Source organism: Serinus canaria, chromosome 20, assembly GCF_022539315.1.
Source record: "Serinus canaria isolate serCan28SL12 chromosome 20, serCan2020, whole genome shotgun sequence".
NCBI classification, from domain to species: Eukaryota; Metazoa; Chordata; class Aves; order Passeriformes; family Fringillidae; genus Serinus; species Serinus canaria.
Window position 1 is genome coordinate 7,484,289 of NC_066333.1, and position 232,763 is coordinate 7,717,051.

The window sequence follows — 232,763 nt, forward strand, 5'->3', positions numbered from 1 at the left end:
TGAGAGTCCAAAGGCTTCTGTAACAGGCCGAGATTGCCCATGAATACACTGACCAAATCTCCACCAAGCCCCAATTTCATACACTGACTAAATATGCAGATTTATTCTTTTCCACTGTACTGAGTTTCTTTCACCTTGCTAATGAATTTCTACAGAGTTAAAAGCAGAGCCTTTCTGACACTGGCTCATCAACATGAAAACAGATTTGCACTGCAGAGCTCCATGGTACCAGCCCTGCCACAAAGGTAGTTTCCAGCATATGAGATTAATATAGAACAGAATTCCCTATGGGATAGTAGCAACTGAGGAAAAGTGTGCACATGTGCAGACACAGATGTGTCTGTGTATGCATTATTCACATAAAACATGTGTACATAGGTATGTACATACATGTGGTTATATATTGTGCTGCTGTTTCAGGGTTTTAAACCTCCCCCCCCAATTAAATTTCAATTCTCTGAGCACTTAAACCATACAATCATCTTTTAAAATGTCCTAGTACAGATTATGCGCTGGAGAGAAAGAAGGAAGAGAGGGAAGAGAAGGTGATGTTATACTATGCAACAAAAGCCAGTTAAAAGGCTCTCTGGATATAAACAGTGCCTTGTGAAAACAAAGATTATGCTGGGTTTCCATATTCAGGTTGAAAGAAATTGGTCATGTGCCTGTTCTCTCAGTTATAAGCAAATCCCTCCTTCCTCCACCAAAACTATTATATATATGTGTGTGTGCATACACGTGTATACATATATTAACCTAGTGGCCCAGGAAAGCAGTCCATGGAATGCAGCAGCCAAGTTGGTGTTTGGGGGGCCCACCTGGCTCACCTGGGCACCGTGCCTGCAGGATGCACAGGTGAGCTGTGCTGAGCACTCAGTTCCTCCTGCTCAGGGGGTCAGTAGAAAGGAGCTCTCCAGCCTGGATGAAGTCACTCCGTGGACACTTAACGAGCACAAGGCAGAGTCCACATATCAGAGCATGTCTGCAGCCAGGCAAGTCCTCACACACTCACACGTGTCAGTCTGGAGGGAGTCATCAGTGAGGGAAAACAGGTAAAAATGTTCACAGGATGACAGGCAAGAGCAACCAGAAAAAGTAACATCCCAAGTCTCAATATACAGTGAACTAAAACTTACAAATGAGCTGTGGGACACTAGACAGGGACACCTTACTCTGTCCTTAGTGTGGAGTTCCACCTCCCTCTACCCTGCTACACAAGCCTGTTTTAGTCATAGGGCAGCTTTGCAATGAGACTGTCAAAAGCAGGAGTTCTCCCTCCCTTGTTTTCAAAGTAAAACCCCTGGAAGTACCACCAGCTTCCATCACCAGGCTCAGTTAGGTCAGGTTCACTCCCAGCAGGCTCTGAGTGGGCTGGGAGGTGCAGAGAGAAAGCTGCTTAACATGGAACAGGTGAGGCACAAGAGGCACTGAATGCTAAACCTCCTCAGACACCAAGGGAAGGGACCAAACTCCCAGGAGTGCACTCAAAGGCAGCTCCAAGTTCCAGTGCTCTCCCCAGCTGTGAGTCTGAGCCTGGCAGGGAGAGCTCTGAGCTACTGCTACGTTTTTCATCAACAGTGGGAGGCATGAGAAAAATGGCCATATGCCATTAAAGATGTCATATGGACACTGGTTTTAAATGCCAGGGGTATAAAGATGGAGGCAAGAGAGAGGAGGAAAGCTGTGGAGCTGACACTGGCATGCAGAGGTGTTCCTTGACAAGATGGTTCCTGTTGGTAGGGGTGAGGTCTGTAGGTCAGCTTAGAGGAGCTCTCACTTATGCCTGTAAACAAAGAAAGGACTTCTACTGCTTCCTTTCTAGAGGCCACTGAGTTGTTTTTGAGACCCTTTTCTGTCCTACAGCCCTGTGGGGAGGCACAGCTGTGTGGTGGTGAGGACACACTGGCCACTGCCATCCTGCCTGTTCAGACCAGTGCCTGAACCTCAGGTGGTGATGCCAGCCTCTCAAGCAGGAAGAGGAAGAACCATGCCTTGTCGAGTTTGAACAGATCCTCTGCTTTTTAGCCTCTTTTGGCTCTCACTGTGGAGCTGCAGAGTGGTGGTTCTGTGGAGATGACTTTCAACTCTGTCTTCTCAGTGCCCAACAGCCAAAGAGCGCCGTGCAGCAGAAGGGCTGGTGCAGGAGGAGGACAGTGATGCTGTGAGGTGATCCCCATGCTTCCCATTGCTCCTAACACACTGTAACGTACCTCATGCATTTTTGATTTCCTAACTAAAATCCATTTCCCACAGAGGCCAAATGCTGAATTGCAAGCACGGATCTTCCCATGGCTCAGTGCCCCTGGACTGGCCCGAGTCAGTTAAACAGCAACAAGGCCATCTCCAGGGAAAGGGGCTGGAGGCTGGCCAGGTGCTCTCTCTGCAGGTTTGTCCTTGTCTCTGCTCCCAGAAGGTAAAGGCTGTTCCCTCCCTGGAGAGGAGTTGCTGGTTTTATTTTGGAACCAGCCCTCGTGACTGTGGGTAGAGCTGAGAAGTGGGGGTGCCTGATCCTGATGCAGATCCCACTGATTTCCTTCCAGTTTTCGGTCTGAAGAAGCAAAAATGAAAATATAAACAAGAAAATTTCTAACAATGTCACCTGTTACTTTCCAAAATTAATCTGCAGAAAGCTGATTTTTTTTTTTTTACTGGAGTTATTCTCTAATAAACAGTTTCAGCTTTTTCTCCTGTCCTATGTCCTACACCCTTAAAGAAGGTTGTGGCAAGGTGGGGGTTGGCCTCTTCTTCCAAATAGCAATTCATAGGCCATGGTGAATCAGCCTCAAGTTCTACAAAGAGAGGTTGAGGCTGGATATTAGGAAAAATTTCTTCACTGCAAGAGTGCTTGAGCCCTGGCACAGGCTGCTCAGGGCAGGGGTGGAATCTCCATCTCCTGCAGTGTTCACAAAAAATGAGTAGATGTGGCACTTCAAGATAAGGTTTAGTAGCATGGTGGGGATTCAGCTGGAGGTGGGACTCAAATCTTAAAGGTCTTTTCCAGCCTTAATGATTCTATGTTCCTTTTTCTCTCTGCTTTACTATGAAGCTCAGCTTCACTTCACTGATGACAAATGCTGACTGACAGCAACTGGACTTGCACTTCTCCTGTGGGCCAGTCTGCTCAGGGAGAGTCCAACTCACCTGGGTTTTGATTTTTTATTTGAAGAGCTCTCAAAGGTTGAGGCATCCACTTGAATCTCATCTTCATCCTGCAGAGCTGCTTCCAGAGCTGCCTGAACCTTGGGAGCAATGGCTGGACCCTCATAGTTCCTCGTTGTCCGGCTGGGCACATCCAATTCCAGTAACACAATGTTCTCTGCCTGAGAGGGGAAAAGCAGAATCAAAGTCTCCATGTTTTCACACAAACTGTTACTTTGCCCTCCAGAAACTTAATCTGAAGTACTTTATAAATGTATGCCGGGCATTACAAATTTACATCTCAAAGAAGAACACACAATCCCCTCTGGAATTTGCACTCCCCTGATCACAGGGTGAAGAGGCAAAGGTTCAAGCACATCTGGGCTTACCCTGTACCGAGCAGCTGTGTGATTCATCATGGACGTCCTGGCGTGCTGGCTCAGGGGCCTCTTGTACCCCACAGCAGATACTGGTCTTTTCATCATCTGCTGGTTACTAGAGAAAAACAAGACTCAGGCTGTTATACCCTAAAACCAAAAGCTCCTCTTGGAGTTTATGAGCTACAACATCTGCAAATTCCATGCAGAAATCTGTTTCAACACAGCAGAAACCACCCAGGCTGCGTTTGTAGGAGCAGGAAAGAAATATGATAGGAATGCACTGATATTTTAAGGGTGAATGCACTATTACATGTTTTTTACATGTAATTATTAGGTTTGCCTATTAGAAAAATCATAATCTCTCAAGAATTCCCCTAACTGTACATTCATATTTTACAGCACCTATTAAGAGAAATAAATTTATTTATTTTACTACACATCAAGAAGCTGTGAACTCTAGAGGGTCAGTTTAAACCCCCAATTCAATCCCCCTTTTGTTCTTGACAGCTAGAGGGTTTCCTGTGACCTGTAATTCCATCCCAAGAGCAGAAGTACACTCACTCCAGACGGGTTATGGGATGTAGTTTCCAGTTGTCTTCCTCTTCATCAAGGAATGCTCTGTTCATGATCTTATTCTTTTCTTCCAAGGGAATAAAATTTTCAATAATCAGGTGCCTACATGCAACCACAAAAATGAGAAATATAAAAGAAACATAATTAGCAATGACTTTCCTCACTGCTCCTCTTCCACTGATGTAATAAAACCCAGGAAAAGGAGGAATGGTTTTGTTTTCTCATGGTTAAATCTTATTCCACAAGTATGTGCAAGGCAGTCCCTCCACTCCCTACTCAAGAAACCTTCTCTGTCATAGTTAATAGCTTACTTAAGTGATGGGCCTTACTTTAGCTTTAGTTCCCTGGTGAGTTCATTCTGGGTCTGTTCCATTTCCTGGCGCCCCTTGATGTGCTCCTCTTGGAGATCATGGATCTCTGCCTTCACAGCTTGCAGCTTGGAAAATAACTGGAGCACACAACAAGAGCCAAAATCCATCACTTGCCAAAGCTCCTCTCACTTTCACACACAAGTGGATTTTATTCCCAGCCTGGTAGACAGGGAATCATTTTCTTTTTACCTTTTTAAGTTTTTTGGTCTTTATGTCCACCTCTTGCTGAAGAGAACTGTAGGTCTCCTTCAGCTCTAGTGTTTCCTCATCCTGACTCTCCATCTGTTGCTGGATTTCTCGCTCCCGACGTTTCTGAAGAGTGTGAAAATGTGGCATTAAAAGCCTCAATTACCTTCTCACCTCCAGCTGACACACATGAAACCAATGCTCAGGAGGAGTTTCCTTCCCTGCCTTATAGTTCTTCATATCTCTTGCCACAGAAATACCAGGAACATCTAATTTGTTCTTATTTGCTATTAAAATCAGGTAGTGTGAACAAGGCTTAAGCTTCAACTAAACAAAATAAATGTAATTTTTAGGATTTTTTTTTCTTTCCTTTTTATCAGTTCGTACTGGTCATTTTGTACTGTTTAAGAATCACCAACAGAATTTGCATAACAGAAAATAAACTTTAGCACAGAATAAAGACCCCTCCCTTCAGCTAAAGGCTGAACTGGTACTCTTAGAGGTCTTACAAATATTTCTTCACTTACAAACAGCTCCAATCAAGATAGGAAGTAAATCTTTACCATGAAGAGCTAGAAGAAAACTTTTATAAACCTTCCTTATATCTTTCAAATAACGACAAATATGACACAAGCCCTGCCCCTTTCTTTTCAATACGTGATTGCCATTAGACCAATTTTAGGGAAAACTTTCTTGTAATTTCCCTGACACAATGTTTTACAAAAGTTCAGCAGCAAGGCCTTTTATACAAAATAACAAATCTCCTTCCTTGTACCTGTTCTGCAATTTCCTGTCGTTTCTGTTCCAGGATTTTCTGCTGTTCATTTGTGTGATCCACAATATTTTTCCCTCCCACCAGCAGCTTGCTTTCCATTGTCTGAAAAGAAAAACCAGGGTCAGAAGTTTCTCTCAGCGACTACAGAGGATAACTTTCTCTCCTATGGATACAACTTCTTAAAGGCAGCTCCCTTATTTAACCTTCTCTTTCAAGGCAGCTGCTACAGGAATCACTATTTCTTAAAATTCCCATAAAACTGGGGGATTAATGCAACAGTAACTTGTTTAGAGTAAGGCACCACTGCAATGTGTCGCAAAGCTGGAGAACCAAAACGTGTGCTCCCTTGTAAATAACTTGTTAATGATCTGTGACAGAAGGAAACATTTTTAGTGCCACAGCTTGTGAAAAGATGCATTGTCTTTTACTGTGCCAATTGCTTAAGATCAGCACAGAAGAACAATGAAACAACTCATGAATATTGAAATATGTGATTAATGGCAGAAATTTCAACTTCTGGCTAGAAATGGTTTATTTTAAAATCTTCCAATGTAAACACAAATCACTGTTCTGGAAACTTTCTGTGAAATATCTTTCCAGATTGGGAAATCCTTTATTTTCCCCACAGCCTAAGGAAATTGCTTTCAAAGGGTATGACCAGGAAGAATTATACCTTGATTTTAGCACTCAACATCTCTGTTGCTTCTTTCTCTCGCTTCAGGTCCTCCATTTTCTTCTCCTTCTCTTTCAGCAGCCTCATCTTTTCTTCTGCTACCAAGCTGTGATCCTCGACTATAGCTTTCTTCTCAATCTCCAGCTTTTCTTGTTGCTCCCTCCAATAGTCATCTTTATCATCTCCTTCATCCTCACCCTCTTCAGTGTCCTCCTCCTCTTCCCCACCCTCCCTCCTCCTTTCCCTCCTCTTTCTTTTGCCAATAGACCGTTTTTCCAACTGTGCCTTGAGTCGAGCAATCTCTTCCTGGAATTCCCGCAGCAGAGCCTCCTTTGGATCCTCGTTCACCTGCGGCTTGTTCTTGATGTTTTTGGCACGGTTGGCATATCTCAGTGTGGTCAGGGTCTCCTCTACATTGTAAGAGGCAGGGCCTATATTGGCCACCATCACAGTTTTGGCATTGCCACCTAATGAGTCCTGAAGCAGCCTGGTCAGCTTGGAGTCCCGGTAGGGTATGTGCGTGCTTTTGCCATCTACCAGGGCAGAGATAACGTTGCCCAAAGCTGAGAGGGACAGATTGATTTTAGTGGCTTCCTTCAGCCTTTCCCCCTGTGCTCCAGTCTTTGCCTGCCGCTCGCTGCCTGCCAGATCCACCAGGTTGAGCTTCCCCACACGGATGTGGTTCTCTCCATCCAGTCCCAGCTCGCTGCACTCGATCGTGATCTGGAAGATGGCGTGAGATCGAGAGCTGTGCTCGTTCATGTTGGTGGCACCGACGGAGCGGTTCTGGTTTCCCAAATTCATGATGTGCTCTATCTCTTTGACACTTTTCGTGACAATGGTGGTCAAATCCTTAACAAAAACCCCTGTGTCTGGTCTCTCCTTCAACTCCAGCCGCTTGGACTGATCCTTTGATAACAAGTCTCTGATTTCTTCTTGGTAGATTTCCAAATAAGACGCTCTAACTAAGTATTGCTGATTTTGAGATCTAGAGATGTGGGTGAAGATGTGCTCGAATGAATTGGGGATGACCCCTCTCTTTTCAGGATCACCACGCACCCCTTCCATCGTGTACGTTTTCCCTGTCCCAGTCTGCCCATAGGCAAAGATTGTCCCATTAAACCCTTGCAGAACAGAGTCCACAAGAGGTCTGAAGGTCTCATCGTAGAGTTCGACCTGTTTGGAATTCCAGTCATACACAGCATCAAAGGTGAACGTTTTAGGCAGTTCATGAGCTGATCCCCGTGGATTCTTCACTGAGACCTGCCCTAACTTGACATCCACGTTGACAACCCTCTCATAGGAAGCAGTTTGCTCCTTGCTGTTCATGGGCCGGCAGCGCACGATCACCCGCACGGACTCGGAGCTCTTTGCCTTAGACATGACGGCGGGGCTGTGCCTGCTGTGATCCTGCTGATGGATGATCCCCTGCTACACACCTGAAACAAAAACAAAGCAGGAATGTCTGAAGGCAGTTTTCAGCAGGGGACAGCTTTTCACAAAGCCAAAGACTCGCCTCATCAATTTGAGCAGCATTTTGTGTTCATTAAGTTGCAAGGGATTTTGAAGTACTAAACTAATGTACAACATGAAAACCCTGTAAAGGCCTGAACTGAGACAGAATTATTTTACCATAGGCTGTGCATCAAATGGTATCATTTTTACAAGCTCTGCTGCAAAAACTCATCATCAGATCACATCTTTACAGCTGGTAAAGATCCTTCTCTGAACCCTTAAAAATGATAATAAACCTTTTTAAACTATTTATGAAAATAATAATTTGCCAATCATTTTGTTTGCAGTCAGGCATTTTGTTTTAAATCTCCCGTTTTGAAAATCTAGTACAGCCTTGCTCTCTCTGGAGCACAAGTCTGCTATTATCTTTTATTTTGGCAATATACTTTTATCAGGATGCCCCACAAAAGCCAGCCCCACTCAGCTACACTGACCTACTGACATCACTCCTGCTCTGGTGTTCCAGCTTCATCAGGTCTACAGGACTCACCATCAACCTAAACTCATGTTGCATAAGCCCAGATCACAGATCCAACTCGTTCATGACTCTGGGTAGAGAGGGAGGACACACTGGTGCATCCTCCAGACATCAGCAAGATGAGCTCCCTTTGAAAAGAAGCCTGTGTTCCTGAACCGCTAAAGCAGTCACTGCTAAAGCCTCACACGGCAGATCTCAATGGCACAACTTGGGGAATGCCATGCAATTTCTAATAACCCTTTTTATTTCCAAAATATCTTCCAAGAAGAGCCCTGAGGTGCCTCTGCCAACTAGAACTAAGTGTCAAACTAATACACACAGGGAAGCCCAGGCAGTGCTGGCACAGGTTCAGGTGTGGCCTCCTTGGGGTGTGTTCGCTGTTCCCTTCCCAGCTGGATCAGCAGGAAACAGGGATTTTTGTCTAATTGCTTTTCATTTGATAATTGCTTGTCTCAGGAGAGCTTCTCCAACAAGGTGGCAGAGAACTGCAGGGCCAGAGCTATTGGATGGAAAGGGAAGCACAATTCCAGCCCAATATACAGACAGTCAGACAGGCAAAAAGTAAAAGAGAAGTAACAGATAAACACAGTTTAGAATTGTACAGAAACCTCAATATGGCCTTGGGAATTTCCTCGGGTCTGTGGGGGAAAACTGTTTGCTTCTCACTCTTCCCATAAAAGAACTGAACTGGACACTCATTCAGAATTCACTCCACATCCTGCACAGTGAGTCCAAACTGTTACAGGAATTTTGGGTGGCTACTGAATAAAACCATTTCCCTCCTAACTGACAGCTCCAGATAAACGTCACCTTCCTGTCTGACCCACAGCAAACACAAATTCTGGAGCACAAACACAGAAAGAATAAGTGAAACGAGGACAAATCCTGGCAGAATCACAAAGAACAACTCTGTTCATCCTGAGGAGTTGTATACATTAACACACGCTTCCCCTTCCACAGCTCCGAGAGACATTCCAGTAATTCAAGTTCACAAGAGACAATTTTCTGACAAGGTCACATGACAACCACTGTGTCACGTATCTGCATGCTCACACTGGCAAATACTTGAATTAGGCACAAGTTCTGACAAGGAGAGCATGGATTTATTTTATATATTGAATATCTAAAATACTATTCTGATGAGAAATGCTATTTTTGTAAGCAACTATGACAAATATTAAATGATCAGAGTTAAGTTAGTCTTGCCAGAGGTACACCTTGAACAAAAATTATGTTGCACATTTGCTGCTCCTCTGGGTGTACCTCCTCACCATCAGCTTTTGACACCTTTCCCCACTTCACTTGCAAGTCTCTTTTTATAGTCACAAACAACTGATTTTACCCCTGATGTGGGCTATTTTCATAACAACCCATCCTGAATCATCTCCAATTATTTTAGCCACTGTGGTGAAGTTTACTGGAAGCATAACAAATTATGGTTCTTCTCAGATTTATCCAAGTGTGTAACTGGAAAATAAAACCAATTAGCTGGCAGTGTTTGTATTCTCCAGGAACTCCTGGGCAATGTTTGAACTGCCAGAGTGGCTGGACATGAATGGTCAGAAAGCTGGGAATGCTGCTATGCCATCCACTCTGCTCCATCAAAGATGGGAATTTTTTCACTAAATTAGTTCAGCCTAAAGTGACATGAGCCAGGTCTCTACAACTCAAGGTCAAGGTCAAGGTTGAGACAGATGCACTTGCAAATGTGCCCCTGATGACCAAGAGGGGAGGATGAGCAGAAATTAAAGCATTTTTATTTCAGTCAACACAAGCTTATGCCCGGAAAAAAATGAGCAATGCCACAACCTGAATACAAGCTGGGGCAACCACTTTTCCTCAGAAACTTCCAGGATTGAGAGGTGCTGTCTTGGACAGCTGTGCCCCAGGCATTGTGCTCACCCCAGCCACTTGCCCTGACAGGTGACATCCTGAAGCTGCTCTGCCTCCTGCCTTAAACATCTCTGAAAGATTTTCTTGGAACTGCCCAAACCCTTCCCTTGCATCTCTGCACATCCCGAGGTACCACTCAAAACATTCCATTGCTTCTCGCCATTCAAATCTTTCAAATATTTGTGGTTTCATAATGTCACGGCTGAATTGTGTCCTTCCCTCCATCCCAAGCCAAACGACCCTTGGCGCTGCTGTTTTCCTTTCTCCTCCCTGCCAAACGCTTCACAGGCCGGGCAGGACATCCCGGCGCTGCCGCTGGAGCTGGGCCGGCGGTGCCACCTGCAAGCCCTGATTCCATTTGGCGTCTGGGGTCACCTGTGGTCACCTGTCACGGCCGTCGCCTCAGCACGGCACCCTACCGGTGTTCCCTCCCCCGGGGAGCTGCGGATTCACCCGAGCATCACCCACCGCCCTCGCGGCTGCGGCACCGGGCGCTGCAGGGAGGGGAGCCCGGGGGCAGCGGGGAGCGCCCGTGGAGAGGGGGAAGGACCACGGGGGAGAAGCACCGGGAGCGGGGGACACCCACCCGAACGGGGCCACCCGCCCGAAGCATCGCCCCCGCATCCCGGCCGCGGGCGGGTCCCGCCGCCTCCCGCGCCCACTGTCCCGGCCGTGCCCAGGCTGGCACCGGGAGCACCGGGGACACCAGGCTGGCAGCGGCCCGCAGTGTGCCAGCCTGGAGGGGGTCGGGGATGCTTGGGGCGGGGTGCGGGCGCGGTGCGGGGCCGGGCCGGACTCACCTGCGCCGTCACCATGGAGCCGCTCGGGCGCTCCTCCCGCGGCCCCGGAAGCGGCGCGGCCGCTCCGCCCGCCCGTGACGCGCTTCCCTGGCAACGGGCGCGCCCGCCCCGCGCCGCCGCTCCCGGATGCGGCCCGGACAAAGGGGCCCCGCCGCCGGCACCCCGTACACCGCCAAACCCGAAAATCCCGGGGTTTGCCGCAGCCGGGCGGGTCTCTGCCGCAGCCAGGCTGGGGCTTTTTAAATCCTCCAAAGCTCGGGAGTACTTCCGAGGAGAAAAAGACCATTGTAAAGAAGGCACTTATGAGTTAAAGCCCCTTAATCAGAGCCTTCCGAATAGCAGCAGTGCAGTGGAGGCTGCAGCTCTGGTACCAGAGACCCCGCCATGGAGGAAGGAATGCTGGTGCACTACGAGTGAATACAAAATCAAGTTTTTATTAGTACAAAAAATACCTTATTAAAAAAAACCAGAAAATAAACGCCCCATCCCAACATTTTGTTTTAATATTTTGTCTTCCCAACAGTGTGGGGAAAGGCTTCCCCTGCTCCACAGCAAGGCAAGGCAGCCCCAAGGGCATCACCCAAGATCAGTAAACTGTATGACACAAGGAGGTTCAGTCTTCAAAAGCCCAGCTTCCAAAGGCCCTACAACCGATAATTTTCCCCCAAATCCCATGATTTTTGAAGCCAGCCCTGAGGAAACAAGAGATGAGTTTTTGTCACCCTGACACCTGGGGAACCTTCTCATTAGGCCCGCTTTTGTAGACTCCCCTAAGCCCTCAAACTCCTTCAAAGCTCAGAAAAGACCACCATAAAGAGAGACATTTGGAGTTAACTGCTCATAACAGCCTTGCCTGGCCTGCAGCAGTGCACTGGAGGCAGCAGCTCTGGTACCACAGACTCTCCCAAGAGACATTTCTGAAAAATGAACTGTTCTTTGGACCAGAAAATGAAGTCACAGAAGCACCAAAAGGCATGGGTCAAGTTGAATCTCATCAGTGTTACCAGCATCAAACTACACCAGGGTAAACAGAGGTGTTTGGGCTGTTGCTTCCCCATCAATGAATAATTTTCCAGAGTTACCTCTACTGGGAACTGCCCCAAATAAGGGTAATGCTCTCAGAGGGGTTATCTTATAAAGTACAAAAACAAAACTATCCCATAGACCCAGGTATGACATATCTAACCCCACTACAGCTATTTTAATAACCTTGGCTCAAAGTTTCTCTTCTACCACAGACCTCACTGACATCAACAGCTACAAAGCTACGAGCCCTCTATCTCCAGTTCTGGCCTGGCTGTGACAGATCTCCTCCCATGTCCTGCACACACTTTGCCCCAGGCTGATGCAGAGAGGCTGAACAGGCAGCTGCCATGTCACACCATGTCCCACTGCACTCCTCCAGCACCACCAAAGAGATCCAGGGCCCCACAGCACAGGGTATGGAATCTCTTTGGACAGGAGAAGGGACACTGAGGCACTGTGGTGACACAGGTCTGATAAGACACCTGTGGTCCTTGATAAACCCCAGAACTTTTTCAGTCCTGAGCTTCACCTTGCACGCCCTTTCCAGGGAACCTGATATGCCTGACAGAAGTTTTACACTCAAAGAGAACTAATTATGGTCAGTTTTGGACATGAAGGTTCAAAACACCTCCAGGTGAGAGTTAAGAATTAACAGAGAAAGAAAAGAGGAGGAAACCTGAGCAGCTGCTTCATCATGATTGATGGTGAATCCCAAGTAGTGAGAATGGAGAACTATAAAAGCTACATCTTAAAAAACTATACATAGTTTATAGTTTCCTGTAAACCACACGATTTAAATTTCAATGTGAGCTCACACTGGAAACACAGGAGAGATCAGACAGAACAGTCTGGAAGGGACTGTGAGGAGCATTGGAGGGCAGGAGCTCTCCCACAGCCCAGCAATGACTGCCCACAGGGAATGCTGCAGCACCAAGGACTCAGCTCAGAGCCCTGGAACCAGGGAGCCTCCCCCTCCTCCTCCTCTGGTCAGAACTCATCCCGCAGCCTCGGTGGGTAGTCCATGCCAAAAAACGAGGAGGGTTTCCCATGGATGTCACGTTCTCTCTTCACAAAGGCAGTGAAGGAAGAGACACAGTTCCCGATGAAGTGGTCGGACTGGCCAAGGATGTACAGATCAATCTGAGGCACTTCTGGCTGCAAGCTGACAACCTTGAGCTGCAGAGAAACGAGGAGAGCAGACGAATCCAGTCAGCTATTATCACAATCCAATGTCTTGGCATAATGTTAGAAATGGAATACATAGAAGAAAGAGAGTGAGTTTTGTCTTTCTCTGCCCTGTAACTCATTTACGATTAGATCAATGTCAGAGCATTTCTGAAAATCACTTAGGTTTATTTAATTTAAACCCTTTTCATGGAAATATTTACTACCATGCCAGACAATGCTCTTCAATCTCCCGGAAAAAAAAAAAAAAAGAATTTTACAGGATAATTTTTATTGCTATGAGCCAAATTCATTTTGAGATGCCAATATTTGGCTGTGAATAACCTATTCCACAACTGCCTGTCTGCTATCCATGACAGCCTTGGGCCAGAAGCCAAGGAAGGTTTTTATCCAAGCACTCCTGCCAGAAGAGGTTTCTGGAAGACTCACCTTTTCCTGGAAGAACTGCTGTATTTCCGTTGTGTAGGGCTCAGAATCAGTAGCAATATAAACAGATTTAGCTTCAATCTTTGCCACCCAGAGCTTGAGAGCCCGTTTGATCTCTCGGAGGTCTGGCAGACACATGTCCATGGTGAGAGGCACAGCAGCACTGCGGTCATAGCCCACACACTGCGGTGAAGCCATGAAGTGTGGCCCAGCTGTCCCATCCTTTAACATGTTACAGGCATTTTTCTATTGAAAGGGGAAAAGAGAATCACAGAATCATCAAAGCTGAAGATCTCTGAGATTTCAAGTCCAAACTTTGAACAGATACCCCATGCCCACTGAACCTTATCAGAAAGTGCCACGTCTGCTTGTGTTCTGGACACTTCCATGAATGGCAACTCCACCATGGCCCTGGGCCAGTGCTCAATCACTGTTTCAGTGAAAAGTTTTCTCCTAATATTCAACCTGAACCTCTCCTGGTGCAACCTGAGGCTATTTTCCTTTGTCCTGGGACAAGACCCCACCTCATCACAAGCTTTTTTTTGTTTTCCAAGTACCACATTCAAATGAGAAAACACCACCACGTTCCCCATCTCTGCCTGTCTAAAAGAATCCCAGCACCACTGCTAACACACAGGGAGCTCCTGGACGCCAGCAGGGACCAAGTGGCTGTGCAAGCACAGCTCCTTTTTGAGCAGCTTTGCCCACACCCCGTTGTGCCGTACCCAGTCGGAGCCGATCCTCAAGTGAATTCCCACGTAGGGCCGGAGCAGCAGGGACTGGATGTAGGCTTCTCCCTTCTCCACCATTGCATCCGACCACTCCATGTACTTCTGCAGGGGCCGGTGCTCCTCCAGGACAGGAAACTGGGCTGGAGCCCCAGGTAAGGCAAGAACAGGGTGCTCAGAGGCTGGAAACCTACAGAAAACCAAACCCAGCAGGCTGAAACGTGACCTAACCTGCACAAAGGCTCCTGTGAAGGTTAGAGTAGAAACCAGGAATGCCCCAAAATATGCAGCATTTATTGCTCCAAACTGAGATAACTTTATGTGGTTTGCCATCTGAACTGAAGAAATCTCAGGGGCTGTATTTTACCTCAGACCTTTTAGCTGACAGACACTAAGAGAAGAACCTCAAACGTGCATCGAGGAGCTACCAGGCAATGGGATGTTACATTTTCACCCCAGACTAGACCAATTCTGTCACCCAAGCTTACTGGTAACCACTAAAGTCACTCATGGCTCTGAAAACACAAGCTAAGCAGCAACATACAGTTCATAATCCCCAAATGAGAACCAAATTATTTTTGATGATTAATTGCATATTTAATAAATATTAGATAAAATATTCCTGGCTCAGAAGTCAATCAGCCTAACAGAGTTCATACCTAACATAATGCCCACATGAAGTGCTCAGCAAATATTTAATGGAAAAAACATTAATATTTTTAACTATATTACTAACTAACCACTTCAATCTCTCTCCCAAAATGTAAAGTCACAATACACAGTCACAGCCTGCCAGCACTCTTGCATCTTCTTGCTACCTTTGGATCCAATGGTCCTTGTATGCAGGACTGAAGGAAATTCCCTTGAAGAGCTCAGACTTATCAAAATCCACTTGGAACTGATCCCAGAAGGGACCAAACGGATTTCCATCCTGCAAATAAAAGACAAGTGTTCGTTTAGTGCACACATAAAGCCTTAAAGGTGATCTAGCAAGATGCTGAGGTGCAAAGCAGGAGCCTGTTCCAGGATGGAAGCAGCTGGAATACAACAGCCTTTTTGACAAACCAGCTCCACAGGAAGGAGACAGAGAAATACATTAAGGGAAGTTCACTGAGAAGGTTGCAAAAGTTGTCTTAAAGAATAAGGACAATACAGCTTTCAAACTTGTGGTTAAGAGAGGCTGCTTTACACCAGCTGGAAAACAGAGAGCAGGAGATAAGCTACAGTCACAGTTAAATCTGAGGGGATAAAATCTACTCGCACAGACCGAATCCCTGATCCCCAAGCACTTGTAGACAAAGAAAACTGATGATGGCACAGCATGCCACTCCACAAGTGGTGAAAGCAATGCCACACAGACCGATTTGCGGCGGGTAACTCCTAAGTTTGCGTATCAATAGCGACCTGAAAGAGTCAGTCGTAGCCTTTGGAATAAAGCCGTGCCCGCGGGGCTGAGGAGGAGCTCACCTTCATGGGACACGTGCTTTTGTCCGCGCTTCTCTGGGCAGCAGCCTCGAAGCAATACGCCACCCTGCTGCCGGGCGGCCAGTGCCGGGGCGCCAGCTGCTCCATGAACCGCTCCAGGCTGATCACGCGGTGGTAGCGCCGCAGCGGCTCCAGCCTGAAGTGCTCCGAGTAGGGGACGTGCAGCTGCGGGGGAGCAGAGCCGTGAGCCGGGGCTCCCCTCACCCGGGGACCGCAGCTCATCCCCGGAGAGCTCCCAGCCCTGCCCGCCGCCCCCTCCCGCGCCCGCCGGGGCTCACGTTGGTGTAGGGCGGGCGGTGGTGCCGGTACTCGATCCAGGGAGGCACGGCCAGGGTCCGGTTGAGGGCGCGGGCGAAGGCCAGGGCTCCCAGGAAGTGCTCGGCTTGGTTACCGAAGCGGCCTGCGGGAGACGGGGCTCAGCCAGGCGGGGACCCCGCCGGGGACAGACCGGGCACGGAGCGGGGGATACAGCGGGGAACGGAGCGGGGAATGCAGGGGGGCAAAGATCGGGGGATGCAGCGGGAGATGCAGAGGGGCACGGACCGCGGACCGCGCTTGGGGATGAACCGGGGTCTGCAGCCACGGAGACAGCAGCGGGAACCGCATCGGGGGATGCAACCGGGAGATGCATAGGGGGTCTGCACCGGGAAAGCCTCACCCATGCAGGGACAGTAGAGCAGGTACCCGGACTCGTCCCAGGCGGGTGCCGCGCCGCCTCCCGCCGCCATCACCGGGAGGAGCAGGAGGAGGACGAGGAGCAACGGGGCCGGCGACACCGCCATGGCGGCTCGTCGGCGGCCAGAGCCCGGCGCCACCATCCCGGCATGCCCCGCGGCGCGCCGCTCTGGCAGCCACCACCGAGCCGTGACGTCACTCCCACAAGGCCCCGCGCAATGGCGCCGCCGGGGCCGGGAGCGGAGCCGCGCTTGGCGGGGCCCGGGGGAACGGGGTGAGCGCGGGGGGGCGAGAGAGGGGGGCGGCACCGCAGCGAGGGGCGGTGGCACGGCCGTACCCTCCCCTCGGTGGCGGGGTCCCCTCAGGGGACAGGGGGGCGTGTGAGGAGGAGGAGGAGGATGCGGGGCGGAGGGGGGGGCGTAGGCCGGGCCCGCCTCCCTCCCCTCAGGGCTGCGGGGCGGGGGTGGGATGTGTGATCGCGCTCCACCGGGGCTGCATTATCCACGGAGCGCTGCCGGGGGTAGGGGTCTCCCGGTTGGCTTCCGAGGCAAACGGCGGAGGTGCCGAGGGAGGAGCGAGTTGCCCCTCGCGGCCACCCCCCGGCACCTCCGCCGTTTGCAAGGCGGTTGCAACAGCACCTCTGAATTCCCTAAAATTCCAGTGTGATCGTTTATACACCTTACTGTTAAAAACATTAGAATTCAAACTCTTGTCTTCTTCCAGGTAACTTTGAAACTGGCCCAGATGGCCAGGCTTTTTCGGAGGGAAAGGAGCAGTTCCCTGGTGAAAGTGGTGGAGACTCTCGGGACACCTCCAGCTCTGGAGCAAGAGGTAGAGAACACTCATCTTTTCTGGGACATATTTCATAGAGAGGTGAAATAGTCATGTTTTTAGCATCCAGTAAGACAGATTGCTCTGAACCACAGGCCTCCTGCACCCTGAGGGGTCAGAGCAGCTGTCACATCATGCTGGTTTGTCCCAAAGTGGCACCTCAGCAGTTCTGGTCCTTTATTGTTCTGCTCTGACCACGTCGTTTTAGCCTGCACAAAACCAGGTTATATTTTTAACAGGCATTCCCAAGGCTCACAGTATTATATTTTCTTGGAGCCATCCTGTTTCCCAGTGTTTTCCTTCCTGAGGGAACCATCCATGCTATTTGGGGTGAGGGTGCAGTCACAGTAATTGTCATTTCAGCTCTTCATAACGTTCCTTGAGCACTTTCTTGGGGGTTGGTTCGTTCCCTCGCAGTTGCACATCCTGCCCACAACTCGCACTGGTGTTGATGTGCAGCAGGAAGTTCCTCCTCTGAAGCAATCATGGAGTGAGGGTTTGATGCTATTTTAAGTAGGGTTTCTCAGGCAGCCAAATTGAGTGAAAGAGGTTGGTTTTATTTCAGCTGACCGTTTACCAGTCGAGCTGGCAGTAGAACCCTGTAAAAACCAACACACAGCTCAAGAACAACCTGCTAGGAGAGATTCTTGTAGAACCTCATCAATGTGAAAGCCGGAAGAGCTTACAGGAGGTGTATTTTTTTGAACAGGAAACAGTTTGAGCTTCCATTATTAATGGATGAGAGTGTCAAAGAAAAGAAAAAAATAGTTAAAAATTGCTCATTACAGTAGAAAATTTGCTGATCCAGAGAGTCAGAATCTGCCTCACAATCGAAAAGTGAAAATACAATGAGTAATCCCACCCTGAAGAGGAGCAGCATCCGTTGCCTTCCAGAAAAAGGTGTGGTGTTGATGATAATTGAGAGTTTTCTTCCTCACCCCCGTTCAGCCACATGTGGGGGGTCAGATTGATTTGCTCTGGAGATTGTTTTGCCCATTGCACCAGGTTGGTAGCAGAAAGGATGGGAAAAGAAAATACAAGAGAACTCTGAGAATCTCTGAGAGGGAATTCCATGTAGGCAGAGACCAAGAGCAAGTGAGAATATAAAAAAATGGGATGAGAACTGATCTGCAAGACACACAGGGAAAGGTATTTAGAGCTTCAAATGGACACCTTTAATGATATTTCAGGAGAAAATACATCCAGCATGTAACACTGGCCCTTAATAGTGGCAAAAAATGCAATTCAGAAAAAGTTTAACATAATTTTATTCAGGTAACAGGTTAAGGGGGAAGAGACAGAAAAATATTATTGATTGGAGGTCCCCATGACTGGACACACACATCTTCACATGTTCACTGTGTACATGGGTGAAGGTTACAGTGAATTAACACCAGCCTTCTGTGATTTCAGATGAAGAAGTTTTGCTATTAAAGCAGTTTGGTCACAGGGGGCTCCAACAGAAAACTGCACCGGGACAACACCACAGCGAGACGCCCACAGGCTCGAGTTCTGCTTGACATGGCCATGTTCTACTAGACCTGCCATGACGGCATTTTTCCCCAGTGTTCCCAATTGGATTCAAGATGCAAAGCAGGAGGAGGAAGAGACAGGCTGGAAATTAGTCCCCAGACCAAGAGGTGAAGAAACCGAAAGTCAGGGAAAATGCCAGTGTGAACTATCGGAGCCCTCCTTCCCTCATGTGGACAAGCTGAGAACTCACACACTTTCCCACTCGGAGCAGAGGCCCTACAACTGCCCCCAGCTGCACTGTGGCAAGGCCTTTGCTTCCAAGTACAAGCTCTACAGGTCAGTATCTGCAAGTGCCTCTGCCCAGCAGTGCCAGGAGAGAGGGGAAACTCCCTCCCTCGTGTGTCTTTGCTTGAATTTCTGAGAAGCTGGAGGAGGGGAAATGCCCTTTTACCTTGCAAAGCAGTTGAGTCCCAGACATTACCATACTTGGCATCTTTTTAGGTGCCTTCCAGAGAACTTCAGCTAATGCTGTATCCTGCGTTCAAGCTGTTTCATGTTTCACTAAGGAGGAAATAGAAACAGAAAGTTCAGTTCACAGATTAAAAAACAAAATGAAAAGCAAGAATAGCGTTTGCATTCATAAATCCTGCTTCTAACCACAGGGATAATTCCATGGCAGCTGTTGCTCCAGTATGGAAAAGTAGAGTTCCCATTTATGTAGTGAAGTACAACACAAAATAGTTAAACGGTGATGGCTGAGACCTTGAAACCAAGTGAACCACAGTGGGGGAGAATGTGAGATACCAAGGTGAAATCAGACTGCAGTGGCTGTCAGCAGACTTGGGCACAGCCTGACCCTCCTGATGAAGTGAAGTTTTCTCCCCTAGTGTCACAAACTAGGAAGGTTTTCTTTGGCAGCCTCAGCAGAGAGCAGGAGCTGAGGAGAGACAGCTGCTGGGACAGACTGTAGGTTTTGCTTGAAGCATTGTTCTCCTGTGCTCCTTGTTTAATGGAGGTAAAATGCCATCTGGGATTTTTGTGGCATAAAATGTAGGATTCAAGGAAAATTTTGGAAAACTAGCTTGTGTTCCCTCAGGGGCTAGATGTTTGTCTGACCTTTCCTGCGTTTCTCCCCTAAGGCATATGGCCACACACTCTGCTCAGAAGCCCCACCAGTGCATGTACTGCGAGAAGATGTTCCACAGGAAGGATCACCTTCGGAACCACCTGCAGACCCACGATCCCAACAAAGAGGCCCTGCACTGTCCCGAGTGCGGCAAGAACTACAACACCAAACTGGGCTTCAGGCGACACCTGGCCATGCATGCGGCTGCCAGCGGTGACCTCAGCTGCAAGGTGTGCCTCCAGACCTTTGAGAGCACCCAGGTCCTGCTGGAGCACCTCAAAGCCCATTCCAGGCGGGCTTCCGGCGGGGCAAAGGAGAAGAAGCATCCGTGTGACCACTGCGATCGGCGCTTCTACACCCGCAAGGACGTGCGCAGGCACCTGGTGGTGCACACGGGGCGGAAGGACTTCCTGTGCCAGTACTGTGCTCAGAGGTTTGGGAGGAAAGACCACCTGACCAGGCACATGAAAAAAAGCCACTCCCAGGAACTGCTGAAGATTAAGACGGAGCCAGTGGACATGCTGGGTCTGCTCAGCTGCAGCTCCTCTGTGGCAGTGAAGGAAGAGCTGAGTCCTGTCCTGTGTATGGCATCCAGAGACATGATGGGTGGTAAGAGCTTCCCTGGCATGCTGCCCGTGGGCATGTACAGCACACATCTCCAAACCATGCCAAGCTCAGGGATGCCCCATTCTTTGGTTCCTAATTCTCTTCCAATGGGAATGAGCTATCCTCTGGAGTCTTCTTCTCCCATCTCCTCCCCACCGCAACCTCCTCCAAAGTATCAGCTTGGATCTACCTCATATTTGCCTGAGAAACTACCCAAAGTAGAGGTGGACAGCTTTTTGTCAGACTTCCCTGGCAGTCTGTCTCTCTCATCTGGTGATCCTCAGTCCTCTTCGCCTCAGCCACCCACCCTGGATGAGGCTTTGCTTTCCAAGAGCCCTGCTAACCTCTCAGAGGCTCTCTGTGCTGCTAACATGGACTTTTCTCATCTTCTTGGCTTCCTTCCCCTAAACCTTCCTCCTTGCAATCCTCCTGTCTCGTCGGGGGGATTGGTCATGGGCTACTCGCAGGGGGAGGCACAGCCACTGCTCACCACTTTGCAACATCAACCTCAAGAGTCTCCTGGAGCCGGGGCCTCGCTGAACTTTGGGCCCCTTCATTCGTTGCCCCCCGTCTTCACCTCCAGCTTGAGCACAACCACGCTGCCACGGTTCCACCAGGCCTTCCAATAAGCTGGAAATAGCACTGGAGAACAGATCTTTCAGTCACCCTTTTGTGGAGAGCCTTAAAAACGCACAACTCTTCCTTCCTTGGGGGTGTGAAAGCTCTGGCAGAGCTGGGTCAGACAGGAGGTTTCTGATCTCGGAGGGAGCACTTGTAGACTGGAACCCGTGCAAGTCCCAGTCCTGTACAGCAGAAAGATTTCAGCTGATAGACTGGATATATTTTATCTAATTTTTAATCTGTGAATCAGGAGCCACGCTTAGCACTGACCTTCCCTGAGAATGCTGGAGCTGTATTCATCTCTGGGAAGGGACTGTCCCTCAGAAGGAGTTGAGACTCTTTCATCCTGGGCTAAACTTTTGAAGAGTCCAGCTTCCATTTCATGTTACCACACACTGCAATTCTGGCAAACCAGCCAACACCTCCACATGGAGAAGAAGTCATGATACCACTCTGTATGAAGCCAATTGGGAAGAGGCTGTCCTTCCCTGCTACCTCTCATCCCATCACCCAACACAGCTTACTCCACATCAGTGTTAAGCAACAAGCCCGTTTACATAGTGAATTCAATGCCGCCTCTTTGGAGCTGTTAGGATAAACTCATTATGGTGAACATTGTTTACACAACACAAATCTGTTTCTGCCATTGTAAAAATAGGAGGCACCAGAATACACTGGGTTCATGTCTGGTGTAGCTAGAACACTGTTTACACAACGAAGTCAGGTTGCACTGATTTCTCTTCACTTATCATGTTCTTCCCCCATGGGGAAATACACTGCTTTTGGACCACTTCAGCCTCTGCCCCTGTAGGCAGCAGCTTCCTGCCTTTTCTCGCTGGCTGTCCTGAGTGAAGGGGATGGAGCAGCTCTCACAGCTTAGCTTGGTGTGTGGTGTATGGACAGAGCCCTTTGAAATATCTCCCCCAGGCAAACAGATCTGGAAACCAAAGCACATGAGAGAGCTGGGTAAGGAGCTCGGGACGTGGAGCACTGCCGTACCAGGCGTGGGTGAGAACAGGCTGCAGGCCCTGCTCCATAGCTTCCCTTGGGATGAGGAACAGAGTATGAGTTTCTGGGGTTTGGGGTTTTTTTAACCACTCATTGAGGTCAGCACCCTTTTTGGCTTATCCAGGAAGGAGTCTCAAAGGTATATTTTAACCTCAATGGTGATAACATGCAAGAATCAGGGAAAAATTGATTCCAGCTTCATGTACACACTGTCAGTGTATTTGAAGCATTTCTCCCAACACCAATAGTTCTAACAAATGCTGAGGTTTGGGACCTGCAGTCAACTTTTCATTTTGGATTTGGTTCCACTGGCCTTTTTTGTTTTCTCCTGCTCTAGCATTGCCTCCTGAAGTTAAAGTCCTGCTTCCCTTGCTCCCTGCCCTACCTCTTCAACTCTTCCATGGGCTGTCTACCTACCAGGGCAGAAGGGTTATACTGGGAAGAGGCAGCCAGCTGCTGGTGTCATTTAGCACCTGCATTGTCTCCTGCTCCTTTTTTTCCTGGGCACTTATACTGCAGATGGGGACATATGGAGGTCTCTCTGCATGGTGCATGTTTGTGACTATGGACAGGCAGATCTTCATACCTCAGCATGGAGGAACCATTGTAGGCCAATATAAACCAGGAAATCTGTCAATACTGTTCTCCATAAATCTAGGAAATGCAAAATCTACCTCTACTCTGTTATCTCAGCTCCTTGGGTGAAGCCAGATGCTGTCCTCCCTTGTGTCCCCAGAGCACATCCACCTCAGTTGATGCAGATTCCTTCCTGCTGAGCCATGATCCCACTGTGTGACATCAGCTGTGCCTCTTTTGGTCACAGGCTTGTCCCCCTTCCATTTTACTCCAGAATTTTATTTTTAATTTAGCTTAGTAATTCTTCCCAGAATGACTCTTTAGCAATCCATTGATTCTCCAGAACATAGATTGGTTGTTTTAGGTTAGCCAGCAATGCTGCAAATAAGACTTTTGTATCAAAATGTAATATAAGATTTATTTACCTCAGCAATATCCTGTGGCAATGATCTCCCCAAGTTGAATGCAGTACTTTTTCCTTTTCTCCACTGGAAAATGTTGCCTTTCCAAGTCCAACGAGTGCCTTCTTGTTTTCTAACCTAGCAAAGGTAAACAGGGCATTGCAGCCAGTCTGTTTACTAGCATTGAATACCTCAGGCCTGTCTTCTATTGCTTTGCTCTTTGCAAATTTAAGAGTTTCACACTGTTATCAATTATATGCAAGCCTTATCCCTGTCTTCAGTTGAGAGGATTATTATTTTTTGAGAAATAAATGGTCAGAACTGATCACTCACTGCCAGTGAGGATTATCAGATTTATGCAATGCCATCACACACCTTCTCCCACTGCAGAACATTCAGCTTTTTTGCTTCCTGCCTGCATTGTACTCTGAACAGATGTCATCACTGGAATTCCTTTAGCAGTGGTAGCTAAACTTAGAGCCAGGCATCTTTTTCCTACCAGTAGTCTGTCAAAGAATAAATGGAATTCATTTTGCTATGATTTGCATGTGTGATTTGCTTTCTACAGCTACTTTAACAAGCAGAACTGCAGTAACTTTTGTCAATGCAAGGAAAATCAAACCCAGCAAGGGCAGCATGGTCAGAGACAGCATTGGAGCTGATTCCAGGTGTTTGCACAGGAAAATGGATTCAAAGTTCCTCTACCACAACAGCTTGTAATCTGAAGGTATTTTACCAGTCAGTCTAAAACTAACGAGAATAATTCCATTTAAAATAGTAAGTGTGCAATTTACAGAACAAATTGCAGTGAACAACTTTCACCTGTTTATAAGAAAATACTTGGAGCATCCAAGCTTAGAGCACTTGGGAATCCCAGTCCACTGGGCAACTCAGTGGAAGTCATCTTAGCCAAGCTCCTGCTGATGCAGCTGGAGGTGAGGGACACAGGTAACTCTGGAATGCTGTGAGGGGGATTGCTGCAGCAAAGCCTGCAATTTGTTCTGTGGTGTACATGCAGGGTTTTGTGGCAGCCACTGTACTGGTTATGTGATATAAAAAAATCATCCCAGAAAGAGTTTGGGTTTGGGTTTTGTTTTGGACCATGAGTTTGGTGCTGTAGGTCCAGGACACGGCTGTGTGTCAGGCAGGCAGAACCCAGGAAACCATTTCACTGTGATCCCTCTGTTCCTGGCACACCTGTACCATAAAGATTGCACCAGAGCTCAAGGGCAGCAAGTACAGCACATAATTGTTCAGGAGGGTTTAATTAAATAAAGGGCTGGCTTGCGGGGGGGTGGGGTCCAAAGCAGTAGGAACAGTGCAGTCAACTAAGATATAAACCCACATATAAACTCCAGTTAATTAAAGGACAGGACATGAACTTGCCAGCCCTTATAAATCAGACTCTGGATTCTCAGAAAGCCAAGGACCTAATGCCCCCTAGAAATAAGAACTAACAAAGAGCCAAGCCACTCCCTGGCAGCAGGGTTAACTCTTGCCCATCCTTCCAGGCTCAGATCTCCAGAACCCTGTGAAAGGCTGAAAGTCTTTTTTCCTCCTGGGATTACACCTCACTCAAAATCCATTTGTAGGAAGGAACAACATGTTATCTTGCATTTGCTTCCACTGAATTTCACATGACAGAATACTCACACACCATGTTGTGACAGACCCCGTTCTCTGTCTCACAACATTGCTGCTCTTTAGCCTCAGTGTTGAAAAATGGTGTCACCTCAACTGGAATCTTTTTCTCACCTCTGGTAGATTGATGATTTCAGTACTTTTGTTGAGCTCAGCTCTTTGTTCTTTAATTCCTTCCTTGCTGACAGGTGAACAGCAGCTGCTGGAAAGATTTCCTGCAATTCACTGAAAAAAATCCCCTTTTCCTTTCTCTGCCATTGCACCACCTTTGCTCTCTGGACAGAACAACCCCACAGAGGCATTTTCTGCTGCCTGCAATTAAAATTTCCACAAATAAATCTTCAAAGATGTGCTTCCCATCACCTTACCTTCTTGCTTATCCTCTAATCCCAGTTAGTCAGGCTGACTGAATTCTCCCTCAGGTGCCTATTTTTAGTTAATTGCCTGCCCAAGCCCTGGAGGTATTCTGCAACTGAACAGTGAAGTGGATGAATAGCTTGAACAGAACCACTTCAGGTTTCCATCCTCATCCAAAATTTGTGGTTTTTCCATAACTTACTTCTTGTATTTTTCCCAGTTTCTAGAGATGAGAGCTACGACCTGAAGCTCTGAATTCCATCCTGGCTGGCCCCTGTGCAGTAGGAGAAGGTGATTTGTTTTAGTCTGGTCTGCTGGATCTGGGAAGCCCAGATTCATTTCACCCTAATTCCCAGCTCTGGCACCTCTCACCCTTTCCATGCCTGTTTACCATAACATGCCACAGCCATACTGAGCCTCTCCTGGAAAGCAGCTGGAAGATGCAGGGAGATGCCATCACCACTGATCCAGCTGCCTTGCAGTACCACTCTTCCCATTCCCCACCACCTCTCACGTTCTGTTGTCCCTGCTGCACAATCCACGCACACTCAGACTCACTCAGACTCAGACTCTACTCTGGCTATTCCCAGTGATGGACTTGCTTCCTTCTAGTGAATAACTGGAATCCCCCTAGGAATCCTACTCATTTCAGCTATTCTTGTGACTGCAGGTAAGGAGTTTTCTCCTGGAGTACAGTTTGCAATCTCTACCTGGTGCCAGCTCTACATCTCCCCACAGGCCACACACCACTACTCACACTAGCATGCAAACAGGTCAAGCAAAACCAGAAGTGGTGCCCAGAAACGAGAGCAGAGAACAGATCACATTCTGCTTCTCACACACCCACAGCAGGAGATGAGCTTGGCTTTCCTGTTCAAAGTGTATTTTATTTCCATGTGCAAAGGTGGGCTGCAGGAGGAGCCTGAAGCACCTTCCTCACTCTGTGCTTGTGGTTGAAGCCAGATCTGTGTGGTCCTTTCCACCAGTGCCTAAATACGAGCCTGAAAATAGAGTATACATGACACAGAGGGAGCTTCTCTGGATCATATCACACTGACAAGGGAAGTTAAAAGCATTGCAAGAGATAACCAGGGAATTTGGAATTAATTTTATTACTATAAATAGGTCAGCTCTTCAGCTGGGGGAAGAATCCTCAACATTGAAGTGTCTTGTTACAAACCAACCATCCTTTGCTTTTGTGTCTTTGTTTTGAGCCACTGTGCAAGGGGATAACCAGCTCTAGCATGGAATGCAGAGTGGATTTGGGACAGTTCCAGGGCCTGAAGGACAGGACAGCCTCCAACACCTGGGACAGGCCAGGCTGGCTGAGTGTCCAGGTGAACAGGCCAGGGACCTGCCTGCAGCCCTTCTCCCTCTGTGGTCAGTATCTTGCAAGAAGGTAACAGGAGCTTGGCTCACAGCCCTCAGAACCCACTTCAGGGTGCCCTGCCAGGGTGCAGAAGCCTGCAGACTGCAGCACATCCCAGAACTTCTGCTAGAAGCCTTTCTGAAGTTTGAGATCTCCTCAACCTTCTGAGTGCCTCAGCCTTGATACTGTGTGGATCTTCCCCACTTTAGTGATTCCTGATACCTAGGAGCAATTTTTAGAAAGACTGTTGAGTAGCATTTGAACCAGTGTTTTCCTTGAATGAGGATATTGAAGAACACACAGCTGCCAGCTGATGTACTCTTGAGACCTGAGGTGGCTACAAGAAGGACAAAGAAGAACCTGTGGAACCCCTGGGAGCAGCCAAGCTCCAAAACTGCTGCTGGAAGAAAAGCTACTGAGTGGCCTTTGCAGCCACAAGTCATACCAAGAACCCTCTCCCAGCACAAGCTCTGCCATCTCCCACAGGAGCCTATACACATCCCACTGGAAGGTGAAGAGTTTGGGATCAGGCATGGGAGGGGATGGGAAAGCCACAGTGTCCCTCCCTTCACGCTGTCCCTTCTTGTGCTGGTTCTGGACAGGCCCCGTGCCTGACCTCCCTCCCTGCAGCTACAGCTGCCAAAGCCAGAAACTTCCCATTGTTACAGCTCAACTGGTTTTCTAAAAACAAACTTTCTAGCACTTTTACACAGAGTGAATAATCTCTTTTAAAGGAGTGTTTTGGGGGCTGTAAACAAGGTTTATAAATTGTAATTAAGTGCCATTAGGAAATATATGGTTCATCACTAAAATTAGCTCCTGCAAAATGAAGTTCAAATTGAACGCATCTTTTATAATGAAGTTGTTTATTAAAAGCATTTGGATCTACCCCAGGTGTCTTCTTGGAGGGGAGTTTGGGTTTTGGTTGGATTAAGACAGGCTGGAATCATAAGACAGGACAAAGACACAGTTCCCTACATGAAGCCACAGAGGTTTTTAAATTTCTGCCAAGCAAAGAATTAGATCCACAAAAAAAAAAAAAACAAAACCAAAAAAAACAGCACCCCACTGGGGAGGCAGCCAACAAACACCATTATCCCCTGTCAAGGAGAATAATGTTTGTTAGACAAAGCTCTGGTCGCTTGGTTTCACTAAAATTTCCAGCCCATGTGGCAGCATTTCAGACAAGTTCAGCCCACTCCCCCTCCCAATAACCCCAACATGCTCTGCTCCCCACAGGCAGGAGAACCAGGACCAAACCCCAGCTTAAGCTACAACTGACTGCAGGCACCAGCAGCATTTGAAGATGAAGCAGGGCAAGCCACGCAGGGCCTTCTTAGGATTCTCCTTCAGAACATGGATTAAAAGCTGACAGCCACGATCTGTGTTAGGTGCTTGTCTAAGAATGATCTAGTTTTCAGTTCTAGGTTTCATTCCTAATTCAGCCACCATTAAAACATGACCTTTCCTCAGCAGCTTTCCCCTGACACTGGGGACTGTGACAGAACATGAATACACTCATTTGCCAAAAATGAGATATAAGTTCAGCATGGATTGTCATGGTGGTGGAGCTGAAGCTTCCTTTGCCTTTTTAAATGGAGAAGGGATTATTCTGATGATTTCTGAGTTTTGATTCAAGTATTTGTCAGCTCTGATCTCACTCACAGACACTCAGCAGCCCCCAACACTGCACTCTGTAACCTGGGGGGAATCACATCCATTGCTCTGCTGGGCAAACCATCTCAGGAAAAGAGAATTCACTTTCCCTCCCTCAGCCAGCACTCCAGCAGAAGCTCATTGATCTCCTGCCACACACAGTCTCCCAGCAGAAACACACAAGCTCTGGGAAGCCAATGGAGCTGGAAGCCAACACTGAGGGCTCAGCTTCTGCAGCAGCAGCACTCCTCAAACTCTCCTCTGCTGCTCTAAAGCCCTACCCAGCACTGCCATCCAACAGTTCTGCCGCTCTGCCCATCAGTGCCACACATCAAACAACGTGTCCCACACCAGACACAAGTTGCTCAAGTGATCTTACCCAGCAGCACAGCAGCAGCAGATCCAAATGCCTCAACTGGTGGCATGATCACAATATAAGACAGCATTCCGGGCATGACACACTGGGAGAAACTTAAGTTTACCAGGAGAAAAATATTACAAAGAAAGGCAGAGTATTCCAAACTCTGCTTCTGGCTGAAGCCACACATCACAGACCATACGGACGTCGAACAGGCCAAGTGTTACAAAAAGAAATTCTCCAGAAGTGGCTTAGGAGAGCCCAAGAGAGCAGGATGACAGGACAATGGCAGATTTATTTACAATAGGACACAAAGAATACATACATTAATTAAAAATTACAAAGAATACAGAGAAAACACTTCAGGGAAGGGAGAGAAATCAATGCTGGCTGAGCCTCTCCACTGGGGCAGGGGCAAAAGGGAAAAAAAAAAAATCAACAAAAATCTCAGAGAGGGACCTCAAATCAGAACTGACACAGGATTCCACAGCACAGTTGGCTCACACATCCCCTCCTCCTTTTTTCCATCCATGATTCCTGGCTGATTAGACTTTGGCATGATGGGCAGGGCCAATGGGAAGGGACACAGGCCCTTGCATGGATCTGGTGGAAACTTCTGGCAATTGGGGTTTAAAAAGGCCTCAAAGCCCTCCCTGGGAACAAGGAGGGTTTTGGGCAGTTTTGGGGTGGAATGATGCGACCTGTGGCAGCTGTTCATTGGAAGACCTTACTCCAAGAAGAAAATTTTCATAGATCTCATGAAAAAAACTTCTCCTCTGTAGTTCTGGCTAAATCCAGTGAGTCTGGGGATGGAGGGAGCCTTCACTGCAACGTGGAACCTTTTTACTGATAAACATCACTGAAGTGACCAAAGTAAAAAAAAAAAACAACAAACCACAACCCAACTTTAACCTCTTTTAAAAAAAGATTCCCATGGTCTGATTCAGGCATCAAGCCATGGGAAAAGAAGAGCCCATGTCAGCTATCCAGGAGAGCTGGGACTGTTTTTTGTGGAGAAAAACAAAATACAGCTATGGGGTGTACACTTTTCCTGTTCCCTGGAGGTAGAGAATTTCAGAGGAGGAGCAGAGATCAGCAAGGGCAGTCAGAGCATAGGGCCAGCAAGAGAGCCCCACTCCCAGCCATGGGACAGCTCATGAGGCCACCTGCTTGTGCCAGCCCCTTCAGCATGGCCTGTGCTGCCTTTGGGCAGCTCAGGCCCAACACTGCCTCAGATCACTTGGCACTAACACCACGGCACCACAGCCATCCCCCGTAGGCTCTTCAGGATCCCAGTGGCATTCCCAGGAAGGAGCCTGCCCTGATTCCTCACTCATCCAGAGCAGAGCTACTGACAGAACAAACTCTGGTAGTTACCTCACACATCCTTCCAGTCCTGTATTCCAGCACAACCATGTCACTTCCACCAGGACCTTTTGTCCTGCCTTCTGCAGGAGAGGCAATCCCACCCTCCCACAGAGGCCTGTGCTGTCCGAGGCTGGAGGGAAGGAGGAGCGATGCCGAAGGTTGCTCAAGCTCTCTCAGGGTGAAATTGCACTTCCCAGGCTCTGAATGGCACCTCCAGCAAATTGTAAACAAGCCGAAGCCGGGACTTCGGGATCGGAGTGCGCCGGACTCCCGCTGGGTGAGCCTTGAGGCTCCGCTTATTCTGCCATAGTCAAGCTCCCTCTTCTGTGCAGACACGAAGGCAGGAGAAAAACCCAGTCTGATACTTGTCTGAAGAGTCTCCCTGAATCCTAGTGCACCCCAGGGGCTGGAAGAAAACGTTTTCACAAGTGTTTCCACTGCTGTCTCAAATCCGTTCATCATCAACATAAAAAAAATGATGGATTAGCAAAAAGGGGGTTTACTTATACAGAGGGATATTTCTCTGCTAAAAAACTCCCTCAAATATGGAACAGGATAATAAAGTTAAAATGTAAGGTATCTACAGACCCCTTTTCCCCGCAGAAGTAGCCCAGAATCCATGTACACTGTGCCAAAGTTACATTCCAAATCGAGGAGTTAATTATTTCTCTTGTGACTCTCCCACTGGATTTTTGTTTCCTTAAAAAGAGCTGGGAGAAGATGTCCCTGTCCCTCCTGGGAGGACACATGTTCAGAGGTGTCTGATTCCTGCTGGGGGATTCCAGCTTCAGTCGATTTTCACGGCAGCGTAGATCTTCCTCACGAACATGTAGGCTGCGTAGAAGCCAATGGTGCCCGTCAAGAGCCAGAAGGACAGGACCATAAGGGCAGTGTAGCCAAAGTACAGTAAGGAGGGAATGAACTCAACAATATCCAGCTGAAACAGAAGAGGATGAGAAAAGTTGGTGAAATAACTCACACAGATGACAAACCAACCAGTGCCCTCTGCAAGGAGAGCTCTGGCAAAGGAAGGAAAACTTTCATTTTTGTCCAGCTGAAGGGAGATCCCCTTTGAGGTGGGGTCAGGGAATGCTGCTCTGCGCAAGTCCTGGGGCACCTACACCCTCCTCTCCTGTCTGGAAGGGCTGTGAGCACTGCCTTGGGTCGGCATGGGCAGACTGGGACTCAGCAGGCCCACCAATTCCTTTCCCAAATCCCACAGTCACCCCCAAAAACACGGCACTTCCACCCAGGAGGAATACCTTGTTCACAAAGTAGAAGACAGCATAGATCAGCACATAGAAGGCAGATCCTCCAGACACCAGGAAGGTCCTCCACCACCAGCGGTAATCCTGACAGGATAAAGAGCCTCATTATCCCCCTGACTTTCTTCTCCCCAGGCACAGCTTCAAGGAAGCTGTGACCATTCCTGGACACCACCCATCTTCCTTCAAAGGAAATCCACAATTTGGGACTGGGGAACTTTCTCTGTCACAAATGTGTTTCCAAACCAAGAGATGTGATGCTGACAGTCAGGCTCAAAGCACCTGCTGCCCAAGGACATGGCTCACCTTTGGTCCTGCATTTTGTTTTGTATGTGGATGGAATGGAACAGTTTGGAAGCAGCTCAAAACACCCTGTGCTCAGCAAAATTCCTGGTATGAAACCACAGTTCCCAGCCTAACAGATAACCAAGGAGCTTTAATTCCCTTTAGAGTGAAGTGACAGTGGGGACAATCACACCTGTGAAACTGGACCACACGAATCTTTGCTGAGCAGCAGCAATAATGGGATCTGTGTTTTTCCAGAAGCAAGTTACCCAAATTACAAACATGGAAATCTCACCTCAGCACAGAGCTGGAAATACACCATGACAATGCTGATCTGGGAGCAGGATACCACCAGAATTATAAACACCAGGAAGAGGAAGCCAAAAAGGTAATAGAACTGGTTCTCCCAGATTGCCTGAAATAAACACACAGCAGGAACTGATTTCCATGTTACTGTGATCAATCACTGAACATAGGACTAACTTCTGGCAGCCAGCCAGGGGAAAATGAGGAGCCCCCTCAGCCTCACCTAGATGAAACCACAGATCTAATGCATTTCACAATGTCACTTCGGAGGATCCAGGTTACAAAAAGGTTCACAAGGACACCTCTGAGATAGCTTGTTCATTCCCCTGCATCTCCCAAGCAATGGAACAGCAAATTCTTTCCCATCCATACAAGGTGAAAAATGGGTAGCAGCAGAACAGGGACTGTCTCAAGACCAGGACCCCTCCTTGATGTAATGTTACAGTAAATTTTGTCTTTACCACAAAACCACGAGGAGAGACCCATAGCTCTCTCTGGAAACTACTGAATGCCCTGGAAGAAACCAGCTCCCCCCTTTAGAGAACACAGGAAGCCCCTCCCTTTCAAATGCTTTGGCATGAAAAGAATCCCATTGAGGAGGAAAGTGGGTTAAATGCTTACACTGAAAATGAAGAACAGTTCAATGAACATGGCTCCAAAAGGCAGAATACCAGCCATGAGGATCCTACAGAGCAGAAACAAAAACCACAAGCAGCACAATATAACTGTCTGGACGTTGAAAATTCCTTATAAGCTCACACAACACTCCAAGCAAAGGCTCTACATTTCCAGATTACTAAATTTCACAGGCAATGGCACAGCTGCTCCCACTGTTGAGCACGTACCACAGCTGCAAGTACCCCCTACACCACATCCAAATTATTGATGTAGTCTCAAGGAACCCAATCTGCCATCTGTCCATGTCCAGAGAGCAGCAGGTGACACTCAGCAACCCAAGGGGACCAAGGGGAGGGGGCTTAACTCACCGTATTTCCCAGACAGTCATCACTCACCCCACAAATTTGTTCATATACCACCTCTGCTCCGGGATCTGCCTGGGAATCTGATTTGTCCGTACAGGATTGTCATAGGGCTGCTTGCGAAATCCAAAGTAGTAACCCAGGTAGACCAAGGGCAAGGAGATCCCAAACCACATGCAGAGCAAGGCCACCATGGTAGGGAAAGGCACCTGGAATCACACCAAGAGCCACAGAAGTGAGGCTGACAGCTCTCCTGCCCTGGGGACTGATGTCATTGGCTAAGCCAATCCTCCAGCCACTCACTTGGAAAAGTCTGGGAAGCCAAGTGGGTCCCTATCAGCCCAGTGACCCTCTCCCACCCAGCAGGCCCCAGGCTGAGGGTGGCACCTACCGCACCAGAGGAGTGTTTCCCCCAGATGAAGCAGTTGAGGACAAAGCAGATGCCAAAGACAACGCCTGGGTACAGCGTCGCTGTCTGCAAGAGGAACCACAGCATAAGAGAAGGCACCTGATTCATCAGCCAGATGTTCCTATGGAATGAGTCCATCCCTGAGACAAGGCACACGTGGAGAAGTGTCCTTTTTGTTAAAGGACAAGGACACAGAGGTGGGCTGTGGGGAGGATCTTGGACAATCCTCTTTGCCCTAGTACGTGCTCTGGTGGTGCCTTTTCTGTAGCTACAAGGATGCAACCCACAGCAAATGTGCACCTCAGCCAGATTGTGTCCAGCTACCACAAATGTGTGGAGCTTATCCACAGATCTTGCCATCAGCAATCCTGGATAAACAGCACAAAACATCCAAGACTCACACAAAAGGCTCCCTTCTTCCATCGATGGCCTTTCAGAGTCCGGTATAAGCGGCCAGCAAAGAATCCACCAAAAACCCTGGACAGAAAGAGCCAAGTCAATGAAAATGAGCTGCTGTTGCTGGGGGGAGGCAGAACAGCACAGGGGGAAGCTGTGGAGGCACCTACCCCATGAACATGAAGAGGAAGCAGGCAGTTGTCATCAGTGCGCCCCGGCTCGAAGGTGACAACATCCCCAGCATAGCAACAACTGCAGAGGGAAACAGGACAAGGAACAGCAGCTCTGAGGGACATGTGCGGCAGCAGCTCAAGGACAGGGGCCTGTCCCATCTGCAGCCCACAGCTGCCTGCTATCCCTGCACAGCTTGATTTTCTTCACAGCATAACATATCCACAGCCTCCAGCACCGGCCAGAGAGGAAGGCACAGCTTTGATCTCAGCTACAGACCATGCTTCAGCCTCAGCTTCCCCAGGGATGGGAGCAGATGCAGCTCAGCAGGCAAGGCACACCTGTGCAAAAGTCCCCCAGCCCACTATCAGCCAGGGCTCACAGCTCGGCAAAGGAAATAAAATCACACAAAGCTGCCCTCAGCTGGGCAATGTCATCCAGCAGCTCTGCAGTGCCGAGCCCTGGCTGATGGCAACAGTAAGCAGCTTCATGGGCCTCACTCCTGCTAAGGTGAGCACAGGGTGAAGTCAAACATCCTTGAGCATCATTCGTGTTACAGCCACCCTGTGCAACATGTGCCACTTACAGATGACAATCAGGATCATACAGAAGAGCTGAATTCCAGAACCCAGGAGAGAGCTGAGGATCATAGGGTACTGTGGAGGCCTGAAGACATCTCCATGCACAAGTTTCCAACCAGATTCCTCCATTGTATCTTCCTACAGCAACAACAGAAAAAGGAGGCTATTTAGATGTGATACACTAGTGGAAATTAAGGTCCTACCACAGCCAGCTCAAGAGGTTAACTTTCCTGGATCCAGTTTTTCTACTGAATTTTACCACTCTAGCCAAGAAACTTCTTTCCTCTTGGGCTAAAAACAGCTGAGACCTGAATTGTCAGTGCCAGGACACACATTTACAGAGCTTTTACACTCACATTTGCAGTCACTCAGGTCTGAAGACATCCAAACTTATTAGTTCACTTACTGTGATTGTTCAGGCAGCAAAAGGTGTGTGACAGCACGACACAACTGCCTATCCCAGGGCCAGGGCTCAAAGGAAAACAGGGGCAAGGGAAGAGACAATACAGCCAAGTCTGCACACTGGATCTCTCCTGGCCTGTGCTTCCCTCCCTCTAATCCCAGCCCAAGGAACAAACACATACAATGTCGTCTTCTTTGTTGTAGTTGGCAATGTCCTTCCGCAGAGTCCGGATGATGATCATGCTGAGAATCCCTGAAAACAAGCACAGAGTTCAGCTCAGAGGCTCCCACATGGCTGTGCTGCCCTAATGCTGTGCACCTACATGGCTCCCACCAACACTCTGTTCTGGCTGGAGAGGAGGTCTTGAGCCATCAGCAAAGACAGAAATAAAACCTCAAGGAGCAGGGAAGGCAGTATTCCAGCAGAAATGGGGCACTGTGGCATTCTTGTGGGGTTTTTTACTCCCTCAATGACTCCAGTATGAGAAAGGCTGGTAACTGCTTGACCCCACAGGACACTGAACTGAGAGGCTTTAAACTGGTTTCCTGCCCCTTCTGACCAGGTTCAGATGTGGCCACATGCTCCTTGAGCCACTTGCAGCTAAGGCTTAAAGAAAATTCCCTGCAGATAATAGTAAAGCCTTCCTCTCCCCACACATCCACTCACCTGAAAGGAAAAAGACAACCACAACTGAGTTAATGATAGAAAACCAGTGGATCTGCACATCACTCATGGTCAGGTACGTGTCCCAGCGGGAAGCCCACTTAATGTCACTTTCCTGAAAGAACAGCAGAGTTCTTCTCACACCAGCACATTCCCAATGTCTCCCACAGCCCTAGTTACAGACACTTGGAGCATCACTGCCAGCCAGCTCCCCAGTACTGCCTCACCTCCCAATGCACAGAGTAGGTGAAGAGCAACTGGTTCTCTTTAGTAGGATCTATTTCCTGAGGGGCAGAGCCCGTGGCTTCGGGCAGGGTGCACATGCTCTTCTCATCAGCCTTCAAGTCTGTAAGGGAAAGCAGAGCACACAGTGAGCCCTTCCCTCATGCACCACCTCTCCCACTGAGCATCACCCTGAGGGCATTGGGTTACAGTAATTCCAGGTGGGGAAGCATTCGCTCCTTGCTCACCTGCTCTGCAGTTTGCAAAACTATTCTCCTGACCATCAGTGGAGCACCATTAACAAGCTTTCAGGAAAGCTATGCACAGGGCTCTCCTTAACTGGAAGGATAAAAGCCAGAGGTTCTGAAGCCAAGGATCTAGACCATGAAAAAATCCTCTATTCCACATGATATGGTGAGAAACAAGACCTCTGCAGCAGTGCCTGCCCTGCCAGAGGGGAGCTGCGTGGGGCGATCCACACCATGAGCAACTGCCCTTCTAGACACCCTTTTCCATTGAGCTCACTGAGGTAGGAGTGCTTTCCCCTAAGCATTTTTTAAAAATTTCAGTCCCCCAGAAACAATTCCAAACATCCTGTGTGTGTCCCTGAACCAGCACAGAGTGTCCCAGTCAGGGAGATCTGTGCCACAGCAAGAGCTAGAATGCCAGACATGCCTCATACCAGATGACACAGTACAAAAAAATCCAACCCCAAAACCTCAAATTCAGATCTTTTTACAGGAATTGATTTTCCAAGGATTGAAGTTCATGGATATGTCTCTATTGTTGGTACTTCCTTAATAACAAAGTGGTTTATTATTCTTGTAATTTAGACTCATTTCTGTGTCCTGTGAAGCAACAATTGGCACCCTGATACTGGCATCTGCCTTTTGTCCATACAGGAGATTATTCCCCCTTGCTCCCCTCCTCAAGGGTCTCTTACCTTCCAGTTTAATGCTTTGGGGAATCACCTCAAAGCGCACCACCCTGTAGGTGTGCTCCTGGCTCTCTTCCACATCCTCTCTGTGGTAGTAAAGGATGAAGGAGAGGTGGTTGTGCAGGTAGAACTGAAACATAAAATAAAACATCAGCACCCTATGGGAGGAAGAGCCAAAGCTGAGAAGCAGCAACTGCAGAAAATGGCTTCAGTGAGGGAAAACGAAAGATTCTAACACTGAGATCAACCAGTCTTGGGGGCACAGTGCCTTCACTCTGCTGAGGGGAAGCCACTGCATGAGCCTGTCCAAAGTTACACAGTGAGCAAAAGCAAGAACTCCTGGCTTTCCCACCCACCCTCTTCTGCCCACAAGAAACCCCTCTCTCATATTTCCACTATTAATAAAACCTTTTGGTTGCATTCCCAATTCTGATACTCTCTGGCAGACCTCTAACAGACACCTAGATGTCTTCCAGGCACCCTCATACAGCACCTCAGTTCTCTACCTTGTTACCGTCCATAAACCCAAGCCTATATCCATGCTCGAACTGCACATCCTTCTCCTTCTTCTTCTCCTCTTCCTCACGATTGGAATAAAACTCCAGCCGTGTTGCCACAGGGAGGTTATCAGCAATGCTGAAAACACAGATTTCAGATCAAATTTGTCCACAGCACCAAATCCCCCCGACACAAACCCATGCTTGAGTGACTCACAGGTGGACGTAGTAATCCTCCCTGATGCGCTCGGCGATGAGCTTGCTCTGCTCCACTGTCAGAGTCACTGGCTTGTTGGGAAAGTTGCACAGAACTTCACATTTCTTCTCCACATTCATGGAAACCTGGAAAGGTGTATTTACAATTCGGTCCCCTCGAAGAACCTCACCTGGAAAACAGGAAAACAGGGGCAGGGTTGGAGACTGACAGGCTTCCTGCTGCTGATCCTGCTGCCAGGTATTGTGCAGCTGGAGGGACCACAGCAAGTCTCCTTTGCTAGCCCAGGTGCAAGGATAAGACTGCAAGTCAGTACAGCTACTTTGTTGGAAGTATCAAGCCCTGCTTATGAAGCAGGTTACATGCTCTCCATCAGGACAGGCAGTTCCTCTGTGCAATACATGGACACTGCTGTTTGTAGACAGCCAGCTTGCAGTGAATCAGAGGAAGCAGCTTCTCTCAGCTCAGCAGAAGTGACACTTACAATTGCTTTTACCCCTGTAAACACCCCCACCACTGTCTGACAGGTACACACCGAGGTTCTCAGCCTTGTAGGTGATCTTGCTGGGCTGGCAGAAGGGCAGTGAGTAGTACTCGTAGGGCAGCTGGGTCCGGGAGCTTGTCAGCTTCACAGCCTGCAGAAAGAATGGATAGATTATCCCCAGGAAAAAACTCCAGATAATTTCCTCTCCTCTCAGTATCATCCAGAAGCTGATGCTTACTTCAAGACACCTTCCATAAAGCTCACTTCCAGAAGATACTACTACTACTACTACTAATATTAAAAATAGTAACAGAGACAGATGTTCCTGAGAGACTTCCAGTAGTAATTCATTCACAGAGAAACACTCAAAGAACAAAACATGGTGGTTTCACAAATTTTTGTCTCACTGGAGTCCTAAGAAACAACAAAGAGCTCAAAAGAGATTCAAGAGTCACATTTCATACAAGATTTCCTCAAACAAAAATTCATATCCCGCTGGACCTAGAGGTCTGGCCTCCAGTGCTATGGAGAGTTCAGCAATTTTAATCTCTGCAAGGAAAGCCAGAGAGCCATCAGTCTGGGAAGACAAGGTGACCAACCACAAACATTCCTGGAGAGTTTCCACAAATCACAGGGTACAAGGGAAGTGCAGGGACATACTACAACAGCCAAGACCACAGTTGCTCTGAAAAACAGAAGTGTTTTGTAACACAGCCAAGCTTGTTTATTGGAAAAGTGCTGGCAAACACACTGACTTGCCTAAGCACTTGAGGAAGCATTTAGCTCCTGAAATCCCTTTGAGAACAGCTATTCCAAAACCCTCTTCTTCTGGGAAGCTTACTGTACCCACAGGCAAGTCTCATTTGCTTAAAAATAGCCCATGTCTGGCAGTCTGTGGCCAAAGAGAAAACTGTGCTGTGCTGCTTCACGTGAGAGCAGCCAACCTCAGCAGCCCCAAGGGTGCTGGATTTGCTGAGGCAGACACCACAGCTTTAGAAAAATAAATGAAATGGGCTATAAATCACTGATGTCTGAAAGCAAAGCCTGGCTTCCTCGTGGATAGGTGCAGAAGCTCTGTCATTGAGTACCAGCAATGCTGCACAGGAACAGCTCTCAGCAAGGCTGGGCTGAAAGATCTGCAAGGCTCAAGGACAAACACCTCCACCTGGGAAGAGCTTCTAGTGAATTTCCCTGAAAGCACAACATGAGCAAACTGGGTACTGAGAAGGTCAGATTCAGACCTTATTCCACTATTCACCTTCCACCCAAAGGCACAGCATAAGCACTTTTAGAGTCAGTATAATGCTGGAGAAATTAAATTCATTTCAAAGCCACAGTGAGAAAGAGACTCTTTTCCCAAACAGAGCAACATCTTGAGGACTTTGGTGAAGCTGCTGAAGGAATTTGGTACAAGAGATCAGGGGCAAGAACAGGAATTGTTGTGAAGCAGAGGACATATCTGAACACGAAGATCCCCAAATTTAACTCTGCAGCCCATCTTAGCTGCTATGGTATAAAAAAGAAAAAATCCAAAAAACAAAACAAACAAAAAAAAAAAAAAAAAAAAAAAAAAAAAAAAAAAAAAAAAAAAAACAAAAAAAATACAAAACAAACACATTAACAGCACTGAGTTTCTCCTACCTTTATTTCTACAGGATCATTGCGGTGGAAGTTGATGGGAGCCACCCCAGGTACATAGAATGAGTCTGTGCTGTGTAACAACAACAGCAGGCCCAGCACATATCTCAGCCTTTCCTGCAAAAAGGAGAAGGAACAGTAAAATACAACGGAAACACTGGAACAGCATTAGAGATAGGCAACAACACAGGAAATGTTCATCCCAGATATTAGAGAGGCTGCACAGTCAGGTGATTAAATAGAAATTAAATTCACAAAAGCTGTTCTTAGCTGTTTTGTGACCCTCATCAAGTCACTTTCCACTCAGCGTGTCTCTGCCTCTTCATCTGCAATTAGAAAAACTTTGGCTTTGCTCAACCACATGAAAAATGCCATTTTTACCTGCACCACGGGGCATTGAGCAGGCCATCACTTTACTTTTCTGCTCACCCCCACTGAGCTCCCTGTGCTAGAAAACTCCATGGATTAGTAGAGAAGAAGGCTGTAGCCCTGGCACTGGATGTGTGTCAGCTCTGGACAGCAGCAGCTACCCTGGAGCTGATTACAGATGGATGCTCACAGGCCACTACCTGCAGAAGAGTAGTTACTGTGGAGTCAGGTGTGACACCAGTAACTGCACCAAAGGGACAGTCACATCACTGTTCCCTCCTACTCCATCACCACTCTGCTTTCCTCACCCCTCCAGGCCACAGCACAGCTCAGTAACATGGCAAACACTTTTTCACCCCTCTTTTTTAGGGAGTAGGGTGACAAGTCAGGCTGGAAGGCTCAATCAACTCTATGGGGGCCCCAGGAGAACCCAGACCCTAACACAGCCACAGCACATTTAACACACCTTGCTGCCTCCTCAGCCCCTCCCATTACCTCAGGTAACCCAGCTGAGCATGGGCAGGAAGGCTGTGAAATGAAAAGCGAGCTTTAAAGAGTATTAGTCAGCAGCAGCTTGCCTGGATTAGGACATCAGCTCTGGTATAATCTCACAGCACAGCTTCAGTCCCTTCTCCTGAACTCCCTGTGTGTATGGCACCACTGGAAAACCACACAAAACCTGGTTTGGTTTGGGACAACTCTTGAGCTAATGCTGCAGATGTAAGAAACCAAATCCCGACTGTCCCTGTGTGTCCTCAGCACCGTCAGTCAGTCTGACAGCACCAGAAGGAACACTCCACAGGCCAGGTGTGACAAACAGCAGCTCTATCATGGAGATCCTTCCTCAGGCTGGGGGAAAAAATTAAATAAAAATATCTGTGTTTATTGCCCCCACACCCCTCCTTCTTCATCACCTTCCTCCTGTCTCATTCTAAGGCAAGGAAAGGAGCTGGGCCCAGACACCTGTAACGGCCAACCAGAGCATCCAGAATTAGTGGAATTGAACAGGATGGAAAAAAAAAAGGCAGAAGTATCAGGGGGGTTGAAAGTCTAAAATGTATTTAAGATGCAAATGCTAGGCACCTACAGAAAATATGAATACTGAATCATCAGATATATGTGGCCTTCCAGTACCTGAGGGGAGCCTACAAGAAAAACTGAGAGAGACTATTCACCAGACCATGGAGGACAGGATAAGGGGGAACAGCTTTAAACTGACAGAGTAGGGTTAGATTGTGTATTAGGAAGAAATTGTTCCTTGTGAGGGTGGTGAGGCATTGGCACAGACTGCCCAGAGAAGCTGTGGCTGCCCCATCCTGGAATTGCTCAAGACCAGGTTGGATGGAGTTTGGAGAAGCCTGGGATAGTGGAAGGTTTCCCTGCCCATGGTACAAGACGAGTTTTAAGGACCCTGCTAACCCAAACCACGCTGTGATTCTGTGATCTGTTTTGTTTACAAAGGGAATTTTCAGACCTATTCTAAGCGTAGCCAAATACACTTGGAGCAGGCATAAAGCCCCATCTTGGAAACACTCTTGTTAAAACTGCCTGACATTCAACACTGATCTGCCTTCAGGCAACATGGGGCTTATTTTCTGTGCTCCACTAAATTTTGCCCTTCCAATCTTTAAAGGGAGTGCTCAGTGGCTCTCCAGAGAGTAGGAAAATGTCTCCTGCACAGGGGAAGCAGTGGGAGGAATCTGCACTCTTGTCCCACACTGCACTCCAACAACCTACAGCCCTTATCTCATCTGTCACTGAAGTGACAAACCTACACAATGTCACTCAAAAACCAGAACCACACCACTGCCACCTGTGCCCCAGCAGGCTGGGAGGTGAAAAGACCAGGACAGAACTTTGGCAGACACTCAGGAGACACATGAGCATGCAGAAGATGAAATTTTTGATGACAATTTTGGCAGAAATCAGGCTGTCTTTGCACACAGATGATGATGACTCAGGCAGCAACAGGAAAGAGAAGAGGGTGACTCTGTAAAGCCTTGCCAGGAAAGAACAGTTGGTAGCAAGAAAGGGGAAAGCAGCTATGCAACAGGTGGGGAAAGCTTTGGAAGTGAAATATGAAGGAAATGCCCAGTGCAGGTTCCTGAGCTGGCAGAGCACAGGGAAGCTGAAGCCAGGGGCTTTACTCATCAGGACCTTTGTTCTTGTACTGACAAATGTGCCTCATCTTCTCCAAACAAAGGCAGCAGCTTAGAAATGGCAACATGGACACCCCCCAAACCATCTGTGTAACTCATAGGCCTGACCACGTGAGGGGGACGCCTGCAAGCTGAGTTCTCTCCTGTGCCAGGTCAGAACTTCCAGGAGGGAGCTCTGTTTTGGTTCAGTCACAAAGCCCTGGCAAGACCCATACTTCCAGCAAACAGGACACACAGCTTCACAGCCTCTTCCATTTACATTTCAAAACCATGCAAAAAACCCCCTCGAATGACGATCTTGCATCTGAGGTGCCAGGAAATCCTATAATGGTGAAACAAGTAGCACAACAAACATGCACAACCTCAGACTGAGAAAAACCCAGCTGCAAGTAGGCAAAAATAGTTTAGATTGCCTAATCCTGATATTTTCCTATATGCAGACATGCAGAGACACCCTGTCTTAGGAGAATATGATCTCAATAAAAGAAGTAACTGCAGGAGCACAATCACCCAGATTCCTGTCCCTCAGATCAAAAGTTCACACACAAACCCTCTCCAAGAAGACCTTTCTGGATAATTATCACCAGTCTTGGGGCTTGCAGACAACCCCAGGTTTATCCCATTCAGAAAGACTTAAAACAGCGTTGCCACTTTCTGTGAATTCACAGAAGGCTCACAAACCACGCTGCCAAAACAGAGGATTTGTTCTCTAAACCCCAGTCTGACCCAGCATGAAGAGGCCCTAAGACATCCAGTTATTGCCACACTTGTCCCTCCCTAGGACTTGTGGTCCCTCCAGCTACCACTGCCAGAGTCTGACATTTATTTAAGGGAAAGGGGAAACAGCAGCTGCTCCCTGGGGCACTCTGCAACAGCTCCAATGTGCTGCAGAGGGTCCATGGCCTGCCCTTGTGCACCCAGAACATCCATGCCCAGGTTACTGTCAACAATTTGAAGAAACCCTCAAGCAGCAGCGATTTCAAGCATCAGAACTGAGCCAGTGGTGTACCAGGACTGGTTTAGGTCTTAAGAGTTTCACAATCCACATAGGAACTGAAGAACAGAACACAGGATTTGTTCAAAGACATGAAAAGAAAGTAGGAAGCGACAGTGATGGATATCATGAATTGTCCCATCTCTTTTTGGCAGAGAAAGGCAAGAAGGACATCAAAGAGCCATAATCAAGAGCTGTTAACTTTCAAAGACAGCTTTGAAGGAAAACAGGGAAAACGACCTGTGCAGAGCCATTTGTTTGTCCAAATGGATTCACACTCTCCCATTCCATTCCACTTCCTGAAACTTTTTAAAAATGGTGACAGAAAGGGAGGAAAGCCACCACCCACTACTCTGTGGGAGCAAAAAAAAAAAAAAAAAAAAACCCAACAAGCTCTCTCACACTTGTAACCTTCATTCTCCCCTCAGGCACATTAGCAGGACAGAACAGTGTTAATGGCACACTGACCCTCATTCCCTTTTCCAAGGGCTGCCTCCTTGGATGATCCTGACACCTGTTTGGATAAGCTCATCTTTATTACATCCCTGCCCTGCTCACCCTGCACTGGAGGAGCCATGAGAGCAGACAAGTGCTGCATTCACATTGACTTCAGAGCGCCTTTGACACCAGGAGAGCTGCTGGCAGCCTCCTCTGCCCTTCACACAACAGAGAGCCACAAGGAAATTCCCAGTAGGACCATCCCCAGCTCTCAGAGCCAGCTGAGCACTCCCTTCCCCCCTGCCTGGGGGAAAGCCAGCAGGGTATGAAGATGCTTAAAGCAAATTAAAGGAAAACCTTGGCTGTCCCAGTCTCCCCATGAGTCACCTCACAGCCCAGCCAGCAGCAACCTTTGTATCAGCACACATCCTTTATCCACACCGCTATTCCTGCAATGCACTGCCACAAAAATACCCTCCTATGAAAGCAAGAAAGTTTGACTCCTACAAGACTTCAAGGCAGATAACAAATGTCTCAGCAGCTCGTTTTCTGCTCTGTGAGGTGGCACTGATGCTCACCAGGAACACCTTCAGTTCTCTGAGGATTCAAGGAATAATTCAATAGTAATAACAGGGATGCTGGGACGCGGGAAGCTGAAGCAGCTGCTCTAACCCGGACCCGACAACCACCACCAAACATCTGTGAAAACCACACGGAGCAACAGCCTCCGTGCCTGGCACCAGCCCCAGGCCCAGGCTGACAGCTCGGAAGGGAAGGCAAAGGACGTGCCGGTGCTCCCTGCAACACACACGGCTCCGAGCCCCCGCCCGGCCCCTCCTGCCCCGACACCGCCGTGAACCGCACAAGGGAGCCGACTTTGCTGCCGAGGGAGCGTGGGGCAGGCGGGACAGGAGCTCGCTGGGCTCCCCCGGGGCCCTGGGCACCGAGCGGTGGCCCGAGCCCTGCCCTCCACAGGTGACACCGCCGGGAGACGCGGGGCAGCAGCCAGGCCCCGGGCGGGACCGGGGAGCCTCCTCTGCCAAGGGGCCGGGCCCGCATCCCTCCCAGCGCGGTGCAGATCGGACCGCAGCCCCCGAAGCGAGCCCCGCGCCGGGAGCGGCGCCGGGCTGGGCCGGGCACAGCGGGCGGGACGCGAGGCCGGGCCGGGCCCCACCGCACTCACCATCGCCGCCGACGCCGCCATCTTGGATCCACGTGTCGGCGCTGACGTCACCGGAAGCGGTGCCCGGTTGGCTGCGGGGCCGATCGCCATGGCGACCGCGGCGGCCGGGCGGGACCGCGCCGGGCGGCCGCGCTCCGCGCTGCCGGGGCCGGGCCCGGGCCCGCCTCAGCCCCGGATCGGCACAGCCCTTCTGCCGGGCGAGCAGGGGCGGGGGTCTCCGCTCTGGTCCCCAGAAGGTGTCCGGCCCCGCGAAGCCGGCCGGGGAAGGGGCGGTCCGCACCGCCATCTTTGCTGAGGGCAGCGGGCTTTGCATGTAGAGCGGGCGCGACGCTGCGGCCGCCATGTTTGGTGGGGGCGGCGGGGCCGGGAGGCGCCCGGACCCTTCCGAACCTCCTGGGTCCTCCCGATCCCTCCCGGGCGATTCGCAGCCGCGGCCTGGCCTGCTCTGGAGGCGCTGCGGGTCTGCCCGGCTCTGGAGCCCCCGCTCCGAGGGGCGCTGCGAGCCCCAGTTTATCCGCGTCTCCCTCGCCTCCTGCGGAGCAGCAGGAACGGCCAGGAGAGGAAAGGTTGATAAATATTTTATTGATTACAAAAACAAACAAACAAACAAAAACAAAGCAGAAACGACGGCGTTTGCCTCTTGGTATTAAAAATATAATCACAGGCACCAATCTCCCCGCTGTAAGAGGTACACGTCTGTCTTAAAAAAATACTGTTTACTCCTTTTCCCCAAATAACCTAATAAAATACTAAAAATAAACAGTAAGATAAAGCAAGTGTGCAGGGAGCACCTGGCCCTTGCTGACACTGCAAACACCCCAGCAGACAACAAATCCTGCCTGTTAGCTTTGCCATGGGGGAGAGGGCTCCTTTTGCTGTGGCTTTGGGCTCCAGAGGTTCCTCCCAAGGCAGGTGGAGAGGGATCTATGCAGGGATGGCCTGGAAAAGCCCTGTCTATGTCCTTCTGCCCCTGTGGCACAGCCTCAGGAAACCTGCCCTCTGCACAGGGCCTGCCATGAAAATATTGGGGAAGGAAACTCAGGAGGGAAAGAGGAGGACAAGGGTCCGTGACACTCAACATCCAAAGGCCAGGATCCTGTGCTGATAATGAGCCCATAATGAGCCCAGGGGCTGCACTGCATCGTGCCTTAGGGGAGGCCCCTGGGATCAATCACACAGGGAGCACAAGCACTGCAGGGCATTTCACAAAGGTCAGCACGCTAAGGCACCTACTTCTGCAGAACAACATAATAAAATCTCAGAAGGATTAAAAAATTACTGGTCTGGGTTTCTCCTTGCAGCAAAAGCAGGCCTGGCCCCATCCCTGTCCATCCTCCTGGGATCCACTGTCCAGCCAGCACTTCCTGGAGCCACTGCCTCATGGACATTCAGGCTCCTGGGAAAGGCACAAGGTATGGCCACATCTCTTCTCCCTCCATCCCGTGCTTCCTCCAGCCCAGCCACTCCAGGAAGGCTGTGCTTCCCGGGCCAGCTGGCAGGGGAAGCAGAGCACAGGTGAGACAGGAAAGAGCCGGCAGTGTCCGCCCCAAGCATCCCATGCTAGGGCTCCTGCTGGTACTGGCTCTCTGTCGCAGTGAAGAAATCCTCCAAAACACTCTGTATGTACTCAAAAGTGGGGCGATCCTCGGGTTTGATCTTCCAGCACCTCATCATGATGTCATAGAGCTCCTCAGGGCAGTTATCTGTGCGGGGCATCCGGTACCCACGCTCCAGCGCCCTGATCACCTCCACGCTGGACATCCCTGGAAAACAGGGACAGGAGAACATCATCTGCTTTATCACTGGTGACTTTAAAAGTCATAAAATCCCCAAACCCAAAACTTCTCTCCCTTTGGGCAATGTCTCCAGGAAGGGAAAAGTGGTTGGAGGGGCTGGGAAGGGGGAACTCCTGTTCCTGGTCAGGGAAACGTGGACAAAGGAGATTCTGGGTTATTGTAGGATGGAGTTTTGTGCCCCAGGACAGATGGGGTTTATAATCACTTGGTATAAATTAAAATCACTTTGTATAAGGTAAAATGCTACGCCTGTGATGAGCCATTGCTTCCAATGAAAAGTCAGTGTGAGGGCAGAGCTGCTCCTCAGAACAGCCTGTTGTGCCACCCCAGATCCTTCATGGTCCATTTGTGGTAGCATTTGCAGAGTAATTCCCCATTGGAAAAAGGTACCAAAATAATTAATAGTAGTATAAAATACAGGGTGGTCCCTAATGATAATGATTTACAGGGTTTTCCCATGGAGCTGGAGAAGCTCAGGTCACATGCATGGGGCCCAGAAGGTGGAATGTGTCTTTTGGAATCAGATTAGAGGAGGCATTTCACCTCCTTACCTGGATAGGGGATGCGTCCATAGGTAATGATCTCAGTCAGGAGCACCCCAAAGGACCAGACATCTGATTTTATAGTGAAAGATCCATAGTTGATGGCTTCTGGTGCAGTCCATTTAATGGGAAACTTGGCACCTGGACAAAGAGATCCAATGGGAAACACGAGTTCAACCCCAACTGCTGAGAAAGGGGTGGTGAAATATGGCGAACAAGAAACAAACAGAAGAGGAACAAGTGAAGTGATGCAAATGAGAGAAGCTTCCCTCTGCTCATGTACCCAGCATATCCCTCCCAGGGTCAGGACCACTATGGTCCCAAGTGGCCCTAAGGGAGCCCCCCCAACCTTTTGCCCCCAGCACCTTCCCGGGCCGTGTACTCGGTGTCCTCGATGACCCTGGCCAGCCCAAAGTCTGCAATCTTGCACACCAGCGCTGCTGACACCAGGATGTTGGCGGCTCTCAGGTCTCTGTGGATGTAGTTCCTCTTCTCAATAAAAGCCATTCCTTCTGCAATCTGCCCCAGGGGAACAAGGCAAATGCAAACAGGCTGCTTGAAATATCACACACCCCCTCAGCACCAAAGAAGTCAACTGCTTCTGGGCAGCACTCAGAAAAGGGTGAAGGGAGGCTGAGCCACAGCAGGAGATGGATGTCCTATCCCTGGAAGTGTTCAAGGTCAGGCTGAACAGGGCTTGGAGCAACCTGGTCTAGTGGAAAGTGTCCCTGCCTCTGCCAGGGGGTTGGAATGAGATGAGCTTTAATGTTCCTTCCAACCCAAACCATTCTGTGACTTTCCTGCATGGAAACTCCTCTCCAAGCAGGAAATCCCTTACAGAAGAGGTTGGGGTTTGGGTGAGCAGCCCAACATGACACCTTTAAGCTGCTGTGTGAGAAAATCATGTGATCACCACAGTCTGTGAGTGTTTGCAGGGCAAGGTGTAAATTTGAAGTCTCTACACTCAGTGCTGTGTGTGCAGGTCTCAGCCCTGATCAGGCAGAGGTGACTCAGTGTGTGCCAACCAAACCTCAAAGCTGTCCTATTACCCCACGCCTGGATGTGACCAGAATCCAGAATGTGAAGGGGCTGGAGCAGCCAGGGGAAGACCCTCCTCTCCTTATCACTCCCACACAAGCTGTGGGTGAGGTGCAGCTCCCACAGAGCTCTCCCCACTAAATACAGAAGTAACCAGGCAAGAGCGGAAGGATCATTTCCATCACCACAGATGCATTTCTGCCCGCAGTGACTCAGCCCCAGCACAGGGGCCAGGCTGCTGCCTGCCCATGACAGCCCTTCAGCCTTTGCTCTCCCCAGAGCTGCTCTGAGCAGCCCCTCGGAGCTGTGGGCCGAGCCGGGGTTGGCACGAGGCAGCTTGCTGAGAACAGATGGTGCAGGAGTGCACAGCTGATGCACAGACCCCAGCACAGCCAGCTCCAGCAGCCAGTGACCTGGTCTCAGCCCACAGGGCTCCCATCCTGGCTTTCCCATTGCTCAGATGCCTCTGTGAAATATTTGAGCTCAGCACAATGGGTCCCTGGGTTCAGTCCTCACCCAGGGGCGCTGCAGAAGCAGCAGGGACTCAGTGGTTGTGCAAATGGTTGCACATGGAGTGAGGTGTTTAACAGTCTGTTCCGCTGTACTCAAAGTCAGCTCCTGAAAATATCCCTGAAATAATTATTTCTGAGTCCTCCTGCCTCTCCAGCTGCCTTCCCCTGCTGTGACAGCCCTCTGGTGACTTTATTGAACCACAGCCCTTCGCAAGCATTCTCCTGGGACAACACAGCCTGCTATGCTCCCTCCAGGAGACTGGGAACCATGCCTGGCTCAGCCTCTCGGGTACTGGGAGCACACAGGATCATGCTGCAGGATTCCTGTTAAACCCACAGGGCGTCACACCCCCGTAGTGCTGTCCTGAAGCAGTGCTGGGGGTGGGTCAGGATGGGCTGGGTGTGTGGCCATGCTGGGTTTGTGAGGCTTTGGCCAAGTTTGCAGGTAAGGTTTGCAGGTAACTGTCACAGCAGCAGCAAATTAGAAATTATAGTTACCAGTATCAATAGTTATCAATTATAGAAATTGATAACATTGCCCTGGGCTTGCTTGGGCCACATCAACCAGCACCAGCACATTCCAGAGAAGGAACTGTGCAAATGTGAGCTGTGGAATTAAGCCCCATCCTCATCCCCACTTTCTCCACAAAGCAGAGTCGCTCATGGGCTGTGAGGGCTACAGGAACCATGGCAGACATACAAGTCAGTAGCCAATCCTCTCCAGGATCTGTGCAGCTCTGCTGTGCACTGCTCAGGTGCAGGTGGGCTAGCTGAGTGCTGCAGATATTGGTGTGGTGAGGGGGAAGCTGCCACTTCTCCTTTCACACAGCCCTGCTCCTGTAAGGCCAGCGGGATGGGGATGGTGAGCAGGCAGTGGCTGCCCACAGGAAACCTCACTGCATCCCCAGCACTGCTCAGACCAGGTTCCTGGCTGGCCCTGCACAAGCTGCAGGTAAGTTCCCAGGCTTCTCACTCACCCTTTTTAGGGGAGCAAGGGCCACTCAGAGCTAGGGAAGGTCTGCTCCTTCCTCACCTGGGCAGAGAAGTCAATCAGCTTCGGGAGAGGCAGCTTGTTCCCCTCATTGCTCTTCAGGAAATCCAGCAAGCTCCCTACAAGGAAAGGTGCCAGGGCTGTTGGTTTAGCTGGAGGCCTGCACCCATCCTTAGGGTGGCACAGGGTCCCGAGGACCCAAGCAGGACAAGGGGACTCTGGAAACACACTTGATCCCCCATTCCACTCCCATGGATAGGCATGAGGGGAGAGCACCAGTGCAGGCTCCCTCCTGCCTTGCAGAGTGCTTGTACTCATCTGTTCCCTCTTAGGTGTCCCTCTTCTCCCAGTGCTGTCACCACATCCCCTCACAGCACCCTGCCCCAGAGCTGTGGCAGGAGCCAGAACTGCTCCCAGAGTCCTGGGAGCTGGTGCAGAGCCCACAGATGAGCCTGGGGATTTGGAAAGGATTGATCCTACACCATTCCAGGGAACCTGAGTGCCTACAGACATCACTTAGGATGCAGATTGCACCTTTCTCCATGAATTCAGTGATGATGAAGATGGGCTCCTCCCTGGTGACCACTGCATGCAGCTTCACCAGCTTGTCGTGCTGCAGAGTCTTCATCAGGTTTGCCTCCTCCAGGAAGGCTTCCACGGACATGCTGCCTGGCTTCATGGTCTTCACTGCCACCTTGGTGTGCTTGTTGTAGGTGGCTGGGGATGGCACAACACATCATTCCCACACTGCCCTGGGAGCACTGGGCTTTGGAGCCCAAGCCCCAGCCCTGCAGATGGAGCTGCTGTGGGAAGGTTGGAGGCCACACACAGCCCAGGACTGTCCCCACATGCCCAGCCCCAACCAGGTCCTTCATTAAAGCAGGGTCATCTCCATGTCCCTCTGCTTCTCTCCTTCAGGTCACTCCCTCCTTTCTTTTCCACCCCACCATCCCTCAACCTTCTCACACATGCCTTACCCTTCCTCCTTCACCATCACCTTCATCATCCTCCCAGCCACCTCCCCATGACTCTCACCCATCCACACTTCTCCGAACTGCCCAGCTCCCAGCTTCCTCTCCAGGCTCAGTGACTCCCGAGGGATCTCCCAGGCATCTTTCTCCCAGGGCTTCTGTGGTTTGGGTACTCGACAGGGGTGGGTGAGCTTCTGGCACAGCCCATCGCTCTGACCTGTGGGAGCATCCAGGGCCATCAGCCAGCCTCTCTCACCGGCCACACTGTGCTTCAAGGGGGAGTTCTGGCCACCGTGGGTGTGCAGGGACACCAGCACCACAGCTGTGACAGCCAGCAGGCCAGCCGTGGCAATAGGGGAAGGTCTGGAAGTCACTGCATATTGCAGTCAGAGCCCAGGGGTGATGGGCAGGAGCCCCTCCTCAGCCTCTGCACACCCCCAGCTGCCTGGCTGCTTGGCTCAGGGACAAAGCCCCATTTGGGAAGGGGGGCCGGGCACCCCAGGGCTCACCCTTGTAGTGCTGGACCAGCTCCTGCAGAGTGTTGAAGTTGTTCCGTGGGGAGACGTAGAAGCCGCCGCTGTCCAGAGTCCGGATCTTGTAATGCTTCACTGCCCCACCCCGCAGCTCGTCCCCATCCCGCACCGAGAGCGAGTAAGAGCCTGCAGGGAGGGGAGAGCTGGCACCTCCCACGGGAGCACATTCCTGCTGCTCCCGGCCATCCTGGCTGCACAGAGTCATCGCCCAGCAGAGCCAGCAGCACCCGTCCCTCTGTGCTGCCACCACCTCTTCAGCCCTAGGCCAGTACCCCAAACACCCAAAGCAGCCCCAAAGGGACACATCCCCCATCCCTGAAGTGGGATTCGGATATGTGGCAGCACCACAGGCCATTGCAGGGGCACTTCCAGCCAGAGCATGGGCTCCCCAGTCCCTCCCTGCAGCACAACAGATCCCCAGAGCTGGGGAGGGAGCTCCTCTTCCAGGCAGAGGTGGATGAGGGAAGCCCTTTGGGCAGCTGTTCCCCACCACTGTGCTATGGACAGCCCTCCACACCTTTCGTTGTCTCGCTGTCCCTTATCATGAAGGAGCCAATCATGTTCCCAGGGCCAAGGAGCTGCCGCTCTGCATCCTTCCGGCTGACGTCCTTGAAAAACCACCTGCAGCAGAGCCAAGGGAACCCAGGGATGCTGGAGTGGAGCAGGGCTGGGGGCAGGACAGGAGGCAGGAGTGGGGACAGAGGCAGTGGGGAGGCATGGGACAGCATGGAGCCAGGATCTGGCACAAAGGGATGGACTCACTCCTCTGTCTCCAGTGAGTTGTCTTGGGCAACGTAGTTGCTGGGGATGAAGCCTTCACGTCCTGTCACCAGCGACCGTGCTTGCCACCATTCCCCTGATCTATGACAGAAGTGGCATTGGGTTGGCTCCTGGCACCTGGGTACCAGAAGCTCCTCCAGGGCAAATTCCAGAAAAAAGTCCCAACAGGGCCACACAAGCCATCAGGAGATGCTGGACAGGGGTGTGCCAGCAGCACTTACTTCTCCAGGACCTTCATCCGCTCGCCCTTCTGGAAGCTGAGGTCCCCAGCATTCATGGCCTCGTAGTCATAGAGCGCCAGCACCACGCTGTCCCCCAGGCCTGCAGTGAGGGAGCTCCCTGGGCACCCCTCCTTATGCTGGGATGGGGTGCCCACACACTCCTGCCATGAACACTGGCCAGAACATTGGCCAGGACCCCCACAGCACCCAGCACCTCCATCTTCATCATGTCGCATCTGGCCCCTCAGGGGAGCCCAGAGCTCCCATCCCTCCAGGACTGGCAATGCTCACCCCTGGGTCAGAGAGGATCAGGCCACGCTGCCCCCACACACTCCAACCCCCTGCACCCACTTGCAGCCCCCTTGTACCTACCATCCTCGGGAAGGGGCACAGCCATGCTGGGGACATTGTTGTTCTGAAAAGTGCAACAAAACCACAGGGTGACATCACAGGTGGCAGAGACCCATTTCCCATGGGGGGTCTTGGCCCCAACAGCAGTGGCAGGAGCAGGAGGGCACCCGAGGGGCAGCACCACCTGACATGACAACCCGCCCAGCACCAGAATCTCCACCCCCTCCCCACACCTTCCTTTTTCTCTCCCTTTCTCCATAATTCCTGGATTCCCACCAGGTCCGCTCTGTGCTTTGTCTCAGTGTGGCCTGGGCTCCCAGTCCCACCCCATAGCCAAGTCCGTGTTGTGGGGCACGGGCACTGCCAGTGCCCTCAGCTGGCTCCACTCTCAGTGCTGGTGGCACTGCTGAGAAGAAGGGCTGAACCCCCTGTGACAACTCAGCCCTGAAATTTCTCCTCACTCACCCTCTTGTTGTTGGCTGTGGGGTCCCTCACATAGTGGCCCTGCTGGATGGTGGGGCCAGGATCAGGGTCAGTTTTTGTTGTCTTCTCTTGGACACCAGCTTCCTTTGACCTCACACAACCCATGCTAGAGCCAAGGAAGGGGAAGTGAGGCCATTGCAACAGAGGTGAAAGCCCCACTCCAGCCCCAGTCCAGCCCTGTTCCCATCAGCTCCCACAGCACAGGGCTCCAGTGCCCACCCCATTGCTCTGCTCTGACAGGGAAACTTTGCTCCTCCCACAGCCTCAGAGAACTGGGGTGCCCAGTGACACTCCAGAGGAAAAGGGAACTCCTGGAGATGTCATTGGAAGCGAAGTTTGGGGAGACAACAGCAGCAGCCATGGAGCAGCTTCCCTGCCCTTGGAGGGTGCAGGACAGGGTGCAGGCACCGGGTACCATGGCAGCAGAGTCACACTCAGCATCTTCTGCACAGAGGGGCCCTGATCATGGTGAGCTTTGCTGCAGCTTGGGGGTCCCCACATAGCACCCCTGGTGCCCATGGCCCCCCCATCACCACAGGTCAGCACTCTACACTGTGCTCCCCTGATCTCTGCTGGGTGGGAGCTGCCCCAAACAGCCAGTCCATGGCAAAGACAAATGCTCACCTTTCTCCAGCACCCCAAGAAATTCAGTGGGAAAAAAGCTGCAAGAAGCAGTAAAAGTGGTAAACCCCTTGCAAATGTACTTCCCTTGGCCAGGGAGACCTGGGTGCAGAGAAAGCAGAAGGTGCCAGTGAAGGAGGAAGCTCAGGGCTGAACCCTCGATGTGCACAGCACAGCTCTTGAGGAACATCACTGTCACCTCCACAACAGCCCATGGTCATTCCTTGTCTTTCCCTCCTTGCCAAAGCCTGGGTCAGCCATGCTCCCGAGGGCAGAGCAGGAGCAGCATGGCAGCCAGGACAGCTCATCACCCTCACTGGGCATGGGTTGGGGACTGTGCCAGATCCATCCTGGCAAAACCACTGGTGCCCAGCTGAAACCCAGACGTGGCTCACACCATCACCCCTGCAGGTATTTGCTGTTCCCGTCCCATTCCATCCGGCCCTACAGAGCACAAACACCCCGGCCGGTCCAAGGGTCATTCCCCCTGGCTCCTGTGGCATAGCTGGCATTCCTGATGTGTCCCACCCTGGAGAGCCAGATCCCAGGGCTCATGCGGTGTCCCCAGCCGTGAGGACCAGGTTGGATGAAGGTGCCTCGTTCCCGGAGCAAGGCTGCCCGCAGTCCCTTGCCCTTGCTGCCCCTGCCCGTGCCTTCGGTTCTCGGCAGCCCCTGCAAAGCCACCGGCAGGGACCCCCTCGTCGGGGCTACACTGTGCCCAGCCGGGGCTGCACCGGGACCCGTGAGATTCCCGGCCATCGCCTCATCCCAGTCACCCAGGGTCTGCCGCTCTGACCGCGACCGGCTCGGCGCGGGGTCGGACCCACCGGGCTGCCAGGCACCGGCTGCGGGGCTCCCTCGCTGCCCTCTGGGCTCCGCGCACGCAGGTTCCGACCTCGGAGCTCTCACCTTCGCTGCCACCCTGGGGCACGTCGCCGGTCCCGCTCCCGGTCCTCGTCGTGGAGCCCGGGCTGCCGCCGTCGCTCTGCTCTGCCCGGCTGCTCTCCCGCCGCCTGCCCGGTACGGCCACGCCCCTCCCGGTGCGGTCCCGCCTCCGACTCCGAAGGGGCGGGTACAGCCGGTGTCCTCCGTGCCGGGCTGGGAGCGGAGACCACCATCCCACGAACCGCACCCGCAAGGACATCCCAGCCCTGTGTGACCCCACTGCCCTTAGGGACCCCCGACGGATGCCAGAGCCCGTTTGTCTATCTGCCATCCCCGGGACACCGAAAGGGTTTGGGTCCCGCACCCCGGAGCAGCCCCCAGGATGTTTCCCCACCTGGTGCAGGGCCATGAAGGGCGGGGGCACGGGGGGAGCACAGGGCATAGCGTCAGTCTGGGTCTCTGTCCCAGGAAGGAGAAGAGAATGCTCTCAGAATCCGTGGTGGAGTGCAGGACATGAGGGAGTGGAGGGCACACTGGGGTGCATGGGACTGGCTTTGTGAAGCACAGCTCAGAGAGGTCCGGGTACCCCTGGCTTTGTCGTGTCCCTGCTGACCCTGCTATTCCCGTGCCAAAGCTCCTCTCGGCGCCCTACAGTCCCGCAGTGTTCCAGCCTTTCTTCTGGGTTGCCCGGACAACCCCTGAATTCCGGATGGAGGCAGCATCAGCAAGGGGACCCACGGCTCTGTGTGACCCTGACCATGGGCTGCTCGCGTTTAGAGGAAGCAGCCAGGGTGGGAGAGCGTCACACCTCATAAGGGTTTCCATATGTAAATTTTTTTTGTAGAAAAAATAAGTTGCTCCGGTAGCCCCAGCGTCTGCTGCCCGCACACCACCCTGGGGCTGCAGCACCGTCCCGTAGCCCCCCCCAAGGGACATTGGGCCAGGGAATGTTGGCTCGAGGCCGTCAGCCAAGGGCCAGCAGCTGTGGGATATTGGGGTACAGTGGCCAGGGGGAATCGGCTCGGGGACGGTGACCGGGGAACATCAGCTGAGGTCCATGGGGCGGCGGGGAGCGCGGCCCTGTCCCCCGGCGGCGGAGGGGCTGCAGGGCGGGACCGCAGGAAGCCGGGTCCGGGGCAGGAACTTCCTTTTGTGAAACACCCGCAGCCCGCGGCCGGACGAGTGTCGCACAAGCGTAGCAGGCAGCAGCGGGCCAGCTGCGGCCACCAGCCCTTTCCCCTCCCAGCACATTCTTGCTGACCCGCTCCATTGCTCTGAGCATCACCTGGAGCCAGCCAGGAGCAGCCAGCAGCATCCTGACACTTGTGGTGACCTTCAGGTGACACTGGAGTGGGCAGCTCACCCCACGCCACAGCAGCCCCAGCACTCTGGCAGGGCCTTTCCCCAGGGAAGAACCTGCTCTGCTCCCAGCCCCAGCATTTAATTGAAATCTGCAGAAATTACAGCACATGTGTCTCCCCCACAGCCACAGATGCCCTGTGATTCCAACAGCCTTGACAAGACCTGACAGGGCAGTGCAAAGGCTTGTCCCCTCCCACGGTGACAAATTCACCCTTCCTGGTTCTGGGGCAGAGCTGAGCACCTGCTGAGCCTGGTCCTGGAGGTGCAGCGCCACATCAGCGAGCAGAGAGAGCACAGCTGGGTTTTGGCACTGGCTCACAGGTAGTTGTCCTCTTCCTCCTCCTCCTCCTCTTCCTCATCCCGTGCCAGCGCCTCGATGTCGTGGGTGATGTCGGTGATGATGCGGTTGAAGGACTCAGACTCGGAGCGCAGGGACCAGCTGTCGTAGCTGCGCACGGCCGAGGCCGACGTGTTGCTCATGCTGCGCTTGATGCGGCCGAAGCTGTCGGTGAGGATCCCGCCCTCCCGGATCCCGATGCTCTCTAGGAAGGTCTCAAAGTACCCAATGTCTTGGTCAGGGATGAAGGGCCTCATTCCTGTCAGAGGCACCATAAGGCTTGGGAGGCTGCTCAGGGGTGCAGTGCCAGCCCTACTGGTTTGTCCCATCCCGCTCCCAGTTAGCAGCAGGGTCCTGACATCCCCTGAAGCACACCCAGGGCCAGCCCCATGTCCCCAAGGGATGCACAGACATCACCAGGGTGACACAGGGTGGCTGCAGACACTCACCCAGGAGGAGGAACTTCCTGCGGTCCCCGTAGAGGCGCAGGAGCTCTGTGCAGTATTCCTGCACCGGCGTGCCCAGCCGGTACTCACGGAGCAGGATGGCAAACTGCTGGATCTCCTGTGGTGACAGCTTGTTGCGCAGCTGTGGTGACACAGGGATCGGTTTAGCTTGGGGACACCAGCAGCACACAGCCCTCAGCACCCCACAGCCCCCAGCACCCCACCCTGTGTCCTGCTGCTGCTCTCTGGCACAGGGAGCTCAGACCTGCCTCCTCCCCTGCCCCAGCTGCTGGCACTGCTGGCCTGCTGCTTGTCCCTGTGCCCATCCCTGTGCCCTCACCGTCACCATGTAGTCCTGCAGCTGCTCCAGCCCTGCGCCGCTCTGGTCACTGCCACTGCAAGCGGTGGCCAGGCTGTGGTGGGAGCGGTGGAAGGAGGGCGAGGAGGTGCCACTGTAATATGCTTCAAAGGTCTCGTGGGAGCCATTGCTGGGGGAGGACACAGGTCAGTGAGTCCCTGTACCCTCCTTGTGCCCAGCTACCCCCCACCCACTGCACAGCACCCACCATCACATTGGGCTGGGGCATCATTGCAGTGGGGACTGGCACCCAACCAAGGGCAGGGGTACCCACCCAGGGGCACCCTGGGGATCCGGTGGGACCCACCCCAGTCCAAGGGCACCCTGGGAGAGGCAGACTCACAAGGAGCTGCAGCAGCTGTAGTCAGCATCGTAGCCGTATGTCCCATCTGTGCGGCAGCTCTCGCCTGGGGAGGGAGAGCAGAGATCTCACAGCAGAGGCAAACCCCCCACAATGTGTTCCTGTATCCCCACCCGTCAGCCCCATGACACCCCACTTGATGTTCCCACTCCTGTCTGCCACCACTCACTTCTGCTGGAGAGCCAGGGCCGTGTGGGGGTGGAGGTGTAGTGGTACCCGGCTCGGTCCACGCACTCGATGCTCTGATCGCCGTAGATAATCTGGAACACCTGGCAGATGAGCGCACAGGACTCCTCACCGGCATCCTGCAGCGGGAAGGGACGCGGGCAGTGAGTGCCGCTGGGTGGGCGAGCGGTCGGTGGGTGACACACGCCGGGACCGCTCACCCTGTTGGGCACGGCGAGGATAATGAGGTTGGAGTAAGCGTCGGGGCAGGGCTCCTGGGGGTCTAGGGGGTTGCTGCCGGCGTGCCGCCGCTCCCAGCTGCCGAAGCCGGTGCCGCGCTCCCAGCTGCCGCCGGCGGTGCCGGCCCGCCGCCGCTCCCAGCTGCCGCCGCACGGCTGCCGCCGCTCCCAGCTGCCCGAAGGCCGCCCGCGCTGCCGCCGCTCCCAGCTGCCGCCCCGCCGCCGCTCCAGGCTGCCGCCCTGCCGGCCCTCCTGCCCGCCCCGCGCCGCCCGCCAGTCCAGGCTGCAGATGGTGTGCCGCCGCTCCATCGGGCCCCCGAGCCGCCCCTCCGGCCACGAGCCCCCCGCTCGCTTCTCTGCGGGAAACGCCTCCGGCAAGCCGGCCGGGGCCGCCTCGGGGTGTGCCCCTGCGGGGACCGGGTCCACTCCCAGGCCTGGGGGAGCGGGGACAGACAGGGCGTCAGGGCGGGGGGCTGCGCTGCCCACCCTGCTGGATCCCCAGCCCCTGCCCTGGCCTCCCTGTCCCTCCAGCCCAGTGGGATGCAGAGGGATGGGGATGTGGGAGCTCCAGTGTGTTGGGGACACCTCTCCAGGACTCTGTATGTAGGAGAGGATGGGACACACCAAGAAAGGGACAACGCGGGATTTTGCCGCCCTGATAGACTCTGACACCCATCACCCGCCGTGCTCCAGCCCCTCATAGCCACTCGGGGCTCGGCTGGTGGCCCTCGGCCAGACCCCCGCACCGGTTTTGAGGATGAGGAGATGCAGGGCATCGTCGCGCAGGTAGGAGGCCGCTGCGATCTCGTGTGTGGGGATTCGCAGGATCAGCTCCTCGTTGTCGCGCCAGGTGAGCAGCAGGCAGCGCGCCGAGAGGCTGAGGATGCTGTCCTGCTCCGGCGTCGTCTGCAGCGGCAGCTCCTTCAGCTGCTGCATGGACAGAGTGCGGGTGCTGCAGAGTGGGGTACCCGGCAGGATGGGGTACCCGGTGCCCACCCTCCGGGGAGTGGGGACCGCTCTTACCCTGGCCGTGTCCAGGAGCTGCAGCACCTCATCCCGGCTGGAGGGGTTCAGGGACGATGTCACCCATGTCAGATGACCTAAAAACTGGGGAGGGAAAGCCCAAGGCAGCTTGGGGAGGCTGGGGCGTGCACACTCCCCCTGGCCCATGGCCCCAAGGTCAGGACACATCTCCCCGGGGTTCAGGGAGATCGTGCAGTTAGGGGGTCCTCCCTGCACAGCCAGCGCACCACCCCCCTCCCTGGGTATTTGCCTGGGCAGGGAAAGGACCCGGACCCTTCTGGCCACTCTGTGTGTGGCTCTCAGCACTGAGGTGTGGTGGCCTCACCCCACCCCAAGCAAGCAGTGACCCCAGGCCCTTTTGGGGATCCCTTTACCTTCACCTCCTTCTCCACGTAGTCGTGCAGCAGGATCTGGGGGTCGATCAGGTAGTCGGGGGGGTAGAGGGGCACGGAGTGCAGCGGGCGCCGATAGACGCTGCTGCGGAGCGCTGCCCTCCGCGCAGCCTTCGGGAAAACCAGCCGCTTGATGGGCGACACGAAACCCTGGCAGGGGAACGGGCACGGGGACGAGTGAGCAGAGGGCACCCAACCCTGGTCCCACACCCGGGGTCCGTGGCACCCAGCACCCGGGGGGGTGGAGGGGGCAACAGCTGAGCACCTCTCTGCTGGCCCTTCGCACTATTCAGGTGGCTCCACTTCTCCCCGCCGTGCTGTGGGAGGGGTGTGGGGCCTCTCAAGCCTGTGCATGTCACCCGCTCCCACCCTCCTGCCAGCCTCCCGGACCCCAGCCCCAGTCCCACGCACCTTCTTCCCCTTCTTGGCCTCGCTGTCCATGGCAGGACGCGGTGCTGTGGCCACCCCCTCTGCCCCGCTCGGCGCCGCGGCGCTTTCCTGTGTCGGAAACTCCACCAGGATAGCCGGGATGTGAGTTCCTGCCTCTCCTGGGGGGTGCTGGGACTGGGCTGGGCTGGGCTGGCACTGCGACTGGGACTGGACTGGGACTGGGATAGGGGTTGAGGTGTTACTTGGGCAGAAGCAGGGGCTGAAGTTGGCTGAGGTGGGGCTGGAACAGGGACCTAGACTGGTGCTGGTGCTGGCACAGGGGCTGGGGTTCACATTTATACTGAGACTGGGGCTGGGATTTGGGCAGACTGAGGGTGAAGTGGGCTGAGATGGGACTGGAGCAGGTGCTGGGACCAAAGCAGGTGCTGATGGTGCCTGTGGGACCCCACTATGGAGCAGCCCCTGCCCCTCACTGTGGGGCTCTTTCCTGGGGCTGGGGCTGGTTCTGCTTTCCTATGACCCCACATCAGCCCCGTCCTCATGGGGCAGCCCTGGGGGCTCCCAGACCTCGCTGCCCAGATCCTGTCCTGCTTACACGGGGCCCTGGCACTGGGAACAGCACTGGCGGGAACTCGCACAGCTGCCTCCAGCACTCCGTCCCCACAGCTGCCCGTGGGGTCTGAACCCACCGTGAGTCTGGGGGTTGGCCGGGGGATCGGGGCCTCCGGCAGGGGCAGGGAGGAGGCTGGCCCGGCAGTGGCCGTGTCCGGCAGCTTCCTCCCCGAAATGCAGCATCCTGCCTGTGCACCCCTTCCCTGCCGGCCACCACGCCAGGGCCAGGAACCGGCCAGGGCCACCGACACCAGCAGGCAGCGCTGCTACAGCCATCCTGCTCTGTTAATGATGTCCCCTAGCAATCCGGGACAGAGGAATCATCCTGCCCTGCTTTGGAGCCCCAGCTGTGAGCTGGAGGTGCCGACAAGGACAGGATCCCACAGGCAGGGCTTATTGAAATGAATTTAATATCTCATGTTGCAGCAAAATTAAAAATATACAAAAAGTTTGTGGTATACAAAAAAGTCTCGGGACGGACCCCGGCCTCCCGCTCGCCCCCGCCCGCGCCGAGGGTCAAAGAGAAGAAGGTGGCACACAGAGTATTTACAGTACGTGACAGCAGCCGCCGGGTCCCAGCGCCGGGGGTGCAGGGATGTGGCTGAGACCCCGCGGCAGCCCCTGCCAGAACAAACTTCTCTCACTCCCTGAAGCTGGAGCAGCCCTGCTGCCACCCCTGGGTGACACCCCCAGGGACCAGAACCCCGCCATCCCCAGTGGGAGCTCGAGCACCCCTGGAGCTGTGTCCACCCTGGCCCTCGGTCGTGTCCCCTGTCGTCCCAGCAGGCAGGTGCTGCCACCCTGGCAGGCGGGGGGGAGAACAGGGCTCTGGGTTTGGCTGCTGCTGTGGCACAGGCTGGGTGGGGACAGGGGGGTGGCCTGGGGCAGGAGTGAGACTGAGGGGTCCCCCCGAACCCCACACGTGGCCAGACTCCTCTGCCCAGAGCAGCCCAGGGCTGAGGGTACCGTGGCTTGAGTGCATAGAAAAGTGTCCCTCTGACCCACCAGCGTGGCCCTGGGGTCCCCCCACAAACCCCGGCGTGAAGGGCGTGCCCAAATGGCGTCTCTGCCCTGGGGTGGACAGGGGGCAGGGGGAGCCCAGAGGAGCCGCCCCGTGCTGGCACACAGTCCCCGTATGTCCCATTCCCAGATCCTCTGTGAGCCGGACCCAGGGAGGAGCTGCCACCACCTGGGTACCGCTCAGGGGCTGCGGTGACACTGCTTGATGCCTGCAGCGGTGAGCCCTGGAGCAGCCTAGCACCCCCGGCTACTGCCCCCACCTTCCCTGAGGAAAAGAGACCCCGCCCCAGAGCCGCCCCACGCCGGGGCTGCCCCAGCCCGACCAGCACACACCACGGGGGGCTGCCCCAGCCCGACCAGCACACACCACCGGGGGCTGCAGTGGAGGAGCGGTGCAGGTGGCAGGGGCCCAGCCCACTGCTCAACCCCAGCCATGCTCTGCACCCTCCTCCTAAAAGGGTTCCAAGGCTTCCAGTTAGCACCAGTTAGCACCACTGAACCCAGCGATGGCCAGCCCAGCCTGGTGTCACCCCAGCTACCAAGTAATGGGAAACAAAAGTAACGTGATGCCACTGCCACTACCACACCCCTCCCAGCCCGGCCGTGTCACAGGGCCGGGCACCCACACTGGCCCTCAGGGACCCCACATCCCAACAGGTGTAACTCTTCCATCCCACTCCTCCCATCCTCCAGTGCCTCACCGGTGCCCCATGGCATAGAGGGGCTCTCAGTGCTGCCCACACTCCCCAGCCCAGGCAGGGCTTGTCATTGTGGCTTGGGGCAGCCAGAGCCAGAACCCTTTGGAGCCATTGCAGGGGCACAGGGGATGCAGGGAAGGCACAGGGGCCATGGGTGTGGGGGGCAAGGGTGGGGCAGCACAAGGCTGGGGGGTCCAACAGCTCCCCTGCCCTGCAAACCCCTGCCAGCCCCTGCATGCACACACACACACACACACACACACACACACACACACACACACACACACACACACGCACAACCCCCCGGGACAGTCCCGGCTGGGGGGCACAGGGTACATTCAGCACAGCCCCTCGGTGGGGGCTGGTGGATCTGGGCAGGACCAGGGACATTCAAATGCAGAGCCCGAGCAGCCCCACTGCTCTGGGGAGGCAGGAGCAGCCAGAGGCAGGCGGGGCAGGGGCTGGGGACAGGCAGAGGGGACACAGGGTGAGGTCAGGGGAGGGAGGGTCCCAGCTCAGGTTTATACTGTGGAGCTGGAGGGGGGTGATGCTGATGAAGGAGTGAATGGAAAGGCTCCCAGGTGGGAAGGGATGCCAGCCCAGGAGAGGAGAACAGCTGGGGGTGAATCCCACTTTGGGGAATCCGGGGAACGCCGGCGGCCCCGTGCAAACCCCTCAGTGGTGCCAGCCAGGCCCTGCCACCCCCAGCCCCAGCGGAGGTAGAAAATGTCACACAAAATGTCACCATTCAGGTGAAAACAAACCCGATGAGATGAAGCAGTTTCTGTGGGGATGGGGGGAGGATGGGGTGCAGCCATCCTGGCCTCAGCTGGGGACCCAGCTCTGAACCAGGCGTTCAAGGTTCATGCCCACCCATGAGGGGCCCCCAGGCCAGGGTCTATTCCTCACAGGATAGTGGAGACCCCATGGAGTTGGGGACATGGCTCAACCCTGAGCCGGGGGAACTGAGGAGGGTTATGAAGGGGCTCACTTCGGGTTGGTGTGGCAGAGTTGGGGGAAGTGGGAGACATGGGGGGGACTGGATGGACCCCGGCTGTCCCTGCCCCAGCTCTCTGGGGGCCACAAGATGCATGCACACCCCAGTGCAGCCATGTTCCATCCCCACGGCTCTGCCGTGGCACAGGCACATGTGTGCTGACTGCTGTGCCCCACAGTGCCCCACCGTGCCCCTGGCAGCTGCCCGCCCCCATCCCAGGGTGCCCCCGGTCCCCATCCTGCACCGCTGATATGGGCCACAGCACCCACCGCCTGGGCTCAGGCACCGGTGAGGTATTTTGGCAAGGACGAGCCCTGGAGGGCGTGGGCCGGCCGCCGTCGGGTGGGACTGGTCTGGGCTGCGGGAAGGCAGCGCGGGGAGGGGATAGCACCAAGAGACCTCCCCGGCCACCGCCCACGAGATGCTTGGCACGGCGACACGGCAGCGCCGGCAAACCCAAAGGAAGGCAAACAGCTGTGGAGACGCAGGGTGGCCTGGGTGGCACCGGCGCTCCCGCCGCAGCCTCACGCCCCGCAACCTACACGGTGGTCTCGTACTCCAGCACCTCCTGCGGAGCGCCGGGGGTGCGGTACTGCAGACGGGGGGTGGTGGGCGACGCATACTCCAGCGCCAGGATGGTCTTCCGCAGGCGCCGGTCGATGAAGTGGGCATCCCAGGCCGGGTACTTCTTCCTGGGCAGGTCAATGCGGATGACGGGCCCCTCTGTCCGCAGGGCGCGGGCGGCCGGCGCCGGCGGGGCACAGGGTCGCACCTGGAAGACGGGCACGCAGCTGTCCCGCTCGCCCGGCGCCCCGTCCCGCTCGCCCCCTGTAGTCCGCGGCAGCGAGCGCGGGGGGCTGGTGACGGCTTCCACGGGGGACCCCGGCACCGCGGGGGGCTCCTGCCGGAAGATGCAGCCCACAGAGCGGTGGCTGAAGATGGGGCCGTTGGGGTGCAAGAGGCAGTAGTAGATGAACATGAAGAAGATGCCGAGGGCGAAGCTGGAGCTGACCACGCAGACGAGGATTAAGGCGTTGAAGTCGGAGGTGGCCTTGCGGTCGTAGTACAGGAACCAGAGGATGGTGAGGGCGGCGTTCTCCGACAGCGTGATGATGTAGTAGATGCACATGCGGTAGCGGCTCCGACCCTCCTTGACATTGAACCAGCAGAAGATGTAGATGATGCCCACCACCATGTTGTAGATGATCTCCTCCCACTTGGACATGCAGAAATCCGTCTCGCCCTGGATGATCCAGAAGGTCATGATGCACCAGTGGGTGACGATGAAGATGCCGAAGTAGAGCTGGAACACGGAGGCGAAGAGGGCAAAGGCTATGGCACGAGCGGCGATGGTGAAGAGGTGCCAGAGGATCTGCACCACGGCACCCTTGTAGGACATGGGCATCTTGTCCTCCCGCGAGTCCCGCAGCACTTTCTGGTAGGACGCGATCATCCAGGCCAGCGAGACCAGCGAGGCCGAGGCTGAGAGTCCTGCGGGGAGCGGCCATGAGAGCCCACAGAAGGCAGGGACCTCCCTCCCCACACCCTGTCCCCTACCAGCGCTGTCCCTTACCCTGCAGCGGCTCGATGCTGTTCTGCTGCACCATGATGCTGAGCTGCAGCACGAGCTGGGGCGCGCTCTTGAGGAAGGCCTCGAGCAGCCGCAGCATGCTGATGTCCGCGCTCTCGAACATCATCCGCCAGTAGAAGTGGCGGCGGCGGTGCTCAGCCTGCCACCGGCTCTGCAGCCCCAGGTACAGCGTGCGGAGGTACCTGTGCGAGGCAGGCCAAGGGTGAGGTGAGCCCACACTGCCAGGTGAGCTCACCCCACTCTGTCCACACCAGGAATGCCCTGTGACCACTACCAACCTGTTCCTGCTGATTTGGGAGTGCGGAAAGCCCCCTAGGCTAGGGGTGCCGGGAGTTGAAGGGCAGCAGCAATGAAGAATGCATCCCTGTCCCAGGCCAGGGCTCCAATTTGGGAAGGGGCAGCTTGTGCAAAGCCAGCTCAGCACCCCACAGCCCCAGCACATCACCATGCTGCCCACCCAGCCATAGAGTGCCTACCCAACTATCACCCAAATCCTTAACCACCCATGCAGGGTCTGGCTTCCCCCACAGGGATCCCATCCACAGCTTCACTTTCCAGCCACCCATGGATTCAGGCTGCCCCAACCCAGCACCACATCCGGCTGCTTCTCTAAAGGGATATTTCAGTCCCAGCTGGTGCAGAGCCCACCCTGCTTCCTCCTGCCCTGGCCAGCATGGAGGAACCAGCTGGTTGTGCCGTGCTGCCCACAGGAAGCTCCTGGCGCTCATGCCGGTGTTGCCTGGGCTCTTGGCAGGGCTGTGGGCTCAGCCACACGCTGGCCCCGGCCATCTGGTGGTCGGCCGGAGGTCAGCGGAGCTGTGCGTGGCACCGACGCACGCCCGGCTGAGTCACCGCCACCAGGGACCCTCCCCACGGCACCGGGCCAGATCTGGCACCACGGGAGAGGAGGCAGGGCTGGCCAGGCAGGGCTTCCCCGGGCAGTCCTGCCTGCACCACGGCCAGGGCTCTGTTGGCGAGGAGGAGAAGGGAGCCGGGTGAGGAGGAAAACAGGTGCAGCAGGAGGACATCAGGCCACAGATTCCTTCCAGAGAATAAAATCCTCTGGCAGAGCAATGGCTTCTCCATCAGCTCCAGAATGTGCTGCCAGACAACTCCATCAGCCCAGAGCATGGGAGAAAGCCTGATCACAGCACTTTCAGCTCATCCGTCAGCAGGAGGAGGCAGGAGCCAGCCCTGCTCCCGCTGCAGGGACAGCAGAGTGCTCCCATCCCCGGGGCTGCACAGCCCGGAGAGCACAGTGAGGGCCATCAGCTGGGGCCACCGAGCCCTCAGGACACCCTGTTGCCATCTGCTCTGGCTTCCCAGCCCCACTCCCAGCCCCCACCGCCTTCTCTGTGCTGGTGTCAAAGTGACGTTTTAACCTCCACCTCCGGGGCAGCACCTAATTTTAGCCTTTGCTGCAGCCTGTCCCTCACTGCTTGGGGTGGGGAGAGGCTGTAGCCACCTGGCTCCTGGCCCCTGGCACAGATCTGCATCCCAGTGCCACCTGCTCACGGCAGCCAGTTCAGCGCTGCCACTGTGGCACCACCAGGGCCACGGCCCCTCAGAAGGGCCCGGTGAAGGACCCTCCTCTCTGGTGGGGAGAAAACCAGTGGGCAGCCCAGGGGGGGAAGGCACAGCATAGGGGGAAACAACAGGGGAAGCAATGTAAAGACCTGGCTGCTGCAGGGTGTCACTGCTGTCCCAGGGTGCCCATGCATGAACTAGGCTTGGGAGCTGGTGACCTCATCCTGTCCCTGTAATTAGTCCTGATAATTGGGCTCATCAGTGATCCCACTGTCCATGGCACAGAGCAGCCCCGCACACACACTACAGAGCCCCAGCCCTGGGTCCTGCACTATTCAACAAGTGACCCATGGCCTCCCCAGCTTTCAGCAAGGGCACAATTATCCCTCTGTCTGCCAGCTCCATAGGTCTCATTAAAATGAGATTTCATCTCCCATCAACTCTCCCGAATGAAATGTTGATTCTTATTTGTTCTGCATTTGATCATGCCGTGGTGTTTCAGCCCAGTGAGCGATCCCGGCGCTGCCAGCACGGCGGGCGCTCCCCAGCCCTGCACCATGGCAGCTGCACGGGAAACACAGAATCAATCACTTGAAAAAAAATCATTTAATTTTCAAAAAAACTGATGATGAGGCAGAAACCGACAGTGAGAGCTCTCAGGGCTAATTGCTCCCTCCTTTGTATTGCAAAGAGTGATCCAACAAAAACCCTGCAGCAGGAAGGTGGTGGCTTGGTTGGGCACTGGTTTTGTCAGAGCCCCACTACAGCTGGATTTGTCACCAGTGTCACTGTTTGCCCCCAACTCCCAACTATTGAGCCCAGTTCTCAAGTGCTGGAAAAAATGAATGAGGAGAAAAGCCCAGCTCTGGTTACAAACAAATCCCCTAATCATCATCCTCAGATGGAAAAGGATGAGGGACCCTCTGGTCCCAGAGTGAGCAAAGGGAAGTGTGATTTTCCTAGAAGATAATTTGGGATCTCATCCCTTAATCCTGTATTTAAACAAGGAGAAAATTGCTTCTCTGTTACAGCCATTTTAATCCCTTACACATCCTACCAAGTCAGGTCATCAGGGAGAGCTGCACATGTGCCCATGTCACCATACCCACTGTGTCTCACCAGCCCCACACCCCAAGGTGCCCTGGCATCAAACCATGACACCCTGGCTACTCAGGGCAGATGGGAGTACCTGAGGGCATCTGTGCTCAGGGAAAGGCTTTGTCTGGCCCTAAAAACCCCTTGTCCTTTGCACCAGGGCCAGAGGGGGACTGCCAACACTGGGTCCTGCAGCAGGACAAGATGACACCCCAAAGCTGAGGGCCCCAAGGGCTGGGAGGGCTCCTGCCCCCACACAGACAGATCAATGATCTAGGGAGCAGAGTGGTGGGGAAACCTGCAGGTCACAGCTCCGCCACCCCTCATGAGCCTGCCCAGGATGACCTTTCCCTCCTGGACTGCTACCAGACTGGCACCAGGACTGAGGGGTGGCACTGGGTCCCCAGGCCAGTAGAGGATGTGGGTACACAGGCTGATGGGGGCTTTCAGGAAGAGAGGGAACCACTGGCCTTGCCCCAGTGACCCCAGGCAGCCAAACCATGTGTGACCCTGGGCTAACACAGACACAGGCACTGATAGGGCTGTCCCCAGCCCAGTGGGACCTGCAGCACACCCTGGCCAGCTGCCAGCCCATAGAGGTGGCAGGGGACCCTGGCACACTTCCAGGCAGGAGGACACTTGCATGAGCAGCATCCCTGCCATGCAGAGCTGCTTTGGTGAAGAAGCTGGGGGCTTTGTGAGTGGATAACAATTCCTGAGCTGCAAAACCATCCAAGCATGGCCCACAAGCACAGTGGTGGTGTGGGACCAGCTGGGGATGGGCCCTTGCTGCTACTGCTTACACGGGCACATGGTCATGCCACCAGCAGCATCTCCGGAGACACCTGTGATGGAGCTTGTGCATGTGCACCATGAACATACCAATGACTGCTAACTTCAACAGATTTAATCAGGGATAACCACAGAGCCAGTGCTCAGAGCTGCTTTTGCAGGTGAGAAGCAGCTTTCTTTTTGGGGATTGGGGGTTTTTATCACAGGTGTGGCTTGGGGCTGTGCAGTGAGGTTGGTAGTGGTGACATCTGCAGAGGTGAGGGAGAAGGCCGGTAAATCAGGAAGGGGGAGATGTTTGGCAAGGGGCACAGTGCTCTGACCAGGGAAAATCCTTTCTTTCACCTGCAGCATTTATCCAACACTTCTTTAGCTGCCACATCCTCCTGCACCGGATCCAGCCCCACTAATGGGTTTAACAAACTGCATTTAACTGGTCACCCTAACTAATCCCAAATCCAGAGATTAGAAAGAGCCTCAGCTGCTGCTTGAGACCAACATGTCCTGGAGGGTGAGTGCTGAGAGTTACCGCTTTAATTGGCTTAAGAGTCTCCATGGCAGAGCCGACCCAAGAGCGGGACTGACACCCCCAGGAGCAAAGCCCCCGGCTGCGGCTCAGCTCCAGCTTGGGCCGGGATCAGGTGTGCCAGGCTCACGCCAGCTGCAGGCAGAGCGAGAGAGCTCCTGTCCTCTCACACACCAAAGTAGGTTTTGCACCCACCCTGCAGCCAGAGCACCCTGAGAGTGGTCCCGTTGTCAGGGGGATGGGGGAGGGCAGGTATATTGGCAGGTGTGCTGAGCACAGAACACACTGCACTGTCAAACAAAGTTAAACACCCTGGAGCATCCCAGAAGGAGCAGCAGAGGAATGAACATGCAGACACCAAGAGGGAACGAGCAGAGAGTCTCTACTACAGCACTCGGGAGGGGAAACAGGATGGAAACCCGAGCAGGGAGTGCTGCCGGCTCCAGGCATTGTTCCGGGCATTGCCTTTGTCTGCCCTCCCGGCACCGGCTCTTCCAGAGCCGCCCGGTGCCCGGCCCGGCTCTTCCCCAGAGAGGGGCTGGAGCTTGGAGGGTGTGGGGCTGGGCCCGCGGCACAGCGGGGGAAGGTGCCAAGAAAACAGCACCTTATGCAGCTGGGGGGTCTGCAGAGAGGCGGATGAAGGGCCTTGAGCTCCCCCAGCCTCTCTGTCTGCTGCTTGCCCTGCCCACACCACCAGCCTGTCCCCAGGAGTGGGATGGGGCAGCAGCAGAGCCTGGACAAGATGGGAACCACCAGCACCCCCTTGCCCACCACCCCACATATCCAGTGAGATCAGGACAGGAGCCTCGATGTGTTCAGGGCCCAGCATAAGCAATTCACACCCCCAGAATCACACTGCCATGGCCAGGCAAGTCCCCAACAGGCCCAGCACCACCTGGCAGCAGGGATGGCAGGGCTGTGGCACTGAGCTGGGCTGCGGCTCCTCACCCACACCCACAGCTGCTACCCACACCCACAGCTGCTACCCACACCCCCCTGTGCCCATGGCTGAGAGCTCTTCTCCATCACTCATCTTTCCGGGGCCGCAGAGACATTGATCCCTGTGTCTCCCCAGCTGCCTAGGCCCCTGCTTCACCTCTCCATCCCCACCCATTTCCCCATTCCTTGCCAACCCCTCCTGAAGTCTCCATGCTGTTATCCCCACCCATGTCCCTGCTGCACTGTGCCGCTCCCTCCAGGCCCCGCCTGGCTTCATGACCCCCATATGCCCCTTCCCCCTGTACCTATAACCCTGCCCAAGCTTTAACAAGAGGATCAGGCCCTGCAGCAGCCCCAGCCCCCTGTACCCTCACCCCCAGGTACCCTCGTACCTCCAGACCTGCCCCAGCTGCAGCAGGTGTGTCAAGCCCAGAAGCATCCCCATCCCCTCAGCACCCCTATCACCCCGATAGCCCCATGTCCCCCGTTCTCCCATACTTCCCATACAGCCAGACCTGCCCCAGCTGCAGCAGGTGAACCAGGCCCTGCAGCCGCCCCATCCCCGCCGTGCCCACACCCCCCAGGCACCCCCACGCGCCGGGTACCCCCGTACCTCCAGACCTGCCCCAGCTGCAGCAGGTGGATCAGGCCCTGCAGCAGCCAGACGCAGAGGCGGCAGCAGCCGCGGGGGCCGCTGTCCTTGGTGCCGCCGCCGCTGTCCTTGGTGCTGGCGGCGAAGTCGTAAACGAACCACCTGAGGCTGAGCATCTGCACCACGAGCGAGGGCAGCAGCACGAACAGCAGCGTCAGCCCGAACCACCAGCGCTGCCCCCGCACGTAGTAATGGGCCGCCAGCCACAGGTCCGAGGCACCGTCCGCGAAGCAGACGAGGAGCGCGCAGAACACCCAGCACCCGTCCCGCAGCCGGTACCGCCGCGCCGGGGGCTCCGCGCCCGCCTCCCGCCGCCCGCCGCCGCCCTCGGGGCTCTCCAGCAACACGGCCGGGCCGCCGCCGCCGCCGTCCGACTTCGCGGCCATGTTGTCGGGGGAAAGGAGGAGAAAGGAGGGAGCGGGAGAGACTTCCGGAGGGATGGAGCCCGCCCCGGCAGCGCCCGCCCCCGCCGGCCTCGCCCCGCGCCCGCCGACACCGGCTCCCCCCCGCCCGGCGCCGGGAGCCCGCGGCGGGTCCCGCCGCTCCCCCGCCGGAAGGGGCAGCCGCCCCCCCGCCGGCGCCGCGGGGTCCCGGAGGAGCGCTCGGTGCTGCCGGGCGCCGCCCCGCGCTGGGAAGGGCAACCGGCCCCTCCCCCGGCCGGCCCCCACCCCCGGGTCCCCGCCGGCAGGGACCGCCCGGACCCGCCGAGCCCCGCACGGTGCACCCCACCTCGTCCCGGAGAAACCGCCTTGTCCATGCTGTCCGACCACCCCTTCCCAGCCCACCGAGTACCAGAGCTTCCCGGGAAGCTCCTGGGTAGCCCCGCGGCTCCCCAGCCCCGAGGCTCAGTCCGGGCAAGACCCTGCCCATGAGTCCAGGCTTGGGCCGAGGTCCGGGTGGGTGCAGGTGTGGGTGCTTCTTCCCCCTTGGGCTGAGACAGGACCACAGACCACCAAAACCCTGCCCAACGCAGCCAGAGAGGGTCCCAGCAGGGACTGGCTGGGCTGGACCTAAGCCCTTCTTTGGAGGGAGAGGCACTGAATCATCATAGGATGGTTTGGGTTAGAAGGGACCTCAAAGATCAATTTGTGCCAACCTCTTGCCAAGGGCAGGGACATCTTCCACTGGACCAGGCTGTTCAAAGAAGTATCCTCTTTGAAAAGACCAGTGAAGGGGTTTGGTAGCAGACTATTGTTGTTCCCGAAATGAACTCGTGAAAGAGTTACAGGTGTTATTCCCCAGCCTTGGGAATGTCCCTGAAAGTGAAGTACCAAGGCCACCGGATTCTGGGCGCACAAGAGCCCTGAGGCTGCCCCGCTCTGCCGTTCCACCTCTCCCGAGCTTGTTGCCTGCGAGAGTTTGGACACAATGTGTCTGAAGGATCGAGGGGCCGCACCCCGGGACGCGCTCGCACGGAGCAGGGCTGTGCCGGCATCCCTGGCACGGCTGCGAGGGAGAGGGCTGCGAGGGAAAGGGCTGCGAGGGAAAGGGCTGCGGGAGAAAGGGCTGCGGGAGAAAGGGCTTTCTCTCCTTTGTGGCGGGTCTCCAGGGACGGTGACTGCATACGAGCAGCTGCCTCCTGGAGGCAGCCCCAGCCCCCAGCCCACGGGGCCGGGCTCCGGCTCTGCGGCTCAGCCGTGGAGGCTCAGCCTGGTGCCTCTGCCTGTGGAGGAGCCTGGCTACAGCCTAGCCCGTGGTCACTGAGAGGGGGAGCGTGTTTGATTCCGGGAAACGCAGCTAACTTCCAAATGCTGCCTTGCAGTGTGGCCAGAGGGATCAGCACAACCCGGGGGTTGGGTAAGCCTGGATTCCTGGGATGAAATCCAGGGGGGAAGATGTTACTCAGCACAAGGGAGTCGCCGGGCCCTCGGCAAGGTTCTCCTCGTGCTGCATGTATTAGCATTGATAATGAAACACCTCACCTTGAGATGCTCCTGACAGATCCCCTCCACAAATGCCTGCCTGGGGGAGGGGATGCTCCTAGCATCCCAAAGCCTGAAGAAAGCAGCCTTTCATCAACAACCAGGCAGGGCAGGGCCCCTCCAAGGATGGGGTCCACTGGCCAGAGCCCCTATCAACATTTGGCCACTCCAGACCTCTTTGGGCTTGGTCCCTGGGGACTCACTGTCTTGGCTGGGTGATGGAGCAGAAACCACGTTGCCATGACTGTGGGCACAGTGCCAGGGAGAGAGGACCTGGAAATCAGGGAGAGACAGACCCACCTTTCTCCCCTGACCCTGAAACACCCCCTCTGAAGCAGCAGTTAAAGATCCACAGCCTGAGAACATGGAGACCGTGGTTTGAAGTCTGATTTATCTTAACAACAGGCCCCAGCAGCCACATGAAAGGAGAAGAGAGAAAAAAACCTTATAAACATCCCTGAAGCTTCCTGTGCAGCTGCCAGCAGGCAGGGAGGGTTTCTGGCTGCATACAGAAAAGGGCTGCAAGGAAGAAAAAGGAACATGATGAAACCAAACCTGCTCTTTCCACAAAACACACAGCAAAGCAAAGCAGCTCCCGGCAGCAGGAGGGCGGCTGCTTCCTCTGACTGCCCAATTCCCAGGGTAACTGGTCCAAATGGACCTCTGGTGCCAGTCTCAGTCCAGCTTCCAAGCAGAATGTCTGCCCCTGGTGCTGGCTCCAGGAGGAGAAATCCATGATGATTTGTGGCTGGCTGAGAGCTTGGCTGGGCACAGGCTGCAGAGTGCAGCACCAGCCACTTCTCACTGCCCTGAGAATGTTTTCCAGATGCCATGGCTTGGTGATCTCTCAGCTGCAGCTTCCCCCATCCCTGTGCTGAGCTGGGCCCCACCTTCCCAGGGAGAGCAGCCCCCGCCCTTCCATGCAGCCCAACAGTCCTGGCAAAACCCTGGCTTCACTGCACTGTCATTGGCAACCCCAGAGTCACTGCTTCCCTCAACTGCTGCCAGGACACAGTCAGCCTGCTCCCATCCCTGTTCCCATGCCACATCTCATTTCATCCCTGTTCCCATCCTCATCCCCATCCCCATTTCTCCTGACCAGACTCTGAAAGCCCTCCCTCCCGCCCTACTTCCTTCCTGCTTTTTCATATCTCCAGCCAGCTGCTCCCACTGACAAATGAGCATTTCCCAGAACTGGTTTCCAGCTCCCATCCTAGTACATTTTCTGGCTGATGTCAGGAAGGAATCTAACCTGAGTGGACCATTCCCAGCCTAGAGTGATTGTGTGTGCCCCAGCACTGGCTCCCTGAAGCTGCAGTACTTCATTTGATGCTGCCACAGACAGAGATCTCAGCTAACTGAAACAAATGACCTTATGGGATTAGAGCCAGTAATCTTCCGATCTGGGTAATCTCCCTTAAGGGATTATCTGCCCACAGAAGTGTGGTGACCACCAGCCAGCTGCTGCCTCGCTCCCTCTATCCCTGTCCCCTGTGGTCCTCATCTCTGGCAGCCCAGAGGGGCCACAGCACTGGGGTCACCACCTTTGGGGAGCTCCTTGTCAAATGAGTTCCATGAAGTGCATGTGCCAGGGCTTCCAAGTGCTGGGGCTCCTCCTCTCCCCATTCCATTCAGAACCTTGAGATGCTGTTTCAGGGCTCTGTCCAGAGCAGGGACATGGGACATGAGAACCCGTGTCCCCTGTTACCTCCATTTCCTATTGCAGAGTGCACACAGTGAGGATCTGACAGTCCTCATCATCGGTGCTGAGTCTCTCTGCATCTCCCACACCCCATTTTTCCAGCTCCTCTTGCTCATGGCTGGATGGGGTAGAAAGAAAGGGATAAAAAGCTTTTTAAGGAGCAATATCTTTCCCTTCCTGCAGGCAGGGTCGTTCAGGGCAGCAGATGGATATGGTCCCCTGCCAGAGCCTTCCTGGGACCAGCCCCTGCCTGACACAGGCTGGGGGTTACCGGGGCTGGCTGAGGGACCACAGTTGGCTCCAGTCCCTGGGGATGGCAGGTCCTGGACGCTGAGCTACAGATGAGCCACCAGCTGCACGAAAGGAAACCTGAGCTAATCGCCCCGCGCTTTGAGTGCCTTTTATTGCTTTCTGGGATGACAGAGAGGTCACCTGATGCTTCAAGGGCCCAGCTGCCAACAGCGGTACCGTGCTGGGAAGCAGCGAGGAAGAGGAGACAGACGGTGGTGCTAGGGAGAGGGGACAGGCTGTGAAAAGTGATAAATAATTCACGCACAAGGGGACCAGGCAAGGCAGGGCTCTCCGCCGCTGTCCCTCAGGGCTGTGGAGAGCGGGGTGTGTTGGGGGCCGGCTGCGGGGCCAGGACCCCCACTCTGGGGCTCAGCGCCACACGGCCACACCGCACCCTCCATCCTTCTGCCGGGCGTGGAGTCCCGGGAGCAGAGGCAGCCCGTAGCCAACCCCGGGATCGTTAGTCCGCACTACGGACGAGATCCCACGCTGGTGGCGGGCACGTCCGTCCCAGCCCACGGCCAGGGCTCACGGCCGCTCTGACGCCCCCGGGCACGCGTGTTCGCAGCCCCGCTCGGTCCCCGCCGCGCTCGCAGCCCCGCCCGGTCCCCGCCGCCCCGGAGCCACCGCCACCCCAGGGCGCCCAAACCGGGCGGTGCTCCCGGCGGTGGCCGCGAGAGGGCGCGCTGAACCCGGCCCCTCCCGCCGCGGAACCCGCCTGCGCGGCTGCGGCTGCGGCCCGGAGCCGAACGGCGGCGGACCTGGAGCGGGCCCGGTGGAGGCCCCCTTCGGCTCCGCCATGGCCCGGGACCCGGCCTTCGTTCTGCGCTACCTGGCCGAGGTGGAGGAGCTGGCCGAGGACGTGCTGGCGGCACGGCAGCAGGTACGACCCAGCTCCGGCGGGCCTCCTCCGCCCCGCTCTGTCCCGCCGTCGGTAGCCCCGAGTCCCGGCCGCTCCTGCCTCTCTCGCTCCCGTTGCAGATCGTGGACCTGGACGTGAAGCGGAACCGCAACCGCGAGGCCCTGCGGGCGCTGCAGAAGGACCCGGAGCCCGACGGTGAGGCCGGGCTGGCAGCGCCCACCGTGACCTCGTGGCCGCGGGTCGCGGAGCGGCTCCGCTGACAGCCGGTTCCTTTCCGTTCCCCTCCGTTCCCCCTCCGTTCCCTCTCTCCCCCAGAGAAGGCCATGGTCTGCTTCGGGGGCATGTTCATCGAGCTGCCGAAGGCGAAAACCCGGGAGATGCTGCGGCAGGGTGAGGTCACCGCGAGGGTTCCGTGTAGCTCTTAGTGTTTTAATAAGCACCATAATTAACAAGATGTTGGCTCAATTAACGGATTTCTGTCCGGGCATGGGCTTTGAGGTGCCCAGAGCCTCTCGAGAGGCTGATTCTGGCCCGTGCTGTACCCTGGGAAGCACATGTGGAAGCTGCTTGGCCCCGAGGGTGGTGGAGGCGGAGTGGGACCCCCCCTGTGCCTGTGCTGTGTCCCGTGGGGAGTTCAGCCTTCATCCCAGAGCCCACCGCAGTCCTCCTCACTCCCACCTCTTATCCCAGACCAGGAAGAGCTGGATGAAGAGATAAACAACCTCCGGAAGGAGCTGCGGGTGAAGGTCAACCGGCTCTATGAAGCTCAAGGTAAACGCTCCCACTGGAACCTGCCTGGGAGTAGACTCGTGGATCAGAAGATTCCTTGTATTCCTGCAGCCTCTTTTCCACTGGTTTTGCAGTTCCCTCCCTGCCCCAGCAGCCTTGTCTGTCTCTGTGTGGAGATGTCACCCACCAGCACCCTGAACCCCCTCTGACTCTGTGCTGGGGTGACCCCATTTCAGCTTCCAGGGCTGTCCCTGCCCTCCCCACAGCCCCTCTCGAGTTTACCACGAGCTGCTTCACTTCTTTGGTGACAAAATCCTGATGTTTTCAATGTGTTTTTCTCAGGTAAACCTGAGTTGAAGGGGTTTAACCTGAATCCCATGTCTGCTGAGGAAATGAAGCTCATCAACCGCATCCTGGAGGGCTGAGGTGGCCATGCCATTGTCACAGCGTGTTTGGCTGTCACTGGGGTCTCATGTTTCAGTAGCCACAGTCCTTGGGACTTGCAGGACGTTGGTGTGTCCAGAGCCCACCCAGGTGAGGTGGGAATTGTTTGGCTCCTCAGCTACAACTCTGCAGTTTCTTTGGACCACAAACCCTTTCCTGCTCTGTGCTGGATCTCAACACAGTGGGCAAAAGCCCACAGCTGGGGTGGAAGTGGGATCATTAAAATCAGAGCAGTGGGACATTCTTGACTCCATGTGTATATTCCTTGTTGGGGGTTTATGTGAACTCTTCTGGGGTTTGGCTTCAGAGCTGCTCTTTTGTCACTTTGGGAACAGGAGTAGGAGGGGTTGGGAATCCTCCACATGCCTGAAGCACAGAGGAGGAGTTGTGCACGCCTGTGGCATTCAAACAAAGCAAAGCTTTACATCTGAGGCACGTCAGGAATCTCTAAGGATGTGTAGGGAGGAGCAGGAGGAGGCAGCATCCTTTTAGTCTTGCTGGGAAAACATGTTCCACTGTTGGAAGGCAGGAGACGACAGAAATGAGGCTTTCAGGACTGGATGAAGGGATAAAACTTGGGTATATTTTAAAAAACAGCCTGAGGAGAGCTGAGCAGGAATGGTCCCTGAGTTTGTCTTGTAGTAAAAGGACAATTGATGTAACCAGTAGTAGTTTCTGCAAAGGTTTTAAAATTTGCTGTTTACTGCACCCACCCCCATGTGTTCCCCCAAGTGCTTAACTTGGTCAAGAGCATAAGATTTAAAAAACAATAGTGATAATTAGTACATGACTACAGTGTTTGGTTTTTTTTTTTTTTTTCCTGCATACAGGAAAGTGTCTGGGTCCAGCCAAGCCCTTACTTTTTTGAACTTCTGTAGAGATATTTCTGGATGGAGTTTCAGAACTGTAAACATGGTTGTTGTCCTTTCTCCAGCCTGAGGTTGCTCACCTCTTCGGCCAAATTTTGCATGAGCAACAGAGCTGGGCTTGGTCCCTTGCTCTCTTTCCTTTTTCCCAGGCATGACAACATCAAACACAGCATCACCATTTCCCTGGCTCCCTGACCACCTTCCAACTCAGCAAGGCCTTCTCCTGCCCTGGCCAGTTTTAAACACGCTTCACATTACACAGAGTTCCAAAAAATACCCTATATCTGACCCCCTAAAACCAAGGTGTGATTTCTTTAAACAAAAAAACCCAACCGCCATTGCTTGGTTCTACTTTTAAAATTCTCCTGCTCATACTACATACCCTAAATGTGTCTCTGTCCACTTCAGGTTTATATTTCAGACACACAGACTAAAAATAACAGACTTACTATCCGAACTGTCTTGCCTGCAGCTTTTTCAGAAGCCTGCCTGTCTCCTGGGAGCAGGAGGCAGCTCACAGTGCCACATCCCAGTGCAGGAGCTGCTCTTACATAAGCCATGTGGTGCAGCCAGTCCATGTCTCCATAATGTGATGGCAGGGTTATTTTTACAGTCTCATGGCAACAGGTTTTCTGCTCTGACATGTTTCCATAGTAGTAGCAGGAGGAGGATCAGGTGCTTGCCTGCCCTAAAAGCTTTGTTTTGCTGTGCAGAATGTGTTTAGCCCCTTTGCTTTCTTACATGGAACAGAACTAAGCTCTGCAGTGCAGAGGGCCAGCTGAGCAGCCAAGCATCCCTGTGTCAGCTAAAATACCTCATTCCAGCCCACTGCAGCTTCCAAACTGGGAAACTCTCAGAAGCAAGGGAGCCAGTGCCTTGTGCTGAGCCAGTGGTGCCCAGCGAGAAGTGGGAGCTGCTGCTGCTGCCTGACACAAGGGGAGAGTGAACTTCATCCATGAGGGTGTCTCCCACCCCAAGCTTGGGATCAGCACCACACTCTCTGCTGTACAGCCAGATTTCTGAAAAGATGCTTCATTTGTTTCTTCCTAGGACACAGCAGCCACAATGAAAGCATTAACAGGCAAGTTACACAGCACCTACCTCTTCCTGCCTGTAGAGGTGAGGTGATGTTTCACTTTCAGGTGAAGCTCTGCTCATGTGTTAGTTAGAATCCACAGCCAGAGATGATGCTGGACACACTGAGGTGTGCATGGCAAAAGGAACAGTGTGTGTCAGCTTCTCCAGGTATGGAGAATCCAAGTACTGCTTCCCATCAGTAAAATACACAACTAGCTTCAGGAAAGTGCCCAATAAACAGTCACCACAGTGACTGCAGAGAGTCATTTTTGGAAAACATTTGGTCCTTTTGGTCTCCTAATTCCATAAGAGCTCACACACTCATTCTTGTTCCCCAGTGAAGATGTGCATTCCCCTCCTGTGCCAACGGCTTCAGGACCCAGCAGGACACCTGCTAGCACTGGATGAAGTCTGCATCTAAATGTGTGCTTGTCATAATGTTCTTATTCACAGAACACCCAGATCTCCCCCTCTGCTGACAGGCCTGTCATTCCAGACCAGGTCACCATGCTGCTCCTTCCCTGTCAGCTTATGGCATCAAACTCATGGACTGAAGTACCTGAGCAATGACAATACCCCAGCTGCATGCAGGAGTCAGCTCCCAGACAAACAGGGACACAGCTGAACAGCTGAAAGCAGGGGACATCTCTCTGCTATTAATATCTGGGGTTGTGTAGTCAATGACAAAATGCTGCAGGACCAGCTGCTGGGAACAGAGTGCTCCAGCAGCAGCACGAGTGGGAGGCACAGTGCACAAGGACCTCTGACAGAGAGCTCTTGTGCAAGTCCTGGCTCCAACACGGGCTCCAGTCCCTTGGCAGCCCCATGCTGCCTTGTTTTCCCACTCTGAAGGAGCAACTTGCCTCCTTACTTTGCTCTGCTTCTGGATATTTGTCATTTAATCTCAATGAAGGTTAGAGGATTATGATCAGTTGCCAAGAAAATCATGAAACCAGACCATCCATCCCAAACAGTGTAATAAAACCCCTCAGAAAGTGATAAACATCTTCACCCTCCTGCTCTCCCTGTTCACAATGCAAAGTGAGTCTTTCAGAAGATGAACTCGAGTTCAGAGTCTTGCTGGCAGCTGGCAGTGAGGGAAGGTGAAGTGTTTACCTCCAGAACCCAGCTGAGGAGATATAACAGTAAATTAGGGAGAAACAGGCAGTTTTGCCAATGGCTCATTAAGAAAAATGCCTGCCCACAAAATCATTACCCTGCTAGCAGGCAGGAGTGTGAAGCAATAGGAAATCCAACCCTAAATCTCTTTCCCATGTGCTGAGCCAAAGAACATTCTGAGCTTGTTGCAAAGTTTCTATTCCTGTTCTTGATGATACTAAAGAAAAAAAAAATCCCTTTGGCTTCCAGAAAGAAAAGTGAAAAAAAAAGTCATGCTCAAGCAGTAAGTGCTGAGGAAGATTCACAGAATGAGCATTAACCCTTTTTAATTGCAGATGTGGGTGTCTGTAGGGAACAGGTTCCCAGCAGAGTGTTCAGATATCTCTCTAAGAGCCCAGCAGCACTGTGATGATGTGATCAAGGACTTTCATTCCAATTAATTTCTTTCCTGACTAACTGAAGTTACTTTGGCCCTTTACCTGCAGGCTGCCTTAGCAGTAATTTTGTTTAAGGCTGTGAACATAGTAGATTCTGCACATTAGAGCTATCCCAGACCAGAAATGAGCTTAATTTATTTGTTCATTTGAAATAAAACTGTCCCCAGTGGCGCCATGTGAAATACTGGGCTGAAGCTGACAGGACACAGTGCTGTAAGAAGTTATACCAGTGACCACATCTTGTTAGAAGGAAGAGTTAAATTAGAGACATTGCATGGGAGAGCACCATCAACATAAGTCACAACTAAGGGAAATTGCCTTACCTATGCCTCTGCTTGCTCTTTACATGACTAAGAGTGAAAGAATAATAATCATATTTTTGCTTGTCATTTTTGTAGTGCTATTTGCTGTTTCTGCTTCTCTCAACTCTTGTAATGACAAATCAGTTGCGTTCTCGGGTTCCTGCTGTTGCAATACTTGGGTTGTGAATGTAGCAGATAAATTTTGGAGAATTTCAGCTGAATTTCATGAAAAATATTTTTCACTTAATTAGGGAGAAAACCTGTATTAAAAAACAAACAAAACCAACAGAGTTGAATTCTGTTTTAAAGGGGCTTTTGTTGTTAAGTTCCCTCAGTTCCTGGCCTGCATCTCAGTCAGTGCACCATGGACCTGGTGATGTTCATTGCTGGCAGCCAAACCACTCTGGGGGGGAATTTATCAGTGCTGATGGTGCACTGCTGTGGGACACATAAACAGGAGAGATGATCATAACCCTCCATCTTTGGCAAGTGCTCTGATACTTGTGATTTGCTGCTACTTGGAGGGGAGCATCTTCCAGAAATAGCCAAGTTGGCAGGGTTTCACAACAGGGTTAGAGAACTGACAGTTATAAGGTGCTGCACCCAGCTGAAGTCTGTTAATCTGATTAAAAGCAGCTATATCCTTCCAGGTGGCAGCTCCCTTCATGTAACCAGTTCACACAGCTGTACATCTCACTTGCTGCACCACACCAGCTCACTCAGCCTGCAAACCCCTACCTGCAAGGTGTGAAAGCATCACGAGACACTCCTGTACCAGGGGTGACCTGACACTATAATCCCTTGTCTGCTTAAGAACACGTTGAGGGTTTCAGATCCTGATGGGATGGGATATCACAGCCCAGGAGCCCAAAGTAGCATTTGTCACTGCTAATCCCCTTCTGAACACTGGATAAAAATGCTTGTCCATATCCACAATGAGAACCTCCAATAAGCCCCAAACTTGGGAGTCAAGCACCAAGTTTGATCACACCTGCAGCCCTGAGACATCCAAACAATTACCCAAAGTCATTCCCAACAGATGACCACACATTTAGTCCATGTGATTTGTTTCCAATCATAACCTCCACAGCCCAGCAAGAATTCTGAGTGAAAGGCCAGAGACCAGAAGATTGGGGCAACCAGCCACACTCAGCAGTTAATTTCTCCAGGGTTAACTGCTATGCACCTACAAGAGAAAACAGTCCCCAGGTCTTCATCAGAAGTTCCCCAGCAGCAATTGATATCCTCTCTGCTATCAGGGTACTGCAAAAACTCTCCTTTCCCTACTGACAAGAGAGATTTATAGAAGGAAGCAGCCCTTAAAATGGGATGTTCAACACCATCCTCCATTATGCTCAAACACCATTCTCAGATTCATGAGGAATCTGACAACCTATTTTTTTTCCTTCCATCCTCTCTCTCTCTGTCCCTCAGCTGCCACCTCTTGAGAGAGGCAGCTTAACAGTGACAGCTGTGTGCAGCAATGCCAGCCTTGCTGTCCCTCTGAGGTCTCAGAAGCAAAGGGCTAAGCTACATCTACCTCTCAGGAGCGCACTAACCAGAACATTATTGAGTTTAAAGTAAAAGGATCCACATTATAGATGCACAAAGTGACATTAAAGCAGAAGCCTGGCCCAGCCTCATGCCTAAAGCTGCTACCAAGGAAATCACCTGGCTGTGTGTCAGGAGAAGAGGCAGCACAGTGAGGTGGCTGCAGCACACATGGCAGCTGCCAGGGTGAGGTCAGCTCAACTGCACCTGCCAGAGATCCCACAGCAAGCAGCAGGGAATAGCCTGCAAGCAGCATGTCCCCTCCCTGGCCAGGAGCAGTCAGGTGTAGGCTTTTGTGCTGCCACGTTTGTGAGAGGAACATCTGGGCTGAGATAAAGATCCAAGACAAACAGACACTGAACAAGCAAATATGCAATTCTCACTCTGACAGTCCTCTGTGCCCCAGCAACAATTATTTTCCCTGTCTGTCCCTAACTATTTTCTCAGTTTTCAGCTGCCTGAGCTGAAATCCAACACTGCATGATGCTATCTGACCAAAAATAGTAAAAATCAGAAGTATTCAACAAAATAAAAGAAAAGAACAACTGCCCTGAGCTAGTGCTGTACCTTAAGGTGAGTCACTAACACAAGTTGCCCAGAGAAGCTGTGAACACCTCCTTGGGAAAAAACAAAGTTTGCTTAGATAAATTGGTTGAGCCCTGCAATCTGCTGTTTCCCAGATAACCCACTTGACAAAGTGTTATTGTATCAGATAAGGGAAAAGGCAGATAAGAAGCAGATCCTGCAGAGGTAGGCTAATGTTTTTTGTCATGCCAATTTCCTCCCTCCCTATAAGGGAGCTTCATGTGACAGTGTAAACTCCACCCCCAAGGGAGGTATCAAGGCCTTTCCTCTAAAATTGAATGCATATAACCCATGGAAATCTTTGTTGTGTGTGGCCTCCTAATGGATGAAGACTGTGACCATCATGCAGACCACAGACATTGAAACTGCACTGATCAAATCTCATCACTGGATACCTGGGTGGTGATATTTTCCCTCTCCCCTGTCTTTTACTGTTCTTTCTTTTTTTTTCCTTTCTCTTTTGTTTTCACTTTGTTTTATATTTTTATAGAAAAAGATCAAAACAGCTGTATGCTTCCTTTTCTCTTAAGTTGTTTTAAAACAAACCTGCCTCATACATGTACATTGGTCATTCCGTGTTGTTTCACTCTAATTCACCCCAAGGAATCTATCAACAAGAACCTGAGTTACCACTCAAAGGTGGGTGGTAACACCCATCCCTGGAAGTACTCAAGGCCAGGCTGGATGGGGTTTGGAGCAAGCTGCTCTAGTGGAAGATGTCCCTGCCCATGGCAGGGGGCTTGGAATCTTCACGTCACCATGCCTCCAAACCTTGGCACACCCTCCCCCAAGGGCAGGGTACTCTGCACCCGGTACAATGGAAAGGCTTTTGATCATTTAGAGTGAGTGTGAACTCTGCTGAACTTTCACAGAGAGAACTGATGGATTTTTCTCTCTCCTAAACCATCAAATTGAGGGGGCATAACTTTTGGGAAGATGTGTTAATCAAATGAAAGCTATCAAACTCAATACAGCAGCAAGTGTGACACGTTGAAAATCAAATCGTTCTCTCCCGTGAATCACCCTGTTCTTACATTCTGTGAACCCAATGAAGAAGAAAGGCTGCCAAAATTCAACCACTAACAGTAAAACCAGGAGTGACATTTCAGCTTTGTTCTGAGCTGATTTGTCAGACTGACATTTCCAGTGATCTGATGACACCAGTTTTCCAGTGAAAAAGGACTGAAGAGAGACAGGGTGACAGCAGCAGCGACAGGCCAGCTGAGTCCTGTAGGTGTTTGCAGGAGCTGGAAGTGACAAGGTTCATCTGATGCATCTAATACCAAGCAGTAGAACTGCACAGTCCTTTTCTTACCCTTCTGGAATCTTAAAAAATCCTGAGTTGAAAGGGACCTACAAGGATCTAAGTCCAGCTCCTGGCCCTGTGCAGGATCACCCAAAGAATGTATAGTATAAATACATTGTAAAACATGGGTACAATAGATATATGTGTGTGTGTGATAATAAAACCCAATTGCTGCCTAGTGTTAGATGTACCTCAGATTGGAAGTTTACATATAAATATGCACACAAACTGTAAAAAATCAGATCCCAAAGGAAGTATCCATCCATTTGGGAAAGTCCATTGTAGAAACCTTCATTGTTACCCTGGAGAATGGTGAAGGAATATGGCAGGAGGGCAGCATGGGAAAACAGACCAAGCGCTGGCAGAAGGAGAGGATGAAAAAAGAGCAAAAGAACAAAATGCCTGATGGATATTCCCAAAGAAAAGACAGTCATTCTCACCTTCTTCAATCAATTTTACATTTCAGTTTTCAGGAACATTCCCCCACCTTGTGACTTGCCAACCTACAGATGGCAAGTCTGTAGAGAGCAGACTTAGTGGCTTTAATGTTAGCATTTCCTGCAGTTTTCCAGAATTTCACTGCAGAAGACCTGCATAACCTGATTCATCAGCTGCTCGTGTGCAAGCATGTTTATTTAAGGTTATGGGGGCAGGGAGATTCAACAAAAACCCCCTCATGTTTGTGTTTGGAGGATTCCTGGAGGAAAGGCAGAGCAGGCAGCCTATGGGGAACTCTCACAGCACCAAATAAACAAACTCTGTCACACGCTTCCAGAAATACACGTAACGCAACATATGTTGTTGGGAATTTTAAGTCCCATTTTAAATTTGTGTATGTTACAGAAGAACTTAATTAAACAGAAAAGACAAAAAAGGTGTTGGGGAACTACGGAAAATGAGCAGAAAAATCCTGAAATCAGCCTAGACTGCACATTGCATATAAGAGGGTGAGGAGTGGCCCAGATAAGGCACCCAAGGAGCACAGCTCCCACATTGCTGCCCAGGTGCAGCTTCCTCCAGCCCCAGGATGTGGCACTGGGCACATCCTGACCTACTGCTGCCTCTTGAGTGTGGGAATGGGCAAGCCGGGACGTCACAACACGGGGCTGCTTCAGAACACAGACCAACAGAAGAAGTAACATGGAGTTTATTTTTACTTGCCTGCAAGTTTTGAGGTCAGCCACAATCTATTTAAGTTGTTGGTATAATTTCAGTGATTATACCAAGTTGTTGGTATAATTTCATACATCCTTATTTACTGTGTTCTGGTTATTTACCATGTTAATTGAGGTTGTGAGGCAGAAAAACGGCTTAATATAACGGTTTTGTTGCCAATTAACACTTCCCATTTTTAGAGTTAGCAAATCACTAGCTGCTATCCTCCTGGTTGTAATTCACAAGTTAGTTTGCATAATTGCCTCCCAGTTGCTTCTCAAGGGTAAGACAAATCCTCCTGTCCCAGCCTCCTCACCAGACCTGCTGCACAAAACAGAGGGACTGCTCACTCGCAGGGGTGTGTTTTTAATTATGCACCACAGCACAACACTTAAAATGTTAAATGGCTTGAATCCTCTGGCACGGGCAAGGCATTTCTCAGTGTCACATTATCTTGTCACAGAATTTCTAAGGGAAACACAATTTTTCCTTAATCCCCAGATCAGTGACTGAAGTGGAAGCTGCGGTGTTCAGCACAGCTCCAGGTTTGGGGGGACAAACATGACTCAGAGCATAAGGTTGCCCTTCTCTCCCAGCAGGGCAGAGAGAAGTTCATGCCAACCAAATCCACCCCAGCTTGTGCTTCAGACTGGTAATGGATATCCCTTCCTGGAAGTGTTCAAGGCCAGACTGGGCTGGGGCTTTGAGCAACCTGGTCTAGTGGAAGTTGTCTCTGCCCATGGCAGTGGGGTAGAATGAGATGAACTTTAAGATCCCCTCTAACCCAAACCAAACCATTCTGGGCTTCTGTGATAATGAAGCCTCCCATAATCTCTTCACGGTCTCAGGATGGAATTCCATCCAGTAAGTTTACACCAGATTTGACATCTAACACAATGGGATTTCCTTAAATCCAAACAGATGTTTTCACAGCTCCACCTTTGGAGCCCAGTTAGCCACCTGTCCTGCACACACCTCCACCTTCTTGCACACCTGCAGCTGAACTGAAAGATTTCAGAGCATGAACTCAGCCAGAACCCCACAGTCAGAACCCCTGGGAGCAGTCTGTTCCTCCACACAGAGCTCTGCACTTTATACCTTCACCACTGAGTTAACTTTGATTCTACAAATAAACTGAGCTGACTTTTGGCAGCTGAAATAAACTCTTACACAAGAAGCAGTGTTTTGATGGTACATGTTGATCAGAAGCCTGGCCAGGAGCACTGCTCCATGTTACCTTGCTCTGCCCAATTCTTCCTGCGGGTTTCCTGCATATTTTCCTCTCCCTCTGAAGAACGAAGGCATCCATTCATCTCTCACTTTCCTTGGGAGAGCACACACTTACCAGTTTCATAATCCAAGTGATGCCAGGGTTCTTGCAAAATTCTTCCACAAACAAATAGTACTCTGAAGGCATTTTGAGGGTCTTCAGAATAAAGGCACATTTTCTTGCCTCAGGCTTGCCCGCTTCCCTTTCTAACTGCTTCTGAAAGCTCTTCAGATCCTTTGCTAAGCAGCTGTTCTGACTCAGCTTGGTAGAAAGAAAAATACAAGATTCAGCATAACAAATGCTCCCACAGTATGACTTGCTTTAATTGCCCTTGGAAGTTCCTGGGGATCAACTGCACCACATATTCTGAGAGGAAAAATAAATAAATATGGATACCACTGATAACTGCTTTTTCTTTGTGGAGGAAGAGGATCAATTTCAATTTTCTGTCTCTCTGCATAACACTGGGGGCTAGGACAGAGCTGTCATACAGTCCATGTTCCACCATTTCTGCTGTAGGTTTCCTGTGCAGCCAGCATCCCCCTCTCCAGGGCAGGCAGCTGCCGACAGTGACCCTGCAGCAGCCCAGCCGTTGCACTGCTGAAGTACTGCAGATCAACCCAGTGTTACAAACCATCTTCAACCTCCCTCCACAGAGTCACAGACTGGTTTGGGTTGGGAGGGACCCTAAAAGCTCACCCCATTCCACCCCCTTTCCATGGGCAGGCACACATTCCACTAGAGCAGGTGCTCAAATCCTCACCTGGTGAGGGCTAAGGCTTCTTGGTGGGATCACATCCTGCTCAGCCAGTGTGCTGCAGGAGACAGGGCCCAGGAGGGGACAGGGCTGTCGGTGTTTGTACATTGGAATGGGCTGCCCGGGAGATGCTGGAATCACCCTGGAGGTGTTTAAGGATGACTGGAGTAGCACCCAGAGCCCTGGTCAGGTTGACAAGGTGGTGTTCAGTCCTAGGTTGGACTCCACGATCCCAGAAATCTTTTCCAACTTAATTAATCCTATTGAGCCTATCCAAACCTGCCCATAGATACCAGCCATACTCCCCATACATGGTGGGAAGCTTGCGGAGCGAGGTGCTATCCTTGCCCGCACCTGCACACAGAGCATATGGGGCTTAACATGCTGCCCCGGAGATGTGCAGGAGTTGGGACACAGAGCCAGGAACCCGCCAGGAGCCCACCGGGAAGGCTCCAGCCCCCGCTCCGAGCCGGGCCGCGACCCCCGGCCCCCGCCCGCCCCTGAGGGCGCCGGAGCCCGTGCCCGTCCCCATGGCAACCGCGCGGCTGCGCGCCAGGGGGCGCTCTGGGCACCCGCACCCCCACACGGCCACCGCGGCCCCGGCCTGATACCCCGGCCTGTCCCGGCCCGCGACCCCCGGCCTGACCCTCCCTGCTGGCTGGCGGCGACAGGCGCTACTGGAGAACCCCTCAGCCCTGCTCCTCGCTGGCACTGCCCATCCTGCGGCTCCGCGAAGTCCCCAGGACACTCCTGCAGGCCCCCGGGCAGGGGAGGGATCCTGCGGCACCTGGCTGCAGGTGGGCACAGGCAGGGGTGGGCTTGGAGCGGGCAGGGCACGGAGAGGTGTGGCGCAGGCAGGGGTGGGCACGCTGCGGCCAGGGCAGGGATAGGTATGGTGCATGCAGGGGTGGGCATGGCGTGGGCAGGGGTGGGCATCCTGCCGGGCGCTTCGCCGCGTGGCCGCACAGACCTTCCTTGATGAAGCAGGACAAAGGATTTGTTCTTCTCCCAACAGTGCAGCCTTGTGCGGCCGCGGGCAGCGGCGACAGGCAGCAGCCAGCGCGGCCCCGTGCTCCCACGCCACGGCGCAGGGGGGCAGTTTCTCCTCCTTTGTCTGCTCCCGGCCAGGCAGCAGCCGGTGCGCGGCAGCGCCGGAGCAGCCGGGGAAGGGCCTCGGCAGGAGCCGCGGAGGACGGCGGCCGCGGTGCCCTCTGCCCCGGCACAGCCACCGGCCCGGCCTCGCCGCGCTGGGAACGAGCAGCGATCCCGGGGGAGCCAAGCTCTTCATGACGGAAACCCGACCAGGCAGCGGGGACGGCAGCTGCGCCCGGGGACGGGGAGGACGGCAGCATTGGGGACAAGGACACCCGCGTCCCGTCCCCACCCCCGGCGCCTGCCGTCGGCCATGGGGAACGGCATGAGCCAGGTAACGGGGAGCGCTGGGGCGGCTGCTCTGCAGTTCGGCCGTGCCCGGGCCGCTCGTCCGGTGCCGGAGGCGGGAGACCCTTACCTGGCGGCTGCCTCTGCCGCGCCAAGCGGCGTTTCACCTACCGGGACAGGGCTCGGCTCTTTGTTTGTTTGTTTATCTGCGAAAAGCAACACCGGAGGTGTCAGCTGGGACAGCTGACAGCTGCTCGGGGAGGTGGAGGGAGGGGGTCACAGCAAGTTCCTTCAAGGAAGGGGGGAACTTTTCCCAACACCTTTAATCCCAAGGAGCCAGCCCCACGCACACGCTGTGAGCCCTGTATGACCCCAAACCTGGTGGTCCCGCACCCCCTGCTCAGTGGGGCTGGGCTGTGCATGGGGCTCAGCAAGACGGGGCAGAGGGGATGGGCACTATTTTATTTATGTGCTGCCCCGTTTTCTCCTCTGAGGAGCGGGTCAGCAGGGTGCTGGGGACAGGCACATGCTGTTTATTCATGGTTCAGTGTCCTGCCCTTGGGAGGTGCCCTTGCTAACTGGCGCTCTCCCACCCGCTCCTCTCAGTGCCGCAGCTGTGAGTTAAAGGCACCCTGTCAATAGGAAATTGATCTAAAATCGCAGGAATCGCAAAAAACAAAAACAAACAAACAAAAACAAAAACAAAAAAACCCCCACCCTTCTTTCCTTCTTTAAGCCGTTCAATTGAGAGAAACGTTTCCAAATTTAAGCAGTGAGACAAGTGTGAGTCCAGCTGTGCTGGTGAAAATCACCTCCACCTGCCCTGAGCAACAAATATTGCTGCAGGGAGAAACTGGTGGAGAACCGGCTGGATACAGGATTGAACTCACTGCCCAGGCTGGGAGTGAGGGGGAATATAAAATAGCTCTGGTTGACAAGGTTTGCAAGGTGTCCTGCTTCTGCATCTGCAGTGCTGTTAACAGAGGCCTTGTCAAGTAATTATCTTTTCATCATGAGAAGTGGAATTTCCCAGGGGAAATGAGCTGAAAGCATGGTGTCCAGAGCAATCTGTGCCTGAGCTGTGAGAAATGGGCTCCCTCCCTGCAAGGCAGAGTGAGGGGAGCAGAGCTCAGGGCTGGGAGGGGGCCAGCTACATCCCCTACAAGCTTTTCTGTGCCTGTTGCTTTCCCATCCTTTGAGCAGCAGGGCTTCCACAGTTCATGGGTATAGTCCAAGGCTGTACAAAGGTGTATGCAACTTGCTGAGCTCAGGTAATAAACCCCAGCGGAGGACTAATTGATGATAAACAAGAGGAGCAATAAAAAAGCTGTGTCTGGCTCCCAGCACCCATGAGAGTGCAGTGCCAGGTGGTTGAAGGTGCCAGGGCTACATCCAGCCCTCATGGAATGCACAGGTCCAGCTGCTCCAGCACTGTTCCTGCCCCGGGGCTGGATGGTCATGTAAATGCCAGAACTTTGGCCCTCCAGCCAAGGTCAGTGCTTTCCAGCATGGGTGCCAGCACAATGGGTACCACAGCCCAAGGTCACTGCTCACACTGCCACTTCCCCTTGTGTCCCACAGATCCTTCCTGGCCTCTACCTTGGGAACTTCGTTGGTGAGTGGAACCCCACTGCTGCAGAGATGTTCTCCACCTGGGGAGTGGGGCTTGCTTGAGCTGGTGTCTCCCTGCCTGCAGATGCTGCCTGACATCCTGCCTGCACCCACCATCCTGCCTGCGCCCACTGCTCTGCCTGCACCCACGGCCTGCTCTGCTCTGTCACCCAGTTTGGGTTGGCAGTAGTGGGAGTGAAGACACTGTGGGAAAGGCAAGGCAGACACCCCTGCCTTTGCATGGTTTCCTTATTTAACAGCTGCCCTGAGGTCTTGGGATGCATGGGGAAAAGGAGCCAAAAAGGAAATATGGATCCCCTGCCAGGAGCAGAGGAGCTGGTGGTGCCACATGGGTGCAAGAGAGCAGGACTGGGGCACTTCAGGGTAATGCTCCCCAGTTTTGCAGCAGTAGAAGAGGCCAGAGGGGGCTGCCCACCCTCAGGAGGGAATTTCCCAGAGGCAGAGTCACCTCTTCTCACACCAAGTCACTATTTTAAGGAATTTTCATTGTCAGGGAGCAGGAAATGACCAAGTGTTGGCATCTGCCATGACAAACCAGCATTTAGAAGTACTCCTGCCTCTCTGATGGCTCCTTTGCTGGCTTGACTCCTGCTGTAAGTGGTGCACATGTTTTAAACCACTGGTGTGAATTGCTAAGGCAATGTCACTGGATTGGCAGCCCTGTTCTCCCTTTGCCCCATGGAGCACTTTGGATTGGGCTGGGGGAGCTGTGGCTTGCTGAGAGCAGAGGGACAAGGACACTCAGCTGCCATCAGGGGGGATCCTGTGAGCAGCCTTTGCTGTGGGGCCTAGGCCTGATGCCATCCAAGCACTCCTGATCACTCTGCCAAGCAATCCAGGGTGACAAGATTCTAGGCCTGCAACATTAAGCTCACAGAGGCATCTCCTCCAACTGGAAGCTTTTCCAGCCTTGGTAAGCCTTGATTCCAGTGTCACTAGTTGCTGTCACTGCTTGCTGAGGCAGTTGGGAAGGTGACAGGTGTGTGAGTCCTCATCTCCCTCCCCACACAGAGCACAGCTTCCCTACAGAGCATCTCCCTTGAGACTTGCTCCTATTAAAATTCACATCATGCCGTTAGTGCTTCCTGGGCTGGATCCCCGAGCCAAGGTTTTACAGCATGTGAAAGTTTAGAAACCCAAAAGAATGGGATGGGGAAGTGTTTCCCCTCCTCTCTGGCCATGCTTACTGCATCTGCTGGTTGTGGCATGAAAGAGAGACACTTGGAAGCTGCTCAGCAAGACAAGCACGCTCCCCTCCCTGTGCAACAACTGCTGTGCTGGACTAGAGGCCAGGATCACATCCAGAATGCTGAAGCATTGGTGAGAGGCAGGGCATTGCCCCTAACAGCGAAGGACACCCCATTTCTGTCCATGCAGCTGCAGAGAGAACAGACCAGAGAGCAGCAAATCACTGCTCAGGTGTTTTCTACAGAAAATCAGAGATTATATAAATTGCTGCAGCTCCACTTCCATAGTTCACAAGATAAAGCAGCTCTCTCAGGCTGCAGCAAGTCCCAGTGCTGTGTGTGTGTCTGATCAAAGAGGTGTGGGCAGGGCACATGTCTCCTCCCAAAGTGGAGACAAGTACAGGCAGGAGGGACACTACCTGCTGACCCTGAGTGTTTCTGTGCAGGTGTGAATGGTTCAACCAGCATGAGCAGCAAGGAGAAGGGATCAGGGAGAGGCCTCTGCTTTGGGATCATGTGATTGGCATTCCAGGTTTCCATGTTTGCCCATGTCTGCACTGCTGCATGTGGGCGTGGGATGCAGTTGATCTTCTGGAGCAAGGCTCTGTGTGCTGGCTGGCTGTAGAAGCAGGGTGGGAGCACTGTGGGAAGAGAAGGGTAGGAAATGAATACATGTTGATGTCTGGTTTTATCCTTCAGATGCCAAAGACCTGGAGCAGCTAAGCAGGAACAAGATCACCCACATTGTTTCGATCCATGAATCCCCCCAGCCCTTGCTGAAGGTAGGGTCTTGCACCAGATGTCACCCTAAAGATTTCTGCAGCTCCTTCCATGCCGCATCTTCCTTCCCCCTCTGAGGATCCCATGGCACATACACCTCTCCCTGGACCCTGATCCCAGAGAGGCTGGACGGCCCCCCGGCATGGGAAATTTGCTGTCTTGTGACTATAACCCGACCTTGAACACTGACAGGAAACAATTTCCAGCTCTCCAGACTCCTCTTGTTTCCCAGCCTCTCCCAAGAGCTGCTGGTGTCCCCTTGCTCTGCCCTTCACCCCAGGGAGAGTGTGGCCCTATGCAGGGGGGGTGCTGTGTGGGGGAAGCAAAACCCTGTAGGCAGCTGTGGGTGAGGAGCAAAAGCACTGCCAGCCCTGATCTGACCATGTATGACACCCTGGCTGCAGTGCCTGAGCTTCTCTTCCTATTCTGGCTTCCAGGACATTACCTACCTCCGCATCCCGCTGCCTGACACCCCTGAAGCCAACATGTGAGTATCCTGGGCACGGTGGAGACGTGCAGGGAGGCGGGAGGGTGACCAAGGGTGAGGACTCACAGCTTCTCAAGCCCTCCATGTGCTCCAACTCCCTTCAGCTCCTCAAACACAACAACCCACAGGCTGGAGATGTGATGCCACAGGGCAGGGGACCACCCCTGGACCCCAACAGCATCCCAGTTCAGTGACTGCTGTGAGGGTGTGAGCCTTGGGGTGAGGGGCAGCCACTCCGCAGCACCCATGGAGAGGGGCAGCAAGCATCTCCCCAGGAAGTGTCTGGAGAGGGGAGAGCACATAAAGGGTATGGAAGCAGCCAAGGGCACAGGCGTGGCTGGAGATTTGAGCAGCCAGTGTCCCATTGCCCCAGCATGAGTCACACAAGTCACAGGGCAGCCCCGTGCATCCCCAGCACAGTGTCCCCTTCTGCGTCCCCAGCACAGAATGAGCTGGCAAATCCACCTTTCCTTGGGAACAAACAGCACTGGGCTGTTCAGGTCTCAGCAGTGACCGGCAGATCCCCTAAAACAATTCAAACATACAGGACTGTTCTGCCTGCAGCTGAAAATGCTGTTCCACCCCTGAAGTTCTCATTCTGTCTGGTTTGTTTTTCCTGCTAGCAAGAGGCACTTCAAGGAATGCATCAGTTTTATCCATCAGTGTCGCCTGCATGGAGGGAACTGCCTCGTCCACTGGTAATGCTTCCCCTGTGCCTGCTGCTGTGTCCCCCAGCTCAGCAGATACAGACCCCAGCCCCTCACTTCAGCTGCAACCCTTGATCAGAGCCAGCTTGTGCCAGAGGGCTCTGTGCCAGTGGACCCACCCAGGATCCACCCTTGGCTGTGGCTTGTGACTCAAACCCAGCAGGATCCAGGCAGTCCTGGAGCCAGGGCAGCTTTTTGCTGCAGCTGAGTACATGGGATGAGCAGGGTTTGGGGCAGGCAGCCAGGCAGTGGCTGCTGCTCCCATTCTCTGTAGAGGAGTGGGTATTTATAGGCACTGATGGCCAGGACCTTGGAAGGTCTCAGGCCTCTGGGAGAGTAAGTCCTTGGAGAGGAAGAACTGAAATATCTGAGGCACAGGGGTGGAGGAAGAGGCAAGCATGGGGTCAGGGTGTGCCACTAACATCAGCCCTTCTGCACTTTCCCTTGCCAGCCTGGCTGGCATCTCCCGCAGTACCACCGTGGTCGTTGCCTACGTCATGGTTGTCACGGAGCTGAGCTGCCAGGAGGTGCTGGATGCCATCCGAACCATCCGGCCTGTGGCCAATCCCAACCCCGGCTTCAGGCAGCAGCTGTCTGAGTTCAGCGGCAGCGCAGCCCGCAAGGTGGGACCCGCCTCTGCCACCTGTGCCCTGCTCCGTGGCTGAGCCTGCCATGGGCCTCAGAGCAAGGACAGGTCCTGAGGGGACTTGGTTTCTTCCCTGCTTCCCTTGCTGGCAGGCTTGGACCTGCCCTTGTAAACCAGCACTATTTTTTACTTCTTCCCCAGGTCCGTAGGCACCTGAAGCAGAAGTATGGGATGTCCCCTTTCAATGATGAGGAAGAAATAAAGGCCTTGCTGCCAGTAGGGAGAGAAGGAACGTCCAGGACAGAGGGAGCTGTGCAAGGACTGGTCCCAAGAGCCAGAGACATGAGGAGCACAAGTCCCTTCCTGCTGCGGGTGAAGAGGACTTTCTCCTGCATCCCGGCTTGTCTGAAGTGACCCAGGCCAAGGGAGAGCAGTGAGCATCACCCAACAGCCTGGGAGAGATGAAGGAGATGCAACACAGTGGGACAGGGAGTACTGGGCAGGAACCTGCACAAATCCCAGCTCCTTCTTCTCTTCTGGGGTGGGAACGTGCCACCCTCTCTCTGGGCAGGTTTCATGGACACTGTTGGGCTTTGCAGCACGTGCTGGGCTCATCTTCACATCTGCTGTGCTGGGGACACAGATCTCTGTCCCTGGGTCACTGCAGGCTCCTGCTTGGGGCGGAACACAGAGGGGGGTCTCTTCTGCCACAGGCCAGTACCCAGGTGTTGGCAGCAACAGCTTGAGCACTTGGGTACCCACTGCATGGCCTCAGGGTGCACAGGAGAGCTGGTGCTCCCCTCAGAGTAGTTTTCCCACCAGCAGCACAAGCTCCCAGCATCCAGGTGGCTACAGAGCAGGGACACACCAGTGTGCCAGCAGGTAATGCCACCACACAGGCTTCCAGGCAAGGGTCCAGCTCCAGACTGGCCAAGCACAAGCCCTGAGCAAGCACTGTAGCTTTAGGAATCCATTGCACCCCATTCCCACCTATCCCAGGGCACAATCTGTAACAGGTGGGAACCAAGCATTTAACCTGGCCAGACCTCACTAGAGCAGAGCCTTAAGCCATTTTGCTTAAAGACTTTATATGTTCCCCAGTAATAAATACCCTTCTCTGTGGTCTGACTCTCCTGTGATGGCCAGGTTGAAACGGGGATGCCAAGGGGGAAGGTCCCAGCATGGGACCAGTCTGGAGCTGCTGCTGGACACTCTGGAGTGGGCTGGGGACACTGGCATCCTGGAACGCGGCTCACCCTGCTGCCTTGTAGGAAGGTGACAAGGGAGGCCAGAAATGTGAGTGCCAGGGCAGGGCTCTTAGGGGACAAGATCTGCTCCAGGAGAGGTTGGGAGCAGCAGGTGGGAGCTCACCAGGAGCCTGTTTCACTTTAGCCTCTCCACTCACTGGATCCATGAGGTCCAGGAGTCTTCCAGCTCCTCCAGCTGCTGGGAGTGCTGGAGCCTGGCACCAGCTGAGTATCACAAGCCCCAGACCTGTCCCATTTACACCTTTTCCTGGAGCAGAGTCCCAGGTGGGAAAAATTCTGAGGATACCCAGCTGGGTCATCAGCATTGTCCCTGTTGGACTCAGAGCATGTTTCTGGGGTCCCCCTCATCCCTGCCTGCCCTCTTCTAGGGGGAAGGGATCCCCCAGGAGACAAAGCTTCAAGACCAAGGTTCCTTCCTGCTGCCAGCATCTGCCTGCTGAGCTGGGTGCTGCCTTGGGGTGACCCAGGCAGACGGAGTTCTGCCCTCTCTGGGTAAATACCAAGCGAACTGAATAACCAGGGGTGCATCATCCTTCACTGCTCCTGCACCATCTGCCATGGGGTCCCACTCTCCTTCCAGTTCCTTCCAGGCTCCTCTACCCACTCCCTCGGCCCCAGGCCAGGCTTTCCAGCACCCTTTGACCTCCTCAGCACTCAGCAGGGTGGAAGCCCTGAAGCCCAGGATCACACATCTCGGCTGAATATGTGCCCCATGCAGAGCTGCACCCTCTCACACTGGGACACCTTGTGCCAAGGTGTTTGCACCCAGAGATTCCCCTGTTCCCACTGTAAACCCCACAGGGCCCTCCAGCTCAGCTCCACAGCACAGCAGAACGTATTTATTTTGGCAGATCTGGTTTACACAGCTTGGAAAAACCCGGACAAGGGCAGGGTTAGCTACGAGTTAATGTTTGACTGCCTTTTGAAGCTCATTTTGGCATGAAAAGTTTAAGGGTTAAGCAGCTTCACCTTCCCCGGGAAGGGAGAAGCTGGGTGAGGAATACAGTGGGGAATGTGGCTCCTGAGCGTCCTCGCTGATGCCCGGGTAATTGGATCCCCCGGGTCCTGCGTCACCGGGCGGCTGCCACACCACAAGAAATCCCCGGCCGGCTGGCCGATCAAACTGATCCCGGCGGGCTGGGGCTGACAAACGAGCCGGCGGCTGCGAATATCTCCCGGCCTTGGATGTTATCAGCGAAGCCACTGAGAGGCCGCGCAGTGACTCCTTGCCACAGCGCAGCTTCCCAAGGCAGAAAGGGGAGATGTGGATTCTCTGTCAGTTCCCAGGCCCTTTTCCCAGAACGTGGTCCCACAGCTCGCCCAGATGGAGGGCACAGGTGGTGCCTGGGCTTCACTTTGAAACAAAAGGGTCGTGGGCAGGCTCAGTAAGGAGAGAAAACCCCTGCCAGTGGGGCTCGCTCGCACACCCCATGGGGCCCCCATGTGCCCTCTGTGCCACGTGGCTGTGCCCTGTCCTCACATCCTCTGGGAAAGCCCAGGGCTGGGCTCTCTGCCACTGATTATTCATTTGGAGACTTTGCAGCCCCAGTAGCTCTCAGGAACTTCGCTTCTCCTCTCGGCCGGAGGTGACTTTTTCTGACTCAGAGCAGGAAAGGAGACCTGGGTGACTGCAAAAGGAGACTTGGGGGGCAGCAGCCTGGCAGAGGAGCAGGGTTTCCCTGCACATCGACATGAAACTCTGCAGCAGTGATAGAGGAACCAACAGCAGTGTCACTCAGGGTGGCCTAGTGACTCAGCCTGTGCCCTGCTGGGGGCCAATGGGAAGCTAATGCAGGATGTGTCCCACCCTGGTCCTGGCAGCCCTTGGCACAGCTCACCCACCCTTCCCACCCGTTTCCCGTTCGACTCGGCATTTAGAGCCCCACGAGGCAGACGTGAGCATTAGAGCAGAGGAGAGATTTGAGAGATGGGGACATGTGACTGTTCACACCACCCTGGAAACCCCGTGCTCTTCCCGCAGCTCCCTGCAGCTCCCCACACCCATGGAGTGAGCAGCTGGTCCCACGGGAGGACGCAGCCCCTGGAGCCGGGACGTGTCCGGCTGGGTCCCCAACGCAGGAAAGAAAGGGAGTAGGGTCCCTGGTCCCCTTCAGGGAGCATGTGGGAGACCTGACAGTTTTAGGGAAAGCATTTGGGAAAGGTGCAGAGAGTTCCGTGTGCCTTCTGGTGCCTTGTCCCCTCTCCCGTGGATGCAGTGTGCCTGCCCCCCTCCCGCGAGTGCAGGGCGCATGTGTTGAGAAATGCACCTCGTGCAGGTATCTCGGTATGTAAATTACCAGTGCGAGCTGCACATTGTGTTCTGAACGGCAGGAAGAGGCTGGAGCCCCAGGCAAGAGCCGGGAATGGGCGCCCACCCTCTGCCTAACAAAGGGCACTTCCCGGGGTGGGGGTCAATCACCCAGAGCCTCTGCAGGAGCCAGTGAACAACGGGAAGAGGCTAAAATCACCACTGGTGTACATGGGTGCACACATTGTGAGGATCTGAAACCTCGGGGATGCCTTTTTTGGGGGTCCCTCCCGGAGGCACCAGCTCCAGGTCTTCCCGTTGCTGTAACCGTCGATTACGACATCACTTTTTCCTGAACACGGATATTTGACGCTGCTGCGTGGGGAAAAGTGGAGCAGAGAAAAAAATTTAAGAACCGTCCCCCCCGTCCTTGGGGCAGCCAGAACCTGTGGCGTGCGCCAGGAAAGGGAAAGTGAAAGCCGGAGCCGCTTTCGGTTTCGCCGCCGGGCCGCGATGGCGGAGCCGGGGGCGCCCATGCGGCTGAAGGAGTGGCTGATCGCGCAGATCGACAGCGGCCGGTACCCGGGGCTGCGCTGGGAGAACCGGCAGCGAACGCTCTTCCGCATCCCCTGGAAGCACGCGGCCAAGCAGGATTACCGGCAGCAGGAGGATGCTGCGCTCTTCAAGGTACCCCGGGCTCCCCATGGTCCCACCCGGCCTTGGGAATGGCCACCGGGCTGCCTGGACGCTCCCGGGGCTCCCCATTGCCCGGGGCTCCCCAGTGCCCAGCTCCGTGCGCGCCGCGGCATCGCTCACCCAGCTCACCTGTGCAGCCGAGTTCCATGTGCACCTCCAGGGCTCTCCATTACCTGGCTCTGTGCGCAGCGCTAGGATTTGGCTCTATGCACACCCCTGGCACACACCGCCCAGCTCCGTGCACTCTCCCGGGGCTGCCGGTGTGCTCCCCCGGCACCCCGCACCACCCGGCTCCCCATTGCCCCCCCCCTCCCCACGCTGCTGGACCCCCCTGGACAGCCGAGCCGGGGGTCAGGTTGTGACACCCCCTACAGCGCAGGGCACCCTCTATCCCTCAGGCTTGGGCCATCTACAAGGGGAAGTACCACGAAGGGACGGACAAGGCCGACCCCTCCACCTGGAAGACGCGGCTGCGCTGCGCCCTCAACAAGAGCACCGACTTCCAGGAGGTGCCCGAGCGGAGCCAGCTGGACATCTCTGAGCCTTACAAGGTGTACCAGATCGTGACTGACAGAGCCTGTGATGCAGGTACGTCCCTGCTGTCCCTCCTCCTGTGGCAGATGTGGGGTTGGTACCTGAACCATGCCTGTATAAGCCCCCTGCCCCACAGACATTACCCTTCCTCCCCACTCCTTTTCCTCTCTGGGTGTCCTGGACAGCCAGCTGTCTTCCCTGGGACTGTTCCTGCCGTTTGCCAGGGGTTCACCCGTTCTTTCTTGCTCTCTGCAGAGGACAGTGACATACAGTCCGCAGGCAGTGAGGACCAGCAGGTGAGCCTGCCCTGTGCCATCCTGGCAGGGGAGAAGGTGGGACCCTCAAATCCCCCCCTCACCCATCAGCTGCTGCCCCGCTTGCACACTGCCAGCATTTGTCCCATGGGGCCACACACTGCCAGAACCAGGCAGGAGATCTGCTGGCTTATGGGGTCCATGGTAGAGGAGGGAGCTTGCTCAGGAACCCCCACTGCCAGCTCAGCCCTCACCAAAGCTCCTCCCACCCCCAGGGCAGCACTGCAGGGAGTCCGAAGAAGGAGGAAAGCCCGAAGGACATGCTGGACAGTGCCCATGTCTCTCCACAGCCCTGGCTCTCTGGCCACCCAACAGAGCGAGGTGAGGAGTGTCCCTCTCGGTGGGATGGGGCTGGGGGCAGGAAGTGCTCACTTCTGCCCGGATCCTGCACTCCTCTCGCTCATGCAGGCAACCCCTGTGGGGATTGAGGTAGGGGCTGAGGACTCCCACTCTACCCCAGCAAAGCCATACACTTAGGGGATATGATGAAGCCCAATAATGAGCAAACACAGTGGGAAGTGTGAGCCTAGGGTCTTGAGCCAGGGAGTGCCTGGGAGCCCTTGGGGTAATTGTCCATGTCCTTTTACCACTCATCTCTGCCCTGGTCCAGGGTGCCTTGTGAGGGGAATCTTCTATGGCTGGAACCCAACCCATGGCCAGCTTCTTCCCGGACCCCAGTCCTACCTCCCTGTGGAGGATGTCAACAATTCAGGTAGGAGCCATGCTGCAGGCAATGCCCTGGGTGGCCCCACCAGCCCAGATTGCCCATGAACTGACCCTCCCTTTGCCCCAGACTGCTGGCTGCACATCCGCCTGTACTACTGCGATGTGCTGGTGAAGGAGGTGACCACCCGCACGGCCGAGGGCTGCCGCATCACCACCAGCGCCGTGCTGGCCGACAGCGAGCGCCTCTACGGCCCCTCCTGCATGGAGCAGATTCAGTTCCCCCCACCGCAGGTGCTCAGTGGCCATGGCCGCGTGGCCTGCATGACCAACGTGCTGGAGAGGCTCTTGCCCCACCTGGAGCGCGGGGTGCTGCTGTGGGTAGCACCTGAGGGGGTCTTCATGAAGCGCCAGTGCCAGGGCAGGGTATACTGGAATGGGCCGCTGGCCCCGCACAAGAACTGGCCCAACAAGCTGGAGAGGGAGAGGACTTACAAGCTGCTGGACACGCAGCAGTACATACAGCGTAAGTTTCTTGGACACCCCGATCCCCTGGGGAGAGGGGCAGGTCCTGCCCTGCTGTGGCTGATGGGGGCTGTGAGGACCCCATGGGCCCTGACAGGGTTTGTGTCTTGCAGAGGTGCGGGACTACCTGAGCAACGGGCAGCTCCTGCCTCAGTACCAGATCTACCTGTGCTTCGGGGAGGAATACCCCACCAGAGCTGGGCACCCCTTCCAGAAGCTCATCATGGCTCATGTGAGTTCCCACTGGGGCTGGTGACCCCTGAGCCAGGTGCAGGGACCATTGCAAGGCAGGGACATGAACCTGTGCCCATCCTCTGTCATTCTGTGCCTCTACAGGTGGAGCCGGTGTTTGCTCGGGAGCTCTTCCATCATGCCCAGCGCTTGAGGCCGACCCTGCTCTGCAATTCCCCCCAGCCCTGTGCCCCTGGCACCTCCAGCCACGTCCTCCATGTCCTCAAACAGCTCTGCCAGCCCTGAACTAGGTGGGAGAAGAGAGCCCAGTTGCTGTGAAGTCTCAAAGTGGGAGGCTCTGAGCCCCATGGCTCCATTCTAGCTGCGTGTCCCAAGGCAGAGTGCTCAGGGTGCTCAGTGTGTGGGACCAGACAAGGACAGATGTTAGCTGGGTGGGCAGTGCTGCTGCCCCTGTGATTGCTGTATTTATTCCTCAGGAGTCTCCCAGGTGGGGTTTGTTGTGTGCCTATTCAGCAAGCCAGGGCAGACCTGGCTCTGTCCTTGCACCTTGCACTGCCAGGACTTGCTGTTGCAAACCTTAGAAATAAAGGTTGTGTTTTCTTATGGGTGTTGGGGGCTGGCTCTGGGGTGGGGGCTGGTGCTGGTCCAAGCAGAGCACGGGTGGCTGGGGAAGCTGAGTCCAGACAGCCTCAGGTGAGCAAAGCCAGTTCAGCTCCAGCCACAGCGTGAGACAACCCCCTGTCCCACGTCACTGACTGTGACCTGTCCTGCCCCTTGTTCCAGCCCCTTGGCTGGGGTGAAGGCAGCAGCGAGGTGCCTGTTAGCTCCTCTGCTGACCTGGCAACACAGAAGGCTGTCCCAAAGGCAGTCACCACCTGTGTCTCAGTTTACACTCATAAACGGTGTGATGGGGCTCCTGGGGCCTGTGCTGTGCCCAGAGGTTTGGGAACAATGCAGAGACTGGTCACAACGGAAAGACCTGGCACAGGATCCCACACAAGGCCGGGCTGGTGGCAGGGGCTGAGGCACTGGGGTGGGCAGGGGGCAGAGGGGCATCGGAGGGCAGGCAGCACCTCAGTCCTGCCAACATCCCTCACTCCAGGCCCAGCCAGAGCTCGGCTGATCACCGTGAGCAGGGCAGGATGAGAACCAGGTCGTGGGAACCTTCCGTGGGAAAGGGGGCTGGGGGAGCCGGGGGCTGTGCCCGCCTCTGCCCTGGGGAGGCCGCGGCCGTGCCAACCCCGGGGCCGCTGGCTGCTGGCCGCAGGTCTTGGCGGCGCATCCGTCTGTCTGTCCGCAGGGACCAGTGCTGGACGGCAGAGTCCTGCTCCGCCCTGGGCGGCCCCTCAGAGGAGGGGCCCGCCGCCCCCTCGCCGGCCGGCGGGTTTTAACGGGCCGTGCTGGGGCCGTGCGGCAGAGAGGAGCGGGATCAGCGGCAGAGCTGGAGCGGCGGGGGCCGGTAGGGAGGATGCAGCCCGACCTCCCCGTCGGCGACGCGGCGCTGCGCAGCCCACCGGCTCCTGAGCCGGCCGGCGGCGCCTTCCCCAGCGCTGAGGCCACCAAACCACCCTACAGCTACATCGCCCTCATCACCATGGCCATCCAGAGCGCGCCCGAGCAGCGCATCACCCTCAGCGGCATCTACCGCTACATCATGGGCCGCTTCACCTTCTACCGCGAGAACAAGCAGGGCTGGCAGAACAGCATCCGCCACAACCTCTCCCTCAACGAGTGCTTCGTCAAGGTGCCCCGTGACGACAAGAAGCCGGGAAAGGGCAACTACTGGACCCTCGACCCCGACTGCTACAACATGTTTGAGAACGGCAGCTTCTTGCGGCGCCGCCGGCGCTTCACCAGGAAGAAGGGTCTGCGGGATGCACCAGGCACTGAGGGGGACGAGGGTCGCGGGAAGACCCCCAGGCAGCCTGGGCAAGGGCTGCCCTCTGCCCCGCTGCCGGAGGAGGGGAAGGCAGAAGGGGGCTACAGCTCGCCGTCGGCCACAGGACGCCTGCCGAGCCCTGCCCCTCTCCCTGAGGGTGCCGGGGTGCCGGGGTGCTCCGAGCCCTGGGCCCGGCGTCAGCCGCCCAAGGCCAGGCAGCCCTGCCTGTACCTGCCGGACGTGGCACAGCCCAAGGGGGCGTTCTTCACGCCCGCCGAGAGCCGCCCGCCCAAGGAAACTGTCTTCGGGGGGCTCCCGGCGGCGCTGCAGCTGCCCCGGCCAGGTCAGTACCCATTGCCCAGCGAGCGCCCGGCCCAGCAGCAGCACCCTGCCCTGCTGCCTGCCTTGCTGCCCACCCAGCACAGGGACCCCCCGCAGGACTCGCCGGCCACCCCAGATACCCCCCCAGAGCAGCTGGACGGCAAGGAGCTGGCTGCCCCCGGGTTGGGGCCGTGTCAGCCGTTCGGGCAGGTGCCACCTGCGTTCCCTGGCAACCTCCTGGCCACGGGCAAGCCCCCCCCATCCTGCTTCCTGGAGGGAGAGGGCTACACGCAGCCCCACCTGCCCGTGTTCGGCTCGTTCAGCCGGCCGGGCCCCGAGGCGCTGGGCAGCAGCTACCAGTGCCGGGTGCAGGCGCTGAGCTTCTGCGTGAAGGAGCGGCCCTGCGGCGCAGCGCTGGAGCATCTTCTGGCCGCAGCCCCCCCGGCCTCCAGCGCCCCCCGGCAGCCATCCTTCGGGGCCATGGGGCCACGGGCAGGTGAGCAGAAGGACCCATGGGGGCCAGGGACCACGATCCCCCTACAAGGGGGTAATGGCTACCCCCTGGGGCTGCCCCCTTGCCTCTACCGGACACCAGGCATGTTCTTCTTTGAGTGAGGGACTCCCCACCCCGGGACATCCCAGCACTTAATAAAGCACATTCCCCAATGCTGCCTCTGTGGTCTCTGTGCCCCATTAGAGATGGGCAGTGGGCAGGGGTAAGCTGGGGACCCTCAGCCCCAGCTCAGGAGCTGGCTGGGGGACACATGTGCCCAAGGCCATCTGGCACAGCCTCCATCCCCACCAGTCTCTCCACCAGTGATCACTGACTGGATAGTGAGGCCATGTGGGAACAGGGCATGGCCTTGGTCAGGGCACCTACAGCCTGGTCCTGTGTCCCAGGGAGATGCTGGGGACAAGGTCCTGCCACACTGTGGAACGAGGAGCCCCTGAAGTGCCATCCCATGGTAGAACAAGGGTACTTTATTCCTGGGGGTCAGGGGGATGAGCTGCAGCAGAAGCTATCTCCCAGTGGAACCCCCCTATCACCTCCCTGGGCCTGGGATGCCTCCACGTTCCTGTTTTTTCACAGGATGTCACACGTGGCACAGGTGGCACCAGCCTCAGTGTCTGGCCCTGGAAATGGACTGGTGTTGCCCCAGAGAGACTGGAGGGAGGCACCAGGGATTGTGGCACAGCATGGAGGCTCTGCTATGGGGGGTACAGGGCTCCCTCCCCTCTCTGTCCTTGCTTGTGGCTGTGTCAGTGCTTGTCTGGAATTCCAACTGGTCCCTGCAGACTTAGAGACCAGGGCAGCCCCAAAGATGGGCTGTGCCAGGGGCTGCAGCTCTGATGGGAACAGCCAGGAAAGTGGATTCCTGTGACCTGAATCATACAGGGTGGCTGCCAATGAAGAGGCACCAGCTGAGTCACCGCTGTTCACACTGGGCTGGGCACACGGATATGCCTCAGCTGGCCCAACTGGGGGACACTGGAGTCTCCACACAGCCCCAGGATGGGATCTGGCCACCAGCCACTTCCCACACAGCACTGGGACACTCAAGTCAGCACCTCTGAGCACAGAAGTGGGGCCAGAGTGATGCTGGCAAAGTGGGGGGCTGTGCTTGCACCCCCATCCTGCCAACCCCAGGCTGGGAGAGGGAACTCCCCAAGAGTAGCAACACCCAGACCCGATGGCACAGCCAGCCCCAGGATAGACACAGGGCTGGCAGGGGCTCTCTGTGCTGATGAGAGGACCAAATTTGTGTCAAAGTCCCCCCAGCTCCCCAAGGCCAGGGGGACTCCAGTTTGGCCAGTCTCGGGGGTCTCTGCAGGGGCCGTGCTGGCAAGAAGGGACACTGCCGTCACTCAGGGACCGGGAGCACCGCAGCCACGTCAGCTCTCTTATCAGCCCCCAGACGGCTGCTGCTGGGCCATGGCTGTGTCCCAGCCCCGGGCAGGGCAGGGGGGCCGCCCTTCATCATCGGGGACCGCCACTCAGCCCTGGGCCTCTCTTTACTCCCTTTTTTTTCCCCTACCCAGTGGAAAACAATATTTGAGCGCCTACATCATGCTGGCGTCTCCGGAGCGGCCGGCGGCGAGCGCGGCTGACCTCAGCCCCCTCCTTCGCACGGTCCCCGGGGGCGCGGGAGGAAGCGAGCGCCGCAGCCGTGCCCAGGGGCCGTCTGGTTCCCACGCAGCGTGGCCGGGCCCATCGCCCGCCGCGGCTGGGAACACACGGCCCCGGCCCCATGCTGTGCCCGAGATGGGGTCCCTGTGCTGGGAGCAGTGCAGCGCATCCCGCTGTCCCCAGGCTGCCGCAGCCGCTGGGGATGGGCACTCGTGTCCTGCACTGCTCGGGAGTGCAGATCAGAGCCATGCGCTCTCCCCGTGCTCCCCTTTCCCGCCCTCACCCCGACTGCCGGTCACGGACCCGCTGTTCTCCCAGCTCTGCCTCCTCCCTGGCTCGCTCCCGGCTCGCTGTGGGTGGCCTGATTCCCCCGCCCGCTCGCCTGCTCCCATCCTGGGCCGTGCCACGGCCGGGACTCGCTGCACCCAGTCACGGGGCGAACCTGCTGCCAGTGCCGGAGCTCTGCCCGCTCCCCTTCCCTCCCTGCACTGCCTACGGGGAGCCCAGTTTCTGAAGGCAGGGTGGGTGCCACAGGGACAGGGTGCCTGGGGAATGTGTGTGCTCCACGCTCTGGGGATGGAGGTTGAGGACACGCGTGTGCACATCCAGACTGCGCCGTACACCCTTGGGGGTGATGAGGACCCCACACATAAGGGATGGACCTGGCTGTCGTGGCCTGGGCTGGACCAGGAGCATTTGGCCCCAGTGGGACCTCTTCACTCCAGGCAGCTTCAGGGGCTCATGAGCTCTGTCAGCTGGGAGCATAGGATGGGATCACAGCTACTTCCATGGGTGTCAGCCCTTTGGCCCCACGCATCCAGCCATAGTGCGTGTCTCTGCAGGGTCCCAGGGTAGGAAGGAAGGGACTGGAGAAACCAAACCAGGCTGTGGGGTAGGGGTCCCACACCCTGGGATGTGCTGGTGTCTGTGCATCCCTCTGCTGCAGATGCACACACACAGGGCTGATCCCCTACAGCAGCTCAGGGTGCCAGCAATGTCCGGGGCTGATGGTCCATCTGGAAGCCCCGTGGCCACTCCACAGCAGGGCCCTGCAGCCCCTGTGGCCGGCCGGGGCCAGGGCCGGGACCGGGGCGACGGGCGGCTCCTGGGGCCAGGCAGGAAGGAGACGTCACCGCCGTGGAGCGTAACTCAAACCAGATGGGGCTGTGCTGGCGTCCAGGCCTGCGGGGTGGTCACCGACAGGAACCGGTCAAAGGCTGCCGGCAGGAAGCGGCTGGGAGGGACGCCTGCGGCCGCCGGAGTCCGGGCTTTGACAGCTTTAACCACTTCAGGACCAGCCTCAGCTCCCCTGGGCAAAGGGGAACCAGTTCCCACTCGCCCTTGCCTGGCATCCCACCCGATATGGGCAGATGCTGAAGATGTGAGGACATGTCTGACTGACAGCTGACCCATCCACCCATCCATCCAGTCACTTTCCCTTCCCCCATCCCCCTGGGCTGCTCAGAGCTGTTGGGTGTGTATACCAGAAACCCTTGGCACTATGCCTGCACAGCCCTGCCCAGAATGTACCAGGTGGTCCCTGTCCATGGCACAGCCAGGACCCATTCCCTCTACCACAGAGACGAGATTCTGCTTCCCATCCTCATCTCACTTACCCTGCGACTGTCAGGCCCCACAGGTGGGAGCAGGGCCTCCCCAGCCCCCAGAGTGGCAGGTGTGGGCTCTGGGCAGACCTGTACATTTATTTACAAGAAGGTGAGCGCTGTGGAGGGCTCTGTTATGAGGCAGGGTCCCACCAACCGTGGCTCCTGCTCGGTGGGGACAAGCCTGAAGCCCCTTCCCCTGCTGCAGCCAGTGTGGGGTGAGAGGCAATGTCTCCCGGTGTCTCTCCCCAGTGTTTTTCCAGCAGGCACAGAGGGCAGAGGCAGCTTCAGGGCAAACACACAGCTGTGGCTTGCGGGGGCTTAGCCATGGCAAAAGCCAAACCTGGGGGACCTCTTGCTAACCCCCATCCCCTCCTGCAGTGGGCAAGGCTGGACGCTGCAAATCCCAGGGGATGCCCATCCTCTGGAAGCACTGGGGGGGGGGGGGGCCCAAGGGGTGCAGGCAGAGAGGACGGGGATCGGGACAAGGCGCGGGAGCTGGAGCAGCACCTCTCTCCCCTCTCCCGGTCCCAGCAGGTCCCGCGGAGCCCCCGCACGGGGCGGGGACCTGGCGGCGGCAGCGGCGGAGCAGTTCCGCTGTGTTGGTGGTCGGGTGAGCGGTGCCGGCCGGAGCGGGGAGCGCTGGCCAGCTGCTCTGCATTAGCCCGCCTCGCTCATCGCGATCTGCCGGGGACGGGTGAAGCAGAGGTTGTGTTTTTCCCCCGCTGGCAGAACCGAAGGGCAGGGAGGGCAGGAGGAACACAAAGCCTCCTTCTTTCCTCGTTGGCTCCCAGCTGGGGACGCCGCTGGAAGCGTGCTTGCTGCTTCCTCCCTTCCTGTGCGATCAGCAGCTCGGGGCCAGCTCCGCTCCCACATGCCCAGCTGGCCAGGAGGAGGTGCTTCAGCCCCGGCTCCGCTGCCAAAGCACCAGGGTGAGGGTCCGCGGTGCCCTCCAGCATCATCGCCGAGCCACAGAGCTGGGAAGGGAGGTCGGACAGCGCAGGGGCGAGCGGCAGGGAAGGCAGGCACGGCTGCGGCATTTACAGGCAGAGAGGGCACATTTGAGTCCAAAGCAGCAAGCACCATGTGGCCGTGGCAGCGGGATCACACCGGAATGGCCTTGCTCTTCCTCCGAGGGCACGAGAAGGAAGCGTGAGCAGAGCAGAGATGCTGCAGGTCGGGCATCACGCAGCCAGGCCAGGGCCAGAGCTGAGAACAGAAACCTTCACTCTAGAGCAGCCTCACAGTCTGAGACTGAGCAGTGATGTGGTCCTGAGTGCAGTGGGACCAGCTCGACAGAGCTACTCCAGACTGGTGGGGGTCCCTCTCAAGTGGTGCCTTTCTGGCCTTGGCTCCCCTGAGAGCCCAGCTCAGATGCCCAGCGCTGTCAGGGACCCTGAGCTGGTGATCTTCCTGAAGCGGTTGGCAGCACACACCCCGATGAAATTTTTCTGTGAAAGGGAAGAGGAAAGACTCTCATCCTCTGGCAAGGGCCGTGAGACCAAAGGTTGAGCCAGACCCCGCTCTGGGGCCTGACACTACTCCTGCCCCTAAAAGCTGGTCTTGGGATCAGCTCAGAAATAACCATCACAAAGGGACCTGTGCTTGATGGGGGTGTTACCTCAGGGGCATCCACACTCAAGGGTCGCCAGCCCTGTGTCCCAGCTGCCAGCAGCATGGTGAGACAGAGCCCTTCTCCATGCTCCAGATGCCATCCACCGGGACAGGCAGAGCCTGGCAGCCCCTCCCAGCCCCCTCAGAAGCTGCTGACCCTCATGCCCTTGCCGGACCCCCGCACCTTCCAGCGCCTCCTCATGACGTATTTCTTGAGCAGCACTTGGGACTTGAGGCGCCGGTTGGAGCGTTTGGCCTTTTCTGCCAGGTTATTGAGCCAGGGATGCTGCAGGCACTGGTCAGCACTCATCCGGGCACTGGGAGAAAGATGAGCCCACATCAACCCTGCTCAAGCCACTCACTCCCAAACACCCCCTCTCCAGCCACTCCAGAGCCCCAGAACTCCAGAACCCTGCAGGGGAGAACCAGGTGGGAGGATGTGCCCAGGGACTGGCCAGGACACTGAGGGGTCCAGCACATCCTGCTTGGGACAGGTGTCCCTGCAGGGATACAGGGCTCTGTTGGGGACAATCAGAGTGGGCAGAGCCCCATGGGGTTAATTCAGTGCTGGACCCAGGGGATGCTGCTGGCCCTGGTGAAAAGGCATCATGTGGTACCCGGGCAAGCTCCTGGGATACCCATCCCAGGACCCCATGGCCACGGCCAGCCTCTCACCTCTTATCCTTGATGATGAGGTTGGAGACGAAGTCCTTGGCCTCATTGGAGACACTCTCAAAGGTCTCCTCATCAAAATACCAGTTGGCAGCCAGGACGTTGTTGAGTGTCTCAGTGTCATCATCACCCAAGAAGGGCGAGAGTCCGCTGAGCCTGGGGGTGCAGAGAGGGGAGAAGTCAGGTGCTCTCAGGCTTTATCACCTCCCAGACCCCCCGGAACAGAGCCAGTATGGCCAGGGATGTTCCAGGGATGTGCTGCTAGCATCCTGCCTGCAGCCAGGCTGAGCCTCTTCCTGCCCCCCAGCCCCACACAGCCACCTCCCCATCCAGGACCCCCCACTTGCCACCAAGCAGCCAGTTGCCTGGGGACAGCTCTGCTCCCAGGGGAGCTGTGTCCCAGCACCAGAGCTCCCCAGATGGCACTGGCAGCCCCTGCCCAGCCCTGACTTACAGCATGTAGGTGATGACACCCATGCTCCACATGTCTGTGGAGTAGGAGACCTGCTCGTAGTTGACCACCTCAGGGGACAGGAATTCAGGGGTGCCAAAGTTCACTTTCAGCTTCTCATTGGGATTGTATCTGTAACCAAGGAGGCGTGCAAGTCAGCACAAGGGGGACAGGCTGCTCCCCCAAACCACTGCCCCTGTCTCAGCAGGTGCTGCTCTCCCCAGCTAGTCAGGGAGTGCCGTGGCCAAAGTAATGGCCTGGAGCAGGTCCTGGGGCTCCTGGTACCCAAAGGCACGAAGAGATTAAGGGTGGAAGGGGAACAGGGAGGAGGGACAGAGCTGAGAAAGAAAACCTCACCTTCGAGCCAGCCCAAAGTCAATGATCTTCACCATGTGCCCAGTGGCAGCCACACAGAGGATGTTCTCAGGCTGTGGGGACAGGGTGACCATTGCCCCACCACCAAGACAGGACATCCCCACTGCACAAATCCACCAGCCCATGGGCCCTGCAGCTGACCCACACCAGAGCAGTGCTGACCCACAGGCATCCCTCCCAGAGTTAGCCAGCATCCTGCTGTCACCCTCGGCCCTGCCATTGTCACCCCCAACCTGGCACCTTGAGGTCGAGGTGGAGGACGCCCATGTGGTGCATGAAGCGGATGCCCTCGCAGATCTGCCGCACGAACACCATGCAGTCCACCTCGGTCAGCTGGTAATCGTCATCGATGATCCGCTCAAAGAGCTCGCCACCCTCCACACTGCACAGGGATGCACCGTGGGGTCACTTTGGGGGGGAATCCCTGCCCCAAGCCATCCTCCTGTAGAGCTTCTTGCCCTCCTGAGGGCTCTGGCCCAGCTCCACCACGGGGGTGCTGAGCAGAGCCAGAGTGGGATGCAGCATTTTGGGGTTGGACAGCCCTAAGGTAGGCACAGGCACTCACAATTCCATGAAGAGGATGATCTCCCGGGGAGTTTCGATGGCATCGTAGAGCTGGATGAGATTGTGGTGGTTCAGCTGGTTCATCACATCGATCTCCAGCAGCACCATCTCCTGCAGAAGGAGCCCCAGTGTGGGGTGTCAGCCCTGGCTGTGCCACTGGGACTGTGTCCCCACACCAGGGACACACAGAGTGTAACACTGCCACCACCTGCCCAGCATCGTTCAGACCTTGTCCTTTGCTCCCTGCTTCCGGATCACTTTGGCTGCCAGCTTGAGCCCTGTCTCCTTCTCTGTGCATGTGTGAACTTCACCAAACTTGCCCCTGTGGAGAGAAGGAGGAAGGGAGAGAGGGAGAAGTGGCCCCACCATCAGCTACCCAGGCTGCTGGGGACCCTCACACCGCACTGTGGTGTTGCTCTGCACTGCCCAGGGCACCCACCCATCATGACCAGAGGAGTCCCACCGACACAAGGCCACAGCCCAAGGCTGCAGGGACAGTGGGACAGTGCAAGGAGAAGCACTGGGGCCCCTCCTTACCCCCCCAGGATCTCCTTGGAGCTGAGGCTGAACTGGGGGCTGACGCTGGCGGAGCGCAGGGTGACGGTGCGATGGGCGAAGGGCGCTGGTGGTGGAGGGACATCGTCTGCCAAAGACAAAGGAAGAGGTGAGAAGGTACCCAGGGGACCCCACTCTGGGTACCCCAGGCTGCCCTGGTGTGGAGTGAAGACAGGCACCCAGCCAAGCCTGTGGGTGCAGGATGTGGCCAGGTACTGAGTGCTGGGATGTGAGCCAGAAGCTCCTGGCTGGGGATGCACTGGATGATGCAGCAACCCCTGAAGGGTCCCTCATTATTGCCCACAGCATTGCCCAGCTGCATGGCACCAACCCTGCTCCACGGAACCCTGCTCCATGGCACCCACTCCCCTCCATGGCACCCTGTTCCATGGCACCCCCCTCACTTGATGACAGCTACTCCCACCAACCCACATGCCACATTTACCCTTTCCAGGCCATGTCATTGTCTGTCACTGTCTCCATGCCACCACCCTCTGCTCACCCTCCCAGGACAGATCCCACTCACAGGGCAGCCCGTGCACACATTAGTGAGCCACCCTTTCCCAGGGGAGAGCAGGACCCAGCCTCACAGGGATCCCTACCAGCACCCACTGCTCTCAAGCCCTGCCATCCCCACAAGGACAGTGGTGCAGGACATGAGGACATGCTGTCCCCTGCCACCAGCCAGACAGTCACTGTCACTCTCCAGGTTCCTCTTCCTCACAGTCAGTGTGGCTAGAGCAGACCAGGAGGGGACGCGACGTATTTAGCCCTGTTTACAGTGAAAGGGGAGCTCAGAGGCCACCAGGCAGGTGACAAGCCAAGGACAGGAGCTGGCAGCACAGAGGGCAGTGTGGGCAGCAGGCAGGGCCAGGGATTCCCAGGCTGTCACTCCACAGTGTTCAGGGGAGAAGGAAAAGGCAGGTACCTCATGACCTTACCCAATATCTCAAAAGGGTCTTCCTTCCCAAAATCGGGGGTGAGGTAGGGGCTGGGGGGTGGCTTTGCCTCTGTCAAAGATGGTTCCACCCCAGGTCCAGGCTGCTCTGCCACCCCAGCAGGATCAGGGGGCTGTCCTGTAGCACTGGGAAATGTCCTCTCCTGAGGGGTGCTGGGGGGTTCCTGGGGCTGCAGGTCCCCCAGGGTTGGTGGGCCATGGCCAGGCTCTGTCGGACCCTCTTTTGGCTCCACCATGGTGGTCTCCTCTTCTATTGTCTCCATCTCTGCCCAGGGCTGCTCCTCCCTGGAAGCAGGAGTGGGAGGTGAGCAGAGCCCAGCCAGCAGCTCCTGAGCCCAGCACCCAGAGACCCAGAGCTCCCTGGAGCAGCGAGGGGGATCCCCCCATCCCAGCAGGGTGTGGGTACCTGTGGCAGGCAGCCGGGCAGCTCAGGCTCTGCAGCAGAGCCGGGCGTGGGAGCTCGGGGACCGTTGGTGGCTGTCCCTCTGTCACCTTGGACACTTCCTCCCCTTCAACCTGAGCTTTCACCACATCCACGGCCGCTGCCTCCGTGGGCTCTGCAGCCCCATCCCCAGCCTCTGCTCCAGGTGTGGGAGGATTCACCTCTGCAGCTTTCTTCCCTCCATCCTGAGCCTTTGCAGTAGCTGGGACCTTCTCCTTTTTAGAATCTTTCCCTTCATCCCCAGCCTTTGATGCAATTGTGGGTTTTTCCACCTTTGCAGTTTTCTTCCCTCCCTCCTGCACCTTCATAGCTGCTGGGGACTTCTCCTTTGTAGGCTCTTTTTTGCCTCCAGCTTGAGCCATTTTTTCAGCTGGTGTTTTCTCTGCCTTTGCTGCTGCCTTCTCTCCATCCTGAACCTTAGCAGCATCTGGGGCTTTCTCCTTCACTGAAGCTGGGGCTTTCTCCTTCACCGGAGCTGAAGGCTTCTCCTTTGTGGGCTCCTCCTTTCCTCCCTCTGGGGCCTTTTTGACTGCTGGGGCTTTTTCTGCCTTTACTACGTTATTCTTCCCACTCTGAGCCTTTGCAGTATTCAGGGCCTTCTCCTCTGCAGCAGCTGTGGTTTTCTCCTTTGCAGGCTTGGTATCAGCTGGGGCTTGCTCTGCTTTTGCATCTTGCTTCCCTTCATCCAGAGCTTTAGCAGTGGCTGGGACCTTCTGTTTTGCTGTGATTTTTTCCTTTGCAAGCTCTCCTTTGCCTCCATCCTGAGCCTGAGCTGCAGCCAAGGCTATCTCCTCCACAGGTTTTGCCTTCCCTCCTTCAGAGTTTGCTGCAGCCTGAGCCTTCTCCTCAGTGGACTCTGCTTTTCCACCACTCTCAGCCCCTGACCCACCAGGGGCTTCCTCCTTCTTGGGCTTGTCCTTTCCTCCATCCTGTGCCTCAGTTACAGCCAGGTCCTTCCCTTCCATGGGCTCATCCTTCCCTCCGTCCTTAGCCTTTGCAGCAGCCGAAGCCTTTCCTCCTTTGACCTCCCCTGCAGCTGGAGCTTTCTTCTTCCCAGGCTTCTCTTTCTCATCCTTCCCTACACCCTGGGCCTCAGTGGCAGCCGGCACCTTCTCCCCTGTGGATGCTGCCTGCCCTTCATCAGATGCTGCCTGTCCTCCATCACGCTGCACCGCCGAATCCTTCTCTCCTGGAGCTGCTTCCTGTCCATTCCGGAGCTCTGAAGTAGCCAGGGCTGTCTCCTGCTCCGGCTCTGCCGTCTCTCCTCCAGCCTTCTCCTGACCAGGCCCATCCGTGCCTGTGTCCTGTGCTACGGTGGCGGCTGGCGCTGTCCCCGCTTGGGGCTGGGCAGCCTGGGGAGCTGCAGGCGCTGCGCTGCCCTCAGGTTCGGGGGGAGCTGCCCCTCCGGCCCCCCCGGTGTCGGCACCACCAGCGCCTCCACCCTGCTCCATGGGACACTCCAGGCAGGAGGCGGCTGCCCTGCGGTGCTCCCGGCTCGGCGAGGCTCCTGCGGGAGAGAAAGCGGCAGCTGAGGGCTCGCCGGACCCGACGCCCCGCAGAGGGGACGGCAGGACCCGGGCAGAGCTCTGCACCTGCAGGGACGAGCTGCTGCAGGGATGAGCTGCGGCCATGCAGCGAGAACTGTGCCCCCGCCGCCCAGCCGGCGGCTCCCGGGCTGGTGGCACCGAGCCAGGGACCCCACGTGGCCACCAGTGCCGGCACCGTCCCATTGTGCCCCGATATCTGCCCGCGGTGACTGATCGATGGCCTGACCCCGGCACCTGTCACCGGGTGCCTGCGGCCTCCGACGTGCAAACAGCCAGCGCGGCGCGGCCAGGATGACAATTTAAGGCCATATCCCACTATGGCAGGGCAGGAGACAGCGACTCTGGCCCCAGGCTGGCAGTGGGGATCAGGAGAGGTGAGCATTCCCTGCACCATCGCTCCCCTGAACCACATAAGAGCTCCAGCCATGCAGGCAAACCCCATCTGCTCAGGGGCCCCCCAGCAGCCGCCGGAGCTGCTCGTGTCCCAGCCCAGGGGTAACCAGCTCCACCAAGGGGACCTGTTGGTGCCTGTACCTGCACTGGCCTCCAGCCCAGCACCTGATCCCCAAATCCCCTGGGCTGTTCTGCCCTCCTGTACCCAGTCATCTTTCCTCACCCTGTCCCAAAACACCTCGCTGTGCAGCCGTCCAGAGCCCGGGACAACCCAGCCCCAGAATAAACCCAGCAGCGACCATCCCAGTGACAGGGAAGTTGCTTGCTTGTCTGCTGGAACAGGACGCTCTCCCAGAGCAGTCCCTGGGAGAGCGTCCCCACATCCCACTGCTCAGCACAGGAAGCCCGTGGGGATGGAGGTGTTCTTCCCAGGGCTGGGGGCTCCACTATCCACAGGACCCCCCATCACTACACCCCAGATCAGAAGCCGTGCAGACCCCCCCGGCCCCGTTACCTGGGTCCCGGTGCAGTGGGCAGTCAGGGGGGCAGCATCTGCACTGTGGCAGCGCCGGGGGGAGCAGCCTCTTCTATGCCGGCTGTAACGGAGCCGGATTAGCCAGGCAGAGGAGGATCCCTTACAGCAGCGGGAGCCGGCCCACTTCGCCTTTCCCAGCACCTGTTCCTGCTGGAGCCCGTTCAAAGGACACGCCACTCTCGCCTGTCCCCCGTGGGCTGGGGACACGCAGACAAGGGGCAGGGGGCAGGGATGGACTTGCCTCCTGCTCCAGCACAGCACCACAGGGAGGGCTGGCACTGGACACAGTGGCACCCCAAAACCATCCCATGGGGTGGCTTGTGTGAGCTGGACAGGGTACAGGCCCAAGGTGCCCACAGATGATGCAAGGTGGCCACTGGCCAGCCCATGGGGATGGTGGCCAGGAGCAGCTGGTGATGGTGCTGGTCTCTGTGCTGGTGTGCTGTGGCCAGCTCTGCCCAGTGGCACTGGCCCTTTGGGAGAGCAGCTCCAAAGGACCCTGTGTTCTGTGGGGATGATGTGGCACCTCTGGGGACTGCCACTGGGCCTTGATGAGGGTGACAGCAGCTGGGAACTGGGCACTGGCCATTGGCTGTAGCCTTCCCTAGGAACCAGTCGAAAGACTTATTTTCTGCGAAATCAAGTGTTTTGAGAATCAGGGAAAGAAACAGAGGGACTGGAGGCTCCAGAGGGTTGGACTGTGAGTATGAGTGCTGCACAGGCATTGCCGGCTCCTTCTGGGCTGCTGCACCCCAGAACACACCTCAGGTACTGTGTGGGGCTGAAACCTGGCATTTGCTGGAGGAGTATGACTCTCCCCAGGCCCAGGCTGGCCAGGTGCTCCCAGGGAGGCTGAGGTTATCCTGGGCTGCTCCAACCTCAGCCCCTGCCAGCTGCCAGCCTGGTCCTGCCCCCAGCTCCCCATCCCACGGCCACACAAAGCTCAGGTCCTGCCTGACACCAAACCTGGCTGCTTAAACCTTGCTTTGCTTTCTCCTTAGTTTAAACCCTACCTGTGGCAGGGCTGGAGGCTACAGCAGCAAAGGAGGTGGGGAGGCTGTCCTGGCCAGAGCCATCCATGATGGAGCTGAATCAATGCTACCAACAAGCAGCAGCAGCCTCCCAAGAGCAGTGCTCCCTTTGCCTGCAGCACCTCTCAGGAGGACCAACACTGCTCAGGAAGTGGTGCTGCTCCACATTGACAAATCCCAGCTCCCAGGAGGCACCAGCATCTGTGTGCCACAGCCTGGGGTCAGACTTTGCCAGTGGTTCACATGTGGCATTGAAACTGAGAAAAGCCAGGAGCAGAGCACAACTGTTCCTGTCCTTGAGGTGCTCCTGTCCCACCTGTCCCTGCCCTGGCCTGAGGCACCCAGCATCAACACCTCAATGCAAGAGCTACACTTGCTCAGTGGGACACAGCCAGAGTCTCCTGAGCAGATATGGAGCTGTCCTGCTCCAGCCTTCACAGCTGGGATTTGTGGCTTCAGCAAAGCCAGCTCCTTTCCTGAAATCCATGGCAGGACTTGGAATGTGATGAGCACCAGCAGGGATAATGCAGGAGCAGGCACAATGCAGGAGCAGGCACACAGCTCCAGCTCACTGATGTGTTGATGCAGTTGGCTACAAGCAGAAGTTGGAGCACCACCAGCAGCCACAGTTCTTGGTGACAATGACACACATGCTGCCCAGCCCTGGCACAGCCACCACTCCTGTGATGAGTGAAAGTCCCCCACCTTGGCCTCCGTAGGGCCACAGTCAGCAATAACTGGCCAGATGCTGTGCCTGGCCAGCGGGGCCTCTGCCCATCGACTGTCATCGCCAACATACAGTTAGGAATTGCCTCTCTCCTTCTCCAGCTGGGCTGCCAGGCACCCGGAGGCCACCAGTGTCACTTCAGGCACATACTGCCACCACTCCGCCAGCCTTTGGCTCTGCACCCTCCTGGCAAACCCGAGGTGGAAGAAATGCATCCATGCCCAAGCATGAGGCAGGAGCCCATGAGCCACAGTCATGCCCCACAGCCCCCTTGGAGCTCTTGGTGTGGTGGACACTGGGATAAAATTCTCCAAGGAGAGCAGGAGCAAGCAGCTGGACACCAGCCAGCCTTCCTGGGATGCTTAAAATCTTTCACGCTCCCTGGGAGCAAGGTTGGTCTGGGCACAAATCCCTGGCACAAGGTGAGGAAGCAAAGAAAGCCCTGGGCAGGGGTACTGGGCAGCCATGACTTCCAGAGGCAATGGTGGACCATGGTTTGGCATTATCACAGATAAAATTCGTGGGCAGAGAGAAACTGGCTGAAATCAGACCTTTGGGAAGAAGGAATTGTAGAATTGAAGGGCAGTATCTGTTCCACCCCAGGATTTCAGATGCCTTGGTCCAAAACCATGGGCCCTAGGAGCAGCACAGTGCCCTGGGGCTCTGCAAACCAGCCACCACCCAGGCTACTCAGCCTGGGCTTGGGGGTTTTTTCTCCTTTCCCATTCAGGAACTTAAGCCAGAGCCTACATTGGCTGCAGCTGGGAAACAGCCTGTCCCGGGGCTATCTGGCAGTGCCTCAAGCACGCTGTTCCCTGGCGACGCCGTTGTCACAACTGCGGCAGCACACTTTAACCTTTACGTTTACCCTGGGAAGGGAGACTCTGCGGGGCCAAAGCCAGCCCATTCCCAGGAAACCCGACACCCCAGCTAAATCGAGCGGCAGGGAAGGCTGAACAACATCCCCACCTGAATCCCAGCCATGCTGCTGAAACACAAACCAGCTGGGCTGTCTGGCTTAACTGCTTCCATCAGAACCAGGGCTTCCACCACGCTGCCATCGTGTCATGACAGGTGTCAGCAAGGTGATGGGAAAAGACAAGGAAAAATCCCAACATCATCAACAGAGCATCCAGAGTGATGTAGCTACCAGCAGCAGCACCAGGACCTGCCCAGATCCAGAAGTTCTTGCCAGGTTCAGGCCAGGTCACACAAGCAGTTGCAAAGGTTTCCCAGTGGAGACAGAAGGGAGAAACAATGCTGTGATCTGAGAGCAGCATCAAGCCTTTTCATAAGAATTTATTCACCGGATAATTTGATCGTGCAATCAACATGAAAGTCCAGGAAAACATTGGCTGCCTTTAAGTTCCAGCCCTAGTCTGAGTTCAGCAAATTATTTTGATAACAAATTGAGTACAGCCCAACTCAAAGAGCAGAGGAAGATTTTGCACCCAGATCTCCTCTCTCCTCCAAATCCTTGCTCTCAAGGCACACATGTAAGCGTGATGACCTTTGAGTACTGGAATACAAAACTGCGTTTGCAAAATCCACACAGAGAATATAGATTTTACATCATTTCTCAACCTACCCTAACTCTAAAGGGAGGTGTTGCAACAGCACTTAGTTAAAGCCCAGTCTGTTGCTCTCATCCTGTAAATTTGTTCTCCCCAGAAGAAGAAAATCACCTGCCACCCTGTTCCTGCTGAAGACTTGGCCAAATCTCATCCTCTCCAACATCCAGCTCCTTCAGGACATGATTTTTATACTTTGTACGCTCGAGCAGTTTTCCCACCATGTCACCACTTCTCTCCTAATTAAGAGAACAGGTCCCACAGCCCAGCTTGTGAGAACCTGGTGGGTGACTCCAAGCTCATACAAACACCCCAGAGCCGTGGAGGCACAGCTGCCTGAGGCTCCTGCCCCTGGTTGCAGTGGGGAATACAAGAGGCCATGTCTGGGGAAAGATGTAATATCTTTTATTAGACCCAAATGATACCATTGGGGAAAAAATACTGCCAAGCTGTCAGGCACACAACCCCTTCCTCAAGGCAGAAGAGGCCATGTAGGGCCATCAGGGAAATCCAGCTGCTTCATCCTTCAGGGCTTAGTGGCTGCTCCAGTTCCACAGCCTCATGATCCTGCTTGCCTTCACATTCTTCAGCAGCTCATCATCATTCCAGCTTCACCCTGACTCATCATAAATATTTGCTGCTTCTGCTGCCCACATGCTGCCTTCTCCAGAGCTGGCACTCGAGGAAAAAACATCTGAGGTTCTGTGATGTGCCCATCCAGTAGCAGAGCACAGGGAACAGCCCCCACCATGACAGAAATGGGGCTAAGGCAGACAGGTCAGATCCACATGGATTTTCATTTTCAAGAAGAGGATGCTAACATGTCCCTTGCGCTCCAGCTACTCCTGCAAATTGTCACAGCAGCAGTGACAGTTTTTCTGGCTGTCCTGTTACTCTCAGTGACATAGGGCTATCAGCAAAGTCAGAAAAATGTGGCTGAAGGCAGGCTGGGCGATTAGATCAAACTTTTGGGCCAACCTCTGCCACAGTTACATAAAGATCCTCAAGAGAAGGGAAGGAAAAGCTGAAACTTGAGCAAAACTGAGCCATGTCTGAGGTCATCCTTTCCAGGAACCCACACTGCCATGGGGTCATTCATCCTTCAGTACCAATATATTTCCCCCAAGCCTTTCATTCTCCAGCTCTTCAGTTACTAACTGCATAACACCTTTAATTTTTTTGAAGAATCCCTGTATTTCAGTGTGGGTGGCTTTTCCTCTTTAATCCCAGCACTGAAGTTCGAGGCTGGTGCTCTTGGAAACACTCCCATAGAGACCCCAGCTGTTCTGCAATGACATCTCTTGAGCATCACACTTTTTAGGAGAATTCCTGCAGAAACATCATCCTTGGGTCCAATAAGTGTTCATCTTGGAATTTAGGTCTAAGGACTTTCTTCCACTGTTACCTCTCTCAGTCTAGGAGTAAAATAGCAATTGCTTGATGCACTTTGGCAAGAATGAGACAGCATCTCTAAGCACCCCCTTAGGTGGAATCTAACACCTAGTTTGAACTCTCTTTTTCAGCCAAAAATCTGAACAAAAAGTTACACACTCCAGGAATACGTCAACAGTATCCCAGTTCAGAAGAAATGAAAGCAAATGTTTTCCATAACTACCAAATAACCAAGTTTGTCCAGTTAAAACAAATTAATTCTAAATTTCCATTTACCCCCTCTACTAAGCAGCACAACAGTAGCAAGCAGCCCTGCTCATGGTGTGAGCAGGTATTGCAGCAAAATATAAAGGTAAGAAATCAGAGCACAATACCAAGTAAGAAATAATTATTAAAACTTTAATCTAGATGTGTCCACTCTTCATAATGCCAGCAGTTTTGTCCTCCAGCAATTGAGCACTTGGGCTATGTTTAGCTCTGCTCACTGCCAAAACTAGCCAGAGATGCTGATGGCTCTGCAGCCAAGAGACCTGCACTGCCAGAAGCTGGGGCAGCAGCTCACAGCAAGTCACCTGCCAGACAAATGGCTTCCCAAAAAGGACTTCAGTTATAAAACAGCAAGATGGTTTAATACTCTAATATACACAAAGAATTACTTTTAAGTGTAGGCAAGATTTGTATTTGTGGTCATCTAAACATCAACAAGGAAGGCCAGACCCGCGCTACACTGGCTTGAAGGAACCTCAATTAACACAATTCAAGCTAAATGTAGACTAAATGCTAAAAAACAGACACTTGAAAATAGCACTTAGTGTAAAAACATTAGACAGCTCTGCCAGATGCACAGATCTGCATGGCCAGTCTTTATCAAAAACTCTTCTGCAGGAAAGGGCTTCAGCCCACTAGCCATAGACAGCGAGCAGATTAGGAATTTTTATTTAGTTAGGTACACAATATCTGTATGCAATATCAAAACTTGGTTTAGGTCTCTAGAGAAGATGGGGTCTATATACACAGCAAGGCCAGGAGGCACTGCTGAAATGCCATGGGCTCAGGTGGAGTTTAACTACTCAGTACAACAATGAAACCAAGCACAGGAGTTCAGACCAAGCAGTCATGGAAAAACAATTGCTCCCTCTCTCCTACCAAGGGAGGTGGAGAGGGATGGGATCTCCCAGCAGTTTTCAGTGGATGCTCATCAGCATCGGAATCTGTCTGAGAAGTTGGGAGACTTTGGCACAGTCAGCGGTTGATGACTGGACTTCACTTCTAGGCTGCGGTATTTGCGTATTGGGTTTGCCTTGTGAACCTGTGGAAAAACAAATATAAGCAAGGGCAAAACAAAGCAAATGGCTGCAGTTATGATGAAGCTGAAATTTGCAGGTGAGCTGTGAATGAGGTGAAGGCAGGTATCTGCCTGAGACCACCACACCACCCTGGACACTGGAGTGAGGTAGTGGGAAAATGCACAGCATCTGTTGGGGTTGTGGGTTTTACTAAGATCATTCTGCTTTGATAACTACACATGTGCAGCTCCAAAACTCAGCACAGCTGCCTTCTTTGTTTGCATGGTTTTGTAGGTTTGGTTTTTTAAACCAGTTGTGAAGTTAGCGAGTCATCAATTTACAAAAGGGAACCTTGAAAAGGCAGTTTTAGCACAGCTCAACTGTGACATTAGCTCCATAAGGATATTCCACATTCCTTTGGGTTACTTTATAGCCCTTGCTCAGAAACAGCTCACTTACCATTTCTTGTCTTAGCTTAGCAACTTCTTCCTTTTCACGCTCCTCTTGTTGCTGCCTGATCTGCTCCTCATACTTCTCCCTTAAGGCTTCTGCTTCTGCCAATCGCTTTTCAAATTCTTGCCGTTCTTTTGCTCTTCTTTCTGTTGCCAGCTCAAAGCTTTCAGGAACTACAGAACCAGAAAGGCTCTCTAAGTTTAGAAATAGAGGAGATAACATTGGTTCAAAGACAGTCAGGTAAAGCAGAGCAGCACTAATGTCAACGGAAGCCTCCCTTTGGAGAGCTTCCCCTTGGCAAGGGTGGTTAGGAGATACCTCCAGGCTTCAGGAAAAGAGAAAACTTTACTCCCAGACGTGAGCAGTGTTAATGCAGACGTCACCCCGTCATGGGTGTTCTCATGGGAGGGAGCAAGCACACAATTGTTAGTACAAACAAGCTTTTGGCTGGTTTTATGCTCTACAAATCTCAGCCTACCCAAGCAGTAGATGCCTTCATCTCACTAGAAACAGGAGGGAAAGAGTGACAGCGCTGCAGAAATGCCAGCTGTCTCTGCAGGGAGCTCCTCACATTCTCAGTACCCTTATCCTGAGCTGGCACACATCAATCATCTGCCAATTGCAGCAGAGCTTCTAAATACAGCTGCCATGCTGGAGCAGAACAGGGGGGTGGAGAGGAAATCCCCCTGCTCCCAGGGGACACAAGCTGTTAGGCAATTAGTTGATTAAATGCAAGGCACTATTGGCTGTGCTGATGAAGAAGAGGCAACAGCCAGAAAAAACATCACTTAATTGCCTCAGTTCTGAGCTATCAGCCAAGCCCCTGTAGCAAGTACTTGCAACTCTACCTGATAACATCCTATGTTCCTTTTTGGGCACAAAAGGCTCCTGGTACACCACTGTGTTGGGACGAGCTTTAAAACATGCTGCCTCTTTTTGCCTTTTCAAGTCTTCTTCAAGCTGCAAAAGAAGAGAGTACATCAAGTGCCAGGCAGAAAGAGACCATCTCCCCCTGACCCAGACTCCAGCAATCCCTACACTGGAAAAGCCATGCTGACTCAGTCAAATAATTTCCATAGAAAACTATATTAAAGGCAAAATTTGGTGTTGCTTATTGCCTGACAGTTGCTTTGCCAAAAAATAGCCTGAAGAAAGTTTCAGGTGTCCACTGCAGATGTGAGAAAAGCAGTATATTATTTATGTGTCAATAAATTCCTGGAGATAGTCAGCAAAGAATTGAGCTGCACAGAGCTGCTACTTCGAAAAAGCCCCACAGCTGTTCATACAATTGTGGTAAATATAATTTACCATTAAGTGAGAAAAATGAAAACAAACCATTGACCAATCCTTAACTCAATTGTACAAGTCTCATGCCAAGTACAGAAAAATTCCTTGCTCCAACTCAGCTACTGATTCACTTCAAGGAGGATAGTTTCTCTAGTCAACAACAACTCCAGTTGATTTAAGTCTGGTCATTCCCATTAACCTTTTCATCCTACCTGCTGTTTCCAGCTCTGGAGCTTGGCAGCTCCCCGTTCATCCACGTGCAGATGGAATGGTTCAGGCTGAGTTGGGGTTTTGACCTTCTTTTCTGGCAGTTTAACTTCGTCAAAGTAAGGCAGAGGCAACGCTTTGAACTTTGGCACCTGAAATAAACAACTCAAAATATTTCTTGTCCTTTCCTTGGAGGTTTAATAGACAACAGCAAATTCTATCACATTCTTTTTACTGAAGGAGTGGAATCCAAGGAAGCTTTTGATTCTTACCTCTTCCTTCTGTAGTTCTTCTATTTTTTTCTCTTTTTGTATTTGTCGCTCTCTGTCCCGGGCATCGAAAGAGAAGGGGCACACTTCCACATGCCTCTGCTCTGGCATTTTGGGTTTGAAGGGCACTCCATAATGTGGCATAGGATTAGCTTTGATCACAGCCACTTCCTCTTTTTCCTAAAAGGAATATTAGCATTAGGAACTGATTTTTTACTTTTGTATAGGCTGCAACTCCTGCCAAGCAAAACCACAAAGAGCTTTGAATGAGCTTCTTTGATAAGGGGCACAGCAGGGTCACACAAACAGTGGACACTGCAAAAACTAGGATTCCAAGAAGTACTAATTTACTGGAACCCTGAACCACAGGCCCAATTCTTCCTTTTATGAAACCACTCTCAATTCTAGTTCTCATTCAAATTAGACTATAATTATTTAATATCCTATTGACAAGGAGGAAAGGAAGAAGGATGTGAAGCTTTCAGAATCCTGCTCCCCACCTCAGGGAGAAGAAACTTCATCTGTAATGTCTGCCTTCAGTGACAGAATAGGGAAGGATGAGAAATCTAAGCAGTTCATCTTCCTCATTTATAGCAGCAAAACCTCAGAAACCCTCATCAGTGCAATAGCATTGAAATTATTTCATTTTTAATGAGAATTCAGTTTCTGTAAAATGAGTAGCAATAACCAGATTATTTCAAGTGAATTATTTCAAGGTAACTACTGGAGGAACTGCTCACAGGAGGGAAAGAAGGGGCTTCCAGCCCCAAAGCATCCCATCCACAATCCAGATGCACTGGGATGGCTCCAGCCTCATCACAACTGTTACCTTTTCCTCCTCTCTGCCAGACACACGGGTCCTGCTTCTCAAGGTAAATGCTGGAGACTTGGGGACTGTAACAGGAAGTGCTTTCTTCTCTGGAACACCCTGTTCAAAAAAGCCAGTAAGGAGTTACCCAAGGCAAAGTGCCAAGAAAACGCCTCAGAGAAACAACCTGACAGCACAGGATGTACCTACTGGGGCTCTTACCTAATGACAGACACTGTTTACTGAGATCATTAAACACACAATGCAACATAGCTGCAAACATTTTGAAGCTCATTGCCACCAATTCCCAAGCCTGGGTGCTATTAAACTTACCACAACATCCTCCAGGATTTTTGTGGGACATGGCCTGGAATGGAATTCGAAGCGTTCTTCCTCCTGCTGCTTCTTACTCTCACGCTCCTGAATCCTTTTTTCTATTTCCAGCTGAAAGCCAATGGGTTGGGTGAGCTTCTTCAGAGGGGGTTTCTTGGGCAGGAGTGGCCCACCCTCAAAGATTTTGTGATTGACTTCTCGTGCTTTGAATTTGTACCTATGCAGGAACAATGGAGACAATCACCAGTTGTACATTGTATGTTAGTGTGCAGCTCTAGCTAGCAATTCTTCCTTTGCCTTCAAAACAGCAAGATTAATAAGGAAAATCTTATGGATTGTTTTCCTAGAAATCCAAAACTTTGCCTACAGGCAAATTTTGAAGTGCATGCAGGCTGCATTGCTATATTGGGTTTGCTTTACTCATCATAAGCTGTACTCAACCCTCAGCTCTCCTAAGAGCACATTCTTCAAAATGATTTGTTTATATTTCACTCCCCTAAAATCAGAGCTGAAGAATTCTGAATAACCTAAAGGAATCTCAATAGTGTATGCTACTCATTTTTTCACACATTAAGGGCATTCCAGAGAAGCGACATTTGGGTACCTGAAAAATATTTCCAGTGTGATACAATCAGCCCCTGGAGGACTAGAGTAAGCCCTTACTTACTGTTGAATTTTCTCTACTTCCTCTGCTTCTAACTCTGCAGCAGTTTTGCAGGTGACAGGTCTCAAGCGATGCTTTGTTCGCAGCACTGGTGTTTTGGGATGCGTGGGCTGAGGCTTCACTGGCTTTTTTGAAACTGAGCCTACAAATTCAAGTCAGAGACCAGAAGTTAATGGCAAGGCCTGCAACAATCACAGGCCATTTGCTCAGAATAGTCAAAGCATCTCTTGCTCTACCACCAATGTGTGTGGACAAAGACAAGACAACTCACCTTCCTCAGATTTCCTGCTCCTCAAATGGTAACGAGGGGGTGTGCGTTTTTGGAATGCTTCTACCTGCTCAGCAAAGGACACATATTCTGTTGTGGCTTCTTCAAGTTTTCTTTTGCTTCCCTGGGACAGATTGAAAGGTTTGGGGACAGTGTGTCCCTTTGGCATTCGCACCTGGAGACAGAAAACCACGGTCAGTATGGCCAGGAGGTTATGATGACATTTACTTTCCCCACTGACGCACAGTATTTGTCCCTTCCTCTCACTGCAAAGAAGAGAACACCTCACATTAAGCACAAGTGTTAACAGTCTGAAAATGCACAAGTTATACTGGGAAACTGTATTGAGCACATTAAAGCACAAAGTGGAATGACTAGAAGATCTAACATTAAAGGGCTCCTTTTTCCACAAGGTTTCTTTGGAGTCTTGTGGCAACACAGACACATGGGAAGTCTGCAGTCACATTTGCACAACACCTGCCTCTGGTGGTAACCTCTCTGTGGGTATCAGCCCAAACATTGCACAAGGAGCAGGGAGATGATGGCAAGAATCAGTGAGATAAGTTCTGGCAACACTCTGGCTCTCACCGGAGAAGGGGGATGCTTCCTCAGGACTGCTGCAAAATCCAGCTCCTTGTACTCGTTCACAGGCTGACTTTCTACGTTCTGCTTAATTCTATTCTCCGTGCAGAAGTGGAAATTAATTGGCTTTGTTACTTGACCGACAGGTTTCTTCATGGGTTGTGCTAGAGAAAAAGAACATGTAAGGACTGGAAGATTTTTGCTGTGGGGTACAATTTATGGAAATAAAAAAAAGCATTTAATTTCTAACAACTAGGTAAATTTTTAGCGAACTCGTCTTTAACATTTCAAAACATGACATAACCCAAACCCACCTGTTTCCAGGCAGTTTAGGGGCTGATCTACATTGAATGGCTCCTAGTATTTATTGCAAAATCTGAAATGCTTGTTTTCAAAGGTGCTTGCACAGCTCTGTGCAGCACTCTCCAGCTGAACCCAATGCAGCTACATTCAGCAATTCAGGCAGAGCCCACCTGCTCCAGCAATAGCTGCTTTCAGAGACTCCTCGTTCTTCTTCCGCAGCTCCATAACCTCCTGCTGCAATTGCTGCATCTTTTCCAGCTCCTGCTCCTCTGTACTCTTTGGCTTGTTAGAAGGTTTGGTCCTCCTGCATAAGGACATTAAAAACTAAGATATGCCTTTCTGCTTCCCTGGTTATTAGCATGAAGTTTGTGCAAGGAACATGCTTATGCCCAGCCTCACTGCAGGAGCATCACCGGTTATAAAAACCTTCTCTTTAGAGGAGATCTTCTTGGGTTTTGTTTGCTCAAGAAATCTCACAGCTAGCTGCTATTCTGCAGACTCATTTGCTGTGTGCATTCTTGATCCATTAGGAAGAACAACTTTTTCCTCAAAAGCAAAGCAAAAGCTTTTCTGTGCAGAGGTTCAGCTGGTGAAGTACATTTCACCCTAATATTGTTGCCTTGACCCAGTGTTTACTAAATGTGATACCATCACATGCTAAGTTGAAGCTGAAAACACACAGCCATGACTGTCACCTAAATCAACTGTGATTAGCACACAAGTCACAAGAAAGCCACGTACTTCAACATTGTTGGCGTGGAGGGCATGGTCTGTTTGCTTTTCCCTCTCCCTGGAGAGAGGTCAGGATCCTGCAGGGGTTCTTTCTTTGTGGACGTTTCTGTCGCCTTCTCTCTGCTACCAGAACTAAGAGAAAAAGTTGTTAGGGCAAACCCCTTGAATTAACTGTATTCTAAATAAGTTACCACTTGCAGCTCTCTCCACCATGCATAACATCCCAACACCTGGTGAGATCTAAGGTATGCCAGGCTAGCCTTACCTCACCCCAAGCCCACATATAGACCATCCAGCTTTCTCTGGTACTCTAAGGCTGCAGAAGGGAAGATGAATTACTGAGTTTTCAGAACTTCTTTGGAGAAGGGAGGTACACTGTAGATCATTGAGATACAGCAGTGTTTCAAAGATCACACTTCAATTTCCTGACCTGAAGCTTATCACCATATGATACTTTAGTGGTTAAGTTAATTTGAGAAATATTTTGGCCGCGACTCTTTCATAGCTAATGACTGCCTGATGACTTCCGGATGGATAAATTCAGACAAATTTAAAGCTGATAGACACTGAGTAAGAAGGTGACGAAGCCTATACTTATTTAATTCACATCTCCACCTCCAAACAGAGCCGTTCCTTCAGCATTTGCAGCCATTTCTTGTTCATGAAACCAGTATCAGCAACCAGTTCCAGCCACTACCCCCTAACCTTCCTGTAAGAACCATCTCAAACAGGCAGAAACCCTTTCCAAAGAAATAGTTGTATCCCTTTTCCCAGCCCTTAACAGAAGGACTTGGATGACATACAGTCTCATTTTCTTCAAGGGTGGAATATCTTCCTTATTATCCAGGGCATTAGCAATTCTCTCTGCTTTGATTCTGCCCGGCTGCTTGCGCTGCTGGGTCTTCCCCTGCTTTGTAGCCAGTCTCCTGCCTGGTCTAGAGTAGAACAGAAAGCAGAAGTCAGTTTTCCCACAGATCTGAGGACACACCTGACCTGGATGACACATTTATGTGAGCGCATCCCCTAACTCCACCACACAAATTGTGTTTGACACAACAATCCAAAGGCAGCATGATTTATTAAAGTTTACCAATCCATAAACTGAATATTCTTTGCTATATTTGAGCATGCAGAGCTTGCATTCATATCAAGAATGAGTTCTGCCCAAGTCAGGCAGATATAAACAAAGAAACTTTATAAGCCACCTCAGTTTCAGATATCCTCACATTCCAGAAGCTCCTGGTGCTGCCGAGTCTCATTTGACAAGTATGTGAGACACTGCATTACATTTCCACCCTAGAGACTGCCCCTCCAGCTTAGCCAGCAGATCAGATGTCCCAATGCACCATCTCCATGTTGGAGAACTCCAGCCCCACAGGATACCCCAAGAACAGCTTAGAACTGCTGATCCTGAGAGCAAGGACCTGCTTAGTTACACCATCATCAATCATTGTACAAACTGAACACAAATATTTCACCTCTGAGGGGCCTCTGCAGGGGCAGCAGCTCTCCAGGTTGCCAGGGACCCAACAATATTCTGAGGGACCGTGTTGCCCTGGGCACGTTCTGCTTCACCATCACTTTCACCTGAGAAAGGGGCAAGTGTCAGCTTATATATATATATATATATACACACACACATAGAACAACAAGTACAACCACAGGAGATCTTGTAGATAAGAGTTTATGAAGATGGCCCCACAAAAACCAGACAGAGGCCTTTCCATTTTGTCAGTGAAAAGCAGGTAAAACTTATTTATTCCCTCCCTGCCACACCATGCCAGCTTACTCATGGCTACTTCTTGTGATGGGACAGAAGACAGAGTAACATCAGGCTTTGAAAAAGCAGGGCTGCGGTGTGAGACCTCTGCCAGATTTTCTGCAGGAGGGACATTCTCCAGATTGGCTTTTTCATCTGTAAGGAGAAAGACTTTCACTATACACACTGTTAGGAATTGTTAAAAATACCCCAGAATATATTATGAGGTTAACAAAGGCAAGTTACAGGTGACAAAATTTAAATACAAAAAAATAAACCAGAACAATGAAACCCCATGCATGATGAATTAGGCAGTTAACATCATGATTAATAGGCACAGAAGCCAGGCCCAAAACAAGGATCACACCAAGGTGTCATCCAATGAGGAAACACCTCAAGGAGCTGGAAGCAACTTACCAAACCAGGAGTCTGCATTGTGCATATCATCCTCATTCAGAGTTGCAAAATCGATGCAGATGTTTGGGACATCAAAAGAATAACGGGATTCTGGCTTAGACATCTTCACAGCCACACGGTCCCCAAGAGTCCTCTGTCTGCACCTCTACAGCCCTTTAGACAACAACAGGGAATCAGTGGAATCATCCCTCCCCCTCCTTCCTCTGCAGAGTTTCTAGAGACAGGCATTGGGACATCCCCCCTTCTTGCACTTCACACCTTTGGGCAGAACTTCTCATGAGAAATGCAGAGTTTTATTCTACTGCTGATCTGCAAAACTAAGCATATTTCACCACTGTTGACATTTGCAGGTTCAAAACTATCAGAAAGATCAAGTTTTGACTGGATTTTTTTTTGTACCTGTGGGTGCCAGAATTGTATTTTTAAGAAGTGTAAAGCTTTTCCACTTTCTTCCCTCACCACACACGAAGAAGAGTTCTTACTCTTACAAGATTTACAAACCTGATGAGATTCACTCCAGAGCACTGCAATGCACAGCCTCTCACTCTGAAGGGCTACAAAAAAGAACTAATGACACAAAAGTGCTCCTCTATGTAATAAATTGATTTTCAAAGCAGGAAGAGGGTTCTGTAGAACACTGTAACTGGGCAAACAGTCAGAAGGAGAGCAGTGTCAGGCCCTCTTGCATTCCTTAGCACTAGCCCAAGGCTGGCCAGGCTATAAACAAACTGAGCACTGTGACCCATGTCAAACAGTCCCTGCAGTTAATTAATGAAGCACTGACAGCAAGAGGAGTCCCTGTGTCAACAGGTGATATTAAACTCAACAGAACAGGAATAAAGCCAGTGACAAAGTTATAAACCCTGAAATTATACAAAACCTTCTTGCAAAGGTGCTTTTGTGATGCCTTGAACAGCTGTGAGGCAAAGCCCACAAGGATGTTATAAAACACTCCCCAAGGAAATCACCTGAACTTTGCTTTTATGAATCCAAGCAATTCCAAAGCAGCATATTCCTAACCCACAGAGCATCAGCCCTTAACCACCTGTCTAGGCAGACCACACATGGTTCAAAATCCAGATGGTGATCCTCAATAAAGAAGAAAATGGTCAAGAGTAAAGCAAAGCAGTCTTTAGGGGGTACCATGCTGGTCACAAACACTGGCCCCTGAGGATGGGTGCACTGAGAAGCCTCCAGCTCCCCAGAGCAGAGATGTGATAGTTAAAGGCAAGAACGTCATTAGAGAAGCACCAACTATATGGCTGGGAAGATGTCAAGGTAGTGTCCAAAGAAGGCAAACAGAAGAATTAGAGCCAAAACCAACTGTAACTGAGCTCAAGACACGGCTGGAATCAAATGCTTTCCTACTGCCCTTAATCAAGATAGAATTTCTGTCAACACTTTAGGCTTTTTTAAAAATCAAATGCGTCATCTGCATTCTCCCCTCACCCTCTCCAGGCAGAGTCAGAGCTCTGGGCATCATGTTTCACAGCTACTTGTGCCCGCTGCTACATTGCTGCAGTTTGCAGGTTTTTACTGAGTAAAGCCCATATTCCATGTGTCAACCACCCTCATCATCAACCTCACTGCTGACCCCTTCTCTCTCCCATCTATCCCAGACAGAAGAGAATAATCAGGAAAAGGATTGTATCACTGCCTCAGTTTCATACTCTGTTTCTTGAAAGAGACAGCAGGAAGATAAATGTTATTGTGACTGAACTCCAGAAAGTCCATTTCAGTCAGATGAACTCATGGCATCTGCCTCTCAAATCCCTACATATCCTCCAAGTCCTGCCTGGAACAGGACTGATGGTGAAGCAGCAGCTCACTGAGAGGCATCCTGCTCCTCCACCCACCGACTCAGGCTGGGACAGGGATCAGCCAGGAATGCTCTGGTGATTTATCACTCCTGTGCCCACCAAAAGGCATCTGCAAACCCAACAGGCTCTGCCAAGCACAGCCCAACACCGGCTGCCCACTCCCTGCAGGCATTTTAAAACACCCCATCATGATTCTGACAGCACAACCACATTTATCTCAATCCAAAATTCTTTCTCTCACCGCAGCATTCATCCACCGGAAGGGAGGCGTGGAAATTTTCCCTCATTAATAGGGACGTTCCCTAATTAGCAGGCAGTGTGTGCATTTCCCAGGCGTGACTACAGGCACGCTGTAATCCTACACAGCTCGGCGTGGATTTAAAGCATGACCCTGCTCTCCCCCACATCCATCACCTCCTGTGTCGACACGGGTGTCTGCAGGCAGCCAGCCGGGGAACCCTCACCCCCGTTCTGCGGGATCAGCTTTCACCTGGTTTGCAGAGCTGCTGAGGCAGGAAAGGAAGATCTGATCTTCTCTCCTGCAAAAAGACCCCAAATTCCTTCTATAAACTGACTAGTTAATTAAAATCTTCATTTGCTTTCTAGATCTGCTCTCTCACTGACCTAAACGTGCCTCCAGAGCAGCACGGCCGCATCCACACGAGGAATAGGCAGTGGGTTCCTCTGGACATCAGGTTTCTTTTGAGTAACTACACTTTGGCACGTTCCAGAAGAGTGCCTTGGCATGGTTTAGATTAGTTAGCTTTGAAAAAGGATTACACTAAGTTGGAACAAGCATTCCTATCCCAGAATAAGACTGATCCAACAGCAAGTGCAACAGGTATTTTGGAATAACTTCACACCTCTCTCTAATCCAAATTAGCTTTAAAATACTGACACAATTCCATCACAGATGTGTTCAGTGTCTTGATGTAGTTGTGAATTTTGTGCCAAGAGCACACTTCGCCTGGACAAAGAAGCCTCCCAGTCATTAAGGTCATGGTGTTGGAGATAGGATGCAGCATTCCAAGATGAGAAATCAAGGACAGAGGGAGAGAGAATGGAGGAGTGTGGGAGAGTAGCAAGGACAGGATAGGGACACAGAAAGGCTGTGACAGGACAAGTGGGAATGGCTTCAAACTAAAAGAGGAGAGATTCAGACTGGATATTAGGCAGAAAATCTTCCCTGTAAGGGTGGTAAGGCTCTGGCAAGGGCTGCCCAGAGAAGCTGTGGCTGCCCCATTCCTGGAAATGTTGAAGGTCAGGTTGGAAAGGGCTGGTCCACTGGAAGGTGTCTCTGCCAGGAATGGTGATGGGGGGTTGGAACAAGACGAGCTTTAAGGTCCCTTCTGACCCAAAACAGTCTGGGTCCTGAGGAAGTCAGAGATCTGCTCTTTCTTGCCACCTTGCAATGTAGATAAGGCCCTGCTGAACTGGAGATGATGCCTTATCACAACACACCACTGGAGCTTCACAAGTTACAAATGTTACTTATGGCAAATCCTACAGGATCAGAAAGCACAATAAGCAACAACAGACACACAAGAAGAGGCTATTCTAAGTTTCACCAGCAGATAAACACAAAGACAGCTGATCACATGCCTTGGAACCCAAGACAGGCAACCAGGAATAAGCGAGAGAACCTTCCCCAAGGCTAAGGCAGCTGCATGGGAGGGTGCTCCAGCAACTCCAGGGCTTTCTGCTGGGCTTCAACAACAGCTGCCACTTAAACACAGATGCTGCACTAACCAGGCAGCTTTAATTCAACCTGGCAGCTTCTTCATTGCCCTGCAACCCAGAGTTTTCTGTTCTTTTTATTGGGAGAATAATCCAAAGGTCCCGGATGCTTTTCAGGGGTTAACATGTAAGTTAGACCATCTCTGAAGCTACAGTCCTGTCACCACAGCCTAGTGAGAACCATCCCAGCACAACACCATCACCTGAACTCCCTCTGCATAACACTGACAGCCTCAGAAAGTCACCCTTCATCCTTGCATTTCCCTGAGCAGGGTTAAGTGAACACTCCCAACATGCTCTGGATCTACAGCTTCTCCCTCCTTTCTCGTGCCCCTTACTCAAAATTCAGCTGGGCTTTTCTGCAGCACAAAATCAACAATGGATTCACCATTCCCCCAAACGCTGCTGTTCCATCATTTAATGCTCACACTGGGAGACAAAGCCTTTAACTACCCCCAGGTCAGGGCTGAGGCCGCAGAAAGCTCCACAGACCACCCAGACCAGCAGCCAAGGTAGGGAAAAGTGCTGGCACAGCCTTTGCTGTGCTAACGGCCCAGACCCGCCCCCATTCCCAAAAATAAACAGCCCTGACATCTCGTGCTCCCTAAAAAAGATCCCACAAGTTTCAGAAGACATGAAGATGGGACATTCTAATAATAGATATTCAAGGAAAAGAAAATTATTTTTAGCTAGCACAGCCTTAACTAATTGTTACATTAAGTTGAAGGTCCTCTAGATTAAAAAAAGCTCCGCATAAAAATAGCTCCCCTAATGTTTTTTTTTTTCTATTACTTGGGCCAGGTTTTGCCTGGTTTGCTTCCTTCCTTTTCCTGGGAAGCGAGATTTGGACTGAAAAGAAGTTACAGAGCTTTCCATCGTGAAATACACTGTTTCATCAGATTTCATAATTGTTTAAAGACTTAGAGCTTTATTTCACTGCCGAGGCACCCACCCCACCGTAAGGCTCACGCCTGGCGCTCCAGTACCGGGAACCCCCCCCCACCACGGCGGCTCCTCCCGTTACCGGCCGCGGGCTCCGGGTTCCGCTTCCCCGGGGAACGAGGGGTTTGCAAACAGCCCCCGGAGCTCCGTTACGAGCCCACTCGGCGCCGTAAATAGCGGCTCCGGCCACGGGCTGAGCGGCCGGAGCCGTCTTCTGCCTCCGTCTCCCAGCCGAGCTCTCGGCCCCGTTACCAATACCTGGGCTCGGAGTAGACCCGGGGAACAGCCGCGTCGCCACGGCCGGAGCGAACGACCAGATATAGGGAAGGGCTGTGGGTCGGGGAAAGAGGGGCGAGGCCGGGGGCGTCCAGCCAGTACCCCTGCACTCACCTCAGCAGCGCCGCCGCCACTCCGCGCGGCGCCTCTGCCGCCGCCGTTAACGGATTTCAAACAGGGCTCGGCAGTCCGAACCCACCAATCAGCGCCTGGCACACGCCCTTTGAGGCGCGCGGAATGGCTGGACCGCTTGAGGACCCGGATAAGCGGACGCCGAGCAGTGCAGTTGCCCTCTCCCTGCAAAGCCTGACGGGAAATGTAGTATGTACTTGTATAACACCACGCTATCTGGATAAGAACCGAACCACAACTCCCATAACACACTGCCGAACACGGTAGACCAATCAGAAAAGATAATGCTTTGACTGTCGTTCTGGGCGGCCTACCAGTGGTTGGTGGGCGGGACCCCGGAGCCAGTGTCAGCCGGTACAGCTGCGGGCCGGGCAGGAGCCTACCGGAGCCAGGCTCTGGTTCTGCGGCTGTATCAGTGTCTGCTGTCCGGCTTCCACCCGCTGCTCCTCAGCAAATCAGCCTTTCTGACTGCTAGGCCCAAGGAAGGCTGCTCACACCGCCTGGTAAGACTGGCTAGGTTTCTCGATGCTGTGAGGAGAAAGTGCCCTTTGCGCAGTGGCGTCATCGACCCCAAGTGCTGTATAATCGTCCCCGCGCCTTTGCAGAGGGATGGGTAGCCAGCCATTCACGGCGGGGTAGGCCCCGGCTGCCACAGTCGCTCTCACTGCTCCGGCACTACCCACATAAACCTCCCCTCACAACCCCGTCATGGGCTCCCTGAGCAGTGTGGAGACACAAAACACCCGACATTAGTCCCGGACTGGTGTGAGGGGTTTGCGGCCGTGGCAGAGGCAGGGCCGTGCCCGCAGGGCGCGGTGAGACCGGAGGCCCGAGCTGACCCGCCATGGACGGCAGGAGGCGCCAGAACTCCGCCCTCCGCCCGGCATCTTCGCGCCTGCGCACCGGCCCAGCCAGCAGGGCGCGTGCGCACCGTGCCCCGCGCAGTCCAACCGACGCTCCTCGCCAAGCCTCGAGGCACCGTGCGCATGCGCACCGCCCCCTTGCTGCCCCCTCCCACCCTACCGCACCCCCCCGGCCGCTCGGCGGGCCATGTGGAAGGAATCCCGGGACTACTGAGCGGGCCGAGGCCCGGCGGGACTCCCGGTGACCTCCGGCGTCGCTGCCAGACGAGCCCGCGCGGCAGAGCCGGAAAGGACGCGGACCCCCAGTCGGGAGCTGAGGTGAGGGGCGGGGTAGGGTAAAACCTGAGTGACGCGCGGCTCAGCCAAAGGGAGAGGCCGCAGCCGGGCCCCGCCCTTCCCGGCCGCTGATTGGCTGGTGTGTCGGCCGTGCGGGCGCCGTGTAGGCCCTCGTGCGCGGCCCCGCCCCCCAGGTACGGCGACCGGTGGGGCCGTCCGGGGACCTGGGGGGGAGGGCGATCCGGTGACTGGGGGGGTAGTTCGGGGGTCTGGGGAAAGCGGTCCGGTGGTGGGGGGGGGGGGGCAGTCCGGTGGCCGGGAGGACCGGCTACCCCCTGCGGTGCTTCCGCCTGCCGCTGCCCGGCGTGTCACATTCCCGGCTCCAGCGGCAGCGCACCGCTAACCGTGACTGGAATCGCTGCTGTAAGGACGCAGGGCCGTGCGGCGGCTCCCGCGGTCACGAGCGGTATAAACGTTTTCAGCCGTTTATCCTCTCCGCCTGCGGGGAGCGAAGGGCTTCGGGGTGGCGGGGCTACGGTAACCGTCAAACCGGGCCGCCCTGTGGCTGCCGTGATCCTTAGGTAGCGCTGGCTGCCCGCTGCTGCCGCTGCAGCCGTTGGGTAGCGCCGGCGGAGGGGGCGGAGGCGCCGGGCCCTTTAACGGGCGGGGCCAGGCGGGGGCGGTGCTGTCGCGTTCCGGGCCGACCCGGAGCTCCAGCAGAACAAGAACCGCCTCCGCCCCGGCCCGCAGCCGGCCTGCCAGGCGCAACCCGCACCCGGTGAGATCTGGGGTCTGCTCGGAACGAGCCTGGGGATCCCCAGAGCTTGAGGCTGCTTTCCGGGGGAGGGGGTGTTGTGGTTGGTTCTCTGTGCGGCTTAAATCTGGTGGCCCTGAGCCTCGGCGTAGAGCTGCGGGGTGATCTCAGTATAACGATAAGCTATCGGTGGTAATGGCGCGGGTGCATCTAAGAGCTGTGGCATTAACCGTTTCGGTGCCTCTCTCCTCTGTGCTAAGGTCAGATGCTTCCATCGGTCGCGAGGAAGAGGAGCAGAGTCGGGACCTGCTAAGTGCTGATCTGCTTGTGCTCCAGACCATGGACTCATTGAGGGCGTCCCAGGTGTGAAAATGTACAGCAGTAACCGGGAGTTAGTGATTGACTTTGTTTCCTACAAGCTCTCACAGAAAGGATACAGCTGGAGTCAGCTGGAGGAGGAGGATGAGAACAGGACTGACTTTGCAGGGGAGGAGGACGAGATGGACGGGGTCCTCAACGGGAGCCCCTCCTGGCACGCGGCCACCAGCCACATAGTGAATGGAGCCACCGTGCACCAGAGCAGCCTCGAAGTCCATGAGATCCGTCGAGCAGCCGATGTGAGGCAGGCGCTGAGAGAGGCGGGGGATGAGTTTGAGCTGAGGTACCGGCGGGCGTTCAGCGACCTCACTTCCCAGCTCCACATCACTCCCAGCACAGCGTATCAGAGCTTTGAGCAGGTAGTGAACGAACTGTTCCGCGATGGAGTGAACTGGGGCCGCATCGTGGCTTTCTTCTCCTTCGGAGGAGCCTTGTGCGTGGAGAGCGTTGTTAAGGAGATGCGGGTATTGGTGAAACGCATCGTGTCTTGGATGACCACGTACTTGACCGACCACTTAGATCCCTGGATCCAGGAGAATGGCGGATGGGTAAGAACACTTCTGTGTGCTGGGGGTGGCTGCCCATGCCCTCCCTCGCTCCAGGCTGGCAGTGGGGCCGGTCAAACCGGAGCACAGCTCCTACAATGTTTGTGCTAGAGCTTGTCCTACCTCTTGCAGGGAGGATAAAGGGGTGTGTGGTCTTGCCTTCTGTGCTCTAAACGCTGTCACAAGAGGGTCAGCCCACCATGTTGGCACAGTTTGTGGTTGCATATGTCTTTCTCCATCCCTGCTTTTTCTTCTCCCTGGATGTTATGTAAAAGACCTGTTTTTCCAAGAGCCTTTGGAAATCTAATGTCATCCAAGCTTGTTCTTCAAGGAGAGCCCTGGCTCTGGGGCATATTCCCAGTGTCACTAATAGCAGGGAGTGGAGCTTCCTCCTCTCCAAGGCAGTGTTGTGGTGGGCTGGCTGGTGGTTTGCCGAGGTAACAGCTACTTCTTCATTCTGGAAACAGCTTTTGCCTTGCTCATGGTGAAGTGAATCCCACAGCAGATCTCGGTGGGTGGGTGGGCTTCTGGGACTGTCTGAGCTGATGTGGTTGGAGCTAGGGCCGAGGTGGAGGCAACCTCTGTGCTGGGGAGCTGCTAAGCCTGCAGCTGCTTTTCCCTTGGCAGGGAGCAGTGCTCCCAGCTGCCCCAGCAGCAAACCCTGGGAGCTCTCAGTGGTGAGGTATTAACATGAATAAGCATTTCTTCAGGAAGCATTCTTGAAATGCCGGGTCCGGCAGTGCGGTGCAGCCTGGGACTGCCGGCGGGAGGTATATGACCTACAGATGTCTGAGTTTTCATTTGGCTTCTGCATCTTAGTGATTCCCTGCTGCTGTAACCTTTACCGGTTCCCACTGGAAAGAGTTCATGCTGTCAGGAATTGGCATCTAAACAGTGGGGAATTGCCTCCTTGCTGGGAGCTGCAGCCTCTCAGCCCCCTTCAGCTTGTGGTCCATTGGCAGAGCTCAGCATTTTGGGAAGGGGACCAGGAGCCTTTGAGCCCAGCGTTGTGCTCTGCCCCCTCCTTGCAGAGAAGAGGTTCTCCCCAGCTCCCTGTGCCAGCAATGCTGGGGTCCCCAGGGGAGAAGGGGAGCTGGTGCACCCAAGGGGAGGGAGCTGGTTCAGGAAGGGTGAAAAAATTCCAGGAATGTGACCGCCCTGGGGCACTGCCTGGGTGGGGCTGCTCAGGCAAGGAGAGGAGCTTGGTTTCAGTTAATAGCCCGGGATCTGCTGGCTGTATGTGCCCCATTAGCTCTCTCATCCTGCAGATAACCCTGGCCAAATTCCTTCCCCTTCCCTCTGCTTTTGGCTTTTAGAGCCACAGATTAGTTTTGGAATTAAGTGATCAAACTGAGGTTTCCAAGCTAGTGTGGCTGTTGCTGTTAGTGACGGATTGGGCTGTATCCTGGAGACCTAGGCGATAATGCAATCTGATTTTTTGTAAATGAACTCTCTGGGGGATTTAGATTAAATCACTGGTGGAAAATCACTGGTCCCTGCTTGTGGGGAATCAAACACCTCCTCCCTCTGTTCCCCACCCCCAACCATCACGATTCAGACTCTTCAATTTTTTTGTGTCCGTCTCTAAATTAATTGTTTGGAACAAATATTTGCTCAACAGATTGCGGAAGGGTCAGGACTCCTCTCTATCTGACCCACCCACCAGCTCTCTCTTTGAAAAATGCCGTTTCCCACTCAGGGGACCGCCTTGCTCTCTTGTTCTAACCTTGAACCGGGTTTTTAACTTCCCTGCCCAGGCTGTGCCGCTGCCTGGGCTATGCTGGGAGCTGAATGGAAGCCAGGCAGGGTGGTGAAGGCTGGAGTGTGGGGAGTCCACACCACCAGCCACCAAAAATACACTGCTGGGCAGTGTTGCTGCTGGAGCCCGTTGCAAACCCTGAGTGCTCATTTGACATCTTGGCTGTAGCTTTCTTCGACTCTCAGCTTTCATCATGTTCCTTCCTGTAGGAAGCCATGCCACTCCACACCAAGGGACAGAGGCCATAAGAGCTCCTGAATGCCTCACGTGTGGGGTATGTGTGGAGATGCTTTGCTTTCCTTCGCTCTTGCGATTCCAGCTGCAGGGAGAAAGCCATTTGCCTTCTGCCAGCTCTCCCTGCAAGAGGGGTGCCACCCTGCCCTGGCTGTGATGGAGCCATCCCTCTCCTGCCGCCCTGTTTGCACAGGGAGTCTGTTTGGTGCATTGGAGCTGTTAGAGCCTGTCCCATTCAAACAAAGCACTCCCGAGAGGTGCAGCAGGCAGGTCCTGGTGAGAGAGATGCAAGTTCTGGCAGGCCTGCTTGGCAGGGCCCAGGTGGTTTGTGTTTTGGAGCACTGCAGCACTTCTCTTCCTGGAAAGCCCCTCTAAAAGAGGGAAGGAGCATGGCTCCATAGCAAGTGCTGCGCAGCCCAGTTGTGTAGGAAGCTCTGTTTCATTCCCCACCAGCGGAACAAAGGCAGCATAGGAGGGCCACGGGGTGCAGGTGCCTTTGGAGGCTGCTGTGTGCTGGGCTGTAGCAGTTCTCTTGAGAAATCAAGTTTTGAGGCAAGGGGAAATAGTAAATCTTGCTCCATAATGTTAACATAGAAGTGTTTTGTCACATTTACTGGCTCTGCCTTGGTTTGCCCTCTGCTCTGCAATCTGGCACTGGGAAAACAAACAAACAAGAGCAACCCAAGGGGAACATTTAATAACCAGCCAGAAGAGAGCTGCTGCAAGCCATCCAATCCAAAAAGGAGGCTTTCCTGGGCCAGTTGTTTTGATCAGGACGAGGTCCCACTAGCTGTGAAGTTGAAACGGTGGTGCCAGCAGGGATTGGGAATTGTGGAGAGAGAAATCTGGTGAGTGGAAAGGAAGGAGAGGGAAGCGCAGGGTGAACGGGAGAGAGCCTGGCAGGCAGAGATGTACTGACCGTGCCTAATCTGTTTGAGAAAGGAAAGTGAGCAGTAGTTCCTTCCTGGCTGTGACCCTCTAGTGTATGACAGCTTTTCCTTCAAGGCTAGATCCACATTCACAGTGAGATTTAAAGAGGGTTTCCTGAACGAGCTTGGAGTTAGATCTGTGCTTATAGAGTCAAGAGGTTTGTGGGGCATATGATGGGGACCTACATGAAGGGGCTGCATCAGGCTTGAACTGAAAGCAGGTAGCATCTTTAGCACCAGTCCATGATATATTAATCCCAATAAACTGTACTAGGCTGATGGAGAATGAACTGCTTCCTGCAATGGCTCAATGCTTCCTGGGTTCTCAGTTGACCCTGGCCACACAGGACTTGGTGTGCTGGGACATGTGTTGTGTCACCCTGAAGAGAAATAAAAGCTTGTGATTCTCTTTGGGGAAAACCCTTTGAACATGTCAATATAGCAAGCTCATTTTTATCTTTTAAGGTTTTTTTCTGAATGATAGGAAATGACTCAGCCTGGGTCATATGACAGCACACAGCTGGGATTTCGTCCTGTGCTCTGGCTCTAGGCTCCTCAGTGGTTTCAGGTTGAGAGTTAGACTTTGAATCTCAGCTCTTTGAAAATGCTTTTTGGCCTTGTGTCCCAGGTATGCTACACAAGCTGCCCCTGCCACTACCACATTTCCTGGGAGTGTGGTTTGCCAGAGTTCTGCCCTTCTGAGTGTTACAGGTTGGGTTTTGGGGATGCCCTGGCACTTCTAATCCTGTTTGAGATCACAGCCATTTGTTCCATGTGGTGGTCAATGTGAAGCAGAACTGACTCACTGGAAATGATTGAGCATAGCCAAGGCCATGCTTTGCTGTCTTGAAGATGAATCCTTTGGCTTCATCTCAGGCTGAGAGAATTGGGGTTGTTCAGCCTGGAGAAGAGAGGGCTCCCTGACAGTGCCTAAAGAGGCTCCAGCAGAGGTGGAGGGGGACTTTGGACAAGGGCATGGATTAACAGGACAAGGGGGAATTCCTCCCCACTGACAGAGGGCAGAGTTAGATTGGATATTGGGATGGTTCTCTGCCATATGTTGTTTATGAGACGCTGGCACGGGTTGCCCAAAGAAGCTGTGGCTGCCCCATCCCTGGAAGTGTTCACAGTCAGGTTGGATGGGGCTTTGAGCAACCTGGTCTGTGGTGATCATCTGTACTGTTGCTTTGCACTTTGTCCTTGGTGATTATTTTACAGCCTTGATCCCTTGCAGCTGAGATGACTGTCCCATTGTCATCACCGGCATGGGATGAAAACGATGGTCCTCCTGCCAGTGGGGTGCCCCATGTCCCTTCACAGTCCTGGGTATTCTTCCCTGGCTGTGGGAGGTGCCAGCAGTGTCCTGACTTAGGCTGTCCTGCCTGGAGCAACCAGCCCAGGTAGCTGTATCCTCACTGACAGCTGGAGATCTGGGCTCAGCGTGCAGATCCCTGGCAGCTCCTCACCCAGCCTTCGACCTGGGAGGCTTTTCTGCAGTGCTCTCCAGGAAATGCCATTGGAATGACTTCCACTGCAGCTTCCTGCCCGGCCCACAGCAGCATTCCTGCCGCTAGACCAAGAGCAATGCAGAGGCTGATTTCAGAGCTTTGCTCTTTAGCCCCTTTACTCGTTCTCCTTCTTTGGGGCCCTGCCTGTTTTCCTTGCTGCCTCTCGGTGTGTGGTGCAGTTTGATTAGGTTCCTTAGATCTGTGATTACAGCAGGCGCCTGAAAGCCAAACTCCTGCCCGTGGCTGGCTGTGGCTCAGAGCAGCCCACTTAACCCCGGGGTCTTTGAGCGAAAGGGATAGCATTTCCTTCACTCCCAGGGGAGCCACTGGCAACACTGATTCGTAAAGCACTCCGAGGCTCTTTAATCCGAAGAGCTGAGTGTCATTTAAAAAAAGACCTGTGAAATAATTAACAAACTGTTTCTTGCTGCTCTGTGTTCACAGCTGCTCTCAGTAATGTCATTCCGCCTGCTCATCCTGCTCCTCTCTGACGCTGGAGCCGTGTCCCTGGAGCGCTGCCCGGGGTCTCTCTCTGCTTCAGCAGCAGTGGGGTGTCCCAGCACAGCAGAAAGGGTGGGTGGGAGCTCTCTTTTCCCCAGTGGAAGCTGCAGCTTTCTGTGTGTGTGTGTCTGGGCTGCTGTGCCTAATTTCCGTGGAGCTCTGGTATGGTTTGTGTACATGGTTTCCCCCGGGAGCAGCAACGCGCCTGTGGCACTCACTGGGTGCAGCTGAATGGTGGTGTAATGCTCTGAGACCTTTGCTAAAGCTGAGATGGTTTGGTTCCCTTTGGTTTTTACCAAGCAGCTGATGGCTGTAAGCACAGTCCCATCCTGACAAGGAGTATTTCTCCAGCAGCTCTTTCCCCACTAGCTGTAAAGCCAGAGTATTCCCAGGAGGAGCTGGGGGAAGGGAAGGATATCAGTTGTAGAAGTGTTGCAGACCTGCTGAACCGAGAGGCGAGGGATTAATGGTGGCTTCTGCTGTGGGAGCAGAAGGGGGCTGGGGGCAGCTGCTCTGTCCCCTCTGGGGACCCCAGAGCAGCAGGGATGTTGACCTACCTGCTGATTCAGAGCGAAGGTATTCACTGAGGGTAGCAGGAGAGCAGCCACTCTCCTCCACCCTCTGCTCTCCTGCTCCACCCTCCCACAAGGGAGGGATGTTGCCCTTAAACACTATTGTTCTGAGCCACTAAAGATTAACGCATAGAGTGGAGACATGAAAGGGAAGCAGAGTCCCTCAGTGCCAGGGCATTCCTTGCTTTATTGCCCTGACCTTGGACAGGGAAATTTCCTCCTCCCTGCTCCTCACCTGGAAGGATGTGCGGGAGGGGTTCTTGGTGCAAGATCTCTCTGAAGTCCTGCTCCTAATAATTCTTGAGATGCCAAGAGCTCAAGTTAGGGAATATGCATTCCAGAGGCGTGGGAGAGCTTCTCCCATGGAGAAGGGGGGCAGCAGGGCAGGCTCAGGGCACAGGCTGGCACCCATCGTGGTCAGGTGGGGGAGAAGGGTTACTCTACCACAGCAGAACAGCCCAGCGGAACGAGGGTGCCGAGGGCTGCTGGGAGGCAGAGCCGTTAGCAGATGGCTCCAGCTGGGCTCACCGGAGAGCAGGTGTGGGTTTCGGGAGCAGCCTTTTAAGAGAGATGTCAGTTTTGAACCCAGGAGGCTCAAGGGGCTGAGCCGTGGCTGCCACAACTCACATGCTGGGGAGCTGTGACCTAGTTGTGCTGTAGAAATGCTCGGTTTATTTTTTATTTTTAGGTATTTTGCTTATTTTATCCTCATGTTTAATTTAGTTAGCAAAAAAAAAGAATCGGAGGGCTGAGCAGTGCTGGGAAGGACTGCCTGCAGGCGGGAACGCCCGCTGCAGCTCCGTGCAGCCAGCATCTCTCCAGCCGCCCGCCCGTGTCTTCTTTCGGACACGTGCTCACGTGTACCAGCCCAGTGCTGTCTCTCAGGATCTCTTTAATGGGAAACCCAGTGCACTCAGCGCTGCTGCCTGCCTCCGGGGTACTGAGGGAGGGAGGGAGGGAGGAGCGGGATTCAGAGCGTTAACTAGAGAGGCTCCCATGGCCACAGGGACGGTCTGCCTTCCCTCTGCTGTTAGGAGCAGGAAGCCGGGGGAGTTTGGTGTTTCAGGGGGCTTTGGGCTGGTTACTTTTTCGACTGCTTCTTGCCTCTGCACTGGCACAGCAGGCCCAGGGAAGGGTAATGGGCTGTATCTGCAAAGAGGGAAGTTTCAGGGGGTTGTGCGATTCCCTTGGGGAGAGCTGTTTGAATTTATTGCATTATCCTCCTTCCTGCTCAAGCTTGTGTTTCAGCTGTGTCTGCAGACGTAGCTGCTGATTTAAGTAGATCCAATTAGTAGCTAGCTCCTGGCATCAGTATCCTGCTTGGGGAGATGAGCCCTGGAGATGAGGTGCCTCCAGTGGGAGCAGGGCTAGGCTCAGCCTTTCAGCTCCCATTCCTGATCTAGGACGGACCCAGAGTTCCCCGGCTCACAGCCCTGCACCTGAGCTCAGAGGGAAACTGAGGCAGGTGTCCTGCTCTGTGCTCTGCCTAGCCAAGAACAAAGAGCAGGCAGGTTCTACCTGCCTGTACCACTGCCAGACAGGTGCTCTTAAGAGTGAAACCAAATACTCCAAAACGTGACAAGCTGGCAGCAGGCAGGGCTTGGAGCTGGAGCTGCTCACGCCAGGACTGTGCAAGGGGCCTATGGGCAGAGCCAAGCAGTGACCTGGCTCCTGGGGTGGGATTCTAAAGGGAGCTACTGGACCTGGCTGCCTCTTAAAGGAGCATGGGAGGGTTTTCTTCTCTGCTGGAGGATGGAGGGCTCTCTGTGAAGTTCAGAGAAGAGGTCTAGGCTGGCATGGAGCTGATTTAGTTTGAATGCAGCTAGTGCTATGATCAGGTGGAGCAGGACAGCTGTCTTCATTACTTCTCTTTAAAAGTACCAGTCCCATTTGCCCATCTCTCTGGTTTGTGCCACCATGGAAGCTGTGGAAGACTGGGGACACTGCCGGTGTTGTGCAGGGAGCACATCTGGTGGCAGTACGTGGCATTACTCTCTGTCTGTGACTTGTGGTGAGCTGGCTCAGGATTTGGGCTGGGATGTGGGTGTTGGGTGTGTGTGTGGCCCTGGGTAGTGCCTGGGTGACATATTACTTATATATGGAGAAAATGAGGTGTTGCTACCTGTAAATCAGCCATCATGGAGTGTTGCAAGTGCCTTCATTCTATACTTGTATGGCTCACCAGTGTATTAAACTTGCTGTAGAGCTAATGTCTTTTAATAGAGCAACTGACCTCATTTGGAAGCTTCCAGTGCACCAGCCAGTGATTATTTCATGCAACAACATGCATGGAGGAGCCCAGGGCAGAGCACAAAGTCTCCTTCTCATGCTGCACTGCTCTCTCTCGCGTTTGCTGCATCAGCTGCCTACTGTGCTTCCTGCCCTCAAGTCAGCAAGGATTTTGCTAAAAGGGACTTTGTGGCTTGAATAAATTGAGATTTCATGGAACTAACAGGAAGTGAAAACAGAATGAGCACATCTTCCTCCTCTTCCTGCACCTCCACCCTTTCCCCTTTTTCATTCAAGTGGCATGTAAGAATTACAGCAGCCTCGTGAGGTGCCGGGACTGAAGTGGGAAGTGGTAAAGCTTGGCTGTCGCTCCTCCAGGATGGTGGTGGACAAGTGGCTGAGGCAGGAGATCCAGGCAGTTCTTCCCCAGGATCTGTTCTCCTTTGGGGACCATCCCTGCACCCAGCCTGGCTCCCTTGAGCCCTGGTAATGCCAACATTCCCTCTGGGGTGGGTTTGGTGAGGCTCATGGTGCGGGTGAGGACCAGAAAGAGCTGTCAGCATCGCCCACTCATCCCCTGGCAGGAGGGAACGTGGCTTGGCAGCCGGGCACACGTGAGCATGGCACGTCTCCCCGGCACAGGTTTCCCCACGGTTACACAAGGGCACGATTGCACAGGAGCTCTGACGTCCAGGAAGAGCAATGACAAGGTGAAAATTGAGCTCTGTTCCCTGGGTGCCAGTGGCCCTGCTGAGGTGCTGTCCTGCACAACGAGCTGGCCACGGCCCTCTGCTCCCCGGCCCCGCGGGTGGCAGATAACCGGGACATGAAAGCAGGAGCCTTCCCTGCCCCCCAGGCGCGCCCCTCGCACAAAGGCTGCTCTGCTGCGGGGCTCAGACACCATCTGTCCGGTGGGGAGAAGCATCAGAGAGACCGTCTTTCCTCGGACTATTCCACTTAATGCCCTTTGGAAAACAATCCCATTCCCAGCAGGTGCTAATCTCTTGAGTGGATCCGGCTCAGCCAATGTGTTCTTCGCTGTGCCTTTGTATCAGAGCCGTGTCTCCTGCCATCCTCGCCTGCCCTCCTGAGCAGAGCAGCCTGGTGCTGGCCAGGACTGTGGCACCTTCGGGAGCCCTCAGCCTGGTTAGCTCTGGGAGGAACACTGATGAAAGATGGATGCAAATGGATTAGTCATTCACATCGTCTCCGGCTTTAATACACATGAATGTTTCAGCAGATTTCTGGAACGGAGAGCGCAATTCCCTGCTCTCCATCTCGTGCTGTGCACAGCAGTCTCCCGGGGCAGGAACGGGGGTTACAGCTGTCACCGTAGCCTCTTTCATGTATTTGGAAAACGCTGAAATTGTGCTGAATGGTGTGGGGTTATTGCAGGTTCCCTGGAGCCGGTGATGAAACCAGTTTGACAGAAGGCTGCCGCGGCAAGGATTAGGACTGGAATGTGCTAGTGAGGGTTTGTTTCTGGTTAGAAAAGAGCTGGCTCTGGCCTGGGCTAGGCTGGAGCCCTGCAGGTCTGTTGGGCTTTGGCTCAAGGGACAGCTTCCCTGCAGGACCCCCAAGCTACAGTCCCACAGCAAAGCCTGGGTGGGAAGAGAAAGAAGAAGGGGTGTTCTTATTTAACTGACTTTTTTGAATTTATGGTTGCCTCCTTCCCAGTCGCAGTTTTCAATGAATGTCCTGGGATTTGGGGAGGGCCAGCACCCCAGGGTCCACAACGCACCAGCTCCAAGGGCAGGAAAGGCAGGAGGGGCAGTGGGTGGGTGGCATTCCCTGCCATTGTCATGGAGATCAGCAGCTGCTTCCCTGGAGGTCACCATTTGCATAACAGTTAGAGCTGAGTCTCTGGAGTATTTGCACCTGCAGCTGCTGTCCCCAGAGCCCCTTCCTCTCTGTGTCCCAGAGCCCCTTCCCCACCCTGTTCTGAGCCTGCCTGGGGTTGCTGGTGGGGACCAGTGGGGTGAAGCTACAGATCTTCTGTACCCGTGGAAGGGGGATTGGAATTAGATGATCTTTAAGGTCCCCTCTAACCATTCTAGGATCTGTGTTTCTATGGGGAAGGTCAGACCTGCCTTGGATGGCAGGCTCCCTTGCCATGCTCCGAGTCAGATGCTCACCTTGACCTCCACTGCCCAGCACTGCAGGCAGTCCTGTGACCTCTGCAGTCACCCTCTGTCCCTGCTGCCCTCCTTTCAGGGCTGGGAGTGGCAGGGGCCACGTGTGGATACAGCATTAGGGGGAGCAGGGCAGAGGGAGAACTCCTAGGATATCTCTTCCATTCATATCACAAAGGGACCCACAGAGCCGTGTTTACAGGATCCCAGTGGCAGCCTTTGGGAATACTTATGTTTTCTTTTATTCTTAAAGCTCTCAGCTGCCTTTTCTCCCCTGTGCTTCACCTCCAGGTTCACATATGCCAGCCCCATGTGGTGAGCTGGCAGCCCAAAGGGGCTCGGGGAGCAGGTTGCTGTCGATGCAGGGCTTTGTTGTGGTCTATGCTGAGCTGCTGCCTTTCTTTTCCCTCCTTGTCTTGCTGCTCAGCACAAAACTGTTCCCAGCATCTCATTAACAAATGTCTGGTCATCCAGATGACTCTGCTCCGGGCCGGCGGTTGCTGTTAGACCTCTGAGCAGGAACACAGCTGTACTTACGGTGAAGGTAAAACAGAAACAGCCTTGTTTTCAAGGGAAACATTGCCTCGTGATGAGAATGCCTGGGTTGGGAGTCAGATGCTGTGGCTCATGCTGCTGGCTCGCACACAGCTCTGGGAAAGGCACTTAACCTCCCCATAGCTCTGTTGATCCATCTGGGAACAATGCTGACTTATCCCACGGGAGGTTCTGGGGAACCAGATCATTTTTGCTAAAACACATCAGGGTCCTTGGGTTTGAAAGGCTGTTTTGGATGCTGGGGGTATCTGTCTCACTGGGCTGGCTGGGTATTGGAGCTGTGGGGAAGCTCCAAAGCTCCTGCTGGAGTCCAAGTCTCCATGTCAAAGTCTGACCAAGTTCACCTGGATATTCCCATTAGAGCCTGGATCTTCTCTGCTGGTTTTCAGAGCTTTGTCCTGGTATCTCAGTGACCTCCATACCCCTCACCCCCTTGTGCAGGGCAAGCTTCAAGCCTGAAACTGCCAGAGCCCTCCCCTCTCTGCTCTCCTGCTTCACCAGAGGCCAGATGGGAGTTTATTGCCCACATCTGCTTCCTTCACCTGCCCTCATGGCTCAGTGTCACCGAATCCTCTTTCCCCAAGTGCTGGGGCTTATCTTGAAAGAGGAACCTGCTCTGCTCTGCTCGCCCTGAATGGGATCCAGCAACTGTTCTCCTTCCTGCACAGGCAGTGCTGGTGAATGAAACCAACCAAACAAATGAGAGCCTCAAATTTTTGGTGTTCCCCTTGCCAGGCTAGGATGTGAGTAGTGTCTCAGTCAGAGACACTTCTTTAGTCTGCTCTCTCACTTGAGACAGAGCACTTCAGGTCAGACCTGCTCCTCTTGCCTTTTTGCCACAGGGTTGTGTGTGGGCACTGGGCAGTGTTTAAATGGTTGCTGCATCCCCACATTGCTAGGCTGCAGACTGGGGCTCTGTGAGTGTCCAGAGAACTTTTGGCACTGCAGAACCTCCCTGCCCCAGCTCTAGGGGGTGGTGGAGCCTGACTCTCCAGGTTCTCTGCCTCCTGCCAGCAGCATGTGCAGCAGGAGAGAAGCACGCCCTGCCCCAGCTCCTCCAGCAAGTGATGTTTTAGGCTTCAACAAGAAAATGTGGGTTCCTTCCCCAGCTCTGGAGAGGAGAGACAAAGGCAGGGGATTGCCTCTTGCATAGGAATAAGATCTCTGCTTACTCATTGCCTGCTTTGGAGCATCCTCCTCTCGGACATGTCAGTCACCCGGGGTGGGGAAGGGGATGTGACGGCCGTTCTGATGGAACAGCCTGTCCTCTCGGGTGGAACAGGCCCACAGATTGAGACACTGACGTGCTGTTGCTACCACAGTCCTTGTGATCAACTCAGGAATTCCAAATATTTCCTCTCAGATAAAGGTGACTGGGGGAGGCCAGAAATATCTGGACGTGTCTGGGCAAGCCTGAGATCCAAACACCAAGCCAGAGAGGTCGGGATCAGTCCTGGGACAGTCCTGGGAGTGCTGGGCTTCAGGTGCTGAGCGGCCGAGGCCTGGGATGGTGTGGGAACAGAGCAAGCTGCCTTTCCCTAACCTTCAACCCGCCCCCAGCATGGGCAGGGAGGACATTCCCTGCCTGTTTTCCCACTCCCTCTGGTCTGGGATCTGGTTCCCAGGGGACATATCTGGGATCAAAGTTGTGCAGAGGCTGAGCTATCACAACTCCTAGGGTGGTTTCCCTGGGGCAGGGCAAGGCACTCTCTTCAGGTCCCCTATGGCCCCCAGCTGTGGCTCCAGCAGCTGCTGCTCCCTTCCCAGGGGAAGGAGAGGAGCTCACATTCCTCCCTGCCTGTGCTGGGCTCTGGCTGTGCTCCTCTCCGCCTGTAGCACCCGATAGCTCTGCGCTCACTGCGTGCCATTTATCTCTCCTTCAGCAAACACTTCCTTTTCTTGGAAGCAAGGGCTTCTTGGAACTGCCTTTCCCCAAAGGCACCACATGCCATGGAAAAAGCAGCATAGAGAACCGGCTGCCAGCCCTCCTTGGCTCCCTGCCCTTCCAGGGGGGCCTCTCCTGGTGCCTGCCCCGTGGAGAGGCTGGGTGGATGTGTGGCACTGTAGCCTTCCTGGGCACACTGGGAACATCCCTGCTGTGGGTCAGGAGGAGCCTGTGGAGATGTGTGGGACTTTCAGTGGGGCAGGTCCTACTGAATCCCTGAGGAAAGCAGATCTTCTGGGGAATACATCACAAGGATGCAGCTGCCTTCCTCCAGCTGAGCACTGTGCAGCCTCAGGTGCTGTGAGCAAGTGGCTGGGATGTGTGTCCAAGGGAAGGACCATCCCTGGAGTGAAGGCCCTGGCACTGAGAGATCAAAACATATGCTGAGTTGGAAGGGACTCACAAGAATCATCAAGTCCAACTCCTGGCCCTGCACAGGACAGCCCAGCAATCCCACTATGTGCCTGAGACTGTGGTCCAAACACTCCCTGAACTCTGGTTCAGGCCATCACCACTGCCCTGGGGAGCCAGTTCTAATGCCCAACCAGCCTCCTGGTGAAGAACCTTTTTCTAACATCCACCCTAAATCTTCCCAGACACAAATGTTGTAGGGGTGGTGTTTTTTGGACAGGTGCTTTCTACCTCAGTTTCCTGTGCCCTCCATCCCTGCCAGCCTGCTCTCAGTTTGCTGCAACTGCCATGCCCAGTCACAGCTCCATACTCATCGCCACCTATCAGCAGACGGATTTCCTATGCCAGAATTTAAAATATCTCCTTTTTGGGTCTGGGCTCTGCTCCTGTCCCTCTCCTGCTGCACATCGCTCACTGTTCTCTGGATGAGTGGACTGGCAGCAGGCAGCAGCCCTCACCTTTCTCCCTGGACAGCATCTGCCTGTGAGCTCCATCCTGCCCATTCCTGCAGGGCCAGGACACAGTACAACACCTCCACAGATCCCATGCCAGCTGGCAGGCATGGTGGGAAGTGAGCTGCATTCTGCCACTCTGTGTGGGTGGTGGGAGTCATGGGGATGATTGTCATACCCCTGAGGAGGACTCTAATGAGGTGGCAGTAGTGACATGCTCCAGAGTGAGTTAGCAAAGTCCCATGTCCCAACACTTGCATTTGAGTTTGTGAGTACCTCCTCATGGTCATGGGGTGTGGAAGGCAGCTGGGGGAGGTGTCTGGTGGGAGATGGAGGAGAGCTTTGGTGTCAGAGGCAGGTGCTGAGGTGCTCAGCTTATCAAGGACCTGGCCCCCTGTGGTGGGGAGCCCTGTGGCCATGAAGAGGGACACAGCCCAGCTCCCTGGGAGTAGGCATGAAGGTCTGCTGCATACCCTGCTTTGAAAAACTGTCTGAGCTTGGTCATAAGTATGTGGCAGGGTGAGGAGAAACCCCGCAAGCTGTGACTTTCCTGGGGTTGTTTGGTGCTTGCTGGGAGACTTGGCACCATGTTCCGTGGAAGAGAGGCACCTGGATGCCAGCCATGACCTGGGCACTAAACCCCCGCAGTCCTGTGACCACAGGCTGTGGGCAGGTGTGGGAGGCAGAGTTCTGGCAGAGCAGGCAGGCGGGAATGCTCCCCCTGCCTGCGCAGAGGCCATGGTGAGGCGTGACAGCGTCAGCTGGGCTTATCTCTGCTTTCCCAGAGCAGCCGGGTTACTGGAACTGCATTCACTTACCAGGAAACTGGGGATCTTGCTGGAAGATGGGCTCAAGGTGCGACAGCATTGAGCCCCTGCTGACGCTGAGCTGCTGGCAATCCCTGAGCCTGGAGCTTGCAGCTTCCTCTCCATCCAGCTCTGAGCCTCCTGCTCAGCCCTGATAAACCTGAGAGATCCTGGGCCACGTGTTTCCCTGCTGCCTGCCCAGGGACCCCTCCTGCCATGCCATGTGCGGCTCAGGGACCCCAACAGCTCTCCTTACCATGGGCTGAGGTCTTCCCAGCTCCTGCTGCTGCTGGAGGCAGCCGGCTCGGACAAGCTGGGCCGGAGTGACTGCATTCCTGGCCAAGCCTCGTGCTTGGCCTGCTCTCCTGAAGTCGTGGGAAGGCAGTAGCTTGGCGACCCAATGTCTGCCTTCGCCGCAGGGATTCGTGAAATCCAGCTCGTGTTGTGGAGTAACCTGCAAGGGCCAGGATGTGGGAGTGGGAGGTGGGAGGCTCCATTGCGGACACAAAATCACTGGGGGGATACACAGTGTGGGCTCCCGCAGCCGTGGGCACCAGCCCTGCTGCTGCTTCCACAGGCCTCGGCCAGGGAATGGAGCCTAGCGGGTTCCCACTGCAATGATTTCTATCACACTTGGATGCTAATTTTAGAGAGCCAAGAGCACGTGATGCATCCCCTGCCCTGCCTGCATGGTGTTCTCCTTACAAATCCTTTCTGGCATCCTCTTCTCTCATGACTGTACTTCTCCCCTTGCCCTGTGTGCATGATTCAGAGCGAGGAAGCACAAGGCATCTGTCATCTGCCCGGTCCCCACCACCGCTTTCCTGTCAGCCCTTCCCTTTGCTCCACTCACACCCCCGTGCTCACCACTCTCCTCTTTCCACAGGAGCGCTTTGTGGACCTCTATGGGAACGATGCTGCTGCCGAGGTGAGAAAAGGCCAGGAGACCTTCAACAAATGGCTCCTGACCGGGGCGACGGTGGCCGGAGTGCTTCTGCTGGGATCCCTGCTGAGCCGCAAGTGAGCCGCCGCCAAGCCCCCGTAGCCGGGACGGCTGCGCCTCCACCGCCACATCCACTACACTCCGCTCCCGAGCACCGTCACCGGCACAGGGGCAGCCCCTCCATCCCGGCTGAGCACCCTGCTCCATGGAGTTTTCTCCCTCGTGCCGCCAGCTCCTTTTATTGTAGCCCGTCTTATTTACTGTTCCGTTGTGTTTTAAAGGCGCTGAGGCCAATGCAGCACTTCAGCCACCAGCTCCCAGTGCTGGGGAGATCCAGGCAGCTGGGGGGGGGCACAGGCTAGAAGGTGTCCCAGCCCTGCAGGGTTCTCCAAATAATTTGGAAGAGAATAAACAGACTTATTTTTGCATGTGTGAGTGCGTGCGTGTGTGTAGATGTGTCACTAATATAAAGTTCCCCAGCCAGAGCAAGGGTCAAGCTCCGTGCCTCCATCTCTGGCACGCACAGGCACCAGGGAGAGGCAGGAGCTTCCCTGTAGCATCCCTATCCTGTCCTTGCTTCTCCAGTCAGAGCTCATCCCTGTGGCCAGGGGAGCAGGAGGAGGATGCAGAGGCCAGAGGTGAGGGGCTCTGCCCTTGGTCAGAATTCTTTTCTCCCCATATACTCAGTTTCTGGGAGCTGCAGCCTATCCCAGGTGAGGATGGTGTGCCAGGCCCAGGGCTGTGCATGGTATGAAGGGTTCTTTGTCCTCTTCCTCCTCCTCACTCTAAATGTAGATGGCTGTGGGACAGTGCTCATCCCTTCCCAGCCTGTTCCTCTGGGCTGGCAAAGGAAGGAGGCAGGAGAGGGGGAGCGTGCTTGTCCCTGGCACAAAGGGCTTTGCAGAGAACTGGGGCTGTGGTGTCCAGGAATCCAGAGCTGGGTATTGAAAGGGTCACGGGAAGCACCTTCACAGGGGTGGCAAAGCCCAGGGAGCAGCTGATTCACAAGACGAGCAGGGAAGCAGGCCCAGGGGAGATGGAAGTGAGGGCTGGCACTGGCTGAGAGCCATCTCCACCTCTGGGGAGCCTCTTTGGGGACAAAAGGAGCTGTTGGCCTCTCCACTGCTGTTCCCCATGTTCCCAGTCCCATAGTGCAGGCAGTGCCCATGCGTGGCTGTGATGGCTGCATGCAGTGACTGAGGTGTCTGGCTTCCCTCCCCCTCATTCCTGCACTGCTCCTGCTGCTGCTGGAGCAGGGAACCTCCGGCCTTTGAGCTGAAATTAGCTTCCAGAATAAACGCCCTCATCCTTCGGAGCCCACCGCGGGCAGACACAGCTGTCCACAGCTTGTCCATGTACATACTGCCCGCACTCTGCTGTACATATACGAGTAGTTTTTAATTCATTTGTGAATACTATTAATGCTATTTTTGTTATCTTGTCTGTCCGTATTTATGTGTGGGACCGTGCTCCCTGCAGAGGCCAAGCTGGGATGGAGGTGAGGGGAGAACCGGAGGTTCCAGAGGGGCTCACTTGGCCACTGAGCACGGACTCGCGCTCCTCATGTTGGAGCCACTCAGATCCCGCATGGGGAGCACGAGGATTAGCATTAGCCCATTGAACGCTTCGGTTTGCAGGTGGAGGTGAATCCACAAATAAAGTTGTCATTCGAGCTGCTGCTGGTGCTGTGGTCTTTGCAATTGTTGGGAATTTGAGAGACTTTGGGCCCAAAGGAGTTGGCTTCAGTGGGATGGATGGATGGATGGATGGATGGATGGATGGATGGATGGATGGATGGATGGATGGATGGATGGATGGATGGATGGATGGATGGATGGATGGGAATGAGGTCCTTTCCCTGCCCAGGGAAGGGTTGGGGTGCTCCAAGGGCAGTTTGCTGTGGTCCAGAGGGATGGTGGTGGGGTGAGGTGACACTAAGGGGTGATGGGGACAGGAGAGCCCAGGGCAGGCTCTTGGCCAGGCTGGGAGTGCTGGTTTTGGGGACATGGGCTCAGCACCCATTGTCACGTTGGGAGGAGGAGGGCAGGGGACTCTATCACACTGGGACCCACAGCCCGCCTGTATTCCCGGGGCTACCCTTCAAAGGAGCACCTTCCCTTTGTGCAGGGTTTATATTCCAGCACGGTTTGGACCACACAAACACTCGGCCTTTTTTGGGATGTCACGAGCATGGGGAACGCAGAGCTACCCGACATCCCTCTCAGGGCAGGACGCGCCCAGCTCAGCCATCCCAGCCCCCCTCCCCTGCCCTTTCCGGAGGACCCCCGGAGCGGGGGGGCAGCGGCCGAGCCCTGGCGGGCTCCGTGGGCCGGCGGGACCGGTGGGAGCCCGCGGACACGAGCACCATCCCGTGGGCAGCGGGAGGAGCTGCCGCGGAGCTGCGGCTGCGGGGAGAGGCAGCACAGGGACCCCCATGACCAACAGAGCCGCGGGGATTGGAGGGAACCCCGGTCCCCGAGGGCCACTAGCCCGGTCCCCACCGCCCGGAGCCCCCCGCAGGGGACGGACCCCACCACGGCACAACCAGAGACCCTCGCTGCAGAGGACACTGCAATGCCCGGTGGTGGAGTCGGGAATGGGACCCTGCCTGGGAGACAGAGTGAGGGGGCTCCCCGAGACACCCCACAGCACACAGGGCTGAGCTACGCGCCCGCTTTAATCCCTGCCGAGGGTGGGGGGCTGTGGGTCCTGAGGTTGGGCGCTTTGCCAGCCCCGGGGGCACGGTGGCAGCGGGATGGTGATGGGGACAGGACTGGCGGGCTCCCACGAGGCAGGTGGTCTCATGGCTCGTACTGCAGGTCCGTGGCGATGAGCACGAAGCCCTGTAGGGAGTCAGGGTAAGAAAGGGGATATGGGGGGCATGGGAGACCCCGGGGTAAGGGGACAGTGGTGGCACCCACCTGGTGTAGTGAGAGCCGGGGTCTGAGGAGGCTGAGGCCATGTGGGAGGGGCAGGGGGATGCCAGCCTGGAGCCACTCTGTGGGGAGACAAAGTCATAGAAGGGGATGGCCCTGGTGCAGCTGTGGGAGGATGGGGACAGGACAGGGACAGCACTTACTGTTTGCCCGGGGAACCCCAAAAAGCCACAGCCCGAACTTCAGCAAGGTCTCCAGACGTTTCACCTGCGGGACAGGCAGGCCCTGAGCCTGGCTCAGCACAGACAGAGGGCTCCATGCTGCAGGCAGGGCTCAGCCCCCTGCCAGACTTGCCATGCATGGGCTCCAGAGCACCCCAGATTCCCCACAAGGCTCCCCTTGGCTTCCCTGGAACAGCCACTCACCTCCACTGGGCCCACATTTGATGCCACTTGTGTTATATGGAGCCTGTAGGACAAGATCAGGGTCAGAGCCAGGCACAGGGATGGGAACTGTCCTGCCCCAGGGTAGGGGCAGGCTGAGCTCCATGGTGGGACCAGGACCCAGTAAAGCACGTCCTGCTGAGCACCTACTGCCAGGGCAGCTGGCACAGATAGGAACTGGGGGCAGGATGGGGTCTGAGCAGGCAATTCGGGACTCAGGGAGGCAAATGGACAGAGGTGGAGAGTGGGGAGCTCTTCAGGTATGTCCTAGGGGAGCTCAGACCCAGCTCAGGGTCAGGCACTAACCCTGTCAGTCTCACAGTGCCCCCGAGTCTGTTCCTGGTGATTATTGGCTTCCCAGTCACGTTGGCATCCTGCAGCAGGAAGAGACATTGGAGAGACCAGGGCAGTGCCTGCAACCCAGCATCACCCGGCTGGCCCCAGTATCCCCCAGGACCACCCAGCTGGCCCCAGTATCCCCCAGTACCACCCAGCTGGCCCCAGTATCTCCCAGCATCACCTAGCATGGCCCCAGCCAGGAGCCCAGGCACACCAGCCCCAGCCAGGTCTTTTGGGGTCCCCTGGCTCCCTGAGCTGTGGCAGCAGCAGCCACTCACGATGTTCAGCAGAAAGGCAGGGACGCGGGTGGCATTGGGCAGCACCACGAAGGCCTCGGCAGAGCTGAAGAGGGTCCCATGCAGGGCATCAGGATGGCAGGAGAGCAGGGGCTGCTGGCGGGCCCAGAGGTGCAGCTCCATGGGCTGATCTGGATAGCGCTCCTGCAGCTGGGAGGGACAGGGCAGGGGTGGCACAGAGCCATGCTGGCCGTGCCCCCCTCAGGTCCCCACCATTGCCCAGGTCCACATCCTTGTCCTGGGGTGTTCCCTTCTTTCTGCATCCCATACTGCCTGCAACACCTACCATTTCCACTGCACCCCATTCCCTGTCCTGTCCCTCGTGCATCTCATTTGACCTCTGTGCCCTCCCATGTTCCATCCCCTCTGCAACCTTTCCCTCCTGCATCCCATCCCTCTTATGCCACATCCCTTTCCCATCCCTCCTGCATCACTTCATGTCCCACCCTCCAGCATCCCATTACATCTGCTCCTCCTGCAATCTCATCTTGTGTCCCATGTCCCATCCCACCTGCATCCTACTCCATGTCCTACCTGTGTCCCCTTGTCCCTGTGTCCCATCCCACTCACCTGAGGGGAGAAGACCTCCATGCTCTTGGTCCTCAGCTGGAGCGGGAACCGTCGGGGGAGCTGGAAGGCAGGGAGGGATCAGGGGGCTGGGGCTGAGCAGGAGTGGGCATGGGGACACCGCAGAGGGGACAGCTCTGCTCTCCAGCACCCCTACCATGTCACTGGAGAGGTTCCTGCGCAGGGCCCCAGCTGTGAAGTAGGTGAAGGCGGCCGAGTTGGCGACAAACTCGGTGACGGCCAACAGCAGCGTGGGCTCGTGTGCCATGGGCGGTGTGGTGGGCAGGGGCAAGGGCAAAGCCACAGGCAGTGCCATGGGCAGTGCCACAGGCAGCACCACAGGCAGTGCTGAGGGTCTTTGCTGGTACGTGCCCACCCTGAAGATCTCTCCCTGCACAGACACACAGATGGATGTGAGGATCAGCCAGGCTCCCCTGTTCCCAAATCTGGCTCAGGGATTCCCAGGATGACATTACCTTGAGGGCAATGTCCCCATACTCCTCTGTGAAGGCTGGTGGTGCCAGGAGGGAGTGGTCGATGGCAGCAATGGTGTCCAGCTGGGTGGACACTGCAGGGATACGGAGGTGGATGGGAGGAGTCAGACCACCAGCCCCCTCCCACAGCCTGGCTCTGTCAGGATCCAGCCGCACAGGGGGGTCTTGCAGACCCTGCCAGGCACCAGTCCTGTCCACAGCCCCCCAGAACCTGCCCATCCCCAGTCCTGAGGTCCCCTCACCCACCTTTCATGTGCTTCAGGACAGTGTCCAGCCTGTCAATGCCTCTATGGAGCACGAGGCAGAGCTGGAAGCAGAGCAGGGTGTCAGTGAGCCCAGGGATGAGGGTCTCCAAGCCTCTCACTGGGCTGGGGGGGACAGGGACACTGACACCCCAGGGCACAGGGGCTGAGCACCCACCTGCTTGTTCAGCTGCTGCCGCAGGGTTCTCTGGAGCAGAGGTGCCAGCAGGTTGTAGAGCCAGCTGCAGGGCAGAGTGGGGTGCTCAGATCACCTCTTGGCACCCACCCAGCCTCCCCCAGCCCACCACGCTGGCTGGGGCACCAGTAGTCCTTACATGCCAGGGACAGGACAGAGCAGGGGGCTTGGCATCACCTGTATCCACGGTGAAACTCCATGTGCAGGTCGGTGCCGTGGGTGTCACAGCCAGCGCTCCAAACTGTGGGGTGGCCACTGCCATCCTCGCTCACCCCCAGCACCGCTGCCACTGCCAGGTCCTGCATGCGGAGCTCCACAGAGCCACTGTCCTGGCTGGGGACAGAGTGGGTGGGCACAGGGACAGCGGTGACATTGGGCCACCCAAGTCCTGTCCCTGTCCCTGTCCCCATGAGCACTCACATGGCTCCCAGCTGGGCTGCCCAGTCTGCGCTGAGCTGGATTCGGGCGCGCTGCACTGTCAGCCTCACCCCCACGTCCTCAGCAAAGTCCAGCGTGGATTCATTCATCTGCAGCTCGTGGATGTGAATCCTGCACAACACAGGCGAGTTGTGCTTGTGGCTGTGGCGCAGACAGGGAAGGGGACAGGGACAGGGACCCACAGGTGGCTCGTACCGTGGCACAGCATAGGTGAGAGTTCCCAGGAGCGGGGTGTTGTAGGAACCCGTCAGGTTCAGCTCATGCTCCTTCTGCAGCATTGACTGGAGCAGCTCCAGCCCAAAGCGCCGGCCTGGGGCAAAGTGGGAATTTGGGGTCACACCAAGGAAGGGGCTGGGGTGTCAGCAGAGTGAGCAGCCAAGATCAGGATGGTCCTTACATCCCCCATTCCTGGCAGACTTGCCATCATTCCTGGGGGTACCCACTGGTTCCCCTCATTCCCCATCCTTAGCAGTCTGGGCATCTTCCCTCACTGGTCCCCTCCATCTCTCCCTATTCAGGAGCACAGACTCACCAAATTCCAGTGTCCTCTGGGTCAGCCAGACCTTGATGCCAGGATTGGTGCTGGTGGCAGAGGCACAGGTGGGCAGCAGGAGCAAGAGGCAGAGCCATACGCTACCTTGAGGCTGGTCCTGGCACCTGGAGGCTGGAGCAGAGGACATGTCTGGGGGACACACAGCAGGTGTAGAGGCCCCCTCCCTGTGCACCAGCACAGCCAGGACTTATATTGGGGACAGGGAGCCACGGGTGACATCAGCACACATGGGGACACCACAGTGCTCTGGCCACCGAAAGCCCAGGCTTGCCCAACCCTGACTCAAAGGGGAAGCCCCACCGTGGGAGCAGGGGAATGCAGGGTCCCACACCAGCCCTGCCAGCCTCCCCCCTTGGGGTATACATGAGCCAGGGACACCAGCTGGGGCTCCCCACAGAGACACACAGAGACCCAGCTGGGCCAAGGCCACAGAGAGCTCTGACTTCGAGCAATGGAGGAGTGGAAGACAGGGACACAATGAGCAGGTCCTGGGATGGGGAAGCCACCCGCATTGCTAAAATCACCCTCAGAGGGACCATCCCCTAGCTGGGGTGAACCCCTCCAGTGCCATGGGCTATGGGTGACAGGGCTCCAGCTGCCCTCCTGGATCCAGCCTGGCAGACCCAGAGGTACCTCTAGTAGGGCCAGGGCCTCAGCACCTCAGGGGCACATAGAGCCCACGGGCAGCCTCACCAGAGGGGCCACAGCCCACATAATGCACCTTATGGAGGTCTTCAGAGCAGCTGCCCACTGGCCTGGGATGCCCAGTGCCACCAGCCATGGCTGCAGGGGTGGCCAGTGCCCCCAGCAGTGACCCAGAGGCCAGAACAGACCCTGACCCCCTGCCCAATGCCTACTAGAGCCCCTCTGTCCCAAGGTGCTCCTGCCCTGCAGCAGCACTCACCGTGCCCGATGGGTGCAGTGCCCCACACCGCAGCTCCTGCCATGGGTCTCGGCTCCTCCGTGTCCCGGGGACTGAGCGTGGCAGTGAACAGCAGGGACCAGCTCTGACCCCAATGTCCATCCCGGGTCCTGGTCACACCACAACGTCACCCATTTCCCCCGTCCCTAATCCCTTCCGGGATGAATCAGGTCCCATGAAAACATCGAGGGACCGGTTGGGGCACAGGCGCCCGCGGGCTGGGCGCTCCCTCGGGCTCTCTCCGGTGCATCCTGGTGCTGCCGCATCCGGAATCCCGACACGTGCCCTGCCAGCCCCGCTGCCAGCCTGGGCTGGCCCCGCAGCCCCTTCCCCAGCTCTCCTGTTCCAGGTACCCGGGAATGGCCACCCCGCGTCCCCTGAGGAGGGGATAGCGGCCAGGGCTGCATCGCGAGGGCTCGATCGTGGGGCACACAGAACTTGGACACGGTCAGGCAGTGACGTGGGGACACACATAGACACGCACGCAGACCCTCTCCCCACCGCTCCAGCGGAGCTTCCGCATCAGGCGGCAATGAACAGGTAAGGAGGGCACCCGGGAACACGGCACGGGAAGAGCCCCAGCGCCTCCCGCGCTGCCTCCGGCCCGAACAGAGCCCCCAGCCCCGGTTCTCCTATCCCAGGACCTTCCAGACTACTCCAGGAGGGCGGCCCGAGCCGTGCAGTGCGAGCGGGCACCGGGAGAGGGACCCACCGTCCCGTCAGCGCCGCGCTCGGGGCTGGGAGGAAGGCGGGCGGTGGAGGAGACACCAGCAGGGACGATGAAGAGGACCCGGGGGTGATGGAGGGGACCCATCCAAGGATGGACAAGTTCATCTACAGACGCCCAGAGCCCCCGGCCCTTGCTGCTATGACACAGCCGGGTCAGAGGTGGACAGGCGAGGCAGTGTCTTGATAGCCCCTGTCACCTGTCCCCTGCACAGGCCCTGCCAGGGGATCTGCTGGGCTGGAAAAGCACGAGTGGACACGCATAGACACACAGCTGTGACCGTGCCTGTGAACACACAGACATGCACAGAGGCTGTGCAGAGCTTCACACATGCACATGCCTGTGCCCGGGGCTGCTCAAACCCTTCCAGCCCCAAATCCCCTGGCTGCAGGACCATGGGGAGGGGGGGGGGCACCTAAAGGGTCCTACCAGAGCAACAAGAGCCCCTCCAGACACCCCAATTGTCCTCTGCCAGGCCCGCAGGGAGGTCTGCACAGATCTGGAACAGGAGGCTGAGAGATCCTTGGGGTGTTTGTGAGTCACAGAGAAGCTCAGGTAAGGGCAGCTGCCCGGGGCACCCCCAGCCCTCGGGGTTGCACAAGCCCTGATGCAATTTCCTTATCCGAAGCGGTTGTGTGTCCCCACAGGCAGGGGTTGCACCAGGAAGAGCAGGAACCACAGGGGCAGGGCCACAGAGAGAAGCACCCCAGGATTCATATCTGCTCTCCCCTGTAAAGGGAACAATCCCTGCATCATCACCCCTGCAATCCCCCAGTCCTGACGCAGCAACAATTGTGGGAGCCTCGGAAAGGCTGCTGGGTGCAGTCGGTCCAGCTGGGAAGGGGAGGGAAGGGAATTCCAGGCTGCAAACACACCACTGTCCAGAGAGATGGGGAAACAACACTCCCATCCGGGCACAGAACCCCACAGCTGGCTCACAGCACTGTCCCCTCTGTTTCATCATCCCATTAGGTGCCTAATCATGGGAAGATGCATCCCCATGCTGCTGCATTATCCCACCACAGAAGAAAGGGTGCCAACAATCTTTCCTCCTGTGTCTGACCCTCAACACCCCACTGAGCCCAGGGAGTGAAACCCCAAGGGAACCACTGGGAGAGGCCCTGTGGGGGCAATGCTGGACACAGGGAATTGGGACCAGCCCATGAGAAACCCCTTCCCCAGCACCACCACAGGATCGCAGAGCCTGTATCCCCCAACATACACACCCAGCCCACAGTGGTCTGCACAAGTTGCCTCCCAAAAATGGGGCACAAATCCCCAGAGCAAAACACGCCCAAAACCCTGGGGAGGGGGTGTGAGGGGCAGGAAGAAAACGCACGTGTGGTCATCAGGGCTTGTTTAATAACAAAACTCCAGCTATTGTAGAACAATATTCTCCAGCATCATTGTAATATACAATACGGGGAATGCTCTCAGCAATCTGAGAAGGAAGGATCCGGCCCACAGCACCCCCTGCCCAGGCTGCGGGGGGACCCCTAGAGCAGCCCCGCCGGGGAGCCAGGGATGCAGGTGAGCCGCGGTGTTCGGAGACAGGGTCCCGGGGACGATGTCTATGGAGGGTCCGGGATCCCGGGGATGATGTCCGTGGTGGGACCGGGATCCCGGGGATGATGTCCGTGGTGGGACCGGGATCCCGGGGACGATGTCCGTGGAAGGTCCAGAGCGGTCTCAGCGGCAGAGGATCCGATCGGCAGCGGGAATGCACGGAGCCTGCAGGAAAGGGACACGAAACAGGCGGTCAACACTTGCCAGAGGGTGCCGGAGATGGAACGGGGGCAGGAAGAAGGGACATCCCCGGGAAGGAGAGTGCGCAGATCGGGGGAAGGAGAGTCCAAGGAACGCCGGTGCTGTCCGTCAGGAGCGCGGGTCTGAGCCTGTGCAGTGGGGTCCACACTCACCTCAGGGGAGTCCCCAGCAGCGGCGGGGCGGGGGGGACCGCACTGCAGCTCCAGCTGCAGGTCCCAGATGTAGTCGATAACGTGCTGCAGGAGCTCCACCTTGGAGACCCGCCGGTGCCGCGGCAGTGTCGGCACCAGCGCCCGTAGCCGAGAGTAGCAGCCCTTCATATCGTACAGCAGCGCGGCGGCCGCCTGCTCCGCCGCCACCGGGGACACCCCCATGCCCGGTCCGCAGCGGGCGGCCTCCCCGGGCCGCACGGCCTTCAACGGGCCGCCGGCGCCCGCGGGCAGCGGCGAAGAAGCGACAGCGGCGACCTTCATGGCGAGAAGCTGCGAGCGCGGCGGGAAGGACAGGGACACGGCAGGAAGACAAGGAGCCCGGGCCGCTCCGCGCCACTTATAGAGCGCCGCCGCTGAGTGGGCGGGGCCGCGGGGAATCCTCGACCAATGGCAGTGAGGGAAATGCGAACAGAACCCCGCCTACTCCATTCAGGCGCCCCAAAGGGCAGCGTCTTAAAGGGGCAATGGCGGAGAGAGAGCGCCGTGATGGGCTTGGGCTGCGGGGCAGGGACGCCGGCGGTGCGGAGTCTACAGCTGTGCGGAGCGCCCACCCTGCCCGCAGTTAACCCGGGTGTTTGCCCCGCGGGCTCTCGGTGTCGGGCTCTCCGCACCCCGCTCGCCCCTTGTCCCCTCTAGGCCCCCGGTGCCCCTCCGGGCTCTCGGCCCCCCCGCAGTCCCCGCGCCCCCCCCGCTCCGCCGCGGCTCAGACCGTGAGACGCCAGGATCCTGACGTCACCCATTCATAAAACGCCGCGCGCTGTCAGCGCGGCGCCTGGCGGGCGGTGCCCATGGCGACGGGGGCGGGGCGGGGACACACACCTGCAGCCCCTACGGGGCACCGGGACCCCCACGGAGACATCACCACCCCCACCGGGACACCGGCACTCCCACGGAGACACTGGCATCCTCTTGTGGATACAGGGACCCCGGGGGTACATCTGCACCCTCACGGGGACACGGGAGCACCCAGGCCCCACGATGGCACAGGCACACGGGCAACCCCACTGGGGACAGCTCCGCGCCCCCCGGCCCAAGTTCGGAGTTCCCCGTTCCCCCCTTCTCCCGGGGCTCAGACCTCCGCAGAGCTGCTCGGTGGCGGCTGCCGAGGCGGGAGACGCCAGGTTCGGGTCCACCCGAGGGACGGGCAGAGGGGTCGAGCGCTGGGTGCATGGGGCAGCGCAGGGAGTGGGCTGCGAGCACGGTCCTGCCGCCTGGGAAACTCGTGGAGGTCCCGCCACAGTGCCAGGCAGCCGGTCCCTGCCCCCAGGGGTTTCTGGTCCGGGCTGTAATTAGCATTACTGCTAATTACCCCGCACCTGCGGGGAGGGCAGGCAGCGCCCGGGGAGGGCCCCCGAGCAAGACCCCAGCACACCCCGAGCAGCACGAAACGGTGTGGGAAGGGAGGGAGGCTGGCAAAGCTGAGCCTCCGACACTCCCGGGTGTGTGCACAGACATTCATGCAGGGTGGGTGTGCGTGTGCACACACAAAGGTGTGGACACACACGTGCTTGCACACACAGATGTGTGTAGGACATACCCAAATATGTGCACAGGAGCATTCACACGCATACACAAACCCGTGGAGACCAAACACAGCCACAAGTACCCGCACACAACAGAGGCACACACGGATGGACGCACATACAGGTACACACACACGTGCATGCTCATGCACACGTACACCCTGCCCTGCACACCAACACGCGTGCCCAAGTGACAGCACAGCTCTCCCAGACCTTTATGGGGTTGGGCTGGGGGGGGCAGACCCTTCTGCACGTCCCCAGGCATTCAGGGAGCTGAAGGCGTCCCCTTCTTCCTCTTTTGGGGAGGGCAGCAATCCTGGAGAGCATGCATGAATTCCAGCCCTGCCAGCTTGGCTGGGGGGAGCTGGATTCCCTGTCCCTCCCTCTGTCCCTCCTCTCTGTGTCCCCCAGCCTGGTGCGGTGGCGGTTCCCAGGGTGGGCACGGCGCTGGGGTCGCCCCCTCCATTCAGGGCTCGGCGGAGGGCCCGGTGCTGCCCGGTTCCCACCGCGGCTCTCAAAGCTGCTAATTAGCCCCCATCTGGCGGCAGTGGCCGGGCCGCGGCGGGAGGCCGGGGACATTGTGCACAGGAATGTCTTTCAGGGCCGCCGGCCGGCCGCCGCCACCGCCAGCTGCGCCGCCAACAATGCCAGGACGAGCCGGACCCCGCGCCCCTGCCACCGGCCACCCCGAGCGGCACGGGGACGTGGACGGATTTCGTGGCCGTGGTGGCCGTGTCATGGCACAGACGGCACAGCCGCCCTGGCACAGCCACTCCAACTGCCCCAGCCCACAGGATGCCCCCGAGAGCAGGACACCCTCACCCCATCTCTCTGAATGCTGGGGTGCTGGGGATGGGGTGCGGGGCTCAGGGCTGCCAGTGTGGCACCGGGACACTGCCTTGGCCACAAGCTGGCCGCGGGGTCCTGGCCTGGCACGGCGAGCCAGCCGGCACAGCAGCGTTGTCCAGCAGAACACAGAGCTTCATTTCCATCTCAATTCTGGGAACGGGGCTCACGGCGCGGTAACAGCAGCCTCGGCCATATGGTGCTGGCGGGGCTCAGCCCGGCCGGGGGGGCAGCCGGGGGGCGGCTGCTTTGCGCTGAGCAGGGGTTGCCCGGCAGCCGAGCACATCAAAGCCCCCGGCCGCCCCCGCCCCGCCGGGACCACACAGGGCACGGCCGAGCCAGGCCGTCGAGGGGGCTGCCTGTGCTGCTGTGATGGGGGAATGGGGTACAGCCGGCACCCCAGAAGCGGCAGCAGCCAGCCCCGCAAGCCGGCACGCACAGCTGGAAGGCAGCACGGACACGGCAGGTCAGGCCGGGACCCCCCCACCAGTGACCAGGACTCCCAAATTGGCTGGGGTTGGGCTCCATCCAGATCCCCTCTCCCGGTGCCATCCGCAGGTCACCCCTGAGGCTGCACAGAGCTTCCACCCCTCCGTGTCCGCACGACACTGCTGAGCCAGGGTTGCAGATGTGCCGGGGCCGCCGGCACAGCTGGAGCGGGGCCGAGGCCTGAGAAAGCCCCTGCGCATTCCCCTCCCGCCTTCTCCCTTCCCGTTCCCAGCTTCCATCCGCTGCAGCCCAGACCAGCTGGAGCCAGGCAGCCCTTCCTGGGATTTATTCCAGCTTCCTGCCCCTCCTCGCCGACCGACCGGGACTGGGGCTGCCTTGGGCTGCTTCCTCTCCCTCCTCACAGCCGCCGGCCGGGCGCCACTGTCAGTACCCATCATCACACGGGACCCCAGCTCTCACCACCAGCACCCACCACTCCATGGGACCCCAGAGCTCATCACCAGCACCCACCATCACAGCAAAGCACCCCCCACCCTGCGTGGTAGAGCATGAGGTACAACTGCAGCACCCATCACCCATCAGCACCCAGCTGAAACCCTGCTGAGGTGGGGAGGCTCCACAGGGCTCTAAAGACCAGCAGCCCTGGTGTGTCCCCCCTCACCCCAGGCACCAGCACTCCCAAAACATGAAATCATCCTCCCCTTGCCTGGTGCTTGCATCCTGTGCACTGCCAGCTCAGACCATCCCACGCTACTGCAATTCCTGGCGGGAGCTTGGCACAAAGGGCGTGTGCCCATGAGATCCCCTGGTCAACAGGCATTTACACCACTGCCATGGGGCACTGTGGGTGAGTGGGTGGGTAAGGATCATCCCAAACCCCACATCTGCTGGCAGCAGAATAGGCAGCTTTGGCCCCTGCCCGAGCTGGGTGCAGTTAAGTGGACAGAGGTTTCCTGCTGGAGTCGGCACATCCCTGTTTCCGCAGCCCCCACCGAGCCGGAGGGACCCTGTGGAGAGGGGAAAGTGGCCCAGCAGCGGTGCAGACACAGTGGAGCCGTGTGGCTCAGCCCTGCCGGACCGGAGGTGCCACAGGCCCAGGTGCAGCAGGCGAGGGAACCGAGGAGTGCTGAAGCGCCGACTCCACCGGTGGCTCCTTGCAGGGCCCAGCACACTTCCTTCCTCCTGGTTGGCCCCGGCTTATCGGCCAGGCGGGGTGAGGGGTGACCCCGCTCTCCCCTTCCCAGGCCTTCCGCTCCCTGCAGCCCTGGGAAAGCGCCTGGCCGTGCTTCCACCACACCTACAGCCGGCAGGAGCTGCTCGGAGCTCTGCAGGGCAGGAGGGTGATGCTGGCACGGGAGGTACCCTGTGCACCCCCAGCCTGCTCCTGCTCTCTTGGGGCCTCTGGAGGCTGCATGGGGACGCAGCTTCTGCCACCCAAAGCCAGGGAGGACGCAGTGCCAGCCTCATACCAAGGGACACACCAGGCTGGGGAGTGGGGTCCTGACTCAGGGTAGGGTCCCGCACCCCACGGCAGAGCTGAAGTCCTTTTCCACGGAACACTGGAGGCTGGTGAAATCACATCTGGAGTCTAGACTCAGTGACTCGGTGGGCTGGGCCTGGCGGCCGTGCTGTACCCAGACCCTGCTGCACACTGTTTGCTTAGCTGGAGGTATTTAATTGGAATTAAAGTGGCCCCTCTTGTTTTTGCGGACAGGGCTGTTGGAAAAGGAGCTGTAAGTCATAGAAAACATCTGTAGGAGCCTGCGAAGGGTCATTAGATGGCAGAACGCGAGGCGCCACTTTTAGTGCTCGCAGCCGGCGCAGGGAATAATGGTTCAATACGGCTTTTGTGGAGGAGCTGCCAAGCCAGCAAACACTTTCTATTTATTCTGGCAGTGGGCATGGCCGAAGGGATTCAGGATCCTCCACATGTGGGCCTCCAGGAGGGGTAGGGAGGACACTGCCAGTGCTGCAGGACACAGGGCAGCTGGTCCCAGTGGAAGCCATGGTGGATGCTGGAGCTGCCCCTGCCTGCAGTCCCTCCAGCCCCCATGCCTGCAACAGCATTCTCTGCCCATCCCAGCCCTAAAGGGTGCAGGATTGTGCCTGGCTCCCTGCAAGGAAGGGGGACAATCCATACTGTCCTCACCCTGCTCCAGGGCTGGGTTTGAGGTTACCCACTCCTACCCCTCCCATTCCTGCTCCTCCAGGCCATGAGGCGCTAGCCTCAACTCACTGAGCGCCCCAGCAGCTGAGGCAGAGCACAATTCCCATCCTGTGGGGTTCCTGCATCCCAATCCCTGATCAGCCACCCTTCTCTGGGGCCAGATCCCAGCTCAAACCCACACAGCGCTCAGTGACTCTGGCCCTAAATCTGGGTATTGCAGAGCAGGGGCCAGGCTGGGGAAGACCCAGTGCCAGAGAAGTGGGAGGGGGAAGGGGACAGTCACTTGGTCACTTGGAAACAGCCAGACAATAGCCACCAGTTCCAGTGGGAGAAGGCGGGTGAGCTGATGCCAATCCCAGAGTCGGCTGGGTGGCTGAGCAGGGGCAAGCCACACCAGCACTCCTTCCTTCAATATGGTTTAATATGAGAGAAAGCAAATGCACAATACAAAATTTAAAAACCGGCATACATCGATACCCCACCTGGGTGGCTGCTCCGACACACACAACACGATGCTCTTGCACAATTGTTTCGTCGTCTGTCACTTGCAAAGGGTCTTGAAGGGCCCCAGCCCAGCAGCACCGGACATGGCCCACGGGCAAGGTCACTTCTCCTTCTTGGAGGCTTCTGTTGGCTCTTCTTTGGAAGCCCCTGCTGCCTCCTTGGGGGTTGAGCTCTCTTCGTAGCTGGGGACAAGAGGGACATGAGTGGGCCCAGCTGCTCCCTGGGGACAGAGCCCTGTGCCACGTGGGGACAGCCCAGCCTGGGGCCTCAGCTTCTGCCCTGCTGCTGTTGAGTACAAGGTGGGCTCCAGCCATCAGCAACCAGCACAGGAAGCCCCATAAGGCACAGTCCAGGCATGGAGATGAGGGATGTATTCCCCCCAGACATCTCCAAGGGTAGGGTGGACCCAGCCAGGGGCCAGGTCTGTGCCCAGGGATCTGTCCTTGCTCCCAAGAGGACTACTGGATATCCTGGAAAGCACATGCTTTCCTTGGCTGAGCACTGGTGCCAGCAGGGCCGGTTAACACGGAAACTGCAGCAAGACCAACAGCAGTGTTCCCTCCCTGGCTGCAAACTCCCTCCAGTAGTGGCCCCAGGGCTTTGGCTAAAGAAATGGGAATGCTGCTCCCAGCAGAATGGACAAGGTCTGGGATGTCAAATGTTCTTGCCCTTCCCAGTCTTCTCTCTCAGAATGGGAGAGAAGCTGTCCCGCAGCAGTGCAGCAACAGCTCCAGCCTCTGCCCACAGAGTGAGGAGAGCTGGGAATAGGGAGAGCTTGGGCCAGGGAGAGCCAGGACCTGTCCCTACCTGGCCAGAGCGACAGACAAGGGGCCCTGGCGGCAGTGGCTACATGGCACTGGGGCTCTGCTGCCGGCGTCGGCGGGGACAGGACAGTTTCTGCTGCATGGAATCAGCCAGGCTGGCCGGCGAGCCAGACACCGTGGGGAAGTGGGTAAGTCTTGGAGTGTGAGGCAAGATTTCAGCAGAGGATTCATAGCTGCAGGAGAGAGAGGAAGCAGGAAGGGAAAGACAATGACAGAAAGGAGGGGGGGAGAGAGAGAAAAAGCAGAAGAGTTTTGGAGTGAGAGCACCGAGAACACACCACCCTGTGCAGGAAGCCTGGCATCCCCCTTCACCTGCTTGCATCCACTGGCCTCTCCTTGCCTGCAAACTCCAGGACAGGGCTGCAGCATGAAAAGTGAGCACTAAAACTCAGGGATGAGACAGCTCCCACTGGCACGAGCAGAGCCTATGGAGACCTATGGAGAGCAAGCCTGGGCAGTGGGGAGGTGGCAGTCAAGCAGCCCGGGGGCTGGGCAGGTGACAGAGAAACACAGCAAACCCTGTCCTGCTGCTCGAGGACAGTGTGCCCACAGCAGATGTGGGGGGCAGGATGGGTTCCCATTGCTGAGAGAGGCAGAATGGAGCTTCCTGCCTAGCCTAGGGAGGTTTGGCAAGGCTGAGAGCCATGGAGCTGATCCCAATGTCACCAGCCTCTGCTCCACCAGCACCCCTTCCCTAGGCCTGCAGCACAGATCTGCTCACTCCTATCCTGCCTGCAGACCCTCACGGCTGTGAGACACCATGTGCAGGCAGAGACCACAGGAACTGACAGTTCCAGGGAGGATCAGGGCACACCAAAGCAGCTCAGCAGAGCAACCTACACCTGGTGGGATTCCTGCGGTGGGAGCCACTGCCCTCCAGGCATTGGTCCTTCCGAATCCCACTTCCTCTGCCTGCAACTGGAGCCACTTCAAGGGAGGTCTGGCCCCCTGGGGCCATCAAGTTTGCAATCCTCCAGCATCCTGCCCTTGCCCTGGCAACACTTTGCTGCTGGAGCAGCTTGTCCTACTATTCTGGGAGGGCACTAGCCCCTGGCAGCCAGGCTCCCTGCGCTCCTTGCTGCCCAGTGGGCCCGGCCTCACAGCTCATCTCTCCCCAGTTTCCTGGCAGGAGCTGCTGCTGCTGCTGTCAGCTGATGAGTCACGGCACTGGGGAAAGCGGCTGCAGGATCCCAGGTGCACAGGAAGGACGATCCCAGGACACTCAGTGCCTGCAGCAGCAATTGTCAGAAGCAAACATCAAAGGAGGGGCAGGTGCGGCAGGGCTGGGGACGGCCCAGCTGAGAGCTGCTGGGAACATGCATACCTGCATCTCCCAGGGGAGGGGAGGGGAGTGAGGAAGGAGGACAGCTGGCTTCCCGTTGCGCCCAGTTTCCCTCTGAGGAGGCTGGGAGCTCAGGAACGCTCCCAGGCTGGGGCAGTGGGGAGGCTGGTGAGTACATTGCCCTGCTTTATGATGTTCCCTTCCCTCCTCTGCATCAACCATCATTACTGTGCTGAGCCACCACCAAGTCTCGAGCATGACAGAGAAACAGCTCTCAGGCAGGAGGCCAGAGCTGCCCATTGACAGCCTGGACAGGCTCCAAGAGCAGCTGAGCACAACAGCCCAGTTCCCCCCTCCTCTGTACCCACAGTCTCTGGGGCCAGGAGACAACTACAAACCAGGAGACTGTGCCCAAGTGGGGAGGTTGGGATGTGCTGGAACCAGCCTTGGCTGCTCTCACAGCCGGCTCTGGCTCCATTTCTCCCCACCCACAGGCCCTGGGACACAATGACCAAGTATCTCCACACCAGGTGTGCAGTCCCACCCTCCCCTGCCTGCCAGCGCATGGGAAGAGTCTGTCACTGGGGCGTAAAGCAATACCAGGTGCTGCCTGCTGGTAGCACAGCAAAACTCCCACCCAGCTCCCAGGAGGCGGCTGGAGCCAGGCCCGGCATGTACAAACACAGGCCCGCTCTCTCCACCCACGCACGTGCTGGTGCACACCCAGAGCATGCCCAGATGAACCCGTCCCTCCAGCTGTGCCCAGGCGTGGGAACATCTGCACGCTTCATGGGCTCCAGCGCCGCCGGCAAAACAGCTCCATGGCCAGCTGAGGCTCACCTGAACATTTCGGTTACTTCTCCCTTTGCCAAGGCCACCAGAAGCGGGAATCCAATGCAGGCAGGGACCAGGTACAGCAGCGCAGGCTGTGGGGAAGGAAAACAACTGTTAAACCAAACCACAGATCACCCTGAGGGAGGAGTGCAAGGTGAACTCACGGCCTTGTCCCCTCTTCACCCACGATCCTGCATACCTTTGGCTACACAGGGAGTTAACACCCCAAAAAACAGCTTCAAGAGCTAAGTTAGAGCTGCAGCAGCATGAAGCTAGATTGGATATTAGGAGGAAATTCTTTCCTGTGAGGGTGGTGAGATCCTGGCACAAGCTGTCCAGAGAAGCAGTGGATGTTCAATCCCTGGAAATGTTCAAGGTCAGGTTGGAACAGGGCATGGAGCAGACTGGTCTAGTGGTTGGTGTCTCCACCTGTGGCAGGGGAGTTGAAACAAGATGGTCTCTGAGGTCCCTTCCCAAACCATTCTGGGATTCTGTGAAAATCCTTGCTGTGAGGTCCCAGTGGGCCATGAACACACTGAGAGCCCCTGTGCAGACCACAGTGTATAGGCTCCCAGAGCCCCCTGCAGCACAGCCAGTGGGTGCTCAGGGCAGCTTGGTAGAAGAGCCAAAAAACACAAGGCCCCTGGCTGAGGGGCTGCTGTTGAAAACAAGGAGCCTTGCCCCAAGTAGGCCTCTGCTCCAGCTGGGCACAGGAGCTTTGAGAAGGGAAAGGTACAGGCAAGCACTGGAAAATCAAAGCCAAGAGAAGAAATAAATCTACTTTTTCCTGGCCGGATGCAGGAACTTCGTGGCCAAGCTGGCCTGACCCACTTGGATGTGCATCCGCAGGAGGCAGCAGGGTGGAGCTCACCTGGGCATGCTTGAAGATGTGCATGATGAATATGGTGAGGCCCAGCCCAAAGATGTAGGCCACAAAGCTGGTGTAGAAATACGTGTGCGTGTTCTTCTTCAGGCTGTAGGGAAAGGGAAGAGCTCAATGACTTCTGGTCTGGAATGCCAGTGGCCAAAATGGAATTGGTCTGGTACTCTCAGCCATCTCCCACCACAATGGAGTGTGCGGAGGAATGCTCTGCCTGTGCAGCCCCTGGTGTTGTGGGAGCAGTGTGGGACTGAAGGCAGTAATACCCAGGTGACAGGCTGGAGAAGGGAAGAAGGCAAGTGATGCTGCTGCTGGACAGCAATTGGGAAGGGAGAAATCAGGGCTAGGACCCAGGGAGAAGGTCCCATGGTCTTGGTGGAGCCTGTCTCTGGCTCCAAGCAGTTACTATTTTATCACAAGGCAGGCTGCAGGAACTGGGATTCCCAGCAGGTGCAGGCAGGATGTGGGTGGTAACACCTGGAAGAGCTGGCGCAGACCATAGGGTCTGTGCAAGAGCAGTGGGAGTGAGGCCACACCACCGCAGTCACAGAGCACCCTGTTCCCCAGAGCCTTTCAGTGTGGGGCAACTGCTACAGCCCAGCTGTAGGTGCAGCTTCCCTGTGTGGGAAGGAGCTGCTTCCTCCAACATCAGTGGCAACGTGGAGGCAGCCAGCACTGCCAGGCACCCATTTGCATCCATGCGAGCACTTACCAGGTGCCAGCACCCCCAGCTCTTTCCCACACTGTCACCGCTTCCTCTCACTGCCCTCCACTCCTTGGTTCCAGGGAGCTGGTGAGGCTCTGTGGGGCTGCTATGTGCTGCTGCCCTGAGCCCCATCCCTATGCTGCCTGCCCCACCTATGCTGAACTCAACCACTCGCCCCCAGTGCTCAGGATGTACCCACAGAGCCAGCCCCCTCTTCAAAGAATTTTTCCTTACACCCCCTGGTGTGTCTCCACACCCAGCTCCAGAAGAGAGCTCACGACTGCACTCCTGCCTCCCCCTTCCCTTTTTTTCCTCTATAAAAGCAGCTCAAATATGCTGCAAGATCCAACCTGCCAGAGACCCTTCCCAGCCACCTGCTCACCTGATATCAAACCGCAGCAGCAAGGCAATGAAGATCCCTGCAGGGAGAAGGAAACAATGAGGGGCTGGAAGTCGTACAGGAGAGACAGCGAGGGGCCAGAGGAGCAGGGAAGGGACAGCGAGGGGCTGGAGGGGCAGGGCAGGCTGAGGGAGGCCGGGCAGGACCCGCGGTGCTGCGGTGCCGTGCTCGGGGTGACAGTGCCCTCTCGTGGCACGCGGCACCGGGACAGCACCCGGACCTGCGGGGACACTCCCAACCCACCGGGAGACCCGCGCCGGGCTGCGCCTGGCCAAGGGCAGAGCCAGGCACCTGCTCGGCTCCCCGCAGCCCCCCTCAAAGGAGAACCCAGTCCCGTCCTCCCTCTTCTGTCCTCACCCGGAATGACAATGTCTCCCAGTCCCAGCATGGCGAAGTTGTCGGCGTCCAGCCCCTTCTCCAGCAGGTCCTGAGGGAAAACCACTGCGAGGAGCAGAGTGAGGCACAGTGAGGGGGAGTGTCCCCACTGAGCAGAACCCAGCCCCGAGGAGTGTCCCCAGTGAGCAGACCCCAGCCCCATAGGGCCTGGCAAACAAGGTCCAGAGCAGGGCAAGGGACCTGTCCCTGCCCTCAGCCCCCTCCTTCCCTGTAGCTTTCCTTGTTCTTTCTTGGACATTTCCAGGACAAGAAACCAAGGGGTCCCAGGACCCAAACTACTGCATGCTCCACAGCAGCACCAGTTCACCCCTCCTGCTGTTTTGGGGCTCTGTGGGGGTTTTTTGTTGTTTTTTGTTTTGGTTTTGGTTTTTTTTTTTTAATTTGGTATGGACTGTTTCTACAAGCAGGTGGAATTGCACACTCCAAAGGTGCAGACTGACCCAGACAGACCAGGGCACTGCAAACCATCCCTTTCCAGAGACCTGCCTTGGCTTGAGGCTGACCAATGACAGGGAGGAGGGATCACTATCAGAAAATGTTCCTGCATGCATCCCAGCCTGAACCATCTCCAGAGGTGGAGGGTGCATGGGGCAGGGCTTGCAGGAAAAAGGACCCCAGCACACAGGGAAGATTTACTCACGTTTTATTGGGGCCTCAAATGATTTGGCAACTGTCACCATCACATTGGTGCCAAAGACCTAGAACAGAAGGAGACCAAGGTGACCACAGCTGCACAGGAACACACACACAATGCTCAGCTACAGCCTCACCCCTGGGCCAGGAGCAGCTTCAGTGGCAGAAAATAGTCAATGACCTGCCAAAATGTGGGCATGGGAGCCCTGCAAGCAAGCTCACTGTCTGGGGGAGGAGGCATACAGTGGCACTGGAGGAGGTGGCTGCTTCACAGCTGTCCTGCTCTCAGAGCAGCATGGGGACAGCACTCACATGGCAGAGCTGCTGCCCACCACCCAGCCCTGCACTTCCTCAATTCAGCTTTAATCAGTCAGCTCCATGTAAAGTCCAGTTGGAGGGCAGGAGCTTCCAGCAGGGACAGGGGCAAGTGTCAGATCAGCTGCAGTTTGCTCTGAGGTCATTTACTTGCATGACCCTATCAGCTGTAAATACTGGCAGCATTTGGGGGTGGACTGTAAACACTGAGGGCAGCCACTCTGATCTCTGCACCTTGCCATCACTAAGCTTTCAGTCCAGCAGGCACAAAAAACTGCTGCTGGTTAGCACTGGGTGAGGAAGATCCTGGAGCTTTGGATTAAAGGGAAATCTTAAAGCATCAGATTAACTCCCATAAAGTACAGCAAGTTCTGAGCATTGCAATGGAGTGACAGGACTCAACACTGGGATCAGGGAAAAGCATCACATGCCTCACCAAGACTATGTGGGGGCAACAGCATCAATGCATTGAGATCTCCTTCCTCCTTGAAACCCTCCTGGGATCTGACTGTGATTGAATCCATGCCAAGATCCAAGTGACCAGCTCCTGCAAAGGGGCACAGTACCAGGGCCTCTACTTCAAGGCAGCCCTTCCCTAAGTCTCCAGCAATACTCTGATCCATGGGGAAGCCGAGGTGAGACACAGCCAGCAAGTGGAGAGCTGAGGGGTGCACTCACTGTCCCCAAAGCACTGGGAAGACACTTGCACACTAAGCAGGGCCTGGGGCACCAGGTGTGCTAAGGCAGAAGGCTGAGTCCCCTCCAGCTTAAAGCTGCACAGGAAGCGGCCCACAGGCTAAAAAACCACAGAGCCCAGACTGTTAACGAGCCTGGGAAACAGAGGCACCACCGGCCAAGTACAAAACAACCCACAGTAGCCAGGCGTGAATATGGAGGGATTACACAGGCAGCTGCAGAGCTGCTGGACAGACCTCAATGTATACAAGGCTCTCAGACATTTGGAAACATGGTGATTCAGAAGGTGGAGGCAGCAGGAAGGACTGGGGAATAGGGACATTACAAGGAGAAACATTCTCCCATGCATGGAGCAGAGCACACAACCGCATTACTGCCTTCCCTGCCCGCCCCCCTTTCCTCTACAAAAGCAGCTCAAATGCACTGCAAGAAATAAGGAAAACCTCAAAATGAAGAAGTCAGGGTGCAGCACTGGCTGAGGAAAAGGGACTGGAGGCATTCCAGGGTCTGGTCCTCTGTGCAAGAGAACAGAAGGACACTAACAAAACCAGCAGATGACAGAGCCAAGGCACAGCTCACACAAGCAGGCTCAGTGTGCCCCAGAGCAGCCTCCAGCCCACCCAACAGCTGTCAGGCCTTGAAAAGACCATAGTGTGGAATAGAGGACCAGATATGACACACACTGAGTACCCCACAATAGTTCTGATGAAGTCTCTGCCAGCCCTGGGCTCTTTGAGAGAATAAAAGAAAACACACTTGATGAGCCACATTCTGCCACTGTGGATTCTGTCATCAACCATGCCACACCCCTCTGGGCTGAGAAACCAAAAATTCTGACTTCAAGTGTGTGTCCAGCCAGCATGGTGCCTCTGGAAAGGCAGAATGCCAGGCACACACTTCCACCCATGGCCTGCAGAATGTTCCTGCTTACCCAGAACACATCATAGATGAAGAGGCCCCCAAGCAAGATGCAGCCAGTGCTGACGTTGTTCAGGTGCAGCAGCTCCACCCCGTTGAGGGAGAATGCCAGCCCGAAGAGATTGTTGGCAATCCAGTGCTGAGAAGGAGAAAAGGAGATCCGTGTCCTGCTGTACATGGAACCCCCACCTTGCATGGAAATGAGTCAGTGTCTGATCCAGCCCAGTCCCCAGCTGTGCCTCACTTACCTTTCTCAGCAGGTACCAGACCCCCACAACACTGCTCAAGGCCAGGCACACGAGATCCTTGGTGTCAAACTCATAATTCACTATTTCTGCAAGAAAACAGAGAAGTCAGATTTGAGGCAGGCTGGGCAGCACCCCTTCCCACGCAGGGCTGAGATGAGTGATTCTACAGCTGGGGAGCCCAGAGCTCAGGGCTTACATCCCAAACAAGGGGACTGTACCCATGGTACACACGTGAAAACTGCCTGGGAATGAGCAGTGGGCTCTGCAAAGCTCAGACCTTCTCCTTCAGCCAGACTCTGCACATGGACAGCATCCACGGTCCTGCTGTCAATAAGGAAATTGGATTCAGGCACTGCCTAAGGCAGGGAGAGACAAATTTCTCCCTCTTCCTATGCCAGTTAACTCCTGGTGGTATCACCAGAAATACTCCCTTACCAGGAAAGCTACTACAGGGCAGGATACTTATCAAAAGTATCTTCTGCCAGTGCAAAGATCTGGCCCAGAGGAGGCAGCACAAACCAGTCAGGCCTATGCTTTCCAAGGAGCTTAAATAGGCTGTGCATTTAATGACAGCCACAGCTCCATCCCCACAGCACTCTGGGAGGTGTTTCTGGGGTCTCCCTGCCAGTCAGAGGCAGCACAAAGGCAGAGTGCCAGCCCAGCTCTGCAGGGACACATGGGGCTCACAGTGGCTATGGAAGCCCAGTGGGGAGCAAGAGGCGAGTCTTTGGGAAGGTTCTTTCAACGGGCTGAGAGTAATATGACCAAAAAAGGAAAAAAAGATAAAAAGAAACAGTAAAGGGAGAAAACATTCAGGCTCCCCTGAAAGACCAGAAAGCCAACGTACCCTCCTTGCTCTCCCCGGAGCCCTGGGTGAAGAGGAGCTGGTACTGTTTGTTGGGGAAATTTGCAGGGAAGAATCTGTTCATCATGGGGCTGAAACGAGAGGTGTAGAGAAGGGCAGTTCGACAGAGACCCCACAAGATGTGCTGCCCAGCACCTCTGCGTTTAGGGGGCCCCACACCCCCTCCCAAGAGGGGTAATGCCATCTGCTCCATCAGGGACTGGCAGGAGCCACAGCAACTCATCCTGCACAGAGATCTGATCTGGCAACATGTGACAGACCCCCAAATACTCCAGGGCAAGAAAATAGAGCATCATCCACAAGAAAGGAGGACCTACCCCAGACCCCAGCAAATGCCCTATACCCCTCACCAACCCTCTGGGTACCCAGCAGTGGCTGGACCACCACTGACTGGCTCTGCTGCAGAGCCAGGAGCAGAGCAAAGCCATTGCCCAGCACCAGTCTAGGGAAAGCATCTGGCCCCCAACACCACAGAGCTCACAAAACAGGAAACCAGTTCAACTTTTTCAGTTACTGAAACGGCCTGACCTTCCAACACTTTGTGCCACACAGGGCCATGAGAGGCCAGGGACATTACCATGAGCTCCAGCTGCCTGTGTCACCCATCCCAGTAAGGGTGCTGCTGAGCTCTCCCCTCGGCAGGGCAGCAAGGACTGTGCCAAGAGGGGTTGAAGTTGGATATAAAGAAAAGGCTCTTCACCCAGGGGGTGGCTGGGCACTGTTACAGACTCCCCAGGGAAGTGGTCATGGCCCTGAGTCTGCCAGATTTCAAGAACTGTTTGAAAAACACTCTCAGGAACACAGAGGAGTTTTTGGAGTTGTCCTGTGGAGGGTCAGAAGTTGGACTCGATCCTTATGGATCTCTTGCAACTCAGGATATTCTGGTTCTGTGATTCTGAGCCAGAGAAGCTCCTTTGGGTGAGCTGGCCTTGTCCCAGTACTGGTGCATGGCTTCCCAGGACCCCCAGGGCTTTGGTTCCCATCACCAAGGGACAATACCCTAACAGGTTGGGCAAATACCCTAAAGACCTGGCTCTGTTGCAAGGCAGTGGTGCTCTAAAAATCTCCCAATAACATGAACTGAAGCTTTAGGTAGCCCTCCCCCAGTCACACCCATCCTTGTGCTGTACCTGATAGTGTGGGACAGGGCCAGGATCCCCAGCACAAAGAAATACATGGAAAGCAGAAGATTGATGTACTCTTGAGAGAATATCTGCAAGACAAAACCACAGAGGGGTTAGTAACCACAGCATCCTCCCCATCCTCATGTTCCTGTTGGCAGCTGCTGTGTCAGTGCTCCAGGGAAATAAGAATAGCTAAAATAACCCAAATTCCTGCATGCTGAGGGAGACTATGTTGGAAATAGCCATGAGCTCAAAGAACAAGCACAATGGGCCCGTGAGCTGTACTGCATCTGTGAGCTGCTCAGGTCAAAAAATAACTCCAGTGCTGCAGAAAGGAGGCCAGAGCTTCCCCTGCACAGCAGAAAGAGAGGCACTGCTCCAAGGGGCTGCCCAGGCCCAGGGCAGCAGCAGCATCCCCAGCCCTAATTAAACAGGGCATTATTAAAACTCCTGCCCTCCAAGTCAGATGCTCCCCTACTGAATCACACCACTACAAACCAGTGTGGAAGGATCCTGGGGTCCTCTGTGCACTCCTGGAAGGGGGATACTGGAATAAGAGAACACATGGCACACAGCCATGACAGAGAAGGGACTGAACTGTACCATTCCCAACTCTGCACCTTAACCCTCACCTCCTGGCCAGCCAGGAGCACCCTGGCACCTTGCAGGGGTCCCAAAACAGCACAGCTTGGAAGCTGCTATGCCCACAATTCCACTCTGTGCTGCAGCTCTCCAGACCCCTCTGGGAGCTCAGCCATGTGCCAGACCTGCATGGGCAGCCCAAGGTGCTCGAGGCCAAGAGATCTCCTCCACACCACCAAAAGCATGTGCTGCTGAGAGCTCTCATCCATTTCTCAGGTCATCTGACTCTGCCTGTGGGCTCTGAACGTCTAAAAGACTTCACCTGAGCACACAGGAGCTCCCCCAGGCCTACAGCTGAAATGGCTCCAGGAGCACAGCATGGAACACAACCCAGAGCCAGCAGCATTTGCCCCTCAGAGACCCTGGCACCCTCTGGCTCCAGCCTGTGCCCTGTCAGCTTGGGCCACAGAGGCAGGAAGAGCTCAGGGCTATTTGCTCCTCGGCAGCTCTCCAGAAACAACCTGTGCACAAACACACTCTGATTTCCCCCAAGCTGTGACAATTCAGGCAAGAACTGACGTCCTCCTGCACGGTGACACCGAAGAGCTCGGTCTGTGCAGACTTACACACCTTCTGTCCCAACACTAAGGGCCAAAATCAGAGTCACCCCATTATGGGAGCTCCTGCCAGGCACAAGGATGTCCTGCCCCAGCTCCAGTGCCCCTCACTTACTTTAAAGAAGAGGTAGAGGCCCAGGAGGGTGCAACTGGCAACAATGGGAAAGCGAGCAGCGTCTCGGCTGGTAATGGTCTCTGGCATCTCCGAGGAGTTCTGGGGAGAGAAGGACAGAACAGGAATGGATCAGCCCCTGCCCTGGCTTCACACCTGAGCAGGGGGTGAACAGACACAACATGCAGGGCTCCACAGAATTTTGAGAGGGACAAAGCGCCCACTGGCCCCTGCTACATCCAGAGGTGAGGCTGTGTCAGAGACAGAGCCTAAGCTGGAAAACACAAACCTTGCACTTGTCCTTCCCAGGGCAGCCAAATTTTACTGCTTTTCTCCTCCTGGAGAAGGAAAAAATCCTGTTCTGGCGTTGTTCCGTTCTCCCCTGCCCAGAGGGGAGCTGGGCTCCCTCACCACACACGCCCAGCCAGCCCCATCTGTGCCACCATCTGTGATCACCCCGTGCACAAGGCGTCTCTCCAGCCACCTTCTCATCCCTCATGGGACACTTCTCGTGCTCAAAAGCCCCAGATTTATAAACCCTTCCAAGACATCTTTGCACCACCTCAACCAGCCCCTTTCGAGCCATTTCCCATGGGAGACCTTCAGCTTTCAGAGGAGGCAGAGGGCTGCCTGGTTTCTGCCTGCTCCCTGCCAGCTCCAGGCCCAGCTGGCTGCTGCTCAGAGATCTAATCTCACTCAGGCAAACACCTGCGGCCAGCACAGATCGAGGGCACCTCAAAAGCCCTCGTGCAGCTTATCCCGGACATGGCAGTTGTCACGCTGTGCCCAAATTCCTGCTGCTCTCTACAGAGTGAGGGATGAGAACCCCCACCCTGATCCACGGCTGGGCTTTGCTCACAGCCCCCCACTGCCTGGGCTGCCAGACGCCCCCCCAAGATCAGCTGAAACCCCTGATATGAGGCTTATGGGCACACAAGGAGATTTTAAAAATAGTAATAGATCAGACTGTGTTAACCAGTCCTTCCTCCTGAGCTACAGCAGCCCAGCTGTTGGGATATAAGTTCCTGCTATGAAATGCAGAGAACGGCGGGAGGAATACCGGGACAGAACAGGGTGTGCAGGCAGGAGAGCACCCCCGGACCAGCCCCTCTGCCGCGGGGCACAGCCACACACGAGTCCCCCCAGCACAGCCCCTCTTGAGGAGGGACAAGGGACGGTTGTGTTTTGCAGCACTTGAATTTATCGGGGCGGTGAGGACGTGGCTGGAGAAGCCCCGGGGGAAGCCAACTCTCTCCCCGGGGTTCCCTGCGCCTCCAGGCCCAGGGCCGGGGCCATGCAGCTGCCGGTCCTCCCGTGAACGGGACGCCCGGAGGGGACCCTTGGGGAGGGGCGAGGCCTATAGGCCCGGCTGCCCCGAGCCGCGGGGGTACCTTGCTCTTGGCGCAGCTGACGGAGCGCAGCGCCCCGAAGAAGATGGGCAGCAGCGCCATGAGGACGAGGCTGCCGTAGGCCAGCGCCATGCCCTCGGGGGTGGCGGGCGGGCGGGCGGGGGTCCCGGCCCCGGGCGCGGCCCCGGCGGCGCTGCCGTTGTGCGCCGCGGGCTCCTCCATGGCGGCTGCTCCCACCGCGGTCCGCACCGACACGTCCCCTTACCGAGCGGAAGTGCGTCACGCGTAGCGGCGCTGAAGGCAGCCCCGCCCCGGCGGCCCCGGTGCCCGGAGAAGGGCAGAGCCCCGCGCCGCCTCCCACGCTCGGCCCTGCCTTGCCCTGCCCGGCCCTCGCTGTGTCAAGGGTAGGGATTGCCCGAGGAGGGAAAGGCTCCCGGTTTGCCGCAGTCCCCCGGAGCACGAGCGGGGAGGCGGCAGCTCCCGGTGCCATCGCCCCGAGCGGGTTCGGGGCTACTGCGCTGCCCGGGGTTTTCCTGTCCTTCACCGTTTTCCAAGGACCTGCACCCCTGTTCTTGGAGATGTCCCTGACTGCTCCCAGCCCAGCCGTGAGCGAACAGCCCTTCTGTAAAACGCCTCCCCACGCGCTGGACTGGGACCAGGCTCTGCTGGAAAATTGGCCGAAATGTGTGTTTTCCTCACAAATACTCCGAGCCACTGGCAGCTCGGCTGTTGCCAGCAAACCTTCTCCTCCTCCTCCTCCTCGCCAGGATGAAAGTCTGCTGAGGGGCAAAAATTGGTGAAGATCAGTGCCCCCAGTTTAGATCTGAGTCACGGGCAGGAGACGGGAGCACAGCAGGGATTAAAACACAAGTCTTTAATTTTTTTTTAAGTGTCTTTTAAATTTCATATTTTAAATAAAAGGGATCTATTTCAGGAGTGGGGTGATTCATAGTTCCGTGTTTCAGGCGGAGGGCAGATGGGAAAGCCTCCTGGGAGCTCCTCTCTGCGGGCTTGGCCTCCTGCCTGGGATGCTGTCCTGTCCCTGTAGCCGCTGTTCCCAGAGCGGAGCGGGATGGGCAGCACAAGGCAGTGTGCCCACACACCCCCCCCCTGCATCCCATCCTGGCACAGCACGGCTCCTGACCCCAGCACTCCCCCTTTCTGAATCCCAGACTGGCTTGGGAATCCTCAAAAAGGGCAGCGTCGCTGGGCAGAGCAAGATGGGGGAGTCAGGAGCTGCTGTCCCACGGTGGTCCCCGGGGCTGATGGCACCAGGGAGACCTTGGGACCGGGGGAGACTATGTTAGGGCTGGTGGCCACCCAGGGATGGATGGCATTGGGAGCGATGGCCACCCAGGGACAGATAGCACGGGAGCCAGGGGCCACCCAGAGGCTGATGGCACTGGGATAGCCCCGAGAGCACTCGCTGGAGCAGCTGGTACCGCCTAGACCGGGTACCACCTTCCCCAGGAGTGGGCCCAGATGGGAGCCACAGGCAGTCCCTGGCCCCCTGCCAGCACCTCCTCCTTCCACCCTCTCTCCGTTCCCAGCGCCTCACCGTGGCCCCCCTTGGCCTCTCCTCCCACTCCCATCCTCCAGCACGGCCGCATTTTTCTGGGTTTGAGCTCATTCTTTCCACTCCCCTCTCTGCTGGCTGCCAACTTTCCATGCCGTGGCCCCCCTCCCCCGCCTCCTGCCACAGGGAAACACCAGCTGCAGCTGCGGGAGTGAGCAGCAGCAGCCAGGAGCCCCTGTCCCTCGGGTGCAGCCCCCAGCCCCGGCGTGGCTGACGCTGTGTGAACCACAGCATCGCCTCCAGCAGCGCCAGGAACGGGCGAGCCGGCAGCTCCAGGGCAGAGCAGCAGCAATGCTATGGGCTAAGCAGCACAGGGGAAAAAAAAAAATCTGAGCACCCATCTCCCCATTTCTGAGGGCAAAATTTGGGATTTTCACCTCTGGAGAGACTAGTTGCCCATAGGGACAGGGCACATACCAGTGTCCCATCTGTGCCAGCCACAGCCAGTGGTTCCCCACGGTCTGATCACAGAGCGAGTGGAAACTCCCGACCCAAGTTGGAGGCACAGCTGATCCTCCCTGGCATCGGGCCCGGGATGCTGTGCAGGTTCCCCCATGGTATCCCAGCTGCTGGACGGCAGCACAGCCTAAAAACAACAGGCAAAGCCCACACGGCTCCAGCATCGCCTCCCTGGGTGCCCAGGGTCATTCCCTGCTTGCTGCAGCCAAGCACGTCCCTTCCTGGCTGTGCCATTCTGCTCGGCTCCTGCTCCCTGCCCCTTCCTGGAGCCACCAAGCATCCAGCTCCCTGCACAGGCTGCAGCTCCCACGGTGTTCAGGGCTTTAAACCTGCAGCTCAGCAGAGCTCAGCCCTTCCCACAGGCTTTTCCAGAGCAGGGAAATGCAGGGGGCTTCACAGGGGATGGTGCTGGACCAGTGGGTGAAGAACTGGGACCTCCACCAAGGGTGGCCAAAGGAAGCCCTGGACAGAGGCTCTCCCTGCCCCAAGATTCTCCAGCTAATGGAGAAGCCACCCAAGGCCTGGCCAGAGCAGGAAGCAGATCCTCAGCCCTGGCATAGGCAAGGAACAGAGCTTCAATCTGACCATGTGGCTCTGGGATGTGGCTCCCCAGGACAGGGACCCAGCAGAGAACAGCACCTCCCTGATGTGGTTTATTCTGCAGATCAAGGGTTTTCCCCATCACACCAGTACAGAAAGAGCACAGAAACACACTGGTGCCAGTGAGACATGGCACAGAGCCCTGGCACAGCAGGGTCAGGGTGCCAGGTGATGCCACTGGTGCTCCCCTGCCCCCTTTTCCCAGCCAGGCTCCAGGCTGCCCAGAGTGGACAATGCCACCGTGCCCTTGCCAGCCCCTGCTGCCCTGCAAAGGACAGCACTGTGAGTGGGACCTGCCACACTCCTGGTAGCCTCCAGCCCTGCTCTGGGGCACAGTCACCCCTCACCTCCAGCTCTGCAGGAGCAGCTGTGATCCAAAACCTCACCATTCCAAGTGCAGGTACCCATCCCATCCTCCACTCCACGGACCTGATCCCACTTATCCCCTCTCCTGGAGGGGAGTGGCCGGATCCAGAGCACCTTTGCATCCCTCAGCACCAGTGAAAACAGCTCCACGTGCTCAGCATCACTCCAGCCCTGTCTGAGCTCTTCACAGAGCCACTGGCCACACCGCTGGCAGAGAGCAGAGTCCCAGCCGGCGCGTGTGGAGGGACAGGAGCGTGGCTCTCAGAGCACAGACAGGTCATGGCAGGACTTGGATCGGACCTTGAGGGCCACTTTGCTGCTGTTCCTGGCCACCAGCCTGTCGAGGAAGTGCCGGGCTCTGCTGGCAAGGCTCTCCTTGTGCTTCTGGCTGGGCGGGGGGTGCAGGTGGGACTTTCTGCCCCCTTGACGGAGGCGGATCTGCCGCACCACCCCCTCGAAGAGCTCATCCACGTTGTGCTGCAGAGCCGCCGACGTCTCAATGAACTTACAGTCGAAGACAGCAGCACAGGCCTGGCCCTCTGCAAGGGAAGGGCAGGGAGAGGGCACAGCCCTGCTGGCACCTCAGGTGTTGTGGGACGGGCACTGCCACATGCACAGCAGCAGCTGCATGTCCAGGGACAAGGGGACAGATGCAGAGGAAACAGCTGGGCGCTGAGCCCCCTCAGGGGTCTCCACCAGCCAGAGCCTTCACCCCCTACTCACCTTCCTCAGACACCTCCCGGCAGCGCACCAGGTCAGTTTTGTTCCCCACCAGGATGATGGGGATGTCCTCAGCCTGGCGTGCGCGGCGCAGGTGGATGCGCAGCTCCGAGGCGCTCTCGAAGCTGTCCCGGTCAGTGACAGAGTAAACGATGATGTAGGCATTCCCTATCTGCAGGCAGTGGCTACGGCGCTGGCTCTCCTCATCCTGTCACCATACAGGGAACGAGATGTCACCAATCCGTGGCCATGACCACTTCCAGGGGACAGCAGAGCACCCTGGCACCGATGGGACCTGTCAGTGCACCCCACCGGCCCCCACACTGTGGTGAACAGGTGTTACCCTAGTAATTAAATGCAGATTAAAAACTCTTGATTTTGAGGGGAGGTTTGGGAGTTTTCCTCTCTATCAACAACAGGCTGGAGCTGTGGGCTCAGCTTGGGGGAGGTGAGGCTGAATCCCCTGGGAATTCCCTGGGACTGTGTGGTGGGTGCTGCACCCTGCATGATCCTGGCACTGCTGGGCAGTGTAGGAATAAGCCATAGTGGAAAAAAAGGAACCATTGTCAGGGTGTCACAGTGCTGGGGCACCTCTGGACAGTGCGTGCCAAACACAGCTCAGTCCATGTGGGTGCTGCACCCCTGTCCACAGCTTGGGCACTGACTCTGTTCCTACTCCCAGATGGCACCTACAGGAATGCAGGTCCCTGGCAGGAAGGGAAGGAGGGAGGTGTTGTGAGGGAGGCAGTAACAGCAGCACTGGTATTTCTGCCCAGGAGATACCTCATGTTCTGGGCATGAGGAATGCCCTATGCCAGGCTCTTGGGAGCACTGTTCTGTCCATTAAAGTGTTCTGGCTGGCGATACTGACTCATGGATTTACCCAGTTGGATCTTTCAGCCCCGTTCCCAAACCACTTCCATGCATTTTGAAGTGGGTTATCATATAAGAGCCCACACTAGTGAGAACACAGGGGGCAACCTCCCATGCCCCAGGAGGGTGGGCACAGAGCTGAGCAGAGATGTGACCCCAGCCTGTTTTGCCCAGTGTGTATCCTGTGCTCCAAGGTGGTGAGCCCCAGAAATGGACGGTGGGGGGGGGGGGGGCAGGTTGCCCTTCAAAGCACTCAGAGACCCCAAGACTGCAGTTGTGCCCATGCAATGTCCCCCGGGCACATACTGGCTCGCCCAGCTCTCTCCAGCACCCAGCCCCACCATACCCGCTGCTCTGACTCCCAGGTGTCCAGCACCAGCAGCGTGGTCTCCTCGCCATCCACGGTCAGCCTGCGCTCGTACGCGACCCCTGCGGGACACCGGGAGGGAGAGCTCGGTCAGTGCCGCCCTTTCCAGCAGGGTCCCGGGCTCCTCTCCGCCTCCCATCATGGGGCCACGGGATGCCCCGCAGGTGACCCTGCAGCAGATCCCCCCACCAGACACCCACCTCCGTGCTGGTCCAGCGGGTCCCTTTCCTGGACGCCGGCGAAGAGGTTGACCAGGCTGGTCTTCCCCACGCCGGGGTCACCCAGCAGCACCACTCGGTACCGGGGCTCCCTGAGCCTTGGGGAGCCCGAGGAGTCGGGGCACCAGCTGCCGCGGGGGGCCCTGCCGCCCGGCTCGGAGGCGGTGTGGCCGAGCTGGGGGTGAAAGGGCTCACTCCGCGAAGCGGCCCCAGAGCCACCCGGCCGCGGGAGCGGGGTGCTGGCCCTCCGCCGCAGCGGGCTCCTGCTCCCGGGCTGCGTGTTCAGGGTCATCACCAGCACCGAGGGCAGGGGGGCCGAAGGGTGGGCGGGGGAGGGGGTGTCGCCCCGAAGGGCACTCGCACCCGGCAGCCCCCGACCGCGCCGCTGCCGCTCCTGGAGCCGCTCCCGCTCCGAGCCGATGGCAACACGGGCACAACTTTCCCGGGCCACCCGCACCGCCGTCCGCCCCGGGCTTTAAGCCCCGGGAGGTGGAGCCCCTCGCCGCTCCGATCCCTCCCCCGCCGAACACACCCCCGCCCGCGCTGGCCTCGGTCCGGCCCAGCCGCCCTGTCCCGGTCCCCGAGGTCCCCTCGAGGCTTGCGGTGCCGAGGAACGGCGAATTCCCCCGGGACCTGTACCTCGGTCATGGGGAGAAGGGGTACATCGGGATGCTGCGGGATGCGCCTCCGCGGGCGGGGGCTCCATCAATCTCCGGTCCTGTGTGGAGCTGCGTCAGCCCGGTTCCCGGCCCTGATCTCGCCGCCCTAGGCTCAGTTCCGCCAAGAAAGGAGCGAGCCGAGCCCGGTCCGGTCCTGCCCAGGGGAAGATGTGCTTTTTCAGGACCTAGAAGCCCGGAGCCCAGCTGTGCAGCTCTGTCTCCAAGATGCAGTGATCGAGTACAAGGCTGGGGGTCTCCTGGCACAGGCAATAGCAGGAGCTGTTTTTATTTGAACCTGTGTGTAGATCCCGGACACTTGCAGCACTGTCCCAAAGTGTCCCAGTGTGGGCACTGTTCTGACCCTACACTTGAACACCAGTCCACCCACACTGAGATAGGCTGGCAGAGCCTCATGGCTCCAGGGCTGGTCCCAGGACATCCCTCATGATCAGAACACAGGGATGGGGAGGGCAGGAATGACAGTAACACCTTTATTGTGCCATAAAACCACATCTACAAATGCCCAAGGTGCTGAGCAGGACTGGGGGAAGAAGGGCTGAAGGCAATGGACTCAGCTTGGCACCTCATCCAAGCCTGGCTGCTCCAGGCACTGGGCTGGCATCAGATGAGTGTCCCTCCTTGGTGGGAGTGCTGAGGACCACCTTGGTACCCAGCACATACCTGAGAGAGAGGAGAGGTAAGAGGGGCAAAGCACAGTGGGGAAGAAGGCACTGTGGCTGTTTGGGTACAGGAGGAGCAGAAGCAGAAGGGTGACTGACCGATGGACTGTCCTCAGAGGTGTCCTGTTCCCTGCATGGCAGTCCTGTCATCAGGGGGCACAAAGTGGCTGGAGGGAAGCCTGCCTTGTGTCAGCTGTGCCACCCTCTCTACGTCCCCAGAGTCTTGCACTGGCTTTCAGTGGGGTCAGCCCAAATGCTTGTTCTGGCACCCAGGACCATGCAAGCAGCTAGGGGAAGAGAGAAACCCTTTTAAACCAGGTGACAGTAGTGCCCAGCTCCTGCTTAGTGTAAACCAGAGCCAAACCTGACCCCCAGTAAACCCAGCAGTATTTTCTCACGCATCATGGTCTGCCACAGTCACTGACCACTCTGCCAACCACCAAAATCAGTTCCAGCCCAAGCCCTGCTCCACCACCCTCAGACCACCCTCTGTATGGCAGGCTCAGCTCTTGCCAGCCTTCCCAGAGCAGCAGAGCCACACACAACTCCTGGGCCTCTGAGAGGGAGAAGGAATGAATTCAGCTGCTCTTATTGTCAACGCTGAAAGACAAACAGAAGCAGAGAAAGCCCGTTGGAGCAGCCAGGTACATCTGCTTTCTCGCAGCGGGGACAAGTGCAGCAAGCTGGGCTTGCTCAGGGCTGCCTCATCCATCTCCGTCTCAGCTGAGGACAAACTGTGCATCCAGAGTGTCCCAGCATAGGTCTCAGACCTACCAGCAAAATCCACCCAGGGGCTCTGGAAACAGGAGGATTTTTAAGGAGGGGAAACTGAAATGCAGAGGGGAATGGATACCAGGGGGTTACAGCTCTTCTGGGCTCCATATGCTGCCAGCAACACGCAGGGACCCAGGGAGGGCCAGCAGGAGCACTGTGCTCCTCTGCACCCTCACATTCCCAGGATGAGCAGCTCATGGCTGAATTTGCTCTTTCAAGATGCAAGGCCAGTGTCTGGAAGCAAAGGGTTAATTAGCAAAACGAAGGGCTGGTGATGTCGTGTGAAAAGTTGCTGGGAGGTCAGTGGGAAAGGGCTGAGGATGGTGGAGAGGGCTCTGGCACAGGCTCCCGCCTGTCAGGGCGGGTAAGCACCAAATGCCTGACTTGTGATGTTACAGAAACTTTCCACTTGGGCCTTCCTGCTATTTTTAACTCTTCTCCCATCCACCCTCAGTAACCCCAGCCCCACCAGCTGCTGAGGCTAATTAATTCCCCTTTTTTATAATTTTTTTTTAAACCAAAAAAAATGAAGTTCCACTAATCTATCACGCAGCCACTCGCCTCCTCCCTCCTGACATGTTCCAGGCTTTTCTCCTCCTTCAGCTTGTGCCTCCATAGCTACATCCATACCAGTCTTCCAGATAAAACCCAGATCCTGGTGCAGGAGATGCAGCCCCCTTTGACACCCACACCACTGCTGCTCTGTGGGGTGAGTGTCTGCCCAACAGGGTGATATTTTCATGAAAAATAAGCCCTTTGTGCAGCCGGGGGGCAGGAGCTGGGATACACCAGGAAGGAATGATGCCATGAGCAGACTCCCCCCCTCCTCCCCGAGCACAGGTTGCCGTGTGTCACAGGGCTCTCTCCCTCCTGGCAGGCTGGTGGGAAGATCATCCCCACAGAGCAAATGGGATTCATTCTCAGAAATGGAATTGTTTGACATTTATAAGATCAACACAGCGTCTTTAGCCAAGGATGGAAAGCAAAGGTAACATGACTGTATAGACTCATTTCACAGAGATGTGAGCAACTAGCTTCCCAGATTATTTTCCATTGTTTTTTGTATTTCCTGGAGTCCTGCCCTCACTGTGTCCAGCCGGTTCTGACAGCAGGTCTGCACCACTGTCTTCATCCTCTGCAGAGGGAGAAACACAATCGCTGCTGATTCCTCAGAGCTGGGAAATGTCCCCTTTCACCAACCCTGACCTTACCCACCGGCACTGCTGCTTGCACTGGCAGCACGGAGGAATCTGTCACCGTGCCTGGTGCCACTCCACACAGGAGTGCCTCTGCGAAGCAGAGTGGTGTTCCAGCAGCCAAGCTGGAGCCAGGGACAGTATGGAGGAATGGATTTAGTCGGCTATGGCAGGGGCGATACCGCTGCTGGTCTATGGGGAACCCCTCCCATTTCACTCCTTCATCCATTTGGCAGCTTCTGCGCCTCCCGGGACACCCCTACATCCCATTGATCCTCACCATCCTCTGCCCTCCGGGGACGCCAGGGCCCCATCGCTCTCCGGGAACCCCTCTTCGCTAAGGCCTCTGGGGATGCCCCGTATCCCCGTGAGCCGAGCCGGTCCCTGCGGCGACAGCGGCGGGGCTCAGGGCCGGGCGGGTTCCGGGCTCCCGGGAACGGGCGGAAGGGACGCCCCCTGCCGGCTCCGCCCCGGCACCGCACCGGGACAGGATCACCGGGACTGGATCCACCGGGTGGGGTCTGCGTGTCAGGGATGGGAGCAGCTGTGGCAGCCCGAGCAGACCGGCGGGACTGGCCCCGGGCTGCTTGAGGGGCGGCCGGGGCCGGGAGGGAGCAGAGGAACGGCTGTCTAGGGGAGCCCGGGTAGAGGCGAGCCCGGTGCACGGGACCAACGGGGATGGGCAGCCGCCTCCGGCCGCTCAGAGCTGCTCGACGGCACGGGCGTTCCGTGCTAATGCGCACCCAGCCGGTCCTGCCGGCGCGCTGGCAGAGAAGACCGGAGGTGTGTGGGAGCGGCCGAGCAGGTGCTCCGCGCCAGAGCCGTGCGGGTGACCCGCACCGGGCATGACCTCCGGCTATACCGAGCGGGAACGGTTCGGGGAGGCGCCGGCAGCAGGCAAAGCCGCGGTGGAGAACTGTGCGGTGTTCCCCGCGGAGCGCGGCTCCGGGACGGCGTGGGCAGCGCCCGGGGCTGCGGGCCGGGCCGGCAGGAGGGCAGGCTTCGGTGCCCCGGCTGGCCTCAATGTCGGGGCAGCCGGCAGGGTCGGGAAAGGCCACAGTTCCCGCTCAGAGTGCAGGACAGCGACAGCCCGCGGTGCCCGGTGAGCGGCGGTGCCCGGTGAGCGGTGGTGCCCGGGCGGGTCGGGCGCGGCCCCGCGCGGTCCCCTGTCACCACAGCAACTAGCGGCGGCGGCGCAGCCAATGGGCGCGGCCCCCCGCGGGCCCGCGCGCGGCAGCTACAGCCAATGGGCGCGGCCCCCGTCGGGCAGCCCGCGGTCTCCGGGGCAACAGCGCCGCCGCCGCTGCCCCATTGGTGCTGCCCAGGGGAGGGGGCGGGTCCTTCCTGGGAGGGGCGTGGCCCCACCCGCGCCACCGGGAGCCGCGTGTCCGCCTCGTGGGCTGCGCGTTCCCCGCCTGGCGCTCCCGTCCCCGCCGGGGGCCGACCCACGGGGAGACACCGCTGGAATGGGTGGCGGGGACGTATTCACGAAGACGTCGGCGTTCCCACAACGCGTGGCGCCGAGCCGTGCAAGCCCTAGTGAGCGGCCCGGGGACTGTTCCGGGCCGGGGCTCTGCCCAGAGGACCGGGAGCAGTGGGTGTCCCGGGAACCCGGTGGGGCGGCAGGGCAGGGCTCAAGCGCAGCATTCCGGGTGATACTCGGTGTTTCGGCCGGTCAGACCCGTGCTCAGGCTCCCGACGAACCGCGAGGGGTGTGGGTGCTCCCGAGGGTGTGGATGTCAGGGTCACCGGGGACATCGGGGTGCCTAAACCGAGGAAGTAGCGGGTTACTGTCAGGAGCTGGAGCATCCTCGGGTAGGTGCCTGAGGGTACAGAGCGGTACCGGCGTACCGGGATGCTTGTCTGAAGGTACCGGGTGTCACCGTGGGTTCTGTGCTGCTGGGGTCGGGGTACTGGGGGCTGCCGGGCTGTCGTGAAGGCAGCATCGGGGGATCCGTGTGCCAGGTTACCAGGGGGTAGCGGGGCTTGCCATGTCTAGCGGGGGGGTACCGGGGTACCGGGGCGTGCCGGGTAGCCAAGCGGTACCGGGGGTACCGGGGTGTGCCGCCCTGCCATTCTCTCCAGCAACCCCTCTCGGCGGGCGCCCATTGGCTGAGCGGGATCTGCCCTCCCGCCCTTCGGCCAATGGGCGTCGGGGGGCGGGGCCCTCCATTGACAGACCCGGCGCGGCGGTGTTTACCGGGGGCGGCGGGGGCGGGGCGGCCGTATCTATAAGAGCGGCACCGGGGGGCGTGCGGCTCCTGGGCTTTCCGCACCGCCCCCGCGCACCCCCGACCCGCACCTGGACCCGCCGCAACCACCGTATACCATTCCCGACCGAAGCATCTGCCGACTTAACCGGGGAGGCAACACCGGGGCGGCGGGGAGAGGAGCGACCCCGGGGCGGAGCCCTCACGGCGTGCGGCATCCCCGAGCCGCTACAGAGCATCCCGGAACATCCTCGAGCCGGCGCCGAGCATCCCCGGGTTGGTGTGGAGCATCCCCGAGACGGTACAGAGCATCCCGGAGCATCCTCAGACCGGTACCGAGCATCCTCGAGGTGCTACAGAGCATTCCGGAGCATCCTCGGACCGGTGCAGAACATTCCGGGACAGGACCGCTGCAGAGCATCTCCGAGACAGAGACCACCGGGCCATCCCGGGGCCCTTCCGGAGCATCTCCGCGGCCGCCGCCCCGGCGGAGCCGGCCCCGCCGTGCGCCCCCGGGCCCCGTCGCGGCCGCCTGCGCCCCGCCCCGCCGCCGCCCGCTCCGCACAATGGGGGCGGCGCGGCGCCGCGCGTAGCGGCGGGCGGGGAGGCGGCGGCGGGCAGGGAGGCGACGGCGGGAGGGGAGGAGGAAGAGGCGGAGGCGGCGGCGGGATACCCGGCTCCGGGATGGTGCAGCGCGGTCCGCGTGGCCGGGGCGCGGAGGCTCGGCGGGAGCCCTGCGCCCCGCTGCCCGCCCGTGACACCGAGCCCGCCTGGTGCAAGACGCCGAGCGGGCACATCAAGCGGCCCATGAACGCCTTCATGGTGTGGTCCCAGCACGAGCGCCGCAAGATCATGGACCAGTGGCCCGACATGCACAACGCCGAGATCTCCAAGCGCCTGGGCCGGCGCTGGCAGCTCCTCCACGACTCCGAGAAGATCCCCTTTGTCAGGGAGGCCGAGCGCCTGCGCCTCAAGCACATGGCTGACTACCCCGACTACAAGTACCGGCCTCGGAAAAAGGGCAAGGTGGGCACCGGAGCAGCCCGCCCGCGGCTCCCAGTGAAGATCAAGCCCTCGGTGTTGGGCCGTGTCTCTGCCAGCCGCAGGCAGCCCGCCAAGCTGCCCACCAGCCCCAACACCCCGCAGGAGCCCGCACCAGAGGTGCCCGCTGAGGACAGCCCTGTGGTGCCTGGCACGGCTGCCTGGCACCCGGCGCCCGACGGGGAGCAGAGCCCCCAGGAGCCCCCTGCACCCCTGAGCCCTACCACACCCTGCCCGGAGCCAGGGAGGTCCCCAGAGAGCGGGTCCCCCTCTCCCATGTCGGCTGGGTCCCCTCCCTCTTCCTTCAGCTCCTCTGACGAGGAGCTGGAGGAGGAGCTGCTGGGTATCATGCCCGGGCGGGCGCCTGCCAGTGCCACCTGTGGTGCCCTGGACTGGTCCGTCTTCGACAAGGACCACGACCTCTACCCGCGGGGAGGCTCCTCGCACTTCGAGTTCCCGGACTATTGCACGCCCGAGGTGACGGAGATGATAGCAGGGGACTGGCTCATGTCCAGCATCTCAGACTTGGTCTTTACCTACTGAGTCCCACGCTCTGCAGGTAACACTCATTTTTATTTTCACCCACAATCAGGTCATATCAAAAAACAACCCAGGAAAAAAAAACAAACAAACCGAAACCAGCTGTTTACATGCAGGAATCAGGTATTTTGCCTTGAAGCTGCTGGAAGGCAGAGCCCCTGCTCCCCCCCCCCCGGCACACACCCATCTCCATCCGTCTGTCTGTCCGGCTCTCGCCTCGTGCCCGCAGGACGCATGGCCGCCCGCTGCGGTTACTTGCCCGTGAAATGCATCTCATCGGGTTTTCATTGTCACACCCGGCCGCTTTCCCCCACGGCCCCGGCGCTGACAGCCATGGCTGCTCCCGGCTGCTCCCATCTGTGCCAACACCGTGTGCCCTCCCGCTCTCCAGGAAGCAGGAGCATCCATGCCACCCCAGCTCTCGGTGCCCGCCCCACCTTCCCCATCCCTCGGAGAATGGCTGATTCCGTTTGGTTTTTGACTGCATTGAACGCATGGCTTCAATTTTCTCCTCTTCCTCTTTGCAGCACTTGGGGAGGGATGCCGAGCCATGCCAAGCTGTCCCTTCCCAACTCCCTGCTTTGTGAGGGGTCCCTGGTTTGGGGGTTCAGTGTCCCACAGCAGCGACTCCTTCCCTGTGGCGTGTGCTCCCCGCCACTCGCTTTGGGAAGAGTGAAGTTGTACACACGTGATGAGCACGTGGGCGCGGGAGGCTGTGTTGTTTCTCTCGCCAGGCAGTTGTGCAGGGAAAGCTGTGCCACGGAGGGAGCCCCTGTCTGGAGTCACCCCAAAATTTTATGGGGACCAGCCCTTCACTAAGCAGCCAGCCCTCATTTTAACCTTAGAGCCTGTGCCCGTGCAGGACCTGCTGTGGGCTGGCTGACCTTGGCCAGCGGAGTTGGGTGTCACTGTGCCCAGCCGTGGCACGTGGTGCTGCCGGGATGGCAGGGAGCAGCATAGAAGGGCAGGGTGGCAGCGAAGGGCAGCTGTGGGAAATCTGCCTTAAGCAACCACCCAAACTGGTCCCAGAGCAGCTGCAGCCAGTGCTGGTGGGCGTGTGGGGTGTAGGTGATGCTCTGGCGCAGGGCTCCTCCACGCAGCACCACGCTGGGCTCCACTGCCGGCCACGCCAAGAGCAGGGACATGCTGGCAGGGAAGATGCTGCGGCAGCGGCTCCTCCAGCTGGGATTTTCTTTGCTTTTCCTAATGGCTTCTTCCTGCGACAGCCGCCTCCTCCCACTGCCGGGAGCACGTGGCTGCAGTGCTGGCTCGGCAGCTGCCGCAGGCTGTGGTTGGGGGGGCTGGGGCTGCGCTCTGGTACAGCTGTGCTGGGTGGGGACCCCACACATCCCTGGGGACGTGGTCATGGCTTGGGCTGGCAGCGTCTGCAAGAGCTGTACTGGGCTCGGCAGCAACCGCTGCTTGTAGCAGCCCCTGCAGTCCCCCATGACCCCGATTCCCCAGGGACTCTGGATTTGTGGGGGCCCCTCGGATCCTTCCCTGCCAGTGGGGTGCTGGCAGCAGCAGAGCACCCGCTGCTTGGGACTCTGCCTCCCTGTTTTGGGGCTGCCGGTTCCCCCAGTCACAGGCTACCCGGTGCCTGCCCCTTGCTGTCAGGCTGGACTGAGCCGTGACCAGGGGAAGGACATCCCCCCCCCCCCCCACAATGTGCTGGCATCCCCTGAGGGTGCCTCGGAGTAGGTGCCTGGCCCTACTGCTGGAGCTGCTGGTGGCCCTGGCTCACCCGTGGCGATAGGCACTGCAGCTCAGGGAGAGGTGTGTCCCTGGGCCCTTTGCAGGGATGCTTGATGTCTCCCAGCCCAGTCCCTGGGGACCTCTCGAGGCCCCCCGCGATGGTCAACCATCAGCAGTGTAGATGTGTCGGTGTGTAGCGGTAGCTGTGCGTGTGTGTTGGCATTAGCCACGGTGTTTCGGTACCCCCGTGCGGGTGCCAGCCTGCGGAGCCAGGCGGGCATCACGCATCAGACACGTGTTCCCTGGATAGAGCGCGTCCTCTTCTCTGCGTCCCCTCCCTCCCCGGCCGTCCCCCACCGGATCCAGTCCCGCCCCCAAAGGTGGAAAAGCCAAATAAGCGCCGGGACAGCCGTGATTCTGGCAGCCTGCTCCCTCCTCACCGCCGCCTCGGGGGGACTTTGCCTTCCCACCCACTGGGCAGCCCCGCTCCAGGAGCATCTGAAGCCGCCTCCCATGTGTAAGCCGGGTTTGGGGTTCCCGTGGGGTCCGGCGGCCCCAGAGCTCTCTAACACACACGGATCTCACCCAGCACCTTGGTGCCTTCTTGGGGTGCACAGCCACCCCATGCTGTGGCCAGGGCTTCTCAGGGAGGGCGCTGAGGCTGACAGTCACCTGCCCTCCATCCCTGTCCATGGGGAAGCCAAAGCCCCCAGGTACCAGCAAGGTCTGAGGCCACACTGAGGGTCTCGCATCACACGTGTGCTTTGCTGACCCTGCAGTTCAGGGCTCAGCTTCCGTTCCTACGGGGGACACGGGTCCCGGTGGTCCCCTACGTGCTGTGCATCACCCTTGAGCCAGGGTGATCCCTCCACAGACTGTCAGGCGAAATATTTCCTCAGGAGCAGGTTCTGGGTCGGTGCCAGAACCGGAGCCAGTGCTGGGGTCTCCTGCCCTGGCCGCAAGCACAACATCATCCGCTTTGTCCCTGTCCTCACCCCTGTCCCCCTCCTCGAGTCTCGCCGGGTGTGTTTGTCAGGGAGAACCGTCGTGGACAGTGGTGGATTTTCTGTGCCGTGTGGTTGTAGTGCTTAGAGACCCCCCCAGCGTGCGGCCCCCTCCCGCTGCGCCCCCGCTGCCCGGTGCTGGCTGGCATGCGTGTGCGAGCGTGTGTGCGTGCGCGTGCGACATCCCGTCATCACTCCAGACAAAGCGAATAATAATAATAATAATAATAGTAATAATAAATAATAAAAATAAACCAAACCTCTCTCAGGAAGCAGCTGCCCTGGCGGCGGCCGAGTGGGCCGGGGGTACCCGGAGCTGGCGGGGCCCCGGCGCAGCCTGCGGACAGGCGCCAGCGCTCGGGGTCACCTTTGTAGTGTTGTGTTTGTGAAGGGTCCCTGTGTCTGTTATCTTGGAGAAACAGGATTTTAGCCGAGGGGCAGTGACGACCCCATCTGGGTCCGTCTTGGGGGTGTGACATGGCTGGCCCTTGCTCTGCAGAACCTCGGCTAACAATGATCCTGACTGTTGTGATTATGGAATAAAGTGTGTTGGTCTGCTCTCCACTGTTCTGGCTCCTTCTGTGCTGCCTCACTCCTCCCAGGGAATTTGGGCTATGTGAGGTCTCTAGGGAGAAGTGGGATTCCCAATGGCCAGCATCCAGCTCCCAGGCATATCAGGTCACACCCTGAGGCCCAATTCCTACGGACTCTCCTGCAGCAGGGAGGTTCACCCTCATCCGTCAGTGTGGGCTGGGCTTCCCTGGGAGCAGTGTGAGCATGTGCATGTATGTGCACGTATGTGCTGTGCATATGCAGCCTCTCGCCCCACCCGAGTGTGTGTGTGGGCAATCCCGGCGCCGGCCCCGACTCCGTTCAGCCGGGGGAAGGGACCGAGGGTAATCGGGGGGGGAGGGGAACTGGAGAGGGAGAGAACCGGGGGTGCTAATCCAGACCCACAGGAGGGCCCGGGGGGGGGGGGCGCGGGGTCACGCGCCACTTGGATCACACCCAGACCCCCGCCCCCAGCCTCACCGCAGCTGTTGCCACGGCAACAAGAGGAGCCCGGAGCATCCCCGGGTACTGCCAGCCCCTCCTGCTATTCTGGCGCTGCCGGGGACCGGGCTGTCCCCGAGGGAGGGAGAAGTGCAGGGGTTGCCCATGCCACGGTAATCCCCCAAGTCCGCAGGCTGCACCCACGGGACAGCCCCCAGCACCGCCCGGGGCCTGGGCGGTACCACAGGGCCAGCAATGTTCCAGTGTGGCGTCACTGCAGCCCCCGGCAATGGCATTCCTCTCTGCGCAGGGGCACTTCTGGGAACTGGGAGGACCATGGGGCAGCCACAGTCAGAACTCACTGGCCGTCACCACTGCCCCCATCACTTTGGTAAGGTCAGGGCTACACGGGGCTCTTGTCTAGTGTCCAACATGGCCCACACAGTACATGCACACATTGCCACTGGCCTGGTTCTGAGTCTCATCAGGCAGTGGCCTCTTGGCTACCCCAAAGGTGCCACATACTTCCTGCCACCACTCTTCCTTCCCCCCTGCTGCCCAAAGGGTGTTCCTCCCAAAGGGATTCAAGCACTGTTGAGAAAATGGCTCCTGGAGAAGCCACAGGCAATTAAAAATAGCCAACAGAGCTGCCAGCCTTGAGCTATCCAGACAAAACCGCTTCCAGCCTGGCCAAGGCGGCTGCATCACCCCAGCTCAACGGAGCGTGCCCTGGGAATCGGGCACCATGCCCAGGATCTCCTCCTGCAGCTGGGCACCCAGCCTGGGGTACAGGGCAGGGTGGCAGGTCAGGCTATTTCCAGCCCCATGCTGCTGATGGGGGGGACACCCCGGAGAGCCAGCAGCACACACAAGGCCTGGCGCTGGCCCAGAGGGAGGCAGATGGATGGAGAACAGTGACCGGGGCACGCACACACCCTTTGGCTCTGCTCCTGCTCCTCTTCCCACGGGGCTGCTGCGTGTGAGGCCACACTGAGCTGGCCAGGCCACCGCAGGGAAGGTGCCAGTTCTGGGCCCTAGGGTGCCACAAGAGCAGATCTGGCAGCCCTGCTCTGCAGAGGGCAGGAAGTGTGTTTAGTAACTGTTTATTTTACAGTTTTAGGGCTTGTAGAAATCTGCATTTACAGGTGGTGTATAAGTCTTTGTACAGAGTAACTGAAGCACCCTGGTCTCCTCCCACGCCCTTCTCCCCACACTGGGGACAACACAAGAACTAAAGTGCATCATGGCCAGGGAATGGAGGGGCTGCAGGGGCTCCTCCTGGGGGGCTCCAGCCATCACCTCCTTCAGTGTAGCGTACAGAGCAGTCCTGGGCCCTCCAGCAGTATTCCCACACTCTCCTGCACCAATGGTTTCTAAAGTGCTAAGTGACCCAGCCCCCAATCCTGCTCTGCTGCTGTGGGGGTGCCAAGGGGTCAGGAATGGGCTCTGCCTTCAGCCACACTGGGAGGAGCCCGCTGAGCAGCCCCAGGTCTCTCCAAGGCCACTGGCACTATTGAGGAGAGGAGGGAACAGGTCTTGCTGCCTGCCTGGACAAGGGCAGTTTCACTCACTCCACATTTCACCTGCAGAGGCAAAGGGAACTCCTGCTCAGAGCTACATGGGAACACAAGTCAGGAATGAAAACTGCCCACCTGCCCTCTGGCCAGAAAGGCACATCCCTTCCATGAGCAAGGGCCCGTGGGGCAGACCAGAACACACCCAGGGCAGTTATGGACTAAGATGGGTGGGAGTGGGGGGTGCTGAGCTTTGCAGGGCATGAGTTTTCTTCTCTATCCCAAAATCCCTTCAACCAACACCTCCTTTTCAGGTGTGCAGCCCCTGGGCATGGCACAGATGGCTTTGGGCACAACAGAGCAATGATGGGGCAGCGGGAGGGGGGCGTGAGGGACAGGTAAGGACACTTGAGGGAGATTTAGCAGCTTGGGGGAGAGGTAGAGGCATAGAGTGTCTATTGGCTCTGTCTCAGTGGGACACTGAGTTGTCTAGAAGGATTTGCTGCTTAGCTTGGAGGGCAGGGGCAGGGAGCGCTGGGACTGCCAATAGAACTGGTGGGGAGATGGGACCAATGCAGGGGTCAGGGTGGCCTTTATGGCAAACCCCTCATGTTATTTCCAGAGGTCATTTTGAAGCCTGATCAGCTTGTGGGGGAGGTTTTTGTCACATTTCCAAGTGCAACAACTTTTATCCTGTGTAAAGTGTTTCACAAGGTGGAGAAAGCCTTTTTCCCTGTGGGCATGTTAATGTCCATTTCCAGAGCTATTAAAGAAGTCTGCAATGGGTGTTTTCAATGGCACTAAGACTTGTGGTAGCATAACCTGGCACATGACAGTACACACCCTTGGCAGGGTGACCACAGTCGTGCTCATGTCACTGACCCCAGATATGGTCATGGTACTCCCAGCACAGCAGTGGCAGTGCCTGAGAGCTGGGGGGACCTAAGTTCTGCTCCTGGCCCCTACAAACAGATCAGGCTGCAAAGATGTGGAAGCAAAAAGAGCCAGGGAGTGTTACACACTGAAGAGAAGCTCACAGCATTGTGCTGGCCAGGGTGTGGGAAAGGTTTGGCTCTGCTCAGAGGGTGCCCAGAGGACAGGGAAGAGCTGGAGCACCAGCAAAGCTGAAGGCAGATCGTGGGGCACACTGGAGCAATGAAGAGCCAAAGGGTTGCCCTGTTTCTCTGGAATGCAATGCCCCCTACCCTCACACATGCAAGCACCCAGAACAAACCCTGTTGGACACTCCTCCAGGCGAAGATCTGCTCTCACTCCCACTAGTTTTTCCCACAGAGAACACAGAATCATTTGGGCACAGCCCACACACAGCTCTCCCTCTGTAGAGTCGCCTGAGCACAGCCTGAACAGCCAAATTTGTCCATACCTCTGGTTCCTCAGGAGACAGCAGGAGTGCCTATCTGCTCACCCTTGCACAGGGAGAGGGGAACAAGGTGAGCATGGTGTGAGGAACAGTCCTGCTTGGCTGGCTCCCTCAGCCTCTGTCACAGAGGCCAAAAGCGTTACTGGATGCAGTAAGAATAAAAAATAATCTTCAGACAGGTCGGTTCTGGACACGTCCTTCACCGCACATCAGCCCTTCCTGCTGGGGATGGATTCAGTGACAGCAAAGGCCCTTCCTCCAGCTTCAGGGGAAAATCTGCAGCTGAAACTTGGGTGCCCACTCCAATGCGCTCTTCACCATAGCCAGGGCAGCTGCTCCCAGTGCCACCGTCAGCCCCATCACTGCCAGCTTGACAAAGCGGTTGGTCCGGGGCTTTGTCAAGATGGATTTTGTCCGCTCCTCCCCTCGGAGGCGCTCCTCCCCTCGGAGCCGCTCTCTAAAGCGTTGCCTCAACACAGTGTCTGGTCTCTGCTGCACTGATGCCAACTCAAAGTCCTTAAAAGTGGAAGCTGCAGTTCTGCAAGAGAAGGAACGGGTCAAGGAGTGTCCCCTGCTCATCCCTGGGACCAGCCTCTGGTCAGGAAGATCTCCACAGGGAGGCAAGACCTGGCAAGGGGATGCAGGGAGCACATGGGCTGACAAGCACTCACCGTTCCGCCTGAGCTGCCTGAGCTGCCTCCTTGGCGAGTTCAGAAGGTGGAAACTGGACAAAAAGGTCCCCGGCTTTGCTGATCAGAGACTCATAAGGAAGGTCCTGTGGGATCTGGGACAGGAGGTGGTGGACAGAGGCCATGTCACACTCACAGTCCAGAACTTCCTGCTCCCGGTGCAGCACGATCTGCAGAGGAGTGAGAGGAGGACAGACAAGGAAGTGGGGACAACTCCTTGGCAGATGCTGGCACTTGTTTCAGAGCCAGAAGAAAAAAACACTTTACTTCCAGCTGAAAGACCTTCTTCAGGAGGACACACTGCAGTGAAGCATTCAATGGGAAGAGAAATGCCAAACCCCTTCTGAGACTCTAAGGCCATAGGAAGCCTCTTTCAGGGCACTTAGGTCTGTGCCGAGCAGAGCCTGCTATTGGCAGGTTGGAGACAGGGGTAGAACCTCAGCAGGGTTTGACTTCATGACTTGCCCTCCGCTCTAGGAGGATGGGCAAGATGGATGAACAGTGCAGGGCTGTCCCCAGCCAGCCAGGCATCCTAGTATGTGACCAGAAGCAGGACCAGCACATGAGAGGAAACAAAAATACTATGTCATGCTGCCTCCACAGCACCAAACTGGTAAAGCCTGCACATTTGGACACCCTCAGGCTGCCCTGAGTTCCCTTAGATCCCACCTGCCCTTCACCATCACCAAGGACACCGGTGACCTCATCTGCAGAGCAGGGTACAGCTGGGGACAGCACCAGCACTGGGTTTGCCAGCCTCCCTCTGCAGCCCCAAACTCCTATAACCTCAGAACAGCACAGTTAATCCCTGACCATTCCATCAATACCTACCACAGCTGCAAAATAAATGGGCATCAGCGGGTGACAAGCCAGGAAGAAGTCATATAATCGCACAACGTGCCGGAAGTCAGATAAAACGTGGCCAAACCAGGTGATCAGCCAGCTGAGAGCAAAGATGGTTCCCACCTCCGCACTACACAGAGAAAGAGCCATTAGGTCAGCCTGGAAACAGGGATGAAACGCTCCCAAGCCAGCCCTGTGCTGCACAGCCATGCCTGGGGAAATAGAGCTGGCTGTCAGTGGAGCACTGAACCCCCCAGAGCAGGAACTGCACCTCTGACAGAAAAAATTGTTTATCCCCTGTGCCAGCCCCTGCAGCAAAGTGCCACCACTACTTGTGTCACTCACATCCAGTGGGGCCACAGCAGAGGTCAAACCCTGCTTTCAGGAGACCCTGAATGTGTCATGTATCATGGCACTGTCTGGCTTGCTGGCCTGAGGGCAACTGAAGTCCTGCAGCACAGACTGATGTTTGGGTTCCTTCCTACTGTGAGGGCTTAGTAATTCTGGGAGTTTGCAATCAGGGTTGGTACCCAAGGACATTCTGGCTGTGAAAAAACCACACACCTGCCCAAAAAAGGGCTCTGAACTGACTCTTCCCATTCACCTTCATGCTTCTGATTTGATCTGCCAAGACACAACTGTGTGTCCTTAATGCAAAAACCTGGGAATTATCCCCAGAACTAACAACAAACTACAGCAAGGTCCTGCCAGCCACACAAGTGGTCACGTGAAGCAGTTGTAGCATTTGTACAACACTGTCCCCAGATTCCCAACCCTACCAATACAGACTGCAGACAAGTGGGCTCAAGATGGCACCAGGTAAAACCCCTCCAGACAGGCATCACAGGTTTGAGCCTACTCAGAAACAAGTGCCACATGCCTCTGGGGTGCCACCATCAGCTGTGGGACAGCTGTTGACTCCCTGAGGAAGCCACTATGGTGCTGGGGATGTGCGGGTGAAAATGGCCCTGTGAACAGTAACCTGAGACAGGCAGGGGAGAGTCAGGAGGCTCTAAGGGGACATTTGCATACCTCTGCATGAAGTCATGCACCTCAGGGTTCACCTGGTCTATGATGGGCATCAGGTAATTTAAAATGTGCTTGGTATTATCCATCGTTGAGTCCATAAAATCCCTGAGGAAAGATTTAAAAGAATCTTTGTCAAGCAACAACATCAGCGAGCTCTCCCTCTAGGGAGGCAGCAGAAGGTGAAGTACATGCAATAAACAGCCTTGCTGGCAAGGTGGCCCCCAGCCCCAAGGAATTCTGTCCCTTTGGAGCAGCCTCCTTCCAGCTTGTCTGGGACACACAGGGCTGACCTGCACACAGAACCCAGGCCCAGACCATCATGCTGCTGTCAGCTGACACTTCTTATTTTGCTGCAGTGCACACAAGAAGTGTAAAGCCTTTCCAGTACCCAAAATCTGACTCCTGCCTGGGAGAGGAGAGATAATCCCTCCAAACCACACTCTCCAGCTGGAAGCTTGCTCTTATTTCAGTGCACAAACACAAAAGACTCTTCATGTGGGGTACAGGACACTGGTAGTACAGACCATACTGCCCAGGTCTATGCAAGGACAAGTGGGAGGTAGGAGCTGAGCCAGCCCACAGGACTGGAGAGGCCCTGACAGCCACACAACCATGGCTAATGCATGTGCATTGGCTTTTTCAACTCCAAGAGATGCTACAAATTAACTGACAGCCTTCAATTATCCCTTCCCCAGGGCACAGCTCCCTGCAAAGCCACCTGATGTTGTGTGGCCAGGCTGCTCTGAATCACCCTCTGGGTACAGGCATGACAGGCAGCTGCTTTAACCCAAGGCTCTGCCTTCCCAGCTCTCCTTCCAGGCCAGGCCAGCTCTACCTGCACAGGTGTCTCCACAGCCTGAGGACACCCAGTTGGCTCTCTCCTCCCACTGAGTACCTGAGGTGATGCGTTGAGAGCTTCTCCACCAGTGCTGTGGCCAGCCTGTCCCCCACCACCAGGAGGAAGGTGACCACGATGTCATGGTATCCCTGGTAGTAGTGCAGCTGGGGGTTGCGCTGGAGGACGTGGAGGATGATATCGATGAGCTCCTCCTGCAATCCTTCCCTCTGGTCATCTGGCATCCCTGAGGGAACAGCAAAGGTGGCACAGCTGTGTCACCTACCAGTGCCTGCTGTGGGAGCAAGGGTGACTGTGGTGTGCAAGGAGAGCACCTGTGCATTTACTAACCTGCCTGATCCCAAGGCATGTGACGCATAAGGGGAGGGTGGTAAAACTGGCAGAAAAAAACTATCCAAAGCCCTAATGCTGTCTCCCAAAACTCTGCAGGACAGGGGATTCTGGCCAGTTGCTGAGAGGTTTAATCTTTAGATCTGCAGAACCCTTATCGGCAAGGAAGCCGCTGTGGAGGATGACAGCAGTGTTTACAGATGTTTGTACAGTGCTGCTGTGAAGAGAGAATTGTTCTACACTCCCAGCACAGATTATGATGTTTTAGTAATTTTTAATTTCCCAGGAGTTCCAGAAAAAAATTAATCAGGACCCATTTTCACAGAAACTATGCCAACTGCATCAGATTGAGAGGCCTCTACCAGCACAACTTTCTATCAGTCCCCTGCTAACAGCACGTGTTTAGGGACAGGATGTCACAGGGAAAACATTGTTCCTGCCTTGCACAGCTGCAGCCAGTTTCTGGCAGCCCTTGTCAACAGATAAAACACCCAAAGGCCAAGAAGAGAGTCCCAGCAGAGATTCTGCAATGACAAAGTCCTCCTTTTCCTCTGCTTCACTAAAGTGGCTAAAAATAGGCAGGAGGCTGCCATTCAAGGGCAAAAAAATCCGTAGGAGCAGAGCCTCCAGGAATCGGGCCTGCACACAGCATCCATGCCTGCAAGAATCAGAGTGAATCAAGTGTTTATACAAAATAAAAGTGGCAGAAGGGGGAGGCAGATTCTGGCCAGAAATAACGACTGCTCTGCACAGAGAGCTGCTGGATTTAGCATTTTAAAAATAACACAAGGCACCAGCCTCCCATCAGAACTAAACAACTGCAGAACCATTTTGCTTCTAAATGTTTTAAGTTCTGTTAAATTTGGTGCAAGAACCTGATTTTCAGACTGTTTTATACCAGAGGTTGTTCTAAGCACAGACAAACCCGCCTTCCCTGCCCCTGAGCTAGACCATGGACTAAAATAAACTGAAGCAAATGGCATGTTTCTCAAGCTTTCCATCTGTCCTAATCTCAACATGTCATGGTGCACAAGATCCATGCAGGATCCATCCTCTCTCTGCTGCAACTGTATGCCAATAGCAGCCTCCTGGCAGAGGGGCACAGTGGGAAAGAGGAAGTGGAACATTGGAAAAGCCACATCAAAAACCATCTGTGCAGAGACAGCTGAAGGAAACTGACGGCTGCAGAAGGGCTTCACTGTAAGAAGCAGCTGCTGGGAGCTCACACAGAAAATGTTTTCTAGAAGTCAGGCCCTTGGAGTAATAATGGAGTGTCACATTCTGCAGCCTCCCAGGGAGGTGCGAGCCAGGAGGAGCCCCATGGCATTGCTCTTACCCCTGCAGAGTGGGGAGAGCAGAACCCCCCTCACCTGGTGGGAAGCGGCGCAGAGATCGCCGCACATCCAGTAACACTTGCTGGTAATCCTTATTGTCCTCTCGCAGCTCCTTCCTTGCTGAGAAAAAGAGGAACAGGATTAACATGAAGCACTGCAATGGTACTGGGAAAAGAGTGAGGTGAGGGAGCTGGGAAGATCCCTGCTCAGTGTGGTCATGATGTTGCACACCCCCCCTACTCCACTGTATATCCCTTTTTTCCTGTCACACCTCAGTCCCGTCCTTGCACTTTCACTGCCACACACTCTGACACTAATAGCAAATGAGACAATAATTTCTTTAGACAACACATGTTAAAATGCTTAAACTGACAGCAGCAATCCCAGCACTCCTAGAAATATCCCTGCTCCACAGTTCTGCTGTGCAATTCAAAGTGTACTCAGCAGCAGCACTGGAGGAGTGCTGTTTCTATAAAATAGAAACAATTCAGAAGAAAATCTCACCCAGGGTTAGCTAAGACAGTTAAAACAGAAAAGTTCAGTGAGCCAGCAAATTCCTTCTATGAGATCATAGTAAAGTTAAACCTTGTCTTCCAGCAGCTCTGGTCACCTCACATCACCCTAATGCCACCCAGCTCTGGACTGAGGTGGGGGGATGCACGTTTCCAAACAACCACAAAGTCAGGAACAACAACAAAATCTGTCCTGGGTGACTCTAAAGCTACAGGACCTAGAGGTCCTGCATTGCTAAGGTTTAAAAACCATCTGGGTATTTCACCAGGAAGGTTGCTGTCCCTGTTCTGACCAAAATACCACACAACAAACTGGTGCCTGGGAGAGACACATCAGGATAATTCTGGCCACACCAGGGCTCAGCACAGCCACCTCTTCATGGGAGCAAAACAAATCAAGTCTGATTCTTTCTGCTGCATGTGAACTTACGTATGTCAGCTAATGCCCAGGGCCATGCTGACTGCATCCACAATGAACTGATTCCATGACTATCACTAAAGAAAACAACAAATGATGTTTTTATAATTCATGTATTGTTTACATACTACACAGTATTGGTGATGAAGTGAGTCCCCTTTGTACATGAGCTTAGTGGGAAATATAACACACACAGGGAAAAGACAGGTCAGAAAGCACGTCCCTCCTCTAGGGACAAAGTTCACTGAGCTGTTCCTCCCAAGCAGCTGAGTCCAGGCTGTTCCATACCTGGAAGAGGGGGCAGGTCGTCTGTATTAACACTGAGCAGCTTTGGCCACACTTTGCACCGGATCTCGTCCGTGAGCAGCCCGCCCTCACTGATTGCCATCCGCCTCAGTGTTGCCACATTGATGGGGTCACTGTTCAGAGCCTGGTAAATCTCTGCCACTTTTCTTTTCTTCTTAGCATCAAAGTCTGCAAAAGGTCACAGAGACATGAGCTGACAGGCAGTGGCAGCACACAGCAGGGGCTAGCAATAGCCACTCACAGTGATGTCACACACACACACAAGGGAGATGACACAGGACAGTCACCACACTGTCATGACAGGGATGACTTTGGTGGGGACCCCTCCAGCTGAGTGTCCCCATTTTTTCAGGCTCAGCATTGGGAGCATCTCAAAGGACACTCTCACTACTTCCCTATCCTGGGGGTCCCACTGTGGGGGGCAAATGCTGCTTCTCCTGACACCGGAGCCACCACCAGTGCCCAGACTGAGCCCTTGGCTCCTGTCCTTCCCAATGGCTCATGGCTCCATACAGGATCAAGACAGCCCTGCAAAGACATCCTGAAACTCTTTGCCAGCTCAGATGTCAAGTGCTTCCTAAGACCAGACTAAGAAAGTGTTCAAAAAAAGGTTAGGAAAGTGTTCCCAAAACTGTGTTCCTACCGACTCCCAGGTGCATCCATCCTAGGAAGAAGCCTGAGTATTTCCACTGACAGCAACAGACACAAGAAAGGACATAATTATACCAGAGTTAAAGAATCATAAGCACATTGACTTGTCCTACAACAAACACATACCTGCCAGCCATCAGTACACACACAGCTCAGCCAGTAGGAAATAATTCCCACTGTTTTGAGGAGCACAGGAACTCGGGGCAGGGAGGGAAGGGGTAACACACAAAGCACACAATGCTCGGGTTAGACACACTTACAGGACACCAGAGCGCTTCCCAGGGAGCGGAGAAGGGACACTACTTCACACCACATGGTGGAATTTGTCACTGCTGCCTCATGTGAGGAAAGAGAGAAGCAGCCGAGAGCCACTCGATATCCCACACTGGAGGAGTTCCCAGTAAGGAGGCTTTGCTGAGCAGCTGTGGGACTGGGGTGCAGGATGAGGCCACAAACACTGTGTTTCCCTAAAGGCTTTTCCCATAGATGCAACTCTTCGGATCCAAACAGGATTCGTTCTATAAGGGACGTGTCCAAATAGGATTTGGGGTGGGAGGAATTAAAAAGATTTCGATGGAGAAACAGCTGTTTCCCAAGGCCGTGCCCTCCCGGCAGATAGGGGAGCTCGTTCCTCTGCCCACGTGGCACCTCAGCCACTGCCCCGGGCCTGCTCCTACGAGCTCCTGGCTGGAAGTGCAGCTCTCAGCGAGGTCTGAAGGGAGCCGGCAGGTTGGCAGGCTGTTCACACACACGGACGCTAAGTAGGTCGAGCAGTGGATGCTGTTCCTTCTCAAAGACCCTTTTAAAACACTTCTTGGATCAAAACAAGCTGTAACAGCCTACGACAGAGCTCCACCTCCCTCCGAATTCCAAGATCCTGCTAACATTAAATCTCCTATCACTCACACAGTGACTACAGTTTCTTTTACTTCCTTTCCGGCCCCTTGTGCAAGCAGAGTTATTTGCACAACAGAAGCCAGCTCTGCTCAGCCGGTTCCCTATTCCCAGCCAGCTCCCTACCCCCAGCTGTTCCTGATCCCCTGCCACACGCACACGCTAGGCTGTCACATACCGATGCCTCGGGAAGGAGGAGACAAAGCCTACGGGATAAAGAACTGTACGCACACAAAGAACTTAAGGAGTAGTGGGAAAGAAGAAGCACAGCTTGCGGGCTCCTCCTCTCAAACTTACTAATAAAGGCCGCAATATTTACACTTTTCAAACACACAGGGGACAACAGCTGCGAGTATTACCAAAACCAGTGCACTGCAAAAAATGTTTTATGCAACCACAACACCTTAACTCGCAGGTTCACCCTAGGAGGAAGAAACACAAACGCAAGGTGAGGACGGTCTAAAACCCAGATGAGTCCGTCGGGGGTTATGCACCGCTGCAGGCACCGGGCAGCGACACACGGCCTCGCCAGGTCTGACCAGCCCGGCGCTGCAGCAGAGCCCCCGGTCACTGCCGGGGACCGCCCTCGCGCATCAACCGCGCCCGGCTGCTTCCTACCCGCCCGAGCCCACGGCGGCCGCACAGCCGCGGGGTGGGCCGGACCCTTCGCTCGGTCCCGGGACCCCCGGCTCCCCCGCCCGCTCCCGCGGGACGACACCGAGCGCAGCGCCAGCCCCGCCCCGCCGCCAGGGGGCGCCGCCGCGCCCGCAGGGGGCGCTCCAGCCCCCGCCCCCTCAGAGGAACCACCGCCCCCCGCCCGCCGGGCCCGGCCCAGCCCGTACCGTGGCCACCGACGCCGTTGCGCGGCGGGCTCTGCCGGCCCATGTTCCCGGGCGCTGCGGCGCATTCCGGACCGGACACCGGACCGGACCGGGCCGGGGCTCCGCGCTCCCCGCGCCGTCCGGTCCCGTCCCGCCCCTGCCCGCTCCCCCCGCCCCCCGCCCGCCGGCGCGCGGGCGGGACGTCACGGCGCCGCAGTGCGCAGGCGCGGCGCCGCTAGGCGGGTCACACGGGCGGAGGCAGCCGCGCATGCGCGAAGGGTAGCGCTCGGCCTAGCAGTGTCCGCCCCTATCGCGTGTCAGGGGCTGTTTAAATCCAGCAAAAACCAAACCCGAACCCTCCCCGATGGCCGCCGGACGGGTCATTCCCAGCGCTGCTAGGGGCGGGTAACACACCCTCAGTGGTGCTGCATACTGGGGCTGCTGCCACAGCGCAAAAAAAAAACCCGTAAACCCCCCGAACTCCCCAGTCAGTGCTTACAGACAGGGCAGTGAGAGAGCGAGTGCCCGGCCCTTCTGTAAGGGCTTGTCAAGGCCACAAAGCTCTTTCCATGCACAGGGGTCCGTGCAAGGGCTGACAGGCACTGGGGCCATCCACCACTCCCAGTTTCCTCTTCCATTCTTTATCCTTATGCAAATCTCCCTCACTTGGAATAACGAAAGAACTGGGTAAAATGTCCTGCATAGCTCAGAACCAGTGCAAACAAGCTGTATTTTGTCATACTGGGTGCTTTTACGGTACAGCACATTGAGGTAACAGTCAACACAGTCCAACTTTCACATCACTTTAGGATATAAAAGATTAAGTACAATGGATTTCCACTGGATGAAGGCATGGAGGAGAAAGCTATCCTGGTGTATGTGAAAAACCTCATCTCCCTGCTGGCAATCCTCACAGAAAGGTGCAGTGTTCCATGTTCCACAAATCAGTTTAATCCAGCCCACATGCCCCATTCTAAAATTAACTAAGCAACGTGGAAGCACATGTCCATCCTCTCCATAGAAGACGAGGGATGGGTGCCTGGGACAGGCAGGAGCTGCAGGCCAAGGCGTCAGCACCCTCTGAGGAAGGCGAAGATCAATGTCCACGGGAACAACTGCTGCAATGGCTTTGGGATGAGAGGTCACTGAAAGGGACAGGTGCTGTTGTGCCTGCAGCCACACCAGCTGAGCCAGCCTAGCATAAGGTGACTGAAAACAAGTCACAGAAATCCAGTGAGTTGCAACAGGCAAACAACTAATAATTGGTTCATCATCTCAATTCCCCACCATCATGGCTGAGACAGAAGAGGAGGGTTTTTTGTTATGGCAAAAGATCCTTCTCCCAGGAAATACTTTGGCTTTGTGACATCTGTGTAAGGCTTCTCTGCACTGCTCCCCATGGGTGTGACAGGAACATGGCCTGCCCAAGGCACATGTCGCTGTCACCACTCCTGTGTCAGTGTATGACCACCCCAGGGAGGCCTCTACACAGGGAACTTAAATCTAACCTCGATAAATAAAACCAAATGTTTATTTACACCAAAGAATTCCAACACTGGATCTTTCACATATGAAGGACAAAGTATATATACACAGCAAGGGGTAGCAGGGCTGTAACAAGGGTGCTTTTCTGTTGTCAATGATAATATTTGTCCACAATTACTGATCTACCATTTCAGTTTAAGTTAACGTCTCCTGGCTCCTTCCTCTCAGTGCATATTTACAAGACTGTGAGGTAACTGGTATTCTCACCACATGGCACGTGAGGGAGGGGATGGTGGGTGAAGATGTGGGATCGGACTTGGCGCAGTCTGATTTTTCCAGCTTTAAGTAGCCACCAGCTCGAAACCTATAGAAACAATTTAAAAACAATATACCCAATAACAAATTAATTCCAGAGATCCAAGCCAAGCAATGGCTGGAAGAACCCTCCATGAGAAAGGGGCTGATGAGAGCAGGGCTTACTCTACAGGAGCACCTGTCTCAGGAGGTGCCAAGGACTCCAACTGGATCAGTAACTTCATTTTTAAGACTAAAATTACATGCAAGGGGTGAGTTAGCATTCTGGTTGACTCCTAAGGAGACATTATCCAATCCAATTAGGGTTTTGGATGCTATCTGCCCTTACTTCTTTTAAGCTTATCCCACCTCTCCCTACTGGAATTGTCTCCTCAGTGTACCCTGGCTGGGACCTATGCAGGACATGGGGTTCAAGTGAGTGGTATTTTAAGAATCCCCTCCCCTGCCTCATGAAGACTTGGTTTGGTAGTCTCTGGTGAACAGCACAATCCCCCAAGGCTTGTGGAGGAATAATGGTGGGAACATGAAGAGAAGAGATTTCCAGCAGGATGCAAGAGCTTGGAAATGCTGTTGATTCATCTTTGTTATTACATGAAGAGTTGTTTTGTTTTTTTGGGAGGGGTGGGGGGGGGGAAAGAAAAACTGTCCAAGAAGTATTCCATCTGTAGGTATTTTCAGGGAATCCCCTGAGTTACGAAAAGTTCAAGTAAAAAAAGAAAAATCAGCCTATAATAATTTTGTATATAATGACTGAACTACTATAAATCCACAAGCAACAGTTCAGACACGGTGTCTCCAAAGCGTTCATCCCCTCCCTTCCCCTGCCAGGCACGAGCTGCGTCCTGAGGAGAGGTGGAGGGGGAAACCTCTTCCCCACCTGACTCAGCTCAGGCAGCAGGAGACAGAGCCCATCACTACTGCTGGGCGCCTGCAGCAGCTGGAACCGGCATCCCCAGGGTGGTGGTGGCAGAGATGACAGGTGAGCCTGCTAGAGGTCCAAGGGGTGAAGGTGTTGGCACTGAAGAAATCCCTGGAAGAGAGACAGGTAAGCAGGAATTAGAGTAAAAACAGCACACTGCTATCCAGGACAGCTTCTGAAGTCAAGGGGGAGCCTTGTGGGTTAGTTGTCTTTTCAGAGCTGCCAAAATAATTAAAGTGAGAAAGATCTGTCACTATTCTCTGCAGCTCTGGGATGGGCACAGATCTGCACACCCCTCAGTGTTACTGATGGGCAGATATGTGGCAGGATCACAGAATGGTTTGGGTTGAAAAGGTAACCTTAAAGCTCCTCTTGTTCCAACCCCCCCTGCCATGGGCAGGGACACCTTCCACTAGACCAGGTTGCCCCAAGCCGTTTTCAACCAGGCCCTAAACAATTTCAGGGATCTGACAGCCACAGCTTCTCTGGGCAGCCTGTGCCAGTGGACTGTCCTTCAAGCTGCTGCCAGAAAATCAACTGCAAAGAACTTCTTAAAATGAGACCAGAAAAACAGGTTAGGCTGCCCAAGGCCTTACTTATCAGACTTTCCCACCCACTTTGCAGCTCTCCTTGCCCTTGTCCCCAATCCTGGGAGATGACCCAAGAACGCCCTGCCTGCTGAACTCTCCGTCCTGGTTCCTCCCCACCCACCCCACACATACAAATTCTTTAGGATCCCAAGCACCAAGGCGAGTTGGCAGAACTGACCTGACATCATGCTCGCACTGCTGACAGGAGTGCTGCCACCCGGCATGTTGGACGAGCCCATCCGAGCCTGGTCTTTCACAATGGGGTCTAGGAAGAGCACACTACCAGTAAGTGCTGTGTTGCCAGAGAGCTGCTGAGGCACACAGACTGCCTGTGGCCTCTGTGCTCAGCCAGTCCTGGCACTCTGCCTGTGCCAAATAACATCAAGCATAATCTATTAAAATACAGACCAATTTCCACCAATGCCAGTGAGAAGCACTTAAGAAGGGACCAAGGTTACATGATATCAGGGAAAATCAGCTAAATTATGTGATTTGGGGTTCAGCAGGACTGTGTGACAGGAAAAGACAAAGGTTATTATGGCAAAGTTGATCTTTCTGTGCTAAGCAACTGTGTAATTGCAGAAAGCCAAACCCAGAATATGGGTGCAGCAAGCAGAAAGATTATCACTGATTACAATCATGTGTCGTGTCTCTATACACATCTTACATCTCTGTGAGCTGTCAGGTGTGTCACTAAAACTTGTCATCCATGAGATGATCACAACTTACTAACTCTTGATTTTCAGCTGCATGTAAATAAGGCTCTCATCTGAACAGGGACAACCCTTTCCTGCCTCCCAGGCCTTCTGTGTCAGACAAGGGAATTCCAAACTTTGCTGAGCTCAGCACTATGTGTATCTTTCTGTGAACACAAGTTAATGAACTGTTTGTCTAGCTTTCACATTCCAAGCTATGGGCTTCTCTAATGCTCATACTTGCAAAACATTTCCCTGGGATTTATCCAACAGGTATAACAAAGATCAACACTCTTAATTACAGGGCAGCTGCTAAAAAAACCCTAAAACCAAACCATTTGAGCAAATATTGACATTATGCATTGTTGCAGCTGCTTCAAACCCCCAGGTATCAGTATCTGTGAAAAACAGCAACCACTTAAAAGCATTTACTAGTGAAAGGAACATTTTTGCTTGCAAAATCAAGACCTGTATACAGCAGTAGTGCTAAGCAATTTAGCAACAGAAGGAGTTAAAACGCCTGTTTATCAACAAACCAGAATTCTCTGGGTTTATCCAAACAGAGGAATCCATGCACACCTGCAGAAAGCAACCCCAAGTCACATGATTTAGGTGACTTTCCTTGATATTACTTGCTGATTCATGGGCCTGACATGGGTACCCAACACTGATTCCCTGGCTGGTGGAGGTGGCACACAGAGACCTCAGCTCCAACACAAATATTTGCAGACCAGGCTTATGATTGTTGCCACTCTCAGCTCCCATCTGCACAAGCCATGGGAACAGAGATTTCCCAGAGGCAGAACTCTCAGGACAGCAGCTGATACTTACAGAAGTAGGGGTGTTCCATGGCTTCTCTTGCTGTGAGTCGTGACTGGTGATCATATCGCAGCAGCTTGTCTAAGAAATCCAGAGCTTCTGGACTCACCAGGTGTTGGTTCTCACTGTGGACAAAGCGCTCCCATCGCTTACGGGAGTGTCTGCAGGAAAACAGACCCAAATCAGGCCAGCCAGGGGACAGCAATGCCAAAATTCACCTTCTTAAGGAGCAAGAGCTGTGACAGATGTCCAGCCCTGAGGGAGGCTGCTGCTCTGTTCAACAGCCACGGGACTGAGACATTCTAGAACATGAAGCAGTGTCACTTTGTCTCCACGCGGTGGCACAGCAGCCACAGCCCCAGCACAGCCACCTCGGCCACCACAGCCCCTGCACGGCCCTGCCATGACCCCAGACAGCAGCAGGACTAATGCTCAGAATGAATTACAGGCCTAAAATTGCAGGTTCTGTCATCTCATCTGCACCCACCATGAGTTCCTTTTATTTTAGTCCCACTATGAGGGGAAAAAAAAATATAAATTCCATCTTTAGCAGCACCTGACTTTCTGCACTCTAGTGCTGAGAAACACCATTTTGCTTTTTTCCCTCCAGACTGAAGAGAGCATTTGCCCTTCATGCTTTCTGCTCCAGTAGCTCCTTTATTGCCTGAATGACATTTAAAAATCTTTCCTCAGGTCCATTTCCATATAAAGGACTATGGAAAGCACTAGCAAAAGGGACCAAAGGCACAAAGTGTCAGTTCTCCAGAATCCTGGCTCCGATTTCTCCCACAAATTTTTGTTCATTTCAAGGTCTGTTGACAAAGCTGTAACTGTCTGGATCTACCAAACAGACTCCAGACCTTGGCTCACCTGCCCAAAATGTCATTGAAACGTGGATCCAGCTCAATGTTGTATTTGTCAATGTAGTCATACAGATCTTCTGTCCCCAGAACCTTTGCTATCCTCACCAGCTGGGAACAAACACAAAAACAAGTCACTGCTGTGAAGGTATGATAATAACAGAGCCTGCCTGAAGATATAGCAGCACATACCCATGGGAGCTGGAACCTGATCCCAGCAGTACGAATCAGAAGCCACAGGGTGAGCCTGTGGCTCTGGATTCCCTGGCCACACAGTCCCAGGCATCAGGAAAATGCCTCCACTCACAGCTGGAGCTCAGTACTCCAAGGCAGCCAGGAGGGAGCCACAGACCCTAAAACTGCTAAACCTGAGACCCTGCAACACTACCTTCCTTAGCAGCATGAAAATATTCAAAACCAACAGAGGGGAAGGCAAGAATAACTGGTCAAAAAAGCAGAAACTCTGGATCTTGCATGTGAAAGGTGAAGCACCACCCCAGAGAGCTCCAGAATAAAGGTTTGAGAATAGAAGGTCCCTGTTCCAGAATATTTGCATGGCAGTCACATGCTGAGCATGTGATAAAGGTTTAAAAATAAAAATTTTGGCCTAAAGGCAACACAACAAAGATTTCAGAATCTGTATAAACCTGTACCAAATTCACAGTTTCTATACAGAGCAGAGGAGAGTGAGTAGTGGCAGGGGCTTTCCACATAACATAACCTCAGGAATAGTCAAACTATGTACTAGAACACACCAGCCTTAATATAACTATTTCTCAGCTTTTCCCAGACACCTACTGAGGAGCTCCTAAGTACAAAGCTCTATAAATCCATTTCTATTTAATTGGTTACATAATCTTGCACACTTGAGAAAAGGAATGTGGCTTCAAACTGAGCTAAGAAGCCATTAGAGAAAGGCTAAAAAATTCTCTGGATGACTCAATAGAAGCCTAAGCAGGAAACCTTCATGGTGCTAAGAGAACAGACATTGTACATGACCAGCTCTCACCTGATCATAGTTGTCATGGCCATGGAAAAATGGCTCCTTTCGGAATATCATACTAGCCAACATGCAACCCAAGCTCCACATATCCAGACTGTAATCATACATCTGTACAAAACCAGAAGGACAATTCAATTTCTAATGAATTAAGCAGAACAGACCTCCAAAACTAACAGGGTTCCCCCACCCCGCCAAGGTGATATGAACACAGCCATGCCATGCTGGAAACAAAATGAACTATCTTCATGTATCTTCATCCCTAAACCACTGTTCAGCTCAGTGTTCCAGTTACTCAAACTGGGATACAGCAATTAGCAGGACAGCAGGTATCCTAATTCCATCCCTGTCTGCCAGGATATTAAAAATCAGAGCTTTCTTCTATTTTCACTGCAGACTCCAATGTTATAAACCACTGAGAAATGTGTGTTGGGAAAGGAACAAACAACAAAAGGTGAGGACTCCCAAGGGTCTACGGACAGGTGAGGATGTGCTTTTTTCCAGAACCAGCATGGTCTGAAAGTCACCAGGAACACTGTGATTTCCATAATGCAAACTGCCATCAGATAAGGGGATGCTTTTATAGCTTAATTTAGAAGTTCATGCAGTACTTGCTGTTCCCACAGGGGCTTTGTTTCATTCCTGTACCTTACTGCAAACACAGCCTTGCTAAAAAAATATTCAACATTTGTGTTCCAAGATCCATAATGATAGTTCTGCAGCTCTTCCTCAGGTCCTGAGACTACTCATTTGTTTCTTTCATTCAGTGGCTTTATGGCCACTGCTTTCTGCCATACATTTTGGAACAGACTGTCTTCAGCTTCAACTCTAGACACCTGGATTTTGGGTTTATTACCTTAAAATGGCACTGACTTTCCATATAAAAGTCAGTAAGAAGTCCTGGTAACTCTTACCTGATAATCTACAAGAAGTTCAGGTCCTTTGAAATATCTGGAAGCCACTCTGACATTGTACTCTTGGCCAGGGTGATAGAATTCAGCCAAACCCCAGTCTATTAGTCTAAGCTAAAAATGGTAGAAAACAAAGAAAAAAGGCTCAAGGGATGCTCCAGCTTACCACTGGCTGAATGACACTGGTGAACTTAGTATGAAGTTAATTTATTAGTCTTTAATTTTCAATTAATATGATCAGAGTGTCTGGTTACATATTCTCCCTAAACCTTATCATCACGCAGTCTAAATAAAATGCCTCTCCTTACAATGCTGCCTGTAGGTTACATGTGACCAAGTAAAGCCTCAAAAAGCAGCACAATATTCTCATTTTACATTTGTCCACACAATTACACAGAGTCCCCCTCAAAGAGGTCTGCTAGCACCTCCACACAGGAGTACCCAAAAGGGATCCCAGTTTGCTAAGAGAAAAGCAGGACACCTCCCTGCCCCCAAGCCACCCCACACTACCTTTCTGTGCTCATGGTCAATCATGACATTGTGAGGTTTGACATCTCTGTGCATGATTCCCATGCTATGGCAGTAATCTAGAGCCTGCAGGTGAAAGGAAACAGATGCTGGAGTCACAAGAATGTCTCAAGTTAAAAATATTCAGAAGTATTTCCACACATATCAAGTCTAACTAGATGATCAGACTGTCCAGTGCTAGATCCTGGACTAGACTCACTGATCACAGAAAATGCTTCTAGAGCCCCCTCCCAAAGAGAGGTCCCAGCAAAATAAGTCTCTTGACTTTACTTCATGTGCTTCCTCATAAAAATTGGAATTTCAGAGTCTCTAAGAGCACAGTTACTAGGCACTAATGATCAACACAAGCCCCCTTTCTCCAGACTTCAAAGGAGAAATTACTTAGTTCAGAAGAATGGATGAAGACATTTGACTCACATTATATCTGAGCACAAAGCCAGCCAGTAACAGCTCACAGTTTTCTTTTTTCAGAGGCTACATGTACTCCTGATTTAGGATTTTAAGGTATCTCAATGTACCAAAATGCTGAAAAACAGATACTGACTTCATATTTTTCTGCCCAATTCTTCCATGGACTCTCCTTCCCTTAGTGATATGATGTTACTATCATCAGTGACATGAAAATCATCTCTACAGGATTAGCTGAGAGTAAATACTAGAAATAAACCAACAAAACAGCAAAACACCAACTTACCTTCAAAATCTCATACATGTAGAATCGAATATCATAATCTGTTAATGTCTGGTATAATTGCTGTGGGACACAAACACATCATGTCAGTGTTTTAACATCCAAAAAATCCCTGTTCTGGGCTCCTGGCAAAATCCAAACACACTTGAAGATACAGTTCAAGTTTCTCAACTTACTCTGATCCCATGCCTGACTCTAATCAGTCTATTCCTCTCCCTTTGCAAATCCCATATACAGTTTACTTCCAGCTCTGTTCAGACAGCACATCCTGGTTCCTGTCACTATCTCCCTCTGGTTGTACCCACCCAGCACAAGCATGATGGATGGCATTGCACAGCCTTTCTTCTTCTGAGGCAGGTCAGTATGAAAGGACCAAGAAACATTTAAATCCCCATTCCCAGGAGTATGGAAGGCCACAGAAACAGCTGTCCACATTTAAAGTGCTTCCAATAAATAGTTGTACACATAAATGCCAAATGCCTCAAAAACACAGGCACTGATGGGCCACAAAGTAACAGATTCATTTGCTCCCAAGATTAAATATCTCTTGGAATCTGCATTCTCATCTTGTAACTTTTGTGGCAAAATGGTACTGATAGGCTAATTACAAACTTCTGTCCCAACTGCATTTACCTTTAAAAGCATTTCCTATGCTGGAAGGAATGCCCGTCCTATGTACTTGCCTTTCCCCACAAAGACAGTACGAGTGGTTTTCAAACACAAAAAAAAAAGAGAAGTCACATCCTGTACTGTACCTTAAAGTCTGTGTTGTTTACATGTTCAAAAACCAGAGCAGGTGTTCGAGACTGAAACAGGAAAAAAAAGTATTCAGCCATGTTAAGTTATGTTTTCACTTAGGATAATGAATTGCATCTTTTTTTTTCTACTAAAACTACACAAAATCCCTCTGCCTTGGACATATTTATGATTCCCCTCAGACAGAGAGAGCAGAGTCTAAGCCCACAGCCTCCAGCAGCACTGTTTGCAGAGTGAATTAACTTGTCTCAGCTCACTGGTATCTCTTCCTCACAGAGTGAGGGGCTGGAGGGACCTGTGGGGGAAGGGCCCACTAAAAGAAGTTTATCAGATTAAGAGCTGATCTGATCAGTCAATTCAAAAGCAGGATTTAAGAGCAAGGCAAAACAAAAAGCCAGGTCAGAGCTGAAATCAAACAGAGCAACTTCAGCCTTAACCCCAGTGTACCCCTTGAGTTTCTCCCTTACTCACCACAGGATCTTTTACTATATCTGCAAGAGTGATTATATTGGGACCGCCTCGCAAGTTCTCTAAGATCTTGATTTCACGCTTGATTTTCTTCTTTTTAACAGGCTGAAGAATAAAAACCCAAAGTGTAAGATAAAGCCCTGCAGTAAAGTGAGACTAATAGCTCAACAGCCAGATGACAACACCCAGGTGACTGCAGATCAGCAAAATATATTGAAACATTTGCAATTTAACCTGAGTATGCATCACACCAGTAAGGGCTCAAATATCTGCTGTCTCCTTTCTAACCACACAACTCTGACAGCTACAGACAATAATTCCAAGTGAAGGAGATGCTGGAAGATGGCATTTTTTAAAAAAGCCCTCTGAACATAATCTGATAGGCCAAGAGGAAATGGCCTCAAGTAATGCCAGGAAAAATTTCTTCACAGAAAGGGTTGGGTTGTCAATACCTGGAACAGGCTGCTCCAGTGGTGAGGACACCATCCTTTAACAGATTTAAAAGATGTGGAACCTGGGGACATGAATGCTGGGGTGTTGACTGGACTTCATGATCTCTGAGTGCTTTTCCAACCCTAACAGTTTTGTGATACTCCAAGACTTCTTAACTGGCATGTGGCAAAAGTTTAACCATGAGAAGTCCGTGGGCTATTGGAAGGTCACTAAATGAAGGCCAAGGCCATGACAGCTTGCCAGGACACCAGCACTTAGAGAAGCTGAGAATTTTGTAGTCAGCTGTTGAAATGTTGCTTAGTTCCAAGTGAAAAGGTGTTGCACATCAGGGCTTCTTTAAGACAGAGCCTAATTCCTTACAGGCAGAGATCTGACTTAACTGCAGAGCTTATATCAGGAGGCTCAAAATCACGGCCTGTTTCACTGAGTGACACTCCAAAGCCAGGCTTTAAGGATTTCAGTTTTAGAACATCAAAAAGCCCTTTCTGGCCTCCTGATCACCTCAAGACAGATTTTATCTTTTGCCCAATCCCCAGCTCACCTTGAGAATTTTAACAACTACTTTTTCGTTATTTGTAATGTTGATGGCTTCAAATACTTCACTGTATTTGCCTCGGCCTAATTTTCGAACTAGCTGGTAGTCATCTTGATTTCTGTGGAGAGAAAAGGTTAGAGTTCCAAAGGGCTCAGTCATTTCCATCACAATTTATAAACTGCTCCTTAACCACTGCCTTGCTTCACAGACAAAGGGGATTAACTAGTGCCTTACTTCTCCTGAACCAGATGATTTAAGAACTAGGAGAGAAACAGGGAGCTTCTATTTGCCCAAGACAGATTCAATCCAAGAGTATGGATTGAAAGCCCAGCTATGTATTTCAGCATTAGCAAACTTGAACTATCCTTTCTCTCTATATTTGGAAGCTCCATTTTTCCTTGTATAATGCTGGTAAAATTTGACAAAGCCGGTACGAAGGAAAATCTAAGTGCAAGGCTGTTTAAAAACAGTCTGGGCACAAAGCAGGACTTATGCTCAGACAACTGTGTACATTCCAGAAACTGGGAACTGCACAGCTGAGGGCAGAACTCTGTCTGGGCCCTCCAAATCCCAGCAGGAACGCAGAGCTATGAACCTGCCACCACTGCTGTCTGATTCTGGGACACTTTAGTCATGAGCTCAATTTAGACACCTCCTTCCTTCAAAGAGAGGCAGCCATGTCTTTTCCAGGCACTTGCAGAGAGCTGAGCAACAAGTCATAAAATAGCATGTACCTATTTAAGTCTTTGGAGTTTCTTCACTTATCCAAGTCAGCAGCAACTTCAGTTTGAAACTCTTTTCATTTCTTTTCAGCCCTGCACTCAGGACTGGATTGTTTCAGAAATAGATTTTCTTCCCTCTGAGAGGGGATGTTTCTCAACTACCTGGCAAAACTTCTTCAGACTTTTAAGGAAGCTGCTATAAATGTTCTTCCACAACTGGGAATTTAAAAGTTTGGTAAGAAATGTTTTTTTGAAGAGAAGTTGTGATCCTTTCCCTTGCCATCTGCCAAGAAGCGTGGAAAAGCCTCACGCAGCATAGTTGCCTGAACTCCCCAAGTACCACTACACAGGATCCACAGGGACTGATCCTGGTGCAGGGACATCCAGAGGCAGCCCAGACTTACCCCCACTCAACAACGTGAGACTCATAGTCCCAGTACTCCCGGGGTCTGTGTGTGTTCACATCCGTGTAAACTCTGGCCCTGCTCGGCACGGGTCCCGACATATCAGACAGCTTGGCAGGCGGAAGCGAGATGTGAAATCAGAGGCGACCTGGTCTGCAGTGCTGACAGAGGAGAAAGGCCTCAGATTCCTCCACCTGCAGAGAGAACATAAACCAGAGGTTAAATTCTCAAGGTACTTCATAAGTGTTTAAGTTAATCATTAAAAGCTGCTGCAAAGGCTGGAGTCTGCCCAGCCACAGGCCTGGGATTTCTTGAAAGCCATTTGTCTGCTCTCCCTCACACAGGACTGGTTCCTAGCAAACCAACATGCTGAGATGGTAATTTTCAGCACCTTGTTTCCAGCTGCTGGTTGTAGAGGTAACTTTCCAGAAGGAAAGAATGCCATGTGCTCTGTATCTGCAGACAGATCCCCTTCTTTCGACTGCAGACTGAAAGCAACAGCTACAGGCTGCACTCGCACGCCCATCACAAGTCTTGGGCCATCCAATGTAACAAAATCAACTCTGCTGGGATGGAAACCAGCTTTAGTAACAACTTCCTGCAGTCAAAGCATTAAATTTGACTGTCCAAAAGACAGCAGCATCTGTGTTGGATTATGATGCTTTATTCAAACATGAAAGAAATGCACTGGTGCAAGGGTCTGAAGATGTTCCTTTGCATTCTGCTTGCCCAAAGTACCTCCAATCCTTCCTCCTTCCAAGGCAATTTTTGCAAAGCTTCTTATAAGTTTCATTGAGACTGGTCAAAGTCACTCAAAAGAAAGTTACTCTATGCCAGAGACAAACACTGTATCTCTACCCTATATGTCTGAATACTTTATCATCCAGATCTGAATATTTAGGACAGCAGTAATTCACTGCAGTTTTGTATCAATATTGTCCTACCCAAGATAAATGTGGTGCTTTCACATATCTCAAATCTTTCACAAGGGGAAGTTAACACCTTTTTAGATGTTTAAATACAAGAATCCCCATGTCAGCTTTCAAAATAACTTTTAAGAAAGGGAGCTGTACTGGAGCAGGGAAGAGCATTGTTTGGTGTGTAGCAGCACGTGGCAGGGCCATACAGCCCTGTGTGTGCGCTGGAACAGTGGGCAACACTGTTATCTAAACTAATACACTTATTTGCTGTGCCAGTCTTATCCCTTCAGAGAAAATGGGCAACTGCCAGCCTGCAGAAGGAAGTAACAGCCCCATTAATCACACATTAATGAGAAAGACCAAGAAATCTGCTTGGAGCAATTGGCTTAAGCTACTGGGACACGTCACAACAGAAGAAAACTCTAGAAGCAAAATCCTGCTCTACAGGCAAAGTCCTGTTGTTATTTGAGGTCTGCAGCAATTCAGCTCCTGTGAGTACCCAGCAAGACCCTCTGGCTGTGAAGATGGCGGAGGACCTCGGGGACACGGGTCTGATGTCCTTCACTGTGTCATACAACCTGACCAGCAGCTGGTCCTGCTTCCAGAGGCAGAACAGCATGCAAGGGCTCTCAGACATGGACAAAGCCTCCTTAGGTGGGACAAAGCTCAGCACTGGGATATTTTTTGACCTACTGACACACAAAGGATGTGGTGGCAGCTTGAGGTAGACAGGGTTGCAGTAATCCAGTCCAAAGGGTAAACAGGGACACAGCACTACCCCAAAATCCACTATGGAAGGGTGACTGAGGCCTTAGACCCATAAAAGGAGGATGAGGCACTTCAGCTGTGTGTCCAGCTAATGGAAGAATACGAAGCATTCCTCAAAATATAATAAGTCTATTCCTAGATAAAATGCTAGTCCTCTCACAAAATACAATTTCAGAAGATGAGGCAGCAATCATCTAAGACCTCAAAGCATTTATGTGGCATGACTCAGACACTTAGAAATTAGATGTCCCCAGGCATTACTAGAGCATTCAAGTTTACTAGAACAGTTTAGTACAGTGAAATTTATTAGATTTCAAAGTTCAATCGCTGTGTTTGTTTCTTCTCACTCCCTGTGCTTCTAGCAGGAGATGCACTGGCCCATTTCCTCTGCCCAATACTTCCTGTGAAGGAATTAACTGAACTCATACATGTCTCAGATGACTTAGCAATTTTAATTTTTCAGCACAATCCAGTATAAATAAAGCACACGTGACTGCTCCCCTCACCCAGCTTAGCAAGATCAGCACAAAAAAAAAGAAAAATCAATCATGTTATCTAAAGATAGATCAAATTTCACAGTGGCTATTTTTTGTCACGTAGCTCTAGCCTAGCTCAAGCAGCACATTGTAACAGGCTGCTCAGAGAAGGGCTTTTTCAGGAAATCATCAACTGCAGCTTCTAAGAATGGCACACAATGTCTATTTACGAGGGTAGGTATTATTGTCTACTATTCTTTACACAGGAAGGGGAGAGAATCTGCACAGATAACTAAATTTTAAAGCAAACAGAGTTACAGACATACACAAACTTACCCTGCCTGAAAGCTGCTCACTCTCTGCTCAAAATTGCAGAGGAATTTGTATAGATTTCTGCCTTCAATACCCCTGGAGGGGGATTATTTTGCACTGGATCCAAGCTCTTTGGCAGAAGGGAATGACACAAATAAGGACAGATAATGGGGACAGGTGTTGACATGCAAGCATCAGTTGAGCCTGCAGTTTTAAAGCAGAAAAATCTGCAGTATGAGCAGCGATTGCACTTAGAGAATGGCCCTGAGCTTCTTATAAAGGATGAGTTCTATTTCTGCAGAATCCAAACAAATTTTGTCATTTATTAATTCCTGCATTGATGACAGAATCATAGAATAATTTATATTGGGAGAGTCTGCTCAACACCACCTAATCAAAGTAGATGTGGTGAGATCAGGGTCCAGCCTTGAGCATCTCCAGAAACAACATTAAAATTTTAATTTCTTTGGTAGAGAAGTCTTTAACTAGGAAACAATCATGAGCTTTTAGGCAATGTACCAGAAGTCACAAAGAGAGGAAGACAAAGCTCCCAACCGCAGTCTGACAAGCTGTACACTGCCAAGGCCGCCTGCCTGTGCAAGGACACAGAGCAGGGCTTCTCAATCAGCCCCTGTGGTGACACCCCTTGGACAGATATCACCCAAAAGGGCTCACATGACAGCTACAGCAAAGGAACACCACACCAGAGTTTCACTGTTGGCTTCTCCCACACAGGCCTGTCCCCAAAAATGCCGTTGGGAGTATCAATAAACAGATAATTAGCTGATTTCTTACACAGCAGCCTTATCAAGAGGAACCCTGTTCATCCCAGACAAGAACAGAGCCAAACACAGCTCCTGTCCTGCTGACAGAATCCAGTGAAGTACCCAGAGCCCCAGCCCAGAGACAAATAACTGTGCTGCCATCATATAGGAATTTTTTAACTGGAAGGCCTACTAATTAAAAAAGATCAGTTCTTAGAAGTTTAAATTCTTTTAACAGTAGCCTGTTGCCTGAACAGCTTGGCAAGCTTAGACATTTTGTGCCTAAAGTTCAATAAAAAGGTAAAAAGCCTCTCAGTGTTTGACTCTGATTTTTAAAACATTTTAATCTAAACTGGTTACAAACCTTCTCAGTTTTAAAAAGGGATGTTATCATCCTTACAATGCATTCTAATTCTAAGGGCAAAAAAGCCCCCACGGAGAATTTGATAATTTGTGAAGTTTCCATACTTCTGGCACCTACTCCAATTAGTACAGGAATTTCCTACACCTTCTGTCCTTCCAGATGCATGCACTTAGAGCAAGTAGCAACAAAACACAGCTAAGAAATCCATGCAGATTAGTTTCTGAGAAACACACCTACTTCGCCTCTAGTAAAATTTGCCCTTTTTTTTTTTTTAGTTCAGAAAAACTGAGATACTGGAATGACTTTTTTTTCTTCTTTTAAATGGAAATGTTCTTGGCATGGAACCTCTCTAAAGCAGTCACTCATTCAGAACTTAAAACCTATGAAGTTGCCCCAGTATGATGCAGCACTTATAAAGGCTCCCAGTGAGCTGAAAGCCAAGAGCTTCCCAGAAGACTGGTGTCCCAAGGAACTCACAAGTGCTATCCAAGTGATGACCTTTGTGGATAAGGTTTGGAGTATAAATAATGTACCCAAGAACACAAACACCGCTTGACACTGGCTTCCCTGTGGATTGCTGTTAACAGCATGCCTTGCCCTCAGTGTGAACACTATATTGCCTGGAAGATCCAAGTTCATCCAGACAGAGTGGAGTGAACCCAGAAAACCTTGTTCAACACCACATAAACCTGGTTATTCCCGATGACCCACCTGAACTCTGCTTCAGTGAGCCCACAGCAGTCCCAAAGGAGCAAAACAGGTCCTGAAATGCAGCAAGCTGAACTTGAACAGCCAAGAAAACATTTCTGTAGCATTATGAATTCCACACAAGCTCACCTTCCTCTTGAGGAGAAAGCAAAGTGGACAGATTGGCCAAACAGGTCTAGAGCCTTTCCTCTCACTTCTACTTTCCCCATTTAAGCTCATTACAGTGGTGATTGTGCCAGCCTAAGACTGTAAACAGGCTGAGACAGCAGCGGGTTTGTTGCGAGAGAAGAAAAGCTCTGTCAGTGGAGAAGAGCAGAATTACAGCACAGAGTCTGGAATCGAAAGGTTATTCACCTTCTTTTATCTACAACTGCAAGTGAGATGTTACCTTTCACAGCAGAAAGCTTAAACCAAGTCTCTAAAATCATGAGTGTAAAATGTGATTTGATAGGGTGAGCAAGAATTACAATTATCAGATAAAATTGTTGATAATTTCCTTCACATAGCCCTGAAATCCTCCCAGGGAAGTGCACTTGCTCCTTCAGAGTTTGGAGAATATTTAATACTGGAGAAACACTGAAATTAAAAAATCAAGATATGCCTAAATATTACAGTACTGCCTGCTGGCAGTCAACATCAATCAACACCCAGCTTACTTTTAAAAGAAATAATAGTAATCAACTCCATTTAAAAATAAGCTCTATCTCTCAAAAGAAACCTGATTTGTGTGTTCTCATGATGCTGAAACTTCAGCAATGCAAGTATGGAACAATGACCTCCAGAAGTCCCTTGCAACCTATATTTTTCTACGATTTTACAGCTAAAATAGAAACAAGCCTGGATTAACAAAATTGACATTTTATATCCTTTCCTGAAGATCATTTCCCTACTAAAGGGACACATCGACAGAAAAGCAGATTTTAAAATATGAGTTAAAAAAAAAAGCTTAGGTTCAAAATCAAACTTTTCTCTGGGCATTGTTTTGGAACAGCACAGTCTGATTTAACTGCATTTTCCACTAAAATTATTTTCCAGATTTCTTTTAAATATCTGGTTGTATCTGACTGTAGAGAAATAACAAAAGATAACGTAATGACCTCAACATTCCCTTAAGAAAGAAACATGAACTGTTGTGATTAATTCAAAACAAGACAGGGCCAGTCTGCAGGGAAAGCAGTCGACAGGTTTAGTTATACTGGAAGAAACATCTTGGAGTAATTCTGCACTAGAAATATCCTAAATTTAGATTGGCTCTTCCTACATCAGCTCCACTGATTCCTCTCTCAATTCCTCACGATTCTTGCCAATGAAGAAGTCATCCTCTGTAATGAGGATCACAATCTATATGGAAGCCACAGGAATGGTTTTACTGTAACTCCATGTTTTATGATACTCTTCAGTCTTGGGGAAAACTTCACTGTCCCACTTTCCCACCTCAGAAAGCAGCGTGTAACATGTCTGTCACCCTCCAGGATGCCCTGGCAGTGGCTGTGGTGTCACACACTCTCCTGGCAGAAGGTGTGTCATGCTTTGTCTTCCTTTTCGTTCAGATCTCTAAAAGCTGAATTTTAGCAGAGCTCACATAAACCCTCTATGGGTCTCCAGCATCTCAGCCTGGTTGGACACCTGTCCCTTGCCAAACATCAGTGTTGACAACAGCACATGGACCTGGGGCAGAACACTGGGATCACCTCCAGCAGCAGCAACAGGCATTTTATGCAGACAATTCCCCAAGATCACCAACACTATTATTTTCAGAGCTAAGTTAGTCAACAGCACATGGAGCAAAGGGAAAGACCCCAAAACACAAAGAACCCAAAGCTGACCTTGGGTGAGGCCATGTAGCCACATAGGGCAGCAACATCAGCAAGACACCCAAGCCCCAGCAGCTGAGTGCAGGCTCTGCCTCTTTCCCATGCCTGCAGCTTCTGCCACCACTCCCAGCACCCATAAACCCAGCGGATATCCTCAGTGCCAGTGCCAAGGACTCCTGACACAGCCCGACAAAAATGGCTGCAATATAACCAGGCACTGCCAAACCAACTTGTCTGCACACACACACCAAACAGAAACCAACAACAAAACTCTTCTGCTTGAACCTCTTCCCCAAACTGACAGTTCAGGCTGAGCAGGGAGTACAGGAAAGGCAGGGGGGATTTTCTTTGGAGGAATATCCCTTCAGGTCTGCCCTAAAGCCAAAGCAATACTTCAACAGGAAGCAGTTCCTTTTTCTTCCAAGAGTACTAACAAAACTAAATCTCCTACTGCTGGAGCTTTGGACAATATTCCAGTTACCAAAACTACAGTTTCTGAGACCCCAGCAACACTAGGGAACTCTTCCTGGAGGCTCACAAAGGTGAATGTTTCAGCAGCTCTATAAGCTGACATCAGGTTCCACTGGCAGCATCCTCTGGAAAGTTCTACCTCCCTAATTGCTGCTAAGTGACAGAGTTGTTTTCCTCATTAATTAGTAGGCACAGAGTACTGCCAGGACAATCATTCAGCTGATTTGACTCCTATGGGTCATGTACAGAGAGGGATTTAGGCAGAACTCAGAAAACTGAACTATACCAACCATCTGTAAAAGTTACAGCTTTAATTGATCTGATCATGCAACTCCTAAAGGCAGGAACAATTACCAGAGCCAAAGGATAAACTACAGGATACTGCCTGTAACTATTTCTTCAGGAAATCCCTATGATCAGCTGTTCCATGGAGCAGGCAATGCACTACAAACCATCTCTAACCCTCAGCCAGCATCAAGCAGGCTCAGCAAGAGGCACCCGGTGCAAAACCCTGCCAGCAAGTAAAGCTCTGACATAATTCTCTAAAAATTTATCATTATTAACACAAGATGAAACTAGCTACCACCATTCCAAGAATCAAATGGAAAAAAACTCCAGCTATTAAACTCCAGCAATCAACACTCTCCTTCATACCTTACAAGCCCCCAGTAAAGCCATTGTGCCAAAAATCGTAACTTAATTTGTAAGCTCAGTTAAAATTAATCTAGATGCTGCAGAGTGAGGAACAAGCCCTCTTTTTCCTTCTGGAGTACAACCAAGCGTGGAAGAAAGGCTGGAATTCAACAGCACATTGGTAACAGAGAAACCTGTGAAAAAGGCTGCAAGAGAAGGAACACTGCAGGAGCTCTTGCTTTTCTAGACTGGAAATTAATTTGTTGTGCGCGTCCACGCTCATCCATTTTCTGAACACTAAAAATAAAGACTTTCTGACAACTCACATGCACATGTGCAAATATGCTTTGAGAAAATGCCTTCTCCAAAGGCTTTGGTTACAACAGGGAGAGGCACCTTTTCAGCTCCCTGGACATACAAGAGGATTTGGGGCCACTTTTTCCCACCACAGGAAGATTTTTCCCACCCAGGGAAAGCAAGTTCTGGCACATAATGCTGTATTAGCACGCTGGATTCTCCCTGAACTTGGCTTAATTAAAAGAGAACTAATTTAGCCTTTGGTTGTTCCAGAAGGTGCAAGGGCAGAGCCTACTTCTCTGCAAAAACAGAGTGAGTAACTTCAATTTTCTAGGTCTGCTGTTAACACTTCAGACTATCCAATGGGAAACCTGCAGCCAAACTCTTGCCTTGACTCAAAGTTGTTTTCCATCTAGCACACAATTTATTCACCACTCACATGAAATAAATTGCCATAATATGATGCAGCCATTGCACAGGCAGGAGCTGGATAGCCTGCTTTAGAAACCCTGTAAACGGTAATATTTTACCTCCCTGTAAATGGTAATATTAATTAAAAAATAGAACTCAGTAAGGAGGACATAACCTAAATCTCAGAACTCAACTCCATGGAAAATTAAAATTATTAAAGTTGTAACCTTCCAAATGTGAGTCTGTGGTGGTACCAAGTCCACAAAGAACTCCAAGCTTCCCTTTTGCTCTTCAGCCTTCCAAAGCAGCAGCATGAAATGGGTAATAAAACCATTTGTCCAAAACAGGAGCAGATGAGATTTGGGCCAGGCTCATGTTGCTGCTTCTCTACTGGACTCCTAACCAGAAAATATCCATGAACCACTGATCCCATGACCACATCAACAATCCCGCTTTTCATCAATCTTTTCTGCTTGTAAGCTTGGCACCTTGATGGAAAAAGGGGCCAAAAACCAGCTTGGAAGAACTCTACATTCAGCAACAGCACTAAGACCAGCTCAAAAAGCTGCAGCCTCCTCTTCCAAACAGTTTTTTCAGGTTCAAAGGAGAACTCCCTTTCTCCAATTACATTCTGTAAATTCCAGGGAAGTCAGCTCTTGGAAGCCCCTGGAAGGAGTTATTCAAGCTTAGAAAAATTATCCAAGAGCTGTCTTGCAGCAAATGTTTGTAGCCAGACTTAAGTCAAGGCAGTGTTTCCTGATCTTAAAATCTTGGGGTTTTTTTCCCCTCTCAAGACCCTTATGGAGCAATAAGATCTAAGATGGCAACAATCTCATGCAAAGAGTTCTAAAACAGTTATCTTAATGTAAGCAATTCCATAATGGAGCAACGGTGGAGGTGACAGGTCTGGTAACCCAGAAATAAATCCCTGCCTCTTCAGAAATGTGACACTAAATTAATCACACCACCACAATGTCACCCATTTGCTTCTCCTGTCTTCCTTTCCCTTATTCCTCAGAGGACATGAGGAAAGACAAAGAGAAAATTAGTTCTGTAAGGAGAAAATGGAGAAGAACTGAAATGGAAGTGTAAGGACACCCACCATTTAATAAAATTGGGAAAAGCTGAGTACATGTCCCTTTTATCAGAGCAGAAAGTTTCTTTCTCTACAACCCCACAAATCTATAACCACCTTTCAACATCTTTTACACCCTGAGAGTCCTACTTCCAACACATTCCATGCTGATGAACCTAATCTGCATTACTTGAAAATGCCCCAAATATCAAACTCTAAGTCTTTCCATGTCTCACTGTCAAGAAATGGCATTTTACCAAGTCTATTCCTAATCCCAGGTTTGCATCTTCATTCTCACATCTCACCAGCTTTTTTCAAGCAAACAAGTACCATTAACTGCCCCTGCACAAACCTCAACAACCTTAATGTCATGCAACATTCCATGATCCAATTTCCTCCACATTTGCTAGAACCTACTGCCAATTCTATTATCACTTTTCCAAAGAGCCATATTCCCAACATCCAACAAACCTCACTTTCCCTCAATCAATGAAACCAAGAGCCCTGTCAAACAAAGAAAACCTATTCTGACCCTCCCACTTGGAAGTGTCTGCTTTCTCCTCCAACATCTACCTCTCACCACATCTGCCCATGCTCTGTGCCTCACCCAGGCACATCACCCAGATCTTCAGCTGCTTGAGTTTTTGCTTCTTTGCTGCAGCCAAAGACAAGACTATGTTCCCTTCCTCAACCCTGCTTCAACTCCCTGTAGGCAGCAGCTGACTGGCCAAGCTCTCTGCTCTGAGTCCAGGACATGCACACCCAACTCTACCACCACACACACTGGGAACAAGACAGCAAATTTCACTAGCACTAGAAATTATGTTACCAGGTATTGACATAAATCACTAGAGAAAGGTGAAATAATGGAAACTTCTCCCCATTGGCAAGAGGAAAGGAAAGGATCACTGCCTACCACCAAAGATGGACATTCTTCATGCTCACGGAAAGGTCTGGACCTTTACAATTACAATTGTACAATGTCTGGCCCTTTACAGTTGCAATTTACCTTCCTTGTCTGGAGTCACCCAAAGAGAACAGGGATTGCAGCCACAAGGCACAGGCAGATCTGCTGAGTGCAGAGCATTGCCTGCCCTGTACCTGGGATCAGACATCCCAATCCCAGTTTCCATCTTCCAGTTACAGACACGGCATGTCTCCACAAAGCCTGTGCTGTAGGAAATGGAACATTACCCTAATCCCAGTTTTAGGGCTAATTAAGGAACTGATAAAGCTTCACACTTTCCCCAAATCTTGCCTTGAGTCTTCCCAACCTCACTCTCTCCTCTCCCAGCAGAAACTTTGCCCTTTTCTACATCACACCAAACCAGCAACCACAGGATGAGCGATTCCTCTGCCCCAGCTGATGATGCACCCAGAATCCACCCTGGATTCACATCCAACACCCAGGCTGGCTGGCAGGATGGCACAAGCCCCAACTCCGAATAATTTGAGCAATTCTTTTTCAGAAAAGAGAGTGTGTTCAAAGAACAAAGAAATCACTCCCAGCCCCAAGCAGAAATGCTGGGTGACCACTTGCTTTCCTCTGAACAGCTGCCACTGTGCCCAGTCCCCTCTGGCAGGGGCTCTTCCCGACCCATTTGGGGGGTGCACCCAGGATTGAGCTCTCATGAGGAGCCAGGTGAGCACATGGCACAGCCCTCTCCAGGGACATGTGCCCAGTTTCAAAGCCTGGCACCAGGATCAGTGCAAGAGCAGCTCCCCAAGGCCCCAGCCCAGGGTCAGGTTTGAGCAACACAAATCCCAAATCATGAGACCCCTCTCAGGGGTACCAGGGGCTGGAAGTGACCCACAAAGATCACTGAGACCAACTCCTGGCCCTGCACAGGACACCCCAGCAATCCCACCCTGTGCCTAAGAACCTTGTCCAAATGCTCCTTGAACTCTGTCAGGCTTGGGGCCATTATCACTGCCCTGGGGAGCCTGTTTCAGTCTCCATCCACCCTCTGGGTGAAAAACCTTTTCCTAATATCCAACCTAAACCACCTGCACAGAGCTACATGTCACTCCCCCAAGTCCTGCAACCGATCACCCGCGACCACAGATCAGTGCCTGCCCCTCCACTTTGCTTAAATATTCACAATCCAAACTTTATTTGTTTTACCTAAACCCCCAGTAAGAAAAAATTAAAAGATCTGTCACACACGGGGTTCCACAATCTTATCTTACCCCTCGCTTACAAACCACATTTTAACAACAGACACACTGCTCTCGGTCCCAAGGCACAATTAACTAAATTACACCGGGGGCAAGACTGACCACCACTGTTTCCACAGACTGGTGTGGAAAGCCGTGAGAACGACCTTCCCCTCCACCCAGAAAGGCCCAGAACGGAGTCCCTGCGCAGCCGGGGGTGGCAGAGAGCACTAACAGGCCTCTCCATACCCCTCCGCATCTCCCCGCTTCTCCGGGCAGGGCGGGGAAGAGGCAAGATCGAGCAATTTAAGTAAATAACACCTACACGGCCCGAAGGTGCGAGCTGGGAGAGCTGGGGGAGGGGACGGCTCCCGTTCCGCGGGGCTCTGCCCTTCCTGCGAGGCCGAGGGCGGCCCCGCACCGGGCTGGGGACAGCGGGGCGGCCCCTCCACCGCCCCTGCCCGCTCCCCCCGGGGACTCGGAGCCCCTCCGAGGGCAGCAGGCAGCGGGCCGTGCCCTTTCCGCCGCACCGGACCCGCCCGCTCTGCCCGCTCCCCCTCAGCGCCGCCGCGGCCCCACTCTCCTGAGGGGCAGCCGCGGCCCCCCGGCCCACACCGCGCCCGCGGCGGGGGGGCGGAGGAGCTCAGGAGGCGCAGCGGCGCCTCCCCCCCGCCGCCCGCTCCGCCCGCCACCGCCGCGGGGCCCCGCTTGGGCGCCGGAGCCGCCGGTACCTGGCGCGGCCGCTACCGCCGCCGCCGCCGCCGCACACAGACAATATGGCGGAGGCACAAGGCTCGGCCGCCGCCGCAGGGACCAGAGCGAGGCGCGCCGGAAACGGAAACCGCGCGGGCCCCGCCACGCGCGGCGGGGGCGTGCGCAGAGAAGGGTGGAGCACGCCGCGGGGGGCTATGGGAGTTGTAGTCCACGGTGGTGGCAGCGGCGTGAGAAGGGCACGGGTTTCTTCCCGCTCCGTGTCCAGATGTGTCCCCGTGAATCGCGGGAAGGTGGCGGGGTCCGTGTCGGGCTCTGCAGGGCAGGCGAGAGGCCCGACCGTGAGCGGTGGCCGCTTGGGCCCAGCCACTCTGCGGGGCTGTGTGCAGAACCCGCCGCCAGGGGGCGACTGTGGCCTGCGGAGGTGCCCCGGTACCGGCACTGCCCCCGGCCCCTTCATCGGCCCTGGTACCGGTCCTTGCCCCGGTCTTTCCCACGCCCTTCCACGGTCCTCTCCTGGCCCTTACACAGCCCTGTCCCTGTCGTTCTTCAGCCCTTCTCTGACCCTTCTATCAGCCCTTTCCCAGCCCTTCCACCGGCCCGGCCCCGGCCCTCCCAGACCCCGGGGCCGCCGCAGAGCTGTGGGGTCACGCCCGGCATGTGGGCGCTGTTCATGGAAGGGGCTTATCCCTCTGCTGAGCCGGCAGCCAGGCCAGCGACCAGGCCAAGCCTTGACCTAGTCCAGCGCCCCGTGACCTTTTCTCCCTGCCTTTCACCTTTTGAGCCCAATTTCTTGCCGTGCAGCCCAGGACATCACTTTTTCCCCAAAGGACTGGCTGGAGCCAATGGTCCACCAACCAATCTGGCACAGGATGAGCTGGGGGAGACCCCGAGGTGGGAGGAAAGGCATCCAGGTTCAGCCTGAAGATGAGCAGGAGCCTGGGCTCATGGCATGCTCGGACTAGGGCTAGCTGGGGACATGCAGCTCTGGGCTGGTCACCGTCCTCCCACGTCCAGGCTCTGGCTCGAGCTGTGAGCCAGCCTGGAGGGGAAGGGGTTGTGCTGACCTATGTCTGCACCCCTATGACCCCCCCCTCTGCCCCAGATCTCCCCATGCCCTTCAAAAGGAAGCCAGCCTAGCCCCCCCTCACCTCGACCTCATGGACAGCTAAGCACGGCCAGGCTTCGCCCCACTTCCCTCCCGGTGTGGGAGTCTCCCCCAGGGGAGGCCGCTGGCCCAAAGCTCGCAGCCCCTCACCCCGGGTCACTCCCATTAGGTAAAGGAGCAGCTCGTCCTGGCGGGGGTATCTCCCTCTCGCGCTTTCCTTGTATTGTACGGGCCTGGGTCATCGAGGAAATCTTACAGGTCCTTCTGCTGCCGAGTGGTCACGGGGGAAGCCCGGCCCCCTTCCCCCCATTGTCAGCGGCCGGGCCGTATCCTCGCTCCAAGCCCCGGCCCCTAAAAATAGCTCTTTGTCAGGCAATTGTTCCGACACCTTCGCGGCGGCATTGACGTGGGCCGGAGCGGGAGAGCGGTGGGGTAGGTGGAGGGGAAGGGCTGGAGGTCCCCCCTGGGAGCACTCTGAGGATTTGCCGCTGATAACGGCCCCTGTTGTGGGGAAATGGGCTCCCGGCGAGAGGCACGGTGCCGAAGGCCTTCCCGTGCCGCTGCTGCCCGCTGGTCACCTCTCCCCCACCTGCCCGAGCCTCCTGCCAGCCCCACACCACCCTGAATCACCAAGCAGGGGAAGAGTCTCCCCAGGGCACAGGGGGGGATGGAGCCCTCCCAAGATCCCAGTTCAGATCCTGCAGGGTGGGGTCAAGCCCTGATGCCACCAAACCGGCTCCCTAGGCTGTCCCTGCCCTGTTCACCTCATTGGGGCTAGGGCAGGCAGGGGCACCCCTGTGGGCATGGGGCTGCTGGTGTGTGGGAAGGCCACATTTTGAAGGGTTTAAGGCCATCCCTGAGCATCTGCAGGCATTCCCTGCAGTGAGACCTTTTCCCGTCCCCTCTTAGAGCCCCATCTCCAACCACGGTGCTTGTTTGATTGAGTGTGGGCCCTGCCGTGGGATCCCAGGGAAGCGGCACCACTGCAGGGCTCGTGCTGGGAAAGGGGCTGTGCAATGGAGACATCCTGAGACAGCCCCCTCCCTTGTCATCCCCTGCCACCCACTGCCAGCTGAAGGTGACAACTCCCCAGGGCCCTCTCCTGCCCAGCCACCCCAGCTGCAGAAATAGGATTTTATTTCCCATGAAGAGGTTTGGATTAAAATAACCTCCTGGCCCAGATCCCTTTTTTCTGATGTGGCTGGAGATTTTTGCCCACAGCCCTGCTGGGTATCCAAACCTTGACCCTCCAGGCTGCTGTCCCCATAGTGGAGACATGCCTGTCCTCTGCCTGGCCTTCATGGACATATCCCTCTCTCAGCTATGCTTCGCCTCGCTGACTCAGAGCCTCTGGCCCTGCTCACCTGCTGTCCACAGGCTGAGCTGAGCCCCCAGGGCTGCTGGCCGTGGGGCAGGGCACAGGGCGAGCCCTGCTCTGATTACCCCCAGCATTTTTTCCTTTTTCTTCCTTAATTTACTGAGGGCTAAATCCAAATATTACAACTTCCCCTCCGCGCCGCTGGTTACGCAGGCGGCCCCGGCCGGGCATTGTCTTATTGTTTGCAGAGGGAAGCTCCAGCGGGAGATTAACCTGGCGTTCACCCCGCGCCACAGCCTCACACCCTGTCCCTGCTGCAGGGCCTGTATCCCCAGGGACCCCAGCTGGCACGAGGTCTCAGCAGGGAGAACAGCTCTGAGGGCTCCTGTGCATGGGGGGGGACATGGCGGGATGGTGGCAGCCCTGCACCAGCGCCCACTGCATCCCTGGGTTATGTGGGACCTTGGGGCATTCT

At 54.7% G+C, this 232,763-nt stretch overlaps 20 protein-coding genes across 34 annotated transcripts; 6 read left to right on the plus strand and 14 right to left on the minus strand.

Annotated features, from left to right (window-relative positions):
- Positions 1–290: 290 nt before the first annotated feature.
- KIF3B (kinesin family member 3B) lies at positions 291–10,858 on the minus strand. Its single transcript, XM_009093028.4, has 9 exons — positions 10,783–10,858; positions 6,097–7,535; positions 5,424–5,525; positions 4,652–4,774; positions 4,421–4,539; positions 4,080–4,193; positions 3,528–3,633; positions 3,142–3,320; positions 291–2,548 (listed from the first exon to the last, which is right to left on the minus strand). The coding sequence occupies exons 2-9, from the start codon at positions 7,477–7,479 to the stop codon at positions 2,452–2,454; spliced, it is 2,223 nt and encodes a 740-aa protein (XP_009091276.1). The 5' UTR covers positions 7,480–7,535; positions 10,783–10,858; the 3' UTR covers positions 291–2,451.
- A 338-nt stretch (positions 10,859–11,196) lies between these two features.
- POFUT1 (protein O-fucosyltransferase 1) lies at positions 11,197–16,483 on the minus strand. Its single transcript, XM_009093029.4, has 7 exons — positions 16,291–16,483; positions 15,911–16,032; positions 15,615–15,797; positions 14,966–15,078; positions 14,145–14,337; positions 13,423–13,665; positions 11,197–12,984 (listed from the first exon to the last, which is right to left on the minus strand). Exons 1-7 carry the CDS (start codon positions 16,448–16,450, stop codon positions 12,796–12,798), a joined length of 1,203 nt encoding a protein of 400 aa, XP_009091277.1. The 5' UTR covers positions 16,451–16,483; the 3' UTR covers positions 11,197–12,795.
- Positions 16,484–16,501: 18 nt separating this feature from the next.
- Positions 16,502–23,490, plus strand: PLAGL2 (PLAG1 like zinc finger 2). Its single transcript, XM_030233480.2, has 4 exons — positions 16,502–16,581; positions 17,031–17,138; positions 18,552–18,947; positions 19,751–23,490. The coding sequence occupies exons 3-4, from the start codon at positions 18,685–18,687 to the stop codon at positions 20,970–20,972; spliced, it is 1,485 nt and encodes a 494-aa protein (XP_030089340.1). The 5' UTR covers positions 16,502–16,581; positions 17,031–17,138; positions 18,552–18,684; the 3' UTR covers positions 20,973–23,490.
- Positions 23,491–28,605: 5,115 nt separating this feature from the next.
- Positions 28,606–44,418, minus strand: TM9SF4 (transmembrane 9 superfamily member 4). Its single transcript, XM_009093032.4, has 18 exons — positions 44,293–44,418; positions 39,153–39,266; positions 37,563–37,662; positions 37,031–37,199; positions 36,823–36,952; positions 36,323–36,446; positions 35,385–35,503; positions 35,161–35,272; positions 34,676–34,746; positions 34,097–34,229; positions 33,510–33,591; positions 33,345–33,420; positions 32,926–33,009; positions 32,568–32,743; positions 32,176–32,239; positions 31,544–31,663; positions 30,961–31,050; positions 28,606–30,635 (listed from the first exon to the last, which is right to left on the minus strand). Exons 1-18 carry the CDS (start codon positions 44,380–44,382, stop codon positions 30,486–30,488), a joined length of 2,004 nt encoding a protein of 667 aa, XP_009091280.2. The 5' UTR covers positions 44,383–44,418; the 3' UTR covers positions 28,606–30,485.
- Positions 44,419–44,853: 435 nt separating this feature from the next.
- On the minus strand, positions 44,854–54,149 carry HCK (HCK proto-oncogene, Src family tyrosine kinase). 2 transcript variants are annotated; one of them, XM_050982287.1, is made up of 14 exons: positions 54,041–54,144; positions 53,135–53,172; positions 52,493–52,616; positions 52,049–52,091; positions 51,677–51,776; positions 51,438–51,536; positions 51,193–51,296; positions 50,652–50,801; positions 50,207–50,359; positions 49,706–49,888; positions 49,214–49,290; positions 46,996–47,149; positions 46,640–46,771; positions 44,854–46,055 (listed from the first exon to the last, which is right to left on the minus strand). In XM_050982287.1, exons 3-14 carry the CDS (start codon positions 52,613–52,615, stop codon positions 45,853–45,855), a joined length of 1,521 nt encoding a protein of 506 aa, XP_050838244.1. In that variant the 5' UTR covers position 52,616; positions 53,135–53,172; positions 54,041–54,144; the 3' UTR covers positions 44,854–45,852. The 2 variants fall into 2 exon arrangements, with proteins under 2 accessions (XP_050838244.1, XP_009091278.1); XM_009093030.4 differs by lacking the exon at positions 53,135–53,172 and having other exon boundaries at positions 54,041–54,149.
- A 1,287-nt stretch (positions 54,150–55,436) lies between these two features.
- CCM2L (CCM2 like scaffold protein) lies at positions 55,437–59,207 on the minus strand. The gene is made up of 10 exons (XM_030232208.2): positions 59,111–59,207; positions 58,682–58,849; positions 58,308–58,391; positions 58,031–58,214; positions 57,267–57,718; positions 57,050–57,185; positions 56,863–56,926; positions 56,502–56,649; positions 56,165–56,303; positions 55,437–55,974 (listed from the first exon to the last, which is right to left on the minus strand). Exons 1-10 carry the CDS (start codon positions 59,138–59,140, stop codon positions 55,694–55,696), a joined length of 1,686 nt encoding a protein of 561 aa, XP_030088068.1. The 5' UTR covers positions 59,141–59,207; the 3' UTR covers positions 55,437–55,693.
- A 3,470-nt stretch (positions 59,208–62,677) lies between these two features.
- Positions 62,678–69,921, minus strand: XKR7 (XK related 7). The gene is made up of 3 exons (XM_030230040.2): positions 69,497–69,921; positions 63,990–64,189; positions 62,678–63,907 (listed from the first exon to the last, which is right to left on the minus strand). Exons 1-3 carry the CDS (start codon positions 69,919–69,921, stop codon positions 62,955–62,957), a joined length of 1,578 nt encoding a protein of 525 aa, XP_030085900.2. The 3' UTR covers positions 62,678–62,954.
- A 4,243-nt stretch (positions 69,922–74,164) lies between these two features.
- PDRG1 (p53 and DNA damage regulated 1) lies at positions 74,165–75,726 on the plus strand. The gene is made up of 5 exons (XM_009093035.4): positions 74,165–74,333; positions 74,432–74,507; positions 74,628–74,702; positions 75,003–75,083; positions 75,384–75,726. Exons 1-5 carry the CDS (start codon positions 74,250–74,252, stop codon positions 75,464–75,466), a joined length of 399 nt encoding a protein of 132 aa, XP_009091283.2. The 5' UTR covers positions 74,165–74,249; the 3' UTR covers positions 75,467–75,726.
- A 10,765-nt stretch (positions 75,727–86,491) lies between these two features.
- Positions 86,492–99,715, plus strand: DUSP15 (dual specificity phosphatase 15). Its single transcript, XM_050982294.1, has 16 exons — positions 86,492–86,710; positions 86,929–87,339; positions 88,875–88,908; positions 90,812–90,894; positions 91,330–91,379; positions 92,003–92,077; positions 92,538–92,709; positions 92,874–93,082; positions 96,515–96,875; positions 97,283–97,472; positions 97,674–97,750; positions 97,948–98,053; positions 98,343–98,444; positions 98,526–98,921; positions 99,034–99,152; positions 99,257–99,715. The coding sequence occupies exons 2-16, from the start codon at positions 87,319–87,321 to the stop codon at positions 99,395–99,397; spliced, it is 2,136 nt and encodes a 711-aa protein (XP_050838251.1). The 5' UTR covers positions 86,492–86,710; positions 86,929–87,318; the 3' UTR covers positions 99,398–99,715.
- A 152-nt stretch (positions 99,716–99,867) lies between these two features.
- FOXS1 (forkhead box S1) lies at positions 99,868–101,978 on the plus strand. 2 transcript variants are annotated; one of them, XM_050982223.1, is made up of 2 exons: positions 99,868–100,571; positions 100,688–101,978. In XM_050982223.1, the coding sequence occupies exon 2, from the start codon at positions 100,707–100,709 to the stop codon at positions 101,925–101,927; it is 1,221 nt and encodes a 406-aa protein (XP_050838180.1). In that variant the 5' UTR covers positions 99,868–100,571; positions 100,688–100,706; the 3' UTR covers positions 101,928–101,978. The 2 variants fall into 2 exon arrangements, with proteins under 2 accessions (XP_050838180.1, XP_050838179.1); XM_050982222.1 differs by having other exon boundaries at positions 99,868–101,978.
- Positions 101,979–105,171: 3,193 nt separating this feature from the next.
- MYLK2 (myosin light chain kinase 2) lies at positions 105,172–112,306 on the minus strand. Its single transcript, XM_009093236.4, has 11 exons — positions 110,640–112,306; positions 110,217–110,518; positions 109,258–109,363; positions 108,949–109,042; positions 108,722–108,831; positions 108,397–108,538; positions 108,139–108,209; positions 107,785–107,913; positions 107,334–107,486; positions 106,843–106,975; positions 105,172–106,495 (listed from the first exon to the last, which is right to left on the minus strand). Exons 1-11 carry the CDS (start codon positions 112,304–112,306, stop codon positions 106,415–106,417), a joined length of 2,988 nt encoding a protein of 995 aa, XP_009091484.3. The 3' UTR covers positions 105,172–106,414.
- Positions 112,307–118,249: 5,943 nt separating this feature from the next.
- On the minus strand, positions 118,250–132,296 carry TPX2 (TPX2 microtubule nucleation factor). Of its 3 annotated transcripts, XM_018917273.3 has the most exons (18): positions 132,129–132,203; positions 129,474–129,598; positions 127,240–127,392; positions 126,853–126,978; positions 126,542–126,650; positions 125,867–125,998; positions 125,073–125,195; positions 124,502–124,635; positions 124,035–124,192; positions 123,450–123,621; positions 123,182–123,320; positions 122,515–122,731; positions 122,203–122,301; positions 121,377–121,553; positions 121,110–121,256; positions 120,459–120,570; positions 119,617–119,804; positions 118,250–119,180 (listed from the first exon to the last, which is right to left on the minus strand). In XM_018917273.3, the coding sequence occupies exons 3-18, from the start codon at positions 127,340–127,342 to the stop codon at positions 119,070–119,072; spliced, it is 2,247 nt and encodes a 748-aa protein (XP_018772818.2). In that variant the 5' UTR covers positions 127,343–127,392; positions 129,474–129,598; positions 132,129–132,203; the 3' UTR covers positions 118,250–119,069. The 3 variants fall into 3 exon arrangements, with proteins under 3 accessions (XP_018772818.2, XP_018772819.2, XP_009091287.2); XM_018917274.3 differs by lacking the exon at positions 129,474–129,598 and having other exon boundaries at positions 119,617–119,783; positions 132,129–132,296; XM_009093039.4 differs by lacking the exon at positions 129,474–129,598 and having other exon boundaries at positions 132,129–132,281.
- A 395-nt stretch (positions 132,297–132,691) lies between these two features.
- On the plus strand, positions 132,692–151,610 carry BCL2L1 (BCL2 like 1). 4 transcript variants are annotated; one of them, XM_030231429.2, is made up of 3 exons: positions 132,692–133,327; positions 134,300–134,965; positions 149,882–151,610. In XM_030231429.2, exons 2-3 carry the CDS (start codon positions 134,411–134,413, stop codon positions 150,017–150,019), a joined length of 693 nt encoding a protein of 230 aa, XP_030087289.1. In that variant the 5' UTR covers positions 132,692–133,327; positions 134,300–134,410; the 3' UTR covers positions 150,020–151,610. The 4 variants fall into 4 exon arrangements, with proteins under 4 accessions (XP_030087289.1, XP_030087290.1, XP_009091288.1 ...); XM_030231430.2 differs by lacking the exon at positions 132,692–133,327 and adding an exon at positions 133,459–133,479; XM_009093040.4 differs by lacking the exon at positions 132,692–133,327 and adding an exon at positions 133,824–134,063.
- Positions 151,611–152,597: 987 nt separating this feature from the next.
- LOC103818841 (bactericidal permeability-increasing protein-like) lies at positions 152,598–157,405 on the minus strand. Its single transcript, XM_018917278.1, has 16 exons — positions 157,287–157,405; positions 156,362–156,493; positions 156,025–156,139; positions 155,812–155,940; positions 155,569–155,724; positions 155,374–155,437; positions 155,200–155,260; positions 154,936–155,027; positions 154,617–154,850; positions 154,463–154,522; positions 153,875–154,042; positions 153,564–153,631; positions 153,240–153,282; positions 153,018–153,081; positions 152,860–152,936; positions 152,598–152,781 (listed from the first exon to the last, which is right to left on the minus strand). The coding sequence occupies exons 1-16, from the start codon at positions 157,327–157,329 to the stop codon at positions 152,740–152,742; spliced, it is 1,548 nt and encodes a 515-aa protein (XP_018772823.1). The 5' UTR covers positions 157,330–157,405; the 3' UTR covers positions 152,598–152,739.
- Positions 157,406–159,373: 1,968 nt separating this feature from the next.
- On the minus strand, positions 159,374–160,644 carry ID1 (inhibitor of DNA binding 1). Its single transcript, XM_030232545.2, has 2 exons — positions 159,951–160,644; positions 159,374–159,762 (listed from the first exon to the last, which is right to left on the minus strand). Exons 1-2 carry the CDS (start codon positions 160,269–160,271, stop codon positions 159,721–159,723), a joined length of 363 nt encoding a protein of 120 aa, XP_030088405.2. The 5' UTR covers positions 160,272–160,644; the 3' UTR covers positions 159,374–159,720.
- Positions 160,645–165,396: 4,752 nt separating this feature from the next.
- Positions 165,397–178,786, minus strand: HM13 (histocompatibility minor 13). 4 transcript variants are annotated; one of them, XM_050982259.1, is made up of 12 exons: positions 178,547–178,786; positions 176,936–177,034; positions 175,628–175,710; positions 174,480–174,568; positions 173,633–173,718; positions 173,398–173,523; positions 171,463–171,520; positions 170,784–170,867; positions 170,409–170,445; positions 169,312–169,414; positions 168,447–168,532; positions 165,397–165,682 (listed from the first exon to the last, which is right to left on the minus strand). In XM_050982259.1, exons 1-12 carry the CDS (start codon positions 178,769–178,771, stop codon positions 165,601–165,603), a joined length of 1,158 nt encoding a protein of 385 aa, XP_050838216.1. In that variant the 5' UTR covers positions 178,772–178,786; the 3' UTR covers positions 165,397–165,600. The 4 variants fall into 4 exon arrangements, with proteins under 4 accessions (XP_050838216.1, XP_030088398.2, XP_050838215.1 ...); XM_030232538.2 differs by lacking the exon at positions 178,547–178,786 and adding an exon at positions 178,324–178,537; XM_050982258.1 differs by lacking the exon at positions 178,547–178,786 and adding an exon at positions 177,222–177,446.
- Positions 178,787–179,140: 354 nt separating this feature from the next.
- Positions 179,141–183,914, minus strand: REM1 (RRAD and GEM like GTPase 1). The gene is made up of 4 exons (XM_030232702.2): positions 183,443–183,914; positions 183,222–183,304; positions 182,006–182,210; positions 179,141–181,821 (listed from the first exon to the last, which is right to left on the minus strand). Exons 1-4 carry the CDS (start codon positions 183,750–183,752, stop codon positions 181,544–181,546), a joined length of 876 nt encoding a protein of 291 aa, XP_030088562.2. The 5' UTR covers positions 183,753–183,914; the 3' UTR covers positions 179,141–181,543.
- A 5,749-nt stretch (positions 183,915–189,663) lies between these two features.
- SOX12 (SRY-box transcription factor 12) lies at positions 189,664–193,819 on the plus strand. The gene has a single exon (XM_018917134.3). The coding sequence runs from the start codon at positions 189,664–189,666 to the stop codon at positions 190,561–190,563; it is 900 nt and encodes a 299-aa protein (XP_018772679.3). The 3' UTR covers positions 190,564–193,819.
- A 1,520-nt stretch (positions 193,820–195,339) lies between these two features.
- Positions 195,340–205,995, minus strand: TBC1D20 (TBC1 domain family member 20). 3 transcript variants are annotated; one of them, XM_030232601.2, is made up of 8 exons: positions 205,852–205,995; positions 203,447–203,632; positions 202,265–202,348; positions 200,604–200,790; positions 199,712–199,813; positions 198,668–198,809; positions 197,819–198,006; positions 195,340–197,685 (listed from the first exon to the last, which is right to left on the minus strand). In XM_030232601.2, the coding sequence occupies exons 1-8, from the start codon at positions 205,892–205,894 to the stop codon at positions 197,412–197,414; spliced, it is 1,206 nt and encodes a 401-aa protein (XP_030088461.1). In that variant the 5' UTR covers positions 205,895–205,995; the 3' UTR covers positions 195,340–197,411. The 3 variants fall into 3 exon arrangements, with proteins under 3 accessions (XP_030088461.1, XP_050838214.1, XP_009091290.2); XM_050982257.1 differs by having other exon boundaries at positions 200,544–200,790; XM_009093042.4 differs by lacking the exon at positions 205,852–205,995 and adding an exon at positions 204,376–204,445.
- Positions 205,996–207,339: 1,344 nt separating this feature from the next.
- Positions 207,340–230,028, minus strand: CSNK2A1 (casein kinase 2 alpha 1). Of its 3 annotated transcripts, XM_030231454.2 has the most exons (14): positions 229,883–230,028; positions 217,982–218,175; positions 216,862–216,973; positions 215,871–215,972; positions 215,399–215,449; positions 214,647–214,706; positions 213,935–214,018; positions 213,428–213,538; positions 212,523–212,624; positions 211,524–211,624; positions 210,666–210,814; positions 209,318–209,404; positions 208,508–208,660; positions 207,340–207,679 (listed from the first exon to the last, which is right to left on the minus strand). In XM_030231454.2, exons 2-13 carry the CDS (start codon positions 218,080–218,082, stop codon positions 208,545–208,547), a joined length of 1,176 nt encoding a protein of 391 aa, XP_030087314.1. In that variant the 5' UTR covers positions 218,083–218,175; positions 229,883–230,028; the 3' UTR covers positions 207,340–207,679; positions 208,508–208,544. The 3 variants fall into 3 exon arrangements, with proteins under 3 accessions (XP_030087314.1, XP_030087313.1, XP_018772826.1); XM_030231453.2 differs by having other exon boundaries at positions 207,340–208,660; XM_018917281.3 differs by lacking the exon at positions 229,883–230,028 and adding an exon at positions 222,297–222,321 and having other exon boundaries at positions 207,340–208,660.
- Between the last annotated feature and the right edge of the window lie 2,735 nt (positions 230,029–232,763).

Excerpts from the sequence above, each read along its gene's own strand:
- KIF3B (XM_009093028.4), bottom strand. The coding sequence starts at position 7,479 with ATGTCTAAGGCAAAGAGCTCCGAGTCCGTGCGGGTGATCGTGCGCTGC. Across the intron at positions 4,540-4,651 it reads AGACCAAAAAACTTAAAAAG|TTATTTTCCAAGCTGCAAGC; the intron begins GTAAAAAGAAAA and ends TGTGTGCTCCAG. Across the intron at positions 3,321-3,527 it reads ACACAGCTGCTCGGTACAGG|GCAGAGAACATTGTGTTACT; the intron begins GTAAGCCCAGAT and ends TTCCCCTCTCAG.
- POFUT1 (XM_009093029.4), bottom strand. The coding sequence starts at position 16,450 with ATGGTGGCGCCGGGCTCTGGCCGCCGACGAGCCGCCATGGCGGTGTCG. Across the intron at positions 15,798-15,910 it reads ACCGCCCGCCCTACACCAAC|CTGCACGTCCCCTACTCGGA; the intron begins GTGAGCCCCGGC and ends GCTCCCCCGCAG. Across the intron at positions 13,666-14,144 it reads TGAGGATCGGCTCCGACTGG|AAAAATGCCTGTAACATGTT; the intron begins GTACGGCACAAC and ends CCCTTTCAATAG.
- PLAGL2 (XM_030233480.2), top strand. The coding sequence starts at position 18,685 with ATGACGGCATTTTTCCCCAGTGTTCCCAATTGGATTCAAGATGCAAAG. Across the intron at positions 18,948-19,750 it reads TCCAAGTACAAGCTCTACAG|GCATATGGCCACACACTCTG; the intron begins GTCAGTATCTGC and ends TTCTCCCCTAAG.
- TM9SF4 (XM_009093032.4), bottom strand. The coding sequence starts at position 44,382 with ATGGCGATCGGCCCCGCAGCCAACCGGGCACCGCTTCCGGTGACGTCA. Across the intron at positions 36,953-37,030 it reads GAGGATTACTACGTCCACCT|CATTGCTGATAACCTCCCTG; the intron begins GTGAGTCACTCA and ends CTGTGTTTTCAG. Across the intron at positions 34,747-35,160 it reads GGTTGTCTTTTTCCTTTCAG|GGATTCTCAGCATGATCATC; the intron begins GTGAGTGGATGT and ends GCTTGTTTTCAG.
- HCK (XM_009093030.4), bottom strand. The coding sequence starts at position 52,615 with ATGGGTTGTGTGAGGTCAAAGGAAGCTGGTGTCCAAGAGAAGACAACA. Across the intron at positions 50,360-50,651 it reads GCTGGTCCAGCACTACAAGG|GTCAGAGCGATGGGCTGTGC; the intron begins GTGAGCCCTGGG and ends ATGCTCCCACAG. Across the intron at positions 46,056-46,639 it reads TGGACGCATCCCCTATCCAG|GGATGTCCAGCGTGGAGGTG; the intron begins GTAAGGAGGTGA and ends CCTGTTTTCCAG.
- CCM2L (XM_030232208.2), bottom strand. The coding sequence starts at position 59,140 with ATGGACAGCGAGGCCAAGAAGGGGAAGAAG. Across the intron at positions 58,392-58,681 it reads ACGTGGAGAAGGAGGTGAAG|TTTTTAGGTCATCTGACATG; the intron begins GTAAAGGGATCC and ends TTCCCTCCCCAG. Across the intron at positions 56,650-56,862 it reads TACAGCTGCTGCAGCTCCTT|CAATGGCTCCCACGAGACCT; the intron begins GTGAGTCTGCCT and ends GTCCTCCCCCAG.
- XKR7 (XM_030230040.2), bottom strand. The coding sequence starts at position 69,921 with ATGGCCGCGAAGTCGGACGGCGGCGGCGGCGGCCCGGCCGTGTTGCTG. Across the intron at positions 64,190-69,496 it reads CAGCTGGGGCAGGTCTGGAG|GTACCTCCGCACGCTGTACC; the intron begins GTACGGGGGTAC and ends TGCCTCGCACAG. Across the intron at positions 63,908-63,989 it reads CAGCATCGAGCCGCTGCAGG|GACTCTCAGCCTCGGCCTCG; the intron begins GTAAGGGACAGC and ends CGCTCCCCGCAG.
- PDRG1 (XM_009093035.4), top strand. The coding sequence starts at position 74,250 with ATGGCCCGGGACCCGGCCTTCGTTCTGCGCTACCTGGCCGAGGTGGAG. Across the intron at positions 74,334-74,431 it reads TGCTGGCGGCACGGCAGCAG|ATCGTGGACCTGGACGTGAA; the intron begins GTACGACCCAGC and ends CTCCCGTTGCAG. Across the intron at positions 74,703-75,002 it reads CCGGGAGATGCTGCGGCAGG|ACCAGGAAGAGCTGGATGAA; the intron begins GTGAGGTCACCG and ends CTCTTATCCCAG.
- DUSP15 (XM_050982294.1), top strand. The coding sequence starts at position 87,319 with ATGGGGAACGGCATGAGCCAG. Across the intron at positions 96,876-97,282 it reads AGGATGCTGCGCTCTTCAAG|GCTTGGGCCATCTACAAGGG; the intron begins GTACCCCGGGCT and ends TCTATCCCTCAG. Across the intron at positions 98,445-98,525 it reads GGAGGATGTCAACAATTCAG|ACTGCTGGCTGCACATCCGC; the intron begins GTAGGAGCCATG and ends CCTTTGCCCCAG.
- FOXS1 (XM_050982222.1), top strand. The coding sequence starts at position 100,581 with ATGCAGCCCGACCTCCCCGTCGGCGACGCGGCGCTGCGCAGCCCACCG.
- MYLK2 (XM_009093236.4), bottom strand. The coding sequence starts at position 112,306 with ATGGCCGCAGCTCATCCCTGCAGCAGCTCGTCCCTGCAGGTGCAGAGC. Across the intron at positions 108,832-108,948 it reads AGCAGGGAGCAAAGGACAAG|GAGATGGTGCTGCTGGAGAT; the intron begins GTCTGAACGATG and ends CTCCTTCTGCAG. Across the intron at positions 106,976-107,333 it reads CTCATCATCAAGGATAAGAG|TGCCCGGATGAGTGCTGACC; the intron begins GTGAGAGGCTGG and ends TCTTTCTCCCAG.
- TPX2 (XM_009093039.4), bottom strand. The coding sequence starts at position 127,342 with ATGTCTAAGCCAGAATCCCGTTATTCTTTTGATGTCCCAAACATCTGC. Across the intron at positions 125,196-125,866 it reads CCCTTGAAGAAAATGAGACT|TTCTGGTAGCAGAGAGAAGG; the intron begins GTATGTCATCCA and ends TTTTTCTCTTAG. Across the intron at positions 123,321-123,449 it reads GAGCAGGAAATCTGAGGAAG|GCTCAGTTTCAAAAAAGCCA; the intron begins GTGAGTTGTCTT and ends TTGAATTTGTAG.
- BCL2L1 (XM_030231429.2), top strand. The coding sequence starts at position 134,411 with ATGTACAGCAGTAACCGGGAGTTAGTGATTGACTTTGTTTCCTACAAG. Across the intron at positions 134,966-149,881 it reads TCCAGGAGAATGGCGGATGG|GAGCGCTTTGTGGACCTCTA; the intron begins GTAAGAACACTT and ends CTCTTTCCACAG.
- LOC103818841 (XM_018917278.1), bottom strand. The coding sequence starts at position 157,329 with ATGGCAGGAGCTGCGGTGTGGGGCACTGCACCCATCGGGCACG. Across the intron at positions 153,283-153,563 it reads GGCACTGTGAGACTGACAGG|GCTCCATATAACACAAGTGG; the intron begins GTTAGTGCCTGA and ends CTTGTCCTACAG. Across the intron at positions 152,937-153,017 it reads TGGGGTTCCCCGGGCAAACA|AGTGGCTCCAGGCTGGCATC; the intron begins GTAAGTGCTGTC and ends GTCTCCCCACAG.
- ID1 (XM_030232545.2), bottom strand. The coding sequence starts at position 160,271 with ATGAAGGTCGCCGCTGTCGCTTCTTCGCCGCTGCCCGCGGGCGCCGGC. Across the intron at positions 159,763-159,950 it reads CTGCTGGGGACTCCCCTGAG|GCTCCGTGCATTCCCGCTGC; the intron begins GTGAGTGTGGAC and ends CCTTTCCTGCAG.
- HM13 (XM_050982260.1), bottom strand. The coding sequence starts at position 178,503 with ATGGAGGAGCCCGCGGCGCACAACGGCAGCGCCGCCGGGGCCGCGCCC. Across the intron at positions 175,711-176,935 it reads GCCTCTACCTCTTCTTTAAA|ATATTCTCTCAAGAGTACAT; the intron begins GTAAGTGAGGGG and ends TTTGTCTTGCAG. Across the intron at positions 166,498-168,446 it reads GAAGTAACCGAAATGTTCAG|CTATGAATCCTCTGCTGAAA; the intron begins GTGAGCCTCAGC and ends TCTCTCCTGCAG.
- REM1 (XM_030232702.2), bottom strand. The coding sequence starts at position 183,752 with ATGACCCTGAACACGCAGCCCGGGAGCAGGAGCCCGCTGCGGCGGAGG. Across the intron at positions 183,305-183,442 it reads CCCGCTGGACCAGCACGGAG|GGGTCGCGTACGAGCGCAGG; the intron begins GTGGGTGTCTGG and ends GGTGTCCCGCAG. Across the intron at positions 181,822-182,005 it reads CCGGGAGGTGTCTGAGGAAG|AGGGCCAGGCCTGTGCTGCT; the intron begins GTGAGTAGGGGG and ends CTTCCCTTGCAG.
- SOX12 (XM_018917134.3), top strand. The coding sequence starts at position 189,664 with ATGGTGCAGCGCGGTCCGCGTGGCCGGGGCGCGGAGGCTCGGCGGGAG.
- TBC1D20 (XM_050982257.1), bottom strand. The coding sequence starts at position 205,894 with ATGGGCCGGCAGAGCCCGCCGCGCAACGGCGTCGGTGGCCACG. Across the intron at positions 202,349-203,446 it reads CGACCTGCCCCCTCTTCCAG|CAAGGAAGGAGCTGCGAGAG; the intron begins GTATGGAACAGC and ends TCTTTTTCTCAG. Across the intron at positions 199,814-200,543 it reads CTGTGGAGACACCTGTGCAG|GGATTTTATGGACTCAACGA; the intron begins GTAGAGCTGGCC and ends ATCTTTCCTCAG.
- CSNK2A1 (XM_030231454.2), bottom strand. The coding sequence starts at position 218,082 with ATGTCGGGACCCGTGCCGAGCAGGGCCAGAGTTTACACGGATGTGAAC. Across the intron at positions 215,450-215,870 it reads ATATAGTAAAAGATCCTGTG|TCTCGAACACCTGCTCTGGT; the intron begins GTGAGTAAGGGA and ends TTCCTGTTTCAG. Across the intron at positions 214,707-215,398 it reads TAAACAACACAGACTTTAAG|CAATTATACCAGACATTAAC; the intron begins GTACAGTACAGG and ends TGTGTCCCACAG.